This window comes from Drosophila erecta, unplaced genomic scaffold (genome assembly GCF_003286155.1).
Source record: "Drosophila erecta strain 14021-0224.00,06,07 unplaced genomic scaffold, DereRS2 tig00000092-arrow-pilon, whole genome shotgun sequence".
NCBI classification, from domain to species: Eukaryota; Metazoa; Arthropoda; class Insecta; order Diptera; family Drosophilidae; genus Drosophila; species Drosophila erecta.
In genome coordinates, this window is record NW_020825207.1 from 8526064 (window position 1) to 8743605 (window position 217542).

Consider the following 217542-nt stretch of genomic DNA (forward strand, 5'->3'; position numbering starts at 1 on the left):
TTACAGCAGGCAGGCAGGCAGGCAGGCAGTCAACGTGGCCACGCCAAGTTGTCGCTCAAGAACTTGAGCACTCCAAATATTTTCATAATTTTTATCACGATTGTAATTCTCGCCGAAAAGTTTTTGCATTCGCAAAGTTGCTGGGCCAACTTTCGTGCCCGAGAAAACTTTCGGCTGCTGACAATGAGCTCACAACAGATTTCTGAGTTAATTTCCAGCATCATTTTGGCTCTTCATCCGCTCCCGTTTCCATCCGGCGATGCTGTTGCCATTGCCATTGCCATTGCCATTGGCATTGCCATTGCTGCTGCGCTTTGTATTGTGTGCAACTTTGTAGGCAATAACAATAACAATTGCCAGAACACGCTGCACGCACTGTTAATAAGCCAAATTATAGAGCCGCAGAATGGGCTGAATGCCCCACGTTGGGCGCCAACTAATTGGTGCTTAACGCGGATACTTACGAGCAAAGTTGGCTTTAAGCCACCGCGCCTTATCAATGTCGGCCCAAATGGATCTCGCTGACAGACAGCAGAACAATGCCATTAATCAAGCGCCCTCAAGGTGCTCGCCCAGGTTCTGGCTTTCAGTCCGCTTTTTTCTCTACTACTCACCGAAGTCCCCAACTCACATGTCACATGCATGGGTATGGGCTCGATTCGATTCCGCCCACTTTGGATACCGCATGAAGCGACAGTTTTTCCTGCTCCTCGCTTTTCACTACCAACTGGAAAAAGAGCGAAAAGAGCGAAATAAAAAAGGGAAGCCCAGGAGCGGCGGCAGGACTTTCCCCGCCCCTTTGGCCCCACAAGTGCTGACAGCGATAAATTCTAATGCCGGGTCAGCACAGCCAGCGACCACGCCTCCGTTTCCAGGGCGTATGTGAGTGTGGGCGTAGTTGACCAAAGCATGAAAAATGCTTTCGTTTCCTTTGGTTTTTCCTGCTCCTTGTTTTGCCGGAGAAATGAATGAAGAAAGGAAGTTAACTGGCATTTGGTTTTTGTTTGCCAAGGAAATATTTTTAGCACGTGTTTGGTCAATTTCAGTTCCTTCAATCCCACCCACTCAAAGCCACCCACTTACAAGCCAGCCACATTTGTCACTTTAAATGCAATTTGACTTGTGCCCAATGCGCATAAGTTTTCCCAGGCTTTTCTCGACCGCCTCATCCCCATCCTCCCATCATACCCATAGAATTTTCCTAAGGCATTCGCCCGGCAATTTGTCGTGTCTTGTTTGGGCCAGCACATGGGCAACTGGAATGGATAGGCGAGCAGGGAAAATAGGTAGCATGCACTGGGGAGCGCTTAGGGAAGAGCTCAGCAGAATCAATTTTAAAGTGCTTCTCCGGAAGCCTGCGCAGATATTTATTGTCTGCCCTGGAATTGCAACAATTGGCGACGAGCGAGCCCTGCGGGTCTGAATCGAACACTTTTCAATCTGCATACCAAATCAGCGGCGCTGCCAGTGGCCAAGCCAATTATACCAATAGACGAACATGGGATATTGGCTTGTCTTCAAGGGGCGCTTAATTTGATTTCTACTTCATCAAAATATAAAAGCAAACACGTTGCATCTCTGTGTTATACATTTCTTTTCAATGTCAGCTTCTGTGAACCCATAACCAATTGGCAGCTGATGAGCAATGAACTCGACTGTTAAGCTGTCGGTTGCCGAAAAGAAAGCTCGAGTTATTTAAATATGCACTGAACTGGTAGCAAATTACCCCATCCCACGTGCAACGCTTATGGCTTCATTAGGCTGCGTCGTTGAATCTTGTATCTTGGGTGTTCAATGAGCCGGAAATGTCTTCATTATGATTGCATATGACCCGGCCAGTGAGAGGAGGGGTCGGGGTTGTGGAAACGGAAGCGCCAAACTTCATTTGTTGTCTGGCTGCTGTTTTCGCCATCGCTTTTGCTGTTTACCAGAAGTGCGTACGAGCGTGGCAATTCGCTGGGCGCACAATCTCAGCCAGCCATGGGCTATGGGGGCTATGGGGGCGTATGAGTGATGGCGGCAGTCATGCAAACTGACAGTTTATTTACCCAACGCCATCATTACCGGGGCCAGTCAATGTTTGCCGTGGGAGTCAGGGAGTCATGTGTGTCGGCTGAAATTATCGCACGATATGAAAAATTGACTGTGATTTATGCAATTATGTTAACAAAATATTTACTTGCCCACAATTGATGGGCAAGCCCCTTTATTCCTCAGCACCAGGATAACCATTAGAAAGACATTAGCTGGCAGCCCCAGCTTGGCTTTTTGGGGTCGGATCAGCCGCTCGCATTTGTGGTCAAGAGCTAGTTGGCCATAATGAACTCCCCTCGGCGGATCAGCTCGACAGCACAGCCGCAAAATGGAAAAGGGGGGAAAAAACTTTGTCGTGTTTATGAGTTCCAGCCCCAGTTTCAGTTACAATCCCCAGTTTTGCCGACAATCCCCTGGTCCCGGAGCCCGGGTATTGATGCCACTTCACATCGACTTGTCAGGAACAGCCGCTGGCAAGTTTTTGATGTGTCAGCCGGAGCGGAGGGGAAATGCGCAGGAACACTGGGACGTACGTACAATCTAATAAACGAGCTGGCGAAAAAGAATAACAAACTTTCACTGACCTTTGTGGGCTGGACTATGAACTCTGATGAAAAATCCACCCGTACCTTCGAAGGACCTTCGAACCTTCAGCCCACTCACACACGCAAATTGAAATGAATAATAGAACGCTGTGAGCCCAGAAAAACAACCCAAATGAGACCCATTGTTGGTATTTGGCTTGGATGCCTTTGTTCTGCCCAGTGTCCCTGGGGTGTGCGTGATGCAGGGCACACAAACAAAGTGGGAAAAAGTTGACACATTCACTTACCAGATTAAAATGGAGCCAAGGCCACACAGGGGAAAAAACAAGCAAATACGTGTAGCGTGGCAAAAAATGGCAAATGCATTCAAAGTTCCGCATTTATATCTTGGATTTTGTCCCTAATGAAAGTGCCTAAAAGAATGCAGTGAAAATGAAAAATCGATCGTCGGAACTGCAAGGCTCTTCTTTTATTTAAATTACCAATTTAAGCCCATAGTTCATACACAAAACCGAATTTCTTAATTTATTGTTCTCTCTGTAGAAACAGCACTAAGATATCGGGGAAAATCGAAAAGCCCAAACACACACCTGAGTCGATGATGGCTTTTATCAAATGAGGCGGCCCGAAAGATGGATGGAGACCGATGCCTTTGATTTATGGCCGCAAAAGTAGTTTTGCACTCCAAAAGTCCGCTACATCAATGTCAGTTAATTGTCATTTATTAAGCCATCAATTGTCAGTGGAATCCGCGACCCACTGGCCCACAGCTTAGCATTTAGACAAGGCCAAGACGACAGACGGCCAAGTTCAGCTAAGTTGGCGAATTGCTCAGCGAACTGTACTAATCGGGGTCATATGCGCAATTATAAAGAATAACGGCGGAGCAGAGACTCTGGCTTCAATCCCCATACAAGAACCCTCAAAGGCAGCCAAGTTTTTCATGAATTTTCGAGCCACAGCAGCACAGGCGGAAGAGAGGCGGCCCAAATTCCCGCATTCGTCATGGCTGGCTGCTGCGTCTCTGGAAATTCACTCGAATGGAAAGCAGAGTTTTCCGAGTGCCAGCCATACAACTGGATGTACATATCTGGCTGTGCTTTAAAAACTGCGGCCACTTCATTTAAATCGCGTGAGCTGATGCGTTTGATGATTTGTTTTACGCTATTTGTTAACAAATTGATGGCCACAAGCGGCACAGACAAGGGGAAGTCATAATTTGTACACCACAACTGGATTTATCATCCACTTCAAAGACGCCCACGAAGTCGGGGCGGGGGGTTGGCTTGAAAACATATCTAATTGCAAATTAGATTCCGGCCAGAGGTCACGTGTCGTGGTCGCCTGTGTTTGTTTGCACATGGAAGCCGAGCCAATCGACTATGAGCCGGACTAATGCCGTAATTACAAATCTACGGCTCGCCGCTCGAGTGACTTTTCCAGCTGTATTCGCCATTATGTTTTCCGCCCTGAACTTGAGCAAAAATCGATGGCTCGTCCCTGTGGAGCACTCATAATTTTCATAAAGTTGCCGTTGCCCGGATCGATTCGGTTCGATTCGATTCGATTCGATTCGTCTGCGAACTCTTACATGGAATTTCCTGACGATAAGAAAAATGCGCACAAGGGGCATTGAAATTTATGCCCTGAATTTATGCCCCTTCGCATTATATTTCCTCGGTCCGATTTTCCGATTTTCCGCTTTTCCTCGTTTCCTTAGAGCCTGCCTGCCTGGCAGGTTTAATAATTTGCCGTTGAAATGCAGCAAGTTGCGCAATTTTCTCGACTTGAAATTCGCTGCTGCTGTGGATAGCGAGATAACGAGTCCTGGGGGAAAATGAAAGGGGATGGAAGGGCGTTGTTAAATGCTGATACATCCTTATCGCTGCTAATGCAAATGCAGTCCAAGTTCAGCCCTTGAGCCCACTTAATTTATGCAAATTACTCATTTTGCGATTAAATACTTATTCCATTGACAAACACTGACGGCCGGAGCTCACCACAAGGGTAATTTGCGAAATGTAGCCAAACCGCACACATCAGCCGCACAGCGATGATGAGATCCTTCTTGGTGATGGCTCAGGACCTTTGGACTTTGCTTTGGTTCCTGGTCTTTGGTCTCCGGTCTCCGGTCTCCGTCTCCGGTCTCTCGTCTCTGGCTCTTGGCCTTTGGCCTTTGGCATTCGAGAAATGCGACTAAGACGCATGGAAACCGCATCAAAAGCAACTGCCCAAACCCACAGCAAAGTGAGCCATGGATTGTCCATTTCAGATGTCCCGAGCATCCACATAAATCCGGTTTAATTAATTTAACCTGTCAAGCCGTTTGATTGCATTTGAATGGCTTCAATCGAATGAAGTTCAAGTGTTACATGGCGAAAATGCCCGAAAGACAGCGAGAGAGAGAGAGAGGGGGAGAGGGCGATGTTGTAAGGATGTCTTCTCTGTCTGATGCACTCGTGACGAGGAAAATTGATTTTACTTCGCTCGCGCTGGCATTTCATTTCCCTCGCGTGCAGTTCGCCGATTGTTTTGGAATTGATATTGAAAGCTGTCAATTTGCATTTGACATCGTTTTCCATTTTTGCCAAAACTGCACTTTTCCCTCGACATTTTTGCCTTTTACTTTTTCGCTGCCATCGTTTTTCTCCGCATCAACGTATATATATTCTCTTTTTTTTTGGTTTCTGCCACTTTTTGTTGTGATTTTTCAGTTGATTTGCCTGCCATTTGCATAGGAGTGGGCGTTTTTCGAGTTGGGAAATCGCTGCTTGACTTTGATGTGTTTGACATTGTTTTCGTTTTTCGCTTTTTCCGGGCCGAATGCGTTCTGGTGGCACTGGCACTGCTCCATGGGATGTTTTCATTGGGATTCCCGACTGCCAGTCGGGTTTGAATTTGGTATTTGGTATTTCGGGGAGCAAGAATGCCGCATTTGCTTGTTAGTGTCGGCCTGGATGACTTTGTCGTGTCACAGACCCCCATTTATGGAGCAGACCAAGCCATCAACCCATCAAGCCATCAACCCATCAACCCACTGGCAACAGCCCACTATGCGATCCCATTAAAGCATTTTAGCCATGAACTCGAAAATTGTCACTTTTAATTATATCATCGCAGGCCATCCAATTATTATTATCGCATTATCCGACGGCAAATTACGCGTGTGTCGAACTATAATAGATACTTATAAAGCTGCACCGACTGAAAAATATATCCCCTTTAAATATTTACCGCTCAGAAGAGCTCCAAACTGGCTCATAAATATTTAGGATGCTGCGGGCCAAAAAAAGATGAATGGATGGCGTCGCGGAATAAATTGTTAACACGCATGTGCCGCGAAAATAATGCGAATGATGAAAATTAACTGAAAACTTTATTAAATATGCAAAAGTGGGCGTTTGCTGGGTGGTGTAGGAGCGCAAGAGGGGCGGTTGCCAAAAGGAGAGGTAATGAAAGTTGAATGTTGAAACAAAGCGAAGGTCCTTGGGAGGGGGCGGGTTGGGTGGTTGGGCGTTTGAGAGGTCGGCCTGTTTCAAATCTAGGCTACAACTTTACTTAATGCAATAACCGTGTTATGGGCCGCCACAAGAAGAGGAAGGAGCCGCCGGAAAGGACAGGCCAGGGGTACATGTAAATGGGAACACGGCAGCAACAATTCCCCGGGAAGTCAAGACAACGGCACGCACACACAGACGCAGGACACCACCGACACCAACACCAGCACCATTGTGTAGGCTAACAAACACAATCAAATGCATTGGCCTAAGGACACTGCCATGTTGCCAACAATGGAAATTCGCCACGCGCCAAAGGAGCGGGAAAGGGGACAGCCGGGGGAGCTGGGGGAGCACAGCGGGCTACTGCCCTGTCATTCACTCATTCACTAGCGAACTTCCCGCCGCGGAATTCTCCATGGGTCTGAGTTAGTTCCTGATTCCAAGAAATTGCTGGGTAGCTGGCAGACCGACGCGGAATTCGCTCATTCGGCGGAAAACATTCCAATAGTTGCTAGGGACAGCCTGTCGCAGGCGTATTTCTGAAATTAAATGCACCAAGAATTTGTAAAGAAAACGTTTTTGAATAAGGCATTGCTGGCTTTGAAGTTGGCGGATCTCAGGCAGAGCAATAAATCAAACCAATGGTTTAAAATTTCATATGGGTTACAGCAACTTGTATTAAAATCTTTGAATGTAAATATTTATTGTATTGTAGAGAGTTGAAAGTAATTAAAGATTTTAATATATTTATGTCTTAATATATTTATATATTTAATTGAAATTTTTATTAAAATATTATAACGAATATTAAATAGGATGTCTGGTAAGTGGATATATTTGAGCTGATTCCGAAAGTTTCAACAATTTTGTATTAATTTGCAAACATGTATTATTTCCCAGGCGCAGATCCTTGACCCTCAATGTGGAGCCAACCTCTTTGCTCGCCATGGAACGCTTTTTGGCTTGTTTGTTCTCATCCCCCCTTTGGCACCCGTTTTCCAGCACCATCTCCAGCTCCAGCTCCAGTTCCATTTCGATTCACGCTCCACTGGCAGTTTGATATATGTGCTTGGCATGCGTCGTCTGCTGTTATATTTCTGGGCTGACTCTGACTTATGATATGGCCAGGACTATAGCTCCATATAGCCACCATGGGCTAGGCGTTCGTTGCGTTGCGAGGAAATGAATTATTGTCGCACTGTGCGATTTTCAATTTCATAAGCAGGCGTCGTTGGCTGTTGTGTGTTGCGTAAACGATCTGAACTCTGGGGGCATACCAATTAGGTGGGGACTCGTGGTTGGCTTCGATTTGCTTGGCTCCGCTGTTCGGGGATAATTGCCAAAGTTTGGGCCTGTGGGGCCTGCGCTTATCGGCCGTAAGTGGGATTGTTTTCGACCTCGTGCGTAGGTGAGTTCGGGCAAATATTTAAATTTGGAAAAATAATGTATTATATCATTATGCTTGGGCGGGCGCAGTCAGCGGGTGGTGATCCTGGTACTGGTACTGGTCTTGGCTTTATGGTCCTGTGTTTCTGATTCAGACCGCTTCTGGCTTCCCGCCAGCCTGCCAATTTAATTCGTTTGCATAAATTTTCGTTGTTTTTGTTACTGTTTTGTGCTGTGGGTCACAGAACCGAGCCCTGTGGCTTTTTTATGCCCTCCAAGCTCTTCCTTGCGCTCGTCTTTCCCCCGGTGTGGCATCCATTTTTTTATTATTTCGCTGTTTTGCTATGCAAAATTCGATTTTAATGTGCTGGCAAATGCTTTAAATATTTTCTTCTGCCAAATGCGGGGTGGAAACGCTTTACGTTTTGTTTGGCTCAGCGAAATACACTGGCAGTCATGAAAAACATGAACCGCTTGAATTCGCCTAACTGTCCGGGAGGGTAACTGACAATTAGGCAGCAAGTTGTGGCCATCTTAAAGTTGATCAATAATTCATTAGACCATTGTCACTCACGGACCCCTTGACCCCACGCCCATGACCAGTGACCCCTTGCTGACCCCTCGCTCAGCAATCGCCGTGGCTCCGCTGGAGCTCCTTCGAGGGTCATAAATCATCATTTATATTATTAACAAGGGATCAAAACAGACAAGCCAAACTTCACACACACACTCGCGCACGTGAACACTTTCATATGCATATGCATGGGTGAGTGTGTGTGCGCGTGTGTGTGGAAGTGCTACTGTGTTAGTGTGAATGCGTGTTAACCGGAAACCAGAGCAACCGCAAATGACAAGGGAGCATGTCCGCCTAAACAGCTTCCTCGCTCCCTTCGCAGCGAAAACATCAAAGTCCGGAGTCGTAAGTGAGGGGGTCGAAAGGGGCGTTGGGGCCTCCAAAGCTTTGGAGGGTTAAGGAGTGGACGAGCCAACGCCAATGTGTAGCATATTTATGGGCGCAACATAAGAGAAATTCCAGACTATGAGCCAGTACAGTCACAGCCAACTCACTGATAGCCATCTATTGAGATAGCTATTTAATTAGGTTCTTCAAAGGCAGCTTTAGGGGCAGACCTGCCAGGAGTGGTTACTGAGAACAGTCGAATCTGAAACGAGGTAAATTGCTTGCTGAACTTGGAGCAATCACATTTCTCAACCATACGTGTATGTATACATTTAACACAACTAATATCTGACTTTCCTAATATGATTATATGAAGATGTTTAACTGGCAATACAGTAGAATGTCGACTTTAAAGAGCACTTCCGTTTATGATATGCAGTTTGTTGTTTTATTTAATATTTTCAATTTTCCACCAGCTAAATCACTATAAAACCACTGCACTGTGCTGTAAAACTATAATTCAGCAGGTATCTCGCTTCCGGGTTAAACCCTTGGTCGAAATCGTAGTCCGAGTCGGTTAACACTCGCCGGGTGTTTGTTTTTGTGATGGACTGCCTGCGTTTTCTGCCCTCTGGCCAGGATTCGAGGTGAGGCTGCCCGGCAGCTTTGCATGTTTTAAACTTCTGACCTTAATACCTGCGGACCCAGCAGCACGGATCACGGAGGCTGGAGTTGGGGGCTTGGAGCTTGGAGCTTGGAGCACGGTTCCGGACACGAACAGTTAAGGCCAGGAGTTGAGCGTGTGAAGCTGTTTTTGTCTTTGGAACGGCTGGCGCTAAGCTTAAAAGCAAACACAGGTGTTCACGGGTAGGAGAACGAGTTTCAAGTGAAGGAAAATGTGCTCCGTTTATTCAGTGGTTGGTCAGTCAAACTTGGTTATATGATTGAGCTTGCCTCGATTCTTCTACAGCTGTCGTTAATAATTAAAGCATTCGTAGATTCGATTAAGTCCTAAATAAATGTATAATCAATAGCGTTTAGGGCTCGCTTTTGAGTAATTATTACATATAAAACATTCATTTGCGTGCAAACAAGGAGATGGATTGCGCTTAAAGCTTTATTGGCTTTACATTTCAATTTCACTACCAAACTTATTGTGGAAATAAGCCGTTTCTATTTACTAAATATACTTAAACGCTATTGAATGTGGGTAAGGAACCTAAAATCGATTTAAGAGGGCCGTCACACAGAAAATGGCCGGCAGCACTGAATAAACATGGCCGGCAAAGAGCAGCTCGCATTGAAAGCGCCCGGCAAACACGATGAATTATGAATATTCTAATTTGGATCTTATCGCACTCATTAACACCTTAAGCCCCAAAGGCAGCTCTTTAGAATTTCCCGCTGAGACAGATGCCTCCCATATGGCTGGGTTAACCCATAAGTTGATAAAGGTTATCTCCGGGGAAGTGGAGCAAAGGCTGAGTGCTAGTCGGCGCTCAGTGTGTCAAGGGTGTCGATGGAAAAATGGGTGGTGAAAGTGGCGCCATTGTGGGTGGCATTGCATGCACCGCCGGTTGTATGGCCAATCGACAATTGTCAATTGGCAATTGGCAATTACCAATTGCCGTTCATCAGTTTTCGGCTTAAATTGAAAGCCTTACAATTGGAGCTCAGGCATGTAATGAAATAATGAAACAAAGTGCAGCTCGGATGGCCCGACAAAGGATGCTATATGAACGGAGGATGGGGAGGTGCGGACGCAGGACACTTGTGCAGCTTCAGCAAATTTTTAATTAAAATCTTTGTGCTTCCACTGTGCGTGCTTAATTAATTGTGCTTTAGCTGGTAGCGGCAGGAAGGATTTCCATTCTCAGCACAGGAAACTCCTACGTTTAACCGCCCTTATACTGTTCTGGGCAGAAAGGGTTTTATTTCACATCGAACCTACAGTTGAAGAACACTTATCACTCGATCTCTTATCTTAACGTAACTTATCGCTTGCAAGTAACAGGTCGAAGAAAACGTTTCTGAACCCATAAAGAGTGTTTAGCTTAAAATATTTCTAGTATAGAGCTAACAAATGGTATATTTAAATCGCCAAGGCGAACAAAAACACTGAACTCAAGAGCGGAAGTTTTTCCGTCGCACTCCCACTTTCCTTTCACTCTTTTTCTTCCCTTCACACACACATGCACACACACATACACACACACACCGTGGGCGAAGTGCTTTCAGCACAAAACAAGTGTAAATCAAATAAAACCTAATAAAATATATAAAGGGGCGAACGCAGGTTGCCACGCGCCCTCTACACGCCCACCCACCCTTATGCCACCCACCCGCATACACACACACGCACACACACACACACGCACGTCAGATGGCCCAGATGGGCCATGGAAAAAAATGGAAAACGAAACCTAAATGGCAAACGAATTGAAGTCAGCAATTTTATGTTTTATTGCAATTCTTGCCTTTCACCCCGCACCAGCACCCCAACGCCCCCGCCCCTCTCACTCCCGTTCCCATTTCCATTCTATTTTACGGTTACCTAGCTGCCCCAGACTCCACTCCCCACTTTCCCCAACTGCCACAGTTTGCCATTGGGCGAAAGCGTGGATCTGCGGATTCCGATTCATATACAGCCATTTTCCATGCAACGCCAACGACAGCGGCATCAAAAGGAAAAACTTCTTGCCCCAAGCAGGCGAAATCGCTTAAACCGAAGATTTTTTGCCACTGCCGCTGGGGACAGGGGGCTATTGGGGTTGGATAGGGCAGGAGCGGGCCAAAAGGGGGTTGCAGTTGTCCTGGCGATGCGTCTGCCGGCTGCAAGCCCCTTTTACTCATCCACTGCCCTTCGACCTGCGCATATGTCATAAATGGGGTCTGGGTCCTTTGGCTCACTTGCAAGGGCAGGGTTGTGAAAGCGAAATGGAAGTGGTTAAGGGTGCTGCCCTATGAAGGGGTAACACCCACCTACCTTATTCCCTTTTCTTTGCTAAGAAAGTTATTTGATCCTATGTGTAAAACATTTATGACATTATTGCAAGCACTGATTAAAGTTTTACAATCAAGCCGGATTTTTATTTATCAAGGAATTTAAGAGACGCAACGAAAAATTTGTTTGATGCATCTCGTGCTGTCTTTATTGAAAACAAAATAATATATTATGTTATAGCTGAGTTCCCCGAATATCAGATACCCGTTACTCAGCTAGTGGAAGTGCAAACAATTTAACAATTTCTGGAATATCGGAAGAAATTGGGGAAGAAATTTTTAATTTTTTTGAATTTCTACATCAGAAAAACTATAAAAAAATTCAAAAAAAAATAAATTTCTAAATTTGAATGCAGTTGTTTAGAGAATTGCACCACAAACATTTAGGGGTATGCCACTTCAAAATCCGATTAAGGTAACTTGAGTTATGGAGTTTTGAACTTCAGCCTTGGGACATTTCTTCATTTTTTGAATTTCTTCAACATCATAACATCAAAAAAAGACAAAAAATTAAAAAAAAAATAAATTTCTAAATTTGAATGCAGTTGTTTAGAGAATTGCACCACAAACATTTAGGGGTATGCCACTTCAAAATCCGATTAAGATAACTTGAGTTATGGAGTTTTGAACTTCAGCCTTGGGACATTTCTTCATTTTTTTGAATTTCTTCAACATCATAACATCAAAAAATGACAAAAAATTAAAAAAAAAATAAATTTCTAAATTTGAATGCAGTTGTTTAGAGAATTGCACCACAAACATTTAGAGGTATGCCACTTCAAAATCCGATTAAGATAACTTGAGTTATGGAGTTTTGAACTTCAGCCTTGGGACATTTCTTCATTTTTTTTAATTTCTTCAACATAAAAAATGACAAAAAATTCAAAAAAAATAAATTTCTAAATTTGAATGCAGTTGTTTAGAGAATTGCACCACAAACATTTAGAGGTATGCCACTTCAAAATCCGATTAAGATAACTTGAGTTATGGAGTTTTGAACTTCAGCCTTGGGACATTTCTTAATTTTTTTGAATTTCTTCAACATCATAACATCAAAAAATGACAAAAAATTAAAAAAAAAATAAATTTCTAAATTTGAATGCAGTTGTTTAGAGAATTGCACCACAAACATTTAGAGGTATGCCACTTCAAAATCCGATTAAGATAACTTGAGTTATGGAGTTTTGAACTTCAGCCTTGGGACATTTCTTCATTTTTTTTAATTTCTTCAACATAAAAAATGACAAAAAATTCAAAAAAAAATAAATTTCTAAATTTGAATGCAGTTGTTTAGAGAATTGCACCACAAACATTTAGAGGTATGCCACTTCAAAATCCGATTAAGATAACTTGAGTTATGGAGTTTTGAACTTCAGCCTTGGGACATTTCTTCATTTTTTTGAATTTCTTCAACATCATAACATCAAAAAATGACAAAAAATTAAAAAAAAAATAAATTTCTAAATTTGAATGCAGTTGTTTAGAGAATTGCACCACAAACATTTAGAGGTATGCCACTTCAAAATCCGATTAAGATAACTTGAGTTATGGAGTTTTGAACTTCAGCCTTGGGATATTTCTTCATTTTTTTTAATTTCTTCAACATCATAACATCAAAAAATGACAAAAAATTCAAAAAAAAAATAAATTTCTAAATTTGAATGCAGTTGTTTAGAGAATTGCGCCAGAAACATTTAGAGGTATGCCACTTCAAAATCCGATTAAGATAACTTGAGTTATGGAGTTTTGAACTTCAGCCTTGGGACATTTCTTCATTTTTTTGAATTTCTTCAACATCATAACATCAAAAAAAGACAAAAAATTAAAAAAAAAATAAATTTCTAAATTTGAATGCAGTTGTTTAGAGAATTGCACCACAAACATTTAGAGGTATGCCACTTCAAAATCCGATTAAGATAACTTGAGTTATGGAGTTTTGAACTTCAGCCTTGGGACATTTCTTCATTTTTTTGAATTTCTTCAACATCATAACATCAAAAAATGACATAAATTAAAAAAAAAATAAATTTCTAAATTTGAATGCAGTTGTTTAGAGAATTGCGCCAGAAACATTTAGAGGTATGCCACTTCAAAATCCGATTAAGATAACTTGAGTTATGGAGTTTTGAACTTCAGCCTTGGGACATTTCTTCATTTTTTTGAATTTCTTCAACATCATAACATCAAAAAAAGACAAAAAATTAAAAAAAAAATAAATTTCTAAATTTGAATGCAGTTGTTTAGAGAATTGCACCACAAACATTTAGAGGTATGCCACTTCAAAATCCGATTAAGATAACTTGAGTTATGGAGTTTTGAACTTCAGCCTTGGGACATTTCTTCATTTTTTTGAATTTCTTCAACATCATAACATCAAAAAATGACAAAAAAATCCAAAAAAAAATAAATTTCTAAATTTGAATGCAGTTGTTTAGAGAATTGCACCACAAACATTTAGAGGTATGCCACTTCAAAATCCGATTAAGATAACTTGAGTTATGGAGTTTTGAACTTCAGCCTTGGGACATTTCTTAATTTTTTTGAATTTCTTCAACATCATAACATCAAAAAATGACAAAAAATTAAAAAAAAAATAAATTTCTAAATTTGAATGCAGTTGTTTAGAGAATTGCACCACAAACATTTAGAGGTATGCCACTTCAAAATCCGATTAAGATAACTTGAGTTATGGAGTTTTGAACTTCAGCCTTGGGACATTTCTTCATTTTTTTGAATTTCTTCAACATCATAACATCAAAAAATGACAAAAAATTCAAAAAAAAATAAATTTCTAAATTTGAATGCAGTTGTTTAGAGAATTGCACCACAAACATTTAGAGGTATGCCACTTCAAAATCCGATTAAGATAACTTGAGTTATGGAGTTTTGAACTTCAGCCTTGGGACATTTCTTCATTTTTTTTAATTTCTTCAACATAAAAAATGACAAAAAATTAAAAAAAAAATAAATTTCTAAATTTGAATGCAGTTGTTTAGAGAATTGCACCACAAACATTTAGAGGTATGCCACTTCAAAATCCGATTAAGATAACTTGAGTTATGGAGTTTTGAACTTCAGCCTTGGGACATTTCTTCATTTTTTTGAATTTCTTCAACATCATAACATCAAAAAATGACAAAAAATTAAAAAAAAAATAAATTTCTAAATTTGAATGCAGTTGTTTAGAGAATTGCACCACAAACATTTAGAGGTATGCCACTTCAAAATCCGATTAAGATAACTTGAGTTATGGAGTTTTGAACTTCAGCCTTGGGACATTTCTTCATTTTTTTGAATTTCTTCAACATCATAACATCAAAAAATGACAAAAAATTCAAAAAAAAATAAATTTCTAAATTTGAATGCAGTTGTTTAGAGAATTGCACCACAAACATTTAGAGGTATGCCACTTCAAAATCCGATTAAGATAACTTGAGTTATGGAGTTTTGAACTTCAGCCTTGGGACATTTCTTAATTTTTTTGAATTTCTTCAACATCATAACATCAAAAAATGACAAAAAATTAAAAAAAAAATAAATTTCTAAATTTGAATGCAGTTGTTTAGAGAATTGCACCACAAACATTTAGAGGTATGCCACTTCAAAATCCGATTAAGATAACTTGAGTTATGGAGTTTTGAACTTCAGCCTTGGGACATTTCTTCATTTTTTTGAATTTCTTCAACATCATAACATCAAAAAATGACAAAAAATTCAAAAAAAAATAAATTTCTAAATTTGAATGCAGTTGTTTAGAGAATTGCACCACAAACATTTAGAGGTATGCCACTTCAAAATCCGATTAAGATAACTTGAGTTATGGAGTTTTGAACTTCAGCCTTGGGACATTTCTTCATTTTTTTGAATTTCTTCAACATGATAACATCAAAAAATGACAAAAAATTCAAAAAAAAATAAATTTCTAAATTTGAATGCAGTTGTTTAGAGAATTGCACCACAAACATTTAGAGGTATGCCACTTCAAAATCCGATTAAGATAACTTGAGTTATGGAGTTTTGAACTTCAGCCTTGGGACATTTCTTCATTTTTTTGAATTTCTTCAACATCATAACATCAAAAAATGACAAAAAATTAAAAAAAAAATAAATTTCTAAATTTGAATGCAGTTGTTTAGAGAATTGCACCACAAACATTTAGAGGTATGCCACTTCAAAATCCGATTAAGATAACTTGAGTTATGGAGTTTTGAACTTCAGCCTTGGGATATTTCTTCATTTTTTTGAATTTCTTCAACATCATAACATCAAAAAATGACAAAAAATTCAAAAAAAAATAAATTTCTAAATTTGAATGCAGTTGTTTAGAGAATTGCGCCAGAAACATTTAGAGGTATGCCACTTCAAAATCCGATTAAGATAACTTGAGTTATGGAGTTTTGAACTTCAGCCTTGGGACATTTCTTCATTTTTTTGAATTTCTTCAACATCATAACATCAAAAAAAGACAAAAAATTAAAAAAAAAATAAATTTCTAAATTTGAATGCAGTTGTTTAGAGAATTGCACCACAAACATTTAGAGGTATGCCACTTCAAAATCCGATTAAGATAACTTGAGTTATGGAGTTTTGAACTTCAGCCTTGGGACATTTCTTCATTTTTTTGAATTTCTTCAACATCATAACATCAAAAAATGACATAAATTAAAAAAAAAATAAATTTCTAAATTTGAATGCAGTTGTTTAGAGAATTGCGCCAGAAACATTTAGAGGTATGCCACTTCAAAATCCGATTAAGATAACTTGAGTTATGGAGTTTTGAACTTCAGCCTTGGGACATTTCTTCATTTTTTTGAATTTCTTCAACATCATAACATCAAAAAAAGACAAAAAATTAAAAAAAAAATAAATTTCTAAATTTGAATGCAGTTGTTTAGAGAATTGCACCACAAACATTTAGAGGTATGCCACTTCAAAATCCGATTAAGATAACTTGAGTTATGGAGTTTTGAACTTCAGCCTTGGGACATTTCTTCATTTTTTTGAATTTCTTCAACATCATAACATCAAAAAATGACAAAAAATTAAAAAAAAAATAAATTTCTAAATTTGAATGCAGTTGTTTAGAGAATTGCACCACAAACATTTAGAGGTATGCCACTTCAAAATCCGATTAAGATAACTTGAGTTATGGAGTTTTGAACTTCAGCCTTGGGACATTTCTTCATTTTTTTGAATTTCTTCAACATCATAACATCAAAAAATGACAAAAAATTCAAAAAAAAATAAATTTCTAAATTTGAATGCAGTTGTTTAGAGAACTGCACCACAAACATTTAGAGGTATGCCACTTCAAAATCCGATTAAGATAACTTGAGTTATGGAGTTTTGAACTTCAGCCTTGGGACATTTCTTCATTTTTTTGAATTTCTTCAACATCATAACATCAAAAAATGACAAAAAATTCAAAAAAAAATAAATTTCTAAATTTGAATGCAGTTGTTTAGAGAATTGCGCCAGAAACATTTAGAGGTATGCCACTTCAAAATCCGATTAAGATAACTTGAGTTATGGAGTTTTGAACTTCAGCCTTGGGACATTTCTTCATTTTTTTGAATTTCTTCAACATCATAACATCAAAAAAAGACAAAAAATTAAAAAAAAAATAAATTTCTAAATTTGAATGCAGTTGTTTAGAGAATTGCACCACAAACATTTAGAGGTATGCCACTTCAAAATCCGATTAAGATAACTTGAGTTATGGAGTTTTGAACTTCAGCCTTGGGACATTTCTTCATTTTTTTGAATTTCTTCAACATCATAACATCAAAAAATGACAAAAAATTAAAAAAAAAATAAATTTCTAAATTTGAATGCAGTTGTTTAGAGAATTGCACCACAAACATTTAGAGGTATGCCACTTCAAAATCCGATTAAGATAACTTGAGTTATGGAGTTTTGAACTTCAGCCTTGGGACATTTCTTCATTTTTTTGAATTTCTTCAACATCATAACATCAAAAAATGACAAAAAATTCAAAAAAAAATAAATTTCTAAATTTGAATGCAGTTGTTTAGAGAACTGCACCACAAACATTTAGAGGTATGCCACTTCAAAATCCGATTAAGATAACTTGAGTTATGGAGTTTTGAACTTCAGCCTTGGGACATTTCTTCATTTTTTTGAATTTCTTCAACATCATAACATCAAAAAATGACAAAAAATTCAAAAAAAAATAAATTTCTAAATTTGAATGCAGTTGTTTAGAGAATTGCACCACAAACATTTAGAGGTATGCCACTTCAAAATCCGATTAAGATAACTTGAGTTATGGAGTTTTGAACTTCAGCCTTGGGACATTTCTTCATTTTTTTGAATTTCTTCAACATCATAACATCAAAAAATGACAAAAAATTCAAAAAAAAATAAATTTCTAAATTTGAATGCAGTTGTTTAGAGAATTGCACCACAAACATTTAGAGGTATGCCACTTCAAAATCCGATTAAGATAACTTGAGTTATGGAGTTTTGAACTTCAGCCTTGGGACATTTCTTCATTTTTTTGAATTTCTTCAACATCATAACATCAAAAAATGACAAAAAATTAAAAAAAAAATAAATTTCTAAATTTGAATGCAGTTGTTTAGAGAATTGCACCACAAACATTTAGAGGTATGCCACTTCAAAATCCGATTAAGATAACTTGAGTTATGGAGTTTTGAACTTCAGCCTTGGGACATTTCTTCATTTTTTTGAATTTCTTCAACATCATAACATCAAAAAATGACAAAAAATTCAAAAAAAAATAAATTTCTAAATTTGAATGCAGTTGTTTAGAGAACTGCACCACAAACATTTAGAGGTATGCCACTTCAAAATCCGATTAAGATAACTTGAGTTATGGAGTTTTGAACTTCAGCCTTGGGACATTTCTTCATTTTTTTGAATTTCTTCAACATCATAACATCAAAAAATGACAAAAAATTAAAAAAAAAATAAATTTCTGAATTTGAATGCAGTTGTTTAGAGAATTGCACCACAAACATTTAGAGGTATGCCACTTCAAAATCCGATTAAGATAACTTGAGTTATGGAGTTTTGAACTTCAGCCTTGGGACATTTCTTCATTTTTTTGAATTTCTTCAACATCATAACATCAAAAAATGACAAAAAATTCAAAAAAAAATAAATTTCTAAATTTGAATGCAGTTGTTTAGAGAATTGCACCACAAACATTTAGAGGTATGCCACTTCAAAATCCGATTAAGATAACTTGAGTTATGGAGTTTTGAACTTCAGCCTTGGGACATTTCTTCATTTTTTTGAATTTCTTCAACATCATAACATCAAAAAATGACAAAAAATTCAAAAAAAAATAAATTTCTAAATTTGAATGCAGTTGTTTAGAGAATTGCACCACAAACATTTAGAGGTATGCCACTTCAAAATCCGATTAAGATAACTTGAGTTATGGAGTTTTGAACTTCAGCCTTGGGACATTTCTTCATTTTTTTGAATTTCTTCAACATCATAACATCAAAAAATGACAAAAAATTAAAAAAAAAATAAATTTCTAAATTTGAATGCAGTTGTTTAGAGAATTGCACCACAAACATTTAGAGGTATGCCACTTCAAAATCCGATTAAGATAACTTGAGTTATGGAGTTTTGAACTTCAGCCTTGGGACATTTCTTCATTTTTTTGAATTTCTTCAACATCATAACATCAAAAAATGACAAAAAATTCAAAAAAAAATAAATTTCTAAATTTGAATGCAGTTGTTTAGAGAATTGCACCACAAACATTTAGAGGTATGCCACTTCAAAATCCGATTAAGATAACTTGAGTTATGGAGTTTTGAACTTCAGCCTTGGGACATTTCTTCATTTTTTTGAATTTCTTCAACATCATAACATCAAAAAATGACAAAAAATTAAAAAAAAAATAAATTTCTAAATTTGAATGCAGTTGTTTAGAGAATTGCACCACAAACATTTAGAGGTATGCCACTTCAAAATCCGATTAAGATAACTTGAGTTATGGAGTTTTGAACTTCAGCCTTGGGACATTTCTTCATTTTTTTGAATTTCTTCAACATCATAACATTAAAAAATGACAAAAAATTCAAAAAAAAATAAATTTCTAAATTTGAATGCAGTTGTTTAGAGAATTGCACCACAAACATTTAGAGGTATGCCACTTCAAAATCCGATTAAGATAACTTGAGTTATGGAGTTTTGAACTTCAGCCTTGGGACATTTCTTCATTTTTTTTAATTTCTTCAATATAAAAAATGACAAAAAATTCAAAAAAAAATAAATTTCTAAATTTGAATGCAGTTGTTTAGAGAATTGCACCACAAACATTTAGAGGTATGCCACTTCAAAATCCGATTAAGATAACTTGAGTTATGGAGTTTTGAACTTCAGCCTTGGGACATTTCTTCATTTTTTTGAATTTCTTCAACATCATAACATCAAAAAATGACAAAAAATTCAAAAAAAAATAAATTTCTAAATTTGAATGCAGTTGTTTAGAGAATTGCACCACAAACATTTAGAGGTATGCCACTTCAAAATCCGATTAAGATAACTTGAGTTATGGAGTTTTGAACTTCAGCCTTGGGACATTTCTTCATTTTTTTGAATTTCTTCAACATCATAACATTAAAAAATGACAAAAAATTAAAAAAAAAATAAATTTCTAAATTTGAATGCAGTTGTTTAGAGAATTGCACCACAAACATTTAGAGGTATGCCACTTCAAAATCCGATTAAGATAACTTGAGTTATGGAGTTTTGAACTTCAGCCTTGGGACATTTCTTCATTTTTTTGAATTTCTTCAACATCATAACATCAAAAAATGACAAAAAATTAAAAAAAAAATAAATTTCTAAATTTGAATGCAGTTGTTTAGAGAATTGCGCCAGAAACATTTAAAGGTATGACACTTCAAAATCCGATTAAGATAACTTGAGTTATGGGGTTTAGAACTTCAGCCTTGGGACATTTCTTCATTTTTTTGAATTTCTTCAACATCATAACATCAAAAAATGACAAAAAATTCAAAAAAAAATAAATTTCTAAATTTGAATGCAGTTGTTTAGAGAATTGCACCACAAACATTTAGAGGTATGCCACTTCAAAATCCGATTAAGATAACTTGAGTTATGGAGTTTTGAACTTCAGCCTTGGGACATTTCTTCATTTTTTTGAATTTCTTCAACATCATAACATCAAAAAATGACAAAAAATTCAAAAAAAAATAAATTTCTAAATTTTAATGCAGTTGTTTAGAGAATTGCGCCAGAAACATTTAAAGGTATGCCACTTCAAAATCCGATTAAGATATCTTGAGTTATGGGGTTTAGAACTTCAGCCTTGGGACATTTCTTCATTTTTTTGAATTTCTTCAACATCATAACATCAAAAAATGACAAAAAATTAAAAAAAAAATAAATTTCTAAATTTGAATGCAGTTGTTTAGAGAATTGCACCACAAACATTTAGAGGTATGCCACTTCAAAATCCGATTAAGATAACTTGAGTTAAGGAGTTTTGAACTTCAGCCTTGGGACATTTCTTCATTTTTTTGAATTTCTTCAACATCATAACATCAAAAAATGACAAAAAATTAAAAAATAAATAAATTTCTAAATTTGAATGCAGTTGTTTAGAGAATTGCACCACAAACATTTAGAGGTATGCCACTTCAAAATCCGATTAAGATAACTTGAGTTATGGAGTTTTGAACTTCAGCCTTGGGACATTTCTTCATTTTTTTGAATTTCTTCAACATCATAACATCAAAAAATGACAAAAAATTCAAAAAAAAATAAATTTCTAAATTTGAATGCAGTTGTTTAGAGAATTGCACCACAAACATTTAGAGGTATGCCACTTCAAAATCCGATTAAGATAACTTGAGTTATGGAGTTTTGAACTTCAGCCTTGGGACATTTCTTCATTTTTTTGAATTTCTTCAACATCATAACATCAAAAAATGACAAAAAATTAAAAAAAAAATAAATTTCTAAATTTGAATGCAGTTGTTTAGAGAATTGCACCACAAACATTTAGAGGTATGCCACTTCAAAATCCGATTAAGATAACTTGAGTTATGGAGTTTTGAACTTCAGCCTTGGGACATTTCTTCATTTTTTTGAATTTCTTCAACATGATAACATCAAAAAATGACAAAAAATTCAAAAAAAAATAAATTTCTAAATTTGAATGCAGTTGTTTAGAGAATTGCACCACAAACATTTAGAGGTATGCCACTTCAAAATCCGATTAAGATAACTTGAGTTATGGAGTTTTGAACTTCAGCCTTGGGACATTTCTTCATTTTTTTGAATTTCTTCAACATCATAACATCAAAAAATGACAAAAAATTAAAAAAAAAATAAATTTCTAAATTTGAATGCAGTTGTTTAGAGAATTGCGCCAGAAACATTTAAAGGTATGACACTTCAAAATCCGATTAAGATAACTTGAGTTATGGGGTTTAGAACTTCAGCCTTGGGACATTTCTTCATTTTTTTGAATTTCTTCAACATCATAACATCAAAAAATGACAAAAAATTCAAAAAAAAATAAATTTCTAAATTTGAATGCAGTTGTTTAGAGAATTGCACCACAAACATTTAGAGGTATGCCACTTCAAAATCCGATTAAGATAACTTGAGTTATGGAGTTTTGAACTTCAGCCTTGGGACATTTCTTCATTTTTTTGAATTTCTTCAACATCATAACATCAAAAAATGACAAAAAATTCAAAAAAAAATAAATTTCTAAATTTTAATGCAGTTGTTTAGAGAATTGCGCCAGAAACATTTAAAGGTATGCCACTTCAAAATCCGATTAAGATATCTTGAGTTATGGGGTTTAGAACTTCAGCCTTGGGACATTTCTTCATTTTTTTGAATTTCTTCAACATCATAACATCAAAAAATGACAAAAAATTAAAAAAAAAATAAATTTCTAAATTTGAATGCAGTTGTTTAGAGAATTGCACCACAAACATTTAGAGGTATGCCACTTCAAAATCCGATTAAGATAACTTGAGTTAAGGAGTTTTGAACTTCAGCCTTGGGACATTTCTTCATTTTTTTGAATTTCTTCAACATCATAACATCAAAAAATGACAAAAAATTAAAAAAAAAATAAATTTCTAAATTTGAATGCAGTTGTTTAGAGAATTGTACCACAAACATTTAGAGGTATGCCACTTCAAAATCCGATTAAGATAACTTGAGTTATGGAGTTTTGAACTTAGACTTGGGACATTTCTTCATTTTTTTGAATATTTTCAACATCGAAAAATGACAAAAAATTAAAAAAAAAATTAATTTTTATATTTGAATGCAGATGTTTAGAGTATTGCACCACAAACATTTAGAGGTATGCCACTTCAAAATCCGATTAAGATAAGATGAGTTATGGCGTTTAAAACTTCAGCTTTGGGGCATTTTTTAATTTTTCTGAATTTCTACATCAGAAAAATTGCAAAAATATTAAAAAAAAATAATTTTCTAAATTTGAATGCAGATTTTTAGAGAATTGCGCCAGAAACATTTAGAGGTATGCCACTTCAAAGTCCGATTAAGATAACTTGAGTTATAGAGTTTAGACCTTCAGACTTGGGACGTTTCTTCATTTTTTTGAATCTCTTTAACATCAAAACATCAAAAAATGACAAAATATTAAAAAAAAAATAAATTTCTAAATTCGAATGCAGTTGTTTAGAGAATTGCACCACAAACATTTAGAGGTATGCCACTTTAAAATCCGATTACAATAAGATGAGTTATGGAGTTTAAAACTTCAGCTTTGGGGCATTTTTTAATATTTTTGAATTTCTACATCAGAAAAATTTAAAAAAAATTAAAAAAAAAAAAATTTCTAAATTTAAATGCAGATTTTTAGAGAATTGCGCCAGAAACATTTCGAGGTATGCCACTTAAAAATCCGATTAACATAACTTGAGTTATAGAGTTTAGACCTTCAGCGTTGTGACATTTCTTAACTTTTTTGAATTTCTACATCATCATCCTTCTGACTGTTACACTCTTTTCAACGAATCTAGTACACACTTTACGAGTAACGGGTATAAATATATAATAAAATATAATATAACATATCACGTAATAAAGTTAATAATTCAAAGAGATATTCCTTCAAAATGCATATTCCTGACTTATTAGGTGTTTTAAGAACGTTTGTACCCCAAATTCAAAGAGCATTCCCTGTTTATTCTTTTATCGGTCTTTCCGCGGCAAGTGCGCTGCAATTGTGAGGCAGTTATAGATATGGATATCTGTCTAAGCACACGTACGTGTGTGGTTGTGTGCGTGGGTGGTGGAAAGTGCGTGTGTGGTTGTGTGCGTGTTTTGGGGAGGCATTCGTGCGTGTTTGTTTGGTCGCCTCATGCGCTTAGGTCTTTCTATTGAAATTATTTTCATCGATGTGTTTCGTATGGCGCATGGGGGTTAAATTGTTTTCAAGCACGCATAAATTATGGAAAATTGTTGAATATACATAATTTATGGCGAACAATATCGGAGTAATTCAATATTCGGTCTGTGCTAAATAATTTATGTTCCAGCTTGATCCCGATCGAGAACCTCAAAAAAGCCCATCCTTGGCGTTTTCCAAACCAAAAGAAAAAAAAAATGAAATCATAAATTTGTAGCTTTAGCCGGCAGGGGAAAAATTTCAATGGGAAAGTCAATAATTCATTTTCTGACCAGAGTGTCGAGAATGAAATTAAATCTAAATTTCAATTGCGCTAACTTTGGGAATAACTCATCGATTTGTTTGTTTTGGCTGTGGCTTTACTTCCATTGTGGCTTTACTATCCAGCCCACACCCCTTGCCCCTTCGGATTTTCCGCCCCGCCCTTTCCTTTTTCCATATCGGATCCCGGAGGCTGCTCACGCCCGGGCCATAAAACTTTTATATCAACTTATGTACACTTACAACGGCCATTATAACGCATTAAACATAAACGCTGTTTCATGGACCTTTCCGCCCTCTCCCTCCAGCTATCTAATTGCCAATGCCGGCAACTCACACACACTTTGGGCTTTGGACTTTGGACTGTGGACCCTGGACCTTGGACCTTGAGCTCCTCCGACGTCCATGGCCCTTGGAAAACTAAGGGGGCGGTAATAAATCATTGGCGATGACTGCTGCAGCAACCTCATTGAACATTAAAATAATTGCAAAGCGCAACTTGGCCAATGATTGCGCCCTTCGTGTTCATTAATGATAATTAAAAAAGTTTGCCCATCAGCAGCCGGCGAGGGCAGTTCATTAGATGGATGGAGGCCGTGTCATAGCTGTGTCGAGAATCGGATTTAGCCCGGCTTACTAACGCTTCCGGAGCAGCTGGTTTGCAGGCCTTTAGGCCAAATGCAATTGCATCTCCACTTCGATTGCCGAAGTCATATTTCACAGTCCCAAAAGTAGGCAACATCCAATTGGGGCCTGATTCCCCGGTCCTTCCTACTCATTCTCCAGTTGCTTTCTGCCAAATGTAAACAAACATTTTCCACACATTTCGATGGCAGGCGGATGCGGGGCGATTTTCCTGGAAGTGAAATGCACGTGCAGATTAACTGAGCGCGGAGTCTGCGGTGCGCAGACTCACCAAAAAATGGCAGAGAGCGCGTGTTGAGTTTTCCAAGCCGAGCCAAGTCAGCATTGAAAAGCCCTTGTTCAGTTTCCCAGCCAGTCAGTTCGTTCGCGTTTTCCGTCGCAAAAGCCTGTGCGAGTCCAGTGTTTTTTCCGGGCCTCAGCGGCACAATTCCCAAAAGTCGTAAGAAGTGAGAAATGGCTGCGGCTTCCAAAAGTGTTTCTGGACATTAAATGAGTTTACGAGCCGCCCAAAAACGTTGGACTCGAAAGTGATCTGTGAAATACATTAATTCAAGTAAACCACTAGCATTGAATAGTGGCAAAAGATACATATCGGAGTTTTGTTTACCTCTGGCACTGCGACACTGAATGGCTTTGACATTGGCGCCACATTTGCATCCGGGCAGGTGTAAATATTCATTTCCGTAGCTGGCAAAGTTGTTGCCTGCTTTTAGCATAATTAAGCGCATCATCACGCCCCCGTCGCCGCCCCTGCAATTCGCAAAGGACTAGAGGTGGACAAAAAACTTGGCCAGAGCCTTGAAACTTGGAAGAGCAGCCGGCAGTCAAAGCAGCTTTAAGGTCCTGTTTTTATTTGCCCCTCACATCCGTAGGATCCGAAGGGCAGGCGAACTGCATGGTAAGTGGAGAGCACCTAGTGCTGCAGTCCTTCTTTGTTTTGACCAAGTTAGCAGCTTGTTTATAGTTCGTTAATTGAAGCCCTGGGAGAAGTAGGAAAAACTTAAATTGAATACCGCACTTGCCGCACTTAATTATGCAGTGCACGGGCCTTGGAAATATATCTCCCAACCCCACAAAAAAAAAATATCCGAATTCAGTGCGGATTATTGAGGCATGCCTCAGAAGTCAATCCACAACACTGATACTCCGGCTTTCCCAAACAAATCTCCCAACTACAGTAGTAATCTCTCTATCACAATTTCCCTGTTCCTTGCCTCGCTTCAAAATCGAAACGAAACTTGAATGGCTTAAGTGATTTAGCAACTCGATCGCATTCGTTTGCGCATTTCGATTCCAGAGCAGTGAGAAAAAACTGTTTGCTCACTTGTATTCATTTTGTAAAACAAGAACAAGAAACAGATGCCCTTTATTCTGTGAAATTCAAGGATGATACATTTTTTAAATGAGGGAAGTTTTATAGTTAGAAATTTGTTTCCACTTCAATGTCTGAGTTAGAGCGCTATTTTTTCCACAGTGCATTAACTGCCACGGTTTCTTCCTATATCTGATGCTGGTCGGGATTCGTTGCCTACTTTCGGGCACTGGGAAAAACTTTTTAAGTGCCAAAGCAAAAGGCGCCGAATTAAATTAAAAATGGGAAAGCAAAAGAAGAGGAATATCGGCTCGTGTGCAAATAACAGAGAAGGGAACCCGGTCTCAAATTCAATTTGAGGAGCATACTCTCCGCTTTCCCTTTCCTTTGCCACCAACCACCACCCTCGACCCGCGACCCTCGATCCCTAAAAGCCCTGCCACCAACAATAGTTAAGCGGAAATGTAAGTCCCTGGGGGCAAAGGCATCACGGAGCCTTGGAAGTGTGTCAAAGTACGTAAAGCTGAGACGAAGGAATCAATCGAATCGAATTGGATGGATTCGCAAGGAATCCACGACGAAGGCGTAGCGAAAACCAAACAGCCACGAGCCATAAAAATGGGCCAAAATGAGCGGGTGAGACGAGACGTCAAAAGAAATTGAAATGGAACTCAAGCAAAAACTACTTTGTTTGCGATTAGCACTTGGCCGGATTATGGGCAAGAGGGGCTGGTGGCCTCCACTCGAAGGACTGGCAGTATGGCAGGCGTTTGCCGAGAGGAAATGAAATGTGTGTCAATATATTGATTGAATAATGGTCTACATATTGACAAACAACTCAAAAGGCACTCGACAGTGCCAGACTGGAGACGACGACGACGACGTTCAGTCAGCCGGAAGAGGGGGACGGTGGCAGCCTAGGGGCACAGGAAGCGGAAGTTACGCACACACGCACTCGTACTAGCACTCACACACACACACACCCATACACCCACACACCCAGATAGTCACATGCGAAGCTGTCGAATCGGCAAATGCAAAGTGAGACATCAAAAGCATTTCGAGTGCCTCGTCATCAATGCAAAGCAGCTGCTGGCATCCCGGCAATATTCGGACGGAGATATAGACCTCGATCCCCAAGACGGCAGCAAGATGCTCCCTAGACGGAAAAGGGGCGTGTTGGGTAACACGTGTTCCTTTAATTAGATAAAGTTTGTTTGCATTACAAACATACTGGCAGCAATTTGCCACTGTGCTCAGTTGTCGATGGCAACGATGCTGCTGCTGCTGCTGCTGTAGCTGGCAAGTTTTCTTTTTCTCAGCAGCAGCTCCATCTTTGTGGAGGGGGCTGAAATAAAAATTCCCCAGCGGCAGAAAGTTCTGGGGCATGATTGACTGACAACGCACGTCTAGTCAAATAAAAATGGCACATAGAAATAAAAAAATAAAATATGCCGGCAACTTGGTCGCTCTGTGAATATTTATGTTAATAATTCCATTGAATGGTGCAGTGCTCATTTGGACGACGTTTTCCGCAGACTTTTCGCGGAGTTTCCGCTGTGTAAATATTTGAATATTTCGCTGCTTATTTATTTCCTTTGTGGCGATTTTCTCTTTGAATCAAGCGAACTTATAAAATTGCTGCAAAATTCGTTCAGAACTTCCATATAATTAGGCCTCATTAGTACTCGAAGTGGGCGAAAATTGGAGGATGTCATTTAAAGCTGTTGCAAAGCCCACGTAATATAATATTCAACAAACGCAATTTCACCGCCCAACCAGGCTTTAACTTCAAGGCTTTCTTCTAGCTTTTGTTTGTTGTGCGGGAATTGTTGTTAATTAAAAGCTCACAAAAGTAGGTAACATGCATATTACACACACTCGCTCGTTCAGCCTCACTCTCAATTGTTGCACATACGTATTAACTCGGCCCCAATGACATTGTGTGTGTGTGAGTGTGGGGCTTCCTTTTCCTTCGACACAACAATGCAATGGCGAGCATTGAGAATGATAACAATGAAGGCCGCCACTGCACATAAACTTGCCAAACAAACACAAGGAAAGTGCGCAAGCCAACAACAAAAAGAATAAGATGAACAGCAACAATGAAACACACTAACACAAATCTTTATTTAAGCATAACACAAAACACGACAAAAAATAAAGAACCCAATTCAATGGTGGAAGCCCACAAACACACTGAAGCCCTGAAAAGAAGGCCGAGAATGGCTGAAAGACGGGCCGGAAGAAAGGGCCAACTGGGTGGCGAGTGAAAAAATTAGAACACTCAAGCGCCCCGGGATATGCAACACATAGCTGGAGCAGCGACTCCAAGGGCCTTCAACTTGCCCCACTGCTGCACTGGCAAATGCGTTGCCACAGTTAATTTGCCATTCGTGCTTGACTTCCAAATGCAATGCAAAATGTATCAGTGGCCACAGTGGTCACTGATCAATATTTGCTGTGAAATAAAATATATGGCATACCCAGCTCTTACACAGCTTCATAAATGGTTTTCCATATCAGCGTATAGTATTGGGTTCTGGGCTTAAGACTCTACTATGTATCAATTGTGAAATAGTACATTTACTCCTGCCTTTTAGTCCCATTTTCTCGCAGTGCATTTGCTGTGGTGGCAATGCCATTGCAGCAGCCAACTGGATGGCCAGCCATTTCCGTTTCGATGTCTCCCGTTCAGTCGTACGGCAGTCAAGCCATTCCCTTCCACTCGATGCCAGTTTAAACTTGGCTCGGCACGGCCTAAGCACGCACACTCACACACTCGATTTCCCCCTGTGCGGCAAAGTTTTCCCTAACTCCTTTGGGGCAGAAGAGGAGGAAATTCAAGAGAGGACGAGTCTGCCAAAAACTTTGCAGCGCAAACTTTTCTGCATATATTTTCCACAAAACGGATGCTTGTTTTTCATGTCTGCTGGCTTATTTCGTTTTGGGGTTTTCCATTTTTAGGTTTTTCGCTCCCTCATCCCTTTGCCTGCAAAAAAAACCCCCCAGCCAGCGGGCATATTCTATTAGAAAACCTCTTTCCACCCAACTCAACCGATTTCAAATGCTCTAATCGCAATTTATCAAATTGGAAGAGGCCGAGTCGGGCTGAAAAGTTTCTGGCCTCGAAATTGGGGCATGGTAAGCGTTTAATTTGTCAGCCATTTGCTTAGTTAAAATTTTTTCAGTTTCCATTTACAATCGAGCTGCCTGGCATGTGTTTTTTCTTAGGAACATTGCAGCGTTTCGTTTCTCGATCAGCGAGAAAGCTGAAAGTTTGCATATGGGATATTTGCCAGGATTTCAGAACGGAAAACACGTTTTTGTTTCGACCTAATATGATGGGTACGATTAAACTAAAAGCAAAGTGTGTAGTATGGCAATAACGTTTTCCATTTATCGGAATAGCTTTGAACTTGACTTGTTCTTATCCAAAGCAGCCAATCCTGTATGCACATACAATGGATTTTAATAATAATAGTACTGAGAATTAATTTACCAGCTTATAATTATACAACTACAAATTTTCCTCTTGTCATACAAATCCTAATCGTAGATATCGTTTTCAGGATACCCCACCATGTAAGCACCTGATGTGGAACAAGGCGCAGCGATGAGGCGTCGAACTCTGACCACCACTGCAGCATGTCCTTGTCGGAACGGAATACACCCAGCCATGGCCAGGGAGCGGGGGCAGGAGGTGGGTCAGGGGGACTGGCGGGTGGAACGCACCGCCAGCGACCGCCGGACGTGGAGGAGGCGCTCTCCTCGATGCTCTGGACGCCCTATGAGCGCACACCCCTGCCCAGCTCATCGGAGGAGGAGGCCGAGGAGGAGGACGACGACGAGCGGCTCAATCGGCAGCTGCGCAAGTCGCACAGCAGCTACGAGGCCACGGCCTTGAATCACACCCACCACGCCCACCTCCCGCTTTTCGCCCACCACCAGCAGGCCCTGGACAGTGGTTCCGCCCTGCTTCTGCCCCCCGTGCCTTCGTTTCCCCCGTTTAGTTTAAGCGCCTTCGACGCGGCCATCGCTGGCTACGACCACCTGGCCAAGGTGGGCTTCTCCGCCGGCGGCGTGGTTGGCCGGCGCAACCGCTACTCGTTCCCCGCCTACCAGGGAAGCCCCACCCGCGCCCTGACCCAATGGTGCTCCACGGCCGCTACTTCGATCAAGGAGCCGCCCTCCTACGACTCCCTGTACAACGCCTCCAGCTCGAAGATTGGAGCTCCTGCTGCCTCCTCTCTGATTCCCAAGAGCAGCGGGGAAGTGGGGGTGGTGGGTCTCGAACCATGTGATAGATCGCAACGATCGCCAACGAAAGCAGCAGCAGTGGATCAGAACCAGGATCAGGAAGGCGGTGCGGATCGAGTTCTGGATGCGACTGGTTCCAAGGCTGCACCACTAACGGCTAATGTTCCCGCTGGCTTGGCTCTGAGGCGCTCCTTTACGGATGACTACATTTCGCAGGTGAGTGAAATCCATTTCCCTCAAAGACAATCAGTGTGCTTAGGACTCTGTGCTAATAAAGTATGACCTGGTTTCTATTTAGTGCGCCCTTAAAAGTGACACTTTTTATGAGGCATTAAGTGCAACTCCTCTAGAGATACCGCGATTAAGTGGACTACCTTTCTAGCAATCACCTAGCGCCCTCTGCAGGTGCAAATGGAATATCATTTCCATCCACCCCTCCCATACTTTCAGCTGCTTAATGGAGCACCATCAAATTTGATGTCAAGGGCTCAACACGATACACTTGGCGCCGCCAATGGGAAACTGTGCGACTCGAGCGCGAAATGGGAGCGCCAAGTCGAACTGTCGCCTTATCGAGCCCATTGACAGCCCCCCTATATCTATAGCCCCCCGCACCGCACCACTCTATTGTAGCCCCGATAAGGGCTAATGCTTCACTTAGGCCCTTAAGTGCCGCTAGCATCCCTCGCCGATAAGCGCCATATGTTGCCTATCAGCATCGAACGTTGGTCTTGGTCTGCAGATGGGGGCGTTAGCGGGCTGCGAAATAGGGGGGCGGGGCATTGTTTCCACATATTAAATTTTATATGCATATGCATAAAGAACGGCATAAAGCACTCGAATAGGGGCTCACATGTGGCTGTGTTTTCTGTGCACACTTCATAATTTGTTTATGTGGTGGCGTCAGCGAAACGGAAAATTGACCGCACAAAAATGACAAACCAGCAACAAAGGCGGTGGGTTGAAAATGCGGTGGGGGGAGTGCATCACAATGGTTTCGCGGGTGTAGGGAAAATAAATACATATATCAGTTTTCGTTTTGGGAAAACTTATACTGCTATCAAAATACGTCGAGTAGTAACAATCGCACAAAACACCACATGAAAATGTCATATTATTAAACGCTTTTACAATTTGTACTTACGTACGCAAATCAATCTAAATCAAACGGCACAAGGATATACCCTATTTTCTTATGTAGCTGTAAGCAAATCATGTGTTTCGTAAACTCGATAGCCTATAAAAATACATTTTTTCTGGTGTTTGTAATCAAATTAAAGGAACTACTGTTCTCAGAACTCTAGTATTTCTAATCCAATTCCAACGTCAATCTGTTCACGGCTGGCCGAACCTAATAAGCAGTGACAAATGGCTCAGAGTGACTACTTCTTTAATTCGTGTCCCCCTGTGCTCCACATTTTCCCCTTTTCCGGCACATATCTCTGCTTATATGCGTGGCTTTGACGACTGACTCATGACGAGAGGTTTATGGATGAGACGTAATGAAGTTGCCGAGCTTTTCCACTGGCAGGCACCGTTAGACGAGGATGATTTTGGTTTTTCGGCACCCATCCCCCCTCGGGAAAAACCCCCTTCGCCCCTCGCCCGTTTGCATGTTGCTGCTGTGATTGCAACGCACTCGAGAGCAACGCAATCGCAGTGCACAAGAGTGAGCAGCATTAGAACAATAAATCCGAGCGGGTTCGAAGGGGATGGCTGGCTGGCTAACAGTAAATCACATTATATTTCTGTGACGTAATTAATGCAAGTAACACAGCGTAACATAATTAGAATCCACACAGTGCCGAGCAGAGATGTGTGTATATCCGCATTTGGCTTTTAACCCACATCATGTCGATGGGTTAGGGTTAGGGTTTTGGTTTTGGTTAGGGACCAACAGCTTTATCAGCACTTCGCAGGCGGCAGCAGCCACAACAACACAAGCAATTACTTGTGACGGTTTTATGTTTATGCGTTGGCTTAATTAATTCAATTAAGCGCACATTTATGCTTCGCCCCAAGGATCCCAAACGGGCACCCAGTCGGTCGGCACCCACCTTTTTGGCGGGAAAATGCTGCTGGAAAATGAGACCGACTGGCAGCGGGTAATCCACCAGCAATTAGCATTAATTACGACTGGAAACGTAAATCTTGTCATTCGCTATATGCAAAACGTACTCATGCTCATCTCACTCACTCTCTCTCTCTCTCTCTCTTCTCCGCCTCTCTCCCGCAGAAGTGCGCTCCATTCACGCCAGCAACTGCAATGCAGCACAACAACAACACTGAGACAACGGGAACGGAAACACAAAGCCCAGCAACGAATGCAAGATCACAACAAAGCGAAGAAAACCCAGGCAGCAGCGCAGCGAATTGCATTATCAATGAACAGAGAGATGAGGCAGCAACTGCAACTGCAACATCAGCAGCAGCAGCAGCAGCTGCAGCAGCGGCAGGGAATGAGGAAACCAGCTCGGTGGCAGTGCAGGTCAGTCAACCTGTTTCCTGTGCCGCCAGAGAGCGGAGAGAGCTGCTGAGAGCCAGCAACACGAGCACGCCAGCGAGCAGCAGCAGCAATAGCAGCGCCAGCAACATCAGCTACGCGAGCAACATCAGCGGCGAGCGCTCGGCGATCAGTCTCTCGGCAACTTTCGGCGGGTCAACAGTGTACAGCGCGAGTAACAGCAACCGGAATTGCTACAGCAGCAGCAGCAGCAACTATCGCCCACTGTACGAATCGAGCAGCAGCAGCGTGCTGCGGCCCAACAAATGTTTGGCAGAACTCGAGCGTCTCTATGCCGAATTTCGCGCGAGTGAAAGCAGATTTGAGCGCGGTCTGAGCCAGTGCCAGTTGGACATTGAAAACGCCAACGCCGCCGACACCGTTAGCGAAATGCGTCTAAATGTGCCAGCCACTGCTGCTAGTTGTAGTAACAGCAGCAGCAACAACAACAGCAGCAGCAGTGTGTTCCTCAATGTGTCCGGCAGCAGCAGCACCGACAGCAGCGACAATCAAGTTGTCGATGAGGCTAGGAGCATCAGCAACATTGCTGTGCTGCCAGCAACAGCAACAACAACAACAGCTACAACCACTTCCAAGTCCTGCCAGCGACAGCCGAGCCTAACGATCCAAGTGAACAACAACAACAACAACAACAGCAGCAGCAGCAGCCACAATACTAACGGTACTAGTAACGGCAATCGGTTCTCGGTGGCTTCGCCCACCAGCATCGTGAATAACAACAACGGCGTGTGCGTTGTCAACTGCAGCTACACCCCCAGCAGCAGCAGCAACAACAACAACAGCAGCAGCAGCAGCTGCATCAGCAACAATAACAGCGTGGTAGAAATCAATAAGTGTGTGCCAGCAGCCAAAGTGTTTAGTGCAAGTGTTCAAAATCAAAATATGCTCAATAATAATAGCAGCTGCCCAAATGGGGATCAGCAACATGTTGCTGCTGCTTCCGTGGCCAGCAATAATAATCATGTGCAGCCCGATAACAGTGTGAATATAATCAGTGTGAATGCGAGCAGCAGCAGCAACGATAACCATCCACGCACCTTCACCTCAACGGAATGCCAAACGGATGATCTGTCAGCCAGTACATCATCCAACCTGCAACAGCCGCAGCAGCAGCAGCAACAGATCCGGACACGCGAGCAACGTCGCAAGGAGCGGCGGGAACGCCGGCAGCAGCAGCAACAACAATTTCAGCCGCATCATGCGCGACGCCATCCGCCCCCGCCTCCTCCGCCCCAACTACACCCACCACCGCATCTGCACCACCCACATCCCCACCCACTTCCCCACCCTCATCCGGCCGCCATGGGCCTGGCACGTGCTCTTCTGCCAGACATCCTCCACGCCCACTACCCGCCGCCCTATACCGCTCTGCCCGTGCCCGTTCCCGTGCCCGTGGCCATGTCCGCCGCTCCGCCTCCTACGACTGCTGTTGCGGCATCTGCTGCGGCGGCGGGACAGCAGCCAGCACATGCAAGTCCGGCTCCTCCGCCAGCGCTGACGTCCGTGATATCGACGGTGCCACTGCCGGGTCCGCTGCCAGCGCCCCTCATGAACGACGGACGCTTCACGCTGCCGCTGCCCATCATGCGCAGGTGAGTTCCAAACCCACTAGCTGTCGCCCAATCCCCAAGAGCAAGTCTCTTCCCGGACAGCATCGATCACTCATCCGACCCGTTACGTTCGACCAAGCACTCCTTTGTCGTTTTTAGCTAGTCTCGAATTTCGTTTTCCTAGCCCGGTGAAAAGTGCACTGAGGAAAATGTGGGGAAGTTTTCTAGATAACAGAAAAGGGCCGATTTAAGGACCTCTGTTAATCCTTAACATGAATCTGTTTACAGATTTGTTATACCGAAAATTCGTTCACGTTATACATACATATGTTTCCATATGGTTTGCTGAAATAGTTTTTGAGTTTTGAGGCGTCTTGAGGTACAGTACACTTGAAAACACTCAAAACGAAGCCCACTTATTTTGGGTAAATATTTCATTCCTTAATATACAATTATTTAAATAGAAGTAACATGAGCTAGAAATAGCGACTAAGATAAAAATGAGATAATCACTTTTCTGGACAATAAACAAAGATGGGCTTAATATAGCAATTTTCGCACTACGTTTAATTACTTGAATCCCATGCAAACCAGAAATTCCTGGTATTTTTCCCAGTGTCCATTTCGACATTTTCTATTACCACATACTGGCTGTTGTGCCGCTCTTCCTGCTTTCGAGTGTTCGTGTTCGTGTTAGACGGGGCCAGACATTATAATGATGGTAATTTTTATGTCAGTAACAAATTTCTTGCATGATTTGATTCTCCACCTCGGCGAGGGACAAGCCCCAAACCAGGAAACCAGGTTCACGTCCATGCCAAGCGGTGGGCCCAGCGGTCCGGGTCGGTTTGGTGGTGTAAAAATGAATTCTCAACGTTGACAGCTTCCAAGAAATTAACCAAAATGTAGAAAAATGAATGAACGATAGAGAATAGAGCAAGCGAGTGGCTTTAATTTAAAGTTGAGGCCCAAAAAAAAGGGCAAGAGTTCGCTACATTTGGCCATTACTCTCGGCTAGTTTTCGCCGAAAAGTTTTGGGTCTTCAGTTCGGCGCTTTAATAACTCATTTTTATTATAATGAGTTCGGGCTTATCTGTAATTGCACATCTAGCGCCGCAGTTTGGCTTTGTGCTGGGCTGACTGGCCATAATTCTGCGATACTGGCAGATCGGACTGGCCTAGTCGCTTTCCCACGCATTTATTGCCTGGAACACTGAAACACTTATCTATAGTTGGGCACTGGCAGAACCAGTTTTCATTTGAGCCCGCCACACAAATAATCGATGCCGCGTGTACTCGAACTTGTATCTCCGTTTCGCCATTTGTATCTGTGTCTCTTGCTGTTTCAGTTTCTGAGTCGGCTAATGTAGCTGTTGCCGTATCTGACGGATGCGCTATCTGTCTAATGGGCTCCCAAAACGTCTCGAAATGAAACAACAACCACTTCAACTCCCACCGTTTGATCGTTTGACATTTTGCGACAGACGTTGCTCCAGTCAAGAGCAAATCGTGTCTCACAATTTTAATTATGTTTGCCCATTGATGAATAATAATTGCAAAACTGTGTCAGGCCGAGCTGGGCGCCAGAATTACCAATTCTTTGTCTAAATTGGAGGCGTGTTCGCCGGCTGATTAGCATATTTATGAAGAACGATTTCGAGTTCAAAGTTGGCCCATTAAATTAATTGTTGTTTCGAGGCAAGGGTGGCCTGAAGGTTAGGTGATTGTTAAATTCTACTGCGATTTATCACATATCATGTGGTTTTAGTCCTACAACCAGCCTTTAAATTGGATATCTCGCTCTAAGCCGCTTACGCTGCCCATCAAAAGATTCACAGATAATTGGGTCGCTTAATAGAGATTCCTGCCAGCGAAGTGTGAACAGCATCCCTCAATGAAAGGGTTTATAAGTATACTTATATACATATATACGTAAAGCGAAGAGAGAGCCCAAACAACAAACCGCAGACATTATCTGCACTTTTAACACCTTCTGCCTTCGTCCCAAATTAACATGCTCTTACACAACGTCTTTTTTTTTGTTACTTTACCTTACCTGCCCCAAAAGGTGTAAAAAAAGCGAAAGTTTTTCAGCCTCAGCTTTTTTGGGGGATAAGGAGGAGCAGGAGCACTTTGTGCCGACCGGACCAGGAGTAGAAGGGTCGCCTGGTGGACCGTGTATAATCTTGAAATCATTAAATAACCGAAGGAGAAAAACGCAGTCAGCCAACTGAACCCAAAATGAAAAATGACAACAGCAAAAATAACAAATTCAGAGAGCAATAAAAAGGAAACGTGATGCCGAACTCACGTATAAATCGGTGTAATCATTTCTTTGTTGCTTTGTTTTTCTTAGCGTTTAATTTTATTTTGAAACTCCGACCGAGCCAAAAACAAGAGCCAAGTTAACACAGAGCGAGAGAGAGAGACAGAGAGAGAGAGAGAGACAAGAAAGGCGGTAATAAAATCACTCGAGACAAACGTCGCGGGATGGGAAGGAGAAAGAGAGAGATCGAGGATTGCTGTCTTTTTTTTCGACCACTTTCACTTTCGCATTCGGTTTTCTTGGTTTTTATATTTTTGTTGTATCTGTATCTACATCTGAATCTGAATCTCCGGCCTGAGGTTAACGCAGACCAAATGGCCAACAGCCTATCATAAATTTGGCTTAAAGTTACCCAGGCACTCACTCATAAACGAAGTGAACTCGAACTTGAGGCATAAATCAAAAACAATTTAGTTAACATCATATGGACGCGTGTTTCCTTTATTAATTATGGCGCTCGGGCTAATTGCAAATTGAGTGGATGGACTGCTGGGGATTTTGCTGAGATGACACTGAAATCGGTCCTGTTTGCGGAGTAGGAGGGGAAACCAGTTTGCTGGCGAGTGCCAAATACTGAGTCCAAATACCCCGAAACTGGCTGAAATACACATTTGCATTTGCATTGACGTTTGCGGAGAAGTGCAAAAGTATCTGCGAGATACGCCAGCTCGATATCAACATCGATGATTCAACTTTAACCATGCAAATGGAAACGAAACAGAAACAGAATAAGAAACAAAACAGTGAGAGAGACAGATGCACCGGGTGCGAGGGAGACAGCGAGACCGAGACAAAAACCAGATTTCAGCCGAAAACAACCAGGTAAAACCAGCCGAGATCGAGTTGCAACTCCGTGTCGAGAGTCTGAAGAAAGAGAGACTCGGTGATCTTGTCTGGCGATTCTGCAACATTTCGGGGGATGACACACTTTTCCGCAGCTGGAAAATTGAGTGATTTTTCATAAATTTTCGTTCGCATCTCGGCAGCGAGAAAATCAGAGCCCAAGAGCCAGCACTCGACACTAAATGCTGCTGCTGGTGCTGCTGCTGCCGTTGGTGGTGGATGTTGTCAGTAGAACTGACCAAACAACTTTCCAGTTTTACGGTCTTGCAACTGCCAACTTCTGTCCTGCTCTGCCCTGGACTCCTGCTGTCCTTCTCTCCCACCGATTTGACGGCGTTGGCTTTATTTATTTTTATAAGCGAATAAACACAGCCAGCAATCAGAGGAGTTTACTCAAACTAACCGACTGCCGGCATACCCTTTGTAGGAGGTCCCTCCACCCAACGAAAAAACTTGTCGCCCGTTCAAGAAGCTCTGGCCGCAAAACGAATCGAAACGAAACGAAGTCAACCGGGAAGAGAACTTACCAAAAGTCAATAAAGCCAATAAACCAAAAAGTTGCCATTCTCCATTCGAAATGATATGGGTAAAGAGAGGGGCTTGGTGCACAGGGAATATAATGTAGTAATAGTTCATTTGGGAAAATGCTAGTAATGGAAAACACATTCTCGGTTGTTGTCTAAAACTAGACAAATCATTAAGTCACTTATAAGCAAATAAAATGCTCATATAACGTGGATTAGTGTTAATTTATGTGTTGATTAGGCTTTAGAAGTTAAGAAGTGCTAACCACTTTCCCCGATTTTTCTCTCTGTGTTCTGGCCATACCCATGCCCAACCGAAATGCGGTTGTCTGCTTCAGCTCCGTCTGTTTGTGCCTCAGCTTCTGGGTCTGTCTGTGTTTGTATAGAAAATGCATTCGGGCCAAGTTGAAATGAGCCGGCAAAATGTAGCAGCAACATCGGATGAGGTAGCAGCACCACCAGCAGCCACATCACAAAATAGACGGGCCAAGTCGCAAACAACTTGCCAACAAAGTAGAGAGAGTTGTCGGACGATGGCTAAAGGGCCGAGAAGAGACAGCCCAATCTTCTGGCTTATTAAATTGTCACCCGAGTGCATTCGATTCGATTCGATGCGATTCGAAACGATTCGCTTTGATTTGGGTTGACTGTGGCCCAGAAACCGCAAAATGCCAAATCTAATGGGGTCTCGGCCGTAATTGTGCCACTGCAATTAAGTCTTGCTAACTGTGGTCAAATTGTTTTAATAACTTTTTAACAGCCATAAATGAGCCCGGCCTTGAGCAGTGGGAAACTGTCAGTCAGTTCTTTCTCTTTTTTCCGTACATTTTCAGATGGTTTTGGTTTGCTTTTTGTTGACTTGTACGTTTTGGGCATTACAGTTCAATGCCTTGGGCAACGCCGAAAACAAAGCCCGGCCAGCAGCTCATTGTAAATTCAGATTCAGAACTTCGCACAAAAGCCCAAACAAATGGCGGCGTTTGATGCAAATTCGGACTGCCGAGCACAATACAATTATTCCCATGATGGGCATCATTTTAAAGCAAGCGCATAAATAAACTATAATCATTTGACTTGAAAACCAGCGCATCCAGTGCTTAATATACTAACTGGAAAACACGTGTCTCTTAAGGTAATTCTATATGACGAGGGTTTCTGTGACAGGATGGAGAATGTCTCGGGTTGAATCCCCTCCAGTGGTTTCCCCTTTCGATTCCTCACCTGGGGTATCGCCCGTTCGAGTCGTTCGCTTTGCTTTACTCTATACTTTTTTGTTTATTTTTGCGGCTGCTGCGGTTTTAAACAAAAGTCCATAATTTATGTTATGGCTAAGCTCCTCTCTCTCTTTCTCTCTTTTTTTTATAATTTTATTTTGTTTCTGCGGCCAGGCTTTTGTGCAACGAACTGAGTTCGATGGGATTGGCAACAGGGCGTGTGTGGCATTGATTTGGGGAGGGGCTTTGCTACAAACCCTATACGCGGGGTTCAGCTAAGTTCAGTTTTGCGAAAGCACATTCGCTGGAAGTGCACTAAAATTGGCATTAAAGCTGACTCAGGGAGCAGACCACTTGACCCGCATTATGGCCGGATATGTGGGCGCATTTCCCCGTCGTTTGTCCAAATTTGGTTGGATAAGCGCGGCATTGGCACATGCTGCAATTAAACCTAAGGCTTACAGCTGCCAGCTTGATAATTAGCCCCTCATTTTGGCTTTACAACCTTTTGGCTACGGCATGAGGTAATATTTGGCGAACCAGTTTCGTTGGCCGACAGATTTTCGGGTGAAAGTTAACGATTTCTCAGCTTGTTTGTTGCGTAGATCTGTGGATCTATTGATCGATGGTCAGTAGGTGGGCACATTTACCTATCGAGCGGAGAAACTCCCACTCGCCATGGATCCATTTACGATTCCCTCTGACACTCGACCTGTTTGGCTTCAATTACCGTTCACAACAAATGCCAGTGCTTAAATATTTAAAACCAATATATACCAAATGCGCAAGTGTAATGAGGACGTACAGGAAGCTGAGTGGGGAAAGCGCATTTTAATGGCAGCATTTTAGCTTAAACAGTGTAGCGCTTACCCAAAAACCAATTGCCAGGCAGGCGGGTATCAGGATGCTCCATCCGCTGCCTGAATCTCTCCCTTTCCCCGACTGCAGATACGGGAGTCCTGCAATTGCCACTCTGCCACACAGCACTGTGTCAACTGTCAACCGCAAAATGCGCGCGCTAAAAAAAGGACAACCGAAAAGAAAAAAATAAAAAAATAGCTGCTTCCAGCAGGATGCCACGAATTTCGGAAGAGTTCGGTAGTTGAGTCAGATGGGGTGACCTCTGTATCTCGCACTGATTTCAATTTAAAGTGCAATGAGTTTTGCAGTTTCGTGGCTGTTGGGTGCTGCTGTAGTTTCGGTGTGTTGTTGCCGTCAAAGTTGTTGCCAAAGCTTATTTGTTCGTTGTCTGCAAATCTGCTTGCCACATACAAAAAGACACGGACAGAAACATTTGCACAGTTTGCTTGTAATGTAATGCTCAATGCTGTTGGTGTTTCTTTTTGGTTTTTTATTTGTAGCACGGCAACACAAAAAGGCAACGAAACAAGCGCGTTTCGCAAATTAATTAAAACATTTAACAAATGCGCGTGTGGCTGCCGGGTATTCTGCTCCAGTATCCTTTTTGTGTGTCCTCAGCACTTGAGCAAATAAAATGCATAATTTATGTTACTCCTTCGTGTTCTCCTCCCAAAACCCCTCTGCGTGTGCGTTTCTCATAATTACTTAGACATACACACAACATTTACGGATGGAGGACAAGGGCAAACAGAGACTTACAATTTGTCTTGGCCTCCCACGCGGCGTATGCGTGATATTTGCAAGTGGAAGGGTTGCAAACACGCTGCCAGTGACAACTATAAATGTCTTGAGGTTCGAAAGGGAAGAATTGGAGGTGGGCGGAATGGGAGCCAGGGGTCATAATTAGAGAGCACCAAGCCCGAGCACTTTCATAAGCCAAACTAATGGAGAAGATGCTGAAAAATCACCGCCTCAGCCGCATGGTAAACATGAGAAATGGGAAACGTTGGCCCGGGCAACCGCACGAGACAAAGGCGGTAATTTGACGCAGCTGGGAAACGGCAGCAGCAGCAACAGCAGCGACATTAGCAACAGCAACTGTTGCAGCCACATCTATATAGACACACGCACACTCAAACAAGGCCGCTACGAGTTGACGGCCCAACTAAAAGTCAAAACAAATAATTTGCTATAATAACTAAGAGCGTAGCCAAACAGCTGAAAACAAAAGAAGAGGGCGATGGGCAAAAAACAGAGAAAAAACTAAAATAATACGAAGAAATTGGTGGAGAGATAGGCAAGTGGAAGTGAAACAAAGCAAACTCTCATCTCTTAGCCACAAAAGCCAAGACGTAGAGAAAACTTTCTCCTCGGCTAAACGCTTCATCTGCATGAGTTGCTGTCGCTGTGTGTGTGCCAGTTGGAAGTGTGTGTGTGTGTTTGTGTGTACTTTACAAGTTGAGGAGCCCAAGATGGGTCTTACCCCTTTCGGGATCGGGCGTATCTTGCCTTGGAAGCCCTGCTCCCCAAGCCGCAGAGCTATTAAACGCACACTTGCGACGACTTTTCACACGCAGACACGCCACAGTTTTCCCCTCGCTTTTCCACCTCCAAGTCCCTTTGGCCAAGTGGATGCAATTTTTGCATTTTACAAAGCAAGTTTTGCAAATCTCGCACAGCTGCGGTTAGTCTCCATTTACATTGGGCCCCGCCAAATCCCCGCCACTCCACATTCAGGGGGTCTTTCGTTCTTTTCTGCGCGGTGGAGAGATAGAGATACTACCCGCATGGTCATAATTTCGTTTGGTTTTCGTTCCGCTTATCGGCAAACTGCAATCAGCATATAATTTTTGCCCAGCCGCACATAAAAACGAATCGAAACGAAGGAAACAACATGTGGCTGGCTGGACATGAACACCCTCATCGTATCTCATGGCCACGGCCCCATAGTTCATTTGGCAGACCCTCGATAAGGCGGACGACCATCACAGACCAACCAACCAACCAACCAAGCAACCCCTAGGGGTCTCATTCTGAGTCACAGTCTGAACCTAAAACTGGGTCCAGAAAACTGACCACTTCGCAGTTCTCTGTGTCATTTGGGTGGCGAAAAAAAGAGTCATGGAAATGGACATGAAAATGAAAATGTTGCTGAACGCAGGCTCAGGAAATTATGCGTAATGAAGTAAGCACTTTCTGCGGAAAGGGCATTTCGGTTGTCAGGGGGTGTGTGTGGTGTGGGTATGGGTTATGGTATGGTATGGTATGGTAAGGGCCTTGTGTTGATAGCTGGAAATTGCTTGTTGGACAGACAACTCGGACATCCCCTTTGCCATCCTCCCCCTATTACACAGTGCAAAATACCCATCCTCATATCAAACTATTGTTCAATCACGAGGGTGAGACAGACATAATTTCCTCAATGAATCAACTAGGTTGTAAGTAATCACGAGGAAACACATACAAAGTCATATGTATGTTTTTTTCTAAAACTGTGCAAGTTCTAGGATGATATGAATGTACTTGCTATAGCTGACTAATTATTATTATGTTAATACTCATTCAGAAACGATATCTTAAGAATGTGATTGTAGACGAGTGCAGGTCATTTTTGAAATAATGTTCCTAAGACGTATTGGAAATGTAGATCCTTTGGCCACTGTCGTGTTTTTCTGAGTGCAGATTGCTTTCTGCGGCCAGCTCGGGTAGTTTTTATTCGCTTCGTTTCCGCGTCAATTTCCTTTAATGCGCTGTGGCGTGATGTCCCTTGGCTCGGTCGGTCCGAGATACTCAGCCCTCGGATCTGTATCTGCGTGTTCATATGTATCTGGCGGATACATGGCGGCGAGTGTGCCGTACTGTGAGCCGTGTGTCTTCATATAACTCTCAATCAGTTTTGCGCTTTATGCGCATTTTTATGGCTTTTGCCCGGCTCAACTGGATGGGGTGTTGTTGTGTCTTGTTGTGCGCTTGTTGCTGCCCGGCACTGAATTTTATCTACGTAATTGAGTTCGTTTGCACATTAGCAGCAGAAACAACAGCCCGAGTTTTGAATGGCGGCTGGCTAGAATTATGGCCAGAGTAATTGGCGAGAGCCATGTGTTTTTCCGGATTGCCAAACGCGCCGCTGCCCAAATGATCCAATTTCGCTTGATTCGATTGCCTGGCAGGCTATCGGTTTGATTCAATTCACGCAAATTAGTAAGCGCTGGCATTTTGATCCGGTGACGATGATGGTAAATCCGGTGCATATTGCATTTCCACACTGCAAAATGGCTCATTAAGGCACATTATCGTTATGGAAATTCCATTACAGTCTTACGGCCTTAACAGCCGATTAAAACCAGTCCCTAGCACCAAACGACCCATCATCGATGCAGCCCAATTTCCTGCCCACAAATAATCAAAAACTAATTGCCAAAAGAGCGGTTAATGGCAAGGGTAATGGGCCAGTTGCGTGCCGAAAATACTTAAAGGTGCCAGCAGAATTCGGCAGGTTATCGCTGGCCAGCAAAAAGAGTTGAAAGAAACTTTAGCTGAATCACGACTTTGGTACACTTTTGTGGCCGAACGGAACGATTCGAAACGAAACGAAACCAAACGAAAGCAATCCGAAAGCGAGCCGGGGCAGCATTTCAATCAGCTAACTGCCAACAGCTAACAATCCGGCAACGTGCCGGGGGCAAGGTGTCTTAGAAGCATCGCCAATCGCGTCCAGAGCCAGAGCTGGAGCTGGAGCTGGAGCTGCGCTGCAAATTAGCCACATTTATGAGCATGACCAAGTCGGATTGCCACAGTTCACAGTCCCCACAATGCCCACAATACCACGGCTCTGTGGCTCTATAGTTATAGCAATAGTACCACCGATTTTTTCAAATTGAACGAACGAAGCGCACTGAACGTGTGAACGTGAATTGGTAATCGATGAGCATTGGGCATGGCTCTGACTTCGCTTTTGGCCTGGCTATTTCTTTTGAGGCAACTACTACTGCCATCCAGAGCTTGGGGGAAAATGCTGCGGTACGTGCACAAGGTCAAGTTGTTTATGGCCAGCACTTGATATTTGATATCATCGCCACTGCCTGGCCACAATTTGGATTTTTGATTTTGGTCGTCGGGCTTGTACTGCTTCGTGTGGAGTTATGAATATGCATGGCTGTCTGACTGCCTCAAAATTTATTTGATATTGAGCTGAACGATCGTTCTCAGGTGGAGAGTTCATGTTTTCTTACTCAAAATCAGGCGATACCTGTGTATGCTCAGGGTTTCCGTTTTAATCACAAATTGTTTCGCCATGGTTGACTTTGAGTACAAACCATGTGCTTTTTTATGATCAGTTGCATTACCCTCGAGCAGCTGGCAGCTAATTTATCTACACACATTTCGTTTTTTACTTCCCTGGTTTCGTTTTCTTTAATAGCTATCATTACCGTTTTATCAGCTATATAAGCTGTACAGATTTTTATGACCACTGTTTTAAAGACATGTCTAATTGGCATGAGTCGCTTAGAGTTTTAGGGGCTAACGATTTAAAACACTTTAAATTCGATAATAAATAATGATTTGTTACGGAATGAGGCGTTTAACACTGAACTGCTTGCTATAAAGAATACACTTTCCCTCATGAAACATTCACACTTGCATTTTGTATCCATGGCAGACATCTAAATCCATTTTCCTGCGATTGACTTCGTATGCTGGACATGTTCGGTGTCTAGTAGGACATATGTACATAGATATATCTATGCATCGGCATATGAATGCTGATGATTCTGGAAGCAAATGGTTATGACTTCGCCCCCCTGAATCCAGTATATCCATAGGACTCGATTGTTTGGCTGCTTTTTGTTTTCCGTTCTGCCATCACTTTCCATTTTCGACATTTGCAAATTTGCATTTTGTCTGTTATTGAATATGTATGACATATAAAAAGCAGACATGGCTGCAACAAAAGCAAAAGTAACAGCAACAGCAACAGCAAAAGCAACAATGTGAGCACATTTGTCCCACGTATTCATTTAATTTCTGCCGTGTATTTCATTTCAATCGGCGGTTGCTTTTCATTTGGCGCGACTTTCGCGCACCGAGCACCAATTTGCATATGCCGCAGAAAGAGGCCGAAATATGGTTGGCGAAAGAGACGGATAGAACTATACCATGGAGCGGGAAACTATGACAACGCCATTTGATCTAAGCGGCATCTGAATGGACATCGAATTAAAGCGGCCCGAAATTGAATATAAACTGTGTTAAAATTGAAAAGTCGAGCTGTTCCAGCGGAACGTGTCTGGATTTTCCGGGAATGTCCCAGTGTCCTGGTGTCCCGATGTCCTGCTGTTCGGTTGTCCGCCGCGTCCGCAAAACTCTGACAAAAGTCCGGGCTTATAGATGGCAGGCACGTGACCCGGCAGCAACATCACCATGCTACCATTTGCAAGCTGAGAATTTAGAGCCAGGTGGTCCACGTCCACCTCTGGGTCCACCTCCACGTTCCGCGGGGGAAGGGGGGCCGTCCAGAACCGCCCATTCGAAATTGTTTAATAGAAAAATTATGCACTGATTTGTATTTGTCTTAATCTGCTCCTTTTCGTTTCTGCCTTCGTGACTTCTTTTTGGCTCCCCATTGCCGTGTCATTTTCATTGCTCGAATCTGGATGGGAAATTGTAGGAGGATGCACAGGGGAAAAACCTTAATAAATTGAACAGCTTTTCGGGAAATCTGAACTAACCAACTGCAGAACAGTTGAACTGTTTTATATTGTTTGGAGTTGTCTAATTTGATTGATTTGGCAGTTGGATTTGCATTCAATTGAACGTGAATTCAATTTCTATTTCAAAATGTAAATGTATAATTTCTTCGTGTGTAAGAGGGAGCCTGAGTCTGAGTGGCGCTTATGCAAATCGCAGCCAAGGAATGGAAATAAATTGCCAAAGTGTCGTCTGCAAAGGCCAAAGGATCCGATTCGAGTGGGTGGACAGAGGATCGGGGTGGGTGGAGTGGCTATAGCTAAGCTATCGATGGCAGCAATTTCCGGACCGACCCGAAAAAAAACAAAATGGACCAAAACGAAAATGCCGCCTTTACATGGCGGAGTGGCTCGTCGTAAAAACAAACTCCAGGAATCCGCCGCATCAAATTGGCAATGGCCGAGAAAAACAAAGGAAAAGCTCAATTGGAAGCTACTGTGAGCAGCACTCAAAAACAAAAAAAGCAAAGAGATTGGGCGGGAAGCGGTGGGAAAAGCCAGTTACGGTGTTACTGTTTTCATGCTGCTGCCCCACGCAGCGAATCTCCGTTTGAGCACAGAAAATCCATCCCTAAACTGCAAAACTTTCCGCCGTAATGCCCCGGTTCGAATCCGCAAAACCGAGATCCAAGACACTGGGCGCTTCGATTTGTCAATGATTTGGAAACGCTTGCATTTTTATTGGCTCTGTCTGTGGAGCTGGAATTTCATTTCATTGGCCATTTCGGTTGACCTTCGCGTTGAGGGGGCGAGATGGAATTCCTGGCGGGCGAACTCCCCAATAAATTCCTCAGTCTTGCCCGCCAAAGTATTTGTTTTTTGGTTTAGCATAACTCGAAATATTCGCTGTTATTGGCTTTCTCCGCGCATTTCTTGCATATCTGGAACCCAAGTTCAATTTGCCCAGTGCAATGCGAAAGTTCTCCTCCTCTGAGCTAGATAATCTGATTTATCACACCTTGCAACATCGGAGTACAGCCCGAGGTCACCAGGTGTCATAATCAAATAAACTTCCACTTCAAACGGCAAAGTAATTAGGCGTTTGTACGGGGTAAGCCCGAATGCGAGGAAAGGGCTGGAAGATCTGGGGGCCACCGGCCCAGAAATGTTTATAAACAACAGCGTAATGAGTTGTTGACCTCATGCCGAGAATCGACGGAGAGTGTTGCGAAATTCTTTTGTTTGCCAAGGGTAAATACACACACATCCCGTACCAAGGAAACAATCGCGGAATTATCGCGTTATAATCAGAGTTCAAAACGGTTCAGCAGCTGGCTCTTCGATTGATTGGAAATTATTTCCATCCACCTAATTGCAGCGACAAATTATAATGCTTGTTTAATCGGTGCTACAGATATGGGTGGCTGGACTCTGGAATTTAATATTCCCAAAGGTCTCCTAAAGTCTGATATAAGTACGACACTTTTTTCCATTTTAAAGCCTTTTACCCAACCAATTATGGTGTGCTAGCAATAAATATAAAGCTAGCTTTCAGCTTTTGTGGAGCGTAAATCAGATATTCCACAGAGCATCGCTTAAGTATCTTGCAGATACTTTTGTATCTTTAAATTTGACTCACAACTGATTCAGTGCTCCAGCCGACAAAGAACAAAGCTGACTATCTGGGCACTAGTGCTGTCATCTCCTCGCCGGCGCATTAATGTATTCTAATTAATGACAACTCCCCGATAACATCTCATGGGTGATGAAACTGAGCTAGTTGAGGAGCCCGCATCTCGGTGGGTAATAAAAATATAAATATAATAGCTCCCCACAGGCGCACATAATTTTGTCCACAACTTTCCAGCAAAGACCCCTCGCATTTCGTCGGGACAAAAGCGACCGCCAAAGAGAATCCATTGGGTGCTAAATTAAATCACTTGAAGATGCCACTGCGCGATATTAAAAGCGCATAGAATTCGAGGGAAATCGCTGGGCAGCGGAAAAGTGAAACAGAGAGGAGGATGCGGGGTGTGCGGAGTGGCCAGGCGACTGGGATGCGATGTGACCTACATTGTGGCCAACATTGAGAAGTTGTTTTTGCTGTTGGCAGCGTGATTATTGTTATTGCAGCCCATCATAGACCAGCGACAGCAGCAAGGAAACAACAACATCAACGACTGCATGAATGAATGAGCAAACCTCATGATGGGCTAACGAGCAATTTAAGAATTTAATTTATGTACGTACATATAGCGACACAGATACATGACAGACCCAATCCCAGTTCGGGATTGCAGTGCTGCAGTAGCAACAGCAACATGCAGCCTGCAACGTGCAACGTGCAACGTGCCACACCAACACAGACATCAGATCTCGCAGCCTAATGACGCAGCCACTTAAGCGGTCTATATGTGTGTATGTTTTGCGAGAGAGCGCGCCACATTGGCTGCGGTTCTTGCAGCAATGTTGCTGCTGCAACTGCGACGTCGCGTCGGCAACATGTAAAAGTAATTGCCAACCCGGATGCTGCTGCTCCATGGCCATGGCTGCCTGGCTGACTGGCTGCCTGGCTGTGCCACATGAAAGCCAGAAATTAGAAACGGATCTCAAATTAGAAATGCCTGAGACGCAATGCCAGTGCGACTCCAGTTGTCGTTGTCGTCACGATGTTTGGCACTTGTTCCCTGCCAGCAACCCATTTATTTTCCACCCACCCACATGTCCACATACGTGGGTGGCTAATGCCTTTTTTTGTTTTTTTTTTGTTTTTGGAATATAGCTACGCCTGTCTGCTGCAGTTGGCCGCACACTTGGCATGCTGCCCTATATTCCAGATTTCCTTCTGGCCAGAGGAGCAGGAGGAGGATCCACTGGGAGCCATGCGTGGGCGTCAATTGCTGGCAGCTCTTGCGTTTTATGCATTCAAAAATTGGCAATAAACGTTGGCCAAAACTTTGTCTGCATTGCTGCACTCGAAACAAAAGTTTCAGCAATTAACCAGCAGATGTTGCAGAAGTCGCGTCCCACTCAGTTTTATATTATTGTATTTGTATGTCCCTGGTCGCACTCTGCATCAAATGGTTCGAGAATTTTAAATGTAAATGTCACCCGAATTTCTTAGGAAACCAAGTGATTTTAATAAAAGTCACCTATAAAAACGTGGATGGTCGTAAAAAATGCGCTCAATAAAAATGGTATTGCATTTATCTGTACCTACTGTGGGAGAAATCGTAATCGTTTTGTAAAGATGTTCTACAAGATATACATTTTTATGCCACAGAAATGATTTGTTTGTATAAACATTATAGTAATGCACGTAGACTATGTTTCTTATGGGCAGAATCAGTTTCGACAGACCATTCACACACCTGAAACCTGAATTTTTCTGCGAGTGCAGCTATTTCCGCAGCCAATGGACAGCGCCAAGTTTGCCATATAATCTTTTACACCCGCATTAAGAGCTCACTTGGCCCGACAGCATGGGGGGAGTGGAGCCTGTCAGCCGCCGGAGGAGAGCTCCTCCGACAACTCAACTCGCAGATACTCCAGTTTGGGGGGGCGCTTTCGAAGTCGTGTGCTCGAGTTACGCCCCCCACCCCCACAAAAGATACTAAGATACCCAGACACTGCCACCCAGCTGGGCTCTTTAAGGTGGCAGCTTGGGCCCTGGGTTAAAGCTGGCCGGAGTTCGCCAGTTTCGGAGCTCCGGCATCAGTCAAGCGTCAAAAGCGTTTGCAGTTAACTGGAAAAACGTTGCCCAAGTTTAGAGACTCGCTCTCCGTCTTCTGCAGTTAGTAGGTCAGAAGTTTCTGCGGCTGTGTGTGAAATCGTTACTCCGCGAAACGTATATACATATACCTAGCTGCATATATATACACAATTATACAGCACAAGTACTATACACCCAACGTGACTTTGTCTCTTTCGCTTGGATATTTTATTGCCGTCTGCGAGTCTCGCTGTTTGCTTTCATTTTTATATACATCGCGGCAAACAAACAACAACTGCGATTTTAATGCCGGGTGAATGTCATGTTCTGAGACGCAGTCTCTATTGCTACTGGTTTTCATTTTGTTTTTATTTAAACCACACAGACACACTTTCCGTAAAAATAGAATCATGTTTGGGCATTTATTCAGTTGCCTTTTCTCTTCGGATTCTAGAACTTCCAAGTGTCATGGACTTTAATAGAACACCTCGCACATCTTCTTTATGGAGGGCGAAAAGATTTATGGAAGAAAAACTATCCATATATAAAAGAGGCGTTCTTACGTTTTGAACCAGCCAATCCATCACGTTTCTATCAAATTTACTTAAGCGATTTATTAAAAAGAACACAATGTCGGAGATTACACAATCGGCACACCTTAGAACCCAAAGAAGAAATTAGCAGATTTCTCCCTGTGCAGCCCAGATCTTGTGAACTCAAAACACCCAACTTTGGCCCGAAGAACAAGCCAGAGAATCCCAAATGTCTGCCAAATTAACACAGCTCGTAGTTCAGGCCCCCCAAAAAAACCCTTCTTGCCAAAAAGCAACAAAGGCCCGCAAAACAATGAGGGAACAGAAAAAAAGTTACTATTACAAATCAGAACTGCGGCAAAGTTGAAAAGCGCGCTGTAATTATGGCCCCATTCGGAGTGGAAAATAGGGGAGAAGGGGAAACGCTGTGATTGAAAGTTGAAAATGGGTTTTGTGGCCTAATCCGTCCTTCAGCCGGCAGCTGCAGCCAAAAAATTTGCTTTGTCAGTGGGCCAAAATGAGAAAAGCTATGGCTAAGTTTGGCTGTGTGTGTGTGTGTGTGTGCCAATGTGCCAATGTTAATATGCTTTTGCAGCTAATTATTTTCATTTGCTGCGCCCGCGGTGATTGCCTCATTTTCCACATTTAATTACATAAGTCGAGGTGAAAAGAAAGGAAAACTAAAGCTGAAACAATAACTGAAACCGAAACTGAAATTGAAACTAAGCGAGAGCAGAAAGAAAAGAAAAGAAAAGAAAAGCACCAATGAATTAAATAAATTATCAAATATTCATGTAAATTAAATTCAACGCGATTTTCGCTTTCATTGTCCGCCGCTTCGCATTTAATTAATTTTCCACTGCTTTCGTTTGATTTCTCACGAGCGAACGGAAAAGCCGCTGCTCGGTGAATTGCCTGATAAATAAAATTAAGTTTCCATTAAACTTTGATTAGGCCTCCTTATTTTTCTTCTCCTAATTGGCGTGCGGGTGCGAGTGGAATTAATGTCTCAGTTTAACGAGCTTACATAAAAACATGAATCAACGCAGTTGCTGTTCTTGTTGTTCTCCTGGTTGTTGCTAGTTGTTGGCGGATGTTGGCTGATAAATAAATAAAAATACAAAAAAAAAAACAGAAAAAAAACCAAAACGATAAAATCCCCTCTGAGTCTTATCGTAATGAAGCGGCCTTTGTCTTTGACGCACTGAAAATTGCTTAATCAATTGGAAACTGTTCACTCGCATGCAAATGTCAAACTGACAGATGCCGGAAAGCAGAGGGAAAGGAAACGGAAACGCCATTTAAATGGAAACTCCGCAGAAATGAAAGTTCAGTGATAAGTGCGCGTCGAGCGCGAAAATAAATAAATACGCTCAGCCGATGGAACTGTGTCAATGTTGGCAATTACAAATTGCAATTAATAAATGAAAATGAAATGCAGCCGCCTGATTGAATAATTGCCACACGGACTGACTGACACACTGACTGCATGAGCGCTGAGCTGGCTTACTGTCCGTCAGTCGCTGACTACTAGCTCACTAGCTCACTAGCTTCTAAGCCTTCTCTAGACTTATAAAGCGAGAACTGACCCTGAACTACTTTGGATACACATCGCACACATGTGTAGACTTGGATGCACTGAGGAAAAAGAAGATAAATGTAGCTAAATTTACCACAAATTTAAGGAGCTTTCCTCATGTGTGCTTAACTAGGGTTCACAGGGACTAGATAGCTGGTACCCCCGATCTTGAAATCGAATTTAATATTCCTTAGCAATCTACCCGAACTTTTGCGCCGTGTTGTACAGATACAATATAGTCTACTCATCATATGGCAAGTGCGCAATTCCTGTGTTTACTCACATGCAATGGATTTTAATGAGCGCCCAGTTGGGAATGCAAATGCTAATGGGAATGGGTTCCAGTTCTGCGATTTGGACCGCCCCTAATTAGTGTTTAATCAATCATCGGATGCCTAGCAACATTCAATCACGATGGGGGGCTATCTGCAGCTGGGGATGATACATTGATGTAGTTGAACTTTGTCACCGCATGTGGTCGCGATTGAAATGCCGCAAAGTGCTGAGATCTTAGAGATCTACGAGTATGTGGGAACTTTGGGCTGTTTGCTGGAATGAAGAACGATCTGGGAATGCGTGTCGTTAGAAACATTTGAAAAGAGCAAAGAACACTAGTTATTGTTCGGACTGAACTCACCTTTTGGCATTTCTGCGAGCTCATTTCCGAGGGCCTGAGCGATGAGCGATGATGAGCTGAAAAGATCAAAATTTATCATGACACGACAACTGATGAAACATTCATGCCGCCGCATTACCGGAGTCAGAGACCTCGGGGCCATGGACTCAGCCCTTTTTTGTTGGGGAAAGGGAAAGGGAAAGGGCAAACCTCTTCTTTAATGGCCCGTCATAAAGTGTGAATCCCGAATACACGAAATACGGCAAATCCTTTGCCAGCGAGAACGGCAGCAAATTATTAAACATAAATTTCCGGTTGCCCAACTTGTTTACGGATGTATGTTTGTGCACGTAATTTTCCAACAATTTATCATCTTTTTGTGGAGCGGCTTCGATGACACAAGCAACAAAAGCGCCAGACGCTTTTCCATCCCCCTAACAACATCAGCAAGGACTATAAATATATTTTCTCCTCTAATTGTTTGGCAAGGGTTCGGCTTTGGTTCGTCTTGCCGGGTGTAGAAAACGCTTGCCGTATCCTAATGAATTTACGCACACACGTCCTTTTTGCCTTTGTCGCCGTCTGTGTCGCATAAATTGTCCTTTCTCCGCAAAAATATTTTACGTCGTCTGCTTGTCTGCCTGCCTAGCTGCCTGGCTGCCTTGCCACCAAGGATGCCCAAGGATGCCCAAGGATGCCCAAGGATATGCGGCGGGATCCTTTCAGCTTGTTTCGTGTTGGCGGGCAGTGCGCAAATTTTTGGTCTTTTGCCTCATAAATCATCAAATTACAACAATTGCGCACTCGCTGCTGCGCTATTGTGAAGGGAAACCCAAGGATAAAAGAAAAAGGACCTGGCGCGAGACGCTGCCGTTTGCCAATTTGCTGCGCAGCAAAGCATCTGTTGTCCTCGCCATCCCACCTGCGCTGCACGAATTTTCCGTGCCACCATTTTGTACCCCAGCATTATGCCCCTTGCCATTTTCCAGCTGCCTTACTGAAAATCTGTTTTCCATTCCGCTCTATTCCAGATCCCCCTCGGAGAGATCGGGCAAGGGCTGCTGTGGCCAGTGGTTCGCCGGACCGCCGCTGCGCGCCCTCATTGCCGTCGTCGCCCTGGGGGGCGTGGCCTGCGCCCTGGGCGGAGCGGCCTTGGGCGCCACAGGACTCGCCGGACCGCCCAACTCCCACCTGACCGCCGCCCTGCTAATGATTGGTGAGTGGGAATTTTAACTATTTTGAGATTCCATAAAAGTATTATAAATATTTGCTATGGCATAAATGTAAACTCTAAAGAATAATGGGGCTTGGGCAAAAATATGCATCGCCTCTAAAGTAATTTACATTTTATGCCAGGCCAAAAAAAATTGTTTGTCATTATTAAACAAATAAGTATTGAGTAACGAAATCTATCTGCCTTTTTTTATTATTTACATTTTTTGAGTAAAATCTTAGTATATTATTTGTTCAATTGAAATGACACGGTTTTAAGTAAACATGTATTTATGGTCGCAACATTTGCTCTTTCTGCTTTAATGTTATTTGGCAAACATAAATGCATAATCCAAGGGGGAGTTCTGCCCATTTATTGAAAACGCAGATCCATTTGGTCCATCTGAGCTCAATGCGAACTAGGCGATTACGTAATCTGGCAAAATGGGAGCAGGGAAAATGGCATTAAAGGCGGCAACGAGCGCCTTTTGATGTTCACTGATGTTTACACAAGCCACGGGAGCGACTGGAAATCCCCCTGGCCAGCGAAATGGCAAAAAGGCGAAGAGGCGAAAAGGCCTGTGTTTGCTCACAATTGTTACAATTATAAATGGCATTCGGTGCTGTCCGTCGTTCGCTGCTGGGTTTTTCTTTCACGCTGAAAAGGGCGGAGGAGGAGGTGCCCCAGTGTCTATTTGAGCACCTTTGTATCTCACTGTGTGTGTGTGTGTACCTGAGTATCTCACTTTGTGCGATACCTCGTGCATCTGCTGACCCAGTTCGAAGAACAAACAAATTTGCAGCCAGACAAGCCAACTGTCAATATTGCCAGAGCATTTAGTTCCGGCTGCGATTTCTTTGGCCCAGCCATCGCTCTATTTGGTGTGATCAACAGGTAGTTGAACCCCACCCCACCCACTGCCACTTCAAAATAAATGCACTTGGGAAAGCTCTTTTCCGAATTAAAACGTCATCGATTCGAGTGTGCCAACTTTTGGGCCACTCATGAATCATTCATTACGCAACCACCGCTGCCGAAAGCGGGGCCAAGTGCAGAGCTCTACTCCACTACTTACTTTTATGTGCAAAGTCTGCAGCCTGAGTTTTGCTCTAATCAATTGCCGGCGCGTTTAGTTTAGCGCTTGCCAAGCGTGACATTGCGCCATTTTCGGTGGCAATTACCGAAAAGTTTCCAGTCCACACAGTCAGCAGTACAGTGTACGAGTGTAGTATGTGCGGCAGCATTTTACATAATTTAATGGCAATCAAGCCAGCCAGTCAGCAAATCTCCAACTATGTACAGGCACATAATGGAGCAGGAACTGGCGGAGTCCCACCAACCCACCGTCATCATAAACATGACGATGATGATGGGCGAGGTCTTTTGGGGTCTTCGGCTTTTGTGCGGAGATGTCACAACGCTCATGACAATTTTCGCTAATAAAATCGTATGCCTAGCTGGCAAATTTGCCATGATGACATGCTCCACTGAATGGCTCGTTTGGCCGGCAGGAGTAAAAGTGAAAGTCTGGCCGGCGTGATTAGGCCTAGGCTGGATTTGGAGCTTTAAGTGGAGCTGTAATTGCGTGCCACGCCCCCTTGGGAGTGGGCTAATTAATGCTCAAGCTAAATGGATAATCGAGAGGGAGTGGGGGGAGGGGCACTTGGGGGCGTTAACCGAAGTCTAGCTCTGAAATTAAGTCCGTTTCCACCTCTCATTTTTGAATTTTTCCTTTGCCATTGCAGGAGTTGGCGTCGTTTTGGTGACTGTGAGTGGTGCCGCCTGGCGGATGACGGCGCCGGGCGGCCAGAGCTGCCTGGGAATCGGCCTGGGCACCAGCGTGGACCTCGGACGGTGTGGCCGGAGGCCCTGCAGTCGCGGCGGCGGAGCACCGCACGGTCTGCTCTATCCGGAGTTCCAGCACCGCCCGCCGCCGCCCTCCTACCAGGCCAGCATGCAGGAGTATCGGCTGAGGTGAGTTGGCTGCCAGGAGTACCCGGAGTACAGGGAGTACCAGAACTGCTGGTGCATAAATTACACGCAAGGACAGCAGTTGGTGGCGGACCTGCGGCTTTCGTTCGCCACTCGCATGTCCTGGCGCAATTAATTGCATTATGCATAATTATGCAGCGACCAGAGCGATTTGTAGCTACACTGAGAGCATCTCGTCTGTCTGTTTCACTATCTACCACAATCAAAGAGAAACCACACTTTAAAACTATTGTATGTACATGTAATTGCAAAAAAATATATATATTGCTCACATAAGAGTGTACTTTGCGACAAATACTTTTCAATAAGTACAAATTTAACAATTGTCCACAATTGCTTACAAAACATCCGCATATCTGGAAAGTCTTTAAATCGCCTCTGGTTGTCAGTGTATCTATTGTCAGCGCTCACATCCTCACCCCCACACCCTTTACCCTTTGGCCGGCCGCCTTTTTCCTGTCGTGGCATGCCACACAACTACAACAGCTACTCACCCGAATCCTTTCCGCTTCTCTCCCGCAGACTTTTGCTGTTGGACCGCGATCGCCAGAATGGCGTGGTGCGTGGAAACTCGCCGCCGCCCACTTATCGATCTCATGCGGGCAGCCTGCTGAGGTAAGTACTTCCGTTTCCGGCGCAATCCTCCCTGCAACACTACTCCAGCTCCTCCACCGACTGCTCCGTTCCGCCATTCGTGAGTTATTTGCAAAGTTTGGCGCCTGCCAAACCGCAAAATGTTTTCCAGACTGCCAAGGAGGTGGAGCGCGTTAAGGAAAATTGGGCATGGTGAATGTGGGAACATTGGAGATCCGGGATCTGGGATCTGGGGTAACTCTGCTCCGGCGGTTTGGCTTTTGTGCGGTTTCCAAGGGTGTCAACATTGACACATTGCTTTTGGGGGTCGCAAGTTTTCGGGTAATTTTCGATTTTTCCCATTCAACGGGACGATTGGAATCAAAAGATTGTCTGATGATGGCAGCAAACACTCGCCAATTGATTCGGCACTAATTGAAGAGATAAAGCAATCCACCCTGAATATATATGAGCAATCTGATTGCGTTTCGCCCGCCAAGGGGCATGACTCAAGCGAAGGGCATTTAAATGACAAGGACTTTTCAGAAAAGTGGGTGGCGCTGGAATAATTATCGCCCGGAACGCATAATGTTGGGCTAATGGGAAAAGTTGATTTTTATGGCCTACAAATTACTGCTCGAAAGGCAGACAAAGGCAGCTTGAATTTGGTATTTAAATAATATTTGCAGCTCGTTTTAGAAAATTGCCATTCAAACCGTAACGTATTTATGTCAAATTAACTTACTTCACTCACACACTTGAATATTTATAATGTGTGCAATGCAAATGGAAAGGCAACAGGGAAATCTGATTTGGGGGCTTCTCCGCACACTTAGGTTAGCCAAAAATGTCAGCGGAAACGGAAGGAAGAGGAAGCAGCCAGGGGAAGTATGTCAAAAAGCAAAACTTATGCAAAGTGTGTGGCAAGAAATCACAGCATTCTTCAAGGCAGGCAGGCGGGAAGGCGGGCAGGCGGGCAGGCGGGCAGGCGGGCAGGGACCCCAGTAAATGTGTGTGCCTGAGTTGCGTATTCAAATGACGTTAGTGTTGGTGAGGGGAAAAGCTGGCAAAGAATTCAGGGAAATTTTGCAAAATATTTACACACACGCGCGCACATCTGAAGAGCCTGCCAAGCCGCATAACAAGCAGCCCGTAAAGATGGAAGGTTAGTGAGCTGAGGGGGGAAAAGGGGAAGATGTCCTGCTCCAAGGACGGAAAACTGTCCTTGCTGCTGGCCAAGTCAATTAAACCAACAAAGAGCCGACTAAAGTGCTGCGAAAATTGCCTGTTATGCACAGCACATCACAGCACATCACATCACATCCCAGACAATGGAGGAAGACATATAGATAGGCCCGATTCCAGGACAAATCCTGGACGATGACTTATTTTGCTGTTTCCGTTCGGCCGGCGTCTTTGTCGGAACAATTAAATGCAATTCTACATACTCCAAATTGCTCCATACAATTTGTGCGAGCTTCTCGAATTTTGAGAAATCAACCAGCCACGCCCACAGAGACCGAGCCACGCCCCCATCCCCCATTGGAGCACTCGGCAGGCCATTATGTGCAGATGAGCGTTTGAGTGTTGACTTTTGTGCTCTGCCGACTGAAGTGTGAATTGTCTGTGATTTGGGTTTAGTTCCCCCTCGAACCCTCACCTAAAAATAGCTCCTTTCAAAATCCTCCCCTTGAAATCTTTTTACCTATTGCCATGCACATGGCAACAATTGCCACAGCGGCCTTTTGTTATTTAAATTGACAAAGATGAGCATATAGAGAATAGACACACACGCTTATGTGTTTGAAAAGGAACGGAGTCGTCATATATCCTATACATACTTGGGACTGACAACGGATGGGTGCACTGCACAAAAATAATGGAAAGAGATTTCACATGAAATGTGTAGCTCTTAAGTTTCGTGTTCGATTTTACGTTTCTTTACAGTAATAATAACAATATGTTATGAATGTACACTTGCTGATAACTAAAAGAACTAAATACCATTTAAAATAACTGAAATAAGAGATAGTTTTAATTGTTGGCCAGTGCAGTTGGATAGACAAGTCCCACAGAAATCCCCCTTTGAAGAGACCCTATCTCATGGATGCAAATTTGTGCATTTGGTTAACATATTTGCCATCTTCTTATGCCCGAGAAGGGCAAACAGAACAGGATTGACTTTGGCTCATGTGTAAATAATTCATGCTTTGATTCACTTACTTCCAGGGCTCCATTGACCACCCTGAGATCCGGAATAGGCGGAGGAGGCGGCGCCGGGGGAACAATCAGCAGCAGCATGGGCGGCTCGGAGTACAGTTTGCCGCCCAGCTACCGCTCCAGAAATGCCACGCCCGCCAGTCTCGTGTGCAGTGAGCGGAACATCGAGACGGCTCCGTCCGGAAGACTGTTGGCAAACGAGGATCTGCAGCTGCCGGAGCCGTCGGTGGTGGAGCAATTGCCGGACTACACAGCGCTGCAGTCGAACACATTGCTTACCTCGGCCATCGTGGAGATAGAGTCCTCCAATCGCATTCCGGAGAGGGAATCCACTGCAAGCACGGGCGGTGCGTCGACTGGTGCGGCGGCGATGAGCAAAAACAAGGATCTGGTGACCATTGTGACCATTTCCCAGTCACCCGGAAGTACCCACAGCCAAACGCAAACGCAAACGCAAACGCAAACTGAAACGCAAAATGCAGCTGGCCAGGCCAGCGCCCTCGATCAGATCGATATATTGGCGCATCTGTAGCGATCGAACTGAACGGTTGGATACTTCAGATTCAGACACTCGTTAACCCAAAGGTATTTATTTGTACGGAACTCAAGCTGCACCTAAATGAATGTAATGTAACCCCTATCTCTAACCTGTATCTGTAAGCGGCGTTAGCTGGTAAGCTGTTTGTTGTACTTGAATGTGTTGAATTTATTTTTGTAAGCATTAAGCAGATGCGCAGCGTAGTTATTACGAATTCTAGATACTTGCAATTATACATATGCGCCTACCCATTGAAGTATTAAAGTATCCAAAAGAAATGGAAATGTTAAAATTATAACACGAGAAACTCTGAGCTCAGCCAACCACTAACCACTATTCAACTGTAAATACGATGAAATTTAGAACGCATTTCTAGCAACTAAACTATAAACCAGGCCAGAAACGAAGAGCAAATACTAAGTATATAGTGTATGTAGGTATGTGTATCCACGGGATATGCATAACTCGCAACGGAACGCTACGGTGACAAATTTGGCGCGCACTTTCGGAAACCACGAATATCCAACTGAATACTGAACTTCGATGTCGATTTCGATTTCTGAATGCGTTTCGCACAAAAACAAAATAGGTAGACCTACCCCTAATGATATGTAAGTTACGACTAATTGCACGCGTGTCCTGCACGAGTACAATACACACAACACAACACAGACACACACACACACAACAAGGACAACAAACACACACTCTCGAAAACTAACTTAAAGTCCTTTACCGTAATGTGCAAGGCAACGTAAACTAAACAAGAGAAATAAAACCCAACAAATCGTTGAAAAATGCCACAAAACCCCAAATTGTTTTTCTTTCTCGCACGAAGGGCGTGGCACATGCCTCCACGTCCTGATCCTGCTTAATCTACCGTGAATTTTGCTGCCACCGCCAGGCCTCTGAAGTTTTGTATTCAGAGTGGGGTAAAATCCGAGTTTTGCGGAGTGGGGCTATTTGGAGTCCCAGCGATTAACACCCGGCACAGCCCATCACCCACTCACTCACACCTCGGGCCGAAAGCCGAAAAAATAAAATACGAGGCTCAAATGAAACCAACAAAAATTGGTTAAGCATGAAATTGATGTAGAAGTGCGTGCCCATGTGTGAGTATGAGTGTGTGTGAAAACAAAAACTGTTGCATACTTTCAGGCAGCCGGCGGAATTCGTGTGCCCAGCAAACCGGAAGTTGCCAACGATAATGACATCACATGGAGAGTAAATTGTGCTTGTTGTTTACGAGCATCACAAAAGAAAGCACTCGTTTTTTAAACGCGAAAAAGATTTCGAAATTTATTCACTTGCTGATCATTTACAATTTACAATCGAATTATGGATAATTTACAACATAAATTTAGAAATTAAATAAGCAACTGCCTGCTGACAACCTCGTTTCATCTAATCTCTGATTAGCCGATTCTACGCCGCCAATCGGTTTGGGAAATCCTCTCGCGCGATTTGTTAGCTTTTGGTTACGGGTTGATCAACAGTTTCAGGCTCAACTAAGTAAATTAACTCTGGCCACAGTACATACATATATATCTGGGGATCGGTAGTTCGGTTATGATACGATGTTTGAATAAATAATAGTTGTGTGTGTTTATTTCCTGTGTGGGACATATAATTTGCTAGCTAATTCGATTTCGTGTCGTTTGCAGCTACTGTTTTGATATAGAGCGAATCGATCATCAGTTAAAATTAGGATAACATTTGTGTGCACAATTCAAAAACAAATAGAAATAATAATAGTTACGCATTATACACTCTGACAATTGCAGTATTAAGCATTAGATACGAGTTGGGAGCAAGCTCCCATATCCAAGTAATCCGAAGATTGTGATAGATAGTTGGTGTTGGTTAGTGTGCGTGATCCCTGAAGTCGAACAAAATCATCTGAGTTGCGGCTTAGCGCGCGTGATTCTTGCAGAAGGGACGTCCGCCCTTGTTGTAGAAGCTCTGACCCTCCAGGTTCTGTTTGCAGAACTGTTAAATGTTGGGAAAAGTTGATTAAAATTTCGTATTAAGTGGGAATTCACGGTAGAGACGCTTACCGTGCAGTTGAAGCATTGGCTGTGGTAGTTGTGGTTCAGGGCCTCCACCCATCTGTCGCCAGCTTCCACGGGGAAGCCGCAGGCGAAGCACTTGGTGGTGAACAACTCGTTCCAGTCGGCCTCGCAGTACGCGTTTCCATCCTCCAGGAAGAAAGGCCTGTTGCCGAAGATCTTGCCGCACTGGCCGCAGGTGAAGCACTCCGGATGGAAGTGCTTGCCAATGGCATTCAAACAGTCACCCTATGCCATGCCGTTCATTAGTAGGATAAATCAATGGAGGCCTGCTTAACTCTCACCTTGATCTTGCCAGCGCACTTGCTGCAGGTGGGCGCCAGGTACTTCTCGAAGCAGTACTCGCAGTACAGGTCGCCCTTCTCCTCAACGAACCCAATGTCCTGAAGCGGACGACGGCAGTTGCCGTTCACGCAGATGAAGTGATCCGGGCACCAGATGCGGCCCAGAGCCGTGATGAAGGGTCCTCTGTGGAAACGCGACATCAGCAAATTAGTTCGGATATGCGAAATACTATTATAAAACAACGAGGAAAATAACGAGGCAATGGCAAGCTGTACTTACGAGGTGATCTCTTTGTTGCACTGACAACAAACGGGTCGCTTACCCTCCTTGAGCAACTGACTTACGGCCCTTTCGTTCTCCTCCGACATGGTGGTCTGATCTTCACTGTGAGGTCCCAAGGCTTTAACGGAAACACTGTAGGTGGGTGCGCTACTCTGGCTGCCATTCTGATTTCCCGCCTGGCCACCATTCTGATTGCCAATTTGGCTGCTTACGGAGGTGCCATTGTTAGCCGCCTGCTTAGGTTCTATGTAGGATCTTCGATCAGCCGCATGGGTGGCACCAGTGCGTCTCAAATTGTTCCTAAATGCCACCGGTTCGGGTGCGTCGATGGCCTTGCCACTGTCGCAGAGATCAAGTATCTTGCCCATGGGATGCTGGGCAGGGAGTTCCATCTGTAGGGTTTGTTCCACCCGAGGCGCCTGCGGCTGCGCCTTCTGGTTTCCCACCTCAGTGGGCAGATCCTTCTGTGCATGTACGGCTATAACAGGTTGCAGTGCAACCGGCTGGGTGGGATCCAGGTTCTTAAAGTCGTCGAGATCCAAACGCTTGCGAACGATCATTGGGCTCTTTGAGAGATTGGAGCTGCTGTTGCTGCGCAGACTCAAAGAGCTACCCGCATGGGAAAGGGGTCCATTTTGTCCACCATTGCTGGCCAATCGTGCCTCCAGCATATTGGCGATGATTTTGCCGGCTTCCTGCATGAATGCTTGGGTCTTGTCGCCCATATTTATCTTTCCAACGGACTCAGCCAGCATGGAAGTGGCATCCGAATCCAGTTGGAGATCCTTCTGCAGCTCCTGGGCGGGTGTGTCAGTTGCCTGAGGCTGGGGGCGTGGCAGGGTGGCGAAAGTTTGCGGACTAGCATGCGTATTAGTGGACTTGGCAGCGCTTTGAGCTCCTGTGGAAACTGCAACAAATTGGGGTAAACAGAACACAGAATAGCGAATGGGTTAGATTGGTGGCAGGCAAATTAGTGGGACTGGTTGGTATCGAACTTATCAGTAGGAAGCTGATCCCAAAATATAACATTATAACATAGGTAAGTTAACTATGGCAGAGAAAATAAAAGATCAATCTCAGGGTATTCGGAAGCGGATTAGAATCATTCAAGGGCACACACAAGAATCAAACTTTGAACACAACAAAACTCTGGGATGCTCTGTTCACCTGATCTGCACATTGCAGCTGTTGCACAGTGGGATGCGCACTCCGGGTCCGGCTGCCTTGTTCAGGATACCCCTGCCCCTCTTGGGCGCCGAGGTGGCTCCAAAGGCGCCAGCGCTCTTTCCTCCGGCACCTGGGGAATTATCCACATTAGAGTTCAAGTTCAGATCGCTCAGGTCTGGCGGAAAGACAGCGGGCGCAGGTGGAGCAGCGGCGTTAACAGCGTTCGCTATCACCGATTTGGGAACAATCGGAGCTTTGAATGGAGCAGTAGCTCTGGTCGGAGCTGCCAATGGAGCTGGAGCTGCAGCAGGAGCGGGAGCATTTGCTGATCCTGGAGCTGTGATGGAAGCGATGGATGGCCGCGAGGCCAGATTAGGCTGGGTAATGCTGCCATTGCTGCTCCTGTAGGCCGTGGTGGCCTGGTTATTAGTGGTAGTAGTAATAGCAGAAGCTTGGGTTAGGCTTTGCGACGATCTCGCGACGGATGCTGATGCTGATGCTGAAGCAGATGCTGATGAGGATGAGAGCGATGATGTGGTGGCCTTCGAGCTGCTCGCAAAGGAGCTCTGCTGCACCGATGAAGTGGTGGCCTGGTAGCCCGAGAAAGCAGACCTTTGCTGCTGTTGCTGCTGCAGGAATCCCGGTGGTGGCGCCGTTAGCATCTTCGTGGCCGCCGGAACAGTAGCATAGCCCGGTACTATAGACTCCGCGGGAGCCGGCTTAAGTGGGAACTTCGAGTCAAAGGTGGGCGATCTCAGGTTGGGGAAGCAGCCCTCTCCGAGAGCAGAGGCCCGGGCACTAATAGCCTGCGATTGGCTGGTCAAGCTGCTGATCTCCTCCTCCATGCAGGAAAGGCGCTTCGCCTGACTGGCCACGAATCCCGTCTTGCCGTACGAAGAGCGGCGTTCTGTGTCCGACTGATTCTGGGACTGAGATTGAGCCTGGGTCTGGGCCTGGCTGATGGATTGCGACTGGGCCCTCGACTGACTGACGGACTGCGAGCCAGTGCGGATCTCAATAGTCTTGGCACTCTGGGTGCGTTCGAACTCCTCGGTGACCTTGCGACGCCTCTCGATTTGGGTGTTTCCCACCTGGCTGCGTGTCTGACTCTGAGTCTGCGATTGAGCTTGCTGCTGCAGCTGGGAAGATTGCTCCCTCTGCTGAATGCTCAGGTTGCCCAGCCTTTGCTCCGTAATCCTCTCCGGTTGCTGGCTGAAGCTCTGACTGGCCGACTGGGAACTCTGCTCGGAGTGGGCCAAAAGCTGTCCCTGGTAGCTCTGGCCGGTGGTTATGGAGCCCGTCTGCAGGCGAGGACCTCCAGACACGGACAGAATATTGGACTTGGTTTCCGGTTCCTTCATCCTCGGCGCTCGAATGGCATTCAGCGGATTTGGCGGCGGTCCCGGAGCCGGAGAACGTGTTCTGTCTGGAAAAGGCGAGGCGTTCAGTTCGTTGTAGTTCCTGGCATGGGTGGCCGAGCACTCCTCGAAAACGAGCTTCTCCTCCGTCTGGTAGAAGGGCACGATTGGAGCTGGCTTGTTGGTCAGCGACGGGGTGTACGGCCTGGTGGGCGTCAGGGCCTGGTCCGGTCGCACCAGTTCGTCTAACGGTTGGAAAGCCATCGTTACTGGACCCGATCGATCCTCAACAATAATGGGCACCGACAGCTGGGGCCGCCGCTCCTTCTCCCTTTCCCGGGAAGGAGCCACCACAGTTGTCGGCGCAGCAACCTGGGCTATGGGTCTATGTACAGTGGAGGTGTCACTGGTAACTGGTGCCTTCGGGGCATCCACGAATGCCAGCGGCACGTTCTCGCGCAGCTCCTGCGGTTCCGGAGTGCGAATGGGACTCTGGGTGGGCAGCACCGTCCAGTTGCGCTGGTACTTGGGGATGCTGTCCGCCTTGTGGAGGCCGGACTGTACGGCTTTGCCCTGTTTGGTCAGGTGGCTCAGCGGGGAGGGCGGCGGGAACAGGACCTCCGAGTGCTCTAGCTCCTCGGCGGTCTCCTCGATCAGCTCGTGGGCATCGAACTGTCTGCTGCAGTAGCTACTTTGTACAGCAATAGCTGATGGGCGGAGAGGTGTGCTGGTGGGAGCTGGAACTGAAGCTGGAGCTGGAGCTGGAGCAGGTGCGAAAGCGGTAGAGGTGGTGGCAGGTGGGACTGTGGAAGAGGAGTTAGAGCAAGCAGTCGCTTTGGAGCTGTAGGAGGCGGAACTCTGAGATTGGGCATTGGCCTGAAGGTTTTGGGTCTCCGCGAATGTGGTTTGCGAGAGCAGAGAGTGTTCTTGTTGCTGTTGGGTTCTTTGGGTTACTTGGGAGTGTTGCTGCTGTTGGGAACCCCCTAGCTGTTGCTGCTGTTGCTGGTTGGCTTGAGGAGGTTGCTGCTGCGACTTCTGGGCGAGTTGCTGCATCTGTTGCTGCAGCTCTTGGCTCTGGACGCACTGCTGCAGTTGCAACAACTTGGATTGCTGCAATTGCTGTTGGCTCAGGAGACTCTGTTGCTGGTTGGAGAGCTCCCTCTGAAGCTGGGTTAGCTGCTGGCCCTGGAGGCCCGAGAGCTCCTCCTCCTTCTGGTGGAAGTAGTCCAATCTTTTCTGGTTGCGCTGCTGGGCCTTGAGGTACTTCTGGTACTCCAGATCGGTTTCCTCCTTCAAGGCAGACACAATCGAGGCTCTGGGGGTGTCGGCCACACTGCCAGCATTGGAAACCGTGTTCGAGGACAAGGGTTCACGGGATGGCTGGAATGCTTGCATGGCCGCAAAGGCAGAGGACTTCCGTGGCTGATCCCTCCGCGTTTCGTAGAACTGCACGGACTGAGGAGGCTCCGGTCGGATGCCCAGTTCTTCCTCGTGATCCAGCACCTGAAATTCACGCTTCTTGAGTTCCTGCTGCTTTTGCTCCTCGTCTACGCGATGCATCGCATTCTCGGGATTCAGGGGGGTGTAACCACGTTCTGGGGCGGTGCACAGGGCATCACACATGCTCAGGTGCTCTTTGGGGGTGGGCAGGTCAATCATGTGGATGGGCACATCTTTGTCGAAGTGACCTTCAAAGGGGCGATCGGGAGCGGTGGTTAGAGCACTCACAAATGGTGATTTGGGTCGGTAATCCTCCCTCAGATAGGGCTTCGTGTCAATGGGTGGTGGCATGTAGGGCTCGGTCTCCTCTGGAAGTGGAATGCCCTGGTCGGCGGGAGGGGCGAACTTGAGCTCGAACTCGGGAGCAGTAACCATGGCCTGGGTGAGTCGGGATCCTCGGGGAGGAGACTCCCGCAAGGGAGCAGGTGATGGCTCAACTGAATTTATGGCCGGTTGAGCAGAAAAAACTGGTGGAGGGGGAGCTTCAGGAACCTCTTGGGCTTTGGCAGCCTCGGCGGCGGCGGCCTCTGCTTCGAAATCATCACCACAGGGCCGGGGAAAAGGACACTCCACCAGGTGGAAGGGAACCTCCGGGGCTGTGGTCAACACGCGAATCATGGGATTAATCCACTCCTTGGGCATTGGGTTGGGAATCTTGGTCGGAGGTATCTGGCGCACCGGGGCAATCTCGATTTTGATCTCGGGTGTGGGCTGGAACTTGCGTTCGCTCTCCAGGATCTGGCACCGCTGTTCGATCACGAGGCCCTCGCGATCTTCTAGAGCTTCGGAGGCCTCTGGTATGGTCTCCAGTTCCGCGGGTAGCTGGGGTAACTCCTTGATCTCGGGCTCATCGTTGAACACAACGCGACGGGTCGAAGGAGCAGCAGGAGCAGGAGTTTGAGTGGGAGTGGTCACGGGACTGGGTGTAACCTCCCTTACCATATCCACCAGTTTGTAGGTGCTCAAGGGCACAGCCAGGGAGTCCACGCACTCTTGGGCACTTCTCCTGCCGGACGGATAGTCCTGCATAGAATCCTGGGTGCTGCCGTAATCCACCTGGTAATCGAACTCGGAGCCAGACTGCTCCTGCATTTGATAGGCCTGCACCTGGGCTGCGTACATTCGCTGGTACTCCTCCGAAGTAGTGGTCGTGGTGGTCGACGTGGATGTATAGCTATCCGAGCTAGACTCCTGCTCCGCCAATTGGCGGGCACTACCGGCTGTCAGTTGTGGTGCGGAGTAACTCTGCCACTGGGGTGCTCCGTTGGCCGAGGCGCCAACTTGAGGCTGCGGATCTAGTCGCGCGGTTGCTCCTCCAGGTGGCAGTGGAGGCACTTCTTGCACCGGATTCGAAACCACCACATGTTGCGTCTCCGGCGGTGGGATATACAGTGGTGCGGCGGTGGGCGCCAAGTGGCTATCATCCTGCGGCGGTGGCCAGGTGAAACTAGAGCCACGCTGCGACTGACGGCTGGCGGCCAGGGCCACCTCGATGTCCATCTCATAGCAGTCCTCCTCCTCGAACTCCGGCTGCAATTCCTCGACAGCCTCTCCACCTTCCCGTTGGACGGGTCAAACAGCAGGGGTCAAGTGTTTTTGCGGGGCAGGGTTTATTTGTATGTTTCAGGGTGCATAGTTAGTTTGTTTGTGTTTATTGGGCGGGCAGGGCAAATATAAGAGCAGAAAGAAACAAAAGACAAGCGCTTGTTAGTCCTTGGCACTGAGAAAGCGGCAGAGCGTTGGTGTTGGATCAGTGGTCAGTGGTTCGGTGGTTCGGTGGATCAGTGGTGGTGGTGGTGCAACGTTGGCAGCGGCAGCGGATTCGAAGGCGCTTAAGAACTATGTTCGCAACTTGTTCTAAAAACTACAAGGCAATTGGCGCAAAAAACCAAGCAACCCAGTGATTTGTGTGGGTAATGGGCGCTGGAGTGGTTCGAGTGTCTCAAGTGGTGTATGGATGGTCAGGTTGAGGGCGCACAGCAATGAGCAGGAAGACGGTCAAGTCGGCAACTCAATCGAAGCGAAGCCATGAGTGGATCGGAAAAGTTTTACGCCCAACCAACCCCCCATTGCAATTTGTTGACAGACAAACAAACAACGGTGTATCGCTGGCCGTATAAAGAGGGAAAATATTAAATGCGATTCAACAATAGTCGCTTTATGCCCCATGCCGGGGCAAATAAATTTTTTATTTCTTATTTTCAGAGCCATTTTCATGGCGAGCAACAATAAACACACGCACACACACACACACACAGGGAGCTGGGAGCTTGGAAATTCTCCTCGCTAGGCACGCATATTTACTTCCATTTTTTATGGGACCACGTCTGACTCCTCCCCCAAAAAAATACAGAAGTACAACAACAAAGGGAGGAGCCGCAGCCCAACATGGGGAAAATGGCGTCGACAGGTAGTCATTGGATTTTATTATGCATAATTCGGTATTGGCTGTAATTTCGCAGAAATTGAAAATGGCAGAAACACACGACCAACACGAGGACACAGGAGCGTTTCTGTGGCAGAAACAAACGGAAAACAAACAGGCCAACGAAACGAAGTTATGGCCGCAAATATTTTGTCATATCAAAAATGTTGGCAGCAGCAACAGAAAGTTTTTCGGCCATAATAAGAGGCAAAAGTTCTTCTTTATGTTTATTATTTTTGGCCCTGTGCTCACCCCCATTCTATTGTGTTCTTTTCTTTTCAGACAAAAGGCATGCAAAGTTGTGCAAAGAAAGAAATTTCCTAGAACAGCAGAGGACACAGTTCGATTAGTATTTATGTAGACACAGATACATATCTGGGCGTTCTGTATCTTAGAGCGCTTTAAGCAGTTTGCGGTTAGGCACGAAGCATTTATACTATGGTGCTTATAAAGATCTTCGGGAGTGTTTGTTTGAAGTATAACGCGCAGTTTATTGCTTAAAACTCATAGTATTCCATTCAACTCAAGAAGGTTTTAACATTTAGGTAGGTTTATATTCGCAGAATTTCCAGAATTTCGCCAACTTTGCACGCCTTTTGATTGGCGGCTGTGTGTGTATGTGGGTGAGGCATTGGGATTTTCTAATACGTGTAGGGGTAACCGTAACCTAAAAGAAGCAGAAACCAAAACAAAGGTTATTCGTGGGATAATGTCTCATGGCTAATGGCTAATGGGGCCGGGAAAACTATTGAGTTTCGCCCGATCGCAGAAATTAGATGGTGAAAGTGCCCTCCATAAATCCTCGCTCTGACGAATGCCAACCATTTGATGTATGGCCCCCTGGCATGCTTCAATATGCGCCCGCTCCCGCCAAGAAAAGTGCGGAAAATTCCTGGCTGAAACTGAGGCGGATGCTTGCTTGTTCGTATAATAATGGCTGGCAATTTATCTGCTTTCGTTTACATTTCCCGCTCCGTGTGGGAAAAGCTGCCCCAGTGCGTGCTGGCATTTGAGCAGGGCAAACATTTGTTTGCCAGCACATTTCTTCGTCTTTCTTTTTTTTCTTTTTCGCCCCCCGCCCAGCAAATTCGGAACTGGATAAGCCGCCACTCGATTTTTGGAGAGGCCACGAAAGCCTAAACCGAAAACCACAAATGATTTCTGCGGCTGTGCGTGATTTTCGCCTTGATTAGGAGATTGATTCCCGGCCAAGTGAAGATTTATGGCAGCAGAGGGATCCTCAGCAGTGCGTCCCTGGCTAATTGCATTTTTAATTGCTTAACGAAGGCGGCACTGGCAAAAATTGGCCCATAAATTGGTAGTGCGATTGCCGGCGCGGCCATATTTGTTGTTAATTCATTCCGTTATGACAGCCAGCCTGGCAGCGCGGTAATTGATAAACAAACAAACAAACAAGCCCACAGACAGACAAACACGGAGCTGCAAGGATATATGTGCAGTTGGCGAAGAAAAAATACCGGAAATTGCCGCGGGAGTGCCAAAGTGTTCTTGTTAAAGCCGCAAAATCACAGTGAGCAAGAAAATCCAACGCACATTAAGCTATGAAAATTACTAATGACAACTGCATAGTAAACATTAATAAATTTAGAGTCAATATATGGCACTGATTTGCATGATCTTCCTGGCTTCGTGCGGCAATTTTCTTGCACCGCCCACTGTCTGCGGCGGCATATTTGCGCTGCATTTAAAGCCCTTTTCGGTGAAAGGAGCGGAGGAGGCGGCCACAATGGCAGCAGCCACGCAGGCTGAGGCAGCAATGGCAGCGGCAACCAAATACATTTTATATCATTTATTTCTGTGAACATGAATGGCGCCGTTTCGTTGCAATGGCAACGCGTTACGTATACGCAGCGTATCGCTTTGGTTTGCTTTCATTCGGTTTGGTTTTTCGGATCGGTTTGGTTTGGTTGGGTTGCATTGGGTTGGGTTGGGTTGGGTTTCTGCACCCACTGCATTCGCAGTTCGCCGTTCGCCGTTCGCCTTTCAGCATTTCGACTGGCACACGGAAGTGGAAGATGGCCATCGCATTGGCATTGAAACCACCGATAGCACCAATGCCCCTTCCCGGCCATTTTGCGACCATTGTCAGTTTTAATTTCCCGTCTGGGCGCCATAATAATGATAAACACATTTTAAAATGCCTCCCCGCCTATTGATTGAGTTTGTCAACAAAATGTTTCCATTATTAATGCATTCGCGGGATGGGCTGGATGGGCTGGATGTTGGAGATGGGTGTGTAATCGTACCTGCTAATGAAATTCATTTCTGCGCTTCAACCTGAATGGGCTTGAATGGGCTTAAATGGCTTTATGCGGGCATGTGATATGGCAGAACTCTTTAAAGCAGCAACTTTCGAGTGTTATCGGGTCTCAACAAGTGGGTTTATCTACGGCTGTGGACTGTGTCGAACTAAAACTTGGCTGCGAGGCAATGCGATTTTCTTGTTGCATTTCGGCTGCATTTTACCTCGGTACACATTATTATTGTTGTAGCTGCCATAGTTGTTGTTGTTGTTGTGGTTGTTGCTGCTGTAGTTGTTGGTGTTGGAGGTGATGTAGGGGGACTGACTCGGGGTGCTATAATTAGATCCCATGGGGTAAGAGTTCCTATACTGCTGCTTCTGCTGCTGCTGCTGGTACCTTACATTACGACCTACATACATACAGGGCACAGAGAAATGGGCATATGTATATACACGGGCAGCAGACAAAATATGTGCGAGTATAGGTAGAGTAACCTAAGCTATGCTAATGTTTTATGCAGCCACATTTGCCAAATAGTTTTCATTTAGTTGCTCACGAGGGCGGGGTGTAACGAGCAGAAAATGGTTTTAGTAAATTTCGCCAGAAGCATCTCGATTATTTCGATCATTTGAGGTCCGTTATGGGTTAGTTCTTTTCGGGTTTGTCCACGGCTTTCGGTTACGGTTAAGTCATGTGCAATTTATTTCGATAAATATATATATACAAAACAGAAATCCGGTTAATACTATACAACAATCGATCGACTGCCTCGTCTATCACTCACATTCTCAGGCTAACAACAAAAGGAACTAACTGCGGGCTAAATCAGGTGTTCGGTATACTCGTATGGCACAAAACATGGTACAAAATCCCAATTGGCTTAGCGACTAGACCCATTCACCTTCTGACAGACAGCCGTCGTCATCATCATCCTTACCTTGTTGGCCCACATTGCTGCGGGGCAGGGTGGCGTACGGGTTTTGGCCACCGGGAGCGGGACGCGGCGACTGCTGCTGCTGCTGCTGCGGCGGATAGGACACCGGCGACTTGGGAGCGGCGGCGCCGAAGGGACGAGCGTAGCCCTGGTTCACCTTTGGACGGGAGAAGTGGAAGTGGACTATTAGTGGGGCTGCTGCGATTTCATTCGGGCCAACACATTACAACACTTAACACAGGTCAATTAGTTTTCGGGCCTAAACTGAGCGAGCTGCGGCGCGAGCTGAGCGGAGCAGAGTGCGAGGTACTTACTTCTTGGACTAGGTCATTCTTGGTGGTCATTCGGGTGGGGCAGGACGGCGAGCAGCAGGGATTTGTGCTCGACATGTATCCTTGAAGCAGGATACTTACACCGGGAATACAGATTTAACAAGTCGATGACAGTTGGCAACACATTTCAAAGGTCTTAGCCACTGCATATCTTTTATAGAAAAATCTAAGAAATCTTGTCTAATACTTAGGATGCACAATTTGATAGTTATTTAACTTAAAGGCTGCACTGCCAGCTTTAATTTCGACTCAAACTTGATTTAGACCTGTTTATATTTATGATTTATGGCGCCCCAACTGTCCTTTAAATTGAACTCCTCCCTGCTGCTCGCTGACCTCGACCTTGGGGGCGGAGTGGGTGGGTTTACCTTGTAGCTGGGGCACGCCCCCTTCCCGGGAGCCTGCACGCTGCGGATGACGTTGCCGGTGAGCGTGACGTACTCAAAGGGCTGATCGCCCCCGCCGGCGGTGGGTGGCTGCGGTGGTGGTGGGGCTATAGCCACCGAGTCGGCGCTAATTTGGCCATAAATCGAAGAGGGCTCATCTGCCACGTAGGCGGACATATTGTCTGTTGATGATGCTGTTGCAGCTGGGCTATCTGTTGCAGTTGCTGCTTGGGGTGTTGCTGCCGCTGCTGCTGCTGCAGCGGTTGGCGCTACTGTTGCTACTGCTGCTTGGGAGCTTGCAACCTGATGTGGGTTAAATTTCAATTGATTAGCAAGTGTCGCCGTGAGCGCTGCCACAAGCGGCTGTTGCTGGTGTTGCTGGTGTTGTAGGTGTGGCAGGTGTTGTTGGGGTGTGGTGCTTGCCGCTGATGCCACTGCAAATGGCTTGGCCGTGTTGTTGTGTTTTAGTGGGGGTGCTGTTGTCGCTGTTGCTGTCGCTGTCGTGTGCTGTGTGGTGTTGTGGTGGTGTTGCTGCTGCAGCTTGTTGGAGTACTCTTTCAGCAGCTGGTTGTAGGCATTGGGGCTCTTGTTCTGCGTATTCATGTCGTTCTCGTTCTGCGCAGCCTGCAGCCTGTAATTCGTCACGGACTGAGCCTGGGGAGGAGGCGGCGGCGGCGGGGAGGGCGGCGTCATGGTGTAATTATCGCCCTGGCCAGCGCCAGGAGCAGCCAAAGCCACCTCCAGTGACGTGGAGGAGCCGGATGTCTGGCGCGAGTGCAGGGGCGAACCAAAGCGATCCAGGGACAGAGTGGAGGAGTAGCTCTGCTGGCTCTGGCCCACGCCGCTGCCGCTGCCGCTGCCACTGCCACTCCCACTGCCGCTGCCGCCCACTCCGGAGGAGGAGGAGCCGCTGGAAATGGATGACAGGCTGCTGTGGGTGCGAGTGTGCTCCTGCTTTTGCTGCTGCTGCTGTTGCTGCTGCTGCTGGATGGTGGACATGTGTTGCTCCGGAAGGACTTGCTGCTGCTCCGCCTCGTACTGCAGCAGCTGGGTGGGCGAGGGGGGCGGAGGCAGGGGCAACTCCTGGCTGCTCTCAGACTCAGGCTAAATGGGTTAATGCGGGCAGGCGGGGGTTAACAAAGGCGGTTAATTAAAATGCACGAGCAATGCAAGTGGAGCACAACCTACGGCTGATGAACTAAAACCCCATTGCGTGTACTATATACTATATGCAGTGTGTGTTTGTGTTTGTGGTCGTGTTCTAAAAACGGCTAATAGGTCAAGGTCAATGGGTGGGCTAAATAGCAGCCCCACTCCAACTGGGAAATGCTGAAGAGCAGCCATATTCCTTGGGTAATCCACTTGGGTGATTATGCAACCTGCGCAAATCTGATTCGCTAGAAGAGTTCTCTTCCGCTGAAGTCACTGAAATAGAGTCGTTTCACTTGGTTCGCTAATCGTTGATCGTTGGAGGGCAGCACGTGAGCCGATTTTTGGACACTGTGTCGCTTCTGCGTTGTCCGCTCGCTGCGGACACAGTTACGGACACAGTTACGGACACTTCGCGGACACGGACACGCACACGGACTCCGTCGGGAAACGAGATGCGCACTGAGCACAGGGCGCAAAGAAACTGCGGCCACGGCGGCCAAAAAGCTGCCAACACGCTGCAGCTGTGAGTTTTTTATAGATGGCCAAAAGGCAAAAAATAAAATAAATAGCCGAGAACGAGAATGAAATGAGTAAAAAGCAGCGCTTGGCATATATATTTAGCTTCTAGCAGCCATTGCACATTTTCGCGAAATGCGCTGGCCGCTGCAAAACAGAAAAACAGAAAAACAAAAAAATAGTAAAATAGACTCGGCAGCCGCCGTTCACTATTTATACCGCCGCGCAATCAATCTGGCCATGTCGATCGCATTGATTCGCCGTCCGTGTCAAGGGGCAGTCCTCAATCTCTCAGTGAAAGCACACCCCTCCTGGGATGCCAAGCCCTTGAGCTGCTCACCCAATCAGCCGTAGGTCGGTACCACCAACATAAACAATAAATCCATGCAAGGCAGGCAGAGGACTCACGGAAAAACACAGAGTTAAATAAATGGAAACACAGGCAGCACACACACACAGGAAACAAGGAAAATGGCATGACAACGTGTCAAATCGGTTTAAATGAATTAACCATTTGATCAATACATGAAAACAATGTGCAAATTATGCTCTTGATGTTTTCAAATAATTTCCACAAATAACTACGCAAAGTTTTGTGCTCTGCTGGCAAATGCATGCAACTCTTTCGCATTCATTTGATCGCTTTGTGGCCAGGAAAAGCGGAAAAGTGGAAGAGTGCGGAACGGCAGCCAAAGAAAACAGTAAACAAGAAGCGTTTCTTGATAAAATTGCACGAGATGCTTGAACTTCTTTGCTGGCAAAAACTTTTTGCATTATATTGCATTTTTCTCGGCCCCCGCCCTCTCCTCGTTCCCCTCGTCCTGCAGATGATTTTTAACATTTTAGCATATGTCGGATGCTGGCGCTTCCGGCGAAATGTGCTGAGTTTAAGCAAACATTTTCCCTAGCAATATGATAGAATTGAATGTTGCAAGAGCAGATTCAGGTGCGGAAGATTCGGGGGTGGAAAAGCCGCCGCATATTTTCCCTCAACTGATTGTGTGTTTGGCTGTGTCTCTATCTCGATACGTCTGTGTTTTCTTATTTTTCGGCGAGTGTCTGACCTTGTTTTAGCCACGGCAGGGAACACTTAACACTTGACAGGTGGAACTTAGGCACTTCTACTGCCACCTGGCGGAATCTGTACTTACCGGTGCCGGAGCTGGGGCGGAGTTTCCATTGGAGTAGCCGTTCGAGCTGCCACCGTATCCGTGCGAGTTCAAGGCCGACGAGATGGTGGAGGCACTCAGCTTGGTGTTGCTGTGCGGCGGCAATGGAAAATAATAGAAAAGATAGGGAATACCTTAGACAAGTGCCACGTAAATCAGATTTGCCAGCGGTAATTGGCTGTCAGCGCCGTTCGCCTAATTGGCCCCCAGTGCAAGACCTTTAATTTGGTTTGGCCAACGACATTGCTTTAAATTAGGCAAACAGCCCACCAGAAACGCAAAACAAATTCCAAATGCCAAATGCAAATTGCAACTGTCACTGGCAGTTTGAACATTTTTGACACACCAGCAATATCGCACACCCGCAGGCATTTCGCCCACCTACATGTGTGTTCATATTGCAATCGCAATCGCAATCGATTGGTGGGAAAGTGGGGAAAGTACTTGGCCAACTCGTTGGGCATCGTTTTAGTTGGCATGCAAAGTATGCGGCACACACATATGTTGCCAATTCATTTATTAAAAATTTGCGGCACAGCCGATGACACGTCAGCAGAGCAATCAGTGTCGCCTCTTTCATTTCCAAAAGCGTCGATTGGCCAAACAAAAATTAAACAAGGCAGTGAAAACGAATGGATAGTTGAATTCGAAGAGCTAATGCCCTTCGCACGCACAGAACTATCTAAGAGTCTTCAGCTTTGAAAATCTAACGAAGTTCTAATTAAGCACTACCAAAATTATCATCTATAATATCCTGATCGATGTTTTGATTATAATTTAATATCAAGACAATATATATATCGCAATATCCCTTTGCAGAGTATTTTGCACTGCAAATACTCGGTTGAGCACGGCGATTTTTCGTAGCCGGCATGTCAGTCGTATTTTGGCATATACGAACACGCTGAATTTATTTATATTTCATTTTCATGTGAGCCCAGGCCCTTCTACCCGCCCCCCTGCTGCCACCGACCAATTGGCCGTGTAAAGGCGCATGCCGCAAAAAATCTGATAAAATATTGGCCATAACTCCGATCACTTACGGCTTGATGGGAACGGGGACGTAACCCTCGGTGCCGGAGGGGGGATTGTTGATGGCGGCCTGCTTGGCGTGGATGTCGCAGTAGAGCTTGTTGTTGAAGTTGTAGTAGCCCTGGTTCTTCAGCGAGGTGCCACACGTGGCGCACTTGAAGCACTCCACGTGCAGGTTCTTATCCTTGATGCGCACGAAAACGCCACTGAAAAATGGGTGTGGAAAAAGCGGTATTACTAGCGGGACTACATAAATGTGGGTTCGAGGAGCTCTTCAGGGGTCAATGAGGGTTATATGTTCCCATTGCCAATGAAAGTACAATGCATTGTAACGAGAACGGATTTCCGTTTGAACTATTATCTCTGAGATGGTTACTACAGTAGTTAAACTACTTAATCTTGCCACACAAAACCCTTAGAAGAGCCCCTCAAGTGCAGACACTGAACGCGATGATTGATCGAAAAGCACTTGATTGCTGGATTACAACTGATAGAGCTCCCTGTGCATTCGTGTGTGTACATTGCAACAGTGGCCAAAAGGCAATCGGTTAGCCGTGTTGCAGGTAATGCGAGAAATATGTAAAAAGCTATAATGCATTATTGAGTTAAGCTCCGAACGGCGAGCCAATTAAACTGGCATACAAATTAATACAAATGATGGTTCCCATGGATCTGGTCTGGATCAGGAGCTTTATTCCTGGCTGTTGTGGGAGCAGGGAGCTGGAGCCCAGGTGCTTGGGAATATTGCGTGAATGGCAAACAATTGACTTCGGCGCCGTGAGTTCGTGGAATAAATGCGAATTAAAATGCAGACACACGGGGTGGGGGAACAACAGACGCATGAATTATCATTGAACGGCGAACAACGCATCCTTACACAATGCCCACGCCGCACAGCCGGCATGCCGGATGTCCGCTGGCGGCCAATGGACGTGGTCGTCCATCCTGGTCGGTGGCCAGTGCCGCCGCGGCCGCCTCCATTTCGGCCTTGTACTCGGGCCCCTGGAGGCCGGGGCAGATGGGCAGCACAATGATGCGCGGATCGGCCTGCTCCTGCTGATCCTGCCTGGGCTGCTCCACGTTATCCTTCGGGGCCACCGGCAAACTGGGCCTGTGTGGCGCCTCCGGCGCCAGGCTATTCGACTGCAATGGAACACCAATCCGCTCATCCTGCTGATTCTGCTGCTGCTGCTGCTGATGCTGGTGGTGCAGTGGAGTGCGTCGCTCGTTGCCACCGATTGCGTGGCTCTGCGTCCAGTAGAAGTTGGCGGGACTGTGTGGCTCTACACAATCGCAGGCATCGCCATTGTCATTGCCATTGAAGCGGAAAAGCTCAGTGAGTTATTTGGATAAATCATGTGCACAACCTGCCTACAGTCTGCTCCCTCAAACCGAACCCACTAAGCACCCCACTAGTTGCTGGCTATTAGTTACTAATGCGAAAGCATCGCGCTTGTTCTAGCTGTTAGTCAATGTGCATACACAAATGCTGGTTCACACACAACGGAGAGGGCATTCGATCGGTGCGATAAGGTGATATCTTGGAGTTATCACCCTGTCAGTCCCGGTCGATACCCTGTGTTCCTTTCACAAGCAGGTGATATCCAATCGGAGGCACTTACGTAATGAGGCGCTCGCACTCGGTGCAAATGTTCTGGCCAGTTGGGAGTCCGCCGGTGCTCGGGGGCTTGGGGGAGTTCACGGGGGCGCTGACATGGCGAGTGGTGCTCGACTGCTGTTGTTGTTGCTGGTGATAGTGTTGCTGGTGTTGGTGTTGGTTGTATTGCTGTTGTGGTTGCTGCTGTTGCTGTTGCTGTTGCAGTTGCTGTGGTGCATCATGCTCGTAGTGGCTGTTGCCGAATGCTGTTGGTGTGTGTGGGTGTGGGCCGTGTTGTCGATAGTCGTTTGTTTTGGTGCGTATGAAAAACAGTTTAAATACAAACAAGAGTTAGACAGATAGATAGACAGAAGGTGGGTTGCAATGGGTGTGTCTATGGGTATACTTTAGCAGTCAATGGGAGACAGAAATGAGCTGGCAAGACACAAAAAATTGAGCTCATGCTGCAATCGGAACTAATCAGATAACTAAACTACATGACCCCTTCTATCGATCAACTACCAAGTGATTGCCCATACGAAACCTATTGCTTCTGACTAAAAATAATACTTTACTATCTACGACTTATTCCGTGCAGGTGACATTGAAATTGTTGGTTAATATATATATATTTGAAGACATGACTGTGTGTGGGCACTAGAAATGTGTCTTCACATAGAGAAAACGAAAGTCCATCTCCTTCTGGTTGTCTGATGGGTTAAACGACAAAAAACAAAACAAATTGGTTACAAAATCCCCATTTCAAGGTCCCTGCTGGGCGTTTTAAAAAAATCATTGGCTAGCATCTGGCAGACTGCCCGCCCACCTCGCCCTCCCCCTGCTAATCGCCCAGCACATCGCTCACGAGCGGATTGGCACCGTCGTTCAGGATGAGCAGCAGGCGGGCCAGCTCATAGTTGGCGTCATTACCTGGAGTGGACTGGCCGGTCTCCTCCTCGCGCAGGAACTTCAGGACCTCGGAGCGATCGCCCTGGTACTCCTTCTCGTTTTTCTTGAAGTTGACGCTGAAAGCAGAAGAAATTTATTAAACTCCAATTAAGAATGCTCAGCAACTGAGTATGCTGTGCGAAAACACTTGGAACAGCAAAAAAACTGACATGGAAAAGGAGCAGAATCTCAGAGCAAGCAAGGAGAGCTTTAACGATTGGGAAAAATGAAAAACTGGAAACGCAGGAGTAAATGAAACCAAGAGCTCTTGTGCTCGGCTTGTAGCATACTTTCAGGCGTGCACACAGCGCAGCCCGAAAGTATGCTCCACTAAGTGAGTGAGTGGCGGCAACAAGATTGTTACGCATCCGCCGCGTTGGCCGGCAATCCCCCAAAGAAATTAAGCGCTAAAGGCGCGGGCCACGGTCCCACGCGTGCGTTTTGGCCCGCAAAAGTCGACAACTGGCACAAGCCGAAGCCCTTGGCCCGACTTGTGCAGCTACGGCTATCATTTGCCAAATTGCACTCTCCGTTTCGAGCGGCCTGCGGTTTCTCGCACGCTGTGCTTTCTGCTTTCTGAGTCTGCTAAATTTGTTGTATTTTTTCTCTTGGCTCAGCGCAAAGCAGAACAGAGAAAGAACACTATTAAGTAAAACTTTTTCTGATATTTTGCACTGTCACGGCTGCGGCCCAGACAATTGTTTGTTGCCTTTTCCCCAGCTTTTCGCCCAGACTTTTCCCGGAAAAACTTACCCGAGCACACCGCCAGCCAAAACCTCCGCCTGGGCCGAGAGTGTTTCCGCAATAGATTCATCGCTGTAAATGCCAACCGGGGTGTTGTATTGTTTATTGACAATGCTCTTCACGCCGCCATCGCCGCCGTTGGACTAAAAAAAAAATAAGTGTGAGATGTAGGAAATACATGAGGCTCAGAAAGTGTGAAATGAGCAAAGATTCTGGTGAAATGAATACAGGAAAGCGGAGGTCGCCCACGCACTTATTGTAATTGGAAGATACTGTTCTTCATGTTTAAGCCCTCCTCTGCGCTTCTCACAATGCCAACCTAACTGACATGGAGCCTAAACATTTTTCAATTGAATATTAGAAATAATAGAAACAATTAGCAGCATATTGCCATATTCTGTTCCAGATTGAGTTGTGTATCCGTTTATCTCGGTACTTAAATACTGAGATATGTGTGTAGCTGTGGTGCTTGCAATATCTCAGTAACATTTTAGATAGGATCACACACGGCCCTAAATCAAATGAAGCTGCAATGCTTCCCATAATGTTGTTCCTGAAACTTGGCACATAAAATGATCCCAAATCAATTTCATGTCCGTTGTCATTGGCTGGAGCTATTATTATACAAATTCATAACAATAAAATGTACGTAAATGTATGCATATCACAAACACAGACGCACCAAGAGAGACATTACTATGCATGGCATGGCATAGATACAGATGCGTGGGTGAGTGAGTGTGTGTGAGAGACCTTTTGCACATTAATTCTTGCCAGGCAAATAATCCTAGCACTCATATTCATTACTCATTCTGACACTTTTCAAAACTACGCACAAACAAACTGAGCGTCAGACAGACAGACATCGTATAAATGCAAATGTTGTCAACTCATACTGAGCGTTTGGGGTCGGGGCGAACGGGTCTACGGGTCTACGGGATTTCGGGTTTGGGGTCAGGGGTTAGGGGTTAGGTGGCCCAGCCCAACAACCGAAAATGAAATGAATGAATATGAAAAGCCACAGACAGACAACAAAATAAACGCAAAGTGCGAGCCGTGTGGAGTGTGGGCAGTCAAGGACTAACTATCAACATCATTGGTCATCATCAGGACGTCAGCATCAGCTGGGCCACTAAAACTTTCCGCATTCCCAACTTTGGGCTGCCAGTTTATGAATTTTATAAATGATGTGGTGCGAGGATGGGCATGGGGATATACTCTGCGTGATTGCAAATTAGTACACTCACGAAGGGACGGGCCGCGTTGTTGTAGCCACAGCCGATGTGCTGGCTGTCCTGTTGTTTGTGAGCCAGAGAGGTCTTCGTCACCGTCTGCAGATACGGCGAGTTGGGCTGCGGCACATTGCCAGTCGGTGTCACATGCGGCCGCCAGGTGGAGCCACCGCTAAAGGGTCACAAAAGAAAATTGCGATAATATTCAGAGGCTTGTTTTGGAAAGTGGTCCCATCTACTTACCGCTGCACTGTGATGACAAAGTTGTTGCCGGAGCGCACCACAATGTCCTGGGCATCCTTGTGCCGCAGATTGAAGACATCCACGTCGTTGATCTTGACCACCGCATCGCCGGGCTGGAGGCCAGCCTGCTCGGACAAGCTGCCGGCGTTCACCTGGAAAAAATCACAGAAAAACAAGACCGGTTAGTAACCATTACTCAAGTCAACATCGATTTGCCATGGCCATAACTCACTACCCTGAAAATGCCTAGTTGGCCGAACCGGGCTTCAAATTTATTATGCTGCAACTGCAAAAATTATGAGCGGCACTCCGAGTTCCAAACTCTCGCTGACTTTAGCCGAATACATCCCCCATGTCCATCGAAACATGCAGATAAAGATATACATATGTACATATATATCGTATGTATATATCTGTGTTTTTTGCGGCCCGCAACTGTTGGCCAAAGTTTAGTTTTATAGGCGCTGCTTTGTGTGCGTTTTTGGTGTTTGTTTTCATCATTTATTTATTTCCGAATATATGCATGTTTTCGGGCGCTCCGACATCCACGGGGAAATCGTGCGGGAAAATGCCATAAATTTGCACGATTAAAATCGTAAAAGTTACGCCGGAGATTCTTCTATATGGCCAGCGGCTGTGTGGGAGGCACTGACGCATACAGCCGTCAGAGAATTTTCAAATTTCAAACTTAAAATTGAAATGGCAGGCAGTGACTCAGGCACGGAGGGTTTCGAATAACTAGTCATTTCCAAGTTTGGATTGCGGAAACAGTACTCGCAAATGTAGAAAACGACACTCACTGTTTATAATATAGAATGTCACATAGAATGTGAATTCTCATTTTTGGACAAATTGTAATTGCAGTCCTTTCTGGACATTTATTACTGCGAAAACAAAGTGGCCAAAAGCACACCCTTCAGGTGAGCTCTTCAGCTCCATTTAAACTCAGCCTTCTACGGCAAATTTAAAGCCGCTTAGCATGAAAGTCACTTGGCCTGTCAATGTCGCTTCATCAGCCAAACTAACCAACTAAGCACACACTCGATCCCTGGCGCACATAGATACACTCATCAGGCTAAAGTCCACAACCACAAAATACAGCCACAGTGGAGCGCGGAGGGCGGGGCTCCACTGCTCCTGTTGCTCCACTCGGGGTCTAGGCCAAAAGCTTGGTCGGAGGGGGTGGGGGGTGCTTGGTGCGAAAGGAGGTCCGAACGGGGCTCAGGTGTGCCCCAAAATTATACGCGCCATGCACGTATCCACTTTGGCAAATTGTCTGTTTATCAGACAACTGGCAGGCCCAGTCAGTCAGTGCTCGCCAGCCCCCTGAAAACCCCCCTGAAAACCCCCTGAAATCCCACCTGCAAGCCCCCTTTCGACTGTGGTCGGTTTATATTTGCACAAAACGGGCGACGCTCGTGCAAAAACAAACACAAAGAGAGACACTCGCACACAGATACGCCGCCCCGGTGTGTGTGAGCATAAATATTTCATTGGCGCACTCACCAAGCGAGACACCTAAATTTTGTAATATTTACAAAGTTGCCAAAAAACGACGAACCCCCCCCGAAACCGAATCGAATTGAATCGAAGCGCAGCGAATCGGAGCAGCCGAGCAGAGCCGACAGGTTAACCGAGCCACAAAAATGTACACAGAGGAAAAAACCCCAAAATATTAAATTAATAGCTAAAAAGTAACTCTCTAAATGTATACTCTCGCATTTGAATTATATTTCCAAGGAATTAAGTGTGGAAGATTTCCCTTTCAAAATAATAGAACAGGAATATGTATCTTTTAACTGCTGAGATCCTCTGATAATGTAAAAATATTTATACAAAGTTACAAAAAATACTTGGCGTGCAATTTCATATTTATCTTTGATTTAATTACACAATGCAGTTAAGTGCAATAGAAAAGTATTATTCTCTTGCGTGCAACTTGAGTGCAATTTTTGACAGTGCACACAATACCAATGGCAAAACCAAAACTAAAGCCAAATCCAAGTCCATATCCGACGTGTGCCGTTGACATGTTCATTTTCTTGTTGTCGGCTGGGGGGAAAATTGAAATTGCTTGGCCAAGGTGTTTTCCAGACAGCAACAAATAAGTCCTGGCTCATCCCCATGTCCTCGCCCCCTCGTGCTCCCATGCCCTCATCATTCAGCCAACCGAAATCAAAGCGAACGCGGCTCGAAGAGCATTTTTTTGGGCACGGCAACGTGGGTCGGGGATATTGACATTTGGACGGTTTTATGAGTACCTGCGATCCGTGTTTGTATCCCCACCCATGCGAATATCTATCTGTGCGCCGGTTCGACATTTGTCAGCTTTATAGCATTTGCGGCAGGCCGACAATTGACAGAGCATTTGTTTTTGCTCTTTCGAATGACTTATGAGCGGCCAGCTGTGCGAGGAGATGGAGCAGGCCCAAATGGCATTACCAGGAGCTTTGGCCCGCCCTGGGTCGCATTATTAGTTTTGCTGCCAGCTTCCAGATCCCTCAGGTCGAGCTCGTTGCCCATTTGACATTGTTTGTTATGACAAACGCAGGACGCCCTATTCCGTGCGGAGTACATCAGTTGGCAAAGAGCATTTGTCACGCTGAGGCCTTATCTAAGTTGCCTTATCTGAACATAAAGTTCATTTTGGTGCAGCCCTTGCATCTTAAAGCCTTCTCTGCGCCGCTCTTAAAGTCCAAAAGCGAGTACTTCACGCCCACTAAGCAGTGCCATGTTTTTAGGTGCCCCACAGCTCACATCCTCACGCCTCCTTCCGCAGGACATTAATGTGGTGTCCTGGCGCAGTGGATGTGTGTGGGTGCGCACTGGGAACAGGACAACTAAATGAGGGGGAAAGCTGCAGCAGGCAAATGATGATTTATATAGCGAGTGGACGGAGCCTGGGCGAAACATGCCCGCTCGAGAGTAAATGTTGTAAAAATAATTTCATTTGCATTATCATCAGCATTTTGCTGGCTTGTGTGTATTTAGCATTTTACTCCGCATCTGCATATGTGTGCTCTCTGCTTCTTTCGACGGCCCCACTTGAGAGGAGCTCTTGAAATTATATGCGTTATGACAAATACTCCCAGATACGGCCAAGTGGCTTTCGTTGCGATGTTGGTTTGGCGCTGGCAGCTTGACAAACATTTCCACAAAAGTATGAAGAATTTCATCTCGTCTCGCTTCTCTTCGTTTCGTTTCGTTTCGTTGCTGAGTTGTTGAAGTGTTTGATTTGCCGGAGTCGAGGAAAAATGGTTTCGGCCATCGAGCATCCAAAATCCATAAAGCAAATGAAATTCTGTGGACCGAACCAAACCAAACCGAAGCCAAAGCCAAAGCCAAAGCCAAAGGCTCGTAATCAAGTCAACTAAGCGCTGCTCAAATCCATTCAAGTGCATTAAAATTGAATTTCGTTCAGCACACACACACACACACACACACACGAACATCGATGGATCGGAGACAAAACAACAACAATGGAACAAAAACCAAACCAAAATGCATTCGCTTATGGGTGGGGGGTGAAATTGGGAAAGACGGGGCCATGCTCACACATTGTATGCAAAATATTTATGTTGATAAATCAAGTTTGCTTTTGTGGATTAGGTGTATCTCAAATAAATTGAATTTGTGGCGTAAATTAAGCCAGAACCAAGAGCCAGGATACACACTTGCAGGACTCCAAAGTGGATGCCTAACAGCCAAGTTCTGCCAACTTGTCGGCCAAGTTATGAGCTTGTTTAATTGAAAATAAATCTGCTTAAAGCCCCAGCTGAGGCGAGCAATATGACAGCGACACACTCCCATTCTCCCCAGCCTCGCCCCCCCTATCGCAGCCTCTTGAGGGCCGTAAAGGGCGAAAAGAGAAATTGCGGAAAAGTCGTAAGTAGAGCGAACATGAACCGAGCAGATAAAATACAAAATACTGCGGAAATGCAGGGCAAATACAATGAATCTCAATGTGTATGAATATGCATGCTGCATCACTCATACGCCACGTTCGCCCCCTTCCAGAAGCCCTCGCCCGCTGGTAAATCACTGGAGTCCCGAGAACTGCGGCACTGCGCTGATGCGGCTTTCTGGCACAAACAAATGGCAACCACAACACTTGACCAGCGCGACTGCGAACGGGATGGTATGGGTTATGGTACTGGGTACTGGGAACTGGGAACTGGATCCCGATGGGCAAACAGTTTGCAACTAGTCTGAGCTGGCAGCGATTAAAACGAGCCAAAGAGTGAATGAAAAACAGCAAACTACCGGCTACAGAAACAATTCACTCTGCCTGGCAGTTTAAAGTGCCAGTGCTGCCTCCATTTGGGCCACACTTCAGCTTTAAGCCCTCGACATGCTTTCGTGCCCTGCCCATGCACATTCAATTAGATTGGAAAAAGTCACCAAATCACTTGCTAATGGCTTCGGCTTTGAACGTCGCTCCTCTAACCATCATCATCGGTCCGGGCTTTGCAGGGCTGACCAGTGAGCCATCCAGTCAGTCAGACAGCGAGACAGACAAATAATATTTATTTATTGATGGCGAAATATGGGCGGCAGCAACTGCAACATCGTGGCACCCGCCAAACTGTCGGCAACATTTATAAATTATGATTGCAATCAACGTTCAACAAAAGCGCGTTCCACCATCAGAAGGCTGGCTTCGTTTGGTCCAGGGTTGTAAGTTGCAAGTTGCTGTTGTACTCTATAACTTTGGGTATTAGCAGCCCCAATGGGAATACTTTCATTCCCCGTCCCGACATGAACATATAATAAGACTCTTACACTCGATTTTAATTTAAAATAGTTTGCAATACTGCGGAAACTGAAATCAATTGATTGATATTGAGCTTCAAGAGTTTGTTTCCATCTACCTTCGATACTTTTTCTCCCAAGTATCTTAAACCTACTCAAGTGCCAAGTCTTGTAAAACAATTCCAGCTCAATATTTTTAATAATCCACTTCAGTTAGAGTATTACAACATAAGTAAGTGCTTTGTAACTAGATCTCGCTTTTTGATTTGGTAGAACGACAGATGCAGCCGCACTCCCAGAAAATTGATGGGGGAAAGGCGGAAAAAGCGTGAGAGTGAAACACAGTCTGGCTGCAATAAGCGTGACAATTTATATAAATGTTGCATATTCATAACGAGGAGCAATGGGAAAAAACGTTGCCACAATGCCGCGCATTTTGCGGCAGCCAGCTCCCGGCTAATGAATGTTGGCCAAACGGAGGAGGAATTCCCATGCGGAGCAGTCACTGCCGGCGGGCGGATTCCAATTCCAATTCCGTTTCTCCGCTTCACATCCCAGGGATTTTTCTAGTCCGCTGCGTGGGCGCAGCCAGTATGCGAATCATTAATCTGCCGCTAATGCCGGACCTCGCTCGCAGGTCTGAAGAAAGATTCGGACACTCACATATGGTCAGGATGGATGTATCTTTGTATCTTCGTATTGGGTATCTGCGCATCTGTGGGCTGATGTGTGGGGATTTCCTGGACAGCTGAGGCAACACCTACCGAGAAACGACAGTCGCCTGGAGGGGCTTGGCTTTGGCTTTGGCTTCAACTCTTGCACACTGGACACTTGTGAGTTGTGACAGCAGCAAAATGGGTAAAAACGAGTGAGAAATTGCCAATTGCATTTGCGGAGCTAAGCCAAGTCACGAATGGCCCAGGTACAGGTCCAGGTGAAAGTGCCGCTCACGCACGAGCTTGTGATAGATTCGCTGATTACTTCGGGGACAGGTTTTCTTGCAGTTCGAGATACAATTTAAACGGTGCCCACTCACGCATGGCATTTCTGTAATTTCTGCCGTTTTTTATGGCCCGTCGAGGAAAGTGCTCAACTGCATTTATGCACACAGCGGACTTTCAGGATCTACAGCAATAAATTGATGTAATAGCTTGTGATTCCCCTTACTTTTAATTTCTGTAATAAACTCACAGTGCGTATTTTTTCTGGGATTATAGCCAGAGATAGTTTCCTCAAGCAGGTTCCAATTTAATCATCCCCACTTGCTGCTCACACAAGCTCATCTGGCGGCTCATCTTCGTGGAGCAATTTACGGCCCCAGTTTCTACTTTCTGTCTCAGTCTGGAAATTGAGTTTAAATTGCTCTCAGCTGATGCCGCGGGTTCCTCTTACCAGGATAAACTAGAATTTCAATAAATGTCACATGTCCCGCGCTCCCTGCGTACGCAAATTGTTGATTAAAGCGAGCTGAGCGAGCTGAGCGACCTGAACCTGATCCTGGGCACCGGGGCCAAGAAGGGTTCATTAGGCAACGGGATATCTAGTTCCCCTGCACAAATATATATATGGGTTAATAAGGCGGCAGGATATATATGTATACACATATATAGTAGGTGCAGGATGTGTGCTGGTTCCACCTCGGCTGACATCTTGTGCCTTGAATGTCATTAGCGTGGCTTGGTGTTAGTTGCCCCCAGAGGCGAATCCACCGGCGGATGAAACCCCAAAAACCCAGCAGGGGCGCAGGAGGAAAGGGGTTTTCGGAGTTGGCAGACAACTGCCAACTGCCGCAGCGCAAACAAGATTAATTAAGGAATGTAAATTTCGCAAAATTACGCTCCATTGTTTGTCTCCATCTCGCTCTGGCTGCGTCCCCCAGTAGATTTCCATCTCTATCCTGCTGTGTGTGTGTGTGTGTGTGTGAGAAAGGGTGTTGAGATTTTTTCCATTAACAACATCATCAATGGGCCGCCGGTCGCAAGGTCGAAAGGTGTCCTGCCCCACCCACATTTCCCTGCCCCCGAAACCGCGGTGTTTGTTTTTGTGCGACGGGTTGTTGTTTGGGAATTTAGCGGATTTCTACTGACTGCGGCCAGGAGCTTAGCCAGCTTTTCAATTTCAGCCACAGCCGCAGCTCCAGATCCTGCCCATCTCCACCGCTACTCCTCATCCTGCTGCTCCTGGTTTTGACCAGAGTTCTGCGCTTGTCAGTCGCCGCATGAGCCATTTGAAGGGTTGGCCAACATTTTTAATTAGTGTCGTCAGCGTCGACGTTGTCGTTGTCGCTGTCGTTTGTTGCTGATTTCACCCAGTAATTCGAGATTAAAGGGGTGTGCTGTTTGTAATGGCAGAAGATAAACGCGAATCAGCTGCGCCTTCTGCTCCTAAAAATGATTCCCATTCCTCATTGTGTTGTTAGAAATCGAGCAGGATACCATTCGTATTCCTTGTGAAAACAAAATTTATATGAAGACGCATGTCTGGTTTTCTTGGGCAATGTCCTTGATTTTTTCATTGGCTGTCATATCACAAGTACTGGGTATTTTCAGTTCGGGATTCCCGACACCGCAACCAATCCGTTTGTTATTTCTTCAGCTGGTTGTGGCTGCGGTTGCCTTGAACCCTTTGTGCATTGTGTCAGAAGCATGCATAAATTATATTTTCTGCGGGTCCTGGGAAATTTCTAATGAAGCCCGAAATTGGCTGCGGGAAATAACCAAGACGTGTGGGCCACACTCTGTCAGAGCTACCAGTGGATTGGGAAAATTTCCGGAACGGGATACTTTCCCAACCTGCTGTTACCTGCTGGGCGGCAATGTGTTTTCGCATTTCCCGCCACGCATCTCGCCCAATTTTCCGGCGGTGGCCAATGGTTTGGGCCATTGTTTACGCACTGCCGACGGACGTGTCGAAATGCGAAGCGTGTGAGTCAGCTGCCAAAGTATCTGCATTCGTGTACATGGTACATATCTGGTATCTATGACTGCAACTGGACTGCAGTCTGGCATATTTGGGTCAGCCTTTAAATAAACTCTATGGCAGCGCAGGAAATGTCTGCCTGTTTGATGTTTCAGTTACACATGATGGCTTAATAGTGCCAGGAGAAGGCCGGGGAAGATATTTGGAATTCTGGTTCCTGGAAATGCCAGAGATGTTCTCCGGCATCCATCAATCCTGGGCGCAGTTCTGACAGCCGTGAAATCGTGTTAAACGTAATCTCAGACTAACCAAAAATCACCCTCCTTCACCTTCCGCTGCCACAGCTATTCGAGGCATGAATGATGGCACTCAAATTACATTAAATGGAATTTCGATTGGGCCCCTCCCGCGCCACTCCTCCAATCGAACAGTCCACCAGTCCACCAGTCCTCCGACCTGGGAATGACAATGACGATGACAAGACAATGGCGGGGCAACAGAAACCGAATTCGAAATGGAAACAGTAAATGGCATTTACATGTTCCTGTCATAAGGCCGAAAGGGGAGCAGGGAACCAATTTAATGAATCAGCATCATCATCATCATCAGCCAGCTCCTGCTCCTGCTCCTGATTCAGCTTCAGCTTCAGCTCCAGCTATTCCACTTTGGATAGGCCTCTCGAAATGCAGCATTGCAGATATCGGAGAAGTTGCAGCTGCAACGGGTGCAATCAGACAAATGCAATTAGGATTTGGCGACGCTTTCGTGTCGGGCATTCTAAGCATGCCACATCGTCATTCTTTTTCGGGTCTCCAACTCCCGGGGGAAAATGCAACAAGCCCAAGTTGAGGCACAGACATGAAGCTGGGTTCCAAGGTCCGACGTTTGTCCCCGGGGATTTGACATGAAAGGCGCCGAAATGTCGATCCACGAGGATGGAGTGAACAGCTCAAAACTGTCCTGAATGGGAGGGGAAAATACTATGGAATGGAAAGATTTAAGAACATTCAACTTTTCCGCAACACTTTCTTTCTTCATCATGAAATAAATAACTAATATTACATTTGATTGTTTTATTATTACATTTGCCCAAGGCACTTAGCCATTGTATGCATTTAAGTGAAATCAAGTGAAATCTCTTAATTAGGTCATCCAGTGAACACACTGCCTAAATGGGAAATACTTGTCTAAAAGACTAGCCCTGCAATATAAACGATTTAAGTTTCTTTTTTATATAGAGCAGAGCACATTACATAGGTTTTTATATTGAATATGGGAATTGGGTCACAGAATTCCATTAGTTTCTATTACGCTTTCGCCTGAAACAAGCGTACTCAATAAAACTTTTAAAGGCTTTTCATATTAAATGCACAAGTTTCCGGATGGAAGGATTTCTGAAATGCTGAAAAACCCACTCTCGCTCTCCCAAAACTTTTCCCCAATTTCCCACACTCTTGTGTGCACTCGAGCAACTTTTGAGCCTTCGCCGGACTGCTGATGATGTCCGCTCGGCTTGGCGGCTCTCAATTAAATATTTAACTTTAAGAAATGTAATTTCAATTAGCGCCACAGCATTTGGCCATTAGCGTGGCGAGTGCCGAGATTTGTGCCAATTGCGAAATGCGGAATACAAAACAAGAGTCGCGATGAATGAGCAAACAGCAAGGAGCAGGAGGAAAATCGCAGGAAAATCGTGGGAGGAGCATGAAAAGCTGGGGGTTGGGTGGAATTTGGACACCCGCGCCTCTCGCTCACTCGCTCAAAATCATTACGTGATTAAGGTTGCCATTACGGCCGGGAAAGCAAAAATAGAAAACTAGAGCATGGCACGCAGACAGCTGCAGAGGGGCTTTCCGCGGGGCAGAAAATGGGGAAATCGGGAAAATCGGGACAGGGGGGCAGACGCTCTGCGACCGCAATTGCGCTCGCTTGGTTGGGCGGAAAATAAAATGAAGTGAAAGAAAATAAAAAAAAAATAAAACAAAATAAAATAAAATGATATAAAGAACAAAAACGCAACAAGAACCAGCTAAATAACAGCAAATAGAAATAAATAAATCAGCGACACGGCAGAGGAGCTCTGGGCAGGATGGGGCCAAGGGTCGTCCCCGCCGCAGAAAAACAATTAAAATGAAAACCCGTAAGCACTCTAACTCCGGGCGGAAAATGGGCGGTACTTTCACGACTTCGAATTCGTATTTTCCGCATTCGTCCTCCGCACGAGCGAGCAAAATGGTTCGAAAACAAATTTGCCGATCTAATTAAAAGCTAAATTGTGACCATTAAACGGGGTTCACAACGCCACTGCCTTCTTTACATATAAAAAAAAAAACCAATTCGACTCGAAAGCATAAACAAATTAGGGGGAAAAAAAAATTATACTCAGAAAAATGGGTAAAATTTAGCAAAGCAATTTTAACTTCAAAGTAAAGTTGGTGAGATCAAAGAGTGTGAAATGTTTTCCTAAGTATTTCCATTCGAAATGATATTTTTTTTTTCCCAGTGAACTATCTGTGACCTTAAGTGGGTACCACGGCATGGAAAAACATTGAAAAGCATTTAAGTTCGCTCCGCCTTTCAACAAGTTGGCAAGCAATGCAATTTACAGATGGAGAGCCCGGCGAAATGGGTGCCAGGATGCAAGGATGCAAGGACATGGCCATTAGTGGGCCACGGGCCACGAGTGGAATAGAAAAAGTATGCCAAGCTGACCACATAGCGCAGGACAACACGGACCAGGACGAGAACGGGCAGCTGAAGCTGGAGCAGGAAGTGGAACTGGAGTTGGACAGGGACGTCTGGCAAATTGTAAATTAATTGATGAAGCCAGCGTTTAGAAGAGGCAGGGACAAACTCTCGGACTTCGGAATGCCAGAGTGGTCGCTGGAAACATTCGACAGGGATTGCGCTATTCATTCGTGCTTAGAATGAATAATTCAGACCAAATCGAGGTGAATAAATCCATAAAATGGCATAGAAATCTGCTTAAGTTTGTAAGACTGTTTTTAGAAGGGTAACTTATGTATGCAGCGCAAAGAACTTTTTTTTGTGAGAGGACCATTTAAAGTTCATATCCTACCTGTTTAACAATAACAATAAACTAACAATATGCCTAATTTCGAATTTGCGCCCACTGTGAGATTCTGCAGCCCCATTAGCCCCCCAAAGGGCAGCCCCTGGAATCGAGAAACTCGAACTGCAGCTGACATCTCGAACGGTAAGAGACGGCAATACGGAATGAAGCGGGATGGAGCAACGCTGACAAATTGCTGGTAGCAAGATTAATGCCTGCATTATCTTTCCTCATTTGTCGATTGTCAATGCAACTGGGCCGCGTCCGCAGCAGGATAGCAACAGCAGCAACAACAACTTGCTGCAGCAACAGGGACAACAACAGAACGCCCCCGGGGCGTGGCAGTTTACCTTTGCCTTTGCGTTTTACCTGTCCAGTGCCGCATTGTTCTCTGATTTCCCATTTTCCTCCTCTCTATCGCTGACATTTTTCAATTTGATGATGCACAGCAGCAACAACAACAACTGAGTGGGCGGCACTCTCGTCCTCATTTTCCGAGCGCTTTTCCTTCTGCCGTTCCTTTTTTAATGGCATCTGGTGCTGGACAAGGTAATTTCATTTTTATATTAATGACAGCATGTTTGATGCATGTCCCTTTACAAGTCCCCGCCTCGCTCGCTTAATCACTTAAGACTCTTAAATGCGAAAAAAACACATTGCCATATGGGTACACTTAATGGCCAATTGGTCGGTGGAATATGTCACGGTTTTGTTCAATTTAAGTCCTGCTACAACTCGGAATATTTGCCAACATGAAACGCGAGAATTGCACTAATTAGTCAAGCCATCGATTATTTATCGATGGGGTGAGCAGGCATCGCAGGGCAATCGATGCTGGTGGAAAAGTTAATATTGCAATGTGTGTCGCAACTGCAGTTGTCTAATTTGAAAATGCAATTACCAAAAATTAGTTCAATAATAGATAACGGGTGCTGTTGGTTTCCATTTTTAATTACTAGCATGTATTTTAATCAGCCCTCTGCTCAATCGATAGTTGATCAGTCAGCCGTGTCATCACTAGAATCGAAAAAGCTCATCCCTGATCTTTTTTGTTTTTGCAAATTTTTAATGTTCAAGTGCAAATTTGATATTTTAACATAAAATAGTGGCTGCGAAGTGCAACTTATAAAAAAACAACGTGCAAGTGATTGATGTGAATGTAACCAAAGTGATTTGATCAGCAGTAAAGCTGCTAAAACAGGTAATTCTGCATATCTTATGTTTTTAGTCAGTTTCAAATATTAAACTATGTATTTCCAAAGGTAGATACAAATTGAAGCAGCTTACATACACACACCAAAATCAAAGGCGGTAAGTCTTAAATTTCCATATTTTCCATATGCCCTTGTACTTTGCACCTGCAAAAACGACCACCCGGAGCCCCCCCTCCAGAGTTTTTTGAATGCCACCAATTAGTAGAGTCCTGCTCCAAAAAAAAATGGAAAATGGTGAGACAATATGTTCAGCTGAGCCCAAACAACTGCAGGCTAGAATCTAAATCCTTGCAGTGCAATAAAAACAGGAGAATGGATGTGGATGGGTTCCGAGGTCGGGGGCCAACATTCCGGATGTGCCTGTTGGTCGTCGAAAATCTAGCGAACTTTGCAGACAGAACAATGCCCTTCGGATTTCGAGTTGAGTGGAATTTTAGGTCTAAATCCGGCAGGGTCATAAAAAGTGCTTATTACATTATCACCTCAAGCGTGGCTGAGCTGGCTGTGGGCAGTGCCACGCCCACCCGCACACAGTGGCCCGTCCACAGAACGCAATTCACTCTCTCTCTTTGTCAAAGGAACTGCGTGTGTGTGTGTGTATAAATGCCCTTCCCTTCAAGGGGTCTTACGATTCTTGCACCCTCTTTCTTATTGCTATGCAAAGCAGACCTTCATAATTGCCCTCAAAACATGGGAGGAGTAATTCAGATCTTGGTCCTGTTTTGAAATCTTTCAGAGATCTGTAAGCCCCTAAATAGACAATTTGTATCGCTGTATGTATGATTCTGAGCGATCCCCTTTTATTTTTAAGTTTTAAAGTCGGCATTGCTTTAAAGATTTCCTTTTAAAAGATTTGTTCTGTATGATTTGATTTGGTATGCACTTATTATACAGAATAGGATTATGTCATCTTAAGTATTGAATTCCAATCATCTAATGATTTCTTTATATCATTATATCTTGGGATAATTAAATGAAATATATTCCCGTAAATTTATTTAGTAAAAAAATAATTTCGCAGCCCGCTAGAGTATTCTGACGTTCAGAGGCCGCAGCTGGCTCCCCTTTTCTCGGTTTTTGCTGCGTGTTTGGGGGCTTTATTATGGCCCTGGCAGCTGCGTTTTCAATTTTCGCTTTTTTAGGCCTGCAAACTCTCACCTGAGCTCGTTGAGCCCTGAGCCTTGAGCCGATTTGTTTCGGTTCGGTTCGGTTCGGTTGGGTTTGGTTTGGTTCAGTTCGGTCGCTTCAGTCACTTATTGGCAAATGTTTCGAAGCTGAAAAACGGAGGAAAACTCGGAGGAAAAACGGGGCGGAATCTGGTGCAAAAATGCGAAAAATGTGTAAATTTGCGCCCGCTTTTATTTTTCGCATTTGGCCCGGATGATGTGTAGCGGCTGATCCGCTTTGGCAGCGCTCCCAGGTTCGAGTTCATTCAATTTGGATTAAGTCGTTCGTGTTGATTAACAAAATTGACTTTTTTGCAGACTTCTCGCCAATCGATTTCGATTTGGGATCGATGCAGAGCTGGCGCAGCTGTAAACCATTTAGCCGACGATGCCGTAGACGTTTAGTAAATATTCAATCAATTTGGATGGACAATAAATCACCAGGAAATCAAGAGCGTCTCAATTTCTCCAAACAGATATGCGTCATAACAATAAAAAAAGAAGCATCCCACTTCCCTCACTTTCCCCCAAGTGCGGCAAATAAACAAGACAAGGCGACAGGCCATAATATATCATGGCCCCAAGGCGCCTGACGACATGACACGAAGATGGAGAGTCAGCTTCGAAGGACACTGATGCGTAATGGCTGCCAGGGGGATGACATCGATCCGGAGCTCCGTCTTCCTAACTGCAAATCAATGACATATATTTACGGCAAATGCGTTTGCCCGCCTGGGCCACATAGACGGGCATAATACGTCGGAATAAAGTAATAACCCGAATAATAGCATATGTCAGCGGGGCCATTACCTGCCGCTAATTGCCGTACAAACTTCTCCTGTCGCCGCCTAAGCCGGCCGCCAATTAAAGCCAAACAAATGCTGTTGGAGCGCTAAAAGCCCTCAATCCGGATCTCACGGCTCCCGAGAGCCAGCCGCAATGTAAGTGCGGCTCATAATTTATTTCGATTACGCCGCAGCACGCAATTTGCGCCGGGCACATCCTTTTCGAGCACACGGACACGCACAGGAAGTGAGATATCCAGGAGCACCGGGAGTGGAACGAGTGGAGCACCAGGGCCAGAGATAAGTGTGCGCTGCGCGCAATTTCCGTTTCCGCTTGGTTTGCCCTTATCCAGCGCTGATGCTGCGAAAATCCACTAAGCAACAATTAAATCACAGACTCCCGAGAGCAACTCGGGAAGATAAAAGCGTAGAATGCAGCAGAAACAATGTAAGGCATCGGCCACATACAGTAGAACTACTCAGCACCAAACTTAAGCAGCAATGGGAAGATGAAGTTCAAGAATAGTAAACTATAATGTCGTATAATACCCATTCTTATGGGAAAGATCAAAGTCCGCGCTACAAGAGTCTCACTGTACGCCTCGAGTGACTCAGAGGCATTAATTCGAGGATTGGAGGACAGAAACAAAGACAAAGGCTACCTGAAGTGAATCATTCCCAATCGTTTCCATGCAGGTAACAAGAGCCACTACCATTAGCTGACTAATCGGGGCCTTCAAGAGTGGCAGCTCCAGTCCGTGGCACTCCAGAACCAGACCAAAATCGATTCCGCTTTAAGCGTTTGCTCTTTACGCTTAGAAGTTATAAATATTTATGGCGCACATAATGCAGCGCGTTGAGCTCGGCCAATAATTTTTCCGCTTACAGCTCTGCGATATCTGGGATCCCAGGCTAAATGTCGGGATGTGTGTGTGCTCCAGATGCAGCGAAGCGAGCATTTTCCACTGAAGGATTTATGCTCGCTGACATGCAACTTAAAAGCAAGGACAACAGCCAGAGATAGCACAAGGGGATTGGGATTGGGAAGGGGATGCGGATGCGGATGCGGATGCAAGCAGCGGCAAACTTTCCTTATGCGGGATACTTTTCTTGTGCAGTCGGAACAACAATCGGCGAAGCGATGCTGAGCACAAGGATTAGGCCAAAAGGAGAATGGGAGTCAGCGGCAGAAAGGAGCAGAAATTTATGTGACTTTTGCATGTGGGCTGCAGGATGCAGGATGTGGCTCGCACTGGCTAGACATTAGTACAATTTCCGGTCCAGGCCACAAAATATTCAATAATATATTAAAGATATAGCCGGCAACCCAAAAGAGATATCGCACAAAGGCAAGGAGCAGGGAAAACCGGCAGATACTGGCGCACACCAGCAGGCACGAATTCGACAACTCAACTGAAGCGTAGCAGGCAGGATAAATCTAAATAAGACGTGCTTCGACTCCGGCCTGGCCTACTCCTCTCCTTCGCCTCCATCTCCTCTATTCTGCGGCAAGGTAGCTGGAGCATGCACCATCAGCCGGAGAATTTGTGCAATGAAGTGCAAGTGAACTTAAAGCGACTAAAGATACTCCCAACTACCTGACCACACGAGAGATGAGCGCGTGAGGCGGATGAAAATGCGGAATTCCAGGAATTCAAGATGCCAAACATCTTGAGCCGCCGGATAGGTGAACTTTTATAGCACACAATCGGTAGAGATTAAGTGTTTGATACCGATATGATCCTGTCATACAATAAGATCATACAAAATCCTGTCATTCAAAATCGTTTGATGTTTAACAAAAGTTAGAGGATCACTGAACCAACAAAATTGTAAATAACAAAATGACTTGGCTTAGCTCACGTATTCATATCCCCTCCAACTCCCGTAAAACAAAACGGAAGTGCCACTCGATTCCCTGGAGCGGAAGTGGATATGGGGGCTACCGGAGGAAGCAGTCGGGTTTATGGGTATATGGGTTCGTTCAATAAATTTCAGCACTCTTAAATTGGCAAGGCGATGCACTTTCAGTGGCAGTGGCAGTGGCATGCACCGATGTCCATGGCGTCCAGTGCGGAGTCAGTAGTCATGGGTCCGTTAAAGCGGGCCCGGTAAAATTGATAATCAATCAAATGCGGCGCTGACACAGCCAGGCACTTAATCACTGTCTGGTTATCCTTTTTGTTTCGCTGGCTTAACTTTTATCAATTACGCCTTTTTGCGACTGACAGAGATGAATCACGGGAAATCAACAATGCATCGGGAGAAGTTGCTTACCCGCCGGTTGACTATCTCTTTATTAATTCAATTAGCGTTGCTCTGGCAATTGGTGTGGAATTAGCCGGCGACTCAAGTCAAAAGCCTGCGAATCAGGTGGAACTTATGGCCCCATAATCAGCACACTTCTGTGGCTCCTGAGCCTGGCTAAAACCAAAGTAAATTTCTGAAACAATGTTTCGTGCCTGCCAAGTGCACAAATGCAATTTTCATGTCTCGGCTGCGAATGAGCTAGCACAACAGTTGCTCTTGAGCCATTGTTCAATTAATAAAATGTCCGAGTGCATTGAAACATTTAAACCGCAGGCCGAGATGCACTTTCCCCACTTTCGCCTCTCCTCTGTTGACGATGTGGTCGAGAAAAGTGCAAGTTCAATCAGCAGCAAACTGCAAACTGCAATCGAGAGTCGAGAATCGAGAGTGGAGACCACAGCATGGTGTCGCCTCCGCCTGATGCAATTACACAAAAGCCCGTAATCAAAGCAAAGGAAATTTGTCTCTATTATTGCATAAATCAGTAAGAATCGAAGACCTTGAGCATTTGCTCTAACAGCAGCCAGTTGATACCCTGTTTCGACCGAACCGCCAAACATGGGGTAGAATATGGCAAACGGCACTGATATACCTCAAAGTGGAAGAGCAATTGCGAGTTATGAAAAGTCCACAGATTGAGTCAAAGACAAAGGCAAACACGGCTACCAACACAAAGGCTGCCCCCAGACAGGAGTCAAATAATTAATGGCCAGCCGGGGAAGGCAAACAAACAAGCTTAAAACGAGCAAAAACACAACAGAAACTGAACCGAAACGAAACGAAGCGAACCAAGCCGAAACCAGAAAAAATCTCCAGCGTGAGGTGAACTGTTTTGAATACACTTTCGCGGATAAGGAAATTATATTCTTGTGCGATTAAATGTCGTGGCAATTTCAAATTTGCTAAACGATTTTTGCAACGTAGTTGTTAATACGTGCTTCAAAGTACTTTTGTATTTATAAAATCTATCTAACATGTGAGGGTTGTTGGAAGTTTAGGATTTCACCGTGGGTGAAACTCGACGTAGCGACGAAGCGCACCCAAAGCAGTAGAATAAAGTTTACTGTGATAGTGCGAATGTTACACGAATGAACTTGAAGGAATAGCTTACCGAAACAGAAGTACCCCTCGCAAGGGTAGCGAAAAAGCAAGCCATGAGCGGATTTGCATGAGCGAAACGCGGAGTTCGCCGGGAAAAGGATACTGGGCTGGAGGATCATGTGTGTGGGTCTGGCGGCCACGTCGGTTGCCTTGGATGCCGTCAGTAGCTTGTTATGCACTGTCCTCTCCAGTGTTCCCGTGGTTGTCTAGACTTTAAGTTGGCTAATAGCCGACACTGGCGATTTTTTTATCTCTTTGGTTGCTATGATATGGTATGTGGACCGGGGGCTTTGGTCAGAAAGCCAGAAATTTGTAGTAAACCGAATTGGCGCTCTTGTATTACTTATTTGGTCCATTATTTGTGCGCTGCTTGGCTTTCGCTTTTATTTGACTTTGGCCTTTTGTGCGACGCTTTTTGTGGCCCAAAACGAACCCTGCACTTGATAATGAAATATATAAACGTGGCTTCCGCTGCGAGAGTGGGTAAAAATCCGTGGGCATAAGGCTTATAACACACACAGGACGCAGGACATAGGGCGCAGGACTTCAGGAGAACAAGGGAAGCAACAGGGAAAGGACTGTATGTTGTATACCGTTCGGGGTGCGAGAACTGAACACAGAAACTCGCTGCGAGAAATCATAAATTAATCCGATTTAAGCAGCTCAGTAGCTTATTTTTGTGCCAACCAACTCGAACCAGCAGTTTTTGTTGCTCGATGAAAGCGGTGGGAGATTTACTCCTGGCCATGTCATGTGTTGCATCTTGATGAGTTGCGGCAGCATTTAAAGGAGACCAATTTGTTTGGCACTGGCTCAGGAGCCAGGAAGCTGACATGATTGGATGCTGACGATGACTAAGATGATGATTCGTTGTCAAGGTAGAAGGGCCCTCGAGTGCCAGTGCTCAGTTGGGCAGAGTGGCGGAGTGGCGGAGTTCATTCGAGTTCGTCGGGGCTTAGTTCCGCTGCACAGCTTGTGTCCTGGCAGCCAAGGAGCTCAGCTCGGCACAGCGGAAAATAGCCTAGAAACGTTTCATCAGCTTGGCATTCTTTCACGGGAAACACGATCTATGTGAGCTTCCTTAAAATATCATGAATGGAATGGTAAATATAATGTTACACAGAAGAACCCAAGGCCTTTTCCACTGGACATTAGTTGGGCTTTCGCTTCTTATTATATAGAGCTACAACTCTCTAAAAAATTGCTAGTGCACTACATAAATGTAACTATTTTTGTGTCTAATTAAAGTTAAATTTTGTACGCTAACTTAGTGATGGGAAGATGTTTCTTCCTGTGTGGCTCATTACGAGCACAGTTTTTACGCAAAATCCTGCGGCGGAGGATGCGGCTTAAGTGCGCCATTCCAAATTCAATTGGGCTTGAAGTGTTCGAAAGGCAAAAGGCATCCAGCCAGGAGATGTCGCACCGCCGCGAGGCGTCTCAACTCATCTTGGCTTGGACTGGTGGGATTTATGGACGGCAGAACCGGCGAGTGGCCAAAAAATGATAGAGATTTAGTTGGCTTAATTTTTCGCTGTGTAATCCATCAAGATTTCCATATCAAATTGCGTTGTGCATGCTGGATGATTTTGGCATAAATTCCAAACAAATTTGCTTAGTACATTCTTACAGCCATTTAATGGCCAATGACCAGTGCTGTTGCACTTTTGGTCAACATTGTTTTAAGTGGCTGCGTTGATAATTGACAGAAGTGCTCGAGTTTAGCCCATTTAAATTAATCGAAACAGCTCAATTCCGTGTTAATCCGCACTGGCTGTGTGGTGTTTTATTTATTTTCTGTTTTAAATAGCCCAGTGCAGCTCGGAGAAGAGAGCAGCCGCATAGCATTGACACAAATCCACAGCTGTTTAAATAGAAATTGCGCATTTAGCGCTGGCCACGCCCACCCCCATGTACCGCCCACTCGTAGCCAAAAACAAACAGATAAAAAGAGCGCACAGCATTCGTGTTATTTTCGAACGAACAACAATATTTACAAATTCTTTTGAGGGGACTTTGCTCAACTATCAAGCTCCAAATCAATGATTCCGAATTATTAGGGCATTGTATTGGCCCCAATAAAAATATCAATATAAATTTTCGGCTTCCGATTAGAAGCACACAAACAAAGGCTCTTATCAGAATGAGTTTGAGTCACAAGCGAAGTCGTCAGCTTGGCCTTGTTATGTGATTCATACATAGCTCGTTTCATTCTGACGAAGATATTCTCTGGAATATCTTTTGAACTTGATTAACTAAAATATTAGCTCATGTTTTACTTTATCAAGTGTGGGGCTGTTATTGTCCGCGATATAATCGTTAAACGGAGGCAGCAACAATTAGATTAGATATAACTACGGTTCTTGCAAAGTATATGGTGTGTACTTTACCCATTAACTTTTGGCCAATGAAAGCCGTATCCATTAAAATCCCATTAATTAATTACAGCCTTACAGTTTTGAATCGCACTGCACATCAATATGAAACTAGGTACATTCATTTATTCCTTCGAAATTTTCGCGCCACAAGCGCTCATAAAGTTGTCAAAATGATTTAGCAAATTTTGTTGTAGCGTGTCGCCACAAATGTAAAATGTTTCGAGATCTGTTATGAATGTTTAACAAATTTTTAGTTTGGTCCCTGTCTGTGTGAATACTGTGCGTATGTGTGGGTTTTTGTGCCGGTGTGTCTGTATAGTCGTTTATATGCTGGCATTAATATGGCTAGGGGAAATTTGTTGAAAATTGGGAAAAATACGAGTTTTATTTGTTTTGGGTAACGTGCGCAAAAATCGCACGGAAACGCCACCACAAAAAGTGAAACTTATATCAACGGATTTATTTTTAACATAAAAATACAACAAAAAAACCCGCAAGCACTTAAACACATAAATAAATTAACTGCCCAACTAATATTCGCTTCTCGCGTTTGTTGCCAGCGTAAATTTAATTTCATTTTTCGGAGAGTGTTTCCGAACACGCAAATTCCATTTGTCAATCGCCCGATAAGCGAATTGTTTCTGATTTTCCCACATGTTTGCTCGCCGGCCAGTTGGGAAATTCTGATATGTATGTATATAGTGGGTGGGGCATGACTTACCTTTTGCACCAGCAGGGGCTGGGCGAAGTCCGTGCCCCCCTGAAGGCGGAATCCCCAGGGCTGGGCATCGAAACGTGACAATTTGACTTGCAGCAGCTGTGGTTGGGCCATCTTCTTTTAGCGCTGACTGTAACGAAGCGAGAAGTAATAATCATGATAACATGGCGTATACTTGATATCACGTAGGCGACTAATTAATGAAATCAAAACCCCGACGCACACGAAACTAACGAAAAACAACGCAGACAGACGAGTGCGGATTGCTCCTTTTAGGCCACTAATAAAGACATTATTCAGGCATGTCCAGGCTAATCCTGCCAACAGTCAGACGGCTCCTCGCATCCCCCCTCTATCCCCCCTCTATCCTCGCTGCCTGCTAACCCGAATCATGGAACCCTAAAGCAGCCCTGCCCCACTTCTGTGCCGCCCACAACCGGTTGCCAGATGCAGCTGCATGCGGAAAAGCTGCTGCGTCGTTTTGTGTGCCAAACTGAGCCAACATATTCGGCTGACTGAATGCAGCAGGCAGTCAGGAAAGTGGTCGAGGGCTGGATCAAACTGGGTGATATCCTGGGGAATTAGGGGCCCAGCACAGGAGCATAGAAACGAAATGTAGAGGCATTTTCAGCTACTGTTTAAGATGCCTTCTCAAACGTACATCTAACATAAAAGAGTTAAATAGTTTTTATACTAGTATTGCTTCTACCCAAGTATCGGAGCATTCCATCATATCCCATTTGCCCGACCTTTCTGCAGGGTGCTGGACATAAAACGAGTTAAACTTTGTTAGATATCGCCTTTTTTGCACACACAGAAACTCACACCCCGGCCAGGGGACTCGGTGTAGCACTAGGACTGCGGAGGACCCGCTGCATCCCTCGTCCTGGCCACAGTGAGTGCTGTAAGTAAGCGCGCCCCAAAACGGCAGATGGAGCCGTGTTGTAAGTGTGGCTTACACGGGTTCCCATCTTTCTGTGCGTCCGTACTCTACTACCCCACCTCTCTCCACCTCTGCCGCTTCGTCCTGTCCTACTCCATGTCCTGCCGCACTTTTTTCCCGTCATAGCTATGTAATTTGTACGTGCGTCACAGGAGGGGATGAGAAAAGGGGTCAGGCGAAAATGGAAAAGTGGGCGGGACATGGGAGTCTGTTGATTTAGTTTGCTGCATAACAATTTTGCTGAGTGTTGTGTTTTTTATTAGCAAAGACACATTTGCCCCGTGTTCGTTTGGTCTCTTTCACTCCGCAACGGCCCTCTCTCTCGCTCCCTTTCTCTTTCCACCGAAGACACTCAAAGTGGAAGTAACTACATTAAGCTATTAAAACGACAGCAGCTGCCGGTGGGGATGGGAATTCCAAGGGGGGCGGAGGAGCTGGGATATCCGCACACATATGGAAAAGAGACATTTTAGCACACACAGCAGTTTAATTAACGTTAAGTGCGGGTGGTAATGGCTCCATCTCGAGTCCAGGTTGCAGGATTCAGGTTTCCGGCTCGAATTCCAGCCAAGAAGCGTAAGGGGGCCAAGAGCACAGGCCGTAACACGTTGACGGCATTTGCATGTAAATACTTTGTGCGCCATGAAGTTGGGCCATTAGACGCCCCGGCAAACCAACTGCACATGCACGGGAATAATTTAATTAAAATATTAAACAAATGCGGAGTGGAGTGAAGTGGATCGGTGCGGCGGCGGCGGCGGCGGCGGGCAACTCCTCCACGGACTCAAAGTGGCAGACTGAAAGAGGCCAAAAGCGCAACAACACGAGAACGCAAACACCCGCAAACACCAACGCTTGCCTCCAGTTCAAAAGGGCAATGATGGAAAAAGGGAGCAACCTGGTAGTTCCGGTGCGAAAAGCGCCGCTCGGAGTCCCGGCTAATTACTGGCTCAAATGCTCTTGCCACAAGGATGCTGTGTGGCTGACAAAACGTCATCGACGATTTGGCACACTAAGATTAAATTGCCGAATATTGTGCAATTTTCCTCCCAATTTTGCACATTGTGGCTTCTGTTAGAAAGTATTAAAATGTATACTCCTTACATGTATTACTTTTTCTTTGATACAAGAATCCTTGAACATCCTTTCACATTCCTAGTTCAAAGAGTTACTCCTTTTGTAGTAATATTTAAAAAGCTCCAAAAATGTTTACTTGCCTAGTTTGCTTATAGCAATATTATTTTCCTTTCCGTACCATACATTATCTTCTTGACAAGCTACCATTTCAGACCTTTCAAACCCGTTTCTGCGTCGAGAAGAGAAGCTTCTAACAAATGGTGGCACTTGCTTGGCCCTGGATTAGGGTGCTCCTTTTTCTTGAAACCCTTCCCTTGAAACCTTCACCCTGCCAGGGGACCTGACCCACTTTACAGACCTTAGGTCGGCCTTGGGCAAACTGCGGCGCAAACTTTCCACATGCAAGCAATTTGTAAACAAATTATTTGATCCTCAAACAGGCAAGTTGCTCCAGCAACTTATCAACTTGACGCCGCACAAAACAACAACGAGCGCCAACAAATCCAAACTTGGTCAACCATGTATCATTAACAAAGTTGTCCAGTTGGCAATCCCATTGCAGCTTTATGACTAATAACCAAATGCCAGTGGATGGGTGCGTTTCAGGGGGAAGGGGGGCTCGGCGGGGCGGGGAGGAAGGAAAAGCCGTGGGGACACGTAGCGATGTAGTCCGCTTCCGGGTACAGTAAAACATCGGTATTGAGAGCAAGCACTAAACCATTGCTGGAGCAGTGTCAAAAAACGAGTTATCGCTAATAACTTTTACACACACAATTGGCAAATTACAATTTATTTATGGGCCACCGATGGTGCCCCTTCCCCTCTCTCCGTGTGATCCGCACGATTTTGGCCCCCCCCCTTGAAATGCAGTTTGCATTTGATTCGGGGTGAGAGCAACAAATCAATTTGCATGCGGTAATTCCAAAGATTTATTGCCAACATTTTGTGCGGAACGAGCAGAGGGCGTGGCGTTTTGCTGGTTGGCATGCAAAAACTGTAAAATATCCCAAATTTATAAAAGTTCTTGTGCGTGGCACTGTAAGCCGATTTTATGTCGCAGAAAGAGCCACATAATGGGAATCACGGCCAGCTCATGAGTTGCCATTACCCCATTGCCAGGCAGAAAGTGAGCAGGAATCAAATTGATTTCAGAGCACACAGCATCATTAGCAGTTGGCCGCCGCCATAAAAGCCAGAATAATAACAGAGAGTTGAGTAGAAAGCAGACAACGGCGAAAAAACGGCGAAACCGAAGCCAAACTGGAACCATCAGCAGTCAAAGTCGATGGTGATGATGATGGCCGTGGTGGTGATCATGATGATGATGCTGCTGCTGCTGCCTGCCACAGATGATGTCATGGTGGGTATGGTGGGCATAGTACGGGTAAAAACCAAGCGGATTGGGGGAGAAGGGGTTTTTGGGGTCGACAATTCGATTTGGTCGTTTCGCACGCTGCTTTAAAGTACACTACGCGAAAATATCTACGGTGAATGTCTACCAAAGATGGTAAAAGTTCACTAAGGCAGCTTCTCAACCTAATACATTACATTCTCTCGGCATTTTCATGCTACACAAATAATCATACATAATTATTTTTTCTGAAACATTTGTGTATTTGCACAATTCTTTTTTATTTCCGAATGCCTACCGTGCCGTGCAGCCCCAATCGAAATTGGAATCGCTTTTGAAACATAGATTCTAGTCGGCTGTTTATTCTGGAATATCTGTTTATCAAACGGAACAGCTTCAATCTGTAATGAGCCAACTAATTACGTGCGGCAGACTCTAAACAAATCGAGAATCAGACAAACATTGTGCATTTGGTTAGCTGGCCATTTCAACACATTAATAAACTGCATAAGGGAACAGCTCATTAAAAGCCACTCGAGTGAGGCAGCAACAGCTTTTCCATTTCCCATATCCCATTTTCCATTTTCCTCATCCCATTTACCATTTCCCATCTGACTGCCGGCTGTCAAGTGGTCGAGGCCCAAGAAAACTACTTCAAAGATCTTGTTGCTGCTCCTACTGCTGCTGCTGCTGCTGCTGCTGCTGCTGCTGCTGTTGATGTGCTGGCTCTTTGGGCCAAACAAAAGTGAAGCCGGAGCGACATATTCACCCACTAACTGGCAGAAGTTGGTTGAAATTAGGAGTGGAAAAACGCAGTCAGCAGACCCATCTGTCGGGGAATAACAAGCCATGCAAATGCCATGCCTCCACATCCCTCTATCACTGTGTCCCCATATCCACATCCACATATCCATATGTGTGGCAAAGTGCTTGGTAGCTCCTCCAGGGAATCGAAACGGAGGGCAGCGCCAAGTAGTGAACGCGTTGATTTCGCATTTATGCAAATTTCACGTACACTTCAAACTGCTCAACGTTTTTTCGTCTTTATTTTTCTTTTTCTGGCTCCCCCGCTCTCAAACTCTTCAAGTTCTTCTTTTTTCGCTTTTTTTTTTGTCGTTGTTTGGCTTTTTCCACAGACGCGCTTTTGTTGGCCGGGCCAAAACTAAACTTTGCTGAGTGAAACTGAAGTTGCCGTTGGGGAAATGCAGGGGGATCCAAATGGGGCGGGGAAACTGGCGAGTCGTAGAAATTCTGCCTGGGGCCGAGTGATTTCTGAATACCTTTTAGACAGCCCTCAGCTCGGGTGTATCGGATTAGCGGGGTGACCGAGGTGGGGATCAATCATTAATTGGATAGTTTTTGACCTATTAGCCGAAGTTGTGGGAACACAAATATGTATTTAATAGAAAAGCTTTTACAAATTATATATAAATTTTGTATATACACATATACCTAATGTATCTTTGCTATAGTTTCTATATCAACTTGCACGAAAGTGTTGGGTTGTATAATTTATAGCTTTTAAGAAACATTTTTCTAAAAATAAAAAGCCAATTTTGATTTTAAACATTTATGTCTGAAATCTATTGATTTGCAGAACTTGTCTATATACAGCTAGCTAAATATATATTATTTTTTATGTAAAAGCACACTAGTGTCATGAGTTATTAAGATGAGTTTATTAAGAGAGGCGTATATATTGCTCCATATACGTGTATGTTGCGCTACAGGGTATCCCCGCTGTCGCTTAACTATTCAATTAGGGGTGCCTGCACTGATGCAATGTGACGTGACGTGACGTCATGTGTGTGCTCGTGCTTGCGGCTAACAGGACATGTTTTCCTCCCGCCTGGAAACCCCGCCTCCCCCCGGGAAAAACCCGCCCCGCGATCCCCCGCTGATGATGACGAAGCTGTTGCTCTTCAGTCTGTCTAATGCAATGCGCGTGCTAAATGGGCGTAACTCAACGGCTCGACGACTCGACTTTTTTCTTTTTTTCAAGTTTTCCCTTCGTATTTTGTATTTTTTGTTATATTTTTTCGCGACGCTTATCAAGCGCTGAAAGCTAAAAAAGTTTTTCGCTCACAATCACACTCACACCAGCACACGTCTGCAACTGTCAGTGCATCAAAACACTTGAGTATTTGAAAAATAAAAAAAAAGTGTGGTAGGAGAAAAAAAGAGGAAAAACAACAGGAGGGGAAAAGTTTTTCTCTTTGTGCTGCGTGTGTGCTTGTATGATATTTTTAATATTTCTGCACTAGGCGCAATGGCAAAACAAGAACCGAGGGAAAAGCTGACAAAAGTGACACTTTGCATGCATTCTTGCAGTTTCTTTTGTGATTATTTTCCTTGCTTTTCAAGTGCGAGAGAAAAAGAGAGTGATGTGCAAGTGACATTGAATGTGGCAATTGTCCGCCGGCCATGGAAAACTCTCCCGCTCAGATGCAGATACAGATGCCGATGCAGATGCAGATAAAAATAAAGATACAGGTACAGATGCGATTGCAGTCGCATTTTTTAGTTGCCAAAATGTTCAATACCACAATGGAATCCCCCACGTTAATAAACCAAAAACTCTTATTCCATTATATAAATCGAATATTTATGATTACATATGTGCGTATTAATTCAGAGCAATTTTTATCGACATTTTTTCTCAATTGGCAATTTCAAATATTTGTCCGTAGTTGCATAAATTTACACAAATAAAATATGTAAATTCTGCAGATACAAACACATAGCATACCCTGGCAAATGGGGGAGCTTATGCGGCAATTTGATTGCTTGGATACGGGATTTATAATTGTGCGTTGGCTGTGCACAAAATTGATTAATATTTCCCGAATGCTTTCTATGAGAAACGTGAGATGCCACGCGAATGCAAATTTTAATCAGAGATATTATACTCGTAGTTCGATGGCCGTTTCAGTCAGTCAAAAATGCAATTTCCATGCGTTCATCTATTTTCGGATGATTTTCGAGTAAATCGACATAGACAAATGAAATATTTGACAGCTAAATATTTATTAAACTGTATGTCAAAACCCGGCGTTTAAAGCTGAAGCCAACGAGACACATGCATACATTTAGGAACATTTATTCAGGAATCTGAAGGATACATATACTGCCGCTCTTAGATCTCGATATGGATAAGTAAACGGATTTAAAATCGGGATTGTTAAGGGCAATGGCCAATAAATGCCACCATTAATAATGCAAAATATCACATTATTCGCCAGCGCAAAATGTAATTAAATATAATAGAAACAATCAAAAAACCAAATCCCATAAATTAAACTCCCAGCTTTGGCGATTGAACAAACAGCAACAAAAAAATGCATATGCTGGGGAAAAAAGTAGTGAAAATAATGCAATTTTAAATCTGTCACTGGAATTGTTAATGCCATATTAGTTGTTTTGAGCTAATAAAGCGTAATTATCAACGCATTTATTTAATTAGCCGCACAAAGTGCGCAGAACAAAGCCCTCAATCAGTCGACCATCTCCCTCTTCAATTTGTCTACAAATTGTGTGTGGCATATATAATGACAATTTAATAGGCTTGTCAGTCTGCTGCTGTTTGTGCGGTAATTTAATTTAATCCCAGCCCAAAAGTCGAACCACTGATTTTGGAACTAAGAACCTACAAGGAAATAGCTCAAGTATTGATTTTTAAAGACATTCTCTTTGTAGGCATCTATGTTCTATCCAAACGACCGAACGCATTATGCAGTCAATAAGATTATCGGACTGAAAACTGCAAAAACAGACGTACAGCGAATGGATTTGCCATTTGATTTAACATTAATGAACAAAATGAAATTAATTGAAAACTATTTTCATTTTGTCTCTTTGTTTTCCTTCTCTTTTCTTTTTTTTTTTTTGGTTGTTTGTAATTACCTTTTGTGCATAATTGGTGGGCTTTAATGGGTTAACAAAATGCGATTAAGCGAAATGCAATTGCGAAATGCAAATTTTTCCTCATTCGGATGATTGGGAAGTATATCTCGCATGCATACACATATATATATCCCCTATTCACTTGGGCTAATGACAGGCGGCAGATTGAAACTGGCCGATAAAGTCGACACAAAGGACGGACGGCCATAATTCTCCATCAAAAAATGGGGACTCCAGGAGGAGACACACTTGTTGCTGCCCCGCCCCCTTTGAACGGCCTGCCCCGTGACAGTTAACAAAGTGCTGCAATTAGGGCTGACAAAGTGCCCGGCTCCTGGGCTCCTCGACTCCTCGACTCCTCGACTCTTCGGCTCCTCGATTCCTCGTCGACTCCTGGATGCTGGGAACATTGTGCGAACACCCGAATGAATTTGTTAAAACCACGGCCCCCTTGACTGGCAAGCGAACAAGTATCTGTTGGATATGAATTAATCAAAGACTAAATAAAATGCTTAGCATTTGCATTTCACCCCGTTTCAACAAACAATTTGTCAGCCTTCGTAATGGACAGAGGCAAGTGTCACAGGCGGATTCCTCTTTTAAAAATACATCAGAAATGTATATAAATCTTTTGGTCGAGGAAACTATTTCGGTGACGGACGCACACGGCTGTTTTTCTCATTTTTGGGGTAATTGGAGCTGCATTTTGGTCAGCAGGGGTTAAGGCAAAGTAATTTTCATTGAGATGCCGCCCTACCTTTCGCTTTCGCCAATCACATATTTTTGATATTTGTGACTTTGGCATTGACGTCTGTCTGCAGGGGCTGTCGATCGAAATAGACTTGGCGCTGAAATGCCCCTCAAATGAATTTGTCGGTGGGCGGAAGGCCAGCGTTTTGAACTATTTTTCCAAGGAAAACTCGAGAGGAATGTCTTATTTTACATATTTAAAATCACCAATCGCCCGTTTAAACGCTACCAAATGTCGGGCAATTAATTCTCGATCCCGTTCCCGAAAAAGAGATGCACGTAAATGCTGTTGTGATTTATGAGCGCGCGCCGCACGAGATTTTATAATTTGTTCAGCGCAACGTGCATGGCCAAAATAAATATTTTCCCTTCGTTAAATTCATAAACAAAGCTCCGGAATGGAATGGACCGGTATGGGATGCTATGCGGGTTTCCCCACTGAACCCTATCCCAAAGTGCCGACTCAATCGCAATATCTCGATGGGTTTCTGTGGCTTTTGCTGCGGCGATGAAACCAAAAATTGTTTGCCAGTCACGTTTGTGGTGCAGAAAGAGCAGTGGCAACAGTGGTACCCATTACCCATTTAGCAAAAAGAAAAAAAAGTAAGGGGTAAAGGGGGTGTTCAGACAATTCGAGTTGAGTTGAGTCTGCACTTCTTCGTCGAAGATTTCGCGTCTGTGGGCGTTTATTTTCAACGCACTGCGGTTATGTAATTGCGAGGCGTCGGATACGTGATTACTTTTAGTCAAATTGCCGCTCGAATATTGTGTAATTCCCCTCGACTCTGCTCGACTCCGCTGCCTCCTCCACTTGCGATTTCATATCTGTGCGAAAGTGTGCCATCGGTGTGTTGGCCAGGGAAAGTGATCAACTCGTTGGCAGAAGTTAAGGTCAGGGTTGCACCTCGCAAGTGCTTTTCAAGTGGCAGCAATAGTAGAGCACTTTTACTCATTGTATTAATAAGTGGAGGTATCAACATTCAGTCAATGTTGCTTATCGGAAGAATAATACTCCACTTCAGCATGATAATGTATTGTTGATATAGAAATAGTTCTCTCTACGCAGTGAATTGTCAGAAATATTAGGAAGTAAATATCACATCATAATATCGCAAGCCAACTATTACGGTTAATCGCAACTATTTAAATATTTATAAAACTGATAAGTGTTTAGTAAAAAAGGGACTAAGAAAAGTTTACAATAACTGTTTATAAGTACTTTATTAAGCCACGTAGTGTATGAGATTCCAGATCAGAAGGTCAAGAGAGGTCACATCACAGTCTACTACCCAACCTTTCCCAGGTAGGAACCTCCCATTAAGGTCTGTTAAAATATTCTTTAATCATTATCAACGGTCTCGTTTCGCGATGTTTCGCCAGCTTTTTTGCTGTGAATGACATACGAACCCCGAAGAATCAACAAAGATACGAGAGAAGTGGCTGTCTCAGCAAAAGCAAAGAGAATGCAATCTACCATGACAGTTCACGAAGGTTAAATTCTTGAGAAATGATTTGGTGGCAAGAGTACGTACAGGCCGCAGAAACTGCAGCAAGCCAACGAGAGCGAACTAATTAAAATATACGCAAAGCTGTTTGAAATTTGTAGAGCATGTCTCCCCTTTTGCAGTCCCCCGATTGTTGCAATATGTGCACGAATCCGAGTTCGAGTCCGAGTCAAGTGAATCCAAGCCATGAAATATTGTCACGCACTCAGGAACGGAATAGGAATAGGATGTGAACGAGAAGACCCATTCTAATGAGCTCAGCTACATTTCCGCGACGGCCTTAATTTACGATCCCGGGCCGAGAAGGAATTCGCTCGTATTATTCAGCAGTGAGAGAAATTTGTTTGCTTAGAGAACCCAGCTTATTCATTTTTAATATTAACTTGATACCGAACTAAATTATCTGAGTTTTTTTCCCGACTAGAACAGTCAGTTCTATGTTTTCGCTGTATTTCCCTGTGCACCCATCCTCTGGTCAATTAATTCCGCCCTGGACTGATAATCCCCAGTGTAATCAAAGACGTTTCATTCATCGGAAAAGTGGTCAGTGGCAATGGCCATTAGCTCATTCAAGTTTATAGAACCAATATCTTATCGCGCAATGATTCACGGACTTCTTCAGGCGTTGGGAGACTTATTCGGTGGAAGTGGCGATGGTTTTACATCTATTATTGGTGAGGTGACCAAACATTAGTTTAATCCCAAGATAACAAGGTGGGTGATCAATCGATTTCATCTTTTTGTGGGGGTTCAATGAACCTCGGCCAAAAGAAACCCGCCAGATAATCGGACACAAGAACAGGGGAGCTACAACAAGTTTTGGTCATGGCTAAATTACATCACAGGCAGACTGCTGGTGGCCTGGCGGGAATTGGAAATGGCAAATGGAAATGGAGAGCAACCACTGCGTATACGTGATGTTAGAGGTGGCGAGAGATGGGGAGGGAGGCAGGCAGAGAGAAAAGGAGAGAGGAACTGCTGAAAATGGCTGAAAATAGATCATCCGAGGAGGAAATCCGAAGAGCAGCCACGAAAATCGCAACAGAAAATTGCCAAGATAACGAAAGACACTTTTCGAGGAGGCGACCTAGAGAGCTGGTCTGGCTTCATTAATATGCGATGCCTTATGCTGTCGCCGATATGTAGACTATACGAGTATATCGTTGAAAACGTTTTGAAAATGTCTCAGAAACCGTGGCGCCAAAACGCAGCAATTCGAGCATAGAAAGGAGGCGCAGGAGGTGGTGGCCGCCACATCCGCAGCACTTTCGCAATTTGTATATCTGTATCTGTATCTGGCAGATATTGTATCTGGCGGATGGCTGATGGCTGATGGCTGCTGGCTGCTGGCGAACGGCGCTGACTGACTGACTGAGCGAGAGTATTCGGAAACAAATCCAATCCGCGCAGCCATTTCAAGGAGCTAAAAATAAACTCACCTTGAAAAGTTTCTAAAAATTTTCTCGCTTTTTGACTATATAATTTTATTCAATTTCAACGAGCCGAAGATCTACGACGTATCTGTATCTCTGTATCTCTGTGTCTGTACCTCTGGCCAACAAATGTGATATATGCGTCAAACGAAATTCCCTGGATCGGCGTGCCAAGAAAATGATTTACCAATCGAATATATTCGCGCTGAGTCTTCGGTTTCGTAAGGGATTTTACTTGTTGTTAACCTTCACAATATGCACACAAGTCACTATTTAGCGGATGAATGGAAAGGAGGGGGGCTGTCTCTGATATTGATTCTGATTCATCAGCGATCCTGGCGAATTGATTGCGGCAGGCTATTGTATAACCAGCTGATTTCTACCCAACGAATGGCTGATTTCACATGCGACCTGGTACTGACCGATTTATTCCGATCGGGTGGCTTTCTGCTGGGACTCGATTCGATTCGATACGATTTGATTTTTTCTGATTTGGACTTGAATCGGTTTCGTATATTCGAGGCGTTTGTGGTGCACTGCCAGTTCAGTTCTTGGGCGACGTTAACTAAGCGACGATTTTCTCTCAACTAAAGCAAAAACCGAAACCGAAAATTTTTATGTGCATTTTGTGCCGTTTTCGAATACAAAAATCTTTTCAACCACATCGCTGGCGTCGCAGTCGTCGTCGCTGCCGGCGTCGCTGCTTTTGGGCCGTGCGAGAGGCAGTGGCAGTCTGGCTATATAGCATCTATATAGATATTGTCGGTTCTCAATTCCTAACCGATTCGACGGCAGAGCTACACGGCAAAGCTACAAACACCAGACGACGACGACGGCGACGGCGACGGCTGCCAATGTCTGTCTGGCTTTTGTGGCCCACTGTTTTTTGTTGTTCCTAGTGCGGGTTATACTTTTTGTTATTTGGCTAATTGTTTGTATTTTGTTTTCATTCGCAAGCTTTTAACGGCGCAGCCAGCCAAATGCCCATGTGCAATCAGTCCGTTTCGGGGCTGTAACTCATGGTAATCCTATAATTACATCTAGTTAAATGGGAAAAGCAATTTATTGAAGGGCTAAAGTACTGTTTTTCATGTAGAAGAAAATATAAAAAAAGCGTATTTAATAAATTAAATTTCAGATACTAATGTCTTAATGCTGCTTTTTTTTGTGGAACAAATGATACCTAAATATCCTAAACTTTTTCCATTATATTTGTCGCAAGAATGAATTATCCTTATGAAACGCACATTTGGCACGTTTCTTTGATGTTGAAAGCAAGTGCAGGTGCTTTTGGCTGCCGCTATTCAGTTTCTGCTGCTGAACTAATTCCCATGATCTGTTTTCCTCAAAACCACAACAAAGTGTGCATCTGAATGGGAACTACAGCCCCGAATAGTCTGAGCAATGTGGGTCACAAAAGATCCTGATTGCGTGAATCAGTGACTCAGTGGTGACTCCATTAGAGCTATGTTCCATCCGATCCATTATCCATTTCCCAATAAACGATTAATCATTCCATCGGGGTCACACATCCCTCATACCCCATGCTCTTTTTAAAGATCGCAGGTCTAAAAACATTCTGCCGCTAAATCGAAATTTCCGTAAATTGAATTTCCAGTGCATGAAAAGTGAGCCATAAAACATTAATATGTTAAAATGTAGCCATAGCGCAATGCTTACAAAAATAAACGCAAATATGTTTTTGCCAGCGCTGATGTGCTCAATCAAGCAGCGAAATGAAATGAAACGAATTGAATCGAATCGAGGCAAACAATCCACCAATCCAAAAAAAAGGCGCAGGAAAACATGGCTGACTATGTAGATAAATATGTATAATATAATATAATATTTGGATGTTTTATACCGCGCGTATTTGTGTCTACATCGCATCACATCGCGGGCGGCATAAAAAGCTCAGGCGGGTTAAACAAGAACAGCAAACAAGTGAACAAATAATAATAAACCAGCCCGCCACCTAACTATCCCGAAAAAACCATTTTGGCTTTTTAATTAAATCATGTTGAGTGGCAAAAATAATATTAAAGAATCTAGAGCTGTGCGCAATTCAATCAAAATCACTAAAAAAAAAAAAGCACTGTTCTTGCGGTTTTTATTACGCATTTCGGTCAGCCGATTAAGATACGGGATACCGAGATACGGGCGTAATTAAGTTTAAAGACCGCATCTCGACGATCTTTCGTTTTTTAATGACGGTGACAACGGTTAGTTACACAATAACTTGCGGTTAACACTTTTGCTTTTTATATCAATGTGGTTAATTGCGTGAATCTGTCTTTGAAATTCGGGGATGCTGAGTCAACGGTCAAGTTTTTGAAGCTATGAATCACACAACTGAGCCCTGTGGCTCGAAACCGGCTCTTCTCTGCTGTTTTTTTTTTTTTTTTTGAAACTTTTTGGCAGGAGGCCAGCACAAACAACAACCCACAAACAACAAATCGCCAAGAAACTGGCCAAGACACTTACACTTCACTCGCACTTGTTGGATTCGCAAGCGGACTCGTAACGTTCCCTCTGCGAAAATGAAAAGCGATTTGGGACCGTGACCGGGAGAGTTGTTTCTGGATGTTTTGAGCACTTGAGTGAGTACGTCTGAGTTACTCGACACTTCTTGGTTTTATATCTTTCGTTCCGGGTTTATATCTTTCTGCTGTGCTGCGAGACAACCGCGCGCGATCGTTGCGTTCGAGCGAATGAGGGCTGGGATCGGGATCTCGACGACGACGGGTTGTTTGGAGTCGCACTGTAAGACGAGCGACTCACACAGATACTCCCGCTCACCCACACACTCGCACGCTGCGCTCTCACTCGCTCTCTCCTCCGCTCAATCAACAGGTAAGTGGTTAGCCAAAAGGTGCGCAAATGTATCGGTTTCTGTATCAGCCAGTGTATCTGTATCATGTGTGACACTCGTGTGCGGCACTTGCTGATAAGATAAGGCCCGAAAAAGCCGAATAGAACAAACGCAAATATAAACAAACACCGGGCGCAACCATAAGCCTCGATTTTCGCAGCCAGTGATAGTGGCATTCGAGCCATTAATTCAGTTTACTGGCCTGGATCAATAATTTGAGCAAGCTAATTTGCAGCAAATAGCGCGGCTTTTGGCGAGCTGCAATTCTATATTTAGGTTGCATGCCACATCGCACCGAAACTGGTTCCTCCAGTTTTCTGATAATCTGGGTGACGGCTACACAACCCAAAACAACAGCGGCCCCAACACAACACCCTGATTCTGGACACGAGCACAAAGTCTGATTTTCCTTTTTAGCGCCAAACAAAAATCAAAACAGTCGACAATGCTGCGGTTTTCGCACACCCTCTTTAGTTGTTACTTGCGTTGCACAGAATGAGTCAACTTAATCTACTTATCAGGGCTTATTCTTAGAGAATATCACACTGCTCAATTCGAAATAAATATTTTACATTTTCGAAATCCAAAAATTTGAACTTCCTTGCCAAATTGCAAAAACCCTTTGTGAGGGCAACAATTCAGCAAATGCAGTTCCTCCCAAAAAAAAAAGAAAAACAAAAAGAAAGACATGAAAAAAGCGATCAAACTGCGCAGTTGGCCGAAACCGGTTGTCGCCTTGCAGAACGCCTGCTTCATGCCCTTTGCAGTGATATTGTTGACCAAGAGCGAGAAGCGGGCCAACAAAACCCCGCCTCCCTGCAACTGGAGGTGAAAAGAACAAACAGAAACCAAAAGTGCTAGCCCCATGGCTTTGGCTAATGCACGCGAGACCGGCAGTAAATCATTTGCCAGCTATTTTGTTTGATCAGTCCACGCAGCGGACTTCTGGACTTCTCCCAAAGACAGACACAGACTGGCCAACAGAACCCGCCCAGAGGAAGCGACATCGCGCAGTCACTCTGAAAATGTCACGCATGCGCTGTCGGCATGCGCGTAATTGCATCGAGGATGTGCGGTGGCCAGGAGGATGTGCCAACTATATAATCTAGTGGGGGGACGCATTTGGCTTTACAATTTAATGAGCGCTTAAATAAAGAAATTGCCTGGAAATAGGCCGCAAAAGACACAATTGTCTTGAGTGGCAAATCGGATTACCAAATCTTTTATTATTTATCGATTTACAGCAGATAATTTGAAATCTAAAGGAAAATATATCAATTTATTTAATATCACAATTTTTGGATAAGCCAATCGACTTGCACAATTTGTTTTAGCAATGCTTATCTGTGCTTAACTATAACATATTTGTTATAACTGGGCGCCATATTTGTAGTTTAAGCTTTGTGTTGGACACCTGGCGTTGACTTACGGAACCGTCTTAGCTTACATCTACTTTACACAAAATCAGCGCCACCTGTGCGGCCACAGCTATAAGCAGCCTCATTTATCTTTTCCACTTCGGTTTGCATTGAGAAATTTTGCTTCAAACGGCCATGTTTATTAAATTGAATTAATCGTGGCTGAAATGCCTTATGAGGTATGGAACGTAGAAGTCTTACAGCCGTTTTATATATATAATGAAAAGATTTTGCTCTTTGATCAATTTGATTGTGTTTATTTATTCCTAAAGTGTTAAAAGATAATTAAAATTGGAAACTAGCAATGATTCCTGGCAATGGCCTCCCGCTCTGTTTTTGTAAGTAATGAGATCTTATATTTTTTTATTTATATTTTGTTTTAATTGCCTTTGCATCTTTACATGTATATCTGTGGTGTTGCTGGGATAAATGTAAATATGTGAATTATTAATATGTTTGGTGGTGTAAGTTGAGGAAGTGCTTCTAGTGGGTTGGTCTTCGTATTTATTTATTATTATAAAACAGTTGTTCGGATCCAATTATTGTAACTCGTAACATCTGTTACAACGATCACATCATTCTTGATAAAGTTTATCATACCGAGAAGTAGGAATTTTTTGTCATTGTTGATAGTTTCATAAGTGCCGAGTACAGAGCCAGGTAAGTGGAATTTAAAACCGCAGCATGGTTTCTTCACACAGAATTGAGAAGGCTGTAGTGGCTCTTGTATCATTTCGGAGCATTCAATACTGCTAATTTTATCAAAAAGTACTTTTTGGGCACCAAGAACGCGTTCTTGGTTACTGTAGAGAATGGCAGTCAGCGACTTTCTGGAATTCATATTTAGGTCCAAGCAGATCGTACTTATGAAATCTATAGGTCAAATCTTTTGTTAGAAAATGGTAAAAGACCAAACAGATACGTAATTACTTGAAATTGGTACACGCTCAGCTAGTTTAAGCAAAGCTATGTTATTCTCGAGTGAAGATAGTCCGAATTGGGGGTGCTTGAAAACCGCTTCAACGTTGAAGCTCCTAAAATATATTGACCTTACTTTTCTGAAAAGATAAGTCATCAACAGATGTGGATAAATAATTTATAATATATATATGATAAGAAGACTATAACTGAATGGTAAATCTTCTACTTACATAACCTTGGGATGATTGAGAAAAGCGCTTGCAACAGTAATGACAAATCCTTTGAAAATGAAATGCCAACAATTGATTTGATAATCGATTCATTTAAATTACTTACGGTCTGTTATCAATGAGCCAGTAAAATTACGATTCATTACGAAAACTTCAAAATGGAGCACATCTATTCCTCCAGTCCAACTGCTGCCGCACTCCTTATACAAAAGTTCTTGAATATGCGTCGTTGGCTGGGTTTTCGCTCGTATCCAGTCTTTGTAGGCCATGACATCGGTGTAGGCGCCATTTTTGTTGCAACTCGGTGATCCGTAGCTCACGATCCCCGCTTGCACTGCCACTTGTTTTCCAAAATATTTACCATACACCACCAGAGGACCACCGGAGTCGCCCTTACAGGTGTCACCCTTTATATTTCCAGCGCAGATCAGTTTGTCAGAAAATTCCCATACCTCGTCCATTTCTAAGCAGTGCCATGTATTTTTGCGTTCCAGGGTAATTGAGTTTAATATTGGGCTTGATTCTGTGTTATTTGGATGGGTACTACCCCATCCGAATGCCGAGTATGTCATGAATCCTGATGAATTGATTTTATCATCTAACATGATGCAAATAGGCCAAATACGGGCTATCAGTAAAAAACAAATAACACATTTATTAGATAATAGCAAATAATCCGCACATCTCAGCCATAGTGCCCTTGCTCACCATTGAATTTCACTTCTTTCTTCAGTATTAGCACACCTATATCGTTTAACATTGTAGTGGGATCGAAGTCATAATGGATTGTGGCTTTGACCACATCATTCCAATTACTGTCTAAGCATTGCCCTTTGAAACAAAATGTATCCTTCACCCCCAATCGCACATATCTAGGTCAAAGAAGATTGGAATTAATTGAAGGATCTACCGCTTGCATAAAAGTGCTACATACAGGGCAGTCTGATCGATTATGCAGTGTGCAGCTGTTAGGACGTAGTCTAGAAGCAGATAAGTTCAAAATGTACATATATGTATGGCTCCGCATTTAACCGCATTTTCGTGATAGTTACTTTTGGTAATAAGCGTTCCACCGCAAAGAAATATTTTAAGTCTGTTGTATATGGCTGTCATCCAGGGACTCTCACTTCTCGAAGCTGGGACTCCCCCGGCAATTTTAAAGCTCATTTTTGGTGTGCAGCCTTCATCCAGAACACTCATCTCACTCTGACAGAGAACTGATGCGAACAGAACTAAGAATATCGCGGAAAACGACATCACTTCTTTTACTCGTCTGGTGCATAACTGACTCAAAGTCACATTGTTTTCATATACTTCTTACCGATAATGTGCACTTCTTATCTTACTTCTTATCCCACTTCTTCGCACTTCTTATTCTTAGCTTACTCTTAAATTGAAAAACATATTTATACATTTAACGGCAACTCTGTAGCATAAACTCAGATTAGCATTGAAGTTGGAACCCCAAGATTATCGACTTAAGTAATTCTCTCCTATTTGGTTTTCATTAAAGTATTTAATAAGTTAGAGCGGTATTGAATAAACCGTGATAAACCGTTTGTTCACTGATTTGTAATGCCTAATGTTTAATTACTATAAGCTGTATCCATAATTCAATCCGAATAGTTTGGTATATTTGCATAGACCAGTAAGATGCTCAAGAGGCCTGTAAGGTAGACAAAGCGTTAAAAACTGAATCTATGTTACCTGAGTTTGGCACATTATGAACCAGTTTAAGAAAGGCAACATTGTTATCCAATGACGAATTCGTGAAGTGCGGGTGCGTATGGATCGATTCCACGTCGAGAGTTTCTATATGCAACAAAAATGTATAAATAGTTAATAAATTGTATTGTAAATGTATATAAAAGTTACATGCTCGGGATTTCTTAGGAATCGCTCTGGCCACCGTCAAGACAAATCCGTTGATAATAAACACAATTAAAAATAATCAAAATTACAAAACGTATTTTAAACGCAGTTCGACCAAAATGGACTTACTGTTCGTGATCAGCTGGCCAGAGATATATATTATATTATTCTGATACAGCGATACCTTCCATAGGCGAACAACGATATCTTCTTTGCAATTGCTCTTGCACTCTTCGTACAAAACGTTCGTAAACGAAATCGGCCGTCAACAGATTTTTAGAGAATTGCGCCAAAGACATTTAGAGGTATGCCACTTCAAAATCCGATTAAGATAAGTTGATTTTTTTTGGTTTAGAACTTCAGCCTTGGGACATTTTTGAATTTCCACAACATGATTACATCAAAAAATTTACAAAAAAATTTAAAAAAAATAAATTTCTAAATTTGAATGCAGATTTTTAGAGAATTTCACCAGAAACATTTAGAGGTATGCCGCATCAAAATCCGATTAAGATAAGTTGATTTTTTTGGTTTAGAACTTCAGCCTTGGGACATTTTTGAATTTCCACAACATGATTACATCAAAAAATTTACAAAAAAATTGAAAAAAAATAAATTTCTAAATTTGAATGCAGATTTTTAGAGAATTGCACCAGAAACATTTAGAGGTATGCCACTTCAAAATCCGATTAAGATTAGTTGAGTTATGGAGTTTTGAGCTTCAGCCTTGGGACATTTTGTTAGTTTTTTGTATTTGTACATTATAACATCAAAAAAATTACAAAAAATTGAAAGAAAAATAAATTTCTAAATTTGAATGCAGTTTTTTAGAGAATTGCACCAGAAACATTTAGAGGTATGCCACTTCAAAATCCGATTAGGATAAGTTGAGTTATGGAGTTTAGAACTTCAGCCTTGGGACATTTTTGAATTTCCACAACATGATTACATCAAAAAATTGACAAAAAAATTGAAAAAAAAAAATTTCTAAATTTGAATGCAGATTTTTAGAGAATTGCACCAGAAACATTAAGAGGTATGCCACTCCAAAATCCGATTAAGATTAGTTGAGTTATGGAGTTTTGAACTTCAGCCTTGGGACATTTTGTTAGTTTTTTGTATTTGTACATTATAACATCAAAAAAATTACAAAAAATTGAAAGAAAAATAAATTTCTAAATTTGAATGCAGTTTTTTAAAGAATTGCACCAGAAACATTTAGAGGCATGCCACTTCAAAATCCGATTAAGATAAGTTGAGTTATGGAGTTTTGAACTTCAGCCTTGGGACATTTTTGAATTTCTACAACATGATTACATCAAAAAAATTACAAAAAATTGAAAGAAAAATAAATTTCTAAATTTGAATGCAGATTTTTAGAGAATTGCACCAGAAACATTTAAAGGTATGCCACTTCAAAATCCGATTACGATTAGTTGAGTTATGGAGTTTTGAACTTCAGCCTTGGGACATTTTGTTAGTTTTTTGTATTTGTACATTATAACATCAAAAAAATTACAAAAAATTGAAAGAAAAAAAAATTTCTAAATTTGAATGCAGTTTTTTAGAGAATTGCACCAGAAACATTTAAAGGTATGCCACTTCAAAATCCGATTAAGATTAGTTGAGTTATGGAGTTTTGAGCTTCAGCCTTGGGACATTTTGTTAGTTTTTTGTATTTGTACATTATAACATCAAAAAAATTACAAAAAATTGAAAGAAAAATAAATTTCTAAATTTGAATGCAGTTTTTTAGAGAATTGCACCAGAAACATTTAGAGGTATGCCACTTCAAAATCCGATTACGATTAGTTGAGTTATGGAGTTTTGAACTTCAGCCTTGGGACATTTTGTTAGTTTTTTGTATTTGTACATTATAACATCAAAAAAATTACAAAAAATTGAAAGAAAAATAAATTTCTAAATTTGAATGCAGTTTTTTAAAGAATTGCACCAGAAACATTTAGAGGTATGCCACTTCAAAATCCGATTAGGATAAGTTGAGTTATGGAGTTTTGAACTTCAGCCTTGGGACATTTTTGAATTTCTACAACATGATTACATCAAAAAAATTACAAAAAATTGAAAGAAAAATAAATTTCTAAATTTGAATGCAGATTTTTAGAGAATTGCACCAGAAACATTTAAAGGTATGCCACTTCAAAATCCGATTACGATTAGTTGAGTTATGGAGTTTTGAACTTCAGCCTTGGGACATTTTGTTAGTTTTTTGTATTTGTACATTATAACATCAAAAAAATTACAAAAAATTGAAAGAAAAAAAAATTTCTAAATTTGAATGCAGTTTTTTAGAGAATTGCACCAGAAACATTTAAAGGTATGCCACTTCAAAATCCGATTAAGATTAGTTGAGTTATGGAGTTTTGAGCTTCAGCCTTGGGACATTTTGTTAGTTTTTTGTATTTGTACATTATAACATCAAAAAAATTACAAAAAATTGAAAGAAAAATAAATTTCTAAATTTGAATGCAGTTTTTTAGAGAATTGCACCAGAAACATTTAGAGGTATGCCACTTCAAAATCCGATTAGGATAAGTTGAGTTATGGAGTTTAGAACTTCAGCCTTGGGACATTTTTGAATTTCCACAACATGATTACATCAAAAAATTTACAAAAAAATTGAAAAAAAAAAAATTTCTAAATTTGAATGCAGATTTTTAGAGAATTGCACCAGAAACATTAAGAGGTATGCCACTCCAAAATCCGATTAAGATTAGTTGAGTTATGGAGTTTTGAACTTCAGCCTTGGGACATTTTGTTAGTTTTTTGTATTTGTACATTATAACATCAAAAAAATTACAAAAAATTGAAAGAAAAATAAATTTCTAAATTTGAATGCAGATTTTTAGAGAATTGCACCAGAAACATTTAAAGGTATGCCACTTCAAAATCCGATTACGATTAGTTGAGTTATGGAGTTTTGAACTTCAGCCTTGGGACATTTTGTTAGTTTTTTGTATTTGTACATTATAACATAAAAAAAATTACAAAAAATTGAAAGAAAAATAAATTTCTAAATTTGAATGCAGTTTTTTAAAGAATTGCACCAGAAACATTTAGAGGTATGCCACTTCAAAATCCGATTAAGATAAGTTGAGTTATGGAGTTTTGAACTTCAGCCTTGGGACATTTTTGAATTTCCACAACATGATTACATCAAAAAATTTACAATAAAAATTGAAAAAAAAAAAATTTCTAAATTTGAATGCAGATTTTTAGAGAATTGCACCAGAAACATTAAGAGGTATGCCACTCCAAAATCCGATTAAGATTAGTTGAGTTATGGAGTTTTGAACTTCAGCCTTGGGACATTTTGTTAGTTTTTTGTATTTGTACATTATAACATCAAAAAAATTACAAAAAATTGAAAAAAAAAAAATTTCTAAATTTGAATGCAGTTTTTTAGAGAATTGCACCAGAAACATTTAAAGGTATGCCACTTCAAAATCCGATTAAGATAAGTTGAGTTATGGAGTTTTGAACTTCAGCCTTGGGACATTTTTGAATTTCCACAACATGATTACATCAAAAAATTTACAAAAAAATTGAAAAAAAATAAATTTCTAAATTTGAATGCAGATTTTTAGAGAATTGCACCAGAAACATTTAGAGGTATGCCACTTCAAAATCCGATTAAGATTAGTTGAGTTATGGAGTTTTGAGCTTCAGCCTTGGGACATTTTGTTAGTTTTTTGTATTTGTGCATTATAACATCAAAAAAATTACAAAAAATTGAAAGAAAAAAAAATTTCTAAATTTGAATGCAGTTTTTTAGAGAATTGCACCAGAAACATTTAAAGGTATGCCACTTCAAAATCCGATTAAGATTAGTTGAGTTATGGAGTTTTGAGCTTCAGCCTTGGGACATTTTGTTAGTTTTTTGTATTTGTACATTATAACATCAAAAAAATTACAAAAAATTGAAAGAAAAATAAATTTCTAAATTTGAATGCAGTTTTTTAGAGAATTGCACCAGAAACATTTAGAGGTATGCCACTTCAAAATCCGATTAGGATAAGTTGAGTTATGGAGTTTAGAACTTCAGCCTTGGGACATTTTTGAATTTCCACAACATGATTACATCAAAAAATTGACAAAAAAATTGAAAAAAAAAAAATTTCTAAATTTGAATGCATATTTTTAGAGAATTGCACCAGAAACATTAAGAGGTATGCCACTCCAAAATCCGATTAAGATTAGTTGAGTTATGGAGTTTTGAACTTCAGCCTTGGGACATTTTGTTAGTTTTTTGTATTTGTACATTATAACATCAAAAAAATTACAAAAAATTGAAAGAAAAAAAAATTTCTAAATTTGAATGCTGTTTTTTAGAGAATTGCACCAGAAACATTTAAAGGTATGCCACTTCAAAATCCGATTAAGATAAGTTGAGTTATGGAGTTTTGAACTTCAGCCTTGGGACATTTTTGAATTTCCACAACATGATTACATCAAACAATTTACAAAAAAATTGAAAAAAATAAAATTTCTAAATATGAATGCAATTTTTAGAGAATTGCACCAGAAACATTAAGAGGTATGCCACTCCAAAATCCGAAAATTTTTTGAATTTCTACAAAATTCTATAGTCGAGTTCCCCGACTATCAGATAACCATATCTAAGCTAGTGGAAGTGCGAAAGAGTTCCTCTTGCTTGTTACATACTTTTCAACGAATCTAGTATACCCTTCTACTCCACGAGTAACGAGTATAAAAAGCATTACATGTGGCGCGCCTGTCGGTGGTTACATGAACTATAGGTGGCCTTCCGCTTGCCACACGTTTGTAACATTTCAATAAATATGTAGAGTTATTTGTAAAGTACATGTAGATATGATTTTACACAGTATTTTTACAAATGTAGTTTATATTTTGAAACCTGTGAAATCCGATGGCAAAAGCCAGCCTACTATACTAAAATAATGGAACCTAATCTATTTATTTAAATCTACCTCTGTTCATAAAAGGTATTTTATAGACTATAATTTAGGTTTGACGAGAAGGTAAACCAATATCCGTCTATCGATATATGTCTGAATTCCCAATTCAATGAAATTTTTTAAGCTGTGTAACCATCGTAACGCAATACTTTGAAATTCGTACAAAAAATGCTGAATAAATACACATTTCGATCGGAATAATAAACATAACTCATTATTTTGAGTTTTTTACGTACATTTAACATTAAAAATTGTATGTCTTTAGTAGAGTATAAATTCCTTAAATCTGCAGGGTTTTCAAATTTCTGCTGGCCCAAGTGTTATAGTTTTTTTGATGAGATATTAAAACTCTTGGATGGGCTATTATTTGTTAAAAACTATTTACTATTATTAAAAATTATTTTGAAACAGTACTTAGATAAAGGGCTGTTAAATATGTATATATTGTTATATTGCGCTATTCGGCACTCGCTCCAATATCATCCACTTGATGGATCGATCGGCTATTTACCGTTGCACTTGTCAACACGAATTACCGTTATGAGTGGCAAAGGACGAAAGGATGATGTACCCAGAGAGCCGGGCACGTGCCCATGAGGACATCGCGATAAGAGGGACAAACAATTTGACAATTTAATGTGGCGACAGTCATCAAGCTGCAGTTCCGAAACTAAAAAGTCTTCCTCAGTGCTGAAACTGAAACTGAAACTTAGGATCGGGCAGAAACTCGTGCTCGCTGACGACATTAGCAGCGGAGGAAGCAAGGCTATAATTATAATTCCATTACCGCGGAGCAACAGGACCAGGGCCAGGAACAGGAACGAGAACCCATTGGCTGGGTAAGGTGCTGCTGATCCTGTGCCGAGATCCTGTGCCAAGTCAAAGACAATTGAGTGGCGTAATTGCCGAGCCGGCAACTAATGATGGCCAAGGATAATGCGGGCCGTGTTAATGTGGCCAGAACGCGCCAAGCTGGCTGACGAGCAGGTGAATCGCTTAGCGGCCACCGAAATGCGGAAGTATGCGCATTTCGCCCGATTCGCAGCGCCTTCGCCTTCGATCCGATCCGCATTTGATGGAATGTCCGAAACGAGCACTTGCCTTCCTCTCCCCTCCCAGTACTGCCAATTAGGATACCTCTACGCAGCTGCCCAGCTGAACTGCTCAGCCGCTTCAGTCACCTGAATCACCAGAATCTCCACCTTCTAAACAACCTAAGCCAAAGCGCTCCCCTCGCTTTTATGAGCGGCCAGGTGGGGTCGACGCTCATTCAGCGATAAGAATGTCATAACACAAGCTCCCAATTAACTGAGTCGCCCAGCGGAGGTGGAGCTGTGATTCGAAATTCGGACACCACCCGACCCAACGGGCTCATTTGCATCGGCGGTGCAAGGAGCTGGTCCATCTGCCATCTATCCATCCATCCATCCATCCATTCACCCAGCGGAGGGTGCCACTTCGGCGGCCCAGCGGGTGATGGTGCGATGTCCCAGCTCCACAAGAAGAACCATCAGCGATGCAGGACAATACTGACACAATTCTAGCACCTAATATAAATCAAAAAATAAAAATATAAATTCAATTATATTCTAGCATCGTAGCAAACTATTTGTATTAAAAATAGTTTCTATTGTAAATGGTAGTGTTTTGCAAGGCAGGACAATGAAATTTTCACTGGGCAAAGAATATGTTTTCGAGAAAGCTTAAAGTTCTTAAAGTTAATATCAATATACGTATTGGAACGAACATTTTGGATTAGTTAAAAGTAGCTAGTTAAACCGGCCACGCTGTTCAAGGAGAGCCGCGCAGGGAGTCGCAAAGATATCCATCAACGTGTGGCGTGTTTGGCTCCTGTAAGTTGTTAACTCGACTTTTATTGCCGCACAGTCGGCGGCTGGACCACCGAAGGGTCATTGGCTTCGACTTGCCAGCGATTCACGGAACCATCGATTGCCTCGTTTGCGAAAGATCTCTCAAATTCGGCCGGTTCACACCCAGGGCCAGTTCATTTCCGCCCCTGCGGCCCCAATCAATGGCCACAATAAAGGTTAATTATGTAAATGTCACACAGTTGCTACTGTCCATCGTCGGTTCCATTTTCATTTCCATTTCCATTTCCCACCCCGATTCCCATACTCATTCCCACCGTGATGCGTATTCCTACTTCGATTCCGATTCCGATTCCGAAACGCGCTCAAAACTCACAATTTAATGGTCTCGAAACGTTTCAATTTTTATTAGTTCACATTGGGTCCTAACCTGTTGTCGGGAGCGTTCTAAATGAGAACATAACTGCTTCTGTTGCCACCGCCAATTAACCCCTTCCTTCCCAGCCATGTGATGGCCCTTCGCCGTGTTGCCGCTTTTTACGGTTTAATTGTGCCCACGACCAGAGACAAAACAGAGAAATCAATCTCGAAATGCGTTGACAAGTGAGGCCGGGCCAAGAGCATTTCGAGATTTCAGGTCCCGGCCGAAGAGCAGACAGAGATTGCGAGGAGCAGTCAGAGTAACCCCCGAACCCCGAGGTGCATTTAAGTGCACCTTTAGGAAATTAACCATAAAAAATTGCTTAATTTAACAAGGCAGTGTGCGGCACTAAAAACTAACCCAGACAATGTCCCAACGCGACGCAGAAGAAGCCAAATGCCAAAGGCAGCCAGAGAAAACCAGAGTGATGTTGGGTCACATCTCTGGGCTCGGGGGCCAGAGGTTCTGGCCTAGAAAGCGGAAGCTCTGGACCCACGATTCAGGCTAATTGGGAAAGAGGAAGTCAGGTGACAACGGAAGATGGCTCTATTAGAAATAGTTATTACGCTGGTAGATATAAGAATAATCATATATTATTCAAGACAGACAGGTTTGATAAGTAATTTGAATAGAAAATTATTATGCAGGGCACTTGTTACTGTTATTACGATAAATCGATTACTATGACAGATATAAATATAGAAGGATATAAATATATGGGGTTAATATATACATTTAACATATTTTCGGTAAGTAACTATTTTATCAGACAACATGTTCCACTCAAGTTTATACTTACATATATGTATTGCTTGTACGGCTTGTTTCCATGTCCACCATCTTAATCCACAGAGTTTATTCGTAATTGAATGACATTAATTATGGTGCATGCTGCTGTCAAGCCATCATTATTACCATTACCATTCCTATTGCCATCCTCAGCTGGGCAAATCCGCTTGGCGATTCCATTCCGAGCGCGATGTCGCTGCAATGTCAAACATTTGGATCTGCTAATCGCGTAAAACATAACACCATTACCGCCATAAAATAAATTTTCTGCCATAATATCTGTCGCGCAGAAGGGCCTCGGATCGGCGAAACGTACGAGACGACATCTTCTGTCCCATTCCGCATCCGCGTCCAACTCCAATTTCCAATGCCCCAACTGGATTTTGATTTATGCCGAAAACGCAGAGGCGAGCTGGAGGCGAGCAAAAACCAAAAACACAAATCAAACGCAAACAGCGCGACGAAACATTGCAACAATCCATGCCAGCGCTCTGCTCCGGCTGCTAGTCCAGCTCCTCCAGATCCGACTCCTTCAGCTCCGGCCCACGAATGCCGGCCAACAAGAGGAGCAACCAAGCAGGCTGGCTCGCATGGCCAGCAAAAAAGGCCAAAAGGCGAGCGCGAAATCCAAACGCGAGCGGCGCGCGCGTTTTTTGCCGCGCCAAACGTGCCCAGCAAAAACGCGTCTCTGTGTCTCTCTGAATGTCCAGCCTCATTGATATTTCGAGCGCGAGCGTATAAAAATATTCTGTCGGCCCAAGATCTCGAGATCCCGATTCCAATTCCAATTCCGATTCCGATTCTGATTCCAATCCTGGCCTGGCCTAAAAGTGTCGCCCGAGCGGGATCGTCGCTGCGATCAGCGATCAGCAGAAATCATCGTCATCGTCATCATCATCATTGCATCGATCCGGCGATCCAGAGCCCTTCGACTTTCGTTCCATGCACTGAAGGAAAATATGTACAAGTCATTTGCTATATCACAAAGAAATTTAATTTTGACGCAACATTTAACTCACAGTCTTGATAAATCTAAAAATATTCTTTGGAGACTTTGTGTAAACAGATGTTTGACTTTGTTTTGGATGCAATTATAACGCCTTGATTCTAATTACCTATGACATTATTTTCTCATAATCATCATAAGCCCTATCAACCTTGCAAGTAGTTCATATTACCAATAGCTCAGGAATGCTTTTTGTGTCCAAATGAAGGTTTTTTTCTCCGTGCCCAGTTTTTGCGCTGTGACCTGAGAGGCTGTCAGTCATAGTCATGCCAGGGCATTCCAATCTGGCCATGATCAGGAGGCTTCTTGTGGCCGATACCCCGGCAAATGCCCTCCTGGCTGTGCATTCCGCGCCGTCAGTTTCCTTGCGCGCATCCTCAACGCCTTTTAGCATTGTTTATGAAGTGGAGTGGAGTGGTGTGGAGTGGATTGGATTGGAGTGGCAAGGAGCGATATTGGCGGTATTGGTCATTGGCCAGGATGCGGATTCGCGGCGTGCACGTGATACAATTATGGCAGCGTGTTTTTGCGCATCTTTTTTGCCCGCTTTGCATAATTTAACTGCGCGCAATTGTCGCGGCAATTATTTTTAGCCACTGATTTATTGTTGGCATATTCAGAGTAGTGGTCTTGGGAAAGTTTCTCGCAACTTCACACCTTCGCCCAGAATGGCCATGTCCAGCTCCCCCGGGCACCTGTTTTAAAATTCCACTCACATTGGCTGCCGGTGCCGCCACACCATGCCGATTCCAATGCCATTTTCGCACTTCCAGTCGCCGCTTCAGTTGCAGTTGCAGTTGGCAACCATTGTCGCCTCCTTCTGGGGGCGATCCCTCCGTTGGCTCCTCCGCGGGCGATCGATAGTTATGGTCGTGTCAGACATCCTGTAATTTCGCCATTCCCCCTCCTTCGGATCCAGCGTGTTGGCAACTTGTTGACACTTCATTGGCGCGCAAGTTAATTAAGAACGAGATGCGCAGATACCGACGACCACCGGCGAGTCGGTGGAAAACACTTCATTTATCATTTAAATGGCCATCTCGGGTACAAATCACACGAATTTTGTAGCAGAAAATTACGTAAAATTATATTTAATATTACACGAATTTCGAACCACAGACTTGGTTAGGTTGAGCGTTTCTGGAACTTTTTCAACACATAAATTGTATTTTATAGCCATGCCCTTTAATATAAACACACACTTTTTACTCAGCACACGTATTCGGATTGTTTTATTTAAATATTTTATTATATTATCACCCCTTGCAACATTATTCATAGCAATCATTGTGGATGGAACTCGAATGCATACAATTTCACGGCCATTTTAAGCCAGCTATTTGTTCATTTTAAAACAACATTATCGGAGATCCAGTTTAAGAGGGAAGAAAGTGAAATGATCGTGTGACCAAAGAAATGCCATCAATTCGAGTTCCAGCTTGGATTAAAATAGTATTGGTTGTATGGGGCGTTTACGATTAAACTAGGTTGCTATATATACACAGATCAAAACTGGGTCAGTGACAATGAGCGATCGGTGGATTCAGTTAACCACCTCAACGCTGTCCTCCTCCTCTTGCTCCTCCTCCCCCTCGGCGGGATCCTCATCCTCGGGAGTTTCCAAGGGCGGAGCAACTGGACTATCCTGGCTGCTCTCGCAGGAACTGGACTCCAGGCACTCCAGACGATTGCTATCGAGTCGGAGTCGTTTCTCCGGTTTCTTGAGCAGTTCTTCGATGGAGTACGGATTCCGCTTGCGACTGTGGCCGAGTGTCGATCCTGGTGAAGCCTCTGGAGCTGATCCGGCTCCATTACCGCCGCCGGAAGCGGTTAGTGAGAGCGCCGCCGGGGAGGATTTGCCGGAGTCGCAGTCGCTTAGTGCATCGCCAGCCGCTCCGGGAGTCGAAAGATCGATGGAGCTCTCCGACTTGGTGAATCCGCCCATGGCGGATGTGGAAGATGCGGCCGCCGCTGCCATGGCATGGGGCAAATAGCCGCCGGCATAGGGCAGGAATTGCCCACCCGACGCAGCCGCCTGGGCCTGAATGTGAGCTTGGGTGTAGTAAAGCAGGGAGGGATTCCACAGCCAGTGCTTGTGAAGAGCGGAGTAACTCAAGTCCAGACCCGAAACATTTGGGTTCAGGCCGTGACTGTGGCCATGTCCCATGCTGGGCGGCATCTTGGGAGCGGGTTTAATGGGCATCTCGCCGGCGGAATTCATCATCAGCGCCGGCGGCTTGGTGTAGCGTGCGATGGAGGGCGTGGCTGCCGGAGTGGGTGGGGCCACGGTCACGGGAGGGGGCGGAGCCTGGCTGCTATATCCATTCGATGGCCCGCTGCCCGCCTGATGAGCCGCTGCCGCCGCCGCCGCCGCTGCAGCAGCTGCGGCATTCTGCTGACTCGAGGTCATCTCATCCGTCCACAGACCGCTGTTGCGCAGAATCCGGTTGATGGAGCTGATCGAGGGCACCGAGCTGGGATCGCAGACGCGCTGCTGCTGCAGCTGCTCGCGAATCTCCCACGCAAACATGCCGCTGTTCTCCTCCTTCAGCCGGATGATCTTCTTCACCACGGTGGGCGTGGCCACTTGCTGCAAGCAAGAGAAGTTATGCAATTTAGATACGATTTAGAATGTTCCCATGTGATAACCCTTTAATTAGCAACTTTTTGCTTTTTATGTTAAATAGATATCAACGTCTCTTGAATGCTTATAATTCTGCTAGCCATAATACCTTAGTCAAGTGGGTTAAGGCCAGCTCGTTTCTGAATTAAGGAAACACTTGAATGGAGTTCGTAATATCTGTAGATGTTCCCCAATATTTAGTGGTAAAGTGTGAACTAAGAAAAGCACTAGATTAAATTTATGTATGTTAAGTCTTACGAATGGAGTTTCACATAAACGTTACAGGCCTGTTGCGTGACTGGGTATTTTTGTGCCTTTATGGTAATGGTGTCAGCTAGGTGATTTAAACCCCTTTATTCTCAGGTGTCTCTGGTTACCCCGTTTTGTGGCCTACGGCTAATTGCCGTGAAATTCAATTGTGCACTAAAATAAACCACGGCGCACTCGCAACAATTGCAAAGGTCGACAGCAAGCGCAGCCACGCCCCTTTCAAGCTGTCATGTTCGCGGGAAGATTTGCATCGGACCCACATCCGCGCTGTAGCTGCCTTTGCATATGTTAATTTGCACGAGTGCTCGAAAGGACCTTCCTCCTGTTTTCACTGGCGCCCGCTCTTCACGTGTGACGCGGCAATTCATTAAAAATTCATAAATACGCTTAAGGGGGTTTATCGCATGGGAGTGGGGCCTTTAAGGGTCGGAAGCCCCTCCATTGCGGCCAGCTTGCATGCCAGATCTTATCGGAAATCTACACGCGCGCTCACTCTTTGCGGGCCACTGTCCTTGCGCCCGTCCCGCCCCCTTTTCCTATGCATGCCGCAGGGTCAGGGGGCACGGTGCTGGTGCGGTGGCGGTGGCGGCGGCGGGGGCAACTTCTTTATTGACCCAGCGTAGGTGTTAAATGCGCGTTTTGTTCGAGCGAGTGCAGGGCGCTTATTGAATCACCATGTAAGCGGGTGGGTAATCGAGGTGGTGGTGATGGGGTGGGGGTGCCAACCGCCGGGTACATTGTGCACTTAGTGGGCGGTGCAACTACCGTTAATTAGGCGTTCTGTTCCGTCGGCAAATATCGCACCTGAACAACTGTTTGCGCACTCGAGGGGTAATCGCACTGGAAGGGGTCGTTTCACGGACTCCAAGTGCTGAAATGCCCTTACTGCCTATGAAATCATATAGGACACAATATTAACACTCTGCAGCCACATGCAACATGATCCATTTACTCAAAAACTGCTCAAATGCTTTCATTTTAGTCGATTGCAGGACCTCAAGCTAGTCACTCTTGTCTAACGTACCACCAAGTATAGAAGTATTTTTAATCAGCTCTGTAGCAGAAAGACAAAGTACCATGTCTGAGCTACTTTTTTGTAGAAGTTTGTTGAATACATAATGAAACTATATCTGCGTGGGCTGTAAAGGGACCTATGTATATTTGTACAATAGCCCTCTGGAAAGCGTTTGCTATGGTGCGTATGGGTCGTGATTCGGGTTATCGCGTGGCTCCGCATGGAATCGCTGATTCCATGGCCCAGTGCAATCAGCACTATCTTCGTGCCATTGTCGTCACTTTTTTGGGGCCGTGAAGCGAGCAGCGGCTTAAACGGTAGCAGCCACACTTGATTGGGCGTGCGAACCGCACAGGTGGCTCCAGCCAGGCAATCCAGCCCCATCCAGGTAGCCCACTTCCCGGTTATCATCCTCGGGCTGGGCAGGCGAGATTGATTTGCTGCGCTCTCTGCACTCGAACGCCCACTCCTTCGCCGCCTCCTCCACCTGCCACTCCCACTTCCACTCCCACACGTGGCCATAAAAGCTGTCATCGAATGTCGAGAACATGTAAACTAGCTGCTGGTTACAATGCTTATCTGGGCTATCTGTTTTCCGTGTATCTGTGATACTTTATGGATTTACTGCTGTGCGTTTGATTTTTATATAATCGTTTGTTGATTTCATGCACCACAACGGACCACATGTGGTTTCCCGTCCCCCCAGATCTTGTTTCCATCCCCATTTCGGAATCCAGTTCCCGCTTGGAGCCCACTTACCTTGGTCTTGCTCCCGCCAATGGAACCCGGTCGAATGGAGCCCGTCTCGTAGAAGCGAGTTAGAATTTTGGAAACGCAGCCTATTTGAGAAGAGCACAAATTATATTATGTTGTCTGAATTATAAGGAAGTCATCAGTCATGCACTCACCATGGGAAACCAGAAGCTGGCGGGATATATCACAGGGCCTCACTCCGCACAAAGCCAAGTCCACGATCCTTCGACGGACGCAGTCCGGCAAAGGGCGTCCGTTCACAAAAACTCCGCCCAATTGGTTGACACCAGCTTGACCTGGCGGAATGAAACAAAAATAATATTTTGTGGACTTTAATAACTATCTTCTTGCTCATTTGGAGTTGGTCAAACGCAATGCATTCAGTATTTAGTTCCTAATACATCTCATTTAATATCCAGTTTAGGGCTTTGAAAAAAACGATTTTTAAATGCACCATGTACAGGATTAACACCTTCGCAAATAAGCAACTTGTATACAGATACGTGACGAGTGTTGTCTCAAATTGTTGGTGCTAAGCTATATATTTGGGCGGATAGTTTGCTAGACAAATGGAGATTATAGTGGGAATCACAAGCGCCTAAGCTTCTCAATAAAGCGAATAAAGCCGGAAAGATTTACAGGGCGCACACGCGTCTGGGCCAAATAACAGCAGTTTGGCAACGGGCCTGTTGACTTGGCTAATCTCTGTCACCTTCCCGCTCGACTGGCGGTCGTAAACGCAGGCGGCAAAAGTGCGCCAGTAATAACTTGGCTCTTTGTGGGATCTCGGGTTCTTGGGATTTCGGGGGGAGTAGGTGAAATGGGGGACCGGGGCGGGGACTGGAGATTGCATCTGACGCTTTTGTTTAATTACTTGTTGAAGTTCATTAGCGGGACTCACCTGTATGCGGCATGGCTGAAATGTGATCAACAATTCAATTCAATGCGAGCCAATCCAATCCAATCCGAAAGTGATTCGATACGATCCGATGCGATCGGTAGTCGCTCGCAGTCGCTTAGCCTCCGTAAAGTATTTTGGCTTATTCGCTGTTGGCTGTTTGTTTTGAGTCTTTTATTTTTTGTCTTTCGTCCCGTTGCTGCTGCTTAGTTAATCGCTGAATTTTAATCAAATTTCAAGCAAGAACGTCATAAAAACGCTTTGATGGATGTCGTCGTGGTCGCCGGGCTATTAGGATTCTCAGTCTCAGACTCGAATGGCGTCGCTCGAACTGATGCTGGATGTTGGATGTTGGATGCTGGATGATGCTGGATGCTGGATGCCCACTCCCCGAAGTCTTTTTACGGCTTCCACGAATTTGGACAGCGTCCAGGCCCGGCCAGAACCGATCCGATCCAAGACCAAAACCAAAACCCGGTGAAAATCTAGTAAGGAAAATACATAAAACTTAATTATTTTATAAAACTACGCGGCCGCGGGTTTAATGTGCAGCGGTTTATGTGCTCAATGGCCATGTCCAGTGACCAGTGACCAGTTACCAGTTACCAGTTACCACTGGCCATTGCCTGGTGGCACCGGGCAGGCAGTATCTCAAATTAGCTGCTTATCAGGCACATTCCGGGCGCAGCGTGAACTGCTGGCCCATTATCGAGAGGTTTCCCCCAACCATTTAGGCCAGGTCGCTGTGGTCGTACTCCTAAGTATAGAGTACGCAAGTGCCAGGCAGGGGTAACAATTAAATGAATTTTGGCCAATTGCTCATTTCGTTAAATATGCAACCGGCCCAAAGAGATATGCAAATGGGCTTTCAGCACCACCAACTTGCGGCCAGTGGTTTCCGCTTCCTGTTTTTTCTACTTAATGCTTTTTGGCCAGGATTTGAGCCTGTCGCCAGCCTGTCAGAGGCATGAAAACGCGCTGAAGAACCGTATAAATCAAAAACTGTAACTGCCACACTGCCGGCCGACGGTCTACACTTTGTCATGGCCATGTTATTATGGAATTCACATTTGATTTAATTGCCAAGCCCGGGAGTCCTTCTCCCAGCTCCCTTGCCGCTTTTCAGCTCGTAAAACCAGCGAAATGCGCGTGTTAAGCCACCGAACCACCGCACGCACCACACACTCCCCCTTCGAAATTCAAAAAACGGAAAAAGAAAAAACACCAAACAGAACGAAAAAAAAGAACTCGAAATTAAGTTGTTCATTAGGTTTCTTGGACCCTCGCAGTCTCAGTCTCCGTCTCAGTTTTTCGGTTACCACTCACCGCGAACGGGAAACTCGTGCTGGCCGTTAAGGCCATAAAGTTCGCAGTTGGCCCGGGGCCAAGATGTGGCCGAGAGTGCGATAAGGATTCCAATCCACTCGGTTTTGTAGAAAGTGAAATAGACATTCCGGTCAAATCCAATTTGGCCGCAATGAAAGGGTTAATTTCCCCTCTGGCGTGTTGCTCGCCCATTTCTCTGGAATTTTTTGTGGCCCAATCGAGGCCAGTGAGCGATCAAAACTAAATAGTTCCGGACAAGTAGCAACCCCTAGAAATATTCCTCTGTTGTTTTGCCACTTCTGTACGTGTTAAATATCAATTATTGGGGTCTATCCAGCCTAAGAATGAGGGAAGTGCATCTGCAGAAAGCTAAAACCCAAATTTCAGCTATTACATCTGGAACATGCCTAAGAATTGGGCATAAATCTAACATATTAACAAGCAGCGATCCAAAGTATCTGGTACTTAAACGAGGAAAAAATCCCCTGTAATTTTGAAAGACCTTATAAAATGGAAACGCGTAGCAAAGGTTTTTTCCAGAGCTACAACGGCTACAGTTTTAAGGTTGAAAGCGATCTTGAGGCCAAATTGCGAAATATATATAGAGATGTGGCTAATCTGGGTTCTCGAGAACCGCTTTCAGGTTCTCGGGTCTCGTATATTAACGAGTATAAGTATCTCCCTGAAGTGCTACCGATTTCTCCACAGTCCTCAACTCGTAAGTCTCAATTAGCTTCGTGCACATGTCAAGCGGAACAGACATAAAAACCGATAGAAATTAGTTAAACATACAATAATTTAAATTCGTGCGATTACCGAAAGTGGAACCGACAGGTTGGCCGAGCTTCTGTTTCGGAACCCTCTCCCTTGATTTTATTTTTTATTATTGGGTGCCCTGCCTGCCCCCCGCAGATCAATGGACCGATCGCAGCCAGATCGGGGCAGCCGGGGCATTAACAGCCGCTAATTAAAATAAGAAAATTATAATAAAACGTACGCTTCACCATTTGAATATGATAAGCTTGCTCTTTCTGGACCACGCTTAAGTAAGTTGTCCGACGGCTCGTTGCCTCGTTTCCGATGGCCGAAAGCCGAAAGCCGGTGGCTTTGGCTTAGAAAGCACCCAAATCAATAAGCCATAATGGCAGCCAGCAGCGACGGCATGACAAAGAATTAATTAACATACGATTTTTGACTTTTGTCGCTCGCCGTAGTCGTGGGAAAACTAAAGTCTGGCCAAAAAGGCAGTCACAGAACGATCGATTGGCGAGCGATCGATTGGGCCGCTTTAAATGAGTTATCTCAGTGCGGCGGATGTTCAATTGGCCGTAGTTTTGCATTGCAAATTCGCTGGAGCCATCCGGTGGCATCTTCCACTTCATTCACAACATGAATATTATTCGACAATCGAATCTTGGCCGAAACTAACGCCGCCGGTTGAATGGAGATCGCCAGCGATCGTTCGGTTCCGTTCAGACTCGATCCGTTAGATCAGATCGCCGTTCATTAAGAAATAAGCCGCTCGCAGGCTGGGCGGAGGGTCTGGGGGAGGGGTCGGACTTGAGACCGATGTGTCGAACACGATAAGCAAATATCGTTATTAAAGTCTTTCAAAAACGCCGCAACCTGATCGGGAGCGACTCGATTTAATGATTTAGTTGTTGAGAAAGCAAATTATGCGCAAACAAATTGATTACGATCGTTTATGGTGGTCATTATGGGCAGGTCGATCGATGCGAGCAGGTCTTAATTAAGACGCCTATAAGTCATCGTCGTTAGCATTTGTCGAGTGTTTGAATAATACTCAGTTTCGGAAATATTACGGCCTAGAATATGTCTGCACTCTAAATGCAATTTGTGCACTTTTCACTCTATTTAGCTTATCTGGTTGCGAGTATAAAACCAGATAACACATCTGCCGTAAAATCCAAGCCAACAAAATATGCAGCTAAAAGCCTGTTCAGTGAACTAATAAAGTAGTCATCTAATTCAATTTAATAAAGCAGGTTCAAATAAAAGCCAAAATTTATTTACATACTAAAACAAATGTATCTCAACTAATTTATGCCCATATTGGCGTTCTATGGCATATCATAACAGATACTTTAGCTGCTACATTTTTAGTTTCGTTTCATATCCGATCCTAACTTTATCTAAAGAGTGCGATTTGAATTGTTCCCCTTGAATTCCGAATTTTTAATTTTGATCTATAAACAAAGTTATATCTTTATGCAATTAATCTAACTAGAATTTAACTTTGTTATGTGCTCATAGCTTGACCAAAAATGAATAATACTTTTGAAGTACATCATTTACAGGTGTGCTCACCTTAGGCTAAGAGCACTGTATCTGCCGGCTATCCAATACTGGGCCACCCACTGGATCCGAATCCTTTGATCACTTGAGCACAACACTTTCCGCCCGAGTTTTGCATACACCGTGCGGCTTATTCCGCGGATAATGGCCGATTACTCAGTTCAGAGGCGCGACGGCTATTGGTTTCTGTATGACTCTTTTTTGGTAGTTCGGAACGCGACGCACCTTGTCACTCGACCGTCAAAAATTCGACTAACTGCACGGGAATCGCGCGGCCGGCGCATCGATTCGATCAATTTTCGTGGCTGTGGCAGTGGCAGTAGCAGTGGAAATTGAGAGTTGGCTTCGTGCCTCGCCCGCGGTCCATCAGCCGACAATTTCTACTGAAGCGCCGCCAAGCAGAGCGGCCCAAAACGCCACCGAAAAGCCGCCGCTCACTCACACACTCGAATTGGCGGCCCGCACACACTGACACATGCGTTCACGGACTCACGGACGAACCGTTTTTCTGGTGTAACCGGTTTTTCACGGCTGCGACGTCCGCGGCGGTTCCAGCCCCATTTGGCCAACCGCCAGCCAATGAGGGCCAATCATCGCGCCGGCCCGGTGCGCATGCGTCGCCCGCTGCGCCGACGGAGAGCTGCCATTGGCCAGAGTCGTCGGGAGAGGTGGGGGCCAGGTGACACGTCCTCCGGGAGCGAAATCGACACGGGCACCGTGGGTCAAGTGTGAAGAGGCTAGTGGGTTAGGTCGGCGCTCAGCTGGATTTCAACAGCAGGGAAAACCACATTGAAATTCAGATTATTTCGTAAAGCTACTATATATTTTTAGACAATCATTGGTGTTCAGATAAAAACCCTGATAATACTGCAATGCAGCTTACTAAACTAGATCTTTGATTATGAAGCTAATGATTGTTGAGATTACATTCTAATCCCTATAGGAGCATCTCAGGACTATTTGTTTAAAGCTGCATTTTGTATTTAAATAGATGAAATAGACATAATTGATTACTTGACATGTTAGTATGGGCTTAAAACAAAATTGGTTTGTTAATTTAACAAGCAGATAACTTGACGTTTATGGATTGAGCCCAAGCACACAGCAAGTTGCTTTATACAAGTGTTTTCCGTTCATCGCAACTCGCAACTCTTGCCCCACTGTGCGGTTGCATGACGTCCGTGCAGCCCGCCTCCGCTCTTTTAACGCCCTGGGGGTAGTCGAAATCGGTGTGGATGGTCCTCGAGTTCCGGGCAGAGAGCGTTGCGCCAGAGCGTAGCCTTATCCGTGGCCGTTTCCGCAGCCGATGCGTTGCCGTTGCCGTTGCAGCCGCGTTCCGGCCAATCGGCGGAGGCAACGCAGCACGCAAACGCTCTCACTCCCGCACCCGCCCCCGCCCACGTCCTGCATCCCGCGGTTCGCAGATACTGTGTGATACTCCAAGGACCCCATCCACATCCACATCCACTTCCACATCCGCATTGTGACACTGCATAGCCGTTACCCTGGCGAAACAGCCACAGCTACGGCCACAGCTACGGCTCGTCCTTGCCCGCCCGCTGGAAACTCCCAGGGGAGTGGAAAGTGGAGGGGGAGCGGCAGGAGGCGGAGGACGCTGGGTGGGTGGCGGCGTTAAGTAACGCTCGGTGGTGCCGCAGGCGTTAATTGAATTCGACAATTGTCGCTCGGCATTCACAATTGGAAATGGATTTCCACTGCGACGGCGACTGGTGCTGAAAGATAAAGCTGTCATATTGTTTGTGATTGTTCCGAGGGAGGAGTCCGGATTATTGATCCATTCGAGGCACCGAACATGATGAATGGAAATTAGTTGGCATGACTAGGAAATCAATGGTCCCGAGCAAGTGTACTTCTGCTACACTAAGACTGGCTCAAAGCTAACCCGATTTTGGAGCCGCGTGGCGTATGCAAATCCACTTGCCACCAAAAACCACAAAAACCTGTGCGAAAACATGCAAAATTCTTAGGCCCATTCAGCGTGGCTTTGCGTTGGCAGGAGGATGGCGAGAGCTTGGCTGTAGCTTCTGCTGGCCAGAGATAAAACTGTCACAAAGGCCGGGTTGCCGGTAACCATTTGCCATTTGCCATTTACCAGCCATCCAGCCATCCAGCTATCCGAGCAGCTGCCTCTGACTTTTCCCAGGCAACCAAGCGCGGCGTAATAAGATCAAGCGAGTCAGCCGTGCGTGGTGGCATCAACACACACCTCTCTGTCTCTTTTGGCACAGAGTCCTTCGGTGCTTCGGTCCTTTTGGACCTTCAGTCCTCTGGCCCACCCAACTCGCCACGCCCAACGCCCAACGCCCAGTGAGCTTGTTCATGGGCCACCCCCTCCGCGGGTCCTTCAACGTGTGTCTTGCCCTATCTGACAAGGCGATTATGCGACCCAAAGCCTTTCAAGTGGCAGCAATTACCCAAACCCCGGGTCCGCGCCCTAAAAGCCAACTACGCCCCAATTAAGGCGCACACACACAAATCTGTGTGGGAAGTGCGTTTAGCTGGGCTGTGAAAAGCAGTTGAAGGGTGCAAGTCGAAGAGGAAGTACCCTGCACACGTTAAATAAAGTTCATGGTAACTGCAAATATTTCTTTGCATAGATTTACTTGTATGATACAAAATAAAAATAGATTCATCATTTTTGAATCTTCCCAACAACAAAATAAATAAATGTATTTACTTAGACATAAATTTTTAATATTTAAATAACGTAATAATTAACGGGAATCAAAATACTTGAATATCTAGCTGAATATGCGAGTATACAAACTATGAATATATTTAAGAAACCATTTCCATTGCAGTTCCTAGAGAACAACTCCCAGGTTACCAGTCTATGCAATGTTTCATCATACCCTGCATCAAAAGGGCATTCAAATGAGCAGCGGAAGTGGGTTTGCTCCGGTTTTATTAGGCGGGTGCCTGGGGTGCAAAAAACGAGCTGTAATGAAAAGGGGCGGGACAATCGGCTTAACTTCTTCCGATTGACTTGGCTTACCACGCGCCCAAATGCGATCGCAATCGCAGAACTTACACTCGCTTATATTGTAATTGAAATGGAATCCAGTTCGTGTTGGGGTATGATTTGGGTCCGGTTCTGTTGCTGGTTCGGCGGAATGAGGGAACCGGTGAGGCTGGTAGACGGACTGACACCCACATCAACTTTTTGCCTAATCAAATGGCGAATTATGGCGAACTCATCCAGCCAAAGGCGTCGCATTCCAAGATGCGTGCCACCGAATCATTAGGTGGGCTGCCAAAAAACGAGGTAAACAGAAGCTGTTCCCGATTCGTTAGCTGTTAGCCGTATTTCTGGGCGGCTCGTGCCTGGAGGTCAGTCTGCGGGAATGACTCCGGGGCAGAGTCTAGATTTCATGGTCATTAATGAGCGGTGTCCGCAGGAATGCGCCTGGGAATCGAGCAAAAACTGCGCCTTGTAGCGTGGGCGCCCATCTAATACGAAATTAGTTGCCCCAAACCTGCGGCAAATTAGCTGCAGCTACTTTTTTTGCATTTCTTTAAGACGCAGAGGGGGAAAAAACGGAGCCTGGTATGGAATATATTTTCTAATTGCAGGGGCGGCCTAATTGAGGGTTCGCTTCGGGGCACCCGTTCCTTGCAATCAGCAGATGCAAGCCAAGTCCCGAAAATTGTCCGAAAAAGGGACAAAAAAGAAAAAGAACAGATATTTATATATAAAGACAAAGGCGATTTCAGTGTGTGTGCGGGTCGCCAAATTGGCGCAGGTTACGCATGTGCCTCAAATCATGAGCATTGCTGCCACGCGATGATGGATGCAGTCAGGCAGGTTGCATTGCAGCCTCGCCTCCTGCATCCCGATACCCGAATCCCCGAATCCCCGAGTCCTCGCATTCTCGGATCCTGTTGCACCTTGCTTCAAGGAGGCGCGTGGCGCAAACAGAACGAAACCGAAAAACAATCGGGCAATTTCGTAAACAGTTGCCGACAAACGATAAGATAAAAATGATCTAAGGATAATGTACCTTTTCCAGGAGTCGCACAACCAGCAGTAATTTCGCCCCATCCAAAAGGACGACTTGTAGGTGGACAAAGGGCACGCGATTTTCGAGTGCCATAAAAATGAAAACGGAAAACGGAAAACTGGGACACTCCAGTGACTGGCATGTCAGAGCCAATTAATAAAAACGCAATTTCCACAAATCGAAATTTTTATAGAGTTTACAGGGTTTTATTGATCCCCTAGAGCAGGACATTCCACACCTGCAGAGCAGAGCCCTTGGATTGGGCGATCCGATAAGCAAAATGAGCAATTACGGGAGAAACTCTGACAGGACTTTGCTGGCGGCGCTGGAGGACTTGTAACATTTTCTCACATTAAGAGAAGGGTCCTGCGAGTGCTGCGAGTCCTGCTCGTCCTGCGCTCCACTGAACCCTGACGCACTCACAAAATGGCCGACGCAAAAGGCGGAGAGAGAGTTCTTCTGCCCGGCGAAGAAAGGCATCATCCACTGAGGGTGAGTCCTGGCCCAAAAGTTTGCGTGCAAGAAGTGGCGGCGGCAGGACGAGAACCTTTGCTTGCGATAAATTAAATGTCTGACATAATTATGGCTAAATTGAAAAGGCAAGAAGAAGACCAAGGAGCTGGCAGGAAAATGCAGCGGGGATAGGAGAAAGGACGACTTGCCACTTAAAGGACTCCGCTGGCTGAGGAACAGGACAGTTATTGTGCCATAAAAACAGAAATTATTTGATCAAACACAATAAACACGCCAGAGGCAAAGGCAAAGGCAAACAGCGAAGCTCGAACCGCTGACAGGCTAATGATAGGATGTGTGCCAAAGGACATACAGATTATAGATTGAGCCACTATAATCGATGCGGGAACAGGGTGCTCCAAATATTCGGTTAATTGAGATCCCAGGACTCAATCGCAGTCCCCATCGAAGTCAAAGAACCCTTGGCAATAACCTCCTTCCTTCTGGATATGGAAAAGTATATATCTCATTTTATAAAGTGTTGTATACATACCATTCAGTTTGAAGCTCTTTCATTAAATCCGTAGTTCATTTGCGCTGCTAGGCTAGAAAACGTAAGCTTCCTTCCTAGCCAGAAGAGAATTCGGAGTGAATTCGGATTAGTATCTGCAAAAACACGTTGAAGACGTATACCCAAAAAACTAAAAGTAACTCCAGGGCTTTTTATGTACTTGCAGCATCAGAGGAACGGAACGTACTCAATTCGAAACCCATCTCCAGCAGCTCCTTGATCTCACCCCTTCCACTTGTATGTGACTGTAATTATGGTTTTATGGCTCGCAACGCCTCTGGAAATCGGCCAGCACACATCATAGAATCCAAATCAATTATACGCTTGTCTAGGCCATCGAGCTTCGTCCGTTTCCTGGCCTCCACACCACTTCCTCCTGTAGCTGCTCTTGCTCCTGCTGCTGCTGCTGCTTCTGATGGCCCGTTGTCGGATGCCAGTTCCCATATCCCAAGTACCAGGCCAGCAAAAGTGTTAAAGTAACCATAAAACTTTGGCACTTCGAATCCGTTGATGCTTCTGCATCTGCTTCTGCTTCTGCTGTTGCTGCTGCATCGTAATCGTAAAACGCGGAAAGCGTTTGCGTCCGCCGCTCTGCCTGCTAAATGCAATATTTTTACGACCCAGTCCAGTCAATCCCAGAGTTAGTGAAGTCCAAGTCCGATTTGGAGTCGCAATCGCAGCTCAAAAGCCCAGGATGATCATCCAGTTCGTTGGCCCCTTTGGCGGTGGTCGTCTGGATGGCTGGCTAAGTTGGATGGCGAGGAGCAAAAGTCAAATACGGTAGCTCGACTAATTGAAAAATTAAAGTCCGGCCAAAGTACTTACACCGGGCAGCAGTTGAGGTGGAAACGCCCACCGCCCATTCGTTCATAAATCTTGCGGCATTCCTGGACGCATCTCATCGCTCCCCTTCGATCTGTTTCGAAATGGGGTACCCTTGAGCTAGGTGACTAGTTGCCAAGTTGCCGATTTGGCTAGGTGAGAGCGCATCCCCCTTCTGTGGACTTCAACCTCTGAGGATGCCCAAGCCAAACCCGCTAATGTGGCAGTCCGCACACCTTGCCAAACACTTTAAAAAGTGAGGCCAAACCTCCCGGCTGCCCAGGCGATTATCGGATCGATGGTAAACACAGGTTCTGGCCAAGACCCTTGCCGAATTTGTAATGCTGCCAAAAATCACTTCTGGTTTTTGCCCACCTCGCTGATCGACGGGCGATGATCGGTTTTGGAGTGTGTATATTTTATCTCAGGTACCACAGATCGAAAAGGTATGTCAGGTTGAACAAGAGTTATGATGCAGCCGCAAAAATTGACACAAATTGCGCACTTCAAGTACTAATTTCAGAATCATATAAATCTTACCATATATCAAATCAAAGCAATAGACTTAAACAAGTTTTAATATCTTTGCTCTGCAAAAACCATTCGTTAAATACCACAGTTCACTTCACTTTTTTCGACTTTACACATGCTATTTGCTAAATGTGAATCGAAAGCAGCGAAGACGTAAGATATGTTGTTGATCTATACTGTGATCCATAAAAGTCATCTAAAATGGAACTTTACCAGGTATTTACCAGTCTGCAAACTTGCGCTACTCACTTTTCTCTGGCTTGCAGCTGCTGAGACCCCAGATCCGCAGATACCGCGGATACCGCGTAAACCGCGGACCTCCAATCGATCCCCTTTTGGCGTACTTGTAATTTGCTGACGAGCTGGGGGCTCAAGGTGTGCAATCAGCCCAGTGATCAGGCGAAGGGTTAGGGCTTAGTGCTCGCACGGGATCCTGGATAAAAGTGCAGTGCTGTTAAAAATTATAACTACATTAAGTGCAGCAACAAATTGCAGACACTTGGGGCGTTTTAGCAATGTCATTTGCAGGGGGAGAGGATGTGGTGCTGGCCGCCAAGGGGTAGATCAAGAGATCAGGACCCACCCAAGTGCCTGAAAGAGGACTCCGGCACCCGAGCCAACCATAAATTACCCGTTTAATGGACTCGAGGCATTGTCACTGCGAACAAAGCGCTACAAAGCGGTTATAGTCATAGTTTTGGGACTGCGCCCGAGTGGTTGTGGTGCTGATTTTCTAATTTATTGCCTTATAAACATAATCAAATTCGAATCAAAACAAAGCAATGTCGCCACCCCGAACACGCGTCCTGCTGCGTTCGGCAGGATAATGATGACAGATCCGAGAAGTCGGCAATGGGATGATCGTCAAGGATGGTGAGGATGATCACACCACCACCCCGATGCGCTTTACACATCGCTGAATAGCCGCTTACCCCTCCCCTCGGCATATCCATGAAAATGAATCCTCGGAAAACCGCACAGATTGCCGTTGTTTTCGAGTTACGCATATGTCGCTGCGGTTGGCAATGGTACTCCACTCCACTCCATTCCGATTGTTCGATTCCTTGTTGGCACAGCAATTGTTACGTGCCATTAACTGCTGACATTTCTATCCGCCGCCCGGTAATTGATGCGTCCAAGTGCGAAATTCACGGCAGGTGTTGTTTGGATTACCACGAGATGGAAGTCTGGAAGGGATCGAGAGATCGGGAGGAATTGGGAGGTTGGGGGGTGGGGCCGCGCATCGCCAGCGGAAACTTTAATGTTCGCACATTTGCAGCTCATCAATTTTCGGCATTATCCCGTCCAGCATCAGTTCATTCAACCTTTCGTCTTTTCATGTCCACGTTAGCGCCGTCTTGTTGACTTAATCGCCCCAAAACAATTTGTGCGTTTTTCGGCTGCTCCGCTTCTGACATGGCCTAAACGCTTGTCGCCTAATGACGGGGCAGCTCCCACCGGAGATGGAGCTGCTCGGAGCACCTCGAGCTGCTCCTGCTCGTCCGGCCAGGCAGCTACAGTTGGAGCCGGTGGAGGAGAGGCAGGAGAGGAGGAGAGCTGCTGCCTGCCTGGTGCCCGCTGCCCACCGCATTATTAAGCCATAAAATTGAAAACTTATTATAATTACATAAACGTACGCCTCGACGCCTCAAGCAAACCACGTGATGCACCAAGAAAAATAATTGCATTTCAGTTTAGATCGCTCTTTGTACCTGCTAAACGGGTATCGTAGCTATCTTGAATATACCCTATAAGACCATATTTTGAAGAAAATTACTAGCAACCAGTAAGCAGCACAAACCGCTTTAAATTTATATTTATAATTGGTTTTTTTATGTCACATTTCCTCAAACACATCTGTTGTGTTACTATTACTCTACTTTAAAATCGTAAATCTATAATTCTGACTATTTCTATTTAATGTATACATACATGTGCACAGTTTTTCTGCGAGTGCTGGTATGTGAATGGTTTGGGGAAAGGGGCAGGAACTGGAAGGCGGATGCCCGGCAGAATGCGCTTTTAACGCGCTCCTTGCAGCGACTTGAAATTTCGAGGCACACGCACCACGAAGAATCTGCCGAAACTCCAGGTCGTTAACGACCAAAGCAGAACAGATTTTTCCATCCTTTCTTGAATGCCCGTGGCATAATGTGGGGCTCGGTTTACGGGCCAGTCTGCAGCAAGTTGTCTGCAGCAGTCGTCATTATCGACGTTACCATTACCATTAACATTACCATAAAGCAGATCGGCACCTAATTGCTGGCAATTGCATCTGCTACGCTTTAATTAATTACCAGCCAAACGCTGAGCAATTAATGATTTCAATTGCAAGACTGAATGTTTAAATCGCTTTCAAAGTTCCTGAAACTACTTGTTCAATGCTTACAACTTCCTACATGCAGCTAACTAAAATAGTGTATTCGTTTCTGTGTAAATCGGACGCGCCTACAAAAGTTTGCATACTCGTTTAATCATACAGTCAGCTACGCTTTTGCATCTCTCGTTCGCACTAAAGTTAATTTTCATTCTCGTTCTCTTCGATCGTAAAACGAATGACGTTGGCCACGAACTTGACTTTCACAGAGAACAGCTTTCTGACTGAGTTCCGTGATTGATTGGGAGTTCAGATCGAGGTGAAATCGGAATGCGTGCTACTAATTTATATCACTTCGTAGAGAACAGGTGCTTAAAAATATCGGGGTGCTAAGGTGAGTGAGTTTGAATGTGTTTGGGAGCAGGTAAATTTACCAGCCTCTTATCAGCGAAAGAGACTTAATCTACTTGATTCCACGCCGCTTACTCAAAGTAAACAAAATATACTCGAGGAGTGCTACACTTAATATTGTTATCTGTTAAAATATAAACGAGAATTCATTTTGATTTGGTAACATAATCTTATGTGGTTTGAAAATGTCATAAATTTATAGTGATAAAACAACTTCCAAATTCAAAATTGCATTTAAATAACTTCTTTGACCTACGTGCTTATTTAATTATAACAATATCAGTGATGGGTTGATTTAAGATTTTATTTAAAATATCGAAAGCTAGTTTACATGCAAGAAATTTTACAATTAGTTCAACCTCAAGATGTTTTACTCTAGCACCCATGGAGAATCCAGATGCTCATCATTCTGTGTTAAAATCCTATTTTTCTTATTGTCTGGATGCGTTTGTTAATGGTCTATCACAGTACTAAGCACCTCACGGGGTCTACTTAAGTTAGTTCATCTCATTCCAAGCACTATTCCTCCGGCCTTCGAACGAAAACCTCCTTCATTTCAACATCAGCCTGGTTTTGAGACTTGCGACTGCGACCGGATCGGAACTGCTCCTCGATCTCCAAGAGCGTTCGACGACGGGTCTCAGGAAGGGCGAGATAAACGAAGATCAGAGCAAACAGAGCCATGACCCCGAAAATAATGAAGCAGTTCGACAATCCCAGGTACTCCTTGATGCCCGGATAGGTCTTCAGGACCACGAACGAGATGAACATGCCCACTGCCACGGTGAGTCCTGAAGCGGGCCCTCTAACCTTTTGCGGGAAAAGCTCTGAGATCATAAAGAAGGGCAGGGTGTAAAGGCCCAGAGTGCTCAGCACAATGAAGCCCACGATGGCCACCACCGGGAGATATGGGACTTCCTGGAGGATCTCGATTTGGCTGTGACCCGCCAAGAGGAACATGCACGCGGACATGCCCAAAGTGGAGATAACCCCTGCTCTTCGACGACCCCACCACTCCAGGATGTACCCCATTGGGCAGGTGGTGATCAAGCGAGCCAAACCAATGAGCACGGCACACATGAAGGGATCGATTTCGATGCCCGCCTCCAGGGAAATTTGCACGGCGAACACGATGACCACAAAGATTCCGGTTAGCTGCTGGAAGGCAAACAAACTCATCAGGATGGCCAATGGCTTGTAGACCTCCGGTTCGCGCAAATTCCGCCAAAAGGACTCCTTCATCGCGGCGTTCCTCTGCTGCAGGGATTTCTGCAGAAGCTGGAACTCTTCGAGCACTAGGGGATGGGTGATTTCATCTGTCGGAAAAAAGAACATTATACAATCTGTTTTATAAGAGATAATAATCTTCAATTGAAATGTGCTTATGCGTGAAACCCTAGCACTCGAGTGATATCAATTTCTATGTGGCTCAACATAATTTGATCGTCCGATTTGATAGCAGGCTCTACTTGACTTTCATTTGTTTGTCATGCAACAGGTCACTAAAAGAGTATACCTCTGAAGAAGGCAATTTCTTCTTTCCCCTCAAGCTCAAAGTCAGCAGAAAACGTACCCGATTTGTTGAATCCACGGAAGTAGTTGAGTGATCTCTTCGCCTCCGTCACACGCTTCTTGGACAGAAGCCAGCAATGGCTTTCCGGCAGTGGAAGCACGCAGAGCAGGGCCACCAGCTGGTATCCACAGCAGATGAGGGCAATCAGGCGGAAGTCATCGCGGATACAGTAACCGATCCCGTAGAGAATCGTGATGCCACCGGCCACTGAGATGGATGTGCCCAGTATAAGACTGCCCCTCGTCTTGGGCACACTGATTTCGGCAGCATAGACTCCTGGTGGCGCACTGGCCAGTCCCATACCAACACCTATAAATAATCAGACACCAAATAATACTTCTGCATAAATAGTATTTGCTAAAGGATGTTCGCCTTACCCAGCATAAATCGTGAGACCATGAGTTGCCAGAAGAAGGCCTTTGGGTCGCTCTCGCTGGGTGTGGCCAGCAGAATCCAGGCGAGGATCGTGAGCACATTGAGCACGATCAGGGACCTCTTCCTGCCAATCCTGTCCAGCAAGAAACCGGACAGCAAACCGCCCAGAGGAGCGGACAGAGCGTTGACCGATGCGAACCAGGAAGCCTGCGAATCGTTCAGATGCACTGGCTCCGTGGTGTCCTTCAGCTGGTGCAGAGTGGCGGTGGGTATGGCCAGGGTCATTCCCGTAGAGAAGACACCCACGTTGGCCAGGATGACAGCGATCACTTGTCGCCGCACTGCCCTTGTCTGTTCACCGGGCGGCGGAGTCTTTAGCGGTCGATCCAAGCCCGACACGATCCTGGCCTGCTTTCCATTGGATTCGCTGCCATTTTGATTGAGGCTCCGATGCTGCTCATCCATTTTGTTTGTTGGCGGGCAAATCTTTGGCTTATCTCTGCTGAAAAAAAAGAGCAAACCTTGAAACTGATTCTTTTACCCCGACCATTTGCTGGCATTCTCACGGTGGGCAAACACTTCCTGCTCAGATAACTGGCCCTAAGCGAATTGTTATGGGCCATGCCCTAGCAAAGGCTAATGCAAATTTGCCTCGAAATGCCGTAGACGGGGAAAAAGCAAACAAACCATTAATTATTTTTGATTACTCATTCGTTGCTTGTCTTTTGCATAAAGCTTAGTTTTTACAAGGCCAGTATAACGTTTAGGGTTTAATATTTACCTAACTCAACAGCTTTATATATTTATAGCTACACAATAGATTACGGCTAGACTGCTAGCGCAATATTATTAAGAGTAACTAGGAACACTAGCTACTCAGATTTTAAATCAACAACCGACATGATAACCCAAATACAAACTAGTATTAGCGAAACACAACAAAGAACAATGAGTGTGCTATTGTATATGTGTCTTCATGACTATTATAAACATTGGGTTAATTAGCACTTGATGTAGCATATCTATTATTACTGAAGAGCATAAACAAGTTCCAAATTCGAGCACAACCGGATTACTCCTACTCCTAATCGAGTTCTTGAAGGGCATTTGTCAGTTCGCTGCGGGCGTCTAACGCTGCTTCCCTGTTTTCTTGTTTATTACATTTTTAATTGTGCCTCGAAGATGGCCTTGCCATCGGCAGCTATGTACTAAGCTAATACTTATATAGGTGTGGGCGATAAGAAGCGATTGTTGACCCTGTTCCCTCGGTGGTGTCCACTGGGAATGGAAAGTGGAGCTGGCCACAGCTGATGCGGGCTGAGTGATCGTTTGTTTGCGGATGCCGCGTCTAGCGAAGCTTTGATCAATCGACGCCAATTAAGATTCAATGAATCCGCATGGCAGACGATTCCATTCGGGAACACTTACATTTGTATGAAGACTTTTCGGTGGGATTTTCACTGGTTTCGAGAGAACCTGCTGCCCAAAAATCCACGAGGTTGGGAAAACAGGTTCTGCGCCGCTCACCAAAAAAGATGTCGTGACTCGAGATGGATCCAAGCTTCAATCAGAAATGCTTCAACACGGAGCGGAGCTGAGCAGAGCCGAGCGAAGCGGAGCGGAGCGAACCCGTCGACGGTAAAGCGCTGGGGCCAACTGAATGCCGCTTGCCACGTTGGAGTCCCCAAACTATACGGATTTCATCGCCGCTCTCTCTCTCACGAACACAGCCAGGCGATAAAGCGGCATAGAGCACTGGTGGTACACTGCCCTCTAGGAACGTCATCCGCCGATAGATTTGCCTTAATGTGTGTCATGATCGTTTTGATCGCCGATAATGGGCGCACTGCTGATCGGATCGGATTGGACTGAATGAGAAAAGGGTTGACAATATGCCGATGCACTGCCCCCCTCTGCGATTTTGTCCTTATCGGCTGTTGGCCACGGAACATTAAGTAAGCATTAAACAGCCCATTTCTTCCGATCTGGGTGGGTTAAGTCAACCTGTCATGTATATGGTACAGATATTATGTCGCTTATCAGTTTCGGCGAATAACTCCAGTTGCGTTCATCGCTTGGGTGTGGATGAAGTGTTTGCGAGCGGCTTTTACAATGGCACAACAACGACTGCGCAGATTTTGGATTTATCTTATCGAACGAAAGGTTTTTCGTCTTGCCTGGCGCAATATTTGTCGAGTGCCGTAAAAATGAGACAATACTAATTGGCTTTGCCAAATTGCGTGCCATCAATTGGTCGTTAGCGATTAGATAGCGATGATTAACGAAGGTGTTAGCAACAAATATTCGCTGCTGACAGCTAAAGCAATTCAAAAAACCGTTGAAGCGGACTGTAGCAGGTACCTGCTGTCAGCTTGCGCGGACTGTCGCAGCAGTGAGCAATCCACGCGTGCTTCGTAGCTAATAGCTTTAGTCCTCGTGCGATGGGCATCATTGTTTGCCCGTTTCTGATTGGAAGTGCTGCATTCTTGTAGGAATAAATGCTTATTGGAGTGTAGAAGCTTGCAATGTTCGCGTATTTAAATTAAAAGTTTTAAAAGTTGGTAAAACTAGCTGGCAATTAAGATTTCTTAAACGTATAACACATATTCCAGCAAAAGGTTTATATATATATTCTCTTTATTTTATAAGTGTTTAAAAGTCTGATTATTTATAAATTTTGCTTTGTTCAGGGAATACTTTCCTAATTACACCACACTCTTTCATACGCTTTTCAAATCGCGCGCGCTTCTGTTTTCGGTTCAATGGAAAGCGCGTCCCGTTCACATTTCCCATCATCCACAGCACTTGGCTGGAATTCTGGCGCGCCCCAACGTGGGTCACACTGTGCGAACTCGGGAACGCGTACACAACACACGGAGCGGAGTGAGCCGAGCAAAGAAAACAGGGGGAAAAGCGGAAAAGCCACCACCAGAACCAGAGCGTGGAAGGGAAAAGCAAAAGCTAGCAGAGGTCCACCGAATAACGCACGCAGCCCGCAGCCTCCGAGCTCCAAGGAAATCCTGAGCACACGCGTCCGCCTGCAGCTGCTCCCAGATACAGATCCAGATACAAAGACTCTGCTTCGCTGAGTGCGTGTTGCCCCAGGCTCCGTCACCTGGTCAGCCCCCAGCCGCCAGCCCCCAGCCCCCATCGTCGGCTGCAGTGCAACAGAAAATCTGCGGGGGATGAGCGCGTTTGTTTTCGGGCAGGTGTGCGATCCCGAAGCGATTGAGTAGCTGAAAGGAGTAGCTGCTGGGCAGCAGCCAGGGATAACGCTGCATCCCAAACATCCTTGCTGAGCTGCTGAGCTGCTGGGCTCCTCAGCATAATTTGAATCGCAAAAATCGAAACGGAGCCAAGCGAAACGAATCCAAACGAAACGAAGCGACGCGAAAACGAGAAATCGGCTCCTTTGCGAGAGAGCCCCAGTGCATGTGTATGTGTAAGTGTGAGTGTGTGCGTCGGTGTGTGTGCGCCCGTGTGGCAGTGTGTGCGTGAGCAGCATCCTGGAAGCCAGAAAAAGACAGGAGAAATAACAAAAATATAAAAACAGAGGGGCCATCACCGCATCAGTTCGCATCAGTCCGCATCAGTTCGCATCGGATCGCATCGCAGCCTCCCTGGGAATGGAGGAATGACGCTGAGTAGGTGCCAGTGCCACGAGCAGGATCGGAATAGGGATTAGCCAGCGTCCAGCATCCTCCGATGCCACCGCATAGACATAGATACAGACTACAGATACGGATACACACAACCTGCTTTTGTCCAGGCAGCGGCGCATAATGCAGTGATTATCTACCGCTCGCCTCGTCTCGTGCAATCTCCCAGTCCCAGTGACAGTTAGCTCCAGCTCCATATCCGTCTCCATATCCTCCCCGGCAATCCACCCACAGCCCCAGCCGCAGCCACAACGGCAATAGAGCAACAGACCAGCATCGCAGATCCCGAAGCGCAGCAAGATGACCACGGACTTCCTCTTCCCCAAAATAGCGGACTGCTCCTACGTGTCCTGCTACTGGTGAGTATATATGGTCATATATATGCCCATGTCCATGCCCATGGGCAGCAACGAAAGCAACAGCCAGCGAGCAACGACAAACGAAAACAACAAGAGCACCGCACCGCACCGCACGGAGATGGAAAACTTTTTCATTAGGCAGCCCAAATCATTCGCCCAGCCTTCAGCACCTGAATATTAACACGCTGGCAGCGCAGCTTATGGCCATGATATGTAGGCTACCTCCCATGGGGAAGTCCCAGGCTGAGGAGAATACGCCTGAGCCTAATAAGCCGGGCACAGTGGTCGCTCGCTAGGTATGACGTTAGTTGTGGAGTGCAATCTGAAATGCCATCATTTGGAACACAGAACCCAGACCAATTCTGCCACTTAGATATTCGAAATCAAACAGCAGTATATAACATTTTTAATGTTAAATTTAGTGTGTAATTTGTGTAGTTCTTGAGCACTGCTTTGAAATAGAATTGGTCTGGCAAAACTGTTGGCACTCAAACTCAGACTTGTTACCTCAGCGAGCGACCACCGCGTGGAACTAGTCCCCGATGCAAAGGATACCCGCTGCCTAGCCCACTTGTGTGAATGATTATCTCATGCCCGGCCAGTCCCAGCGGACGAGCGTTTCTTCTTTTAATTATGTATATTTTATTTTTGTGCGTTATCTCTTTTGGCAACAACATTCGCCGCCTCCTCTGCGGATGGTTTTCATTATCCCATCGCTTATTTCGTGGCTCCACCTCCTCAACGGTCGTCGGCGTGCCCCGCTTTGCATTCAAATTCGCTCATTACCCACTCACTCCTGTGGGTCCTGCGACCCTCTGGCTTCCCGAATTCGAATCCTGCTTCTGAGAATCCTGATGCGGCGCCGCTTGGCGCTGCGCAGCTCCAGAAATTAGGTCAAACGGTCATGTCTGCCGACAAGAACGGCGTGCCACTCCACTGCGTTAGTGTGTGGGCGCTGTATCTGTGTGAGTGTGCGGTGCGGTGCGGTAGGACGGGCGCAGGATGGGGCTTCGTTTTTATGGCCACATGCGAGAGGCGCGTTTCGACTATAAAACAAACGACCGACCGACCGACAACAAAAACATTCGAGAAACCAAAGCAAAAATTAAACAATATACGTACTGTACTACTCCGCACTATACATACATACATACACGCTTACACATAGATATGCATGTACGTACATACATATGTGTTATGTGGCATTTCCCTGTGTTGCTGCAATATTTAAAATGCTAATTGCAAGAATGGCGGCAATGGCGGCGACGAGAACTAAGTAATGGCAACTTGGCAGGCGGTCCCCCGATGAATTGGCGGCGGGCACTTGTTTATCCTGGCGCGTGATATGAGTTTTATGTTCTGCCACCCACACACACACACACACACACACACACACACACAAAGCGGCAAAAAATATCAAGCAAAAGGCGCAGAACATAAAAAAGTTTTTACACACGCACACCCATTTACATGGCCAGATAAAATGTCGCTGCGTTCTCTGACCTCATACCACCCAACATCCAGCCATCAACCGCCCATTCGGCCATCACCCTCCCCCTTCTCCCGCAGGACGTGTTCATTGATTAATTCGCAACTGCTCGCGCACTCACATTTGCACTCAGATTCATCGCTCCTTCCAGGAAAATTCTGGAAAACCCACCGCTCTCGTTTGCCTCGCTTTCCTCGGCATACACACCACAGCAGCGCCATCTGTGGGTCGCGTGTTGCAGCGGCTCGCAAATTTCACACACTGCCTTCTGTCGCTTCCGCCACTGCGCACACATACATACATAAATATGTAGATGGTTAGGCTTCAAAACATTTTTCAAAGATATTTAATTGTACATATTCTAAGGTATTTCTGTGCTTCGAAGGGCTTTAAAATTCCTAGCTGAAGTATTCCGAAATAAATGGCAAAGGCGCGATTTCTTTCTGTGTGGGCTGGAGCAAGTCACTCAAATTGGGTCCAGGCTTAAACCAGCCCACCACCAACTGAACCCCTGCCTTTCCGGCACTTTGAAGCAATCTCAGCCTGGTGGTATTAATAACGCCAGCTCACGATATAGCCGGGAGCCACTTTCAGTCTTGACTTTTGACCGCGCCACTTGCTCCTGCATCCTGCCTCCTGCCTCCGGCCTCCTGCCACCCAAACAATTCAGACCACCCAATCCACCGCCCCTGCGAGTCCTTGTTATACCTGTTACTGTTGATATGACTGCCTTTGTTGTGCCACCTAGTTTAATGCCCCACTCACATGCACCTGAGGCCGCCAGCATGCGAGCAACATTGTGTGGCAGCCGAATTGATTGGAATTTATTCCAAAGAGCCATAAACACTGAACTGGCAAGTGGGAAGTGGCAAGTGGCACGGGCCACGGGCCAAAAGCACAGTCAGCCGCGTGCCAAGCAAAATCGATTATTATAATGCCAACGAGGCGGCCTGTTGCTGATAAAGGTTAGCATCAGTTAAGCCACTTGACATTTCGTGCAGGGATTAGCCCCGAACTGGAACGCGGACTGTGACTGTGGCGGGACGTAATCTCGCATTTGAGCGTCTTGCATCAACCGATTGCTAAGCCCCTCTGGTTTTCCCCTGCAGCGAGGAGAACGTATGGAAGCTCTGCGAGCAGGTGAAGCGGACGCGACCGGAGGAGCTGTCCAAGTGCTACGCTGTCTTCGTCTCCAACGAGGGTCGCACCGTGCCCCTTTGGCGCCAGAAGGCAGGACGTGGCGATGATCAAGTTGTGATATGGGTAAGTGGTTCATAATGTGAGATAGTGCAAATGCATTCTACAGCAAACTGAATGCCTTTACAACCGAAGGAACCGAAACTATTAGAAAGTTGCACGCACAAGTATCTGACTCACGGATGCAACCTTAAAGAAAGACTGATGGTTTAAAAGGTGTTTTTTGTAATCTTTCAGGACTACCACGTCTTCTTCATACACAATCCCTTGCTGAATCGCTGTTTGGTGTTTGATCTGGACACCACACTGCCCTTTCCCACATATTTCCACAAGTACGTGACGGAGACGTTCCGCTCCGATCTGGCCCTGCGTCCGGAGCACCACAGGTGAGCCGCTTTGAGGATCCCGGAGAGACCGTGGTTATCATTGTGTATTTGTTAAACAGATTCTTCAGAGTCATACCCGCAGACACATATCTCATTGAGTTCTCGTCGGATCGGCGTCACATGCGTCGGCCGGATGGCAGTTGGATCAAGCCACCGCCCTCCTATCCACCAATACTGTCCAACTGTACGTATTTCGGGTGAACATCTAAGGAGGTGCGACTAAAATGCGTTTCTCCCAATAGCGAACATGCACTGTCTAGGGGACTTCATCTGCATGAGTGCAGGAAAAGGTCCTGGAGCGGTATACAGTCTGTCGGAGTTCGTGCAAAACTTCTACAAGTCGCCACATGTGATGGCGCAGAACAACAAGTAGATGGAGGGCCAGAGAATCCTGGTTAGGGGATCTAGAATGCCGGATCGTGCGTCCGATGCATCCAACAGCCCACAGATGCAGAACGCATCCAGCAACTCAACCGCATCCAAATGCAAATACAAATCCGTATCGAATCGTTTTGTCGTTGTCGTTACCAGACAGTTAATTACCAATTGCATACATATACATACATACATATACACGCGAACATATAAATATATTTATGATAATGTATTTTTGTATTCAGGTTAACAGAGATCAAGTGCAGAAGAGGGTTAAAACGCTGGCGCCACGCAGCTCTTGGCGTTTATATGCATTGAACTTCAATTCTAAAGAAATTATAAATCTAATTATACATTTTTTACTGTACGTATTACATTGTATTGTATTTTATAGAGCAACCACACATACATATATGATAGCCGAGGGCAGAGATGAGATTTTATTCGTTATATCCTCCGTGTACTTTTTGTAACTCTTAACCTAAGCGAAATGTAAAAGCACCAAGGCAGCCGCGGACATCTGATCGGATATCCGCCACGCCACCATACATATGGATGTGGATATGGATATGGATATGGATCTACTACCACTTTGCATACTACGCTACGCTCTCGTTTATATAATTCAATTTTTGGCTAGGCTCAAAGCTAACGCACACCTAACTTACACTCTACTCTAAACTCACGTTAGCCTCGTCTCGAATTCGAGGCGGAATTTTGCATTAAAGCTTGTTAACTTGTTTTATCGTACTTACACTAATTACGTACTCGTACCGCAATTATAATTGTAATTCGAATATTATCAACTTTGTATACAAAGGAAACCAAATCGATGCTAATCGAATCGGATCGAATCGATGATGATACTAATAATGTATTGTATTGTATGTTTGTATCTAGCTAGTTTTTGTACGGTTTGTATGCCCGAGGATCCCCAACCGAATCCATATTAGAGACCCCACACCCGATCCGGAAATGAGAACCCCGCTTAGCGTTGATTTCGATATACTTATCGTATCGTTTCCCCTTCGATTAATGACTTGTGACGCGCAAAGACTGATTCATTATACGCCCTACGGTAGCTGCAGCTCCTCCTCAAAAGCCTCCTCCAGTCTATCATGTCCTTCGAGTGTCCCTGTAGACTTTTTTCGATTGTTTTTGCTCGGCTTCCAACCTTCAGACTCGGATTAGTTAACTGAACTCGCATTTATTTTTTGGATCTTTTGGTTTACATTGATTTTGGATTCGTATAGAGAGGTTTTTACTCGAATTGTACTTGTATGGGGAATACCATATAAACATATGAATATTTAGAACATAAACGAGAATGTATAAAAATAAATGCTGTGCAAAAGTCTCAAAGTTAAACCTAAACTCTTAATTATACAACTCTGCAAAAAAACCAAAAACTCGAAACGTTTCTCAATGTTCTCAAAGTATCTGCGATTAGATAGATACCTATAAAGATATTTATACGATTACCCCTGAGTTGTATTTATCGATGGCAAACTATCGTCCATCGACAATTGTTTATCGCTAAAAGCAACACCAAGCAAGCGATTGCATAAAGTGTGTAAAAATCAATTATAAATAGACACATAGATAGAGCATACTTATCGTGTAACTTAGCATATGCGCCACTCTTTTTCTCTTCCAATTTTCTACTACCACCCGATAACATGGCATATTAACAATATTGGGCATCTCGCGCAACATACATAGATATTTAACGGGCAGATATATTATATATATACATATATAGCTATAAGCTAATCATTAAGTTTTGGCGCCAGCGTGAAAAGTGAGCGTCTTTTTACTCTTTTTTACATAAGTATATATTTAACTGAACAAAATCGCAACTGAGCATAAACGCAAACAATGGTAACCAGCAGCCGCCTTTGATTCAGATGCATCTGCAACCAAGGGAAGTCAACCTGCGATTGCAGACCAGTTCAGGACAGACTAACCACTTCATCTTCCTCCTCCATCCGGAATCCGCATTCAAACAAGCTAGCTGCAAGTGGTTTCAAATCCATGGGTTGTCTTTCGAAAACCCGCACACATTCGTTGAGAACTTAGATTACGACAGATTCCCTGCTTTATGGGCCTATGCCTTTGTTAATCTCTTTAACTATCAATTATCCAACGTACCAACTATCGATCGTACTTTTGATTGTTATTGTAAAATATTTTTGCAACTCCCTAGTATTTATACGTGCATACATTAAAGCAAGCAAGAAAAAACCAATGTCAAACAAAATGTAATAACATTCAATTTATGGATCAATGAATTATGATTGTTCTCTCAATTCTGCAAATGTGAAGCGCTAATGGAAAATCAATATGAATACCACTTAAATTAAAAATACCGATCAATAAAATATTCTTGAAATTGCATTTTAAACAAAGCGCTTCATTTATTATTTTTCTATCTCACCACATGCCAAAAATTAAGGAATCATACATTTTCTCGGTAAGTAGGTGTTTCCTTCGTAATTGGTTTGATTTCCAAAGTTCCAAGAACTGATTGGCTATACCCTAACAAAGAGTTTAGGTACTCAGTGGGCTCAATTATTCTCCCCTCTTGATTACGAGACTTAATCGATATTTTTAGACGAATAAAGTCTCCTTTCAAAATAATCGATTTTAGCTCCGCCTCGTTTTTCATGGATATATTCTCTTTTGGTGCGAGAGAGAGAGTGCAACAATTAAAGGCCCTGCTTAATACATTTAAAAGTATTATGTTAAGTATAATTGAATTATAATTTTAGAATCTTATTGGGTAACATTACATACATTACGGCAGGGGTAATTCTTCTTTATTTTGAGATGCACAGCTTAGATACTCCCCTCTCCGAAACTTAACATTCGACCGGCTGCTTTTTTCAGAGGCAGATACTCTCCTCTCCGAAACTCAACACTCGAGCACTGATCAGCTGGAATACCGGCGCAGATAGCATTCGGCAGCGTTCGACGGCGGAAGCAATTCAACAGCATTGGAATCATGGTAAGGAATCTGGAAGATTTTTGCAATGAGGCGAACGCCAAACACATAAGGATTGAGGACCGCGAGCGGTACACCGGCCACTTCAACGCCTTGAAGGATATGGTGTACTCGTACTGGAAGAAATCGAAAGGTCTGGACAAGCTGGTCAAGGGAACAACACTATGTGGTATGTAGTACTCAAAAATGCGGCTGTAGCAAAAAAGAAAATTACAAATGATTGACCCAAAGCCACTAGAAAGCACTAGAATATTCCAGTGCCTTTGGTTGAACCCCTGAATTTCGGAGAAGAAAAATATCACTGTTTAGCTGTGATAAGAAACCAACCCAGTTCCAGTTCTGCTTTATCAATTAGCCATAATAATGATAATTTATTAAGTTTTCGATTCGCGTTGATATGCTTAACCCGAGTTTTTTTTTCTCGTTACAAAACAGACTAAATGCTTAAAATTTTTCCAATTACTTATCTGTAAGTAATTTATACAATACCCTGTTTAGGTGGATATGGCGATAATCTAAAGGTATCAAAGCCCGATGAGTATGACTTGTTAATCCATCTGGTCTTTCCGGAAAATGATAAAATCATTGTCAAGGCCGATGCGAGTAATCCAGGTGAGATAAAAAATAGTTACAATTTTACTGGTTAGGCGCAACAATGCCGTTTTCGGTAGGCAACGTCTTGCTGGATATGACCAAGGTGATGGAGATTATCGCTAAGCAAGAGCACAACAAGCCCGTGTTCGATCTTCTCCAGAAAATTGTAAACAACAAAAAGCAGCTGCTAGAGGATAAGCTGCAGAGCTTCCTACACGGCATAATGACCCAGACGCTCAACAAAATGGGCAATCGGATCGAGGTGCAAGGCGAGATCTCGCACCTGTCATACAAAAAGTGCGGCCCCGCCCACAATATCTTGGTGAAAGGGCCTTGCGAGTACTCCGTGGACTTTGTACCAGCCATCAAGCTTTCAGCAGCACAACTTGTTTTGGCACCGGAGCAAAGGAAACATTTTGGTGGAACGCTCTACTGGGATGCCGTCCCGAAGCCCATGAAGCCAGCCAAACCCGATAACCCATCCTTCAGGACCTCCTTCTATGAGGCAGAGCGCAGTCTGCTCCACGGGAAGCAGAACCTAAAGTCCGCCATCCGAATGATAAAGCACATCCGTAATGAAAAAAATAAGGCAAACCTAAAGAGCTACCACATCAAGACGGTCTTCCTGTGGCAGGTGATGGAAAAGGATGCCTCTTACTGGGAAAAACCCAAAAAGGAGATATTAATCGAGGTGAATATTAAATATGTTAATGATTTTGTAATGCCCACTGCTAACGTTCCGTCGCTACAGATGTTGGGCAAGTTGGCGGACTTACTAGCTTTGACGCCGAGGAAGGGCAGGTTGCCCTACTTCTGGGACCCCAAGCTGGACATGTTTGCCGACCTAACCGACGACCAGCGAACGGATATGTTCAACTGCTTTAGGAAGTGCGAATACGTTTTCCGCAAAGCCGACGGAAATCTGAATGACGACAATGAGAACAGTGTGCATAGCTCTTTCAGTAAGAGAAGAAAGCTGGGTTTGGAAAAATGGAATTTTTGAAATTTGAAAGGTGGAATCGTTTGCCCATGTTTGCCCACCAATTAGTTTTTTTTGCCCACGTCCAGTTTTGAAGATATAAAATTTCGAACATTTTCGGAAATTTTCGAAAATCAAAAAGTTGACTTTTTTGAACTTTTTTTTTTTAAAATCGCAATAACTTCGTTTGCCCACGTTTGCCCACCCTTTAGAATTTTGAAAAAACTTTTTGTTTAGAAAATATAAGGCCTTAAAGAATTATGAATTTTCCACCTACTAAAACTAAATATTTTCAAAAAAAAATCTTTTGCCCACCCTTTAAAAATGGTTCTTTAGAATTTTGAAAAAACTTTTAGTTTAGAAAATATAAGCCCTTAAGAATTAAGAATTTTTCATACCTTTCATACCTCTTTTTATCGTTTGCCCACCCTTTAAAATTTGTTTTTTTCGTTTGCCCACCTTTAAAAAAAAATATTTTCGTTTGCCCACCTCTTAAAACTAAATATTTTCAAACAAAATCGTTTGCCCACCCTTTAAAAATGCTTTTTATCGTTTGCCCACCTTTAAAAAAAAATATTTTCACTTGCCCACCTTTTAAAACTAAATATTCTTGCATCTCACAATTCGCACGGAAATCTTTCTTTCCGAATCTTTCCGAAATTGCGAACGAGAAATTTCATATAGATACATATACATAGATACATATACTTTATATGGCCGGAACGCTTCTGCTTCTGCCTGTTTCATACTTGTTAACGAATCTTTTACCAAAGCCACTAGAATTCTAATGGTCTTGCTTTTACTCCACGCGTAACGGGTATAAACATTTTTTAAAATTTTTCTAATTCATTTAAATAATTATGTAATTTTATTAATTTTCCAGAAGGTAGCGGTAGGAATGGACAGAAAATGGAAAAAACCTCGACGGAAAGTGAGCAGAAGAAGCCGACCGAAACCAAGCCAAACGCTAAAGTCGAGTCCACTCCCGTCAAACCAAATCCAAAACCAAGCGTACAGGAAAAACAGGCTAAGCCGAATCTGGCCGATCAAAAGAAATGCACCAAAAATGCGAATGGAACGAAGTCCAAGACTACAACTCCAAAGCCTTCTTAGCACCTCAATGCTGGGAGAAGTGAAGGCGGTCATCTGTGAGTTGAAAGAGTTTTATTAACAGCAAAATTAAAATAAGTGTGATCCGATGGCCGGGTGATGTGGTCGTCGTTGTTAAGTCGCTGGTGCTTTTACAGGCCGCCTCCGGATCGGTCCACGCTGATCTTCTGCTTCAGATTGGCCGCCTCGTGCTTCTGCTCCTCCAGCTCCGCCATGCGTGCAAATCGGGAGTAGGCCACGTCGCCCGTCTTGATGGCCGACATCATCTGGAATTTGAAGCGAATGTTAGTGTTGTTCGTGCCATTTCTTTGCCAATTTGCTTAGCCCAGTTTGTCGTGTAAATTCTGTAAATCGTGCCTACTTGAAAACTCGAATATAAAAAGAGCTTATACTGGATTTCATGTGCTTTTTTCCATGGCTCACCTGAAGGTACTCGTCCAGCTCCACCTGGCCGTTCATGTTTGTATCGATCTCGCGCAGGATTTCGTGCAGCTGCTCGCCGGAGACGTCACCATCGCCAAAGCTCTTGAGGGCGCGGCGGATATCGTTGATGGAGACGTAGCCCTTCTTGTCCTTGTCGATCAGCTGGAAGCGCTTGATGTAGGTCTGGATCTCCTCCTTGGACAGCTTGATGGGTATGCGCTCCTTGGAGGTGCGGTTCACTGAGTGTCCCATCTCGTTGGCCAGGAACTCGGTGGCGTGCTTGATCTGGCGCTCCTTCTCGTCCTTGGACCAGCCCAGCTCCTCGCCCATGATGTCAACGATCACTGGCAGCGCCTCCTGGGCCGCCTGCACATTAAGGAAGGCCAGTCGCAGGCGACGGGCGATCATATCGACGGCGGTGCAGGCGTACTCCCGCACTCCGTACCGGATCTCGGCATCAATGTACGGGAACTCGGGGTGGATGCGGTTGCCGATGATGGGCCAACGCTTGCCGGTGAGCGAAGCCATCTTGGACACGGCGAAGGCGCGGTCACCGTACGACTTGGCCAGGTGCTGGGCCACCTCGCACTCGAGTCCGAAGTCCTGCACCAGACGGATGTACATGGTCGGGGTCCAGCCCTGTCCGCCCTCGATCTTCAGATAAGCGGTGACCGCCTCGGCACGTTCTGGCTTTAAGCTGCAGGCTGCAATTAGAACATCGGTGGATTACAGTTGCACGGGTAGGAATAAGGTAACCGGATCTGAGTTAATCTGAGTTATTAAGCTAAGTGAACTGGAAGACTCACCCTTGATTGCCGCGTCGATGGTGTGCTCGGCCATGGCCCTGTAGGTGGTCCACTTGCCGCCAGCGATGGTGATGAGATTGGAGGGGCTGACGTGGACGATGTGGTTGCGGGCCAGGGACTGGGTGTCGTCCTTGTTGGGATCGGAGACCAGTGGGCGGATGCCGCTCCAGGCGGAGAGAACATCGCCGCGGCGCACTTCCACGTCCGCGTTCAGATAGTTCTTGATCTCGTTGAGGATGAACTGAATCTCGTCCTCGGTGGGCGTGGGGTTGTGGGTGATTTCGCAGGGCAGGTCGGTGGTGCCGGCGATCGTCTGCCTCTGCCAGGGCAGGAAGAAGATGACGCGGCCGTCGGAGGTGGAGGGATCCAGCAGACCCATCTGATCGGGGCTATAGTAGCCAGGCAGTACGATATGAACTCCGGAGCTGGGGCAGCAGATGCTCTTCACCGTAGGGTTGTCCATCTTGCGGATGGAGTCCGTGAAGGGACCGGCGGCATTAACAATGCACTTGGCCTTCACGGTGAACTCCTTGCCGGAGATATGGTCCTTGACCTTGGCTCCGCACAGCACCTGTTTGCCAGTGCCGTCGTCCTTTTTAAGCAGCTCCTTCACCTCCACGTGGTTGCACACAGTGGCGCCGTGGCGAGCGGCAGTCAGCGCCACCGCCAGACACATCCTGGCATCATCCTGCTGACCATCATAGTAGACAATGGCGCCGCACAGCTTATCCTTCTTGAGCATGGGGAACAGTTCGAGGGCGTCCTTCTTGGAGAGGTAGTACGAGCTCTTCACGTTGCGATCGCCGGCCACCAGATCGTAGGCCTTGATGCCCACCCAGTAGTAGGGAACCTGCCACCATCTGGGGATTCGGGATTATCTAGTTAACTAAGCCACACATATGGAGCAGAGGTAGTGTTTCAATTTACGTGTAGACTGGCAGCATGATGGGCAGAGGGTGGGTCAAGTGGGGCGCCGATTCCAGCATGGTGGCGCGCTCAGCCAGCGCCTCCTTCACCATGCGGTACTGCTCTAGATCTAGCTGAGATGGCAGTGGACCGTTAGCACTCTACAATGGGGGATGTTCTAGCCGAAGGTCTAGACTTTGATAACTTACGCCCAAAATAGCCTTCTGCAGGTATCGCACTCCGCCATGGATTAGCTTCGTGGAGCGCGAGGAGGTTCCGCTGGCGAAGTCATCCAGCTCCACCAGGGCGGTCTTCAGACCTTCGATTAGGAGAGAAGGAGAAAGCGTTTCCTAAAAGGCAGTTCCAGTCGGAAAGAATCAAATTCCACTCACCCCTCGTGACCGAGTCGAGGGCACATCCTGCACCCGTTGCTCCGCCGCCGATGATCAGCACGTCGAACTCCTCGCCGCTCATCAGGGATTTGATCTGATCCGCTCGCGGCGGCAGCGTGCGCTTCCTTTTCGGCGGCACGGTGGCATTGTTAACCTGGTCGGGGGATTCGGGACTAGAACAGAGTGACTTACACCAAGGGTGTTCAAGGACTACGCACCACGTGGGGGGTGTTCCAGCGGTCTAGGGTGTACGAGGCCAGGACGGAACCCACACAGGCGCTGGCGGCGGTCACGCCGAACTTGAACATTCGCGAGGTCATCCCGGGGATCGCTCACGAAACTATGTTGCAACGATCGAGTATTTTATTGTGCTGCAAGGTACAAAGCATTCGCCATCAATTTGACATATTTTTAGTGCCACTCAGCTCATAAGTATGCAATGAAAACGAGCGCGGATGATGTCCACATTGCACAGACTCCAATTCCTGACTTGCTAAGATCCACAATTACATTCCTTTCGCTCTTAAAGGGATGGTACAAATTAGCTTAATATGTGTACTTATACAATTTCTGAGATTATAGGTCTATTTTGGCGTTCTCGCCAAATTTACCTATGTATATTAGCATTTTCAGGATTCTCAGATCAAAAGTGTTCCTAAATGTTGTATAGGATCCAAAATAAATATTTAACACTTATGCATTTTTTTTTCTCAATAATAAACCTCTTGCTTAAAATTAACTTTACTGGATATTAAGGAACTTAATAATTCGCTTTTGTGAAGGATTTCATTATTTGGGAACACATTTGGGATACGCATGAAAACACTGCTCACTGTTTCCACTTTTGATATTGCCGTGACACAACTGGTTGCGAATCTTCAACTTGAAAATCGTTCTACAAATACCTCTGTTTTTAGGAATTCGATGATATCACAAACACCATAAAATCTGGCATTAAACAGCATAATTTTGAATTAATTTTGCACTCTCTCTCATTTGCTCTCTCAATTATATTTCCAATGGCTCTCTGGCGCGCTTTTTTACAGCTGATGGGAGCTTTTGCGCAAAGCTTTTGGCCAACTGTCCATTCTCTTCCCATTGGAAGGTTCCATTCCATTCCCATACATCGGATTCCGAATGTGAGTTAAATCAATACTGCTGGCGCCCAGATAAAGATACAGATACGAAAGTATCCGGATCCGGAATACTGGACACAAAACAGAACGTAATCCGCACAACTGCGTGCTGGACGTACTTTTTGGCTGGCTCCAAACCGATTCGTTTCGATTCGATCCAATTCAAACCGATTCGAGTAGAGTCGTGACCATGTTTACCTTTTGGCTTCCAGGCCGCGAGCGCCTCAGCAACAGACTGAATCCGAGTGCGAAACACAAAAATGCCGAAATCGCCCGATTTCCGAGAATGACCGAGAATGAGAACGAGTATGCCAATGGCAATGCGAACGGAACGTTTTTAGCGGCCGTAATGGCATGTGAAAATGATTACATCAGAGTTTGAGTCACTTTTCCGCGACACTCGCCTTCGTTTCGCCGCTTCCCGCATCCGCACTCGACCAAGGCAAATCGGTTATTGAGCTCACCTAGTGCTCTGGATGCTATCTGATCCGATTCCGAATTCGAATCCGAATGCGATTCCGGGCCTGGAACTGATGGGCTGAGAACTGGAAGCGAGACTCCTCCGCTTGCTCCGTCCGTTTGGTTCGCCAGTCGCCGTTGCTCTGTGAAAACTGCACTGCATGCAGCTTTTTTCCGCTCGAGAAAACTTTTGCTGCACTTCGTCGTGGCTCGTGCTCGGCGCCATCAGCTGTTGGGCCACGCCCTCCTCACCCATCCGCCCCGTTTTGGCCCGGCTAATTGGCCATTGGCAGATCTCAACGTGCTAGACTCTCGTGCTGCAGCAGCTACCTATTCTCGATTTCGCATGAGATGCGCAGGAGATGCTCAACCGAATTTCAGGCACAATGTTGTATCACGGCAATATCCTTTGTGTTTCCGATAAATCCATTCAACTGCCTTTGAGTTTAGTATTGAATGGTTTTGAATACCAAGTAATTTGAGTGACCCTTCTCATGCTCTTCGTGTGCAAACAGTGGTTTTGGAAGATTAACCGACTTTCGGGGCTTAGATGTTGAATATACAAGAGATAGCTCATGATATCACAAGCATCCTGCAGCTCTTCGCCATAAATAAATGTAGTCAAGAATTTTCCATTTCGTCACTGTATTTTGTTTTGTGGAAATCATTATCCAAGAATGTTGGGAGCGATAAGCATTAGCAGTATATATAAGTTTGTTTTGTGTCACCAACTGTTTCATATAAAATTAGCAAACTACCCGACGGAAATATATATGAACCGATCTCTCTACGAGTATGGGTACCAAACCACCGCACTTTCATCCCGTGTATCTACCTCGTTTTTGGCACCTGCGAGATGCGCCCACGTTGTGTTCGGAGCGAATTTGTTCTGTAACTGGCGGCGGACGGGCAGCGTATCTGATATTTTTATTGTTTCGCGCTCTTCGCTCGGCAGATTCAGATTATTCAATTATGCGGCGAGTGCTGCTGATAGAACCACGGGCCAACAAGGCTGCTCTTCCGTGAATTTCCACGGCACGCCTTCGAAATCGATCGGGGAACTAGCCGCCTGATAAGAGCGGCCATTTCACAAGTGCCTCACGCATTTCGAGGGCAACCGGCTTATGAATGAATCACATATGGATACGAACGGTCCACGGGGCGTATTAATATGTAGTGCCTTTTGTGGGGGAGTACATTAGACTGTGCTCTCGTTCGGCTGAGTGGCTGCCAGGCTGCCTGGCTGACCAGCTGATTCCGCAGACAGTGAGCAGACGAAGCAGAAGACTCAAGTACGGACGAACTGCGTCATCGCACACACGAGATGGCCTGGGTTAGGTAGGTCAGTTTCACTTGCGCAATTGGGCAAGAACTTTCCATTGCTATTTATACATGGGCGGCCAGACTCGCCGATTTGGCGATCGGGATGCTACGAGCAGCGGTGCTAAGTACAGACCTACAAACGACCTTGGCATTCCCAAACTAAAACGGCTGGCTAATTGTGCCGAAAGCGCACTTATCACGCCCTTAGCTGATACAAAGTATCCAACGTCTTGTCCGCCGCAGCACCTAGCACGCATCCGCGGCGTGCAGAACGCTCCGCCCACGCTGGAATACAATATTATTGTATTTGCCCGCATGCCAGCGAAAGACGTCGCCGTAGGCGAACACGTACATAGGTATATGCCATATACACACAGTACACACAGTACACACAGAGTACATACATATGCATATGTTTCAAAGATCGTCGGCGTCGCCAGGCGACGTATCTCTATCTGCCGATGTCGGCGACGACGCGTTGTTTGCTAGCACGTGAACATTATCAATGGACGCGGCGGCGGGCGGGGTAGTTTGACTTTGCCGCGACCAGAACAGCAAATCAACCAGATAGGGTTGGACCCACACCAGTGGAGGTTCTTACGTGGAGCTTGCCCTCCACTGAAGGTGCCACTGCCTGACCCCCAAAATATCCAGCATAGTCACAAGCACCAATGAAGCGGAACTCGCGACTTTGGGATGCCCTATACCAATGCGAAATGCGATTTCCTTAACCGCGCTTAATCAATAATTTGCATATTCCATCCATTACACAATCATTTGGAAACAGAGCCACTTTATCACTGAGAATTGGCGTCATGATTACCCAAACAAATTTTATCAATGACTCGTACACGCACTTAACTCGCTGAATGCTGCTCCCTAATTTATCGGAAGTCATCCTAATTATTTATCTGCCTGTTGGGAAACGTATCTGTCCCGTCATTATAGACGTATCGACTCATTAGCACAAACATGGAGTAGATTAGACTTGCCTAGTTTTACTGGTAATCGATTACGTTGTGAGGAACATGTCTGCGCACCTTGGACTCTTGAGTATATCAACTCCCAGGTTTTTATAGACAAATTTCAACTCAATGCAAGTTCAAATCATCGTGTGGTTTTCTTATCAAACTTTAGTCATCGCATTCGAGCGGTCAAATTCGAATTATGATGGATGCACTTAAGAGACAAAAACAAGTTCTCAATCCGTTTGCAAAGGGAATCGAACCACTGTCTTATTACCTAAAAATCCATCAATCTATTTTTATAATAAAATATTGAATTTATTGTTAAAATACGAAGCAAGTTTTTGCAGCCGAAATAATACACCAACGGGCATAATATAAATCTTAAACATAATGCAGTTTAAACTTAACTATCTAGAACGAACGAGTTACGATCGTACTCCCATACATAATCGAGGGCAATGGCCAAGTGCGTAAAATTTCAATAGTAGTTTCAAGTCAAGTCCAATTCACAAGTTTGACGAGGAGTCGGCCGCGGTCTCGGCCACGTTGTCAGGGCTTCCAACGGCGGATACAACGCCCTTGGATATGTGGGTGGAGGTGTTGGTGATGCTCTTCCGCTCACGACGCGTGCGCATCAGAAGGGCAATGAGATCGAGGAGCAGGTCATCATCGGGGCTGCACTGCACCATCAGCTGTTGCACGAAGGCCAGGCGCTCAGCATCGGAGCGCGGTCCGCTTTTGAGAATTTCGGGCACCTGGGCCAGCAGCCCGTTGCGGCAACTGTTGTTGATCTTCGACTTGGCGCATACGTACTCCAGCACTGAATTCGGGTTCAGGCGGTCGCACACCACCGACGACAGATTCTCCCGCACAGCGTGGTCCAGGAAGTCCTTGGGGTGGTTCTCCGACAGAGTTTCCAACACGTTGGTCTTGAGTTTCTCGTTTGCTCCCATTTGGGCGGACAGAAACTTAGCCAATGTGCCGACGCTCTTCAGCGGACTCTTGTCAAAGTAGCGCTGCAAAACCGACTCCAGCGGTAATTGCTCCACCACCAGATCGAGTGCGGCCTCTGGATCCATGATGGCTAGATCCTGACCAGCTGGGTCGGGATCAGACTCCACTTCCATCGCCCTAACAGGCTCTTCGGCTATGCTAATGTTGAGGGCGTTCCCTGTGTCGTTCCACTTTAGGCTGGTGAATACATCCTCTTCGTGAGCTTCGCCTGTGGACTTGTCCAGGCTCTTGTCCGTCGTCGCTGTTCTGGCCGTCTGCTCGCTGGCGAAACGCTCTATTTCGATTATGCTGTCCAACCGACCGCGTCTTCTGAGGGCCTGGCGCATCTCGGTGGTCTGGGCCACCTTGTCCATGAGCAGGCAGCGCTTGGTTTTCAGGCTGCTGCGCGTCTCATCAGCATCCCGCAGGTACTCCTTTGTGACGGACACCGGTGGGTCGTGGAAGCTAACTCGCTTTCGCTTTAGGGCCGGCGAGTCCAGAGTAACATCATCGAGACTTTCGCATCGCAGCTTGCGCTTTAGGATGCTGACCGAGGGACTGGCCGAAGGGGATGGCAATCGTTTGGAAAACACCAGCAGATCCTTGAAAGGAGGTGCCTGGATCGGCGTGGAGGTATGGTCGGTGCCCGTCAGCTCGTTCAGCTCGTGGGTGGGCGTGGACACCAGCTCGGCGCGATCCTGGACACGGGCCGGCGTCACTTGGTGGACCTGACGCGATGTAGACATGCACGCATACGGCGAGCCGGATGCAGCGTCCAACTTTTTGTTGCGTATCATATTGATCAACTGGGCACCGCGTCCAGTCAGATGTCCCGTGGGCTTGGGACGCAGAGTTGGACTCGAGGAGTTGTTTGTCTGCTTGCGATCAGGTGGAGAGCTCTGCGAAAAGATGAAAAGTTAATAAAATCATTGTTCCCAAGTGGAAACCGGTTTTCCCAATCCTTATGCGATTAAATTTGCTTACCAAGTTGCATATTCGTGTGCCAGATTTCTTCGGCGACGTCTCCCCGGCAGCCACAGCAGCCGCAGAGGAGGCAGGATCGCCGCTGCTTCCTGGCAGTTGGGTAGAGGGTACAGCTTCCATGGGCACATCAGGCGGAGTCAGCTGTGTTGTTTCAGGCACAGGGTCGGGTTTCTTAACCGGTTCTGGCTGAGGCTCTGGCTCAGCTGCGACTTCCGGGAAAAGATCCTCGCTCTGTGCGATTACCACGGGGGTGGGTTTTGCAACCTTGGCCTGCTTACCGGCAGCTGCAAGAATTCAAGTGTGGGGATTAACATCCTAAGCCCACCTGTTACTGTTGCGCTTACCTGCTGTAGACTGAACGACCGGAGGCGGTGGCAGTTTCTTTGGCGATCTGAGCTGGCGTTCAGGCGGTGGCTGTGGTTGCGCTGGCTGTTCCGTGTCCTTTTGGGCCGCCCGTGTTCGCGTCTGACGCTTTGGCGGCTCCTCGGCAAGGGTGACGGCCCTGGCAGCGGCCTCCTCTTCTTTTTGAGCTAGGGACTTACGTCCGGGTTTCTTTCGGATGGGTGTAATCACCTCAATTCTCACTGGTTCCTTTTCAGATTCCTCGCTTGGCGTTATGTCGATCACCTCATCGTTGTCATCCTTGCCGGTTAAGGCCAGCTCTCCCTGTTTGCTCTTTGCGATAACCACCTTCTTAGGAGTCCATGGCTTTATGGAAGCCGAGTCCTGAGACTGCGACATGTCATTATACAGAGCTGGAATGTCCGACTTCTCAGCAAAGCGCTCCTTTTGACGGTCCGTCAGCTTTTCTGGGTTCAGACTCCACACTGATGGGATGATCACGAAAAGGTCATCTCCCTTGAAGAGTTCTTTGAGCTGATTGGCCATAGTCTTCATGGGTAACTTGCGAAACTTTTCCTGAATTCCCCGCTTCCACTCCTCCAAGAAGCCTCCCTCGCACTTCATCTTGTTCCAGCACTGGATGCCAGAAGATAAAGTTGGTTTCAAGGAATCGAACACTACCATGAGTTCGTTTTGGCGCAACTCCACCACCAGGTTGCGGAGGGTGTTTAAACAGGCTTCGAGCGTCTTCTGGGAGCAGGGTTGCTCGAAGATGGTTTGAAGTAGGCCAAAAACGTCCTTATACAGTGGTGCCTCTTTACAGAGTCCAAGCTTGATTACGGAGCTCACATAAGCATCGAATAGCTCTGAAAAGAGCGGTTCGTCCTTGCTCTTAAGAAGGTCTGTAAGTGTGGCTTTCAAGTTCGACAAGAACTTCTTCCTGCCCGGCGCATTTTGTCCTGCGTTTACCAGTTGGCGCCACTGATCGCAAAACGAGACATCAAAGGTGTTGCTAGCCCGTCGCCCCGCAAAGGCAGCCAGTGTCTGGAGTGGCCATAAAAGCCAAGTGTCCAAGAGGGAAGCGTTGTGTGCCACTCGGTATTCCAGCGCATTGTTGCGCAGATAGTTGGACAACGCCTGCGACACCTGTCGCCAGACCTGTAGCTTAACTGCGAATCCCTCAAAGTCCTCTTCGTCGTTGGTCTGCATCAGAAACTCAGCGAAAGAGCCCAGCATACGGAAGTCGTTCTGATTGCTCGCCTCAATACGGTCGACTGCGAAAATACATGCGATACTCCGCTGCAGAATGGCTGCCGGTACTTCTGTCTTGGATTTCAGGACAAGTTTCAAGTAGGCCTCCAGAACATCAAGTTGGTCCCTTCCAGCCACACGCTCCATTACCAAGTTGTCAGCGGCTATGGCATTGAACAGAGCACGTACAACTCGGCCACCGGAGTTATCTTCAGCCTGCAGGGTTTTCTCGATTGCACTGCAGCACGCTACATTGAAGGGTGCAACTGCCAACCGAAACATGGCGAGGCACAGATTCCGGACGAGCAGCTGCAACAGGAGCTGTTCTGCTTCTGTGGCATCGTTCTCGCTAAGCAGCTTTAATCCAGCGACGGCGGCGCACAAAAGTGGCTTCCAGTGCTCTTGCAGTACCTCGCCGCTCATAAGAGGAGAGGGCTGAACCAAGGTCTCCAAGCGTAGCTCTCTCAATAAACGCTGCAATGGCTCACTGGGCTCCACGCCCCAAAGGGCCACAAGGCAGGGCAGAGCCAACTCCCGAGCCGTCTGGTAGTTGTGAGCCAGACCCGTGGGCAGATTTCGTGGACCTCCGCCTAACATAAAAGCCAGAAAGTGCTCCACGGCGATGTCGAAAGACTTTGCTATCTCCTGGTCCAGGCAGGTTAGCAGATACCACCAGACGCGCAACTTGATACCACTCACGTGGGAGGATCGAGATTGTGATGTGCGCAGGGGGATTAGCAGCAAACGAAGCCGCTTCACGGATGTCAGTTCGTCGTAGGCGGCAAAGATCTTGATGAGCACGCGCCAGCAAAGAAATGCTTCCGAACGAACACCATTATCCGGGTTGCGGAAGCCCAATTCCACCAGAGCCAAGAATTTGTTGATGTATACACAGCCCCTGAGCAGATCCTCGTCCATGATTTGTACAAGCAGCGTCCATATCTTGTGCCAGTTGGAGTTCTTAGCATCGCGCATCTCCCCAATGAGAGTGGTGTATTTGTTGACGAATGCAGTGCGGATCTGAGGCCAGCACTTGGCCGAATGGATAACGAACACGTCAAGAGCCACCAATGCCTCCGCCAGAGCTGCCACGGCGCAGTCCTGGATCTTTTGGTCCTCATCGAACATAAGCGGCAGAATGTCACACAGCCAGAACTCCACCAGCTCGTCGTCCGTGAAGGAAGTGGCTATCAAGCCAGAACTCTTGCAGCTGCTCGCCAACAGGTCGATCATCTGTTGGGGCACATGGAAATGGAGGGGGGCTCTAGTTAGATACATACACGGCTCTGCAATTGGGTGCCCTACTTACATTGCAATAATGCTGACGGCGGCCAGCGGCGAGCACTTCTTTTGCGGAGAGCTGCACCGTGCGGTAGGACTGCCCCGCCTCCGCGCCGAAGTCTATATCCATGGCTTGTACGCTGGATAATATGCTCTTTTATTTATAATTATTTCTTTCGCCTGCGACCGCCACAAGTTATTTTCCCGCAGTTTGAAGACTGTTGAAGAAAAAGCGCGCGAACTGCCGTGGCTAGAGATGGCAAAAGCAGGGCGATGCGTTATCGATAACTTATCGGGACTGCAATTTTAATACCAAAAATGTCAGACGCAGAGTTGCCAGACTTCTGCAGCGCGGGAAGTTGCAGATAATTTAAATTTTGAATCGCGGCAAAATCACCAACGGCTAGCATAATTTTAATCTTTGCTCTTACTGGTTTTAACACAACTATTTAAAGTAAATTTCGGAATGTAAAAACAGTAAATTATATTTTTTATAATATTATCCCAAAGCTAGAAAGCAAAATGGCCTTGTAAACCTCATGTTTTTGCCCTTTTAAACTGGTTACGTCGTTACAGGTTTCTCCCTTCAAAAGAAACTAGATAATGGATTTTGAAACGTATTTCGAGAAGTTACTTAGAATCATCCATTATCTCCACATTTTATGTTAGCTTTTTAAACTGACGCATATGATGTACACGAACTCAATTAATTTTAAACATTTTTCTTTGTCAATTTTATTAGGAAATAATTGTTACACACTGAAATGAATATTATAATTGTCATTTCCCCCATTATTGCTCGGGACACGTTCTGTTCCTAATTAATTAGCTGAACACAATTTTGCGGCTGTGAACCGTCGAAAGCTTCGCCGGAAAAAGGGAAAATAAAAAACTGATAATTAAACTTGGTTTAGCAACAGCTATTACACATAATATATATATATATATTTGTCAATAGGTTATACATAAAGTATGCGTGTAATTGGTGCGCATAGTTATACTTGAATAATTAATAAAAATAATACACGTATTAAATATATATAAAAGACAACTAAAATGACCAAAAGGGGCTATTACACATGTATCGTATATGCATATATAATATATATGAATATAAATAGTGAAAAATAGTCAAAAACATTTTACATATACATATAGGGTCATACATACATACAGCATACATATAAGTATATATAGATTAGTATAAATTATTATTATTATGTAGATTTCTTTAAATGCGATTCGATTTTGTTTCGATTTTTAGGTCTAACTTAGGTTGGTAATTGTTAATTGTTAGAGATTTACATGCGACTACCCAGCTTAGATGTTGTTATCCGATTTATGTTTAGGTTTTTGTTTCCTCAATTAGTTTAGATTAATTGTAATGTTAGTTACGCTTCGGTTTGCACACATTTAGTTTAATTAGGACTAATTCTAGGAAAACACTTGCAACAATTTGTTGGAAATTCGTTACACGTTTGGGGGCCTTTGTTTCGTTACGATTCGATTCGATTCTTTGTGGTTTATTGGTTTGTTTCTCGATCCGTTCTGGTTCTATCAAAATACTTTATCCTTTGAGCAACTTAGACTAAAGAAGGTTTTCGTTATGCACTTATTATCGTTTACTCGTTTCTTTGAGACCCCTGAACGGAGCGTTTAAAACGACCGTTGCAGGTTTGTATTTTGTAATGCGTGCGCTTCTGTGCGATTTTACTGTGTTTTGTTTAGAACTTTAGTTTAGTTTATCATTATTTATCGTTTGTCATGCGACATTCATCTGGTTACCATCTCCCAACAACTGTTTCGTTTTCTATCTACAAAAGGAATCTGTTCTACGTCCAATTTCCGAGTTCCTCGACTGGTTCCTCTGGCGGATGGCGGGTGGCGGATGACGGATGGTGGGGGGATGGAGGGAATGTATTTTCTGCGGGGCTCATGCTGGGCGGGTTGGGCGTTCAGTTCGAGGGGGCGTGGCACATGCAATGACTTGCTTAAAGCTTGTATACGCTGATGTGGTTGAATGTCCTACGGGTGGGAAAAGGGCACACGACGTGCGAAAGAAGGAACGGGGAAGAAGTGACGTGGGTCAGCTAATTTCCGGCGGAGTTGGCAGGGGCTACAGTTGCGTCTCACATACATACATAGATATCCGGATCGATCGATCGCCGTATTATGGTTCTGTTATTATGTACATCGCCTGGGTAGCTTGCACTAGTAAATTGATATATGCGAATATATAGAATACATGTGTAGCAAGGTCCGCATTTGCAGGCACAATGCCGAAGGATAAGATAGATATATAAATGTATATATATATATAAATATATATAGGGAAGCGGAAGGGGACGAAAACAAATCGATGCCGCTGTGTTACATAGATTATGCGATTAATATATGGCATATGGTACGAGTACGAGTATATAATCGAGTATATGAGTGCTAGTAGTAGAAGAAGGACCTCGCATCCCGAAGGCAGCTAGTCTCCATAGACTGGATGATAGACTGATGATCATGACGATGCGGGAAACGGGGATTGGGTGGGGGGATGTGGGGCATTCGACACCGAACATCGAATCCCCCTTGTTGTACTACCAGTGCATCATGCGCAGCTGATCGAGGATGCGTTGCTTGAAGAAGGTGCCCAGCATGCCGAAGACCGTCGACACGGCGGCCACGCCCATCATGACCTGCATGATGCAATGGATGCCAGACAGTTCCTCCTCCGACTGTTGCCGATGACGATGCCGCGCCCTGTGGTGGCGCCGACCACCATTCTCCTGCAGCCGCTGTAGACGCTCCAAGTCCTCGTCAAACTGTGGCACAATGGCCAGATTGATGACCTCCGTCTTGGAGAGCAGCTGCTCGTTGGCTATAGTGTGCGCCTCGGTTGCTCCCTTGCTGGTGGCCTCGTTGTGCTCCTTGTCCCGCTCCCGCTGCTTTTCTAACTCACGCACCCGCGACCGCTCGTCCAGCATCGTGTTGTCACGACTGAAGTCAAAGTCGTGGGTGCTGGGGATCAGCGGCGTCTGGAGCGTCCTTCCGGATGTCGGGAACTCAGCCAGGTTCACCTTGGCTAGGAACTGATGTCCGGAAGCGGGACTACGGGACGTGGCCTCTGGCAGTGGAGGCGGAGGCTGTTGCGTGGGCAGTTGGTCGCGCACCCGCGTCTCCTGGAACTGGTTCTTCTTGATCCCGAGAACCTCGGACAGCGGCCTGTTGATCATCGGCAGAAGCGAGTCGGAGGTGGGTCGAATTATAAAGGACCCTCCTGGCTGGACGTTATCTGGAGGCTCCAAGATCTCTGGCTGCAGTGGCTTCGGCGTATTGGCCACTGCGGGGGCCTTTCCAGCACTCGTTTCACCTTTACTGTCCTCGGCATCCTCGCTGTCCGTGTAGACAGAGTCCTCCGCCGAGGAGGAGTCTTCGGTTTTAGGCTTTGGCTCCTTGGCCGGCTGTCCGGAAAACTTGTGCGTCAGGTTGCGAATGGGCTCGTACTTGGAGCTCTCCGAGTCTCCGCGATAGAGCAGCGCCACCTTGCCATCGGGCGTCAGAACAGGTGTAATCTTGGGGTGGGGCGACGGAAAGCGATGACTGCTCTCGGGGTCCGGTGACAGGGCGTCGAAGTCGGTAAGCGCTGGCTTCTTTTGCTGCTGCTGTTGCGCATCCTTGTCCGGACTTTGGTCCTTGTCCGTCTGCTGGTACACAATGCTCACCTTTCCCAGCGGCGTGGAGATGATTTTAATGGCATCGTTGCCGTTCTTGCGGTGATACGGACCGTTCTTGCGCTGTTGCTGCTGGGAGCCAAAGAAGCCGCGCCCCTGGTTCTCCCCCGTGTCGGCGAACTCGTCATCGACGCCGTCATCGCCGTCCTCGCCATCCTCGTCATCGTTGGCAAAGTGGCCGCTGCTCTCGCGCAGATCTATCGCAGTGCTCGGCACGGCCACTGCAACTGCCGCTTCCGGAGCCGCCTGGGCCTCTGTGAGCAGCTTCTTGCGGATATTCTCCAGCTGAGTTTCGCGGAAGCTGTTGCTCGGCCGGAATCGCGATCGAAATCCGCCAAAGCCACTGCCCTCTTCGTTGAGGAAATGCTCCTCATCGGGCCTGGGTCTAACCGTTCTTGGCCGCTCCATGGCGATGCGCTCGTCATCCTCGTCGTAGCCCATGTCTTCCTCTTCATCTGGCACACTTACCAGACCCTTGGGATCGGGAAGCTGCTCTGGATCCTCCTCCTCATCCTCCTCATCTGCATAATCATCATCGAGACCATCGTCATCGTCGTCATCGATGGTTTCGTCGTAGAGATCGGACTGCATGCCGTCCGTGGGGTAATCATCACTCTCCTCCCTCACCTCCTCCGTCGTCTCCCCCGCGTCAGCACTCTCCTCCACTTCACCCTTCGTCCCCCCAACATCCGTGCTATCCCTAGTGCTATGGCTAAGACTATCGTTACTATTACTACTACTATAAGTTAGATTTAAACCTGTTCCTAAACTAACATCTAAGCTGCTATTGCTCCGCTCGAGCAATTGGGTAGTCGCATCTTTCAGTCAGTAGCATTTCTTGGTGCATCCGCACTTGCGCACGATGTCCAAGTTCTTGATGTACTTGCGGTTGTTGCTGCACACCATGCGCACCTGTTGGGAAAAGGGGGAGTTTGTTTAGTTTTGGACTATGTTCAGGCCATATGTTCTAGCCAGATTCACTCACCTTGCGCCGTCTCACAATCTTGGCCGCGCAGCACTGGTTGCCGCAGCCGCCCACGCACTTGGCGTACTTCAACGGCTGCCTGGAGCGACAGTCGTTCTCCGTATAGTACTCGCGCACCTGCTCCTTGCGACAGGTGGACGCCGCTGTGGGTGGAAAGAGTCAACAGAACGCAATTAGTCGACGGGTTAAGGCAGTGCAACGTGAGTTGCGGTCGGATAATTAGAACTAACAAAGTGCACAGTGTAGCCTCCGCCCCCAAAGAACCCCATGATGTTTTCCTTTGATGGATGAGTAGCGTGAAAAGCGAATGTCATGAATATGCGTTTGCGTATATGTGTCAATAATTAAAGCTTGCTGGTGTAATATTAATATTTAGCATGAGCCACCCCATCTGATTAACGTTTAAGAGTCGCCTCTGCAATGTACGCGGCTATGTATGAAACTGGGATTCTGATATGAGTACATTCTTTAACTAAAATCACGCTTTTAAGGAATCAAGTAATTATGGCCTTTAACTATCTTTCGCTGCGAATTTTCATTTGATTTTGTTTTCCTTTGATTCATTTAATACTACATATTCATAGCAATACAAAAAAGGCGTGCACTTTACTGATTGCATTGGGTTCACCTGTTTTATGGTCAACTATATAGATTTTAAATGCCCTGCTACACCCAGCTATACGTCATGTGTTTTATGGTTAGTAATAAATGGCATACACCCGGGTGTGAGTTGTGAGTAGCAAAAGCATGATAGATGTATGTACCGGTGACTGTTGGGGGCTCAGTGCTGCCCTCACCTTGATCGCAGTAGCGGCCGCGCTGGCCGTGCTTGCACTTGCACTGGTAGCCGTCCCTGGTATTGGAATTCGGCACGCAGCGACTGCCGCGCCGGCACTTGTTCTCCAGGCAAGGATCCACCGGCTCCTGAAGAGGGGAAATATTGATTAACTCAAGCGCTTTCTAGGATAGTTACAGGGCAACCCACCTCTTTGATGTGCGGAGTCTCGTCCATGAAATCCTGCTCGTCGTCTTCCTCCTCCTGCTGCTCTCCTTCGAGCAGGGCACATCCAGGTGTGATCTTTTGCTGGCGCTGGGCATTGCCAAAGTCCACCAGCTTGTGGTTGATCCACACCTCCTTCATGCAGCCCTTGAAGCTGGTAAGGTTGCGGATCTGCCAGTTCTTGTATGCCTGCTGTGCAGGATCCACGGGTAGACCGCCCAGGAACATGGGCGTCGTGAGTTTCAGGTAGTCATTGGAGCCCTCGTTGATGATGGAGCGGGCCAGTCCGCGATCCACGCGCAGCGTAAAATTCTTCTTGATGGCCAGCAGCTCCACTGCATGGTACTTTCCATCGGCCACCATCTCAAAGCTGTACATTGTGGATACGGGGTGATTGCCCACATCGTAGCTAACCCGAATACGTCCATTAAACAGCTCCACGGCGAGGTGAGCATCTTGTCCATCGTACATGAGAATACCATTCTGCTCTGCGCTGCTGAAGACTATCGTCACGTTCGCCTCCGGCCGCGTACGCAGTGGCTCGAGTTCCACAAACGAGTTGTTGTGGACGAAGCTGATGCTGGTGAGGTACTCGCACCACTTTCCAGTGTATCCCGGATGACACCTGCATAGGTAGTCGCTGCCCTGAGCGTTCGGTTGGAAGCAGACACCGTGCTTGCACTCGTGGTTTTGGCAAGGCGACGTCTGTGGATACATCATCGAGATCATGTTGTGACCTTCACAGTACTTGCCCGTATAGTCGTCTGGACAGCGACATTGGTAGTCATTGATGCCGTCCACGCACGTTCCGCCGTTCTGGCACATGTGGTTCTGGCAGTCGTCAATATTGTCCGTGCAGTTGGTACCATGGAAACCTGCCTGACAGTCACAGCTGTAGTGGGTAAAGTGGTCTATGCACTTGGCTCCATTCGCGCAGGGATTGAACTCGGGACTGCAGAACTGGATTTTGGTGTCGCAGAATTCGCCAGTGAATCCCGGCTGGCACTCACACTTGTACGACTCCACTCCGTCGATACAAGTGGCATTGTTCTGGCACTTGATCTCGCCCAGGCAGTCGTCGATATTCGTTTCGCAGCGGGCACCTGTGTAGCCCGGAGCGCACTGGCAGCTAAATCGACCCTCCTCCAGTACCGTGCAAGTGGCATTGTTGCGGCACGGGTTGCCGTAGCAGGCATCGATCATAAACTCGCAGTGTTTGCCATGATAGCCCGGCTGGCAGAGGCACTGGTACTCCCGCTGAGGAAGGGCCACGCATTGGGCCTGATTCTGGCAGGGTTGCTCGAAACAGGCGTTACACTTGGCCAGAATATCATTGCGCACGCGGCCGCGGCAAACGAAGCTCGACGAGGGCGTGGACAGGATCAGCTTATCCTTCATCTGTTCCGGTTCGGCGCAACGCGCAATTCCCGGCTCCACGTAGTCCAGCTTGATCCAGTCGGAGAACCACTTCAGGCCGCAGTCGCAGTACAAGGGATTGCTGCCCAGCGCTCTGTACAAGAAATGGAGGTTCAATGGACTGTCCAAATTGGTGCCTAATGTCCCTATCTACTCACATGTGGGTCAACGACTTGAGATCCTCGAAGGAGCCTTCCGGCAGCATCGAGATGCGGTTACCGTGCAGAGAAAGCACGCGCAGGTTATTCAGGCCAGACAACGCATGCCGCTGCAGACACTGCAGCTTGTTGTATGAGATGATGCTGCAAAGGGCAGAAAGACCGGAGAAACGTTTACAAATTGCATTAGGCCAACACACAGTCGGAAACAGGCACATGCGGCAATTGATGAAGAAATGAAAGTAATTGCAAAACGTTTTCCATTCGCAAACGGAGGAGAAACACCAGAAATAACGGCTAAGCTTTGATTGTGGATAGCGCACATCAACGACGACAGTGGGCTCATATTGGACAAACAGCATCCAGGATGGTCCTCTATAACGAAGGCTAAAGTGTAGTGATTGTAATTTCGTTTGTTTTGAGACTAATCTGGTACAGCTAACATAGAACTCTAATCACTAAACGCTGAGGAACGAATTCAAATAGCAGTGATAGCAGTACACTATCCATTTTTCCCACTATTACCACATGCTTAGCCCAATGTTTGACTAGGAACCACTGTAGCTGGCGTCGAAGTCCGCGTCAACGACTAATGCTTAAGCACGAGTCACGATTTCGACTTTACGTCTCGGAATGAATTTCGTGCCTGCGCCTTCTAGGCTTCCATTGCTTTGCTGGCAACTGCCTTCTGGACAGAGGGGCAGACCCCGAGCCAAAGAGCGGGCCAGAGACCCACACCCAATCCCCTGGCCAGGTCAACAAACGATGCAATTGGCACAGAATTGTGTCAAGCCCTCTTATGCCTTCGATTTGCGCTGCTTTTGCTGTTATTTCGTGGTCGTAGTATTCCGTGCTGCGGCGGAGCAATTAAAAAGTCATTAGGCCTAGTTGCACTTACAGCGTGGACAGCTTGGTCAGATTGGCGAAGGTGTAGTTGGAGAGAATGGTGATCTGGTTGTTGCTGAGATCGCTGCGAATGTAATGCCAAGTGGCGAATTAGGAAACGCACAGGGCTAGGGTGCACAATAAAGATACTCACAGTCGGGTGAGGGAGCGCAGGTGGCGGATGCGTTCGTAGTGAATCTGCTCGATCTCATTGGACTCCAGATACAGCTCCGATGTCTCGGCGGGAATGCCGCGCGGTATCTCCTTGAGCTGGTTGCGCGAACAGCGAACCACGGTGCCGGTGCAGGTGCAGGATGGCGGACAGTAGCCATCGCCCAGGCAGCCCTCGCTGTTCTCGCTGCTGCACTTGAATTCCGAGTGGGGCAGGTCCTTGATCTGCACGTCACGTACCTTCGACGGGGCTCCACAACGTGCCGCTCCACCGTTCAGTGATTTTTTGCGCAGCCATTCCGCGAACCAGGCCAAATGACAATTGCAATTGAATGGATTCGATGCGAGATTCCTGCGAGGGGACAAAAAATGTGACAGCATGGGCCACAAAAAACGATTACGATAACGGCGTTGATAAAGGGTTCTTATAATTCAATTTTCCCGCCCTGCCGCATGGGCGTTTGATAAATTAATTCCGTATTCATTTGGTGCCATAGTCAGCATATGTTACTCCCTCAGCTTCCTCAGCGCCCTCCGCATTCCCTGGCCAATCCATGCCAGGCACTTTAATTATGCGGACCAGGGGCTTTAGGAGCGGAGTAAGTGAAACAATGGCGCACAAATTACATTGGCAATTCCAAAGTTGCAGCCGAGTCCAGACTAATTTAATAAGCAATTCTGCTTTGTCATGCCACCAGCTATGCCAGTTCCCTATTACATGTGCATGTGTTAGGAGGTCTACACTCGAAGAAATCATTGCCAAATAAGATATTGGGATAATAATATTTATTGGGAGATTATAGCCCCACCAAGTGAACTGCTTTTGTATAAGGAGCATCTACCGCTACAGATTTCAAAATCCTATGGAGTTTCAAGTGATATTCATATTGACCATATATATTTATATGATTAGAGAAATGAATAAGTATTGTACTGTAGTACGAGTATGTGGTTCGCTTTCATTCTTTTAATATTTAATAACTCAAACTATTTCTCGCAGTGCAGCAGAGTGTGTAGGCCGCAGGCAGCTAACTAACACCTTGGGCTCCTTTCACGCAACACCTTTGAAGGTGGCAAAGTGGGAGGGCGGTGGTTGGTGGGCGGCCTGTGGTGGTGGGTGTCATGTGGTGCACAGCACTTAATGAATTTCATTGATGCTATTTATTAGCTACTTAAATGAATTTTACAATAATTTGCGAGCAGCCCAGCGGACCACACGGCACCTCCATCTCTCCTACATGCTGACTGGCTTGGGCGCTCTCCATTGAACTCAATTTTAATTAATTAAATCATCGAAGGCGCACACACATGGCAGTGTGTGTTCTCCCTTTTGGCTTTGTGTGCTTGGGGGATGATTTACAGGCAACAAAGGCGGGGAGCATGGGGCACATGGCCGGGAAAGAATGAGGAGCTAGTGGTATCTGTTATCGCAGCAGCAGTGCAGACAGAAACACACACACAAACACAGCCATGTACACGGAGGAGCAGAAACCCATGCTATAAATTGAAGTTCAATTGAATTATATCCAATAGTTTGCTGTGCTTTTGGTGGCTGGCATGAAGAAGCAAAACTGATTTGATGGCAGCAGACGAAGCACATGGAGCAGGCCAGAGCAGCCACATCAGACAGAGTTCAACTGGAGAACAATCAGAACCATTAACCTCATTTTACGAGCGAGGAGCTGCTGCCCCTCGCCGTCCCATCCGCCGGCCAATTAATGCTTAAGCCAAATCATTTATCTATTGAAGTGCATCCCGAGCACTTGGCACAGTTTTAATTGCCAGACAGAGAATCTGGGATTCCGGGATTCCGGGAATCTGGTTACTTACAGCGACGTCAGAGAGTTGAGATGTTCAAAGGAACCGGGCATAACGCACGAGATTTGATTGTCGTACAGATTGCTGAAACGGAAAGAGATTACGTAATGTCAGGTACTCGTTTACAGGTTGTGGATACGCTAATTAGAGGGTAATCAAGTTTTTATCGAGCATGAATGGGAAATTAAATTGTAATACGCTTGCAGTAAAAGATTATGATATGTTAGCGACTTTTTCTTTTGTTGTTGAAGCAAGAAATACCTCGTATTTATACGACACAACGAAGGCAAAAACAAACATACCCAATGATACTCCCCCATTTATTGCAATTCCATTACAATTTGAATAGACTTACAGCGTTTTTAGTTGGTGGAGTCCCAGGAACATCTTATTTGAAATCTCCTTGATCTTGTTCTCGCCCAGCTGCAGCTCCTGGATGTGGGATGCACCCTCGAAGGCGTTGGGCTCGATGCCGGTCAGCTGGTTGCGCTTCAGCTCCAGCTTCACCAAGTGCGGCAGGCGGCCAAAGAGGCCATCGGAACTGATGCGTCCCAGTTCGTTGTCGTTGAGCAAACTGCCAAATGAAATAATATATATCGAGTTAGGGATGCGGACGGCGGTGCAGGATGGCAGTGCAGGATGCAGGGACATGGAATCCGGAAGTGGACTTACAGCTCAGTGGTGTGCAGGGGAATGTCGCGCGGAATCTCCTTCAGGCCCCGGCCCGTGCAATCCACGGTGGTGCCCTCGCAGTGGCACATTGCCGGACAGTCGGAGTCCATGCGGCACTCGCCGGACAGCTTCATCCGCAATTCATCCCAGGAGCCTGAAATGCGGAAGAGGGGGATCGCTTCAGTTGGCTGGTTAAGTACAAGGACACTAGCAGCAGTCTTACATTTGAATTTCTCCTCGCGCAGCGATTCAATCCGACGACGATGCATCCGCTTCGGTGACTCGCAGCGGGCTCCACTCGTCTCTATGGGATTTTTGTGCAAATAGTCGGCCAGCCAGCGCAGATTGCAGTCGCAGATGAAAGGATTCTTGGCCAGATGTCTGTGTACGGGTGCGAGTGTGCCAGTGTGCGTGCCCAAATGGAAAGAAAGTAAGCAAAGAAAGTAGCATTGAGCATTCGACTGAATGGCTGAAACGGTTATGCGGCAGGACTTCTGTGGAGGGTATCGGGGCACCAAGACGTTGCCTGGGAAACTGGGAAGGGGCTACCGTGGAGGCTTGAGACGTCTTAAAAGTGCACCAGCCTTGTGGCTACGACATTTCCGTTGTTGTTCTCCCTCGCTCGCCGTTGTTGTTCTGCAACTATTTAAAAGCGATTCCCGACAGACAGGGTTGCCAAACGCCTGTGGACTTTGCAAATAGTAAATGTTTTTAGTATTTCAATTGAGTTAGGGAGGCAGGTCCCCAAAGAATAGGTTAGCTTGTTAGCTAGTCGCAACTCAATCGATTTTATTGGCAACTATTTAAAATGCTTTTTATGCGCTCTGGGATAGGGCAGGTTGTGGCCTATAAGAGTTGGGTTGCATTCGCTTACCAATCCACTTTCTTCTTATACTTTATTTATTTCGTAACCATATCGGTTTGATATTCCACTATATATAGCACTGTTACGGTTGCTTTACAATCCATGTGGCTGCAGTTTAAATTCGCTCCTAATTTGATGATCTTTTAATTATTTAAGGCGAAACATATGCACCAATTCGGTATGCCAAATTATTAACATGATCATTAGCATATCAACGCTGCGTAGGAGCGAAAGATCTCTTAAGTATCCACTGAAATATGCGTGAGCAACTAACCGGAAAGCCGACAACCCTGGCAAATACTTAACCCACTCAAGCATACAAATCCCTCTGGCAGCCGCACTTATGGCACCCCCTGCCTAAAACCCATCTTTCAGACCCCGTGGCCCATCCAAGATGTTTATTTTTTGCTGCTCCGTAGCCGAGCGCACATTTATCGATGCCAAACGGAGAATTCTTCTCGGAGCCTTCGTCTTTTGTTCGGTGGAAAGGCCGAAAGTCTTCACGGTTCACAGAGAAGGGGATGGATGCTGGATAGTAGGTGGTAGGTGCTGGGTGCGGGGTACTGGGTACTGGGATGATGTGTCAGGGGCGGAGAAGCTTCTTGTTTGCTGCTAAACAAATGTCAACGCGAACTCTGAAGCGGACTCAAGACGAGGAGGCGAGGTGGGCGAGGGAGGCGGGGCACAGTCAAAGGCAACTACTAAATGCACTTCAGAGGTTTAACACCAAAGTGCCTGCTCCATTCAAGATGGGATCCCGACATGGGCCTGTTCCCCACTCGAGTGCTTGGTGGGCGTTGAGGAGGCGGCGTTCAGCGGGCGTGGTGAGGTCGAGGAGTGAAGAAGGGAAGATGGGAAGGAATGGGACTCCATGTACTTACACCGTTTTGATGCTCTTCATGGCGTCGAATGTGCCATTAGCCAGCGACTGGATGTTGTTGTCGTACAGGGAGAGCAGGCTCAAACTGTGCAGGTCGCGGAAGGCATCCTTGCGTATGCACGAGATCTCGTTGGCGTTCAGCAGCAGCAGCTGCAACGAGCCGAGTCCTTTGAACACGCCCGAGGGTAAATCCTTTATTTTATTGCCGTACAGCACGCTGATGGGATGATGCCACGATGCCATGATGCCATGATGCCGCGATGGTACAATGGCCACGTTGACGATGGGTGGAGCCGACATGGAAAAGAACACAAATAGAACACACGACGAATGTTAACAAAGCTCGAAAAAAAGCTTAAAGAAAACACAAGCCCCGCCAGGAGGTGGCACAAAAAATTACAAAAAATACAAAATCACTCTGCGGGCAAAGACAAAGTGGTTAAGTTCTTGTTGTCACTGTCATTCTTTTTTGTTGATATGGATGTGGATGTGGATGCTGCTGTTGCGGGCGGCAACTGGTTCATTTAGCCCTGATCAAAAAGTGAGTCGTGACACGAAAAATTCTGGTTGAAAACTAATGCCAGTGTTCAGAAAAACCTTCAATCTAACTATTAGCTTGGTAATAATTAGCAGTAATTAATCAGGTGTATATTTGTCTTTGAAACATAAATAAATCTCTTTAATCTGTACCCCATATTCAAGTTATTTCTAGATACATATTAAATAATATCGCGCTTTTTAAGGGAGAACACATTTAATTTCTATTTATCTGACACAAAAGTAAAAAAAGTTACATACTCTCTCTTGCAGAAGTTCTGATTGGGAGGAGCACAGCCCCAAACGTAATTAAGAATGCAAAAAATAAAACCCCTTAATGTGGCTGTCATTAATTAAGTCCGTGTCACGTTCTCAGCTCCATCACACACGTGCTCGTCGACGAGGAGGCGATGGAGCAGGAGGAACAGGAGGAGCAGGAGCTGGGTGTCCACACGGGCAAGGTAAGCCGATGCCCGATGCCTTGCGGTGTAAGCTGGCAGGAACGCTAAGCGTGGGCCGATTAGCTCGCTTCTGGCCTGGCCCAGGGGCACCTCTTAGCCCACTCCCCCCTCATTTAAGTCGGTTCAGTCGGTGAGTTTATGTGAGTGCGGAAGCAGCCGCAGGGCAGCTCAAGTGAGTGCACATTTTGTTCTGCAAAGGCTACTTGTTGCACTGCAGCAAGTAAAGTGGCAACAACACCTCCACCAGCGGGTATTATCTACTTACAGAGTGGTTAACTGCTTTAGGCCGCTTAGTGCATCGTGGGCAATCCGGGAGATGTTGTTGTTGGACAGGTCGATGCGTCGCAGTCGTCGAAAGCTGGAGAACGATTTAGGCGGCAGTTCCGTAATGAAGTTCTGCTCGAGGCGGCTGCAAAAAATCAAGGGGTTAGTTATGCAAAGTCAGGGGGAAGCGCTTCCCCATCCAAATCCAAAGATGCCCCACTTACAGCTCGGTGGTGTCGTCGGGCAAGGTGACGGGCACGCTGGTCAGACTCTTCTCACGGCAATCGACGATCCCGTCTGCGCAGCGACATGGGTGCGGACAGCTGTTCTCCGCCCCGCATTCCATCGGTGCGTGCTCCGTCAGACCTGATGGACAAACAATATGGTTGCGAGATTGGGATAAGTACTTGGCGAATTTAGTCTTGCTCCGCTTTTAGCTCCGGTAGCTGGGAAAACGAGCATCCGATTTGGATCTGGCTTGCTTTACAACCAGCACTATCGTAATTATCAATGCTACTGCACAGCCGCTCCTCCATTGGCGGCACAAACAGGGGATGAAGCAGCTGGGGAAATGGGTTTTGGGGAGGTGCAACTCTAACCAGCCGCTAGTCATAAATGTTTACCCACATAATTCCATAGCATTTCATACAAAACGAAAGTCAAACAAGCACGGAATTATAGTTCACTTCAAGGGGAATGTGAAACTGTGGATACACTTTATTGATGGATGCATTCGAAAATCTACATAAGCACAGTTTGCTAAACGTTTTAATTAATAATACATTTTGAATAAAGCCAAACCGTGAAATGAATCAATATTCAATGGAAGAAAATATAAGTTAAACAACAAACATGAGAACTTGAATCATTCATCGTATGCTAAAAGTCTATTTATTAATCTGCCTATCCTAGGAAAATTCCCCGAAATATCGTTTATCACAAAGCGTCAGCCATCCGAACCCCCGAGTTCCCGTCATTATGGGCACTAAAGTATTATCCAACTTGACACGGGTCAACCAGGGACGTATCGTCTCATCTGCATACTCATATCGATTACAGGCTCCCCAGAAAAACCAACCACAACGCAAAACAATGCGATATACCCTAACCATTCCGCAGAAATGGCTGAGCCAAGAAACTCGTTTCATGGCTGCATCGTTTTGGGGCGCATTTTCCGCTTCATTGAGCGCTTCACGCTCAGTCTTCAGTCTTCAGCTTTGCTTTTCGTTTTGGCCACTTCCCATTCACTTGGCCCGCAGCTTCATCTCCATCTCGTGCTCAAGTCTTAAGCCTTCGCATCCGAGCATCCAAGCATCCAAGCATCTGCATCGGCATCTTTCAGTAAGAGGAGAAGCCAAAAAATACAAGCACCAGGCAATGATTTCGACGGCGTTAAACGTTTTGGCAAACACACGACCTCGCGGGAGAGGAAAAGGGGGATATAACCCAATGGATGAAGCCACCAAAGCACCAAGTGGTTCTTGCCAGATATTGAGCTGCTGAGCTGCTGAGATGGTGCTGGTGCGGGCTGGTTCGTGGGCGTTCGAGGCAGTGGGGGTGTGCCCATATGACTGCTTATGATTTATGCCCGCAATGCTTTGTTTTCCTCGCTTTCGCATAAAAAACTAATTAATTTCGACTGCGAATGGCGAGAGTTGAGAGGTGGAGAGCTGCAGAGCTGTCGAGGGGAGGAGCGACCAAATGTTGCCCATTTTTGGTAGCATTCAGGGAGTGGAAGCTGCCACAACATGTTGCACAAAAGCACCGGGCCATTGGCCATTACATACCCGAGCATTTGAACTCCTGGTCGTGCAGGTCCGCCACGTTTTGGCCCTTCAGCTGCGATGGCGACTGGCAGCGGGTGTAGGGCGCCAGGCGGGTGGCACTGCGGAGGAACCGGGACAGCCAGGACAGATGGCAGTCGCAGGCGAACGGATTGTCCGACAGCCGGAGTGCCCGCAGACGTCCCAGTCCGCCGAAGATGTTGTGCGGCAGGGAAGTCAGGTTGTTGTTATTCAGCGTGCTGCAAAATACAAGTGGAGAGAGGGGTTTATGGTCAGTATGAAGCAGATGATCCAGGCTTATCAGCCAACTATATCTATTGGCTAGTTATGGTTATGGCAGCAAGGGTTTGGCCTGGCCAAAAGAGCACAAATCGGGTGCCGATCAAAATTTAATTAAAACGGCTGGCAACCATCGAGTTTCCTGGTCTCCCTACATGCGGAATCGCCTCCTATCTTCTAAAAGTCACTAATTTGAAAGCCTCTTATATAGAAAGTTTAGGGCACTTGCGAATGTGTTTCAATTGGGCTTGCACTTCGTGCAGCAATTTAACTATTCATCGAAATTGGTTTGTTATGATGTGGTTCTACATCAATGTCTTGTTTTTTGTAAACAAATTAAAGTAAGTTTAGCACCGCACCGATTTGCACATTATCTACCTAAACCGCTCAACTTTAGCTTAGCCACTGGCCATTTATCAATTTGGTCCTCTCGCTCCCTTCTAATCACTTGATATATGAGCTCCATTTCGGCTGCGATTGGCTTATCTGGCCACAAAGCCTAACCATTTATTATGTAATTTAGGCAGATCATTAACTGATTGATTTTTAATTCATTCACTAATTCCCGTTTGATTGATTAACAAAAGGCACTAAATCATTGATTAATTACACGACCGCAATGGCACGAAGTTTCATTGATTGGCTAGCTAATTTGGTTATTAACTCCCTTCACTTTGGCCTATTCTGGCCAGAAAGTACTCACAGTATCTCCAGCTCCACCAATCCTTTAAAAGCGTGCTCATCCAGACAGGTGATTTGGTTATTGTCCAGCTGAAGACTCCGCAGCGATTGGGCTCCTTTGAAGACGCGTCTTCCCACGGTGGTGATGACATTGTTGGAGATGTCCCTGGGGGATTATCAAAGTCACAGGTTAGTGATCCGATGTCGAGTACGATCTGAGTGACAAGTGTCGACTACTATCGGCTACTTTGGAGTTTACTTACAATCGCAAAAGACTCGCTGAACTTGTCACTAAGTTTTCAGGAATTGCCTTTAGTCGATTGTTGTTTAGGCGTCTGATTGATTACAGTGTTGGATTTGGTTTTTGGTGTTTCGATAGCGATATTGGTTTTGGTTTGATTTGGTTTGGTTTGGTTTTTGGTGTTGAGACGAGCATTTTAGGTACGCAAAACGAAACGTAACGAAAGCAGAGAGAGACAAAGAACGGTAGAGATATGCAATAAAAATAAACAAGAACAAAAACGGGAATCAGATACAAAATGTTAATAATTCAAACTAAATCTGGCATCAAGCTAAATTCAATTTGCACGCTAGCTATATTCTAAGTCTAAGAAAATATCAATTGATTAAGATCCAATGTGGAGATCATCAAAAATCGGTTAGTAGTGAGTTCAAATTCAATATTCAAAAGTATTTCATGCAACTAGCATTACTGCAAAACAAGTTCTAATCCATAGCTTAGCCCTAAGCTACTCACAGTCGCTCGAGTGAGACCAAATCTTGGAAGGAGTTCCTCTCGATCGTGTGGATTTGATTGTCCGTTAGTTGGCTGTGGAAATTCAAATTTCGTTGAGTTAATCGGGCAATTTCGATTTAATGTTCTATAATTTAACTTACAGCATTCGCAGCTTGGTCAGCCGCTGGAAATCCGTCTCGTATATCACGGTCAAATTGTTTCCCTGCAGCTCGCTGCGAAAATATAGATAAAGAAATTACGATTACAGAAATTGCATTAATTATGTTGCAAGTCGCTGTGCGTTGAGGATGCAACCCAACAGGCATTCATACAGACAGGGCGATAATTTTTTTTAATTGCTTGTAAGACAAGAGGACAACAGCAATCTGAGATATGAATGCAGCTGCCAAAGGTAAAAGCGAGCTGGATCCACCGGGAGTAAGGAGTAAGACGGAGATTTCTGCTGCTCGTTGCTGATAACGAAAATATGATATTTAATCATTGAACACGAAACGGCCGAGATATACTCGTACTCCGCGACCCTCCAACGAGGCCAGAACTCGTTTCTCGGCCAGAAACACAAAATTTGTTACCTGTAGATGTCATAACAATGAAATGCAACCGAGAGAGCGATACAAAAGACTTCAGTTAACCGTGTGCGCATGCGCAACCATCTACAAACATCCACAACAAGTTGGTCTCAGCTGCTCACTTTTTGAGTAAGGTTCGAGTTCGAGTTTAAGACTGAGCCTGGGTCTTGGGGGTCCAAGCAACAGGTAGGAAGACCTTCGGCGACCCAGACGAAAAATATTTTCTGTGCGGCTTAAGCCTTAATGAATCTCGCATCAAGTTGCCGATGATGAGGCGGCGGCACACACATATGTACGAGAATTGCCTGCTGCTCCGCAGTCCATCGATGCTCTCCACACACACACACTGGCACATACGTCTTTTTAATGAGCTTAATATCTCTTCGAGATGTGGGCATCTCTAGCTCAGATCCCACTGATTACAGCAGACAGAGCGTAGTAAGTGCACGGCAAAAAACCATAACGATATCCCATGTTCATGCGGGATTATACATTTGAAAACTTTCTTCCCTGTTGATAGTGTAGCTTACTCTCCAGACTTACATTATAATTCGGCTGGGATTTGCATTGTGCGAAAAAGCATTTTACGTAAACAATGCAAGTTTTTTCTCTCTGTAGCTCAACCATATCAGATGGTCCAGCAAGATATTCAATATGCCTTGTTTTGCTTTTGTTGGGTTAAAAATAAAAACAAAAGTCTTGCTCGTCGCCGTCTAATTGCCAAACATTTTTCAAACGCTTCTGGCGCTGGGTTTTTATGTAATTTGTTTAAATCACTTTTGGTTGGAATGGCCGTATGCATAATTTTTGCCGTTTTCCCTGGCTTATAATTAAGCATTTAACTTCATTAGATGCGTGTGGGGCCGATATAAAAGCATTCTGTTGGTTTTCGCCCTCCGCTGCCAATTAGATGCCATCTTGGGGTTTGCTCTTTTGTGGCCAGGCCAGGCCAGGTGCCTTTTCCTCCATTTCGGATCCATGGAACATCAAAAGCAGCTGCCACCTCGTTTACCTCAGCTATAAATTAGTCGTTCTCAGGTGTGAAGGGCCACCGCCGAGCAGAAAGCTGCCAAGCAGCCAAGACACCCGTTTTCCACAAATTAGATATGCAAAAATGCTGTCGTGTCAATTGAATCAACTGTGTGGGTGACTGGCAGCCTGTCAGCTCAGAACTCTTCCACTCGGGCTCTTCACCCAGACCCCTTTCTTCGCCCGGGGGCTTTGTAATTAAATGGCAATGACATGGCCTGGGGCAGGGTTGGTACTGGGTCGTCGAAGGTGGGGGAGGGTGAAATTGTGAAGAACACAATTTGCCAGAGCCACAGTTTGCATTTGGCATTGTTTTTTGTCCGGGCTCCCATGTATGTATGTATATACATACATCTGCGCTCCAATGTTGGCCATCCCGTTCGGTGCACATGGACACGGCCAATAGTTGTGGGCATGTTCAATATTTGATATATGCTTGTGTGCCGGGTTAGAAGGTTCTGCTCGGCTCAGCATTAGGGTGTCACAAGGTTGGTCGTTGTGGAAGCTTTTTAATTACTTCATCTATGGAAATCAAATTCGAAAAACTGAAACTATGACTGGTTGGCTTACACAAAGTATTAACAATTTGTAGGTAGCTGGATTTCCGTTTTAAAACCCGGAACATTTAAGATGCTCACTATGCTGGCATATAAGATAATGAAATTTGAGCTAGCTAAGTCACTTAAATTCATACGTGCCACAGACAATGCGACTTAGACTGTATTCAATTTCATTGAAACAAAAGTATTCTCCACCTTTGGAGTTTCCCCGATGGCTTTGGGAATTAATTCCCCCGCTCCAACAATATAATCTGTTGAAATCATAATTCCCCCAAGAGCCTTTCCATCACATCCTCACCTGGTTGCCATTCGCTTATTTTGGTTCTTTCGCTGCCCCACTTAAGCTCTGCTTAAGACTCTTGACACATTCTCCTGCACACACTTTGACACCCAGAGCCTCATCTCTCCCCATGGAATGTCACTCAAGAAATGGGACATATATATTTGATCCGTTGGCCCTGAGGCACCCTGTGCATAATGCAGAATAGCATAGTATGGTATGGTATAGTATAGTACGGCATATATCGTGCCCAGTTCAGTTGGGTTCGGTTCAGTTCGGTTCTCTATTTAAAAATGCAAATATGTCGTGCATGTTGATATGTTTTCTGTTTCTGTTGGCTCACTGCTGGCTGGTTTCTGTGTTTTATATTACTCTCTGTATGCAGCATTAAAAACGAATAAATACAACAAAAATAAATACAAATAAAAATAAAAAAGAGCGCAAATAACAGCGGCCAAATGTGTCCCTGAGCACAGTCGCCAGCCAGCCAGCCAGCCAGCCAACCAGCCAACTTGCCACCGAGTTGGCCCGACTGCTTATAACTGGGCTATAATGCTATAACGTTAATGCTGCCGCTGCCGCTGCTGATATCTGTTATTAATTTATGTAGAAAAACTGCAGCCACGACAGCAGGCTTTTGAGGCCGCTGAGGTTGGAGTTGGGTGCTGGTGCTGGAGGATGCCGAGGGTGGCTGGGAGGTGGCATTTTGCATACACTTGCTAATTGCCGGCGCGTTAATTTATGTGGCGACTGTGAGCGATGGACAGAGGACGGAGATGGAGATGAAGGAGCCGCAATGGCAGGCGGAATCGGAATCGCAGTCACAGTCACAGCCACATTGGCTTAATGCATTCGACTCTGCAACGTGCAACATGCAACAATTATTGCCGCCTGGCCACTGATGCGCTTATGCGGCTCCTTCGGCGACAATTAATAAACTTAATGGCGATTTAATGTAAGCAGCTCGCTGCAAGTTGGCTTGGGGCTGGTTGGTTGTCCGGCTGTTCCTGTTCCTGGTTTCTGGACCCTGGGGACCCTTTTTCTTTATCGCTATCGACACGACGACATGGTCACGGCTTTATTTATTTCCCCACACACCAATCCAACTACCCTGTGAACCGCTGCTGTTGTTTGCCTATGCTGATTTTTAAATAAATACAAATCGCACCAATCCCGGCCAGCAGCGGGTCGTGTGCGTCCGGACCCGGACCCGGGTCCGGCTTTATTATTTTAATAGAGTGTGCTCAATGTTTGAACAATTGGCAACGGGCAAATGCTGAAAGAAAGGGCCTTCCATAATTGGAATTTGTCATGCAGTTTCCCGACTGCCCAGCAGAAGGAAGTATCTGAATGGATATCCTAACTAAACGGATGGAAATGGCAAGGTATGGACATGGCATTGGTGCGGGACTTGGCGGAAGTCTTTGTTGTCCCATGGGGGAAGTGTCTTTCTGTTGGTTTTATGTCTGCTCAGATTGTTTGCATAATGGCATTTCAATATAATTGTGAATTTAATATTGATTTATGACTGCATTTAAAATGGGAGTGGTGGTAATTGAATGCTGAAAATAGCATTGGCGATTCAAAGTGATTTTTAAATAGAAATCAATAAAGGGGCGCGTGAGCTAGAATATGACAAATAGAATCTGTTAAGATGTAATCAATGATTCCAATCCACTGCCCCATTCAAGCACCTCAATCGCACAAAAGGGTAATTCGCATTCGAATGCATTTATTTCAATAAAATACTCACAGTCGCTCCACGTCCGCAGAGATTTTCCTGGGCACAGAGGTGAGTCCTCGATGCGAGCAGTCTACATTTAATCCTGTGCAGGAGCAGACCCTCGGGCAGCGGGCCTCCGTGATGACGCCCACTCCGCCGCCGGGTATGTGGATGCCCACTGACCCCAGTCCACCGCTGGATACCGCTGAGCTGCCGAATCCGCCGGAGTACGGTTCCGCGTGGACCGCATCATGGGGCAGGAGTAGCAGGATGGGTAGTATCAGTAGCCGCAGCTGGAGCCGGAAGGGTGGTGGCATCAACGTCGTCCTGGACAGCGCGGCCATTGTGGCACATTTATGAAGCAGCGGCAACGTGCCTAATTGAAAGTGTCCCCCGAATGCCAATCCACTTTGTCAACAGCAATCACCACTGGGTAAATATTTGAGGGCGAAAGGATAAAGGATTGATGATGCGTTCGCAGGCACTTTCACTTCACTGATTTCACTGGATTAATCCTTTCGATTCGAGGTCGAGCTCGAGCTCGAGGCGATTGGGTAGGTGGGTAGGAATGTCCGCCCGCGCTCCGCGGCGCACTTTTCTCTCGGGGTTTTCCTACGGCGGTACGCTCTTTTGCAGCCGTCGCGAACGCGCTTCTTGACCAAACTGAGCGGCCGGCTGAGCAGATGTCTGTCCGTCGGGCGCTCGAACAAAAGTATCGAGTATCGAGTAGCGAGAGTATCGCCGGCGAGTTACTCTCTTTCTCAACTCCCTACCGAAATCGTAGGTAGAATCCGGCAATGTAGGTAGAATAGCACGCACAAGTTAGGTAGCAGGAAATGCACTTTTCCTTTCCTTTGTCTCGTGTATCTGGTATCTGGTATCTTTCGGATACTGCACTTGGCTGTCAGCAGCTAAAGCAGCGGACCGGGAGCGGCAGCAACTTCATCATCATCAGCACAGCCGGCAGCACCAGCTCGAAGGCATCGCAGCGACCTGCTGAGCGCATCTGCAACGAGATTGGGAAAGAATGTGTCGGGAAAATCATGAAAAATTATCTATAAATTCGGCAAGGCATCGCCGCGCCAACAGCAGGAAATTGCCATTGACTGAGCGTTTAAATATAAACCTATGCGCTTTATGGTGTAACATATATATATTTCACTTAAAACTTAAAATATATATACCCGAGGAAGTTGAGTGGCAGAAGTTGGATGTACATATAAAACTCAACTGACGTTTGTAACGCCATGATATATTGCCTGGCCACAAAGTAGCTCCTCTTTTTATTTTCAATGAAAAAACCATCCCTCGAAACACCTGTCGGATTGAGCAGTAGCAACGACCACTAATCACCTCCAGAAAACTACAATTATCAGTTGTTTGAATAGCATATGGTATGTTTTTCCTAGGGAAAATTCCCTATCAAAAAGTAAACATGGGAATATTAAGAAAAGGGTTTTCTTGTGGATAAACGTTTTATTTTTTGAATGATTACGTTCCTCCAACGTCCTAGTGCTATGAGTTATAACTGATGGTTATTCTGACTAATAATGATAGTTATTCGAACCGAGAAATCTAAATTCCTCAAAGGAATTCATAACTATAAAAATAAGACAGCTATTTGACCTCGTTTTTCATTTAAATTGTCTATATTGCCCTAACCTACCAGAACTGAGGAACTATGCTATCTGGAAGCTCATCTAGTAATTACTCGCATCTGTAATCTCTGGGCTTCCGCTGTTCGATTCCCCTGGGGAACTCACAAATCATATTTAAGAGCACTCTGGCCCAATTAAATCTCTGGTTTCTTCTAATGACCCTCCTCCGTCCCTTCTGGACGCTGCTGCTCAAGTGCCAGTCTTCATATACATTCCCCAGGCTAACACTATTCAGATTCGATCTATATTTGGCTCTGTGGGGTACACTATCTCTTTCGCTCGCTATCGTGGCATCTCTTTCGCTGCTGGTCTGTCATGTTGTGTACTTAATTTGCAAATTGACATGTTAAGGCACTCCATCCCGGTCGCTCGCTGCTTCTGATATTAATTGTTTAAATTAACATTTGGATAAATGACAGCCGCGATTGATTCTGAATGCAGGAGGCATATTCAGTTATTGGATAACTGGAGTAATCAGCGTTGGCCTGTCAAAAATCGCTTTCGCCGAGATATATCTTCCTCTGTTTCACTTAACTGGCAATCAACTTAAACTCAATTGAATGTCAAACGTAATTTGAGCAAGCTTTCCATACAAACGGAATGCACATTATACACACACGGAAAAGTACGAGGAGAAAACCTATCAAGACCAGGCATGGGGGCCTTTAATCAAAAATTTATCATATAGCCCCCCCTCCTTCCTTTTCTCACGAGCTGGAAGCTGTGGAGAAAATATTTTTCGAACGGCAGCAAAGGCATGCCTTTCCCAACACGGAAATTGCGGGAGTGTATGTGTGCGTTTTTACATATATATTTATGTATATATGTATATGTGTACGCTCAAAAGATGTAATCACTGCATTGTCACCCGGCCGAAGGATTGCTCCTCCATCCTGCAGCTCATCCTGCTCAGTCCTTGGTTATGCCACGCTCATGCCTTGAGGGAATCTCTGCCTCATAGTCGGCTCATATGAAACATAAATCAGTGAAATTCTATACATGCCACTGATTGTCTACTCTTTTGCTCGACTACTCCTCCATACAGCCCCCAATCCCCAATCCCCAATCCCTACGCCCCCCATAGCCCAACGAATTCCGAAGCAAATTCAATGCATGCCAATAACTCGTTCTTCTTGAAGAATCCGGTGGAGTGGTCGCAGTAAGCAGCCTGCTTCCAAGTCGCTCTAAACTGGAAATGGCAAGTGGATGTTTGGTCTAGAGTGCCGACGAATTAAGCCTAGGTAGGAAAACAACAATAATTTGATACCAAGAAGAATCCAAAGCACTCAATATCAATTTAGTACAGAGTTATAACAGGAAAGTGATTTGTGTTTGCAAATTAAATGGGCAACGCAAATTGGGAAATTTCCAGTTAGAATTCGAACTAAATAAATAAGTGAGGCCTAATGCACATAAATTCCATCTTAACAAGAGTCATAAACTAACATTTCATCTGGATCTACTACCGAAATGACCACTGAACACAACAAAATGTTTGAATTCCCGAATGTTAATGTTGGTCAAATTTCACACAAGTTTAAAATATAACCTAATTTTTCTCTTTCAATCACAAAATTAAAACCAGTGCACATTTGGGTACATTATCTTTAGATATTTGTTTAGATGTAATTAAAATATGTGCTGAATTAAAATGGAATTTCCCATTGAATACACTAATGGTGTTCCATTTCAGTGATTTGATGATTATTCCTTTTATTGTGAGCAGAAATGATTACTTTAATGCATAAGCAATGACCGACCGTTAACACGACTTTAGAATGGGCACTTGGCATATTTAATGAAATCGATGTCGTTTGCAGAAATCCCGATCCCAATAAACATCCCGCCCGCACATTGTACTCCATTGTAGCCCCACCGATGTTTCCTCCCACTCACCACTCTTTCTACTGTCATTTGGTCTGAAGCCAGGAGATAAGATGTGTGGAGGAGTGGAGCAGGGCATGCCAGCGAACTATTCAAATAGAGCTGGGCAGCACAGCACAGTACAAATAAACCCGAGACACATAGATAGAATGTCATCTGCCGCTCAGAAATCTCCGGCTGGACTAAGAGAGTCGTCTGCAGATTAATGACGCGACCTCGCACCAACTGAAACAATAGATTTATAGTGGAGGATGGAGGAGGCGCCCAGCTCAAACCGCCGAGTGAGCCGCCTGGAGGCTCTTGTGGATTTTCCAATAAATTACGCTTAAGTATGCACTTAATTCAAATAATGCCACTGGGAAGCCGGGGGAAGGGAGGCACCCGACCAGATGGAGGGGTTGCCCCCAAGTGATTTGTTTTTTTGTGGCTTACACGAGGAGTGGAGCTAGTTGGAAGCGAATCCCACTTGGGGAGGTGGTCTCTGTTTGTCCATTGCCTATGACATGTGTCAAAATCGCTCTGCTCTTGTACACCCATCTCGAGACACAGAGATAAGCCATATCAAAGTTCTGCCCGCTCCGCCCACCGAGGGATTAAGCTGAAGTCAGCGTGGCCAAAGTCAAACATGTCGGGCTGCAGATGGAGTAAATGTCGGGGGTCTTAATCAATGGGAGCACAAAAAATCACAATAAGTACGGGGGAAAACAGTTGACATAGCAGAAACGGAAAAACAAAGTGCAAACAATCAATATATCAGATGGAGCTGGAGCTGGAGCTGGAGATGAAGACCCAGACAACTATTCGGAATTTGTGCCCACTCCCCAAAGCAGGTTCACCGAAAACATATTCTTTTCGATGGGCAGCCTTTGTGGGGCAAGCCAATTTCGATGCCCAGACATGAGACCCTCAATTAGTGCTCAAGTATTCAACGATTATAGATGTATAAAATGTTGAAAGTAGAAATAAAACAGAGACGGAATGTCAAAAAATGAGGAGACCCATAATTATACAACTCATAGGCTCTAAATGATAATTATCATTAAAACAAAGGAGATACAAAGGCGAATATAAATTACGGGCTGAGAACAGGAAAGATCTGTCAAATGTAAATGGTAATTTCAAGCGTAGATAATCGAGATTGTATCTCTTGACGTGGGACCTGCGATATAATCGACAATTTACAGCACATCAAAATATTTTCCCAATTTCCTTCTCAGCGTTTCTCCACGCCGATGATCTGATCATCATCTTTCCCCATTTGTGCTTTGGCATTTCCGCAGCTTCTTTTCTTCCCACACCCCCAGCCCCCCAAGGAATGCCATGCTGAGGAATATGTCGGAAAGAAAGAGTTCCGAGCTCCAATGCTCAATGCTCAATGAATTGTATTACAATGCAAAAGCCGGGGGCAACAGAAATAATAATAAAATCAGAGGAAAAGGCAGTACAAAGCCCAGTTCCAATAGGGACTCTCGTCGACAGTTGTCCAAGCCGGAAGTGTCGCATACTTTTACGGATACACCGACTTAATTATGCGCATAAAATGTAAGAACAACAAAAACAGCATCCCCATCAAGACGATGGAGGAGCAGCGGGCAATGTCGGGCTTGAAATGACAAAACACAAACATTAATTGCTCCACATTCACAGTCACATTCACATTCACGTTCACGTTCACATTCTGATGCGGGGGTGGGGTAGGAAAATCAGATGGATGGATGGCAATGGCAATGGGGATGGGGATGGGGGTCCAAGAGGACGGGGCGTACATATGCTCTGGGGACTGACAGTCGTTTTCCCCCAGGAGTTGAGTGGAAAAGAAAGCGAACAGGGTAGCGAAAGGTGCACTGAAAGAAAGCCCAGCAAATGTATTCAAAAAGTAATTACAAATGATTTTTAAGCATAATTTGTTTAGTAGAGCAGGATCCAATCCATGGAAAGTATAATTGTAATCCACAAGTTTCCGGTGCTCCATTTATTATATTTTCGTAATTTCGTAAACTTCTCTTCACCTCACAAGATATTATTGTAATACAATTTATCTGCACTTTTGCACTTTGAGGTATTTTTTATGAGAGTGCTAAGTAAATTTTTAATATAGCTCGGTTGATGCCAGAAATATTCCAGTTTAATTGGAGCATATACTGCCCCTCCGGAAAAGGTAGAATATTAGTCACACGGTGATTTATAGACTCTGCAGATAGTTTATCCAGTATTATATCATGCTGCAATGGTTTTATTTTGCAAAAATCGGTATATAAAGGTTATTAATGCCTTCTAGGGTTAAAAAATCTACTTACATTGAAGGGGCAGGAGTGATTTATGTTGGAAAATTCTTTGAAGGAGTCATAAAAGAAACTAGCAACGGGATTGGACTTCTGATTCTTGACGAACTTGCAACAATCCACAGTTATATTGTACAGAAAGGGCTTGTATCCATTGTGTCGTTGGTACAGTGCTCCATTTACCTAAGTAACAATTCTAGAGCTTTTGGAAAAAGCATTCCGTTTTTTCATACCTTGACATTGGTTATCGGTAACTGTAGGATTTTGGCTTTAAGGGAAATATACTTGTATGTCCGGTTGACCGACTTTAGATGGCAGTATTCAAATGTGCAAAATTCCTTATCCACTGCCTCACACTTTAAATTTTTAAACTCAACCATGGTAGTTGTCTAAAAGTAAGTTTACCTGTGACAAAAGACGTTTATGGCTGAATTAAGTGCATATCTACTTACTCTGCTGACCAATTGCATGGCTAGCCAGAAAGTAAGCAAAAGCTTTAGCCTAGTATACATCCTAAGGCATCGGCGATCACGGTAAAACTAATTTTAAATTGCGAAGTTCAAGGCTTATAATTGTATGCATTTATCATATAATTCAGATCATAACAATTAAAATGAAATTTGCTTCGCAACAATTCACCAATAAACTACCTAATTGGAATATTTGTTATACATTTTCTCCGACTTGAATTGCAATCAACATGTTGGCCTGGAAGGTTTGATTAGAATTGATCAAGTGGAAAGAGGGCAAAATCAAAATTACACATAATTCTTCTAGCATTTAAATTTTTTCAAAACCCTTTGATTAAACTGATTAGGACTGTCAGTAATCTTCATCCAATTTCTGTGAGTGTAATCAGAGGGACTCCATTCAGAGAAGCGGCTTATAATTTATTAATCTATGCATAGAGCCCAACAAATACTCGTACTCGACTCATAATACCCCTGCTCGCCCCCGCCCTCCCACTTTCCCCACTTTCGAGAGCTGGAAGGTGTTGGCAGCGGGTCCGTCTCCTCGACAGACAGTCCGTCGCTATCCGCCGCTATCCGTCGGTATATAGCCTGAATATACGGACCACTACATGTCACTTTAATCTCTTGGAAGTGTCACTTTTGCAGCTCTCCAAGTGTTGCTGCCGTTGATGTTGCTGTTGCTGTTGCTGTGTTTGGGTTTTGTTTGGGATGCTTTCTGAGGGTGCACAGAAGGGGTTCGGGGGCGTTGTAAACAATGTGCTGCTATAGTTGAATTTGAATTTTCATTTTGATAAGCAACAAAAAGGCATAATCACACATCAAATTGCATGTCGGCCAAGGGGGGCTCGGGTCGGGTCGGATCGGGTCGGCTTGGTCTCGAAAAAGTGTATCTGAAAGGGGATTGGGAGTGCTGGCCAAGGCGAACCTTATGGTAATGAAGTATAGCAGCTGTTTTTGAGTTGAATTTGAATAAAGCGAGTGCAGGGGGATGGATGCCAGTCACTGATTTACATTTGATACAGAGACCGAGGCTCGACTACTTGAACAATCAGATTCAATTTGTGCCACGCATTCGCTTTCATTTAAATTTTCGTTTCGTTTCATTTCTTGATCTGCCCCCAACAACAAGTGATGATGACGATCAAGTGTACGGCCCCCGGATCTCCACAGAAGATTATGCTCTATTTGATTTAGGCTTGGGTTTTATTATGATATTTTTGGTGGCTTTATTATTACAATGGCGCCTCGAGTGCCGAAACGCAATCTTCATTTATCTCGTATTTATCTTTATCTCGTCTGTGTGGGCTCATCATCGAAATGGACAAACACAAAGCTGGGCATTATTCAGTTTGTCGCCCTGTCTCTGGTTTCAACTTGTTTTCGAGGTTACCATAATAAACAGCCCCACCTGCGCCACTCGCGTACACACATCATTTCCATGTAACATAAAGTTATAAAATGTTTCACAAATCCATAAAAAGACGAAAGCGAAAGAATCTGAGGCGTGCGCTAGGTCCACCCAATCCCCTGTCCAATCCCATGCCATTCCACTCCACTCCACTGCATACACCATTCCATACCACCAGAATCCCAGGTGCAATGCGTGTTGCAGTTGAGCTCTCAGCGATGTTGTTGTTTTGTTTCTGCTCCGGCTTTTGTTTTCCGGATTTCGGGTCAGGTAGAGCGGAGCATCTTCCTCGTCGCCCCTAAAAGCGTTCGCATTGTTCTTGCCACGAGAAGTGAAATATGTTGCTGCGAGCATGCTGCTGCATCACCGGGATTAGGACAGGTAAGGTTGTAAATTTCACCAGCCACGGGAGTCGCCCCTGGAGTCAGAAGGTTGACGAGCAAATGTGGAAACCTGAGTCCTAGCGAGGCATGCGGGTATTCCTAAAATTATAGCCCTCAAGTAATCTCAAAAGGAAGGTAAGCGAATCGTCAAGAAAAATTCATCATTTCGCCAAATTAATATCATAACAAAACGGCATAACATAACATAATAACGAAGGAAATATCATAATGAAAATCTCTTTTACATCATCACAATTCCTCTTCCTTGTGACATAGCAACGCTATGAAATTATGGTTAACTCTGCCGAAGCAAGGAAACCCCGCAGTTTAGCTGCTAATAACAATAAAATGCCATTAATGGTTCATATTTTGCCAGGCTCAATAAAACCAACAGCATAAATGAAACATAACCCCAAAGTACTTTCATTCCGTCATATGTCTGCTCAATAAAGCGGAAGTCTAGGCGCCCAACCAGCGCCCATGGCTGTACATAAATCAAGTTATTCTTTATTAATTCTTCGACGAGGCATAAAGTAAATATCTTTGAGGACTGGCAGACGCAGCAAAGCAAATATACATTTGGAGCTCTATTAATCTGGAGGTCATAACCCATCGAACCACCCTGTTTTTGGACATTTGGAGTGATGCCTGGGGAAGCGGAGTATTTTCAAATGCCTACTAAATATCCTAATCTGACCTCAGACGAAAGCACACACAAATATTAAACTGTAGATAAATCATGTTTACGTCTTTGATATGGAAACGAATGCATGAAGACGACATATTTTTCAGCTTCAATTTAAAACTTAAATTACTATTTTGGGAAAATGACCAAGAACAGGCGACCGATATTGTTAAATGGAAATTTCTTTGGTATGTCCCGTGTCCTGTGTCCTTCTGCCCCCGCACCACCACCCCCCTCCGTTTACACTCCAAGTGACGCACACGCATCGTATCAAATTTCATGGCTGCCGCATGGGTGTGCGTGGGTATCTGTGTGTGCCTCTTAGTATCCAGGTTCGGTTCGTATCTTTTGCTCTTCACTGGCGGCGTGTTGATGACAGATTTTGTCCGTCTGTCTGTCCATCCGTCCGTCCGTCCGTCGCTGTGTCGTTTCATTTTCGTTTCGTTGAAGTCATTTTTACTCATTTATTGTCACCGTTAGTACGTCAGAGTGTGTGTATATCCTTACAAGTACTCGGGAACCCTGCAGGCGGCCATCCATGGTATTGATTCCACTTCCACCTCCACCTCCACATCCATTTCCATTCCCATACCCACTTTCCACATCCATTTCTCCCGCCACAGCGGGGCACTCAGTCAGTCAATTGACATGACTCAACAACAGGCGAATGTCCCTGCGACTCCCACTCCATTCGTACTCCTCCATTTTTGTATACTTATTAAATATTTAAAAGCTTTGGCCTTTGTTTCTCCAACTGCCGGGCCAGGCAAATACTTAATAATTTCATTCCGTTTCTTCAGTCGCACCGCAGGTTGCCTGCCTCCACTTCATCATCATGCCAGCCATCCTGCCTTTTTGACAAACTGCACGCACAGCGGCAACTTTAAAATTATGGTTTGTTGCATTTTAAATACAAATTACACACCAAGGCTCTGACTCACCGAGCGCAAAGGAACTCGTAACTCGTAACTCGGGAGGCAGTGGAACAAGTGGGTCAGGTAAGACAATGAATGGTCATTAACCGCCCTGCTTCGAAGTTAAAACCCCGGCAGTTTTGATCCTAGTCCACGCGAGGGTTGCTCAAGAAGCGGGGTTGATTTCTTATTTCGGCATGGATTGGAATGTTCTTTTTTCATCTATTGGGCAAGTCAAGTGAGTTGACACCTTGCAAATGCCTTTAAAAAATATCTGTTGGTGACCCCATTTGTGGGGTGACCCTGCCATGTGGAGACACCTTTACTGTTAGCCAAATGGCCAGACTTTCTCCCCCCATGAGATGACCCCATCCTAAGTGGTAAAATATATTCTATTCATCGTGGTCACCCCCCGTAGAGGCCATAAAAAGTTCTCACACTTGGCCGTCAACCAACTCAAATGTTCTCATATGCGGTGGAACAAAGTGGAAGGAGAGCCCATTAAAAAATTGATCTAACCTGACCTCCATAACGAAATGAAAGACCCAATTAGCTGCTTATAAAATTGATCATGGCAAACGAAGACTTGCAATACAAGGATGCCACCCTGAAAAGGTGACCCCAATTCGGTGGCTACCCTTCTCATAAGTGAAACGCTCACAAGTTATCAAATTACTCAGAAATTCATACAGAAAATAGGGGATCCACATACTCATATGCATATTTCCTAGGACTGTAGAGACTTTATATAAATTTAGACTATGAAAAGTTTGATATTGATTTCAGAACGAGTGATTAATAATCAACATTACTGGTCCAAAAATAAACCAATATTTCGTTGTATTTAAGCACACTGCCACAGATTTCCCATATCTTTTGAGCACTCCTCGCCGTGGAACCATTCAGGTTGCAGCTGCAGGTACACAGGGTGCAAGTGGCGCCCTTCGCCGACATGGTTATCAAAAGGGAAACCAGGGAGTGGCCACGTGAACGCAGGAGGACAATGGAGTGAACCAAGTGAATAGAACCTAAAAGTATAATATGACAATTGTTGGAAATTTTCCAAAGAGGGCGGGCAGCGGCACTAACTATATGCTACGGCCATACCATATGCGGTTGCCCATAAAGGAAATGAAAAAGAGATTCACCGATGGCCTCAGGTGGGTTTGCAAGGCGGGGATAATTGCATCGGACTGTTTGGAGAATGATGGACTCTGGTTGTGGGACTGGTACTTGGACTGGTACTGCGACTGGTGGTGGGACTGGGACTGGGACTGGATTAGTGGCGAGTGGTTTCCCGGCTGGCATTTGGCATTTAAAGTGCCAAACTTCTGCGGGGCACGGGCTTTCCAGGGTATGAAGGGCAGACCTATTTGCAAAGCCCCCTCCCCTCTCTCCCGCTACCATCTGCACCATCGTTCGTCTAACACTCATTTGTGCTCAAGTTCCGCTCGCGCAGGGCAAATATGCCAGGAATTTTTCAGCCCTTTTTGCAGCAGCAGTTGAAGCAGCTTCACATGGTGGCACTTGCTCCACTCGTCTGATTCCAGCAAATATTTGCAAATTTACGTTGACCCGGGGAACTGGGACGGTGCGGCGGCATTAGCGACAACTGTCGTGGAGTGGCACTTAATGAGCGGCGACTGGCTGGAGCTCCTCTTACTGCCATTTCCACCGCTGTGCTGCGTGGTGCGGTGCTGTGTGGTGCGGTGCCGTGCCGTGCTACTGTTACTGTTACTGCAGTGGCCCGCATGCCGGACGAAAACCATAGAGATTGGGACGGACAAGGTGCCAGGGAGGACTGCAGACCAGACCCCAGACCAGAGACAATCCAGCTGGAGTTATGCACGATGGCCATGCAATTGGCGTGGCTGCAGAAGCAGAAGCAGTAGCAGTAGCAGTAGCAGCAGCAGTAGCAGTAGCATCTGCTATAGCAAAATCTATCTTTCGGATGCGAAACCTTGCGGCTGGTACGCCAGTTTCACTTTGTTTTGCTTCGTTACATTTCGTTTCGTTGGCTGTTTGTGCCACATATTCTACTTCTGCATCCTCTACTCGTTGTTGTTTAGCACTGCAGTAATTTGACTTGATTTGTTTAAGCTGACACACGGACACAGATGCTGATGCAAGTTGCATTTGTTGCAGTTCAGGTTGAAGTTGAAGTTCACAGGGGGCCACTGCACTTGCGCAATTATACGCTTATTAGGAGAACTGCTTCACGGATTAAGACATTGCATTCAACTCTGGGCGCCACTTCGAGCACTTATTACTTTTCAATCGGTCCAACTTACATAAACAGTCAATTAATCTCGTCAAAAGAAACATGCCTTTAATCTGCTTAAAAATCTGCCCATAAAAAGTCCATGAAATGTAACATCATAAATGAACAAAACTTACATAAATCAAAACGTAACATACAGCACACTGCACATAAAATTCGCTGCACAAGTTAGATCACTTGCAGAAAATAAGTTCTAAACTATTCAAAATAAATCGGTATAAAACTAACGCATTTTTCTAAATCGATAAAAAAGGATTTTTGTTTTTCGGCATATATATTTCAATATATCATGTTGGCCTTCGATTATACAAATCAATATTAACTGAACGCGGGGAGAGTACGAAATACAACCCCTTTACTTAAAAAAAAATGGGTTTTAAAATCATATTAGTACTGCAGCATAACCGAGTTCGGTTTCAACCGCCACTTATTCAAAGATAAGCCCATTAATAATTTCTTATTGAGTTATCGCAGTGATTAATCCCCGTCCGTTTCGAGTTTGGCTCAGTGTACGCCCGTTACTGGGCGACTCTAGCCCCGATGACAAATGTGCCGCTGCCATGTAATCGCATTAAACGTTCGCTGTAGCTTCACACCCCCCTTTTTCCGGGTGGCGAGCGCCCCTGGATTGTGCCCGTTGCATATGTTGCGCTCATTAAATTGGTATTTATAATGGCCCTGGCTAAATCGCCGCCCATTCGCCACGCCCCTCGCTTACTGTGGAGTATTACGAGTTCGTCTATGGATATTACATGCAAGCGGTGCAGCGAGCGGTGATGATGATGGCAATCATCATAATTTTTCGGCAACCCCACTGGAGAAGCAGAAAAAGCGCAAATCGACGATACATCGATGCGGGGTAAGGGGGTCTCTCTGAAAAGATAGAAATTGGTCGACGGGCCTGCAATTGACAATCTACAATCGACAGCGTCTAGGCAAATTGCGAAATTAATTAAATTTTAGCACAACTTTCGAACGGTGCAAAAAACTCAGCAGTGGCTGGTTGAATGTTGCTGTTGTAGCTGTTGTTGCTGTTGCCGCTGTGCGTTGATTGCCGCTCTGCGGTGGCTGCGGTCGCTGGTCGAAAAAAGGGGGGGTAACTAGCAGCGGGGAGCGGGAAGCGGGACGCGGCAAGCGGAGGACCTGGAGTGGACCGCAGCTAGGAAAAAAGGCAAAAGCCGATGAAACCCAAGCCAAGCGGCTCCACGTTTTAACATTTCTCGTACATGCAAGTGACAAGGCAATATCCGTCACGCAAACAACAGCAGCAGCAGCAGCAACAGCAGCAACACCCTGACCAGCAGCAACAACAATGGTAATATGGAGGCACAGGGTACGCGTACAATGGGTAGGAATCGGTTCCCCCAGAAGAGGCAATTGTCTCCGAAAAGGGTTATGACACGACGATTTCTTAAATTCAATGGGTAGGAGTGCTGCTCAAAGGGTTTTTAAGGAGCGGAAAATGACAACAAGTGGCGGTATAATTGAGTATGATTGCTCTTGAGACTATTCTATGGTTCGAAACCTAGTTCTTTGCCCAGCTCTTCAGGTTTTAGGAATAATATATATGAGATAAACTCTTGCTATTGCAGAGCTATTGATATAACATCAAGCCAAGTGTGTGCAACCCATAAAAACTGACAAACTGATCTGTTAATCGCACTCCCTTTGGTCAAATTAGCTACTCAGTTTTGTACACATCTGTTGTCGCGCAATAAAAGCCACTCATATCGCATCCTGATATTATGCGACACTATATAGATCAAATCGACACACAATCAACAACTTGCTGTGGACATAAAGATTGCCTCATCATCGAAGCTAATATGTGGGACAGCGATTACCCCAAATGACAGGCGATAAGTAATTTCCACCATCTGGACAGGGTTTGCCTGTTGGCCAGTTTAGTTACATATGTAAATGCGATGCGAATGGCCGGCGATTGGGCGCCCGAAAATTATTGGCCATTAAATCGGCAATCGTTACCACTGTGCCTGGCCATATTCCACTGGGATGGTGGAGGGGGGTGGTGGCTTGGCTTGGGTATGGGTATGGGTATGGGTCCTGGTTGTTGTCCACGGATTGGACGGCTCTACGGCTCTGTGGCTTTGGCAAAAAATTATTATTCATCGCTTGTACAGCGACGACGTCGCTGTCGCCATCGCAGTCGCAGTCGCCGTCGCAGTCGCCGTCGCAGTTGGCGCACGAGTTAATTACGGTCCATTAGACTGCACAAGGGGTGTTTATTACCACATCAGTGGGCGCCGCCGCCAACGCCATCAGCCATCATCAGTACGCCCAGGAACAGGACCAACAACAACAGCAACGGCAACGGCAACGGCAACAGGAACAGGAACGAGAACGGGAACAAAAACAGGACATCGGAGCGAGCGGGATGCCGCAAGTGGGATGGCAAACTAGAAATTGTTGAGCGCCTCAAATCGCTGGACATGAAATCAGTTAGAAAATCTGCTTTGACATGGAAATTCCACCGGTGCACACTCCACTCCGTCGCAGGAATCAAGTGACAGGCCATGTCCTGCTGCTTGCTGATCCTTGCACAGCGGGAAAAAAGTAATTATGAAGGAAGTTGATGTCATACTTCCAACATAGAGTTAAATATCTTAATATGGCCTCAATCAATTTATTTTTGATAGTTTTTGACAATATTTTAATGATATTATCAAATAAAAGCTGGGGTGTGTAGTTTTGCAATCATTAATAACTCATTTTTATTGAGTTAATGTAATGCTTAATGGCAAACATTCGAGTATTTTAAATCCAATTATCTTAGATGTGTGCTTTCGGCTTGAAATGGTATATTCCTAGTGGAGTGCCATATCGAACTTCTGTGCAGAAAGTTACTAGCCGTGTAAAGAATTATCACCTGTTTCTTTCCAAGTGAAAAGTCCTTTAAAATATCTCCTGTTTCTTTCCGTGTTTTATTCCTTTGAAACATCACCTGTTTCTTTCCGTGTTTTATTCCATTTTTGCTTGACAGGTTCGACGCACTTTTGCTGCTTTTATCCTACATTCTGCCAGCGTTTTTAATTAGGACGCAGGCGCCGCACAACAGGAATGGCGAACGGAAATCGGACAAAGGTTAGTGGCAGCAATCAGAGTTGCTATTGTGTGGCGCCCTCTCGCTCGCACCCGCATTCTATCTGGCTCGCTCGCTCCAATGCCAAAATGGGGAGCCGAATGCCTGGCGACAAAATTTATTAAAATATTACGCAAGGTTGGGCAGTCAGTCATGGGTTGTGCTACCCTGTTGTTGTTGTTGTTGTTATTCCCACAGCACAGCAGAAAAGTTTTTCTCGCTTTTCGGGAGGGGGTGGGGGGTTGGGGTTGGTTACGAGCGGGGGGGTAGGGTGTGGAAGAAATATTTTCAACAAATTTAGAAGAGCGGAAATTGCAAAGCATTCAAAGCGAGTTGAGTCGCAGAAGTCGAGTTATTTGTGCAAGGAAAAACTTTTGCCTTCAGTTAGAATGCGAATTGTGGGTGGTTTCCCTTTCTTTCTCCCTCACCCCCACCCCAACCCATTTTTTCCCCGTTTTTGGGTGGCAGGGCGGCGAGTTGAGTTAAGTTGGTTTTAGTATTGCAGCGTCGACACAAAAAATATAAAGTTCGCGTTGTTTACATAACAAAGGCCAGCGAAAAGGAGGAGGAGGTGGAGGAGAAGAAGGTGAGGGTGGAGGTGGTGGGGTGGATTGGGTTGGGTGTGGATGCCTGTCAATTGGTGCATTGGAATTCGACTACAAGACCGTGGAGGGGGTGGGGGGATGGGTGCCAAAGAGAACACACATAAATTGAAGTTTTATTGTTGCTGCTGGGGCCATAAACAAAGTAATTAAATGCAAAAGCCAGGCAGCCAGACAACAACAACAACAACAACAATATCCAGCAAAGGCAACTGCAATTAAACAGTTGAAGAAATGATTCTTTTCGAATCGCCTTCTCTGCTTTTTTTCACATGTGCCAATCCAGGCAAAAAATCTGCTCATTCAAAACAGTGAAGGCAGTAAAAAAAAAAAGAAAAAAAAGGAAAATCAAAACAAAAGCTGCAAAAAAATCTGCAAATAAACAGACTGAGCTAATTGAAGCAGCTGCGCCGCCAGCGTCAGACGTTGACCGCCTCTGGTCCGCTGAGGAGCTGAAGAACTGAAGAAGTGAAGAACTGGTGAACTGGGGAGCCCCGACATATAGAGGCAGACATACCAACCGACCCCGCCACTTGATGTACGATCATCAGGGTGCTCGTTGTTTTTCCTCTTAATTGGCAACAAGTGACAAGATTTTTTCCTAAGCAACTTCTCTTTTTCCCGCAACTCGAATATATTTGCTTGGGATGTGGGCAGGTGTGAAGACTTGTTAAGCAAACCAACCAGAAAGCAATAAAAAGAAAACCAAAAAAAAACATAAACGTGGTCTTGGAGAAGAAAAATGTTAAATGGTTAAACGCTAATGGAAATAGCGTCTAATTGCTGGAAGGGGAAACGCTTTTCGTATTCACAACTTTGTTCGCCAAGTATTCCATAAATCCAAGTGTGGGCGAACAAAACACAGAACGACGAGTGTGAGACAATGTTTAGCATGGCATAATTACCCGCTGCACGGGAAAAAAGGAGGTATGGGAATCTCCTAAAAGAAATAATGCAGAAGTAAAGGGACTGAGAGCTGCTCAACATCGGGGCAAATTACCGGACAAAGTCATTTATGCAGTCAAAGGGAAATATTCCCAGGAAAAATGTCTGGAACAAGTGCAGCACTCTCGGAAAAATGAAATGAAGTGTAGAGTGAATAATGCAGAGTTGAAAAATATAGCTAGAGCTCTATCTGCAACATTCAGTTTCAGATGTAGGTTTACCAAGGAGTACCTATCAAATACAAGCGTTTGTAATAATTAGTTTTTTAAATAAAAAAACGTTTGTCACAATATACAACTCATCCATCAAATGTCCAAAATTGGGTAACTTATCATATCAATCTGGGTCACATTGACCACTTTTCCACCAAAACCATATCTTAAAGCTAACAGCTACAATGGCAAACCTTTCCATGTGCTTGCACAAACTCACTTTTCTTGAAAAACTTCTGCCACCTCAACGAGTCGTATTTAAGGCCACTATCTTCAACATACCTGCAAATAAATAAAGGGTAATAAAAATGTTAGTCTCAGTTATAAATCATGGTAAAATAAAAATTCAACTTTTACGGAGGCCAAAGATTTCTCAAATCTGCTCAGTGGGTTTAATTTATGTGGCAGCTATAGTATGATCCTTTAATCCCTCACTCTCCGGATTATATAGTGGATTTTCCTGCCACAAGTCGGCCGCATTCTAAGCACTTTGAGCTGCAGCAACACAGCAAAAGTCGGATATGAATATAAGAGAGCAAAGAAAGTGCTTAGCTTTTCAATTCTGCTTATTTAACTGGCCCTGCTGATTGAGTTCCTGCCGAAGGCTCCGCCAGTTGCCAGTTGCACATGTAGCAGAGAAGTGTGTAGGGCAATGGCAACAGATAAATATAACGAACCCAACTTCCCGGAATGATTTAAATGCAAAGTGTACATTTTAACACGCGGCCTGCGCCTCCTCGTTCACCTCCTACTTTTCTGAATCTGCTACCACTCCACCTCCACCTCCATCTCCGCCTCCTCGCACTTCACTTTGCCACCGAGACCTCCATTTCCCTCGAAGACATTGCCGCAAATGAAGCAATTGCACACACAACCAGCCAACGAGCATGAAATACTCATGGAAAATACCCTTGACATCTAATCGACCTCTTAATACTCTTGGCCGAGATTATTAAATTTGTTTTGCTCCTTGTGAGCATTTTATAATTCAAATTAGATTGCATGTTCATAGACAAGATACTTCTCTCTAAAAATGATTAGTTGCACGTCAAAGAATTCATATTAAAGAGACTTAAGCTTTGAATGAAACATCTTGTTATCTAACAAATTGATATCCTCCCTGCAGCAACCACAAATCAGCCTTGGAGAAGGGTGTTCGAGAAGGAAGCAAGTGTAATCCCCTCGTGGATTTGCTGGATTGCCGGATCGCTGGAGGATGATGATGGTGGCGTCAGTCGTCAGAGTGTTTGTTGCACGGTGCTATGCCAATGCCGCAGCCGACGCAGGGCAACAACAACTGCAACAGCAAGAGCAACAGCAACTGCAACTGCATCAACGACAGGCGCAACAACAAAACATAAATTCCAATGAAATAAGTTGATTTATGCTGCTGCGCGCGCCGTGAGCTGACAGCCCCAGAACTCCGGAACCCCAGAACCGAAAGCAGCACCACTAGCACCACCAGCACCTCCTGCCCCTGCCCCTGAATCCTCCACAAGGGGCACCACCAGCACCTCCTCACCCACTTTCAGTCCCCCACACCCATCAGAAAAAAGGGGCAGCAGCGGCACGAGGTGAAGTCGTCGGAAGACCATCATCTGGTCTTGGGGGTCGGGTACCAGCAGCTCATATGCCATATTTTTCATATATACGACGATATATACTATCTTGAGGAACATTTCTCTTCTGCCTTAACCCCCCTGTGCCGCCACCCCTCCACCAACCTCCTCACGCCCTCCATCGGCTGACGTGCGGCATGCAAGAGTCAAAAATAACTAAAAAATAGAAAATGAATTCCCTCACTGGCGATGGTGTGGCGGCAATGGGGGCGTGGCACTTGGCGTTGATTGAATTATATTTTGTGCACCGGATAGCATAAAAACCAAATGTGCGCCTAGAAATTATTTCTTTTTTCGACTTCAGTTAAGTTGTTGTTGCCTTTTCACAATCAAAAAGCTTAAGCAAGTTTATTTCATTCGTTTTTTCCTAGCGATGGAAATCGTGACACGAAATGATGCCAGACGAAGTCAGGCGATTATAAATTATTTGACAGAATTTATAATTAATTTATGGAAATTCGCGGACATTTATACTACCTAAGACCAAGCCCTAAAACATGCCTTGATAACTTTATTTGCGACTTGATTCCTTCACTTGAATCGAAAAAGTGTTGAGCTTTAAGTAAATGAGAACATTCTTATGAAAATTCCCAAGCCATTTCATCAGCATTTCATTCGCACATCTTATTCCCATTGTTCTGAAATAAAATTTCCTTCGTTCACATCTCTAAAGATTCTCCCTTTTTGGCCCACGCCATGTTTTTAGGGCCTTTAATTTTATGAGCTTTTAACCCAAAACACAAACATAAGATTCAGAAAGGGGGCGGTGAAAACCAGCCAGCAAGTGTAAATCATGAAAATTATAAGCCATTTTAATTAGCTGCCGCTGCTGGCTTTCCTTTCCGCCCATCAGCATCATCAGAAACACATTTTCCGGCGCATGTTGAAATATGTTTGATAAATTCGCCTCATCCTGGTGTTCTGGTTCCCAATCTCCCACCGTTGAAAGCAATTTCCCTCCATTTGCCAAGAAACATAGGTCCAGACAGAGGCCGCGAGCAGAGAAGGCTAATTCGGTGAGGCCAGGGGTCAAATAATGCATTTTCCTCATTAGACTGTCTCGGCCTTTGATGTTCTCCTTCAGCCACGCTAATATATACGCCCACATCCATATGTAGTGCACACACCCCCCACCCCAGCAGGCATTTTCGTTTTCACTTCAAGTGATTTGCATTCCTCCTCAATGACCCAAACTCGGATTCTGTTTCTGCACTGGGGATTGGATTGGTTGATTAGATTGAGTATACAAATCCATAGAGGTTTCAACAGAGGAACTTTAAAACGCAGAGGGACCAAAAAGTAGCAATTAATCTTGTTCACTTTGAAAAGTTCTATGTGGTGATAAGGAAGTTTCTTAAATTTTAAGCAAAACATTATCAATAACTATAGGAATTTAATAATTATTTACTAAATAGGCTGCTGCAACATGGTATTTCTTTAGCTAAGTTCAAATGTATATAGACATCGTGAGCCAACAAACCACTAATGACTAATTATGTGGTTTTCATTTACGAGCATGTATGTATCTGTCGCTGTGAGGAATCTTTCAGGTTGTTCTTAGAGGCCGCCTCATAAATATCTGCCGCCCAAAGAATTGCCATTCATGTCGTGCACTGTGCGCATGGGCAGCGTGTTCAGGGGGGGGCAAGGGGGTCGTTAAGGTGCTGGGGACAGGGCAATTGCTCTTTTTCTTTCGGCTCGACTGTCGCTGCCTTGTCGCTTTTTGAGCCGTGTGGCGTGCACCTGCACCTGCGCGATAAGATAAGATGTGCCAGGTGAGGAGTGGTTTGGAGTTTGGGAGGGGTGGGGGTTGGAGGAGGAGGTGGGCATCCAGGGAGTGAGGCAGGGGGAGTTCTGGCCATCTTGCGGCGGCTGTCGGCTTGTAAGTAGCCTGCCTTTGTCTATGCCTCAATGTTGTTTAACGTTGTTATTGTCTGCCCCTGGAAAATCCGGGGAAAGTCAGGAAAAGGGGGGAAAATTGGGTGGCAGCGGTGGTGCTGATGGTGGTGGTGGTGGGTGGTGCATTGTTGCTTCTCGGAAATGTTCGCCAAGGGAATTGTGTGTGTCTTTGTGTATGGTACAAAATTGGGGAATTGAGTCAAGTCCAAGAAAAGTTACCCGAAAATGAAAAGGATGAATTTGCTTGCCCAGAGTAAACGAAGGGGAAACATAAAGCAGACAAAGCGGGTCTCAGAAATTGGGGAAAAGCTGAGAAAATGCTACAATAGAACAAAATTTTCTCAAGAAAATTTCCCTCGGATGTCTGCCCATTGAAAGTAAATAAGTCAGAAACATCGGTTGGATATGAACGGAAATTAATTTTTGAGTTTGCTACCTATAGAATTATCACTCAAACCACATTTAATTAATATTTCCACCCCTTTCAATTGATTTTTATTCCCGTAACTGGTAGAGTAAAAGGGAGGGTATACCAGATTCGTTGAAAAGTATGTAACAGGCAGAAGGAAGCGTTTCCGATCATATAAAGTATCTGATGTGCTGATGTAGAAATTCAAAAAAATTAATAAAATATCCCAAGGCTGAAGCTCTATACTCCATAACTCAACTTGTCTTCATCGGATTTTGAAGTGGCATACCTCTAATTGTTTCTGTCGCCATTCTCTAAAGATCTGCATTCAAACTTAGAAATTTTTTTTTTTTAATTTTTCTGATGTTATTTTTTCTGATACCCGTGTATGTGATATGTGATAGTCGGGGTACTTATTTTTTTTCTCATATCTCATAAATGTGCCCACATGCTAAACTATATTTAGTGCTCAGCCGGCTGTCAAACTTCTGATCGGATAAAGGTAATTGAACTTTCACCACACAAAGTAAATGGATTCTAACGCCATTCGCTATGAACTTGGGTCTACTTCAATTAACATATTTTACCACTTTTCCATTTTCCCTACCATTCACAAACGTAACCCTTTGCACTGGGGGCAAGTGACCCACAAAAACCCTTTTCAAAAGTACAACCAAAACAAAGGTGAACCGAAGAACTCAATAAGGAAAATCAAAGTAGGCCACAGCGAAGATTCCACACCGTTCACAAAGATTGAAAAACAAATCAACAGACTGGAAGGCAAGGAAACTAATCATGCAGATCTGTCATCTGCTCTTTCAGTATTATCAAAGCGTGAGAACTATATATCAACGATATTCAGATCTTTACAAAAATGTCAAGCAATGGCTTACATGCTCTATAGAAATATTTTTGGACCTATGTACGTTTCGGTTCTCGTAGCACGTGTGTAATTATTTAGTCAGCCAACGGGTTTCCTTTTTTTCCAATGCCAGTTCTATCTGCTCGTCCAAATCTTTCCCATGCAAGGTGCGCTTTTCCCATTACTCAGCGGTTTCCCGGGAAAATGAGTAGGGCGGTGGGCGGGTGATGGTTTGGGATGGTTCAGGTTCGGGTGGTTAGATGAAAGCCCGAACACATTTCCAATCAAAGTCGAGTTGACTGTAATGACGACGATGAGGAGTGCTCTGCCTTAATGTTTTAATTTTTGAGCCATTAACAGCTGCATATTTAGCAGTCTGGCATATGCCGCCGCACCGCAGGGGGGAGGGAGTCGGTGGAGGTGCTGGGTGAGGGTGGTGCAAAGTGGTGCAGAGTGGTGCAGAGTGGTGCAGAGTGGTGGCAAGTACATCATTTCAACATTTGCCAACATGCATTAAACAGCAGCAACAAGAAGTGCGCGGAGTTGGGGCGACAACTCTCGGAAACAAAGCCATTAGATATATCGCGTCGAGCAACGCCCATTTTTTGCACATTTTCGGTTGCCCTCACCCACACTTACACACGCAGTCAAAGGATGCACACCCTCACTCACACATACACACACACACACACGCGAGCACACATACTTCGACACTCTCCAGGACATTTGCAACCCCTAACCGAACAGAACTGAACATCTTACCCCCGAAAAGCGAAAAGCGTTCTATCCAGCATATATTCCACGGCTTCTTGTTTTTTGGGCTTACTTTTAGTGCTCATTCCGTGCTTCCCCGTTCGTTGGCGCAGCAAAAATTAAAAGCATTAAAAATGCCCAGGGAAGGGAGTTCGGGATATAGATTGGATGAGATGGGCTGGTCCGCATGGGTTGGGCTGTTGCACACCACTTCTGGGTCGGAGGACGTACCACGCCGGCGGCTGAGGTGTTGCGATTGCAATAACCTTGCCCGGAAGAAAAGGCGGAGGGCGAAACAAAAAATTAAAACCCACAAAAAACACATCAACCACGGTGGCACAGTGGAACCCAGGGGATTTGGGATGTGGTTCTCGGGTTCAAGGATGTTAAGCGGATCCCACAACTCTTTTCTGGACAACGGGCTGATTGGGGTAATAAAATAAACATATTAGTTATTCCATAAATCCATCTATCTTCATGGCTTATAAACACAACATACATATATCCCAAATAATCCCAATACTGGTAGATCACATCTGTACAATAGATTATATCTAAGGTACTGCTTTGAAATCAAAAACTAACTAACAGATCTCCTTAGTATTAACGAATCTATGTAATTTGACTACAGATCACGTGCATTGCAATTATGATTATAATACGAGTAAACCAACTGCCTGAAATGGGATACTGCATGGGCAAATATACTGGTATCCCGGCAATGTATACAAATAATTAATTAAAGAAATAATAATTCCCGCAACCCTTTGGGTCTTGGCAATTCGATCTGCGATTATGGAATTCATCCCTCGGGCCTTGGCCCACTGTGCCATCAGGTTCACCACATAACGGCGAATCGTCGGTC

At 44.9% G+C, this 217542-nt stretch overlaps 11 protein-coding genes across 25 annotated transcripts; 3 read left to right on the forward strand and 8 right to left on the reverse strand.

Annotated features, from left to right (window-relative positions):
- Window positions 1-25066: 25066 nt before the first annotated feature.
- LOC6549006 lies at window positions 25067-59596 on the forward strand. The gene is made up of 7 exons (XM_001975434.3): window positions 25067-25609; window positions 29596-30499; window positions 32520-34399; window positions 53284-53468; window positions 55211-55439; window positions 55980-56072; window positions 58260-59596. The coding sequence occupies exons 2-7, from the start codon at window positions 29672-29674 to the stop codon at window positions 58780-58782; spliced, it is 3738 nt and encodes a 1245-aa protein (XP_001975470.1). The 5' UTR covers window positions 25067-25609; window positions 29596-29671; the 3' UTR covers window positions 58783-59596.
- Window positions 59597-60055: 459 nt separating this feature from the next.
- Window positions 60056-114548, reverse strand: LOC6549004 (PDZ and LIM domain protein Zasp). Of its 11 annotated transcripts, none has more exons than XM_026981337.1 (15): window positions 114286-114548; window positions 100843-100969; window positions 80424-80575; window positions 80196-80352; window positions 78958-79091; window positions 78187-78281; window positions 77282-77522; window positions 75671-75865; window positions 74610-74718; window positions 71773-72894; window positions 71076-71229; window positions 61422-62331; window positions 61142-61325; window positions 60846-61085; window positions 60056-60777 (listed from the first exon to the last, which is right to left on the reverse strand). In XM_026981337.1, the coding sequence occupies exons 2-15, from the start codon at window positions 100951-100953 to the stop codon at window positions 60700-60702; spliced, it is 3882 nt and encodes a 1293-aa protein (XP_026837138.1). In that variant the 5' UTR covers window positions 100954-100969; window positions 114286-114548; the 3' UTR covers window positions 60056-60699. The 11 variants fall into 11 exon arrangements, with proteins under 11 accessions (XP_026837138.1, XP_015012328.1, XP_015012325.1 ...); XM_015156842.2 differs by lacking the exons at window positions 61422-62331; window positions 71773-72894; window positions 77282-77522; window positions 114286-114548 and adding exons at window positions 62592-62721; window positions 70362-70547; window positions 76537-76942; window positions 112224-112535; XM_015156839.2 differs by lacking the exon at window positions 114286-114548 and adding an exon at window positions 112224-112531.
- On the forward strand, window positions 92349-156093 carry LOC6548848 (protein N-terminal glutamine amidohydrolase). The gene is made up of 7 exons (XM_001975426.3): window positions 92349-92368; window positions 92430-92478; window positions 151199-152414; window positions 155013-155166; window positions 155338-155486; window positions 155546-155670; window positions 155729-156093. Exons 3-7 carry the CDS (start codon window positions 152356-152358, stop codon window positions 155857-155859), a joined length of 618 nt encoding a protein of 205 aa, XP_001975462.1. The 5' UTR covers window positions 92349-92368; window positions 92430-92478; window positions 151199-152355; the 3' UTR covers window positions 155860-156093.
- Window positions 116457-118538, reverse strand: LOC26526988 (granzyme K). Its single transcript, XM_026981343.1, has 7 exons — window positions 118295-118538; window positions 118177-118222; window positions 117951-118114; window positions 117349-117870; window positions 117243-117291; window positions 117022-117149; window positions 116457-116964 (listed from the first exon to the last, which is right to left on the reverse strand). Exons 1-7 carry the CDS (start codon window positions 118497-118499, stop codon window positions 116606-116608), a joined length of 1473 nt encoding a protein of 490 aa, XP_026837144.1. The 5' UTR covers window positions 118500-118538; the 3' UTR covers window positions 116457-116605.
- On the reverse strand, window positions 129328-137711 carry LOC6549002 (paired box pox-neuro protein). The gene is made up of 5 exons (XM_001975430.3): window positions 137334-137711; window positions 133683-134164; window positions 132937-133077; window positions 132788-132867; window positions 129328-130710 (listed from the first exon to the last, which is right to left on the reverse strand). Exons 2-5 carry the CDS (start codon window positions 133693-133695, stop codon window positions 129664-129666), a joined length of 1281 nt encoding a protein of 426 aa, XP_001975466.1. The 5' UTR covers window positions 133696-134164; window positions 137334-137711; the 3' UTR covers window positions 129328-129663.
- On the reverse strand, window positions 146739-150260 carry LOC6548849 (solute carrier family 2, facilitated glucose transporter member 8). Of its 2 annotated transcripts, none has more exons than XM_001975427.3 (4): window positions 149825-150260; window positions 148399-148895; window positions 148022-148330; window positions 146739-147764 (listed from the first exon to the last, which is right to left on the reverse strand). In XM_001975427.3, the coding sequence occupies exons 2-4, from the start codon at window positions 148859-148861 to the stop codon at window positions 146968-146970; spliced, it is 1569 nt and encodes a 522-aa protein (XP_001975463.1). In that variant the 5' UTR covers window positions 148862-148895; window positions 149825-150260; the 3' UTR covers window positions 146739-146967. The 2 variants fall into 2 exon arrangements, with proteins under 2 accessions (XP_001975463.1, XP_026837143.1); XM_026981342.1 differs by having other exon boundaries at window positions 148399-148898; window positions 149825-150258.
- A 2436-nt stretch (window positions 156094-158529) lies between the features above and the next one.
- LOC6548847 lies at window positions 158530-161562 on the forward strand. The gene is made up of 6 exons (XM_001975425.2): window positions 158530-158597; window positions 158751-159034; window positions 159364-159477; window positions 159537-160150; window positions 160211-160421; window positions 161322-161562. Exons 2-6 carry the CDS (start codon window positions 158866-158868, stop codon window positions 161549-161551), a joined length of 1338 nt encoding a protein of 445 aa, XP_001975461.1. The 5' UTR covers window positions 158530-158597; window positions 158751-158865; the 3' UTR covers window positions 161552-161562.
- A 23-nt stretch (window positions 161563-161585) lies between these two features.
- On the reverse strand, window positions 161586-166683 carry LOC6548846 (glycerol-3-phosphate dehydrogenase, mitochondrial). Of its 4 annotated transcripts, none has more exons than XM_015156838.2 (8): window positions 166506-166683; window positions 164294-164446; window positions 164076-164229; window positions 163893-164002; window positions 163705-163817; window positions 162778-163637; window positions 161972-162675; window positions 161586-161814 (listed from the first exon to the last, which is right to left on the reverse strand). In XM_015156838.2, the coding sequence occupies exons 2-8, from the start codon at window positions 164393-164395 to the stop codon at window positions 161680-161682; spliced, it is 2178 nt and encodes a 725-aa protein (XP_015012324.1). In that variant the 5' UTR covers window positions 164396-164446; window positions 166506-166683; the 3' UTR covers window positions 161586-161679. The 4 variants fall into 4 exon arrangements, with proteins under 4 accessions (XP_015012324.1, XP_015012323.1, XP_001975460.1 ...); XM_015156837.2 differs by having other exon boundaries at window positions 165676-166683; XM_001975424.3 differs by lacking the exon at window positions 166506-166683 and adding an exon at window positions 165410-165661.
- Window positions 166684-168254: 1571 nt separating this feature from the next.
- Window positions 168255-173092, reverse strand: LOC6548845 (telomere-associated protein RIF1). Its single transcript, XM_001975423.3, has 4 exons — window positions 172841-173092; window positions 170283-172764; window positions 169939-170222; window positions 168255-169853 (listed from the first exon to the last, which is right to left on the reverse strand). Exons 1-4 carry the CDS (start codon window positions 172940-172942, stop codon window positions 168468-168470), a joined length of 4254 nt encoding a protein of 1417 aa, XP_001975459.1. The 5' UTR covers window positions 172943-173092; the 3' UTR covers window positions 168255-168467.
- Window positions 173093-173992: 900 nt separating this feature from the next.
- Window positions 173993-197878, reverse strand: LOC6548871 (protein slit). Its single transcript, XM_001975421.3, is given in 21 exon segments — window positions 173993-177446; window positions 177520-177662; window positions 178284-178443; window positions 178505-180029; window positions 180094-180237; window positions 180992-181063; window positions 181133-181501; window positions 182980-183051; window positions 183323-183541; window positions 183640-183793; window positions 183863-184020; window positions 185386-185601; window positions 186648-186791; window positions 186871-187012; window positions 188434-188669; window positions 189413-189556; window positions 189654-189725; window positions 190148-190219; window positions 190288-190359; window positions 194339-195314; window positions 197863-197878. Coding segments are annotated over 20 exon segments (6474 nt in total). The 5' UTR covers window positions 194653-195314; window positions 197863-197878; the 3' UTR covers window positions 173993-175400.
- Window positions 197879-199807: 1929 nt separating this feature from the next.
- Window positions 199808-200653, reverse strand: LOC6548870. Its single transcript, XM_001975420.3, has 4 exons — window positions 200585-200653; window positions 200366-200521; window positions 200148-200315; window positions 199808-200072 (listed from the first exon to the last, which is right to left on the reverse strand). The coding sequence occupies exons 1-4, from the start codon at window positions 200642-200644 to the stop codon at window positions 199917-199919; spliced, it is 540 nt and encodes a 179-aa protein (XP_001975456.3). The 5' UTR covers window positions 200645-200653; the 3' UTR covers window positions 199808-199916.
- Window positions 200654-217542: the final 16889 nt, after the last annotated feature.

Coding starts and splice junctions, on each gene's coding strand:
- LOC26526988 (XM_026981343.1), bottom strand. CDS start 118,499: ATGTCGTTTTCCGCGATATTCTTAGTTCTGTTCGCATCAGTTCTCTGT. Junction 117,871..117,950: donor GAAAGAAGTGAAATTCAATG/GTGAGCAAGGGC, acceptor TTTTACTGATAG/CCCGTATTTGGCCTATTTGC. Junction 117,150..117,242: donor CTCAATCATCCCAAGGTTAT/GTAAGTAGAAGA, acceptor TTATCTTTTCAG/AAAAGTAAGGTCAATATATT.
- LOC6549002 (XM_001975430.3), bottom strand. Junction 132,868..132,936: donor CCAGCTTCTGGTTTCCCATG/GTGAGTGCATGA, acceptor CTTCTCAAATAG/GCTGCGTTTCCAAAATTCTA. Junction 130,711..132,787: donor TTGGCGGGAGCAAGACCAAG/GTAAGTGGGCTC, acceptor TCTTGCTTGCAG/CAAGTGGCCACGCCCACCGT.
- LOC6548845 (XM_001975423.3), bottom strand. CDS start 172,942: ATGGATATAGACTTCGGCGCGGAGGCGGGGCAGTCCTACCGCACGGTG. Junction 170,223..170,282: donor GGTCGTTCAGTCTACAGCAG/GTAAGCGCAACA, acceptor GAATTCTTGCAG/CTGCCGGTAAGCAGGCCAAG. Junction 169,854..169,938: donor GCACACGAATATGCAACTTG/GTAAGCAAATTT, acceptor ATCTTTTCGCAG/AGCTCTCCACCTGATCGCAA.
- LOC6548849 (XM_001975427.3), bottom strand. CDS start 148,861: ATGGATGAGCAGCATCGGAGCCTCAATCAAAATGGCAGCGAATCCAAT. Junction 148,331..148,398: donor GGTCTCACGATTTATGCTGG/GTAAGGCGAACA, acceptor GATTATTTATAG/GTGTTGGTATGGGACTGGCC. Junction 147,765..148,021: donor CCGTGGATTCAACAAATCGG/GTACGTTTTCTG, acceptor TTTTTCCGACAG/ATGAAATCACCCATCCCCTA.
- LOC6549004 (XM_026981336.1), bottom strand. CDS start 100,953: ATGGCCCAACCACAGCTGCTGCAAGTCAAATTGTCACGTTTCGATGCC. Junction 80,576..100,842: donor AGCCCCTGCTGGTGCAAAAG/GTAAGTCATGCC, acceptor GATTTTTTCCAG/GTGAACGCCGGCAGCTTGTC. Junction 76,943..78,186: donor GACCGGCCAGTCCACTCCAG/GTAATGACGCCA, acceptor GCGATTGTGTAG/AGCCACACAGTCCCGCCAAC.
- LOC6548846 (XM_015156838.2), bottom strand. CDS start 164,395: ATGACCTCGCGAATGTTCAAGTTCGGCGTGACCGCCGCCAGCGCCTGT. Junction 163,638..163,704: donor ATCATGCTGCCAGTCTACAC/GTAAATTGAAAC, acceptor CCGAATCCCCAG/ATGGTGGCAGGTTCCCTACT. Junction 161,815..161,971: donor AGCTGGACGAGTACCTTCAG/GTGAGCCATGGA, acceptor TTCAAATTCCAG/ATGATGTCGGCCATCAAGAC.
- LOC6548848 (XM_001975426.3), top strand. CDS start 152,356: ATGACCACGGACTTCCTCTTCCCCAAAATAGCGGACTGCTCCTACGTG. Junction 155,167..155,337: donor ATGATCAAGTTGTGATATGG/GTAAGTGGTTCA, acceptor GTAATCTTTCAG/GACTACCACGTCTTCTTCAT. Junction 155,487..155,545: donor CTGCGTCCGGAGCACCACAG/GTGAGCCGCTTT, acceptor TTTGTTAAACAG/ATTCTTCAGAGTCATACCCG.
- LOC6548870 (XM_001975420.3), bottom strand. CDS start 200,644: ATGTATACTAGGCTAAAGCTTTTGCTTACTTTCTGGCTAGCCATGCAA. Junction 200,316..200,365: donor TACCGATAACCAATGTCAAG/GTATGAAAAAAC, acceptor ATTGTTACTTAG/GTAAATGGAGCACTGTACCA. Junction 200,073..200,147: donor ATCACTCCTGCCCCTTCAAT/GTAAGTAGATTT, acceptor AAACCATTGCAG/CATGATATAATACTGGATAA.
- LOC6549006 (XM_001975434.3), top strand. CDS start 29,672: ATGTCCTTGTCGGAACGGAATACACCCAGCCATGGCCAGGGAGCGGGG. Junction 53,469..55,210: donor CGCCGCCCTGCTAATGATTG/GTGAGTGGGAAT, acceptor TTGCCATTGCAG/GAGTTGGCGTCGTTTTGGTG. Junction 56,073..58,259: donor CATGCGGGCAGCCTGCTGAG/GTAAGTACTTCC, acceptor ACTTACTTCCAG/GGCTCCATTGACCACCCTGA.
- LOC6548847 (XM_001975425.2), top strand. CDS start 158,866: ATGGTAAGGAATCTGGAAGATTTTTGCAATGAGGCGAACGCCAAACAC. Junction 159,035..159,363: donor CAAGGGAACAACACTATGTG/GTATGTAGTACT, acceptor TACCCTGTTTAG/GTGGATATGGCGATAATCTA. Junction 160,151..160,210: donor AAAAGGAGATATTAATCGAG/GTGAATATTAAA, acceptor CCGTCGCTACAG/ATGTTGGGCAAGTTGGCGGA.